The sequence below is a fragment of the Populus nigra genome, chromosome 6 (genome assembly GCF_951802175.1).
Source record: "Populus nigra chromosome 6, ddPopNigr1.1, whole genome shotgun sequence".
Classification (NCBI taxonomy): Eukaryota; Viridiplantae; Streptophyta; class Magnoliopsida; order Malpighiales; family Salicaceae; genus Populus; species Populus nigra.
This window is the reverse complement of record NC_084857.1, coordinates 11306851-11572676: the sequence shown is the minus strand read 5'-3', so window position 1 is coordinate 11572676 and position 265826 is coordinate 11306851. Positions and strand designations below refer to the sequence as shown.

The 265826-nt window shown below is 34.6% G+C and overlaps 33 protein-coding genes, 2 long non-coding RNA genes and 1 pseudogene across 71 annotated transcripts; 20 read left to right on the top strand and 16 right to left on the bottom strand.

Moving 5' to 3' along the window:
* Window positions 1–17164: 17164 nt before the first annotated feature.
* Window positions 17165–22497, top strand: LOC133696675 (type IV inositol polyphosphate 5-phosphatase 7-like). Of its 4 annotated transcripts, none has more exons than XM_062118921.1 (14): window positions 17165–17774; window positions 17902–17986; window positions 18468–18536; window positions 18644–18731; window positions 18836–18940; window positions 19034–19715; window positions 19833–20026; window positions 20317–20425; window positions 20549–20697; window positions 20878–21115; window positions 21341–21413; window positions 21794–21867; window positions 21957–22060; window positions 22228–22497. In XM_062118921.1, the coding sequence occupies exons 1-10, from the start codon at window positions 17745–17747 to the stop codon at window positions 21098–21100; spliced, it is 1734 nt and encodes a 577-aa protein (XP_061974905.1). In that variant the 5' UTR covers window positions 17165–17744; the 3' UTR covers window positions 21101–21115; window positions 21341–21413; window positions 21794–21867; window positions 21957–22060; window positions 22228–22497. The 4 variants fall into 4 exon arrangements, with proteins under 4 accessions (XP_061974905.1, XP_061974906.1, XP_061974908.1 ...); XM_062118922.1 differs by having other exon boundaries at window positions 21957–22134; XM_062118924.1 differs by having other exon boundaries at window positions 17165–17809.
* A 16190-nt stretch (window positions 22498–38687) lies between these two features.
* Window positions 38688–41377, top strand: LOC133696071 (proteasome subunit beta type-2-A). The gene is made up of 3 exons (XM_062118104.1): window positions 38688–38930; window positions 39023–39146; window positions 40851–41377. The coding sequence occupies exons 1-3, from the start codon at window positions 38773–38775 to the stop codon at window positions 41196–41198; spliced, it is 630 nt and encodes a 209-aa protein (XP_061974088.1). The 5' UTR covers window positions 38688–38772; the 3' UTR covers window positions 41199–41377.
* Window positions 41378–43515: 2138 nt separating this feature from the next.
* On the top strand, window positions 43516–45037 carry LOC133696782 (UDP-glycosyltransferase 83A1-like). Its single transcript, XM_062119057.1, has 2 exons — window positions 43516–44032; window positions 44157–45037. The coding sequence occupies exons 1-2, from the start codon at window positions 43516–43518 to the stop codon at window positions 45035–45037; spliced, it is 1398 nt and encodes a 465-aa protein (XP_061975041.1).
* A 1685-nt stretch (window positions 45038–46722) lies between these two features.
* Window positions 46723–47079, bottom strand: LOC133696779 (non-specific lipid transfer protein GPI-anchored 25). The gene has a single exon (XM_062119054.1). It carries the CDS (start codon window positions 47077–47079, stop codon window positions 46723–46725), a length of 357 nt encoding a protein of 118 aa, XP_061975038.1.
* A 2791-nt stretch (window positions 47080–49870) lies between these two features.
* LOC133695832 (non-specific lipid transfer protein GPI-anchored 20-like) lies at window positions 49871–51316 on the bottom strand. The gene is made up of 4 exons (XM_062117790.1): window positions 50840–51316; window positions 50652–50678; window positions 50376–50435; window positions 49871–50263 (listed from the first exon to the last, which is right to left on the bottom strand). The coding sequence occupies exons 1-4, from the start codon at window positions 51180–51182 to the stop codon at window positions 50043–50045; spliced, it is 651 nt and encodes a 216-aa protein (XP_061973774.1). The 5' UTR covers window positions 51183–51316; the 3' UTR covers window positions 49871–50042.
* A 2466-nt stretch (window positions 51317–53782) lies between these two features.
* LOC133696774 (non-specific lipid transfer protein GPI-anchored 5-like) lies at window positions 53783–54898 on the top strand. The gene is made up of 4 exons (XM_062119050.1): window positions 53783–54112; window positions 54207–54294; window positions 54647–54669; window positions 54771–54898. The coding sequence occupies exons 1-4, from the start codon at window positions 53791–53793 to the stop codon at window positions 54896–54898; spliced, it is 561 nt and encodes a 186-aa protein (XP_061975034.1). The 5' UTR covers window positions 53783–53790.
* A 2879-nt stretch (window positions 54899–57777) lies between these two features.
* On the bottom strand, window positions 57778–63777 carry LOC133697047 (protein CDC73 homolog). 10 transcript variants are annotated; one of them, XR_009842808.1, is made up of 7 exons: window positions 62533–63777; window positions 62264–62346; window positions 62017–62128; window positions 60163–60390; window positions 59487–59632; window positions 59152–59249; window positions 57778–59054 (listed from the first exon to the last, which is right to left on the bottom strand). XR_009842808.1 is itself a non-coding variant. In XM_062119377.1 (4 exons), the coding sequence occupies exons 1-3, from the start codon at window positions 63572–63574 to the stop codon at window positions 62036–62038; spliced, it is 1218 nt and encodes a 405-aa protein (XP_061975361.1). In that variant the 5' UTR covers window positions 63575–63777; the 3' UTR covers window positions 59989–60390; window positions 62017–62035. The 10 variants fall into 10 exon arrangements, 1 of the variants encoding a protein (XP_061975361.1); XR_009842807.1 differs by having other exon boundaries at window positions 57778–59023; XR_009842809.1 differs by having other exon boundaries at window positions 59536–59632.
* Window positions 58569–59886, top strand: LOC133697049 (non-specific lipid transfer protein GPI-anchored 5-like). Its single transcript, XM_062119379.1, has 3 exons — window positions 58569–58887; window positions 59229–59285; window positions 59515–59886. The coding sequence occupies exons 1-3, from the start codon at window positions 58569–58571 to the stop codon at window positions 59649–59651; spliced, it is 513 nt and encodes a 170-aa protein (XP_061975363.1). The 3' UTR covers window positions 59652–59886.
* A 1872-nt stretch (window positions 63778–65649) lies between the features above and the next one.
* LOC133697048 (uncharacterized) lies at window positions 65650–66479 on the bottom strand. Its single transcript, XM_062119378.1, has one exon. The coding sequence runs from the start codon at window positions 66335–66337 to the stop codon at window positions 65777–65779; it is 561 nt and encodes a 186-aa protein (XP_061975362.1). The 5' UTR covers window positions 66338–66479; the 3' UTR covers window positions 65650–65776.
* A 3547-nt stretch (window positions 66480–70026) lies between these two features.
* On the top strand, window positions 70027–73038 carry LOC133696701 (uncharacterized). The gene is made up of 2 exons (XR_009842724.1): window positions 70027–70490; window positions 70959–73038. It is a non-coding gene; the product is annotated as an uncharacterized LOC133696701 (long non-coding RNA).
* A 4994-nt stretch (window positions 73039–78032) lies between these two features.
* Window positions 78033–80461, top strand: LOC133696154 (FCS-Like Zinc finger 8-like). Its single transcript, XM_062118219.1, has 3 exons — window positions 78033–78688; window positions 78789–79673; window positions 80029–80461. Exons 2-3 carry the CDS (start codon window positions 78814–78816, stop codon window positions 80156–80158), a joined length of 990 nt encoding a protein of 329 aa, XP_061974203.1. The 5' UTR covers window positions 78033–78688; window positions 78789–78813; the 3' UTR covers window positions 80159–80461.
* A 1375-nt stretch (window positions 80462–81836) lies between these two features.
* Window positions 81837–86064, top strand: LOC133697616 (folate-biopterin transporter 1, chloroplastic). 4 transcript variants are annotated; one of them, XM_062120295.1, is made up of 9 exons: window positions 81837–82161; window positions 82467–82729; window positions 82969–83033; window positions 83137–83299; window positions 83861–84009; window positions 84098–84352; window positions 84456–84624; window positions 84724–84816; window positions 84914–85219. In XM_062120295.1, the coding sequence occupies exons 1-9, from the start codon at window positions 81909–81911 to the stop codon at window positions 84914–84916; spliced, it is 1413 nt and encodes a 470-aa protein (XP_061976279.1). In that variant the 5' UTR covers window positions 81837–81908; the 3' UTR covers window positions 84917–85219. The 4 variants fall into 4 exon arrangements, with proteins under 4 accessions (XP_061976279.1, XP_061976277.1, XP_061976276.1 ...); XM_062120293.1 differs by lacking the exon at window positions 84914–85219 and adding an exon at window positions 85226–86064 and having other exon boundaries at window positions 81838–82161; window positions 82497–82729; XM_062120292.1 differs by lacking the exon at window positions 84914–85219 and adding an exon at window positions 85226–86064 and having other exon boundaries at window positions 81840–82161.
* A 12085-nt stretch (window positions 86065–98149) lies between these two features.
* LOC133696666 (uncharacterized) lies at window positions 98150–99070 on the top strand. The gene has a single exon (XM_062118913.1). It carries the CDS (start codon window positions 98517–98519, stop codon window positions 98850–98852), a length of 336 nt encoding a protein of 111 aa, XP_061974897.1. The 5' UTR covers window positions 98150–98516; the 3' UTR covers window positions 98853–99070.
* Window positions 99071–105806: 6736 nt separating this feature from the next.
* On the top strand, window positions 105807–107699 carry LOC133697637 (uncharacterized). The gene is made up of 3 exons (XM_062120335.1): window positions 105807–106680; window positions 106778–106927; window positions 107083–107699. Exons 1-3 carry the CDS (start codon window positions 106042–106044, stop codon window positions 107371–107373), a joined length of 1080 nt encoding a protein of 359 aa, XP_061976319.1. The 5' UTR covers window positions 105807–106041; the 3' UTR covers window positions 107374–107699.
* Window positions 107570–110329, bottom strand: LOC133697636 (pentatricopeptide repeat-containing protein At4g14820). The gene is made up of 2 exons (XM_062120334.1): window positions 109615–110329; window positions 107570–109542 (listed from the first exon to the last, which is right to left on the bottom strand). The coding sequence occupies exons 1-2, from the start codon at window positions 110223–110225 to the stop codon at window positions 107949–107951; spliced, it is 2205 nt and encodes a 734-aa protein (XP_061976318.1). The 5' UTR covers window positions 110226–110329; the 3' UTR covers window positions 107570–107948.
* On the top strand, window positions 110280–114208 carry LOC133697638 (uncharacterized). The gene is made up of 6 exons (XM_062120336.1): window positions 110280–110487; window positions 110839–110944; window positions 111157–111201; window positions 111294–111402; window positions 112147–112384; window positions 113767–114208. The coding sequence occupies exons 1-6, from the start codon at window positions 110440–110442 to the stop codon at window positions 113971–113973; spliced, it is 753 nt and encodes a 250-aa protein (XP_061976320.1). The 5' UTR covers window positions 110280–110439; the 3' UTR covers window positions 113974–114208.
* Window positions 114209–116069: 1861 nt separating this feature from the next.
* On the top strand, window positions 116070–119811 carry LOC133697503 (uncharacterized). 3 transcript variants are annotated; one of them, XR_009842887.1, is made up of 3 exons: window positions 116072–117081; window positions 117676–117759; window positions 119512–119811. XR_009842887.1 is itself a non-coding variant. In XM_062120108.1 (2 exons), exons 1-2 carry the CDS (start codon window positions 116430–116432, stop codon window positions 119583–119585), a joined length of 723 nt encoding a protein of 240 aa, XP_061976092.1. In that variant the 5' UTR covers window positions 116070–116429; the 3' UTR covers window positions 119586–119811. The 3 variants fall into 3 exon arrangements, 2 of the variants coding, with proteins under 2 accessions (XP_061976092.1, XP_061976091.1); XM_062120108.1 differs by lacking the exon at window positions 117676–117759 and having other exon boundaries at window positions 116070–117081; window positions 119515–119811; XM_062120107.1 differs by lacking the exon at window positions 117676–117759.
* A 2022-nt stretch (window positions 119812–121833) lies between these two features.
* On the bottom strand, window positions 121834–127877 carry LOC133697603 (protein OBERON 2). 10 transcript variants are annotated; one of them, XM_062120270.1, is made up of 6 exons: window positions 127532–127877; window positions 126574–126750; window positions 125831–126211; window positions 123831–124399; window positions 123641–123707; window positions 121834–122921 (listed from the first exon to the last, which is right to left on the bottom strand). In XM_062120270.1, the coding sequence occupies exons 2-6, from the start codon at window positions 126614–126616 to the stop codon at window positions 122482–122484; spliced, it is 1500 nt and encodes a 499-aa protein (XP_061976254.1). In that variant the 5' UTR covers window positions 126617–126750; window positions 127532–127877; the 3' UTR covers window positions 121834–122481. The 10 variants fall into 10 exon arrangements, with proteins under 10 accessions (XP_061976254.1, XP_061976252.1, XP_061976255.1 ...); XM_062120268.1 differs by having other exon boundaries at window positions 126574–126692; XM_062120271.1 differs by having other exon boundaries at window positions 125831–126232; window positions 126470–126692; window positions 127532–127876.
* A 6576-nt stretch (window positions 127878–134453) lies between these two features.
* On the bottom strand, window positions 134454–137753 carry LOC133697602 (uncharacterized). 2 transcript variants are annotated; one of them, XM_062120267.1, is made up of 4 exons: window positions 137588–137753; window positions 137358–137492; window positions 136222–136796; window positions 134454–135716 (listed from the first exon to the last, which is right to left on the bottom strand). In XM_062120267.1, the coding sequence occupies exons 2-4, from the start codon at window positions 137438–137440 to the stop codon at window positions 134683–134685; spliced, it is 1692 nt and encodes a 563-aa protein (XP_061976251.1). In that variant the 5' UTR covers window positions 137441–137492; window positions 137588–137753; the 3' UTR covers window positions 134454–134682. The 2 variants fall into 2 exon arrangements, with proteins under 2 accessions (XP_061976251.1, XP_061976250.1); XM_062120266.1 differs by having other exon boundaries at window positions 137358–137655.
* A 1769-nt stretch (window positions 137754–139522) lies between these two features.
* Window positions 139523–141225, bottom strand: LOC133698059 (uncharacterized). Of its 3 annotated transcripts, XM_062120935.1 has the most exons (4): window positions 140819–141225; window positions 140657–140748; window positions 140139–140264; window positions 139523–139818 (listed from the first exon to the last, which is right to left on the bottom strand). In XM_062120935.1, the coding sequence occupies exons 1-3, from the start codon at window positions 141039–141041 to the stop codon at window positions 140193–140195; spliced, it is 387 nt and encodes a 128-aa protein (XP_061976919.1). In that variant the 5' UTR covers window positions 141042–141225; the 3' UTR covers window positions 139523–139818; window positions 140139–140192. The 3 variants fall into 3 exon arrangements, with proteins under 3 accessions (XP_061976919.1, XP_061976920.1, XP_061976918.1); XM_062120936.1 differs by lacking the exons at window positions 139523–139818; window positions 140139–140264 and adding an exon at window positions 140274–140501; XM_062120934.1 differs by lacking the exons at window positions 139523–139818; window positions 140139–140264 and adding an exon at window positions 140275–140436.
* Window positions 141226–141901: 676 nt separating this feature from the next.
* On the top strand, window positions 141902–145010 carry LOC133697540 (pentatricopeptide repeat-containing protein At4g14850-like). The gene is made up of 2 exons (XM_062120170.1): window positions 141902–143537; window positions 144492–145010. Exons 1-2 carry the CDS (start codon window positions 141958–141960, stop codon window positions 144955–144957), a joined length of 2046 nt encoding a protein of 681 aa, XP_061976154.1. The 5' UTR covers window positions 141902–141957; the 3' UTR covers window positions 144958–145010.
* A 640-nt stretch (window positions 145011–145650) lies between these two features.
* LOC133697542 (lactoylglutathione lyase) lies at window positions 145651–146871 on the top strand. The gene is made up of 3 exons (XM_062120171.1): window positions 145651–146094; window positions 146480–146555; window positions 146650–146871. The coding sequence occupies exons 1-3, from the start codon at window positions 145783–145785 to the stop codon at window positions 146682–146684; spliced, it is 423 nt and encodes a 140-aa protein (XP_061976155.1). The 5' UTR covers window positions 145651–145782; the 3' UTR covers window positions 146685–146871.
* A 5150-nt stretch (window positions 146872–152021) lies between these two features.
* LOC133695683 (transcription repressor OFP12-like) lies at window positions 152022–153076 on the top strand. Its single transcript, XM_062117607.1, has one exon. It carries the CDS (start codon window positions 152204–152206, stop codon window positions 152834–152836), a length of 633 nt encoding a protein of 210 aa, XP_061973591.1. The 5' UTR covers window positions 152022–152203; the 3' UTR covers window positions 152837–153076.
* Window positions 153077–157745: 4669 nt separating this feature from the next.
* On the top strand, window positions 157746–158630 carry LOC133697408 (ferredoxin C 1, chloroplastic-like). Its single transcript, XM_062119923.1, has one exon. The coding sequence runs from the start codon at window positions 158044–158046 to the stop codon at window positions 158476–158478; it is 435 nt and encodes a 144-aa protein (XP_061975907.1). The 5' UTR covers window positions 157746–158043; the 3' UTR covers window positions 158479–158630.
* Window positions 158631–159434: 804 nt separating this feature from the next.
* On the bottom strand, window positions 159435–171173 carry LOC133697406 (protein SUPPRESSOR OF GENE SILENCING 3-like). Of its 3 annotated transcripts, XR_009842865.1 has the most exons (5): window positions 169569–171173; window positions 163134–163441; window positions 160280–160652; window positions 160150–160205; window positions 159435–160066 (listed from the first exon to the last, which is right to left on the bottom strand). XR_009842865.1 is itself a non-coding variant. In XM_062119920.1 (4 exons), the coding sequence occupies exons 1-3, from the start codon at window positions 170390–170392 to the stop codon at window positions 160300–160302; spliced, it is 1485 nt and encodes a 494-aa protein (XP_061975904.1). In that variant the 5' UTR covers window positions 170393–171173; the 3' UTR covers window positions 159435–160145; window positions 160280–160299. The 3 variants fall into 3 exon arrangements, 2 of the variants coding, with proteins under 2 accessions (XP_061975904.1, XP_061975903.1); XM_062119920.1 differs by lacking the exon at window positions 160150–160205 and having other exon boundaries at window positions 159435–160145; XM_062119919.1 differs by lacking the exon at window positions 160150–160205.
* LOC133696772 (photosystem II D1 precursor processing protein PSB27-H2, chloroplastic-like) lies at window positions 170429–171941 on the top strand (annotated as a pseudogene).
* Window positions 171942–172317: 376 nt separating this feature from the next.
* LOC133697407 (imidazoleglycerol-phosphate dehydratase 1, chloroplastic) lies at window positions 172318–177042 on the bottom strand. The gene is made up of 8 exons (XM_062119922.1): window positions 176714–177042; window positions 176505–176632; window positions 176298–176402; window positions 175962–176054; window positions 174910–174984; window positions 174591–174653; window positions 173491–173600; window positions 172318–172958 (listed from the first exon to the last, which is right to left on the bottom strand). Exons 1-8 carry the CDS (start codon window positions 176955–176957, stop codon window positions 172931–172933), a joined length of 846 nt encoding a protein of 281 aa, XP_061975906.1. The 5' UTR covers window positions 176958–177042; the 3' UTR covers window positions 172318–172930.
* Window positions 177043–178020: 978 nt separating this feature from the next.
* On the bottom strand, window positions 178021–187581 carry LOC133697107 (uncharacterized). The gene is made up of 8 exons (XM_062119467.1): window positions 184851–187581; window positions 183876–184008; window positions 183692–183780; window positions 182682–182920; window positions 180546–180632; window positions 180049–180148; window positions 179702–179912; window positions 178021–179617 (listed from the first exon to the last, which is right to left on the bottom strand). Exons 1-8 carry the CDS (start codon window positions 187116–187118, stop codon window positions 178518–178520), a joined length of 4227 nt encoding a protein of 1408 aa, XP_061975451.1. The 5' UTR covers window positions 187119–187581; the 3' UTR covers window positions 178021–178517.
* A 3927-nt stretch (window positions 187582–191508) lies between these two features.
* On the bottom strand, window positions 191509–194375 carry LOC133696167 (small ribosomal subunit protein eS24z-like). The gene is made up of 5 exons (XM_062118264.1): window positions 194146–194375; window positions 193981–194022; window positions 193723–193893; window positions 191923–192009; window positions 191509–191819 (listed from the first exon to the last, which is right to left on the bottom strand). The coding sequence occupies exons 1-5, from the start codon at window positions 194215–194217 to the stop codon at window positions 191787–191789; spliced, it is 405 nt and encodes a 134-aa protein (XP_061974248.1). The 5' UTR covers window positions 194218–194375; the 3' UTR covers window positions 191509–191786.
* A 7173-nt stretch (window positions 194376–201548) lies between these two features.
* Window positions 201549–204977, bottom strand: LOC133697225 (probable serine/threonine-protein kinase WNK9). Of its 2 annotated transcripts, XM_062119664.1 has the most exons (7): window positions 204753–204977; window positions 204609–204646; window positions 204260–204487; window positions 203905–204125; window positions 203491–203648; window positions 202967–203408; window positions 201549–202883 (listed from the first exon to the last, which is right to left on the bottom strand). In XM_062119664.1, exons 1-7 carry the CDS (start codon window positions 204825–204827, stop codon window positions 201826–201828), a joined length of 2220 nt encoding a protein of 739 aa, XP_061975648.1. In that variant the 5' UTR covers window positions 204828–204977; the 3' UTR covers window positions 201549–201825. The 2 variants fall into 2 exon arrangements, with proteins under 2 accessions (XP_061975648.1, XP_061975649.1); XM_062119665.1 differs by lacking the exon at window positions 203905–204125 and having other exon boundaries at window positions 204273–204487.
* A 12365-nt stretch (window positions 204978–217342) lies between these two features.
* Window positions 217343–221492, top strand: LOC133697667 (uncharacterized). Of its 2 annotated transcripts, XM_062120384.1 has the most exons (10): window positions 217347–217722; window positions 217871–217965; window positions 218123–218187; window positions 218368–218411; window positions 218552–218629; window positions 218758–218911; window positions 219710–219886; window positions 220201–220269; window positions 220356–220510; window positions 221237–221492. In XM_062120384.1, exons 1-9 carry the CDS (start codon window positions 217598–217600, stop codon window positions 220464–220466), a joined length of 918 nt encoding a protein of 305 aa, XP_061976368.1. In that variant the 5' UTR covers window positions 217347–217597; the 3' UTR covers window positions 220467–220510; window positions 221237–221492. The 2 variants fall into 2 exon arrangements, with proteins under 2 accessions (XP_061976369.1, XP_061976368.1); XM_062120385.1 differs by lacking the exon at window positions 221237–221492 and having other exon boundaries at window positions 217343–217722; window positions 220356–220856.
* A 9150-nt stretch (window positions 221493–230642) lies between these two features.
* On the top strand, window positions 230643–235080 carry LOC133696957 (uncharacterized). Of its 3 annotated transcripts, none has more exons than XM_062119258.1 (10): window positions 230643–230919; window positions 231068–231162; window positions 231599–231663; window positions 231844–231887; window positions 232028–232105; window positions 232234–232387; window positions 233178–233354; window positions 233659–233727; window positions 233809–233963; window positions 234824–235080. In XM_062119258.1, exons 1-9 carry the CDS (start codon window positions 230795–230797, stop codon window positions 233917–233919), a joined length of 918 nt encoding a protein of 305 aa, XP_061975242.1. In that variant the 5' UTR covers window positions 230643–230794; the 3' UTR covers window positions 233920–233963; window positions 234824–235080. The 3 variants fall into 3 exon arrangements, with proteins under 3 accessions (XP_061975242.1, XP_061975243.1, XP_061975241.1); XM_062119257.1 differs by having other exon boundaries at window positions 230646–230919; window positions 234833–235080; XM_062119259.1 differs by lacking the exon at window positions 233659–233727 and having other exon boundaries at window positions 234833–235080.
* Window positions 235081–236337: 1257 nt separating this feature from the next.
* Window positions 236338–237313, bottom strand: LOC133698018 (uncharacterized). The gene is made up of 2 exons (XR_009842979.1): window positions 236970–237313; window positions 236338–236620 (listed from the first exon to the last, which is right to left on the bottom strand). It is a non-coding gene; the product is annotated as an uncharacterized LOC133698018 (long non-coding RNA).
* An 11677-nt stretch (window positions 237314–248990) lies between these two features.
* Window positions 248991–252714, top strand: LOC133696344 (uncharacterized). Its single transcript, XM_062118516.1, has 7 exons — window positions 248991–249261; window positions 249482–249599; window positions 249933–250021; window positions 250160–250206; window positions 250338–250426; window positions 250990–251123; window positions 251873–252714. The coding sequence occupies exons 1-7, from the start codon at window positions 249151–249153 to the stop codon at window positions 252566–252568; spliced, it is 1284 nt and encodes a 427-aa protein (XP_061974500.1). The 5' UTR covers window positions 248991–249150; the 3' UTR covers window positions 252569–252714.
* A 3313-nt stretch (window positions 252715–256027) lies between these two features.
* Window positions 256028–257225, bottom strand: LOC133696769 (glucan endo-1,3-beta-glucosidase-like). The gene is made up of 2 exons (XM_062119043.1): window positions 257147–257225; window positions 256028–256989 (listed from the first exon to the last, which is right to left on the bottom strand). The coding sequence occupies exons 1-2, from the start codon at window positions 257223–257225 to the stop codon at window positions 256028–256030; spliced, it is 1041 nt and encodes a 346-aa protein (XP_061975027.1).
* A 1685-nt stretch (window positions 257226–258910) lies between these two features.
* LOC133696555 (heat shock 70 kDa protein 8-like) lies at window positions 258911–262478 on the bottom strand. Of its 2 annotated transcripts, XR_009842697.1 has the most exons (3): window positions 262202–262478; window positions 259376–261191; window positions 258911–259289 (listed from the first exon to the last, which is right to left on the bottom strand). XR_009842697.1 is itself a non-coding variant. In XM_062118774.1 (2 exons), exon 2 carries the CDS (start codon window positions 261187–261189, stop codon window positions 259471–259473), a length of 1719 nt encoding a protein of 572 aa, XP_061974758.1. In that variant the 5' UTR covers window positions 261190–261191; window positions 262202–262478; the 3' UTR covers window positions 259331–259470. The 2 variants fall into 2 exon arrangements, 1 of the variants encoding a protein (XP_061974758.1); XM_062118774.1 differs by lacking the exon at window positions 258911–259289 and having other exon boundaries at window positions 259331–261191.
* Window positions 262479–265826: the final 3348 nt, after the last annotated feature.

Sequence of the window (265826 nt, the reverse complement as noted above, 5' to 3'; positions counted from 1 at the left end):
GAGTAAAATTGTAGTTATTTTTGAAAATATTTTTTTATTTAAAAATATATTAAAATAATATTTTTTTATTTATTTAAAAATTATTTTTAATATTAATATATCAAAATAATCTGAAAATACTAAAATAAATTTAATTTAATTTAAAATAAAAATAAAAATAAAAATTAATTTTTTCTAAAAATATTTTTAAAATAGTATTGTACCTTTATCCCTCTTGTGCTCTCTGGACCTATAATCATACAGCAACATCTACATGTATTCACGACATTTATGAGATCATTTATATTGTGACCTTTTCATATGCTTTTGATTGAATTCCTAGCCTCACAAAATATAGTACGAACGAGTTCATCATACAACCTAGGAATTCAGTTCTTAAAATTAAACTCCTTTTTTTTCCTCTTAATTTTCTTTTTACCCTGTTAAATGTAGAATTTACTTTGATCTTACTTAACAGTGCTACTTGCCCTTTACTCGAAAAGATTATCTGATTATTTTTTTCCAATTTTCAAGTCTTACATCCTAATATAATAATAATAACTATATTTTATGATCTTGATTAAGGTGGTGTAATTTGACTTTATTATTTTTTTAAAAAAATAGCTTTAAATGAATTATTTTTATTATTATTTTGATGTGTTGATATCATAAATAAAATAAAAAATATATATTATTTTAATATATTTAAAAAAACATTATAAAATATGAAGTTCTAAGTTGTTGTTGGTGCTGCGTGCGGTTGTAACAAAAACAGTGTGTGTATATATATAAAATAGTTGCAGCTTCCCTAAAATTAAATATTGGTCCAGCATGATATTGTAATTATTTAATATCATTATATAACAGCAAAAGGAACTCTTCCGTTAAAACTCGAGGTAACACTTGAAGAGGCCAGAAAAAACAACACTTCTCATGATTAAGATACAAAACGGAAATGCATTTGAGGGTGTAGTTGTTGTGGTCAATTGTATAACTTGTTCCGTCCTCGTTCCGGATTCGACCCTTTATGTGCATGCCTGTCACCCCCGTGGTGCCTTACCTGCTCCTGGGCTTGCAGGATGTCCAGTGAATCATGGAGAATAGTCGTGGTGCGCGCAAGCTGGCCCGGACACCCCACGCAAATCAAAAAAAAAAAAGAAGATACAAAACGGAAATAATTCCAATTGGCCAGTATGTTTTACTAATTATTACAACCTTTTCACCATTTCAGATCTCAGTGAAAGTGGGCTCATAAAATGTAACGTTTGTAAACTAGCAAGCAGAACCACGCTGGCCTGTTTGTCTATAGTTATATTTTAAAATGTTTTTTATTAAAAAATATATTAAAATAATATAATTTTTATATTTTAAAAATTATTTTTAATATCAGCGCATCAAAATAATCTAAAAACATTAAAAAATATTAATTTAAAATAAAAAAAAAATTAAATTTTTTTAAAATATTTTTAAAACATAAAAACAAACACCTGTTATTCATACTAATTTGAAAATTTGTTTCAGAGCCCAGGTTATGAAATTAGTTTTGAAGTTGGCAGAATTAAAAAGAAAAAATCATTTACATTGAAAAAAAAAGTATGCATGCACTAAGATGTAGATTTTTTTATTTAGAACAGGACATTATATGAGAAAAAAATAAGATTTATATGAAATAACCTCTAAACTTTAAGGATCATTTTGAATCTTGGGGCTCCGCTAACCCCTAGTTACACAAGATGTATCCCAACTTTAATTACTTATTCTAGTTTTATTTTCAGTATATTGCATTTAATTTTTTTTAGTGGTCGGACAAACTACGACCCAATTTTTTGAATAATTTTTGGAGAATATCAAGAGAATTAATTTTACTGGATTAAAGTAAATTAATTTGTAATATAGGATGGACTTCTCGCGGTAATAAAGAAACATGAAAAAAAAAAAAAAACTACTCATCAGTAGAAGACACTTCGACATCAGAAACATAAACACAAAAAAACCACATGTCATGGATGACATGACCATATACATGCATATAAAAGTATGGTGAAAAATAAAAATAATATTTTTTTATTTTAAAAATGAGTAAATTTAGACATAAGCAAATCAAAATCTTAGTATTGTTTAATATTATAGTAACAGTTGTTTTTTAAAATATTTTTTTATTGAAAAATATATCAAAAGGATATTTTTTTATTTTTAAAATTTTATTTTTTATATCAATACATCAAAATAATCTAAAAATATAAAAAAAAATAATTAAAAACAGAAAATTCTTTAATTTTTTAAAAAAAACACTTTTCCAACATAAACACAGATCATACTTGCAATCTACTTGCGAGTTGAGAGACTGTTGGAACCGTGGTGGATTCTCTCACCACATGTAAGTGAAGAAAGACTGGGTCCGTACACTTTGAAAAGGAAAAACAAAAGATAGAAACCCAATTTGCCTTAAAATCCATAAAAACGTTGGTAAAGAGAAAGATAGGAATGGGGTCTCTCTCCCTTCGAGCCAAAAAAAGCGTAAGGAAGGAATCTCGAAGAAAGAAGGAAATCAAAAACATGCTGCTGCCTCCTTTGACTGCCTCGTAAATCTTGATGTTGGATTCACCGAGAGAAGGATAGAATGGGAAGAAAACAAAAAAGACAAAAGCAGAGATCTTCTCGGAATTCTTTGTGTTGTTTTGACCTCTTGTGGTATATCATTGCAGACTCATTTAGTACAAAGATTATGATACCTCATTACCAAATCTTAATTCATATTATCGTGAACTTCGCTTTTTTAAGGGATAAATCGGGCGATTAGTGTACAAAATAAATAAAAACATACATTGAATTAACACATTAACAAAGTGAAATAACAAAGTTTTGGATATCGGTGGTTTTGAACTGTGATTTTTAATTAATATTATAATTTTAAAATATTATATTTGTTAAATATCATGGTTATGAATTACAATAATAAATAAATTTTTAATTAATATTGCGATTTATATTCATGATGTTAATTAAAATTTTATTTTTTAAAATTTATTTTTGATATAGCACTATTTTAAAACGATTTAAAAATATTAAAAAAATATTTAATTTAAAGCAAAAGAATAAAATAAAAATTGTTTTTAAAATTATTCAAAAATATTTAAAAATTGTATTTTTGATATTTTATTTTGAACTTTAAATTTTTTACTGTTATCCGAGATTTTTCTAGATGCTTTTTATCTTTGTTGTTTTTTTTTCAACCATTTACACTTCTCATTTACTAATCGTATTTTTATAACATATTATCCTTTTCATATGCTTTAATTTCTTATTTATTTATGGTTGAAGAATTTTCTTAATTAATTATGTAAAAATTCCCAAAACCTAGCCCATGCTAATATGCATCTTTCTAGTTTTGTCTATCTTTGTTTAGTAGTGTTTTTTTTTTGTTTTTAAATGAGAGTCTTATTATTTATTCAAAAAGATTAGAGTGTTATTATGTCTGATTTAACTTCGAACGATTTAAAATTCCCCCATTGTAATATAACGAGAGAATTAACGTTACTTATGTGGTCTCAAGTTCTCTAATTAACCTTCTGATAAAAAATAAAAAAATTAAAAACTATGTGGCCCATCTGATATGACAAAGATGGTGGCGAGTTTTTTCGTGCTGTGAAGCTAATTTTTCCATGCGAAAGATACGTAGAATCGTCAGCTCATTATTCCCTTGTTGAATTCCCGAACGCGGTGTTTCCTTGGACCTCTTGATCGAATTGCTGTCCTTTAGAGTTCCTTCGTAAATGGAAGGAGATTTGACTACCAGTTTCTGATGGGAATTTTGATTGGAAGGTGAAGAGCGGGAAGGACAGGGACGGGTCCTCACTCCTATGTATTCATTTAGTGAGCATTTCTCCGTCGTTCATCTTCTACAAGAACTGCAACCACTCTTTTCATCCACCCGAGCCTCATATTCAACTTTTTAATGGAATTTATCATGCTTTAACCTTCTTCTTCTTCTTCTTTTGTCATTGTTAAACAATATTTTGTCACGATATATAATACAATACATGAGGAAGGCATTAGAAGTATTTTCTTTTTCTTTTGGAGTTTTGTTCAAACGGCTACTACTCCGTCATGGACAGTTACCAATCCGTGATGTATAATCCGGCTCTCTTGTAATAAAACAAATACAACAGAAAAAATATCAATGATTTCAATGTCACCAGAACCAGAACCAGGACCGAATCTTGATTTGATGAAGGTTGTGAGTTGCTAGTTAATTGGTCAAGTTATTGGATCACCGATCAGATTTACGAGCCACTGACATGCGCTCGCACGTATTAAAATACAACAGGCCGGGTGTGATTTCTTGTGTCAACACGCATTCTTGTTTCCCTCAAAGTGAATAATGACCTTGAGTGCAAAAATAAATAAATAAAAAACTTAATTAAAAATTTAAATTATTGAATCATATATATAATTTATATTATTTTATAAGATATATTTATTATAATTCAAAAAAAAAATTTATTCAAAACTTGCACAAGCTTATTAATACCATGTGCTTAGTTTTATTAAACAAAATGAGGATTATAACATTTAAACTCGGGCAGTAAAAAAACTTTGAAATCATATTAAAAAATTATTTTAACCATAAAACTCAAGATGTTAAGTGAGATCTTAAAATATGATTTATATTATTTTCTAACATATCTCTTCAAGAAAAAACTCTTTAGGCTTAAAACTTGTACAAATTCGTCACTATTTTTTGTTTAATTTTATCAAATAAAATAGGATGATGGGATTTGAACTGGTGACTGCTTCGATACCATGTCGTTGATGAAAAACTTTATTGATTGTATATGTGGTTATAATTAACCAATTAAAAGATATATACAGGAATACAACCAAATAATTATGGAAATAAATTACAATCTTCAATTATTCAAATTTTGTTATCTCATCCTTTGATGTGGTACTTGATTTTCTCTATAATTGATGATTGTATTGATTGAATTACAATCCAAAAATATATTGTCTTGACTTGTTTTTTCAACATCCCCTCAAACTTGTGGAGATTTTAAATAAAAATCTTCTTAAGTTTGCTATCTATATTTAAAGATAATATTGAAATTTTGAAGATCATTTTGAAAAATAACCTAAATAGACCAGGGTTATTCAAGCTAATAATAACCAAAGAAAAAAAAATCTTGCATGGTAATTTTTAACTCTCTATCAACTATAAAAAGATCTAGGTTAAACTTTACTATAATACAATGAATACTTCAAGAAAAAGAGAAATGCCATAAAAATCACAATAAAAAATAGTCTTTGAATTGTGATTATAAGGACATTACAAAATAAGGCTAATAAATTATCAAATTGGAGTTTAAATCCTTTTAATTAAATATGGGTTGATAATAATAGAATTTTCTTGTAATGGATGTATGATGGTAATTAATAGAAAAAAATAGCAAAAACAAAAAAGGGTTAACAAAAGAGATTTTTTATCAAGGGTATCATGATAGAAAGAGAATGACAAAAACAAAAAAAAATTAAGAAAAGAAAGTAAATAAAGATTAAAAAAATACTGAAGAACACATAACCATCTCTCCAATATCCCATGCATTCATAAAAAAAAAGATACATAGCAGGAAATTGCATGCTCTTTCATGTTGTTGTCTTGTAATTAATTACAAGTATCTAATAATTTATCAGGTAATTATCTTTATATTACATTAAGAGAAGCGTAAATATGCAAAAATTAATGCCCAACAATATAAAAAGTTTAACAACTTAAAAATAAAATATTCTATTATATATGAAAAAAAAAACATTTTTTTCATGGAATCTATACAAACGTAAGCTTTCTTTTAATTTCCTTCCATTCAATAAAGCACGAAGAAAATATCCATACAACACCTTTCAATTTTCATCATGTCCTCGTTGAATCCAAGACCCCGGAAACCCCGAGATACCATTTAAGCTGCACCAAGGTTTTCAAATGGAAAAGAAGAAGAAGAAGAAGAAGAAGAAGAGCGTAGCATATTGTAGGGCCATCTCTTTAATTTACGCTTTAGATATCCGATTGCCAGACATGGCCCATTTCTCTTTAGTCTTTGATACAAGTCACCACTTTGCAAATTTCTTTGTATTATTCAAGGCTCGCTTTTGCACCTTACTGCTTGAAATGATTCCCGAAGACCCACACTAGAAGAAGCAAAAACGACTATGTATTTTTTTTTCTTCTTCTAAATTTCATACAAAAGTAAAAGCACATCACCAACCATTTTCATGAAGGCAATCGATTCTCATGCTGATTAGATAACCTTGATTTGGACACAATGGAGTCCACTCATCATACATGTTTAGAAAAATTCACCTCTCAGGTCTTTGCCACTCGAGGTTCAGCTTCGAACTACTGCCCTACAAACTCCTCCCGGGGCTACAATATGCCATGGATTCAATAATCATCATTGCATTATATATATATATATATATATATATATATATATACTTATTTATTTATTTATTTATTTTGTCAAAGGGGTATGCTAATTATTTAACCATTACAATTTATTAGAACTCGAACTTAATTTAAGACAAACCGTAAAAAACAAAATTGTCATCAATTTTCCATCTTTGATATAGATATCACACCATTGATCGGATCATAGAAGTGAATTCGGTGCATTTTTTTTCTTTATTAAGCTTGTATAACTAGGAGTAAATCTTTTTTTTTATGATCGGGTTTCAAGCATATTATTCACACACACACACATATGGAAGTAATTTCTTGAATTTTTTTTTTAAAATTTGAGTATTGAAGAAACAAATTTATCAGGGGTAAACCTTCAAACACGGAGCATTCATTTTTTTTTTTAAGAATTAGAGCATTGCTATTATATTGATAAACGTGAGTTGCAGAATTTAAATTTCATGACTTGTGAATATGCCAAAAGCGCACAAATGTTAATAGAGGCTGTACATTCCTCGTCCACCTGAAATGCTCCGAGGAATAAAGTAAAATCAGACACCATGTCATGGGACAGCTAGGTGTGATTTATTTTGTTAGCAGAGGACAACAAGACACCTTTATACAAGCCCTAATCATCTCTAATTGGGACCGAATGGCAATAACACCAATCAGAACTCTACTAGGTGAGTGGTGATGATCATAAAGGATTTCCATTTGGAATGTGGACATTCTAGTTTACACCTCGTGCTACCCCAACCGGCAACTACAAATGATCCGCCGTCGAGTCAATAAATTTAATCCTCAAATATTAGTATAATAATCTTTGCTAATCGATGTTCAAGGCCCATCAATCATGAGGGTTAGCAACGAGCCGAATGTAAATAGTCAAACAGACACGAGACACTACCCTCTTGAATGTTTAGACCAGTCAAGTATAAGTTCGAACTAAGGGAGCTCAAATCCAAATACATTTTTTGTTTAATTAAGGTCTTCAGTATAGGATCCATAGATTGGATTGTTGAATGTCTGAGGAGGAGCCGCCCAAAAAGCAGCAAGCACGGGCGGCGCATCAAGCAAGATTAACCGATTTTTAAGACACTTTGTCCGACCGAAAGCACAAAATTAAGATCCGCTATCTTATTCAGGACAGGTCTATCTTTAATATTAGGATGTATGGTTTTTTTCAAAATAATTTTTTATTTTATTTTTATATTAGTATGTCAAAACCAACAAATCAGTTTAATTTTTTTAAAATAAAACACATTTAAAAGTAGATGCTATAACATTTTCAAACTGTAAATGCATTATCCCAAGAGATTTAAAGCTAGCCCCCCATTGCTAAATTTTTTTTTTGAAAGTAACCAATAACCACATTGATGGTCAAAAATCACATAAGATGTACCACATGCTACTAGTTGGTAATTTCAAAGGAGTGCAAGGAAAAGAAAAGAACCTAAGCATCTAAATATATAATAAAAACATTACAACAATTCAAAATATTTTGTTTATTTTACCATCCTCCAAACAAAATTAAATGCGTGAGGATATTTTAATCTTTTCATGAAAATTTATTAATCATTTCCATAGTAATTAGGGTATATTGATTTTTTTTGCATTTAATATGCATAGTAAAATAACTTTATTTCTCATAGTATTAAGATTTTTAAAATTGATACACGAGGCCTTTTTGTGTTTGTAATTTTCTAAACATAATAAAATGACACATATATGCATAAAAAATGATTTTTTTATAACTTAGTGTAGGGGTGTTTTTGTCTTTTCATTCAAATTTTTTTTGTAATTATCATATTGATTAAGGGGTGGCTTTGAATTCTAAAAATATAAGTATTATTGAAAAAAATTATTGACACGTGCACTACATGAGTTAGTGCATAGGTGGCCTTAATTCGCTCCCTTTAAGAAATGTGTGCGAGGTCATTCGATTACCAAACATTTCCTTCCATGACAATGTTTGATTCTTCTCGATGTTCCTTTTGTGACGGGGCAGCATGTGTGGCCAACGAATAATTGGTTAGATGTCACCAACATTTTGTTTTATTTTCTCTTTCTCCTCCTTGATTCTCATGCACACCCCTTGAAAAATTCAAAGAAGTCATTCAATTTTTATTCCTTCAAATTTGATTTATTATTTTTTTTATTTATTTTATTTGAAATAATTTATAATTTTCTTCTCCTTTCAAATTTTTTTGTCAGATATAATTCTCTTTTTTTTCTTATTTATTTTATTTGAGATAATGTTTAAAATTGATTTGTTTTTACAACCTCATCCTTCTTAATTTTTTTCCCAAACAATTTTTATCCTTATTTTTCTTATTGTTATTTTTTTTTTACCTTGACAATTTTTTAAATTGATTTTTTCTTAATTTTATCCTTCAGTATTAAAATGATTAGAAAATCGAGTTTCTTGATTGAACTCAGGTCTAGAATTTCACAGTTTTGAATTTTAAAGATTAACTCAGGTTTAGAAGATTCATTCGAGTTTACTTGTTTTTTTTTTCCTGAGCTCATGATTTATTTTTATTTCAAACTTTAGTATTTATTCAACCCAAGATTGAGCTCTATTTTTTTTCACTTGCTTTTTATATGATTTTTTTATTGACTTTAAAAATAACTTGAGTTGTCTTGGGTCTTTTTATTTATCGTTCTTTGTTAAATTTAGCTTTTTTAAGAAATATATTTTTAATTAAGTTAAATTAATTGATTAAATATAAACATGAAAACTTTATTTCATGATATTTTGTTAACTCGTGTTTTTTCAGTTTCATCATTTAATATTTATTTAATTGGAGACTCCGTTATTTTTTTATTTTCTCTCTTTAAAATTTTTCACTGATTTTAAAAATAACACGGGTTGTCTCGAGTCTTTTTATTTAATATTTTTTTGTTAAATTTAGCTTTTTATAGATATTTTTTTATTTAAATTAAATAAATAAAAGTATAAGATATTTATATTTATGATATTTGATTTGATTTGATTGAGAATAAACAAAGAGATAAATTAGGAGATTTCAGTGAAAAAGAAAACCCTTGGTGTAGCCCACTGCGCAGCGGGTGCCCATAGCTATTTTTTTTACTTCTAAAATTTGGGATATAGCTCATAAAATAAAGAATTGTCTGGTAAGTAAGGTTTCCTCACTTCCTCTGAACTCTTTAGAAAATCTAAACTTACGTTAGTCTAATACTGTCTCTTGCTATCCCTTGCACCTTAGCCTTTCTCTAACGTTTTTTTTTCTTTAACAGTGAAAATTAAATCAATTAAAATGAATGATTTAGATATGAAATAAGAATAGAAATAGAATTTATAAAATATTTATAAAAAATAATATAGTGATGAGTCTTAAAATCCAAAATGTTTAAGAATAAAGCTGATGTGTTAGATAATTGATTGATCTTTTAGTTCTAATAATCTGATTCATTCTCTATAGTTAGGGTATCTGGTGACTTGATATGAAAAACCCAAAGGTTGATAACTGGTAGCAGGTGACGTCTGATAAATCAAGTGACCGGTAATTGGTATTTGTAAAAAGTCTCCTTTAATAGAAGAAAGGACTCTCTGATAGTAAAGTCGGTAACTTTATAGAGAGAGAGATAAAATGTAATAATATTCTAGAAATAGATACTCTAAAATATATATTGAATCAGTATAAAATACTAAGAGACCCGCATAGGGTTCAAGAAATATTCTTTGACAAGTGTTGGACTCGAACAAGGTGTCAAAGCCCATTAGAGGTGAAAATGGGTTCAAGTACACTGCTTGGATCCAAACATGTTGGGCTTGGGCATGATAACCCAAGCCTACAAGAGGTGAAAGTAGATTCGAGCACATGTCTAGACCCAAACACGCTGGGCTTGAGTGTAACAGTTCAAACCCATGAGTGGTGAAAGTGGGTTCGGGCGCGCTGCCCGAACCCAAACACGCTGGGTTCGAGTGTTTAAAGGTGAGAAATGGGTCTAGACGTGCTGCTTGGACCTAAGCATATTGGGCTCTAGAGCGCTCTTAAGCTCGAGCCGGGTGGGCTTGAACATGGAAGCCCAAGCCCATGGAGCGCCCTACATGAGCTTGGAATGGAGCCCATGCTCTCTAAGGAGTTAGGCTCATGTGGTAGCTCGAGCCCAGGCTCCTTGGGTGTTATTAAGCTCGGGCTACAACACCCAAGCTCGCTCTTCCTAGATCCTCTACTGTATTTTGGGCTCAGGATACCAAGCCTGAGCCCAATGGATGTTCTATTTGGGCTTATTTTGGAGGTATTTTTTGTATTTATTTTTTAGGGTTTGTTGGGTCAATTTTATTTGGATTCATCACATAGTTTTGTCTGTTTTTTTTAATTTATATCTTTTTAAGAAAAAATAAAAATTTAGTTAAAAATTATTCTTTAAATAAAGATAAAATCTCATTTTTATTTCATCAAACATGTTTCTATATTTATTTTCTTCGTCTCTTCCGCTGCAAGAACACAATCAAAAGCTAACTAAAATACTTCACGTGGTGGTAACAAAGAGAATACATAACTCTAATAAGTTCCCTCACTAGCAAGATGCGAATACCTTTTGGTCAAAATACCTGAAGGTGAAAGTGTGGGTCGATGTGTGAACGCTGTCTGTAGCCTTTTGATACAGGTCACCGAAGCAATCTATCAAAAAAAAAAAAAAAAACTAGCTAGGAGTATCTACTTTCCTTCACTCTAACTCATAATTAAATTCCCTCCCTCTCTCTTTCGCTACCTTGCTATATCAATATGAAATATATATTAGTGCTAGATATTGGCAAAATCATTTGTGTTTAGATTCGTTTCAACACACACATACACCCACAAAAATACAGACTCTCATCTCTATCTTTGATTTCCTCTCTTGCAAGGAGTTTTGGAAGTGTATGGTTCAGTTTCTTGAGGACAAGACTATTTTGGTCACGGGTGCAACTGGGTTTTTAGCAAAGAGTGTAATAATTCATATCCTATTCGTTCCTTTGTTCCTTTCTTTCCCTTTGATTACAGCATGGATGATTATATCTTCTCTTGCAATGATCAATGCAATTTTTATGGAGAAGATGCTAAGGGTGCAACCAAATGTGAAGAAGATCTACCTTCTTTCAAGAGCTCCTGGTGCCAAGTCTGCTTCGCAACGCTTGCAAAATGAGGTATATATAATACCTGTGAGGGAAAAACAAGCAAGTAATTAAAAATAACAAAAAGGAAACTTAATTCGTAGACCGTACGAAATTAAGTAAAGCACCCTATCTTACAAATTTTATGTTCTCTTTCCAACTTCGATGAAAGGGTGGCGAGGATCATTGACTGCTTCTTCTCTTTTCCTTCTTTTGTCCATTTCATTAACAAGGACTGAAAAGCGAAGCAGTTGATTTTCAGTTTTTTGGAAAATTTAATGTAGGCATGATGTTGCTCTTGGCATCAACACAGTGAGAGCTGAGAATGTCATTTGTTTTGCCAATAAATCTGTTAAGCTAAAGGTTCTTGTCCGTATATATATATCCCCGCCGGTTAGTATTGATGTTTAATCATTTCCGTCACTTCAGCCACTTCCATTAATTTGCTTATGGTTATAAATACGAGACTCCAAATTAATCAAGACTTTTTTCAGAGAAGAATAATATACTAATATTAAATGAGCTATAGCTCATTAATTTGATCATATTACAAGATTGCTATACTAGCTTGTAATTAATTATTACAGCTTAATTAGCAGGTGATTCAGAATAATTGGAATTGAATTTAATTCTAATAGTTAAATTAATTCTTTAATTTGGAGTTTTTTTAATTAAGAGTATTGTTTTGCTATAATAATTCTAAATAAAAAAAATACTGTTCTAAAAATACCCCATTTCTTTTCTCTTGAAAACCCTACACCAATTGTCTTAATTTATCATCTCTTTCTTTTCTTCAACAATAAGGTGAGGGGGTCGTGCATTCTAATAAAGTATTTTGATTAGCCAATATCTGTCAATTAAATGATGTTAGCTGGCTGCTTAATTAATTGAATTAATAAACTCGATATCATTCAAGAGAGTTGAATTTTTTTTCAAAGAGAAAGAAAGAATAGTGAATTTTTTTAAAAAAAAATCCAGCCGTTAAAGTTAAAACATAGAAAATTATACATTTATTTTCCCACCATTCATTAATTAATCAACAAAATAAGAGGGATTAGTAAAAACAATGATGCTCCTTGTTAATTAAGAGTAAAATTAACAAGATTGCTAAATCAATTTTGATTGATTTTTTAAGTATATTAATAAATAAAATATGAAATATAATTTTTAAAATAATATAATATTAAAAGATGAAATTAAAAGAAATAAGATATTGGCATGTTTAACGGTGAAAATTAAAAAAAAAAACATGATAAATAATGTTTTGTGGATGTTTAAAGTGATTCACCCACATTTTCTGTGATTCACCCACATTTTCTGTGTTTTGTTAACGAGGTATTCGCGTTATGTGGAATCTTAAATATATTACCACGTCATTTCTTGTCCCATGTGCCTCCTAGATTTCACTCGGTAAGTCGTTCTATCTAGATTTCACAGTTGAAAACTTAACTGTGCTTGCATGTAGAAATAAATGAGCAAAGAAGAAAATAAAAATGTATTGAACTGATGGCAAAGGTTGATGACCAGAAAAGACAATATTTTGATGAAGTGAGAGGTGGACCTGAACGCGATCCACAGCTGGTGTTCTAGAATGAATATGGACCGTGAATCATAAATGTAGAAACAATTAATTTCATGAAAAATTAGGTCTGTGATTTTATCTGGGAATTCAGCTGAGATAATTGAGTCAATATATATCAGCTGGGGTTTAACATTTAAATTCCGCGCCTAACCAAATAAGCAAGTGACAATATGGCAGACCCCTCCTTCGAAACTCAACAGTGCAAACATCTTAAAGAGAAAGACATCAAATAAATTAAGAAAGACAATAGTTCTAACAAAAGACTTGATTTAATGAATGATAGATAGTATATCAGTAAGTTTGCCTCTTTAATGTTCACGAGTTTGAGTTTCTTTTGAACCATTAAAAACTTATATAATTGTTAACTTCAGAGCATGTGGAATTAATCGAGATATATACAAGCTAAAATCCATGTTAATAAAAAATAATTTGACTCTCTCATAACATATCCGAATCATCTTCAGTCTTATAGGACCTATGCTCCTTAAGCTCTCTTTGAATTTCAGGCCATTTGACATTGCAAGTGAATGTGATAAAAAGATTCGGATGACCATAATGTCTGCAAATCGCCATGGCATCATGATAGGTATTGATCATGTATCTGATTTTGCCAGTTGAAGAGCCCTCAGCATCCCCTTCAAGAACAGATTCATAGATGCCCTGATATGTGTCTGGTATAAGATCATTTTGATTCGCCATAATATAATCAAGCCGATCCTCCTCAACATTGACAAATGTATTCTCAAAACCATCTCTTTCATTAATTTATCACATAAGTATAATAAGCCCTCATGGGAACTCTTCGACGTTTTCTTTAAGCACGAAGAGTTTGTTCTGCAAGTGCGATATTGCAATGAAACCCGTCCTCTCCAAAAGGAAAAAAGAAGAAGCGGGTATTGCTGGGCCATAAATTTAGAAGGAGAAGACTGCACATTTATAATAATAATAATAATAATAATAATAAAAGAACGTATTGAGAGGATCAAATAAACATATTCGAAATTGATTGATTGAGATTTTAATTTTATTACAAAGAATTTGTAAAAAATGAGAGGATGCCATTGTTTTCAAAGACAACCCCGAGATTGAGCCAAAAGGAGATCAAACTGGTCAAATATTGTCACCTTCTACTTCCACGGAGGAGTTTGAATTGTCTTTAGCATTGTCTTCGTGGCGAGGCAGCGGTGCGGCCAAAAGCCATTTGCTTTGGCATCGATAATTTTTTTTCCTTGATTTTCACAACAGTTCTTTTAAAATTTTAAAATAGCTTTTTAATTGATTATCTTTTTAAATTTAATCTCTGTTTTTTAAATTATTATTTATTTATTTAAAATAATTTATAAAACTGTAATTCTTTTTTGTTTCAATTCCCTTTAATATTTTCATCTTTTAAATTTTATCATCACTTTTCATTGATATATGTTTTATTTAATAAGATTTTTTTTTACAATTTTATCATTGATTTTTTTTTCTATCAAATCTGATTCTTATTCTTTTGATTGTTATATTTTTCACTTTGGCAATTTCTTTAATTTTTTTATTTCATCATTCAATATTAAATTGATTTGGAATTGAGCTTCTTAATTGATTCCATATCTAAGATCTTATGAGTTGTGAGTTTTAAAAATTAACTCAAATTCAGGAGGTTCACCTAGGTTGTCTTGGTTTTTATAAATTGATTTTTTTTTATTCAATCCTTTAACATTAGATTGATTTAAAAAAAAAGTTCTAATTTTTCCATTCATTGGATTGTTTTATAGTTGAGTTTTATAATTTTATTCAATTTAATTTTGTTAGTGATTTCTTTTACTTTTTAGTGGCATGGATAATAGTTTAGTTAAATAGAATATTTATTATAAAACACAAAGTTATTAGACATGACTAAGTATATAGCTCTTATTATGAAGTCAAATATCTTAATCATAGTTATCTTTTTATCAAATATTAATTTAATCAATTAGATGCATGTATAAATATTTTGATTTATGGTTAAGAATTTCTTTTATATCCAAAAATATGTTGGAAAAACTTGTATCTTCATTTTTTTTATTGAGAAAAATGATTTAACCTGTGACAAAACGTGAGTCAAATATCTAATTAACAAAAATTAATTGAGGAAGAGGATGGTTGTTTATCTCCTCGTAAACTATTGTTTAGTAGAACAATAGTTGTTTCTTCTTCTTTTTAAAATAAAAAGTTTATTTTTTTATTTCATATTTTAACATTGAATTTATTAGAGATTGAGACTTGTAATTTTTTTTAATTTTTTTTTATGAGGTTATCTTAATTTTGTAAACTAGGTCGTAGGTTTGTAGGTTTACTTGATTGACTTAGTTTTTTGTCATTTTCTGTAATTCATTTTTCTTTAAATTTATTTTTTAATATTTGGGTTTATTGAGAATTACTTAGAGGTTTAGCAGATTAACTTAGAATGGTTCAATTATTTTTTTAATTGATTTTTTTTAAATTTTATCCCTCGACATTAAATTGATTGTGATTTGAGTTTTATAATTTTTTTATAATTTTTTTTTTCTGTTGGGTTATTCCAATTTCATGATCCATATTTGAAAAGTTAATTTGAGTTGGCTCGTGTTTTTTTTAATTGTATTATTTAACATTTGATTGGTTGAGAATTAAATTACAATATATTTTTTTATTTTATTTCATACGAGGTTATCATTATCTTGTAATTTAAGTCGTGAATCTTTTACGTATTAATCTGAATTTACCCAAATTAATCCAACATCCTTTTGTTTATATATATATATATAGAAAGCCAATATGGGCCTGTTTGTTTCTGCGTTTCAAAAGTGTTTTTGATAAAATTTGAAATTTTTTATTTTTTTATTATCTTCAAATTAATAAGTTTTTAGTGTTTTCAAATTATTTTGATGTGCTGATGTCAAAAATGATTTTTAAAAAATAAAAAAACATCATTGACATGTATTTTAACATGAAAAATTATTTGAAAAGCAATCGCAACCACACTATCAAACACACTATATGTAGAGGCATCTCTTAATTTGTCAATATTCCAAACATAACACTAACGAAAAAGAAAGGTAAGGAAAAATATAAAGAGAGAGAGATAGAGATATAAACAAAATATATATAGATAGAACTGCTACACATAGTCATATTCCTTCATCTTTCTCCTTCTTTTAACTGCTTTCTTTCTTGTGCACTTTGATTGAAGACCAAAATGCGAAGAGTAGAGAGCAGGGCAATATTTGCAATTAGAAATGTCAATTTAATTCAAAACTGAATAGATGAATATTTTAAAATTGGGTGGGTAAATATATTTATATAATATAAATATATATTAAATTCAAATCTGCACAAATTTAATTTAAAATATATTTATATAACATTTAGAATTGTTTTTTAATTAAAATATAGTATATACAAATTTTAATATTGATATATATATATATATATTATTTTATTTTTTATTAAATAATAGTTAAATAAATAATACATTCTTGTAATATGATAAATAATGTATAAATAACCTTAATGTTTTATCTAATAAATAATAAATATAATAGAAATATTAAAAAATTCAATTTGTACTAACATGTTTGTTTTTTGTATTTTAAAAATATTTTTGTAAAAAATTAAAGTTTTTTTAATATTTTTAGATTATTTTAATGTACTAGTATAAAAATAAAATTTTTAAAAATATTATTTTAATAATTTTTAAATAAAAAATAATTAAAAAAACAATAATTATTAAAATACACGTCCCCCCACTATTGGCCCTCTCTCACCCTCTACACGTTTGCTGACCGGGGGCAGGTTTTGTTTGCCGTTTTTTTGCAAGTGATCCTACACTAAACGACTGCCCGTTTGTCCCATCATGGCTCTGCCTTGAAATTTGAAGTTTTAAAAAAAAATAAAAAAAAAAGGAAAAAGAAAAAGGCATTCCTGAAGACCAAGTCTTTTGTCTCTTCTCTCTCTAACGCTGCACTTTATTCTGTTCAAAATCGATACTTTGCTGTTTGCTGAGAACGAGGCCTCTTTGTTTCAAAGGGAGACATGGAGAGAGAAGCTTATAAGCTTTGTTTCTCTCACTATCTCTCTGTCTAAAAAACTTTGCTTTCCTTTATTTCTCTATCTATGTCTCCTACATTGTCTTGTTCTACTTCAAGAATCTCTCATCTCACTTCCATGCATTAAAGCGTTTGTCTCTCTTGACTAATTGCATTCTCATGCTTTGCGGGTTTCTTCTTGTTTCTTGTTCATAAGCGTTTCATTAGCGCATTGACAAAGTCTTACTACAAGAGGAAACCAAGAACACCCATTTGCTGTTTGGTCCCTTTTGATTCATTTCTAGTCGAGACCAAGAAATCCATTCGTGGTTGAGTGTATTTGGCTGGGTTTGGGGTAGCTTTCAGAGGTTTTTAGAGTTTGTAGAGAGTAAAGACCTTCCTGACTTGCTTCAAAGCTTGATATACTGAAAGCTCATAAATTGTGGAAGGAGAATTCCAGCTGTGGAGTTCTATATCTTTTGAGTTAGTGACCTTTTTCTGGTGGCATTAATCAAAGCTTGGGAACCGGGGAGGGGGAGAAAGTAAAATAAGAGCTATATGAATTAACAGTGAAAAATGACTGATGGGAATTCCAAGAAAAGCAAGGTTTTTCACTTCATTTTCCTGTACATCATTGACAAGTATATCTGTTTTTTCCCTTATTTATTATTGAGCAATTATGATGTTTTTTGGATTTCATTAGTTAATTTGTTTTTTGTTTTGTTGGGTAAAGCTCTCCTGGTCCAAGAAAATGGTCAGAAAGTGGTTCAACATCAAGAGCAAAAATGAGGACTTTCAAGCTGATAATATTTACGGAGGTTGGCATTTTCTTTTCTTGGGCTTCTGCGTGATGACTAACTTTAATCAAACTTGGGGTTTTTGATTCAATGGAATCAAAGAATCCACTTTATTTATAGTGCAGTTTCTCATCCTCTGGTTGGTTTCTGAGAAAACAGAGAAAAGGAGGAATATCCTTGTGAATTAGATGCTAATGGCATTGTGAATCTCAAATATCACCAACTTTATGCACCTCTGCCAAATAGTAGAACCACCCCGAGTTAGATGGAGGCTTTTGTTTTTGAGTTCCAAGGAGTGAAAGAAATAAAAATTTTCATTATTCTATTTACATTTGATCCTGCATTTTCTCTGCAACCAAAGTGATACTGTATCTGCTGATGACAATTTTACGTTATTATCTCGTTTTGCTTTCGCTATCAATTCAACTTCTCCACATTCATCTCCAGTTTACCCTTTCTTTAAAAATTAGGATCGACTTTACATGTGATTTTCTTTCATCAGGGGGTGAAGTTGAGTACAGGACTAGCTTCTCAGAGAGGGAGCCATGTACAATTAAAAAGAGCAAAACAGGTGCGGTACCATCAGAATTTAAAGATTTCTTAGGGTGAATATGTGTCTCAATTGGGTTTAAATTCTGATTAATGCTGTCCTGTTAATTATTTTCCCTCACTCTGAAGCAGAGAAATTTAGCAAGAATCCAGAGCAGTTCCGTCGACGTAGAATGAATCTCGACCATCCTCGTATCATAGACGTTCAAAACCACAGGTATCGTGTCATAGATTTTCTTTTTTCTCACAGTTTTCTTCCTTAAATATATGCATTTTTTCCTGTTTAAGTACCAACTGCTTTTCTGTTTCTATTTTGGGCAGTATTTTTGTAGCTTCATGGAACGTGGCTGGAAGATCCCCTCCGAGTAATTTAAGTCTTGATGACTGGCTTCATGCTTCACCTCCGGCAGATATTTATGTTCTTGGGTATAATTTGGTGGTTATTATCTACGATTCCTATAACTAAATTCTGTGATTGCCCATTAGTGATGGAAATATTTCTACTTATCTGTGTATCAGGTTTCAAGAGATAGTTCCTTTGAATGCTGGTAATGTTCTGGGTGCAGAAGACAATGGCCCTGCCAAAAAATGGCTGGCTCTCATCAGAAAGACTCTAAACAATCTTCCCGGAACTAGTGGAAGTGGTGGATGCTATACACCATCTCCAATCCCTGAGCCAATCGTAGAAATAGATGCAGATTTCGAGGGATCATCTAGACAAAAGAATGCTTCTTTCTTTCATCGCCGGTCATTCCAGACAACCCATAGCTGGAGAATGGACAACGATCCTTCAATTCCACAGCCACGACTTGATCGGCGATTCAGTGTATGTGATCAGGTAATATTCGGTCACAGGCCAAGTGACTATGATCCTAGCAATAGATGGGGTAACAGGTCTAGTGACTACTCAAGGCCCAGTGATTACTCAAGGCCCAGTGATTACTCCAGATGGAGCTCTTTGGATGATGATAACGGGCCCGGGGAATCACCAAGTACTGTATTATATTCACCAGGTTCCTATTCTGCATCTACCGAAGATGGACACGGGAGGCCAGGGCATTCAAGGTACTGCTTAGTGGCAAGTAAGCAAATGGTTGGCATATTCCTGACAATATGGGTGAAGAGTGAATTAAGGGATCACGTCAAAAACATGAAGGTATCTTGTGTTGGCAGAGGATTGATGGGTTACCTAGGAAACAAGGTATCGGTCAAGTGAATCATGGAGTGTCACTATTTACTTTATTACTTGGATTTTCCAAATTAGTCAGAATTACTAACTATTATGAGAACAGAAGTAATATTTTGTTTGATGTCGCAGGGATCTATTTCTGTCAGCATGTCCTTGCACCAAACAAGCTTTTGCTTCATTTGCAGCCATTTAACCTCTGGACAGAAGGAAGGTGATGAGTTAAGAAGGAATGTAGATGTCATGGAGATTCTTAAGAAGACAAGGTTTCCACGGGTTAATAACGCGGGAGATGAGAAGTCCCCAGAAACAATCCTCGAACACGAGTAAGACCACCCTCATCAGCTATCAAGTAACCTTTTCAACGCTTTTCACTTTGCTTGGATATCATATGTATTAGTATAATTTACCAAACATTTAAAATGAATAAGTTGTGCTTTTGACAATCCCAAGGAGTTATGTCCCAACAAAAAACCTACCCTGTGAGAATTTTCAACATTTTTAACAAAATTCACATGCATGTCTAAGTGAATGATTTATATGGTTCGCACTGTCCTTTTCTTCATTATTCCACATTTGTTTTCAAAGTTTTAATGTTGCTATATATTTGTTGCAGTCGAGTTATTTGGCTTGGGGATTTGAATTATCGTATTGCCCTGTCTTACCGAGCTGCCAAGGCACTAGTTGAGATGCAAAATTGGAGGGCATTGTTGGAAAATGACCAGGCATGTTTTACCTATATTCTCCATGATCTCTTCTGTTAGTTTCCTTTCTCTATTTCAAAAAATATCAATCAATTTTATGACTTGTGTCAGCTTCCGTCTGATTTGCTGATGGTTATGTTGCAGTTAAGGATAGAGCAGAGGCGAGGTCGTGTTTTTGTGGGATGGAATGAGGGGAAAATTTATTTTCCTCCAACGTACAAGTATTCAACTAATTCTGACAGATATGCAGGAGATGATATGCATCCAAAGGATAAACGCCGAACCCCAGCTTGGTAAGAACATCCCTCCTACCTGACTGTACAAGAAAATATGGAACTGAAAAAATAAACATTTTTTTAACTGCAAAAAAAGAATTACGAGTGATTATAGCAGCTATAAAAAAAAATGAAGATTACAATACTGTGCCACACGTGGTCAAAGTTGCTGATTAATTAAATAATTTTACGCTGAAGGTGCGATAGAATTTTATGGTATGGAGAAGGTCTCCATCAATTATCTTATGTACGCGGGGAATCTCGGTTCTCGGATCATAGGCCTGTCTATGGAATATTTTGGGCAGAGGTTGAATCGAGCCACGACCAATTGAGGAAAAGCACTAGTTATTCTAGTTCCAGAATTGAGGTAGAGGAGCTTTTCCCTTACTCGCATGGGTATACCGAACTGAACTTTTTTTGAAGGTTGATGAGATTGGTATGTCTTTCTCCCTTTCTGTCTCTCACTAGTGTGCATGTGCATAGACAAACACCCAAATGTGATCGCACAAACTCACTTTTCTGTGAACCACGTAGTTAGGCTCCAAGATGCTTCACGTAGTCCCTCATTTAATTCTTTCCATCTTGCTTGTGCTTATGAACATATGCTGTTGCAATTTATTTTCTTTTCCCTGATCGAGTGTTTCTCTTGGGCTATAACCAGGCTGTAAATATGTTTTCAAGTATTACAATTTTCTCCACATATGAAGTATGGTTTGGCATCCTCAATCACTCAGGTGAAACTTCCTTCTACTTTTTTATTATCGCATAATGTTTTTCGCTTTTCACCATCTTTCCATTGTAATGGACGGGAAGGGATACGAAAATGGATTTGATGTGAGGATTCACTATTATGGTGGTCCTCAGAAGAGCATCTTTAGTATGTAGATCTTGAACCCGGCAGATACCCTTTGTACATCTCACAAGAAACGTTGTTGCTTTTGGTTATCGAGAACATGGACTTTTGTGAATCTAAATGAAAATGAAGGTCAAAAACAGAATATATACTGGCATATGAAGTATGCCATCCAATAAAATCCCTTTCCCTTCTTAAGTTTTCTTGAGAAATTTTTTTGGTCGTTCCTATGCTTATGTAGCATTTGGTCCCCATTTGCAGGCGGGAATCACTTTGAACAAATTTTGCCCTGAAGGGTGATATAGAGACATTCCGTTGCCCACTGACTGAAAAAGGTTGATTCTCCTCTCTTTTACCTTTTCTTGGTCTTGATGTGTATTTTCGTTTCCTTGCCTAACCTTATTTTCGCTTTCATTTTTTCCAGGTGTAAATATGTGTAATTTGGTCAACTAATTAACTCCATACATTATCAGCTCGTGTAACTTCGATCAGCATAACGTTCCAGTTGCTATTTGGTACATAATTGAGGTACCAGATTGACTAAAACCTACCTTTTTTGTCACAGTTTCGTACAAGCACTATCAGTTTTTCATTATGATTCGGTACAATCTCTTTGTTTTCATGGTTGCTTTTATACTTCAAGATAACTAGGGCCAAGCAATAATGGAAGTTTTTATTTTTATTTTTTTGGGCAGGATGAACTCAACCCATCAGGAACTGCGAAGTCGGTGACTAAAGATCAATTTATTCATGATTCTTTTCTTTTTTTAATCTTTTTTTTTTTAGTTTAGGAAACACTCTTAAATTTTGATGACCGAAAGAAGATGAAGGATGCTCAAAACAATCATTTAGGGAACTCACCTTTTGTTTTAAATGTAGAAACCAAGTAAAGATCCGATGGATATTCATTACCAAAGTGATAGGAAAAAAATTATATATATTGAAACTTATGATAGATTTGAGAATGCCTCTTGCTCCTCCTGTCGTTGCTATTGATTTACAGGAAAAGTTGGTTTCTTGATAATCCACATGTACTCTGCTGTTAGCTTTTTCTTTTTTCTTTTACAGCTTTGGCAGGTGTATTGGAAGCCATGATTTATAGAGAATAAATACTCTTTCGGAGTGTATGCCATGACATAATCAATCACTCCAAACTTTTTTACACAATCCACAATGTGACATTTCAAGAATGTGTTTTTCAGGCGAATCAAACGTAAGTGCAGCATAATTCATTATCAGCACAAAGATAAGATTCATTGAAGTTTCTTTCCGACTTCATTAGTAATGGATCTTGTTTTGGCAACATAGCCCACGTCAAAATACTCGTCAGGAACGATAATGAAAGAAATAATCTTTATCTTCGTCAAATATGGTGTTCTTAACCAAGAGCGTCTTCCCAGCTTTATAACGAACAGTTTTTTCCCTCCTCAAAATAAATAATCAACGGCTCTCCAGTGTCCTTTCCTTGAGGTTGGAGTTTTAACTCAAGGATCTCCACTTAAACAGGAGAATACAATGCAGTCTAATGGGGAGAGAAAATGAGGACAACTTTTTCAAATTTTTTTTGGCATTTTCTTATATTTTTGACCAACTGTATGGATTACATCAGAAGACACTACCTTCTATTAAATATTACCTTAATTTCTTACGTAGTTTCGCATCTAGTTTTCACCTTCCATGTCAGAATTTGCCTCACCTTTTGCTTTGCCAAGTTTGTCTTAATGCGGGAGTGCTGAGCACCGGAGCAGCTCGCTGTGATTAGCTTTCTATTTCGAGTGGTCAAGTTAGTTATGAGCCATCATTATATATAGTCCTTTTGTTTCACTTCCTATTTTGGGTGGTGAAGTCAGGACACTTTGAAATTGTATTCTAAATAGTATTTTAAGAAAATTTAAATATTTTTTTATTTAAAATTATTATTATTTATAATATACTGATATTAAAAAATTAAAAATATTATTTTAATATATTTAAAAAAAATACTTTAAAAACCAATTGTTCCATCCTTCCAAACACTCCTATATTAGTTACTTGCTGTAAAATCAACCAAAAAATTGACTGATTATCATTATTGCAACAGGTTTGTATTTACTTGGTTCAACCGATTTTGTGCCTCCCTTTTGAGTGCAATAATTGACCAACAATCAGCTGATTAAGCAAGATTCTGAAATTAAAAAAAATTAATGATGAAATCAATTACATCTAGTGTGGATATTGTGGAAACATTATTATATCATGATTTTTTCTCATCATAGCAGACATTCTATTTCTACTATTATTCATTAATAATAATATTAAGATATAACTTAACTGATTAGATTCTAAATTTGTTTTTTAAAGATCACCAGTTCAAGTCTAATAAATTTTAGGGCCACTAAAAACTTACATGATCATTAATTTTAAAGTCTACAGAATTAATTAAGATACACGCAAGTTGGCTCGAAAACACCCTTGAAGTTCTAGGAGGAGAGAGAGACCATTCCTTTGTTAAAGAAAAAGCTTTACTTATACATCTGACCAATAGAAAGTGCAAGCCAAACATTTTGAATCTTACAGAACTTAAGAATGACATGAAATTAACGAATACTTAATGTTACAAATCAGAGAACTAATTAAGCAATAAAAAAATACAGGAAAAAAGGAAGAGGGCCATTGAATCTAGCAGTTTCATTGTCTCTTCTCCAATAATTTCTGCAGGTCCCTTGCTTGCTCCTCCTTTAGTTATTTGCAACTGGTCCCCGGTTGAAAGGAAGCAGAGTGACGTTCCTATCATGCTCCGACTGATAAAGGGCAGTTCATCTTTTTTTTCTTATGCTTTCCGTAGCACGTGAGTTGTTTTTTTAATAATTACAGACTGCCAATTATATACATCATCATCTCTAGCTTTTTTTTTATATAAAAAAAATAGCACGGTAATATAAGAATTTAGCAGAGTAACACTATTTATTAATTTTTTTTGCAAAATAGCATATTTTATTTTATCTTGTTTTATAATAGTTGTATTTATTAAATATTATTATTTTAAAGTGCAACAAAAATTTATTTTTTTAAAAAAATACACTGTTCTTGTTTCTGATTCCATCATCAGAAACCGACACCTCAATCAATTCATTGGGACTATCTTCTCCTATTTGCTTTTAATTTTTCTTGCTTTTGTTTTCGTGGGCTTCAGAGTATCTTTCTTCTTTGCGTTTTCCAATTGCACGATCTCCTCTGGCTTAGCAATGGACTTGATGATCATAAAAATAAGAGTTAAACTGATTTTGATGGATTGTATGAAGTGAATCAAAATCTTTGTTGTATCTAAATTCTTCATCTTCTGAATTAGAACGAAAATCAATGTGAGAAGTCTCCGAGTTTGTTGAGCTTGAGGGACAATTATCTGGTGAAGAGGGAATGCATGCAACCTCCAGCCTTAAAACACTGAGCTGAGGCATGTATTGTTCTGCACATCTGATACATTGTTAATTAACAAATTTAGTATCTCAACAGTTCTCTATTATGAAAACTGAATTTTGGAGAAAGAAAATAAAAATATAAATATAAAGGTGAAATGATAGCTCTTCCTGAACTAACAGCAGACTGTTTGAAGCTTATGATTATATATAGATCAAAAGTATCATGCTTGCTTTTTCTAGGCTCATGATTCACTGAAAAAGACAGCATTAATTATTCTTGTCTCTTCTTTATCTGCAAGGCGAACAGAACACATGTCGCACATCTGAGTTACTGGAAAGTGATGATTTCTGCTATTTCCACTTCCATTTTGTTTTGCATTTGATCTTATCTGTCTGTTAAATTTTAATGATGTAAGAAAATAAAGTAAAATAAACAACTCCACCACTAACCTCTGCATCTGACTAATATTTAAAGTTTTCAGGATGAGAAATTTGCCTGGAAAAATTCCGGGGTTTCTACGTTGTGGATGTCTATAAACTTTTAGCTAGTGGGAGGTGAAAGCAACATTTGCTAAACAAATAGCAGTAAAGGCAAAAGCATGTCTCTCTTTTGTCCTTGGCATTCAGCACATACCAAAGAATTACTCCTGTTTCTCTGTTTCTTAAATCAGTAAGAGCTTACTCTGTCCAGTGGTCTCTGATGTTTGGAAAGCAAAAAAACAGCAAGATTCTCATTGCTCTTTAGTTTATTGAAAATCAAATATAAACTGATAATAAATCTCTCTAATTGCTTGCCCTTCATTTCTTAAAATTTACTTTTACAATTACATGATTGTGCGCATATATGAGCAACGGGCAAACCTTTTAGAAATTCAGTTTTCTGGTCCTGGAAGGGTGCCAGAAAACCATATAATCAGAAAAATTGCACGAACGCATGCCTGTTATCAAAAGAACCACGAAATGTAATTGAATTAGAAAGTACGCTTGTTAATTGAGTATAATCCTAATAAAAACAAGATCTCTCTGTAGCTGCAATTGAAACTGTACAACATTCACCGACATGTCCATTATGAAAAATTAGCATTACATTGATCTTCTCTAGAATATTAAAGGGCAAACCGCATACAAAAACCTTCCAGCTATGCACCCCTGCCACTAAATGAAATTTCAGCCAATTATTTAAATATATAGCCGCCCAGCCTGCGGGCATCTTGTAGAAAGGGATTTCTTCCTGGCTTCTTCATCCTTGCTGAATATTCCTCAGCACCAGCTTCATCAAAACGGCCCAACGCAATCTGATCGTTCCGGCATTCACAGGAGCAAAATGCACCTAGTAACAGCATGCATACATTTTTTTCATTGTATTAGTGTGAAATATTTAAAGTACTAATATCTAGTCCCATGTCAAAGAAAACACTGTCATACAATACTGTTTCCATGCTAAAGTAAAATGAACAATGGCCATCAAGTAATCTACGACTTCCTCTAATCTATTACTTATATCAATTTGGAAATTTCAATATTTCCATTGGTTACATTATAGCAAGTTAATTGATTGATCTTTTAGGTATTGCCAAGATAAATTTCTTGTATCATTCCTTGTCATGTATATACCCTAAACTTGTAAGAATTGCATACCCTATATATACTACTATATAGTATTTGTGGAGAAGCTTCGCACGTAGACGGATAATTTTGATATGTTATTATCAAATCTTCAAATCTACTTTCTATTTCAATTGGATGTTGGTCGCTTCAACTCGTTCAAACACAAAAGGTTCCATAAAAAAGAGAAAAGACTAGAATAATAAATGAAGTACCCATGCCAAAATTTCAAAACTTTCGTTTCTCCAGCCAGATAATTTGCTGGGACTTCAAACGATTGAGTGGAAAAGAGCAGAATCCAGGAGCTCAAAAACTCATCAAGCACAGATCAAGACAATGCTGTAGCCAAAAAGAAAAAGAAAAACTCCCAGGAAAATGCCAATCTTTTCTTATTTCGTTCGTGGGCGGCGCAAAAAAAATGCCTGTTGCGGTGTCGCCGGATAGGTGTCGCCGCATTTTAGAAACCAAAGCTGTGCCTTGTGTGACCATTTCCATACAAGTCAACAAGTGTCCATTCCTCCATAGAATGTGTCACGGGGTCAATTTTTCGCTCTCGCAACAAACCTCGCGCGACAGTCTAGTCTCGCTAGACTCAGCCTTTTCCTCGCCTATTCACTCGTGTTTTGCCTACGACTAGTTTGTCCCACAAACCTAAAAGATCCCCACACCCTTTCAATGTCACAAGCAAGCGGAATAACACAATTGAATGGGAACAGAATGTACAACATAACAATTTACAAGAATAAGTCCCAACCTTTTCTTTAACTCAATTAAAGGATTACACAAAGTCCTTCTTGTGTGCTATGCCCAATCCGTTCTGCATGCTACACATTTTACAGCCTATGTATTTACAAGATCATGGAAGTTACAAGTATAAACTGCCTCTAACTTCCTGCACAGCTGGAGCACCCATTATCCCATGTTCTGCCAACTTCTTCTCCACATAAGAAACTGCCGATAACTGCTCCCAAAACTGCCGCAACTGCATTGGCATGTTCTCCCACAAGCCAACTGCCCACTGCCAGCACACATGCTGCCAGCGTAACTGCCTCGCATGCCTTGGACCGTCCGCTGTCCAAGTTATCGTTAGCCCTTGCTGTCGATTTTGTCGACGCTGCCGAATTCCTCGACGCTGCTGAATTCGCCAGCGCTGCCAAATTCTCCACTGTCTCATCGTGTCATCCCAGCACTGTTTCGCCAAGCCTTGGACAATCCTCGCCTAAGTCTCAACTCTCGTCAACTCACTGTTGTGCTAGTTGTTGCGTGTTGCCGCACATGCATGCTGTCGATTTTCGCTATTATCACGCAGACTGCCACCCCGTAACTACTATCCAGCAATGCTTTTTGTCAGCCTACACCCTGATGGATTTTAACCCTGTGACAAAATGATACCACGTACAACCCCCTACCGAGCGTATTTCTTTTTTCATAATTTTTTATGTTGGATGGATTATTGATTCACTTACAAAGAACATTTCGATTCGTTAACCATTTCTTTTCTCGGCATTTTATAGAAGACAGTCAAGCCACAATATTTATACTTGTTTTATGCACACTAAATATTTGGAAAATATCAAGGGGGTATTTAATTAGTCGGTCTTCATTATGATTGATGTGTGTGTATATGTACAGGTGTCACCAAAAAAAAAATGTTCTCCCTTCTTGACATAGAGCCTTTGCATTTATATTTTAAAAGTGTTTTGAAGAAATTTTTTTTTTTTAAAATTATTCTTTTATGTTTTTAATTTTTTTGTGTTAATATAAAAAATAAATTTTAAAAAATAAAAAAAATATTTTAATATATTTCCAAACAAAAAATATTTTGAAAAGCAACCGCTACCACAATACTAAACATGACCATAGCAGTTAAACCAACTTGATCCATGATGAAATTTATAGATTAATTGAGCTAGTAAAATTAATTAAAACGATGTTATTTAATTAAAAAAATAATTTTATTTTATAAAAATCAAATAGATAATTGAATTAATAAGTTGTGACTTGTTCAATCAATGATGAATTCAAAGATAACTATTTTATATAAATCGACACATGTTGGAAAAAAATTAACCTGGTTATTGAATAACTCATCAAGTTTGGGTTTAATAACTGTGCATCTCAACTTATTCGGGTTGTTGAAAGTCCAAAAGGCCAACAAGAGATTTTGGACAAGTCCAGGAACATGTGATGGACTGTCAGGGCGGACATGATCTGGATCAGTTCTTGATTAACACCCTATGGATAGACGTATTAATCTCCATACATGCATTCAATCACTGGCTCGTCTCCTTCTAGTTCTTAGAATGAATCACCGGCGTTTCATTAATTAATATTTACTGCATGGTGCTTGTCTTCTTTACGATCGACAAAACTCAGATAAGCATGGAAATGCTTGAGCTACGATATTTGGCTGCCTTTATATCTTTCTGCAGATGAACAAAAAAAACCCCATATTGTCCCGCTAGTAACTTTCATCTTCATTTCCGTACCACGTGAAAGATTTTGTTGGGATGTCGCGCCTGGCTGAAGCTCCTCTGACCGTTGTTAATTTGGCAAGAGACAGGCAGACAGTCATCTCTTCTGGCTGCACTCGCTATCTAGCATTACTCGTACGTGTCTTCTTGCATGCCAAACCTGGAAGTCAAGTGTTTACATGCATGCTTAGCATCCACCTTGTATGAATTAGTTCATCGATTCTCTCAGCCAATGTAGAATCACAAAAACCCTCTTTCAATTGCATTCACTGAAATAACTAAACCATGTTGATCAGAGCTTGCAAGTCTCCTATCTTCTTTCTCCTTCCACTGCTCTGCCTTTCTTGTGTGTCATCCTGTCTGAGTTATGAGGTCCCATACCCAAAAACTGATCTTGACCGATGTATACAACGTTGCCGTAGTGCTGTGGAGTTCTCAGGACTAATCGAATGTGCAAGTCCATGGGAGCATAAATACGAAAAGGGGGGATGGGGAGGCAGCAGGGAAGGAGAGCGTGAAACATCAGAAGACCCAAAGAGTCCTCGATGGTGTTGGGTATACGACCAAAGTCCTACATTGGCTAGAAATGGGGAGGATCATGGGTATATAAGGATGAACAAAAATCTCTATTGGTATGAGGCCTTTTGGGTATAGCCCAAGAGCAAATCCATGAGGGTTTAGGCCCAAAGTGGACAATATCATACCAATGTGGAGATAAGTGGTGTCCATAGTCCTTACAAGTGGTATCAGAGCCAGGCCCCGGAGTTAGCCATGATGGATGAATCCTCGGAATGCCGAACAGAAGGTGATGGGCCCCCAATCACGATGTAATCCATGGATCAGCTCTATTGGATAGGCGTGGTGCTCTCTTCATGGACGTGTCCTGATCCCAACACGGTGAAGAGGAGTTGACCTAGAAAGAGCAAACTCTCAAGTCAGGTAGTGCTCTCCGGATGCTTCATGGACGTGTCCTGACCCCAACACGGTGAAGTAGAGAATGAAGAATCCTGGTTGGTTGAGAGTGGACGGATGAATGATCAGTTTGAGGGGAGGCTCGGTGGTCCTTTGTTCGAGGGGAGGATTGTTGGGTATACGACCAAAGTCCTACATTGGCTAGAAATGGGGAGGATCATGGGTATATAAGGATGAACAAAAATCTCTATTGGTATGAGGCCTTTTGGGTATAGCCCAAGAGCAAATCCATGAGGGTTTAGGCCCAAAGTGGACAATATCATACCAATGTGGAGATAAGTGGTGTCCATAGTCCTTACAGATGGGAGATTGAACGCTGCCAACGACGTTGCGAGAGAGAAGAACGTGGAGGAGGAGAGCTTCAACAATGAAAGCAACGCTGCGAAGAGGAAGCGATCAAGGAGAGAGAGCGAGAGCAAGAAAGAGGGCAACGAGAAGGTGAGGGACAACGAGGAAGAGAAGAGGATCCTCGGGAAGAATTCGAGAAGTGCCGTGAACTCTGCCAAAAACAAGAACCGCGCCAGCAACCCCAATGTGAAACGAGATGCGAGCGGCAATACGAGGAAAGACAGAGAGAACAAGAAGAGAAAGAGCATGGAAGAGGCAGAGGATTTTCAAATGAAGGAAGCAGACAACATGAGGAGCAACAGAGGCGAAATCCCTACTACTTCCATTCACAGAGATTGAAGTCACAATTTAGGAGCCAAAATGGTCATTTCAGAGTTCTTGAGAGGTTCTCTAAGAAGTCTGAGCTTCTCCGCGGCCTTGAGAATTATCGCTTTGAAATCGTTGAGGCAAATCCTAACACCTTTGTTATCCCGCACCATTGTGATTCAGATGCTGTTTTGTTCGTCCTAAGGGGTGAGTCTTCTATAAATTTTATAGTAAATTTGGTCTGGACCATAAATTGACTGTAATATTATTACTAAATTTTTATTTTTTCTTTTCAGGAAAGGGAATTATGACCCTTGTGTGATGTGTCGCAAAGGAAGAGAGAATCTTATAGCCTGGAGCGTGGTGATGTGATGAAGGTTCAGGCAGGGGTTGTTGGATACTTGATTAACCCAGACGATAATGAAAAGTTCAGTGTGGCTATGCTACTTAATCCTGTCAACACTCCTGGCAAATTCAGGGTAATTAGAAATGTCTTATTTTCAAGTCCTAATTACAAATTGATTCCAACTATAAAACTCTTAATTACCGACATGTAAGTTTCAATTTCTTAGTATACAGCTGTATACTTTTTGTTATGTGTGCAGGAATACTTTGCTGCAAGAGGTGAAAACCCTGAGTCAGTACATACAGTCTTCAGCAATGATATTCTTGAGGCTGCTCTTGCTGTAAGCCTTGTTTTGTTCCTTTATAGAAAGCAAAATATCATGTTTCAGTCTATTTATACGAATTTGGTCTCGTAATCTTGTCTGATTCTATGACTATTGGCTCTGATTGCGGCTAGAGCCCAAGAGATCAGCTGGACAGGCTTTTTGGTCAGCAAAAGCAGGGCATGATCCTAAAAGCCCCCAAAGAAAAGCTCAAGGCACTGAGTCCGCACGCTTCTTCCTCTAAGCATAAACGCAGCCATGAAGGGAAAGAACCTCTCAATCTACTCAATCAACGGCGGCCTTTATACTCCAATAAATTTGGAAAGTTCTTCGAGGTTTCACCTAATGATTACAAGCAGCTGCAGGGTGTAGAAATCTCAATTGGTTTAGCCGATAAAACCATCACCATTGTTTTTTTTTAACCATTCCGAGTCTAAATAAATATGAAATTGATAAAAAAAATTTAGGTTTGAAATGATCACGAGGATTTATTTGCTTATTTTTATATTTTTTAATCTAAAATGTTAAATATAAAAAATTAATCTCTTTACATTCTTAGATATATAAAAGTCTTCTAAAACCATCACCATTGTTTTTTTTTAACCATTCCGAGTCTAAATAAATATGAAATTGATAAAAAAAAATTTAGGTTTGAAATGATCACGAGGATTTATTTGCTTATTTTTATATTTTTTAATCTAAAATGTTAAATATAAAAAATTAATCTCTTTACATTCTTAGATATATAAAAGTCTTCTAATGGCATACTATATTTTCATCAACATTAATATTATATAAAGAATATATATTCCTCATTAATATTATATAAGTGATGTTTATTCTTTATTAATGTTATATATGATATATTTATCCCTTATTAATGCTAAAGGAAGAATTGACATCCCAACATTTCCATTTAAGCAACATGATAAAGTTCAGAGACTATATATACTTTCTGAACCATCCAAGTAAATGGTTCATATTTTTTATATTTTTTAAGTATTCATACTCTTATTTTCAAAGCACTTATCATACACAAATAAGAACAAACACTTTCTTAGAATTTAAAGTTCATCCGCTCATTTATTATAGTCTCTTATTAAAAGTTATTGATTTTATTATCGAATGATCCTTAAATCCCATTAAAAGTTATTTCTCGATAGTAGAATTGATGAAGACCCTGATAATGGAAGAGAAATACAGCAAGGGGATAAAGATTGACACCCTATTTTGACTTGGATAGATGTTATGACAGGATGAGCTGCTGTTAAACATAAGCAAGGAATATGGAGAAATCTGGAGAACATAAATTGCACGTGGGCATACGAAGATTATATAGAAGTAACTGTAGGATCCAATAAGGTACTGTAATGAGACAACAGGTGTAAGGAGAAGAAGTGTTCCCAGATGAAGCTCAAAGCAGAGACTGTTTAGAGGTTGTACAATATGAAGTCTTTTATGCTTTTGATGAAGACAACAGGCGAAGACCTTTCTAATGCAGGCAAGAATGGAAACAAGAGTTATTGTAAAGACACTTAATTAAGGGGGTGCAACCGCTTATAAAAGCGAAGACACCAAAGAGAGTTAGTATAGGTGGAGCTGTTAAGTAGAAAGGTATAGAAGTTCCAAACATAGAGATCGAGATGGAGGATTGCTAGGAGTATACTATAACTCTCTCTTTCTATATAATCAATGGCAATAATCTCTCTTATAGTGGACATAGTGGTAGAGAATTTTGGAGCCACTTTGAGGCATCCCAGATGAAGAAGGATGCGACTGCCCCATGACAACGGGCGAAGACATCTTAAAGAAAAGGTGTATGGGCCATGATATGAGCCTAATTTCAGAACGCCTCAGAGCCAATGTGATGGCTAGATATGAGTGGACAAGTGTATGGATAACCAATAGAGTGGTTATGATGAGTATGAAGACAAGTGTCGGATTGACTTTCATGGATATATATTGCCCTCATACTAAAGATCAATGAGCTAGAAAACATTTGCCTTGGATAATAAATGGATGAATTGTAAAGCATTAAGACGCGACTGCTATGTAGGAGCAGAGGGCATGCTCAGGTTCTGGGAACAAGTTGACTCTTGACAAGGTGGTGAGCTCGGTAATAGGATTGTAATACTCAGAATATGAAGATAGATATGGATCAACTTTTAATGAGCTGCCCCTATAATTAAAGGAGGAGAGCTACCTGGATTGTTAAGATTAAGAGCGAGAGACTCACGAAGAAGTAAGGCGTGGTTCCTAGGGTGAAACATAGAGTAGATGCAACTCCTGGATGAGTAAACTCTTGGAAGAGTGGTGAGCTCATGATTACATTGAAATACTCAGATAACGATTGTTGCACTTAGAAATATATATTTTTGTTTGAGGGGGTATTGTAAGCGTTGGTGTAAGGCTTGATAGATCATTTTAGACCAAGCATAATTGATAAGCTTGAAGGGGAATGTTGTGTGTCTTAGAGACAAGCATTAACACTCTTCAGATGTGATGTGACAAACCATTTGGTTGGAGTGATCTTTTGGTATGAGCAAGGGTGTGCTTTGGTGACTCTGGTGATTAAAAGGTGTGGCAAGTACCGATAAACTTGGCCGAAGACGCTCTCGGAATGGTAAGCTTGGAAGAGTTGCAAGATACAAGCTTATGCTGAAGAAATAAGAGGATAATTGCCCCACATGAATGGCAAATATGGTGATTGTTAGGTTTATTGTCATTAATGTGCAACAACTATTAATGGACGGCACCATCCATTGACTAATGTAGCAACCCATACCAAACGTCAATTTTAGCAGCCACTATTGTTGAATATGAGCTGGAGTTGATGGCACCATTCTTGCCTATAAATAGGCACCAAGAGAGCAGAGCAGTGTGTGTGCAGTAGTAAAGCAAAAGAGAGAAGAGAGAAAGAGAGAAGGGCTACCAATAGCTCTGACCCTGCTGCTTTGAGCAGCAGCTGCAAGTGCAACAATGAGAGATGAGAATTGAGTTAAGTGGATGTGATCCTCCTTCTCCATGTATCTGTGTTGTATTCTTTCTCTATCTCGAATAATATAGACTGCTCCCGTGGATGTAGATGATTTGCAGAACCACGTTAAATATTAGATGTCAGCATGTTAAGCCTCTAATAGGCAATGATCATAAACACCACCGGTCCGTGAAAAAATCCCAAACTTTACAATCTAGACAAAAATAAATAAATGACTAAATTATGTGAGTAGTCAATCAGATTTTCGATTTTTTGATGATTTGGTGGTAGTTACTGTTATAAATGACAATTAAGTGAAGACTATATTTGACAGGAAGAGAAATTTGTTTAAACTGTACAGTTATGTCAAGTATATCTACGATAAAAGGAAAGAAATCTATAGATTTTGATGATTGAGGATTATCCAGTTACGGTTATGCATGTGCATGCAATTTCTTGTTTGCTATAAAATCCCACTGAGGTGATTCAGTTCTAACCCAAGTTTTTTAAGATGGAGATGGTCAAGGTCGTCGCTGTCCGCCATTTGCTTTTGCTTGTCCTCGTATTCGTCTCAGGTTTGTTGAATAAAATCTTGAGCCAGATCCCGCGCGCTCTCTGGTCTAATCTCTCCTAATTCCCTCAAAAACAATATTTAAGTTTTTAATATTTCAGATTTTATTTTCCTTTTGTTATGCCTTGAAATCCTTTGGCCCTAATTAAATTTGTTATGCGTTAATGTATTGTGCTTATGCAGGTACAGCCAATATGTCGTCTGTTAAGGCCGGAGATTGCCGGGGTGGATATCTATCCACGATCGGAGGTGGTTGTCCAGACAAACAACAGTGCTTGGAAATATGCAGGCCATGTTACCGAGGTTATGGAATTATCGAAGCCTACTGCGTTGGTCCAGGCGGTCCGTTCCCGTACTGGGAATGTCGCTGTGCATTCCGCAAAGGTGCACCCTGCCCACCACCAGGTCCTCCGCAATGTCCTGGGAGGTGGCCGCCTCCCCTGACCAATTCAACCACCCTCAATGGAACTCTTGTGTAATCCCCCGCTATTATGATGCTTGTTGAAAGCAGAATAAGAATAATAAGTTAGCAGAACAATTATTCCTTTTCTTTTCGAAATTATTTTCTTGCACGACGAGAATGGAGAGGAATCAAGGCAGAATTTCACGTGACAGGACCCACTCTTAAGCTAAAGACTAATTCTTTTTTATTATTGATCCCCAAACTAATTCGTTAATTTGAATTAAATAATATTTCAAATTGGCTGTAAAATACATAAATATAGATATTAAACTTTTATAATTAAGAATTAAAACATGAAGAAAACAAAAACCGTCTACTATCTTGTTTCTAATATATTATTTCCATTAGAACTAGTAACGAAGACCTCGCCATTTAATAATAATAGAAACCGAATTTATAAAGTTTGTTGGGTTAATTTGAGAAAATATAAAATTCAAAGGGGTGATAGACAGACTCTGGGACCACAACAGGAGTTTCGACAGTAAACAATACAAACCCATTTCATGCAATCCCCAATAACAACAATGTGAAAAATAAGGTAATATAATCCAATTATATTTGAATATTTATCTTCAATTTAAAAGATATTGTAAGAATAAGAATCATAATAAAAATTAAATAAAAAAGCCAAGCGCGGGTGATCTCCATCGAGCTAGTTAACGAATTATTTCAAATGACATAATGACTTGTTTTGAGCCCGTAAACTAATTCTTTTAAATAAATACAAGTCTAACAGGGAGAGGAGAGGTATGTGTATCATGCTACATGATCTTTTTCTTAAGCAGTTAATGAATTCGGAGAGATCCCTGTATTTTCTTCCCTTAAAATCCCCATAAAAAAAATTTAATCAAATCCTTTTACTTATTTCTCCATATTATTAATCTTTTCATTATAAAGGTGTTATTTATCTTCGTAATATATTTTGAAATATATTAAATGAAAAAAAAAAAAGCAATAACGATAACAAAGTAAATGGGCTTAATTTGTGTAGGATAGTCGAAGATGAGAATAAAAAACTTGGTAGCTTTATAAACTTATTACAAACGAGAAAGAATACAAATCATTAATGAATCCCTCCATCATCTGATGCAATGCTCTCGTTTACATGGAGAAAGGGTGCCACTGATCCACCAAGCTTACACATATGTGCTTCTCAAGGAAACTTGATATGCAGTTTACCAGCAACTTCCTTGTCAAAGCAGTCAGTGTCGCACTTCATTTCACAGAAGGTCTGGCCTTGGCCATCAGCTTTGCATTGCTGCTCGCAGGTATTGAAGCAGGAACTGAACTGATCCGCGGCAGCTTTAGGAAGCTCAACTGCAGCAACAAGGACAAGGCACAAGACCAACAGTGCAGCAACTTTGTATGCCATTTTCCAAGATCTTCTTAATTTGCACTGCTGATGTTTTTGTTATTCACTCCCTTGATGTGAAAAGAGGGAACGCAATCAGTTTTAATTTATAGAGGCTTCAAGTGGATACAGCGAGTGGTGAACCTCTGAAGACGGAGACGTCCGCCGATTTTTGTGTGATGATCTCTATTTTTGGAGGTGGATCTGTGGATCTTGATGTTTGGCGAAAACTAACTCCTCTTCTCAAGGACTAAACCAATGACTCTTGTTAAAACCTCAATTCTAAATATAGTGGAGTTGTTTTTATGAATGACAAAAAAATACGAGTTATATGTTTTTGTGGAAATAAAAATATATATAAATAAGATTTACAAATATTATATAAATTCAATCGGTAATTATTTTTTATAAATTTTTTTCAAAATCCAAGACTGCCATTAAGAAGAAACTGAAGAATTAGAGAAGAAAAAATATATCATAAAGCAACATTTTCTAATTTGTCTCCTGTGTATAATTTATTCGTTGAGTTTATGGCACTTTTTTTATATGAATAATTTAAATTAAAAAAAATAACTGTAGTTCTCATTATCTCAAGGTATATTACAATATCAAAAATTTCAATTCAAAAGATAATTTTTTTTCATATTGTTTTAGAAAAGAAATAAATGATTATAACATGAAATTTTAATTTTTTATTCAAATATAAAAAAAAATGGTAAATTAATATTCATTATTATTTTAAAAAAATTGGAACGAGTAAATAAAATTTAAAAAAAAAACAAAAAAGGGAGAGAGAACAAGCTAGCACGTGCAAGACCCACAAGAGCGAGCTAGGTACCCAACCTAGGAATATTTTATTATATTGGAACTTTGTGTAAGTGTCTTCCGGGATCGAAACAATAATGTCAAATTATAGGAATAAAATATTTAATTAAGTAAAATTACATCATTTTATTATATTATTTGTAGCTTCAATGTTGTTTTTGTGAGAGGATACTGTTTATTTTGAACAATAAGAACCTCTTAGTTTTAGTTTTTTTTTTTGGTTAATAATTGGAATGGTATACTTTCTTTCTTTTTTTTCTACAAATATATTTTTAAGGCTCACTCTATAAACAAGCTAAATTTGAATTTAATTAAGTTTAGCTCGTCACGGCTAATCAGCGACTTAGTTAATGGGCTTGTGGGCAAAAACTTTCATCACATGAGGTTTATTAGCCCTAAAATATGAATTTGAGTATTTGTTTTTTAATTGACACTATTGGATAGTTATTTGTTTATTTAGAATTGAAACATATATTATGAAACTTATAATGATGAAAAAAAATCATTTTATAAATATATGATATAACAAATAACTAAAATTTTAAGTTTAGCTTGTTTTTAAGTTTATTACAGAGTTTAAAATAATTGAGTTTAAAATGAGTTTAAACCATACACTAATCAAATATTTTTTTTAAAATAATAAGCTTGAACATTAAAAAACACAAGCGAAACTTGAAATTGTTAAAATTAAGGTAGTTTTTTTTTTGTGCGGCTAGATCATTTTTTAAAATTAGTTTTTGCTTTAAATTATTTTTTTAATGTGTTTTTTGATCATTTTATGTGATAATATTAAAAATAAAAAAATAAAAATTATTTTAGTATATTTTTAAATAAAAAACGGTTTAAAAATAATTTCTACTGTAATACCAAAAATACTGTAAATAAATTGAAGTTAAGCGTATCAGAACCAGGTTCATTTGTATCACTATAAAATTTTCTTCCAATGGCTAAAATAATTGTTCCTTTGCCTTTTCAAACACACCTTTCACCGGAAAAGAAAGGCCCAAGGCCCACTATCTTAAAGGGCACTAAACCTAAACAAACACAAGGGCCCAGCCTAAGCAAATACAGTATAAAAAAAAATTAAACTCAGCAACAGCCACGCCTAGAAAGCCCACCACTGCTAGAACATGTGACATGACCAAACTACCCTGCGTCCTCTAAGTCCGCATTCGGCTTTAGCCTTCTTGCTGAACAAGCAGCCCCTTGGCCTTGATAAAAATATATCCCTCGCTTCCTTCCCGAAACAAATCAAACCCAGATCAAGAAAGAAAAAAAAAAAATGGAGTGCGTATTTGGACTAGTAGGTGACGGTTTTGTGATCGTAGCATCAGACACATCTGCCGTTAACAGCATCCTGGTTCATAAAACTAACGAAGACAAGATTATGAAACTCGACTCTCACAAGCTCGTTGCTGCTAGCGGCGAGTCAGGCGACCGGTTTGTTACTTGCCCATTACAAAATATTAGCTTGTTAATAAATGATTGTTCTTTTTTTTGGCTAATTTTTTTTCTGGGTTTTGTTTTTTCAGAGTTCAATTCACGGAGTATATACAGAAGAACGTGGCTTTGTATCAGTTTCGTAATGGGATTCCTTTGACCACTGCAGCTGCTGCTAACTTTACTCGTGGAGAGCTCGCTACTGCTTTGAGAAAGGTAATTATTTTTTAATTTGATTTCAGATTTGGGGTTTTAGGGTTTTTTAAAAAAAATTATGTTCAGTGAATGGGTTTGAGTGGGTTTTAACATTCGATGCTGGTTACCAATCAGACCTAAGTGAATTTGATTACCTAATTTTGGTAATGTAGATTTTTCTTTGATTTGTTTGATTAATGGCTGCTTTGGTGTTAGTGGAGATTACATTCCCACGATGGTTTTCTGGGATGATTTTTTTTTTACCCTCTATTGCATGTTCACTCATTCTAAGACTTCGGATTTGAGCAATAAGAGTGTGAACTATCACCTTTATCGTTTAAATTACTGTTATAAATCAGAGTATCAGGAAATTTGACCACTTGATCTATAATGATCGAGAAGGAATGATATCGAAAAACCTATGAGATTGAGAGGTAGGGGCTGTTTTGCTAGGCGGGGGTAGGCTGGTGGGGTCATTTAGAGCATAGAGATACGGGTCTAGGGTAATTAAAGGGGGAAAAAAAGGAAATGATCTGTGGAGGGATAGGGTTTTAGACATGAAAGTTCGATAATCCGTCAACATTGGAGAGCAAAGAATGCTCTTGAAGAACAAAAAAGTGGAGAGAGAGAAGGATAAGAAAGTATGTGCTGCGTTATGATCCTTTCCTCCTTATTTGGGGCGTTCAGATGGGAGTAAAAATATGATCTGAAAATCTCTGCCCCCTTTGATAGTAATAGTAATAATAAAAAACAAAAAAGAACAAATCACATCCTTATACAGAAGAGCTTCCTTAAGGCACCTGGGTTCCACAAGTCATTCATGTGCTTGTAAGCAACTAAGATTACAAGCTATTAAATGCTGAGGTGTTAGTTCCTCCCCCCACCCCCAAACAAACAGAAAAAAACGTAGAAACACTTGGGTATTAGTTAACTAACAAAAATCTTAATCACCACATCTGTAAACTAAAGCATAGTTTATGAATGACTATTTGGATTAGGGAACTCCATTAAGCTAAAACTTATTTTTTGTGTGCCCTTGGTATCGAAAAGAAGGTATTTCATGCAGTTATGTGCGACTGTTGCACCAATGAATGCTGAAATTTGTGATCAGTGAGATAGCTGTCTAGTGTGCAAGAGTGAGTTTTCTGGTTGTATTTTTTAGAATTAAGAATTTAGTTCATAATTTTTGTGGGTTTTTTAAGTTGTCTCCTGTTGAAAAATCTCCCTTGCCTCCATAAAAGGGATTATCCTTCATGGTACCAGTTTTTAATTTCCCATTGTCAAAGGACATGCCAATAAAGTTTAGTTTATGGTGGCCTCTGGTTTGATACTTAAGAAATGAATTCTTCCTGAGCAATGAGCCAACCAGATAAAATATATACAGGGGAACTTGTTCATTTATGGCCCGTGTTAGTTTTATAATGCACATTCATGATTGTAAATTTCCATAATTTTCTATAATTTATCTTAGTGGATTTCTGGAGAGCTTTTCAACTGAACATAGGTTTCAAGTATTTCATAATTCAATCCGGGTTGAAGTAGAATTGTTTTGTGCATTTCATTGTTGTTACGTTTTGAAATCTTGTAAATAGACACTCTTGGTAGAGAGCACATGCTGTGTTTTGGTTTCCATGATTTGTGGTCATGCAAGGTACTTACCTGGGTTCTTATAACCAAATGCTCTCTTTGGTCACGCAAGATTGATTCTAATTTTTGGTCTTTCAGAACCCTTACATGGTAAACATCCTGCTGGCTGGCTATGACAAAGAGACAGGTCCCTCTCTATACTACATTGACTACATCGCTACCCTTCACAAGGTTGACAGGGGAGCATTTGGTTATGGGTCTTATTTTTGTCTCTCCATGATGGACAGACACTACCACAGTGGCATGTCAGTGGAAGAAGCAGTTGAATTGGTCGATAAATGTATAACGGAGATTCAATCCAGGTTGGTTGTGGCACCGCCAAACTTTGTGATCAAGATTGTTGATAGGGATGGAGCAAGGGAGTATGCCTGGCGTGAATCTGTCAAGGACACCCCAACAGCCCAACCTGAGGCTTTGGGAGTTTAACTTTCAGTTATTTTTTCCTTTTTCTTTTTGATGTTTAAAAGGGCCGACAGTGAATGTTTTGTGACTTTCATCTGATTGCGTAAAACTTGTTCCAAATGCTATTCCGGTACTTTATTTATGGGGTTGTATGTGCTGACGATCCAGAGTTGTAATTTGGAGTGTCATGGACTTCTGAAGAACCAGGTCTTCTCAAGTCCCTCTTGGCTAGAAAAGCTCTTTGGAACGTAGCGCGCCATTATACTAGATTTTTATCTGCCTATATACCTGAATTTATTTACTTATTTCTTCAAATGACGCACATGCAATTTCTTTTCATGGTTATGCAAATTGCCAAGAGCATTGTTATTAAAATGACACCTCTGTCTTTTCTAAAAATTATATTAAGCCTTGGTTTTGGGGTACTTTGATTTTTTTATATAGAAGATTATATGGGTGTTTTTTCTATAATTTTTAAACAATAAAATGATTTAATTACATTTTATTTCATAAAAATTTAAAATGGTTATCAAAACTGACCAATAAAAATTTTGAAACTTATTTTATACTTTTTATTTATTTTAGAACAATAAAAAGTTAACTTTGCCTGATCATAGGTTCATGGGTTTTTTTATCTTTTTAAATATATTTTATGGTAAATCTAAGGATATATGGATGGTGAATTGTTTTTTTTCTCTTGAAATATTTATTTTTTAATTAATAAAGTTGTTGATGCGTGTTTATCATGCGTTAGCACATGGAAGGTACCATATTTTTTGAGCAGTGTGTATGAAGTCTCCTGATCAAACCAGCTCTTTCACTGTATCATTGAAAGTGTTGACATGTTCTTTTCCACTGGGTATCACGCTTGTTATCGTCGTCGATGTGGCGGTTTGTTGTTGATTGGCCTCTCTTTCTTGTTTTTTTTTCTCTCTTCTCCCCAATAAATACAGGTTTATACTCTTTTTGTTTGCTATTTCAATATCATTTTTTTATTTTAGTCTTTCAATTTTAATATGATGTATTTTTTTATTTCAATTTGTTCCTTATTGATTTGATTTTTAATTTTTTTTTGGTTATTTTGTTAAAGTGTTTTTTATTTTCAATTTAGTTTTGAATTCTAATTTGACATATATAATATTTTTCAATATGGGTTTTTTTTATTTTTATTTTTTTCCTTGACTCTTTTGCTAATGATATAGTAGTTTTTAATTTTATCCTTCAATCCATATTTGTTGAGTTTATTTTTTTAATTTGGTTATTATACTTTTGATTTTTTTTATTTTCTGATTTTTTTTATTTTCAATTTAATCCTCCAATCAACAATTGTTTTCGCCCTCTAATTTGTTTTTTGTTTTGATTTTCATCCTTATTTTTTTAATTGTTATTTTTTATTTTAAATTCTTTTGTATAATTATTTTTTTCTTTTAATTTTATCTTTAATGTATAATTTATCTAAGTCAACCCTTTTTTATATATAAATATGTATTTTTTTAATTAAAAAAAAAGCCGGTGAAGACATAGTTTAATTAGTCGATTGACACTATGATCGAGTTATTAGATTTTTTTTTTCTTAAATAAACTTATAGCGCCTGGACATGTTAGAAAAAAGAATTAGCACGGAGATGCAGGTAGCGGGAACCTGTGTACTACCTTTCCAAAACGTAAAATTATAATTATAATGGTTATTAAAACATTATTTGCGGACGTTGTAATTACCAATCAGTTTTTCTTTTTTCTTAAACTGCTTTGGTCATAGGCTTTTTTTTGTTTGTTTGTTTTTTGGACTTTCGAGGTTTTTTTTTCTATTACCCCGAAAAAAATGAATCAACAATGATTTGGATGGCATGCCATATCCATTCCAAAAATTAAAAATTTATCACAAAATTAATTAATTTTTGTTAGCTCTGCCAATTGTACATCATCAAAGCAATTTAGAGGATTAGTAAAAATTGGACTAGGACAAATAATGTTCTTGAAATAGACGTTATAGAGCCCCACTAGGAATGCTCCCCCTCCTTTCCTTGGAAGCGAAATTGAGTGTCGTAGCAGTCTCTTGTTCACAAAATTTGTATTGTGCAACAATAAATGTCACGACGCTTGAATGATTACAAGAGTTGTAGTCTATCCATTCACTGCAACACAGTGAGATCTTCTAACCAATGAGCTTCTCAGACTTCCATATAGTTAGCAACCCATGCGCTCACGTAGGCTCGACTAAATTTTCTCGTACTTGATATTCCCAGTGACCTCCATTTTTGAAAAAAAGGATAAAGTGCCTATATAAACAACTTCTTGATCACCAGACCAGACTGAATAATTAAAGAGTGAAATATACACCATGGAACACACTTCCATTTCCACTAGTCCTCTGCAAGCCAACGCCCATGTTCTACTGTTGCCATTACCTCTTCAAGGACACGTTGCACCATTTATGAAACTAGGACACCAGCTTGTTAGGCATGGAAGCAAGGTCACATTCTTAACTACAGAGTCCATACGTTCGCAAATAGAGAAGGTTGACGAGGAGGAGGAACATATGAGGATTATTTCTGTTCCTGATGGATTAGCGCTAGAAGATGACCACAAAGATGATAATCGACTAGTCCAGAGCTTCTTACACGTCATTCCTGGTCACTTGGAGAACTTGATTAGGAAGACCAATGAAGATGAGCTGATTGGCATTGGCCAGATTACTTGTCTCATAGTTGACGTGGTTCTAAGTCGGGATCCTATAGAGATTGCAGAGAAGATGGGGCTAAAACATGCCATCTTTTTCCCTTCAGCACCAGGAGTACTGGCACTGATACTTCACATTCCAAAGCTTATTGAGGCTGGCATTATAGATGCTGATGACGGTAAGTCTATGAACCACAAATGATGTAAATGACTTGTTGGGACTTAGATGGAGAACAAGTAAAGAAGAGTTAGAGCTAGAATATTTCATATAACAATTCTAATTGAAAAACTAAAAATTTGTAGGTACTGTGGAGAAGAATGAGAAGATACAGCTATCACCAAATTTACCAGCCATGGATAGTGCTGATTTTATTTGGAAGAGACCAGGAAACAAGTCCAACTTCAACCAAAAGGATGTGTTTCAGTACCTACTTCTTGTTAATCAAATTCTGAAGGTTCCCAACTGGGTTCTATGTAACTGGTTCCACGAGCTTGACCCTTCAGCAAATGCCTTGCTTCCGAACATAATCTCTGTTGGTCCATTGCCTGCCCATGATGGGAAATCTACTGGAAACTTTCGGTCAGGGGACTTGACTTGCTTACCTTGGCTTGACAGACAGTCTCCTGGATCGGTCATTTATATCGCCTTTGGTAGCACATCAAAGTTCAGTCAACAGCAATTTCATGAGCTAGCATTTGGCCTTGAACTCATCGGTAAACCATTTCTATGGGCTGTTCGTTCAGACTTCATCGATGGGATTTCTATTGAATATCCCGATGGTTTCCAAGATAGAGTAAAAAATCTTGGAAAGATAGTCAACTGGGCACCGCAAGAAAAGGTGTTGGCTCACCCTTCCATTGCCTGTTACATGACTCATTGTGGTTGGAACTCAACTATGGAGAGCATAAACATGGGGATTCCCATGCTATGTTGGCCGTACTTTGGAGATCAGTTTTGGAACAAGAGTTGTGTATGTTATGGTTGGAAGGTTGGCTTGGAAATAAACCCTGACGAGAATAGGATGGTCACGAGGCATGAAATCAAGAGGAAGGTGGACGAATTGCTGTCTGATGAAGGCATAAAAGCAAATGCTCTCAAGTTGAAGGAACTGGCTCAAAACAATGCCTATGAAGGGGGATCTTCAAAAAATTTCAGAGACTTTGTTGCACAACTGATGCTTTAAAGGACAATATCTTTCACTATTGTATTGGGCTTGTTAATCTTTGAATTTGATAAATAAAATAACGCTGCTATTATTATGGAAAAAGCGATGGAAAATTTCTCTATTATTGGCCATTTTGAAAGGAAAAGGAATTAAAACCCGACAGTTCTCTCCTCTCCCCACTTATTTTGCTTCCAGGCCAAAATCGATATCTCTCTCTCTCTCCAAATTCTCTATCGGAGCTTCAAAGATGGAATCTTTCCCTCTTTATGACGGATAAAAACCTTATTCCTAACCTAATTTCCATGAGCGAACTAATTATTCTTTTCACTACCATTATGAAGTGTACGTTACAAATTGTAGTGCAAACTCTAATTTGTTTTTTTTCAATCCTCAAATTGAAAAATTATAAAGTTCTATGAGAGCATATATTTATTGGTTGAAAAATGTATTTGATTTTTTGGCTTGGATTTTAGTCCTGCATGTGGTCCTCTTTTGATGTTCTTGTGTTAATTAGAAAACGCATGATGAATCAAGAGTGAAGGAGTCCAGCTCAAATTGTATGATTTAGGATCCCCCTTGACTCGCTGCATGAAATTGGATCGATTGTATTTGCAGAAAGTTTACTTATATATTATATAATTTTGAAAATTTGAAAGAGAAATAGTGGGTTTCATGAGACGTTGCTGTAGGTCTCAAAGAATGCTTTACCTCTTGCCAAAAAGGAAAGAAAAAATAACAATAATAATAACAACGGTTGCCATCTCAAAATTCAAAATTTCCTGTGAACATCCAATTTCCACTGACATACTTTTTACAACAAAAGTTCAAATGCCAATCAAGTGGTAAGCATACGATGATTGCAACAATACAGATTGAAGATTACAATGGAAGTTAGGACTCCAGGTAGAAACCAGCCGTTGCTGTTGTGTTTCTCTGCTGATGAATGCGATGCTGGTGCTAGAGGTGAAACTGGGCTTGCGACTGATCCGTCAACAGATTCTGGTAGCAAACTTGGTGCTAATGGATGAAGATCATCAGGACCTGCAAAATTAAGACGGAAACTTCTTTTATATTTTTGCATATTTCTAACAAAAATTAGAATTGAGATGTTTTTTTTTAACACAAATAATCCATTGATTCTATAAAATGTCAATGAAGAAGAAATGATTAAGCTTGATTACCAGGCATTGAAGCTGTCCGGCCTCGGAGAGGGGGCAGTGCTGGTGACCCTGCAGCACAAAGAATGCAAATAACTAACTGCTGGTGAATTATAGTTGTATTTATTTATAATAGTGGGTAATGAAAACTTGCTGTCAATTTATATCATGAAATCACATACTAAAAATCAAGAATTCAATCCAGCCTCAATGATCAGCACCGAAAGTACTTGCTATTCAGTTGCAGTAATACCTTAAATTTATTCACTTTGCAATTTGTACTAAAGAGTAATTAAAGCACAGTGCAACTTATGTATCAAAAGAATTTAATTTCCCTGGACTTGACCTCAGCATATTATTTTCCTTCTTCCACAGAAATGCTAACTTGCGCCTAATCCGTTAACAGAAATATCTACATGACTGTGTATCTAATTAAGTCTTAAATTTTCCCAAATTTTTCACAAAACAACAAACAAATGTAAGAATAAAAAAAAATAAGAGCAAGATCTAATAGTAGTAACGGATAAATTAACTGAAAGATTCGGATTAATTATCTGAACCTGAGCAGAGCGAGTCCAAAGATACAGGACTTGATAGAGAGCAAGCAGAAGGCAAAGCAATCACTCTGGATTCATCCAATGGGAATCCGAAGATTAGAGGCTCCTTGATTAGGTAACAGAAGCAGTTACCGTCACTGGAATTGAATGCCTTAGAGAAGGCATCGCAGCACCGAGAAGTCGCCGTGTCTGTGACTCTGTTTGGCGGTGCCGAGACGTAGCCGAGGCACGGAGAGAAGGCCACCAGTTCATCGCTGCAGCCAGGTGGTGACGCTGGCGATGGTTCAGCAGCGGCGAGGAGGAGGAGCATGGAGACTAAAACGGCTGGGAAAATGATGATCGTCATGTGAGTCTAGAGAGAGAGAGAGTTTTTGTTCGTTACTAATCAGTTATGGGCGTTTCCGTTATAAAGGAAGTGAGTTTGAAGGCGGGAATGGGGATTTTCGTTTTTTCTTTCCCGGGAGTTTACGGAAATGCCCTTGTAATCAGTGTACTCTTTTCTGAACGGCAGCGTTTTTTTTATCTAGTGGAGGGACCATCAATTTCTCTGTATTTGTATTTTACAAAAAAAAAAAAAAAAAAAAAACCCTAAATCCTTAGCAGTTCACTCAATGGTCAATATTTTGAGGAAGAGGAGAGGCCTGATGCAAAGTTTGTGGTGTTAGCATCTGATGGTTTATGGGATTTACATGAACAGGTTCAGTTTCACCTATTTTCCCTTTAATTTAATAAATAAAAGGTTGAGAAAGAAAATTAAAAAAAAAATGCCAATTAGTTTTTTTAACTTTTATTTTTTATGGGTATATTAGTATAGGTATCTTTTAGTGAATGCTAATTGAAATGGACGGGTGTCAACACATGAAGAAAGTTGTTGAATGATGGGTGGAGTTTTATTTTGAACTAATTTTCTTTTCTTTTTTTATTAAAATAATTTTGTTTTGATAAAAAAAAAACAGATTAATCTGCTAATCTACATGTTGATATAATAAACACGTAACCCGAGTTTTAGATCGGTTATTTTAATTAACAATGGGCTGTAGTTGCTATAGAAGAAGAAAAACTCATTAGAGAATTTTTCTGAATAACTTAATTCTGCCTATCTGACATTTTGTTGAATTGTCATATGGAGCTTGCAAGTTATATCACACTTCTGCTGTTAATCAGTATATGTATGGGGCAGCCAAATCCTGTGCATCTACTTGCAAATGCTTGTTCATTGACTAAACAGTTCCTGAACTTTCTTTAATCTGCCAGGCGATCCTATCTCAAAATCTAGCGTCAGCTTTCTTTGTGTGCAGTGCAGAGGTCTAACAATATGTAGAGAAAGAAACAAAGATACAGAATTTTCACCAGCCTTTTGTGCAACACCAAGCAATGCGTTCAAATTCAATGAGGGAGATCGCAGCAGTGTAATGTAATTGTATTACCAGTCATCGATTTCAAGGGTTAAAAGGATCTGAAGGAAACCATAGAGAGACTGGTATGATTAAAACAATTATCAGAAAAATCCAACGTTGCTGTCAAGATTTTCTAACCAAAAATCTTAGAGAGCGTAAAGCGATGGTGTGCATGTTTTGAACTTTACATGCTTGTTTATTCTGTTTAAGGCTGAGAAGAGAAGATTAAGCTAATAACATACAACCATAAGAAGCGAAGGACGATACTAAGAGTTTGAGCAAAATCGTATCAGTCTTGCCCCTCCCATTTGATGTTCCGTTCTCCCTTGACAGAATCAATTTAGGAAAAACATTTTCTGTTGATGAAAGTGGCTGTGTTGCCACTACTGTAGAGTTGTCTTCTCTAGTTGAGTTCAACTGAACCTGCATCTCACTTGGAGGTGGAGAGACTAGCACATCTGGAATATTTGGTGGAAACAGCATTGGCTTCGGAGCTGGAACTGCAGATGGAGGGGTGAAAGGAAAGGAAAGAATAAGAAACATGGAAGACATATTCAAGAAGAGGAAGTAATTAATCTATTTGTGACCTAATTTAGAAAGGAAAGGATTGAGGTCTAGCATTACCTTGGCAGAGAGTCAAAGGAGGCACAGATATGAAGCAATTTGGCAAAGGCAATATAATTGAGGTGCTCAAGGGAGGAAGGTATGATGCTGCCAGCAAACACAGGCAATTGTATCCAATGCGTATAACTTTGTTAAGCACTTCGCAGCAAGTGCTATTAATGGACAAGGAGCTGCTAGTTTGATTGAAACACAGCCCCAAATCAATACCCTGAATAGAGCAACCTTGGATTTGACATTTGACAGCAGGAGTTAAAATGACAAGCACAAATGCCAAGCCCCAAATAAACCTGAAGGGAACCGGTTCTTGAGAGCTCATGACTGAAAACAAATAACAGGATCTTTGGTGTCCATAAAACTAGCACTGCTACTGCAGGAGTAGTTTGCAAACTGTAAACTGTGCGCATCATTCCATTCTGCCCTCCCAACCTTCTCATTTCTTTAACATGATCATCTTAAACCGTGAATGAGTTCTGATAATCTTAAACAGTTATGTTTCTCGTGATGAAAAACAGAACGCAACAAGTGTGAGTTCAGTTGCCAACCATAAATGTTTTCACAAAGCACCCTACAGCAAACAAGACTCAGCAGCTCCTGTTTCTGTGAAAGATGCTATAACAGTGTCACCCTCTCGTTTTCCCATGCTTAATTAGACCGCTAAAGAGTAATTACTTACTCCAAAACAAACTAAATGGGTAATCCTAGTTCTACATCTGAAAGCATGCCCGTAACAAGGTATCGGTTGGTGAATTAGGACCAGTCACACAGATTGTCAAGGGTCATGGAAATGTGAAGGTACCCATCAGTAGATTTTACTTAACCAACCGAAAGGCTAAATTTTTATGACCTGGGCATGGATAAAAGCATGACTGTGGGATGAATAGAAAGGCTTGAACTTTGATTTATTTTTTCCCATCTGGTTTGAAATTCGAGTCTGTAGTCTTTGTGCAATTGGTAATCGTTTATGATGTAATTTAGCAGGACAAGAAAAATCAGCTGACCATGAGATTTTCTTCGATATTAATATATCCCATTAGTCTGTTTAAATTCACTTTGAAGTGCAAAATCATAAGCGTTGGTGAGCGAAATCATGACCACCTATTTATCACCAACCTTCCGAAAGAAACCGAAATACTCAGATATTTATCTTCGCCAATACATATATTTTATACAAAAATAACAAATTATTAATAAATAATCACCCAAAATGATTTTTAATCAAATAAACAAGCTTCAAAACAATAGCTCACACTCCGAAAAGAATATTTTCAACAAATGTAAAAGACAACATCTAGTAGCACTTGAAGAGTACAAATCCTACTGCAAATAGTAGAAGAGATGGCGAAAGGCTATGAGATGGCGCCGATGCTGATGGTGGAGTTAGAACTGGGCGACTCCCAGTAGTTGATGTCGGTGCCCCAGCATCCCCTGTAGATGATGGTGGCGTCAGGAGAGGTGTCGTATCAGATACTGGCGGGAGAGTGGATGGTGTTGGCTCGGGAACAACAGGAGCTGCTCATAAGGAATAAAACTCTTTTCGTATTAACGCATAAACCATTATGTATTACATATATGCATTGAAAAACAATAGACATATGACTAATAGATTACTGAGTCTAATTACCTTCAGGACTAGCAGATGGAGAAACTCCCGGTGAGAGAGTTGGCCCAAGGGTGACAGGGCCTGCCAATCATCAGAGTATAAGCATACAGTTAACTATCTGGAACCAGAACTAATTAAAAGAAATAAAATAAAATCATCTTAAAGTACTGTTTTTTAAGAACTCTCTGCCTAATTGATGATTGCATAACAATCAGCGTTGTATTTATTCAAGTGCATAATTGTTGTTGGATGGTCATTTAAGAGGATTAAAAGATCACGATGGTTCAAAAATCATACCTGGAGCAGGAATTGGTGAACCTGTGGCTGCAAGAGCAATAAAGTTTTACATTAGTATTTTTACTACTTATATATCAATACTCAGCTTTTGAATGATTAAAAAGAAATCAATACATTAATAGACAGATAAGAAGAAGAAGAAGAAGAATAAGAAGAAGAAGAAGATCCTTGGTGTTTTGATTAATTACCTTTGCATTGAACTGGGACACCAGGCATGTTGCAAGCACGAGGCAGAGAAATGGCTAAAGTTCTGTTGATTGGTATGCTGAAGGGGACACTTCCAGTTACAATAAGACAGAAACAGTCCATCCCATTACTTGTGAGGTTCTTAAGTGCACCGCAGCAACCTGCTGTTGGTGAAGTACCATTGGCAGCAGTACTATTTGTAAGAAAATTCATGCATGGTGTGAAGGTAGCAAGCACCGAAGCCGTGCATGCAGTATTGATCTGGCCATAAACAGGCAAAATCATGACTGCCAGAGCTACAGCCAGAAACGGAATCGTGCGCGAAAAGGGCACAAAACGCTCCATGCCGGTGTGCTCTTGCAGCTAGGAGTACTCGGAGGAGAAAAGTAAAGGGAATTATGGTGTTGAGAACCAACGGGAAGTAGATGATTGGATTTTAGAGTTTGGAAATCTCTGTGTTGGAGAAAAAGAATGATGAGGGAAAGGAATTTATAGAAGGTGAAGGAAATTGAGGGAATGACACAACGACAACGTATTTGAAGTTGGTTTTGAAGCTCAACTACCTTAACTAACTTTGTTCGAGGAAGGATTTTGATTTTGACACCTGTTGAGTCGTGTTTTGACTTGGGCATTTGATGGGCCTACCCCAATTTAGTGTCAAGCTATAAGTGGCTATTTTGCAACTCAGAAGCTTTGATTTCAACCAGTAAGAAGGTTACAACTTCAGGACAAGTTTGCTTTGACCCCTGCAATCCATTTTTTCTAAATTATTGTCGACCTACCATTAGCCATTTTCTCAAATCAGAAGTTATGATCTCAGCCAATAAGAATCATCTGAAGCTTACCAATTTGTTAACAAGTTTAACTACTTCAATCCAAGTTTTCTCAGCCACTTAAAATTGTTTGTTTGGTAAAGGAAGGATTAGGGGTGTTAAAAAAAATCAAGTTATATGTGATATTTACATTATTTAACCCAACCCAGCACGTCAAATTCAATTAATATGAATTATTATAAATAATAATGGATAAAAAAACAAATGAATAAATGTTATAGGTAGGATGGAGGTCGGTATTTTAAAAAATTGATTAACCCCACACACCGCTGGGAAGGATTCTTTAGAAATCCTGACTTTATTTGGGCCGAGAGCTGTGAAACAGTCCGGATAGTACTAATATTTGATACTCATGGGCGTAAATGGGTTGGGTTTATGTATGCAGTCAGTCGCCCTTCTGACAAACTCAAGCCTTGGCCCTTTTATAAATACAAGTGCTTAAATTTTGGACTTTAATCAATTAAATCCGAAGCTCATTTAAATCATGGGTTTTGTTTTTCAATAAAAATATGATTTTGCTCGTTTTTAGAAAATCAACCATCAATCTCACTTTCTTGGGCATGCATGTCTGTAGTTTTTAAACCTGTTACAGTTTAAAATTTAAGTTCTGAGTTTTGAATTAGTCAATTTTTATTTTAAAAAAAATTCAAAACAGAGTCGTTTTAGTAAAAAAAAAAAAACAAAAGTCAACAGGTTGCAACCAGGTTTTGCCGGGTCAACCCGCCGAATTAACCGAGTCATACCGAGTCATGGTTTTTTTTATTTTTTCATCAATCCGATCCAGTTTTAGCCTCAGATTTACAGGATTCTGGATTGATCCGCCGGGTAAAACCGGATTTCAAAACTATGACATGCAGAGACCTATATCCTTACTTCACCCATGATTAGTATTTGTCAAGAAATTATTACATGGAACTGGAACTGGTTCACGCCTACTAAACGTGTTCTCATTGGTCACTAAAATGTTTTTTTTTTTTGTTGGATTTAATATCTTGATGTTAGAAATAAAAAATATACATTTTAATATATTTTTAATTAAAAAATATTTTTATAACATTTCCTACACCAAGATCGAGTGCTTCCTTATCCATTCAGTAGACGAAGTTTATGGACATGTCATTTGCAATCCTCGTGAATCAAGATATATCACTGAGATCACAACTTCTACATGATAATAGGCGTCCAATTACAGCTCCAAGTCCCAACTAGTTATGATATCGCATGTATTGTATAAGCCATGTTGGTTTGGGCCGGGCTTGTGATCGTGCCTATTTAAAAGGGTGTATAAGAGTGTGATAAAAATTACGGTTCAAAGTATTATTTTACTGAAAATATATTAAAATATATATTTTTTATTTTAAAAAAATTATTTTTGACATGAAGACATCAAAATAATATAAAAAATAATTTTAAGCAAAATAAAATTTAAATTTTTAAAAAACATGATTTCAACTACTTTCTTAAACACTATCTTAGAGGGTGTTGTGAGTGTGATAGCTAGTGGTTATTTTTTAAAGTGTTTTGTTTGGAAATAAATTAAAATAATATATTTTTTTATTTTTTTAAATTTATTTTTGATATTAGCATATGAAAATGATCTAAAAACACTTAAAATTATTAATTTAAACCAAAAAAATAAAAAATAAAATATTTTTTTCAAAAAAAATTTTAAAATATAAATAAAAACAAACATGTTGTTAATCTTGAACATCCCGTGAAAGCAGAAAACAGTGTATCTATTATAGAAAGAACAAATCCAAAATAAGATTGCTTTTGAAAGTTAGGTTATCAGATTTTCTTCTGTCCATTAGGGTTTGCAAGGCCACTTTTTATGTCACCGCAAACACATTCATGTCAACGAGCACCTTGCAATTGCAATTAGCACAATGATAGCATATATGATCTAGCTAGGCATGGCGATCTTTCTACAACAAAGTCCTAAATCCTTACATCTATAAACGACACGTTGGTTAGTACTCTAATAATAATTGTAAACATGACCTCATAGACGCTGTTTTAGTTCACCAAATTATCTCAGGCTGAAGAGTTCACTGGCCACGTCTATAAATTTCCACTGCTCACACTTGCTAGAATCAGCCTTGCTATAGAACACATATCACATGGCTTCAAGAGGAATCAACATGGGTCTAGTCATGGTCCTTATCGTGGCCATGCTTTCAGCTAAAGCCATGGCACAATCAGGTTGCACCAATGTTCTAATTAGCATGGCTCCATGCCTAAGCTATGTCACTGGAAGCTCCTCGACTCCATCTTCTTCGTGCTGCTCGCAATTGGCTAGTGTTGTTCTATCACAGCCACAATGCCTCTGCGCCGCACTAAATGGCGGTGGTGCTTCATTAGGTCTTAACATCAATGAGACGCTTGCATTAGCACTTCCTGCTGCCTGTAAAGTACAAACCCCGCCTGTTAGCAAGTGCAATGGTAAGTTTAAAAACAATTTTCTTCCGGAGATCTAGCTAGTGCATGCATTATTATAGAATATGGGCTGTATAATTTAATTTTTATGCTTTGGCAGATATTAATGGACCTGTAATGTCTCCAGCCGATTCTCCTGATGGTTTGCCAGGTAATTCTTCAAGTACTCCATCTTGTCGATGGAAATTGTTTGTCGATTGTCAAAACTTAGACGAGCCCCTCATTCTGATCCACTAATAAAAATAGTGATCTGTGTAATTATGTTAATCAGATTAATCAGATGAATGACTGAATGTCCACAATGATGTTCTAATTGATTCTTAACGTCCAAGTCCTTCTTTTAATCCCTAAATATTTAATTATATACAGAAATATGAACTCAAAATTGTGCAAAAGCTAGGTTTATTAACCAACTAAACTTAATGATGAACAAAGCTTGAACAATATTTTGAGCTTATATAATGTTAAGCTTGAATCTGGCTCGAGCTCAATTAAATCAGAATGAACCAAATTTGATGGTCAGAAACGGCACCAACTCAGTTACATCCTTAGAAAGCACAGAGGTACTTCCAAAAACATCAGGATCTTAGGCTAGGGAAGCGTTCTGAGTTACCTGTACTTTGCCAAAATTCTTAATCTTAATTTCAAGAATGAATGAATGCAGGAGGATCTAAAACAGTTCCAGCAACTGGAGGGAGCCCTGGAAATGGCCTCATCATAAACAAGACCCTTCAGCTCGTTCTCTTTGTTGTGTTCATGGCATCATCTGCATCAACTTTAAGCAGCTACTGAGTTGTAGTTGGGGTGGCTAGCTATGAGCTTCCCGTGCTATATGGGATCTTATTGTCTTTTATGCTTGTTTGACGTATTTACCTACGAAAGTTTGTAATGCTTGCTTTACTATGTATGTGTGTTGAGTATTTACGTTGTTTAATAATAAGTGTGGTGTGATGAATAAACCTTTCTTGCTTGCTTTTATCTTGAAGAATATCATGAATATCGGATCTAGTTCTCAATATTGCTATATATAGAAAGCAATGCTTCAAAAATAAAAAAAAATAAAAAGGGACCTCTTAATTCGAAATTTTCAAGTTCATTACTTATATTATTATTTTAATCTGAAATTTCACTTTATTATTGTTGTATATAGAAAGTAAGGTATTATTTTTTAAAATATTTTTCATTTAAAAATGTATTAAAATATTTTAAAAAAAAATTATTTTTAATATCAACATATCAAAACGATCCAAAAAACAAAAAATATTAATTTAAAACAAAAAAAATTAAAATTCTTGAGAAGCATAGTTGGATCGATAAGAGATTTTTTTTCCAAGGAAAAACAATAAGTATATCAATCAATTTTTATTTTTATCTGAGTAAATTTAGTATTTATTCATTTATATTTTGTATTTATACGAAGTTAATACTTTTAAACTTTTTTCTATTTGATTGTCTTAATTACATGTTTAAAACCTGATGAATAAAATACATTTATTTCAATAATACCTCAATGTAGCCATGGTTTAAATTCTCTTGATAAGGTTATTCTGGAATCAATTTCCTTGATTGATATTTTTAAGAGGCGATTAAATTGGAATTTAAATTCTCTTGATATTTTTAATTAAAACATAGAGAACAAAATCATTTTAATTTGAACGGTAGACATTTTCAGTAACTAGAGTTTCGACTTTTAAGCCCAACATCATTAATTGTAAGAAAACATGCAAGCCCAAATCCATTCCATAGGCCCAAAGCCGAATGATAGAAAGAGCTGCTAAGTTAACCTTCAGGTTAATTGAATGTTTGAAAATGCGGTGGAAATTATGTTTTTAAATATTTTAAAATTATTTTTATTTAAAATAAAAAAAATTTATGTTTTCAAATCATTTTGATATGCTGATGTGAAAAATAATTTTTAAAAAATAAAAAAAAATTAATACATTTCTAAGTGAAAAGTAATTTAAACCGTTACCACTATCACAATCTCAAATAGGTAATAAATTATAAGTGATGCGAGTCGAAGTCTGCTCGGGCTTTGAATACTCACGATGAGTTTAACCCAGTTATTGAAAAACACAACACTAGATTACCCGATTCAGTCTGCTAGTGTTGTATTTAAAACATTATGTTCACAAATTCAAAAAATCATGTCAGGCATTAGGGACCATCATCCATTAAAAACCGTGAAGTAATTTTCTTGTTAGAGGGCAGGCTGACATGATGATGGGAAGCCCATAGGATAAATCACTTGCCCAGCGTGTGTGTATCATTTTTTTTAACTCTAGGAGTTTTTTTAAATTGATATATCGTATTAGCGTGTGTTGATCTTTGATTGAAAATCAAATTAATTGCACATATATAATTTTTAAACAAGAAATCTAATGTCAAAACATAAACTAGTGAGGTTGCGCAAACTTCAAGATTGAATTAGGCTCTCATTGATTGCATATTGGATTAAAATGTATGGAATTTAATGTATATTTTGTCGTTTATATTGATTATTCCTGATTCCTTATTGAAATAAGAGACTCTCTAATATTTAAGTTGATGATACTTAAGTTGTGCTTTCATTGACTGCATATTGACTAAAGTTTGTGTACTTGGATGGAGGTTTTGTTTATGGAATTAATTATTTCTAAAAAAACAAGTTCTATATCGGAATAAAAAAAACCCTCTAATATTTAAACTAATAAATGTAGGAGAATAAGATAATGTTCATAAAAGAGCACCGAAAAGAAATGATGTGAAGCAATGAGTTTGAATGGCTTAAACTTATGTGGATTGGCTTGAATTACTTGAATTGGACACTTTGTTTTACTAGCGATGAAGGTACTTGCAAACCTTTGTCACTTCAACTTATCTTAGGAGCATAGTGCCTTGGTATGTGAAGAAGAGTTGCACCATTGATGGAGAGGTTAGCATTGTTATTGGTTGTTGTGCTTACATGTGCTTTTTTCTTAAGAAGTTTGGGCAGAAAATAACTATTAACTAGAAACTAGTAACTCGAAAAAAATATATTAAGATGTTTACCGACTAGAATTGGGCAGACCAGGGTGAAGGTGTCAAGCTATAGTGGGAACCCCTCTGTGATTGGACTTGGCCCAAACACTGAGGATGGTAATCCATTGCGCTTAGGCAGCAATGACTTTGAGCAAATCCACTTGGGCTAGAGAGCATAATGGTAATCTTTCAAGAGGAGCGCGGTATAGGAGACTTGAGAGCTCACGAGAGTGATTGAATTGAAAAGAAAACAAGAACTGATTTTAAAAAAGTGAAAGAAATTAGCTGATACATGTAATACACACGCTAGTATATGAACCCAATATGTCTCTATTCAAAAGTGCGCTTTCAACTTGCTTTTAGAATCTAAGTTAAACAGATTAGTATTGGTATTTGATTAAAAACAAATTAATTGCCCAAGTATTCTTATTAAACAAAGCTTTTCATGTAAAAAAAAATCCTTTCATAATACAAAACTATATAATATATCCAATTAGTAAAACTGGGCTTTTATTTTTTTCTTAATTTAGATAATTAAAAAGAATCTTTTATTGTACAAATTGATCACTATATTCATATACATTCTTTAAAAAAAAAAAATATCATGGCACTGTGCAGATAATAAATTAGTTGTGTTTCTAAAACCAAGTAGTTACTCGTGCACTCCTGGGTTGTCCCAAATTCTATCTTCTAAATAAGTAGCAATGTTTAACATTTTTTCATATAGCCAAGCGATCCACAAGAGCGCCAAACCTCACATTGTAAGAATAGTATCGAGCTATAAAAATTCATTGGTCACAAGGAAGAAGCATAGATGCCACCATACTTTTTCCTAGACAGGGTTGGATCCTCGTTCACAGTGAAAGAATACAACTCTCACTTTTTCTTAGGTTTGAAGGCAGACGAGTCTTAACAACAGTTGCCAGCATGAGAGAGGGCAATCAATTTCTGTGATCTTCCTCGAGAATTTTCTGCTTTCAAATCACGTCTCTTTTATTCTAAAAAGGAAAAGGTGCAGAGCCAAATTCCTGTAAAGGTGGAGTCAGAAACACGTTACGCTTTCTGCTTGGGGCATGTCTGTAAGAACAAAAAAGTCTGCTGCTTTGAACAGCTTATGCATCTAAGCTGCTTGGTACCAGAAGACACGTCAGACAGTAGAAGTTGTTCACCCATAGAGCCGACCTTCAGAACTCCACATGTAAGCCGCGCAGCAAATTTCCAGGGTCTCCGAGTAGGAACAGCTTGAGGTCCAAGCTGGCCTAGTTGACTAAAACGCCCACCGTTGGAAATTAGGGAGAGTTGGTCACCCACATAACGGATCTTCTAATTTACCTGTTCTTGCATCAGATCCCTATAAATGCCATACCCTTTTCTCCCCGTTCCATCAAGCTAATCAAACTCAATAGTTACAAGAGATCTTCACATTCCACGAGCATTTCCAATACCTAAGTGAAGAGATTCAATGGCCCACACAGCGATGGCAATGGGTTTGGCCATGGTCCTGGTGACCATGCTTTGGGCGGGAGCCATGGCTCAATCAGATTGTACAAATGTTTTAATCAGCATGTCACCGTGCCTTAATTACATTACAGGGAACTCCTCAACTCCATCCTCACAATGCTGCACTCAGCTAGCTAGTGTTGTTCGCTCATCACCCCAGTGCTTGTGCCAGGTTCTTAATGGCGGTGGCTCATCACTAGGGATCAATGTCAACAAAACTCAGGCTATAGCCTTACCTGGTGCTTGCAATGTGCAAACTCCACCTATCAGCAGCTGCAATGGTAAGGAACTTGGAACTTATTTTACTTCTCTCTTTGCAACCTCAACTTTCTTTGAATTGCCAATGAGCTACAGCTCAATTGGCAAAAGCGCCCCTCCTCCCCCAAGAGGTTTCAAGTTTGAAACTCTCCTTCGTAGCTAAAAAAATATATATATCCTTTGAGTTTCCCTGTCAAAACTCAGCCAAAATCTGAAAGAATGGATGCTAGATCTCCCTGAACGACAGTCAGGGATGAGAATGAATTAAAATAAAGAAGAAATCTCACATGAAGGAAAATATCACTGCACATTTTCAAAATTTTCATTCTGATCTGATGCCAACTCATAACATTGTATTGGACAGGTGCCTCTCCAGCTGCCTCACCTGCGGGAACACCAGAAGCTTCAAGCACCCCTTCAGGTACAGTATTATATGCAAATAGTGCAACTGAAAGTAAATAACTAAACAAGTCCGTGCCTCTTTACACCGAACTTTTTTTCTTGCATATGATTAATTGCTATGAAAACACAGCATATGGTTGATCAAGTTATTCTATGCTTGTACACCAATAGATCCTCATAAAAGGATTTTCATCATGTTAGACTCTGTTTTGCTATTAACCTGCTCAAGGTGACATTCACTGGTGTAGGAACGGCATCCAAAACCGTACCATCAACACAAACAGATGGAACATCAGGTGGAAGCTCCTTGGATTTCTCAATCTCTTTACTGTTCTTCCTTCTCTTTGCCGCTTCATATGGTTCAACCTTCACAGTGATTTTCTGATCAGCCAGCCAGTCAACACTTTCACTATACTTTACACATTGCATATCCTTGGTCATTGTTGTATGATATAATATATTACCGAGAGTGTCGGTTGAGGGTGCATGTATTGTTTACTTTTTTTGCGACCTCATCAAAGGTTGGTGTAGTTTTGTATTACTGAAGAGACGTTTGCTCTCTTCCCTTCCTAATAAGACATATTTATGATCTATCATAAAGGACATTACACCGTTTTTTATGTTCTATGCATACAGCACATTAAACAGAGAGTTTAAAAGTTTGTCACTTAAAAGGAGTTGAACATAAGCTGAGCTAAAAAGAACGGAAATGAATAGCATAATAACAAAAAACGATCAACAAGTTCATTTAAGGTGTTAATCTGGCAGTATTATATGTGCCGAAGTCAATATCCTACTAAGAAACAAACTATGTCAGTCACATTCCTCAATTTAATACCACAAGTTACATCACTAAATAAAGAAAATTACAGAGGAAAAGCATCATTAGAACAGACCTTCTGTTGTAAATTCTGTCTAACAAATTATCAGATCCACTCATCCAAAAACCAAAGTCTCCAGCTCGCAGCTGCAAACAACCACTGAAAGTTAACTTGCACAAAATGAAACCAACAGGAGACCATGACATCCACATATTCAGACATGGCACGCATTCCATCCTTCCACGATGCCTCTGCACTTTGAATGGCTTGTAGCTGGTTATGAAATCGTTTCCATTGACACACCTATACCCATAAAAAGATGCCTCAAATTTTATACTTAGCGTGCAGACAGGCATACACTCCAGCACAAACAATGTTTTGAAGCTCGGATCACATTAAAAATACAGATATATAAAAATGATAGGTGGCAAACCAGTCTACAAGAATCAGTTCCGATTTTGGAATGGATTAGGAACTGAACCACCCATATTCTTGGCAAGTTAAAATTAATATAGCTATCAGTTAAACCAGTCAAAAAACCTGTCCATATTTTAACTAAACTTAAACGTCCCAGCAAAACCCTTGTATCTTAGCACAGTTAAAGACTCAAAGCATAAACTTTATCATTTCTTAAATCTATTGACTATGAAGAGAAGTAAATGGGAAATAAAAAATCCTAATTCTTTTCATGGGCAATGTTAGTTTGTAACAAAGCTCTAGATGCTGAACATCAAGCACAATTATAGGCCCCAACTAAAGCAGCTCCAATTGCATTATCTACAGCCACCAATGGTTCTCTCTTTGAGCTTAGGATAGGCTGATGAACGAAGCCAACTGCAACATCTAAACTCAGTTTGAATTATTACACTGGCCAATCACCTTGCCAATGAATGAAGCAGGATTTCCTGGTTCAAGCTGTCGCAAATTGAAGGGTGGTAGACAGAATAAAGACCATCAGTCTAAACCTTGTTGTTTCCTTTGTTCAGTTGCTCTTACTTGGCTAGTTAAAGAACAAGCTAAAACAAGCTAATTTGATAGCTGAGCAACGGTTCTAGAACATGTTCAAAACTCACATCCAAAAACAATGTCTTTGCAAATATCCATGATAATATTCATGTGCCTATCAAACTAACTTTGGGTTTCTTCTTTTTCAGTATGTTCATAGAAACTAGGATCAAGCAGATGTAATTCAACCCCCATATGAGTTTGAAGAAAATTGTTAACGTTATCCACTCACTTCAAGCAAAGTTAATCTGCTCTGACAATCAATATGGAATCCTCAGCATTATTGATATCAATGGTTATTCATTAAAATCTTCAGGTCGTGCCACAAGATGATCACCAAGGTGAAAACTACCATACTCCACATTTACATATTGCTACAGCTTGGACAAGTATTCTTGTTCATGTCACCGAGAATAACTGTCGCACTGGTATATTATTCACACACAGAACAGTTTATCAAAACCTATAATCAAAATCACAGGAGAAAAAAATACCAAGGAAATACAGAAGGTTTGCATGGAAAGGCGTATTATCTAACCAGAAATGCTATATCGCATTCCTACCATAAGCTTTGGGAGAGCCAGAAACAGCTTTGCTGCACAGTTCCATCTATTATGTCCATCAGATTCCAAATTAAAACCCAAATCATTTCCAGCGCTGCTTCCCTACTGTTTCTGTTACTCGCTCCAATATTTCTACTCTCTATCCACATCCATTCATTAATAAGTGGCAACTGATATTTGGGGGATAATGATTAGCACACTAACAACATATGCGTCGAAACAATTAGTTGAACCCACTGTCCAAACATAATGCATTCACCATATGCCAGAAATATGTTAACGGATACCCTGATATAGGTTTGTCAAATTCAAAGATACGCAAATATAGATATGATTTAGGAGGGGGGGCATAGATACGAACTTCTAAAAGTCTGCACACTTCAAGTGTGTGATTGTGAGCGCACAAATTCTTCTAGTCGGTCCCACACCTCCAACGCTGCAGCCCTATCCTGGTGCCTCTTGTTCTTGCTGATCTGCACATGTAACATGCCAATTCCCGATAATTGCTAAATGGCAAGAGGCAGTTGAAGTGGAAGAGACAGGGTAAAAGTACTGGGTGCCCGTGCCACCCGACAAAGCAAGTCTAATCAAAGGGGTAAAGAGCTCACCGAGATAATCTTTACATTCCACTGCTTCACAATCTTAGCAGACTCCACACTATCATCTTCAAACCGCATGAAAAATCCAATAACTGCATAAGTTTAAGCAATTTATGTCATGCCAATTGAATCCAAATAGTATTTTAAATAAACCATATTACACTATAAGAATCACACTCTTGCATAACCTACAGAATCAGCCAACACCAATCACCAGCTAAGTACAAATCCCAAATATAACTACCAATGCAATCCAACAAGCACAAAACTTCACTTACTTTTATTAAATATCTCAACATGATCCTTAAAGGGCCAATCCTTGAATTGCCACTCCTTCCCCAGCACAAAAACTGCCACAACCCTATCCCAGTCATCACCCTTGAGTGCAGACGGCTTATCCCGCACCTCATAAGCCGTCATCACTCTATTCCTATCAGTGCTAAACTTCTTCTGCACTGTAACACATTCCGGTTTCGGCCCTTTCATCTGCTTAGCCTTCACATCCGTCGGTATGAAAATCCCATCTTCCAAAAATTCCTTCACATTATAAATCGTAATCAAAGTCTGAAACGCACTTGGCACCAAAATTATGGGCACCCCCTCCCCAATTTTCCCTCCTTTCAAATGCATTTTGGGCTTGGCCGCTGAATCATAGCCCAACTCATCACCACCATACCCAATTCCTCTCTCATCAGCTCCCATCAACCTACTCTTCGCCACTAACCCATCTTTCCTCTGTTGACTCTCAAATTTATGCCTCTCCTCTTCACGGCGCGTGGAAGCAACCAAAACCCCATAAAAATCCCTATTCTTACACTCCAACAACGACTCCCTATCCTTCAACGGCCTCTCGTTGGCGTAAATCAAAGAAACGTGATTTTCAACTCCCTCATTCCCATTGTTCACCTTATCGGCGGCGGCGGAATCATCGATTCGAGAATCAAGAAGCATAGGATCATCGGGGCGGTAATTAAGATTAGGGTTTTGAGATTCTTGAGGGAGAGGGAAAACTATGGAGTCGGTAGAAGAGAGTTTTCCGGAGAGGTATTCTTTGACGGGTTTCCAGTCGATGTAAGTGACAGGGGGGATGCCGAGAGCGAGGGCGTCTTGGAGGTAATTGGTGAACTTGATTTTGGTGTTTTGGATGCAGTAAACTAGGGTTTCTAGTGTGTAGAGATTGCCTTGTTTGGAGCGGTAAGCGGTTTTAGTTGAGCAAGGGAAGGTGTATTCGTTGCCGAAGCGGAACTCGTCGTTGATGCGGATGATTTTGTCTAGGTCACCCCGGATGGTGAAGTCGCGGAGTGCTGAGAGCGGATCCATTGGTGAGCTGGGAGGTTTTTCAGTGTTTAGAAAGAAAGAGTGGGATTTTCTTCAATTTTCACAGCGAACTCTTCAGGATGAGGGGTTTTGTGAGTATTGTGTACGAACTGTACACGGATAAAACGGTGGGGTGGTGACGCAGGGGTGGAGGACTGCTACAGGGTGTTTCGCTTGGAGTTGTGAGTTGTGGTGGTTTTTTTTTTATAAATTATATCTAATTATATCTTTAAAAGTTATAAAAACATGTTTTCTATTATAAAAAAAAGGCACAAGCTAAATTTCTTTATGGTGATTTACCAATAAATTCGCTTTTTTTGAGATAAACATCAATAATTTCTAATGTTTCCATCTTCTTTGGTATAGCAATAGGGTTGAAACAGGATCTATTTTTAAAGTATTTTTATTTAAAAATATATTAAAATAATAATTTTTTATTTTTAAAAATTTATTTTTAATATTAATATATTAAAAGGATATAAAAGTAAAATAAATAATTTTAAATAAAATAAATAAATTTTAAATAAACATAATTTGAACCACGTCTCTTTTTTAATAGTCTTTTAATAATCAACTGAAAAATTACATGTAATATCAAATGATTCCTAATTTTACATGTTTTTATCGTTAGTTGTCATTTTTTATTATTGATGTTCACGATTGTAAATGAACTTCAACTATTATAAAGTATAGCTAGAAAAGTATTTTGATTTCTTACCTTATTTGAAATACAATATTGTAATAATAACAATTACTTGTATTAAATATAAGAAAAGTAAATCATAAAGGATATAGTTTAATTGGTCAGGTTTTAGATTTATGTTTTAAATGTTACTTGTTTAAGTTTTACAAATCTTAAAATAACTGGAGAAGGCTTATATGGTCATTAACTTTAAGACCTGTTGGATTAGTCGAGATACACGCAATCTAATACGGATACCCATGTTAATCCAAAAAAAAATATATATAAGTAAAGTAATCCTTGTTGTAGAATAAGATTTAGTTAAAGAAGTATTGAAGTTTATTTCATATATGGAACTATGGTTTATATAAATCACATGTGTTAAAAAAATTAAAAATAATGAATAGTTGGTTTGTTTTTGTAGTTGAAAAAAAAAATTTCTTCAAATTAATTTTTTAAGAATTTATAGTTGATGTGTTTATATAAAAAATAAATTTAAAAAAATTTAAAAAATATTATTTTAATATATTTAAAAAAAAATAAAAAATAATCACAACTAGAATATTAAACACGTTATAAAGGATGAATCCACCGGTCTCGATACAAAATAGAAGTGAAACCAAATCAGGTTTCCACCTGTATCAACTTTATTTATGGAGGTTTGTATTTTTCAATGTTATTCTTTTTAAGCTGGATTTAGATTGTTTTTGTGGATCTCAACTCTCCCAAAAAAAAAATTCTTAAAACATTCACTATTGAAATAAAAATTAAAAAATATAATTAAATATTTATTATAAATTTGATCCGACTAGGAGCACTGTGGACTAACAATCCAAGTAAAAAATATAATAAAACACACAAAAGCATCAAAAGGTGTGATTTTCTTATCAAATTCTTCTATATTTTTTTGTTCCCCTCAAGTATTTTGAAATATATCTCATAGAAAACCCATCACTTATATAATCAATATTAAAATTAAAATTTTCAGCAAAATATTGATATGATTTTGAAATAATTATGTTTTTTACGATTTAAAATGTTTTCAAGCTCATCATGCTCAGGTTATTATATCAAAATAATATTTCTTGAATTATAAAATTTACTAGTTAAAATTTATTTACAAGCTTGGAAAATCACCTATAATCTTTTTTATATATAGACATCCATATATAATTATAATTATAATTATAATATATGTATTTAAGATTTATTTTTCAAGAGGGGGTATTTATTACTATATGTATTATACATATTCTAGAAAAAAATATTTTTTTTTACGAGGGCGACTGCCTCTCCAGCTCCTCCTCTGTGACTATCCAGTACAGGGATTGACTTCAAGAAGGCTTTGTCAAAGGCATGGTTACAAAAAAAAAAACCCAAAGACGAAAGATGCACATAATTAAACATCTCTATAATTTATTCATTTCCAAGCAATCTTTCTCACTCTGATGGAATCATTTTTCACTCACAATTAACATTCCACACACTATCATGAAACCAGTACACAATAATTCACAAAACAATCAAATTTGAGGATCAGTAGAGAGAAGACTAAACATCACCATGTCTCGAGATTTTCCCTTCAGCATATAATACCTTCTCAGGACACCTTCCCTCTCGAATCCAGCCTTCTCTAGCACCCTCTGGGAGCCTCCATTTTGTACATCTACTAAAGCTTCTAATCTTTCCAGATGAGGCCACTCGATAAATATAGTTTTAGCCACCAACTTCACTGCCTTTGTTGCAAACCCTTTGCCCCAATACTGGGAAGCCAGAACATAGCCAAGTTCGCCTCTACAGATATCGCAGCCTGAATTTTTGGTCACTGAAACGGCACCAATAGGCCGGTTGTTAAGGCATACTGCCTTAAACCATGGATGGGGCAGAACAGAATTTTTGATGTAATTCAAGGCATCTTCTTTGTTAGTGTAAGGTTCCCAAGTGCAAAAACGAGCAACTTCCGCATCAGTGGCCCAAACCATGAAATCATCTATATCGGAGAGATCCAATGGCCGAAGTGAGATATCAGATAATTCATCGCCACCCTCTTTTAACAAGTCTGGTGTGCAAGAATTTTGCTCCATCTGTAGTGCTCTCCACTTATATGAACACTTTTGAGGAAAGAAGCTTCAGACTCTTGGGAATTCAAGCAGGAGTTGATATGTTTAAAATGAAAAGAGTATCAAGAAGACGCAGCAGCTCGATAATTTTACACGGAACAAAATGCTAGTACTTGAATGATATATATGTGTGCGAGTGTGTGTGACCACAAGAAATTACCTGGAATTAAAGCACGAAACAAAACAAAATTGGGGTCCAAGTCGTTTACAGGAATTTTGCTTTACCTGGAGTGCTGAACAAGGAGTGCATACTTTATTGGATAAAAATGATATTTGTGGCTGCTAAAGTGCTAAGGTCGTGGCCACCTTGTTTGACCTTTGTTTCTTTGTCCTAGCGAAGTTCCCAATTCGGAGCAAAGTTGCTTAACGTCCAAGGTAGTCGGATGCAATAGATAGAAGAGTTTTCCAGCAACAGCCCTTGAAAAAACTAGAAAACTTAGAAATTTAAAAGAGGAGTGAAAGAGATGAAAGCAAATTTGAGCTTTACGTTGACCACCTAACCTGTATTCATAATTGGTTTGGCTCGCTCAGCTATAGTCTATCTTGTTTCGAGATTAACCAACAAAGTACCCAACCAAGTCATGAAAGAGAATAATTTTATAAAAAGTTTTTTTAAAAAATTATTTTTAAATTTATTTTAATTATTTTTAAATTTTTTTATACCATTATAAAATATGCTAGTATCAAATAACTTATTCCACAGCAGAGGACTCGTGTTCGATGGTTTAGCTAAGCCCGAAGGCATTTTGACTCTTCAACACCTTTTACCCTCTTTTTTTCTCCCGGTCCGAGCTCCCCTTTTCAAAGTTTCAAACTCTTCAACCAACTAAAGCAGAAGCTGTCGAGTTTAACGGGGAGGAAAACTAGAGCATACAAAAGGCTATCTATCAGGATGAATTTGCTTTCTCCAATCAAGCTTTCGGTTTTTGTCCTAGTTCTATTGGTAATTAGAAAAATGGTAAAAAACCGATTTCAACTAATCATTTTTTTTTAAGTATTTATTTTTATATTATAACCTGTTTTTTTTTAATATTTTTTTATCTGAAAAAACATTAAATCAATATTCTTTAAATATTTTTAAAACATGTTAATGAGCTGTTGTGAAAAAGTTAAAAAAACATATTAAAAAACAAAATTTTAATAAATTAAAAATTAAAAATTATTTTTAAAAATCACTTAGTCTAAGCACTGTACATAGCTGGTATCTAACTTTTGATGAGGCGAGGACATTTTCTTTTAATTGTCCATACTTTGCCTTCTACTTCTTCGTCAAATACGAAGGGGAAGAGATACCTTAGTCGACGGGTGAATATCTATCATGATAAGACTAATGAATAGACTTGTAGGACGATTTTGAATTGAATTTAGGACATCTGGAATGTTTTAAGAAGAATAGGCTTCAATCATGGTCTGGTAGGTCATATTTTTTAGAGCTTGTGTAATTGTAATTGTTTATTAAAATATTTTTTATTTAAAAATATATTAAATAATATTTTTTTATTTTTAAAAATTATTTATGATATTAATACATCAAAAATTTTAATTTGAAGTAAAAAAATTAAAAAAAAATTACTTTTTTTTTAAATACTTTTAAAACAAAAAACAAACATAACCTAATCGTGCTTAAAAAAAATCCATGACATATGATTTTTTTAATTCTATTGTTACAGAGAATACCGCGTATCATCTTATCAGTTGCCAGTGTTTTACCACTTGTCACTTAATTTATAATGGAACATCGAAATTTTCTTACTGAACCTTGGTTATGAATAGGAACTCGTTCTTATGTTAAAGGGTTATTGTCGCGGTCAGAATGCCGGGTCTATAACTAGTAATGCAGAAACGGTATTATGAAAACATTCTATCTTCAAATATCAACCTGTTAACAGAAATTAATAACTTAAAATAATATTAAAATGGAAAAGCGAGTTCACCCAACTCAATAAAAAAAAATAACATTTAATATACATATTAGATATTAATAATTTGCAAGTCGTGCATATCTTAATATAAATATACATACTAAGCATATTAATATAAGGTCAAATGACACCCGAAGGGAATCAGATGACATATGCAGGCGATCACTGTGAAAAAATCAGTTTCCACAAGCCAGTGACTCTTTCACCAGCTAAATATACGAAATACTATGTGCACATATACTAGCTATGTTCCATTGGAATGGAGTTATCGATAAGTCCTTTATCAAAATATAATAAATATTCACATAATTATCAAAGTAATTAAATGTCATATCAAATAGAATTTAATTTAACAAAATATGAGTGTGAAATCAAGAATAAATGATTATTCAGATAATAAAATAATATATATAAATATTTATGAATTAATCATTTGTACTCATCATATAATAATAACCGTACCTATATTATTTATAATATATGTATGTTAAAGATTATCTCACTCACCCAAAAAACATAAACAAAAGATAAATGAATGTAAAACCAGAAACTATTAAAGATCACTAGGAAAAATGTCAGCATAACTTATAATGGATACGAAAATTTTGAAAAATAACTTGAAACAAGTACATAAAATATTATACTCTAAATTTAGAAACCAAAACGTAGTTATAAACTCGAAATGATTCACTCGATCAATCCCTAACATTACCCGAACTTATCGAACCTAACAAACCTAATTGACCTCTATTGTTAGATCAACCGGTCGACCAGTTTAGACTAGTCGATCGACCGACAACACAAACCAACCAGTTAGTCTGTTTAGATCGATCGGTCAATTAAAATTTTCTTAATCCCGATCTGCTAGTCTTCAAATCTGCAGATTCCACAGATAATATTATGTTATTCAAAAAACTCATAATTCAAGTCATATAATCAGCTCGTTTAAGATCAACTAACCCCCTGAAATATCAATTAAAACTCTTAAATCATTTTATCATAAAATCAATATAAAAACTCTAAACACTTCTTTAATCCTTTCACAACCAATGTCTTAATAAATAAAAAAATAGTAGAGGGAAATGCTAAATTGTTTCCTCAACCTTTCTTGAACTAAAAATTTAAATTAAAACTAAAATATTTGGTATACATGGGAGGAAGTCACAGCAAGAAGGAATAAAAAGAAGAGGGGAAAAAGCAAATTATCTTGCAATATTTTTTTAAAAATAATGTTGAGTTTGGGCTGAATTTTAAGCTTGGATCTGTTGGGCCAAAATAAGTTTCACACATGTATATCTTCTTGTTCAACTTCCATCGTAGATTCAGTTGCAACTTCCAAATTCATAATATTATTTATGGCTGGACAATACATGAGTCTTGTTGATTCCAGCAGTAAGCATATCTATGTTTTCAACCCAATTAATCACAACGATACAAATCAAATTGGTGATTATTATTATTATTATTATCCCATGCACATAATTTTTAATATTATTATATTTATTACTGAAAACACTAAAAAACTGTTTGAAACGTACTATAAATTATATTTTTAAAAAATTTAATTTTTTTAATTAAAATTTAATATGAATTATATATTTTGAATTGTTTTGATATATTGATATTAAAAATAAATTTTAAAAAACAAAAAAATATTATTTATATGTATTTTATTATAATAAATTATTTAAAAAATAATTATTCCTACACCGCAAAATATACGTGGATTTTTTATTTGTTCGGTGCACAGGTACACACTCAGTTTCACCGTGGACTTCAATAGTGTGCTTGCAGTTTTGCCCTTTTAACTGTCTGAAGTCTCACTCTGATTTTTTTTCAAATGAAGAAACCGAGGGAAAAGGAGAGGAGAGCCTGGAGGGGCGCTGTGAAACTCGAAAGAGGATCGGGAGAAAAAAGAGAGGGAAGGCATCAGCTATTTTTCGTCCCTTTTGCCATACTAGAGGCAAGCAATACAGGGAGGGCAGCACCGGGCAGCCTGGATTAAAGCAATCTTGCTCGAGGAATTTGATTTCTTCTTGAAAGAAGAAAAGAGGAACGATCTAGAGCCAGAAAGCAGTCACGTCCTCATTTAAAATCAGCCCTCGATGAAACCCCAACAACACCCAGCCAGAACCAAGTCCTCCTCTGCTAAGGGCTAACCTGATATCCTCCAATTCAGGTCAAGTTCCGCTGAGGTAGAATCTCTAAGGTTTTCTGAGAAATCCTCTTTTTTTAGGTTTTTAACCATTCTTGCTTGATTAATTGTTGGTCAGCAGAGATTGGGTTTGTTTTGATGATTATCTGTGTTTAATTTGTTCTTTTACATTCTTGAACTACATTTAGGAAAGAGATTTTTTGTTTGATTGCAAGAAAACAATGTGTATAGAAGGTGATAAAGTTCCATGCCGTCTTTTTCTAATTTCTTTTTTTATTAATGCTGTTAAAAATGCTAAGGTGTTTAGTCAATGTTGTTGTTGTTTTGTGTGTTTGAAGAGGAAGAGAAGGGGATGCTAGAAAAGCTACAGAAAGGATGAGTTTCATTATTGTGTTTATTATTTATTTCTAGGTTTTGTTCTCTTATTCAGACTGTTTTTGTTTGTTTTAGAAATTGTAAAGTTGCTGCAGATTAATTTTTTCAATTTCAATTTCTATTTTGATTTCAGGTTGTCATCTATTTTTGCCTAAACCAAATGCTAAGAAAAAGAAATCAGTAAGTTAATTGTTTGAGTTTGGTTAGGCATTTTCAGGTTGTTCAAGTTTGCTGCAGGTTACAGAACATATTCTATGGAAATGCGATCACCTTTGGATTGGGCAAAAAATCCAGGATTGACCATTAAGAAAAAAGGTAAAGTTTATCCTTTTTTAAAAATATGTTATTCTGCCTTTTCTCTTTGGTTATGAAAAATAATCTATGCATTTTTCATGCATATGAAATGTACAGGTTTATGCTTTTTTACATTTCCCTATTATATGTTTTTTACCACCATTAGGAAAAAAAGGAAAAAGTTGAAAAGTTTAAACTTTGTGTTGATTGTTGTTTTGTTATCTGGTTTGGTTGGATTTCATGGAAGATGATAGCAAGCTCAACTATTGAAATGCTTGCAATGTGTACACAGAAAAAAAAGTGATAATTATGAAGTGAAAGTAAATAAGATGTTAATGAATTGAGATTAAAATAGAAATGCAATCAAGTCAAATTAAAAAGAAGTGCGATCGATTGTCTAAGCTTTTTAGATGAGTTTTCTTGGTCTCTCCCCCTTTTTTTTCAGTTTCATTTATTTTTTTCTTCTGTCTCTGGTTTTTGTTTTCAGCAAGTTTTATTTTTTTTATTCTTGGTATTTCATTTTCATAACCTTCTAACAGAAAAAAGATTGTTTCTTTCCAGCAAGATATATAATAATGATTCTTTCTATCAAGTTCTTGATGGTTGTTCTTCGTTTTTCTTTTTGCGTCAAATAAACTTTTCTCCTCCAGTCATTCGATTCAAGACCTGCGCAGCTCATTGCCTTTTGGGTTTTTTTTTTTGTAATTTTAATTTGCCACTTCAAGATGTCTTTATGCCCTTTTGTGTTTGTTCTCTTCATTATTCTTTTTTGGCTAAGTCGCAGCAGCTCTTAGTCTACAACAATTGCTCTCTATAATGCGAGATCATCTTCAAATTTTTTTCTTAAGAGGATGTGTGCGTCAACGCCATCCCCAGCAAAGGTACCTACCTTTTTCGCTCCTATATATGTTTTTCTGTCAAGTAATACCAGCGAAGAGAAAAAAAAGTTGGCCAGCTTTGAAGTTCCACATCATCATTTCTCATTACGAAGAAAAACCATGTTATGCTTTTGATAGCCTAAGATTGGCTCTCTGATTTTTTTTCACCTGACTTTTTTTTAAAATCAGCTTTGTCAACATTGGCACAATGATCTACCTTTTTTCAAATGCAAGTCTACCATGATTGGACACAAATTTCATAACTTAAACATGCTCATTTACAAGTATCTTTTTAGCATACCACTCCCCTACCAGACCTGCCTCCATCTTGCATTGCTTTTTATGTGCTTATCATATAAAATCATGAAGGTTTTTCTGACCATCAGTTAACGTTTGTCTTTCACTTGATCTTCGTCGAATGCTGGAAAAGTTTCAGCCAGCAAAAAAAGCTTCTCTTCAGTCAAATACCTCAACTGTTTCAGCCATGTTTTTTTATCCCCCATGCTGATCAACTGTGTTTTTTTTTTTTTTTCCAATGTGCCTGCACATGATTGATGTTCGATTTTTTTTTGGCTTCCCTCAGCTGCCTATCCTCACTGCACAGCTGACACCTAGGCTATGGTTGCTTACAACCACTGTGTGATTTTATTCCTTGAGATCTCTTGATGTTGTTAGGTTTCGTTGATCGAATGAACTTCATTATGACTCTTTTTGATTGGCTGTTTTAGACATGCATCACTCACCCTGTTTAAATAATGCTGAGTTATTCCTTGAGATCTCTTGATGCTGTTAGGTTTTGCATAATATCTACTCAATGAAGGAGGAAAATTATTTGATGGTATAAGACTTTCTTCTGACAAAGACGGTAGCTTCTGCAAGACATTGTTAGACGAAGAGCTTTAGTTATATATGCTAAAAATAAGAGAGAGAGATGGCTAGTGAAGAGACTCTGTGCTGCAGGCAAAGTTTTGTTTATAACAAGATGGTTCCTATTTTTAATTTAGAATACTTAATATGAGATGGTGTTTATTGTTGTTAGCATATTCAAAGCACGTAAGTTTTAGCTTCAAATCCTATATTTCGGATATTAGAATAGAACTATCAAATTTGGGCATGAGAGTTACTTTTTCAACCTACTGTCTACTCAAGGAAGGAGACCAAGTTATACAAAACTATAGGAATTCTATAGACAAACACTCTATTTTCTGCTAGACATTTTCAAATAAAGACTTGCTGCTATTTTCCAGGGAAAAAAAAATGAAAACCTTGCAAATAAACTCGGTGTAGTGGGAAAAGTTCAGGCCAAAGCCATACATCTACACAACTACAAATTTGAATTTGAGTTCTCTCTCTCTCTTCTCTGTGTACATTTGCTTGGATCCTCATATTGCAGCATGTAATTGATCACTTTGGATATTCATCATTATGTGTTTTTTCTTTATGTAATTTTTATTGACGGGGTTCTCGCATTCTGCTGAAAAGCCTGTCAGACAATGCTTTTTTTTCAAGATGATATTTTTACAAGTTGTCCTTGAAATCAATCTATTCATTGTTGCCAAAAAAGAGAAATTAAAATGTTGATCATGCAGATTATGATTTTTATAAAGTTTCGCCACTAATTTTATAGTTTGCCACGTGGTGGGAGCCAATCTGAAACAAGGTTTTGAGTATTTTTTTTAAAAAGATTTCACCGTTAAGAGAATTCGTTGTTTTTTTTCTGGAATACTGTGCAAACTTATGCTTAAAACGAAGAAAAAAAAAAATTGAACTGGCCGACAAGCTGAAACAGCAAAAAAAAAAAAAGAAAAAAGAAAAAAATGTTTAACCAACGTTAAAGCAAGAAAGAAACATGTTTTATATTTTGGTTATTTGGTAAAGTATTTTTTTGTTTTTTATTTAAAAGTATATTAAAATAATATTTTTTTAATTTATAAAATTATTTTTAACATTAAAACAATCTGAAATTATTTTGAAAAAAAATGAATTTTTCTTTAAATATAAAAATAAATATGCTTAAAATAACTAAAAAGCCAATAACAAAATTAAACAATGTTTTGCCAGCCATCAACTCTGACCTTCTAAAATGTTTCCACTAATGTTTGCCTTCGTTCGCTCTGGCCAGGTCCCGTCATTGACAGCTCAAAACATTAGACGCGGTTTAGTTAACTTATCGAAGTATATATTTTTTTTAATTTTCATTTTTTCTCGGTAACAAAATTTTAGGATAACGCCTGATCATGTCCCAGGTAATATTAGGTCACCAAAGCATTGTTCTTTTCACCGCTATTCGTTGTTTTTTTATCCGTCTTATTTTACAACATGCGAGCGATGTCTTGTTTTTATATTATCATCATTTAACTTTTATACAATATAAAAAAATTACATTAATTTATTTTCTCTTGGCAGTATATAATAAATTTATATTCATAATACATGTACAATATTTTTTTCAAATCTTTTAAAGTATATTACAATGATCACACAAATATGATTCAAGTCGGGAAAAAACGACACTTGCTAGTGTCACCAAGTTCCTCATGACTCTTTTTTTTTTGGACATTTGCGAGCTATCTTTTTGATACAGAAGGCATCGTATGGCCTCATCTCTTTCTCTTTATGACTTCTTTTATGCCCTAACTTCTTTGTCCATGGCTCTTCATATGCCTTTTTATTTAAATTTCAGTTGGTATTTATTTTAATAATTTATTTGTGATTGTTTTATCAGTGAGATCATGGATGAAAAATATTCATAAAAAAATATTTATTGATAATTTATGATATGTTAGAGAATTCATTGTTAATAAGTTTATTAAGAGTTTTATAAAAAAAAAACAAACAAAAATAAATAAATTATTCGTTTCATTTCATCGATAATTTCCTTAATATAATTTAATATGTTACCAATAAAAAAATCATATAAAACTCCATCAATAAAATTACATATTACTTACAGAATACTATCAATAATTTTTCAGTAATCACATGAATTTAATAATAAAAAAAATTTGTCCGTAAATATCACTACAATATACTTCTAACAGTGTCTTATCAACAGCAGCAACAAAACAACAGTACCCCCGTCCGCTCTGTGTTTTTTCATCCAATATATTTGTTCTTCTAGGTCTAGCAATCATGCTTCACTCTTTCAAAATTTTGGATTAAAAGAGGCCCTCTAATTATACGAGACATCGAAAACATCGAGTTAAGTGCTCATCACCAGACCTCCTCGAACACAATTCTTACTGACGCCTTTTTTGAAATAACAATAAACTGTTCATCTTATAAGCCAGACTCTCTCCAGTTGCAAAACTTACTTCAATATATTGCCAAAACCTAATAATCACAACTCTATTTTCAAAAACTTTGTGCTGCCACATGATATATATATATATCCTAACAACTATGGATTCTATACTAACACAGAATCATGCATGAATTACAGAAAGAACAATACATTAGTTGGCTCATCTTTGACAACCGATCGCAGCAATTTTCTTCCACAGCAAAGTTTTGTATTTTTTTTTCGCTTTCGCTTTTGCTTGTTTGTATTAGGTACATAAATTTTGTTAAATTCCGTGCTTAGGACAGAGTATATATGAGTATCCCTCTTGATAAGAACGTGGTTTTCGAATCTCAAGACTTCTCCAACGTTAATTGATTCTCTAATATTCACGTCACCTATCTTCCACATACAGACAGAGTCATGCATGCACAAAACTCCATTTTAAATTTTTAAGAGCTTCTCCGTTCCATTAGTTTTCCATCCTAATCAGCATCCTCAAGCATGACATACAATAGTCTCTTCTTTAATTCATTTACACAGATATTTCTTCGCAGAATGATTAGGTGAATGAATTGTATACGTAACCTTTCTTAAAATCTGTCCTCGAATGTTATATTATATATATATAGATAAGATGAAATTTCCGTTAAATTAGAAGAAGACGGACAAGATGTAATCTCCAGCCTCCAGGCTTCTCTCTCTGTAGTAAGAGATGGGGATCCGCCCGAGCCTGGTAACTGTGATCATGTCCATCATTAACAGTGTAGACCCATCATTTCCAGTCGGGCGTCTCCAGATTCCTTCTTTCGGCTTAACTTCCAGATCGGCCCTTGCTTTACAAGAACATTCATGCATTTTCAAAGGGTGTTTCAGTCATCTAAAGTTGGCACCATTATTAACTCACTTGCCTAAACAAATGCCCTAGCATGAGACGATGACACGACCTATTACTGTAGCAGAATAGAACTAGTGTGGGCCTATCTTTGTTTGTGGGGCCGGATGTCGTCAGAAGTCTATGCCTTTTGAAGTGGGATCCAGTTAAAAATCTTGATGATTACGGTGGTGACGTGCACGTTTGAAAATGTAATAGAGACTGTATTTTAAAATATTTTTAATTTTAAAATAATATTTTTTAAATTAATTTTTGATATTAAAATATTAAAATATCAAAATGATAAAAAATCAATTATTTTAAAATAATTTAAATTCTGAGAAAAAAGCTTACAATTTCAAACATGCTCTTAACAGGCTTGGATATTTTACCTGCTTTTAGGCTCCGCTTCTACCATGTCCTAGCCGAGCCGAGTTTTTCTGTAAAAATAATAATTAATAATTTACATTTTCAAGCAGTAGGATATTTTACAGAACTCGTTAAAGAGTAGAATTGAGATGATGGGATTCAGAGTATATTATCATGTTTTTGTGCTAATTAATATATTTATTTTACGTAGATTCAGTACATCGCAGTTGATTGGCATATGTGAATAAATTGATCGCATCAAATCACAAGATAAATAAATGGATGTAAATTTGGAGTTAAGAATTATTCACATCCCGTAATCATCCAGAAGGCAAGATATTTTTATTAAATGAAAGATTAACTTTTTTTTTTAATTCGAGAAAACCCAATCCTCAAAAAATATATTTTACAGGCTTAGACGAGTAAGTAAAACTCTAGCTATTCTAAAAAATATATGTTTCTGATTTAAATTCGAGATTTATTATGCAGATCTCAAGTTCTTTGCCACGTCATAACTCTTGGGACGTGAAAGATTAACCTCTTACATATGTATATAGATCGCTATATCTCCTGTGTATAAGAGTTCCATGTTAAATCCATTATGATTTTAAAGCATGTCTGTGCATATGCTTCACAGGAGGAGATGTGTGAGAATGCATGCTCATCACAATGAGAGAAGAAAATTCTTGAAGATGAAACCATCAACCCTGATTGATTAGAACAAATTATTCGAACAATTTAAATTTCTCGACCAGTTACACTTTTATTGACGCCCACAACAATATGCATCGTCGAATTCGTCCTTGATCTTGTAAGGCAATGATGCATAGTGCAGGACACTTTCGGTACTCGAGTTGATGAGATGAAGAACTAATCTAGTACACGTACGAAACAGAGTAAGGTTATGTCTTTATTTCAGGCCTTCAAGTTTCTGTATAGTATTTTCATAATCACAATCTGTGAGGTTACTGAGGTAAAGAGCCAAGGAGAGGATGTTTCTACAGTTACTTGAACACTTTCGTAAAAATAACCTCATTTAATTCCTGTTACTGAATTATACAAAACCATTTCACGAACAATCACGAAAAAGCCCATATCTAAACCTCAATTAAAGTCACTGCTGACCAATCAAGAGTCGAGAGAGAGACAGAGAGAGCACTTCGTGGCAATTCAAAAACCGACGTGATTGTCATTTGTGAGGCAAGGGAGTGGTTTTATCAAAACCACTGATTTCCATGCATAACTTCCTTTAAGATCCACACAACAACCACCCCTCAATCCCACGAGCTCCCTTTCCTTATTTTGACCGTCCTCTTTGCTATTTCATGGCCGATGTCTCAGGTCCTGATGATGTAAAGAGTGGAATAGTGGGTTCAAAGTGTTAAAAAAGTAATGCAAAAGGACAGCCCACTGAAAGGAAAAGAGAGTAACAGTTCGATTGCTATCATTCACCGCTCTGTATTTACCAGTCACTAGTCCTTTTTTTTTCTTATTCATGTATGAGTTATAATTTGTGTTTTTTTTTCAGGGTTTGTGCTAGTGGGTCTTGTCTGTTTCTAAGGCTTTGAATTTGATGGTTTTTTTTTTGTTGACAAAACCTGTTGAAATAAACTATTGAAGGCACATAAAAAAAAAACATAAAGAGATACAAGAGAGGGAGCCAGGAGCCAGGAGCCAGGAGAGAGGAGAGAAAGAAAGCGAAGTGAGAGGAGAACAAAAATACAAAACCTTCTTTTGTCATTGGTGGTGTCTGAGGCATGCACGTCTGGTCTGTTGATCATAACTCTCGGGGGCCTCTTTGCATGTCTGTTCTATGAGCTCAGGGATTCCTGCTGATGAATTGAGGTTTAAAGAGCGAGAAATTCTGGGAAAAAGTGATTCTCTTTCTTTCTTTCTTGTTGGCTCTTCGAAATGGAAGTGATCACAGAGCTATAGTGGAAGCAGAGGGGTTCATGGATCCTATTATTGGCTCTTTTATTTCTTGGTTTACTGAATATGACGGTTTTGACTGTACTAGCACCAGTCTTTTGCCTATCTTTCCCTAGCATAAACCTTCAAGGAAGCCACGTATCCAAGAATTTCTTTCATATTTCTGAGCTCGAAGCTGGTCTTGATCTTAGCCCCTGGAATCCATGGATACTACTGGGTAAAATCCCAAATCCTTCCAGGTAAATCTCCTGTCATTTTTTTTTGTTGGTTAACAAAGCCTTCATTTTTTTAATTAAATTTGGTTGCTCGTTCATTAATTTTTTATGTATTCGTACTCAGTGTGGGAATATAGTATTTGATTGAGATGATAAAAAAGAGATCAAGAACTGCAACAAGCAAGCAAGCTCTAATGTCACAGCATAGCTCAATCCCATCTCCAACAGACAAGTTCAGAATACCGACTTCATTTCCGAAATTGCTCACTGGCTTTACCTTCAAGAACTTCTCAGAAACAGCAGAGGCAATTATGAGCCCAACTTCAATTCTTGATAGCAAGCCCTTCTCAGGCCTCAAAAACCCCTTCTGGCATGACGCATGCCCCAGTCCTAAAACCCCGGAACCTGATATCAGGCGCCACTGGGACAAACTAGACTCCAAAGGCATTGGTCTTGGCATTGTTGATGCTCTTGACGATGAAGAAACTGACTCCAATTTGTCAAAACCAGAAAGCAGAATGGTTCTGTTTGGGTCCCAATTAAAGATCCAAATCCCTCCTTTGCCTCCACCATTTCTTTCTCCAACGGATCAATCTCCCAAACTTAACGGTGATTTTGGTATCAAAACGAGAAACTCTCAATTCGGTTCTTTCTCTTCTGGGTTATCCCCTTCTCCAGTGAAGAAATCATTATTCGGATCGGCTAATTCGGGCATGGACACTCCTAATTCTCCCCGGGTCTTCACTGGGTGTCTTTCTGCTAGTGAAATGGAGCTCTCTGAGGATTATACTTGTGTAATCACTCACGGGCCTGTTCCCAAAACTACTCATATTTTTGACAATTGCATTGTTGAGAGCTGTTGTGGTGCTGTTGGCTTCTCTGCTTCTTCAAGGAAAGACAACAATACATTTTTGGGTGACGGGTTAACTTATCGATCTGATAGTTTCTTAAGCTTCTGCTCTTCTTGCAAGAAGAATCTTGAGCAGGGAAAAGACATCTACATTTACAGGTTAGTTCAAGTTTCCTTTTTTGAGATGTTTCTGCTTTCTTTCAACATGATTTATGTGAAGGCTATGCAAGCTTGTTAACTTACACATTAGACATGGAGATTCAGCTCATACATAGTAATATATATATTTTTTAAATTCAACAAACATTCAATCGATCAACCTGCGTATTCTTTTCTTGGAATCTCAGACTATTTCCAAATAAATTTGAAATGATAAGTATACAAATATCTCTGATATTGGACTGACTTGCTATGATTTATTTTGTAGTGCTTGGATTGTTTTATTTCTAGTTTCATCTCCGATTACTTACCGATAAAATTAAAGCTTTCCTCGAATGATTTAATTCTTTTTCAGAGGGGAAAGGGCATTCTGCAGCAATGAATGCCGGTACCAGGTGATGCTGTTAGAGGAGGGAATAGATGAAGCGGATCCAGATAATGCTTGTGAACTTGTTCCTGATGCCAGTTTTCATAATTTCGAGTAGTCTTCCTTGCCTGAAAGCTGGACCAACATAAGAAATAAACCAACCAGGCAACTACTCTCTCATCATAAGGGTAACTTTGTAGGACTATTACCAAATTCTTGCTTCAATTCAAGACAGGTGTAATTGATAAAAGCGTAAGCAAAGATAGGAGGTAATTCAACGCAATGCTTGAACCTGTTTTCATGTTTTCTCCCTTGTTTTATCACTTCGTTACTCTCTCCTTGTAGAAAATAGACAGGGACCCATAAGCCAAAATATGATCTGTAAATTTGATTTTATTGAAGTGATGATTTTGGTGCTTGATGTTGGGTTTGGCCGCAGAGTTTGGTTTCGAGTTGGTGTGATGATGATGTGTGACTAAAGCTTACTTTATCTTTTCGTTATATTATATAGCTAGTAGCTATCATAGAATAGTTAATTAAGCACATAGGTCCAATAATCTCAACTGTAGTGAATCCTATTCTTTTCTTCGGTACGCCCTCTCTCCATCTTCTTATTAATAATGTTCTTGTTGTCAATCTGTCTTGAAATAATAATTCCTTGTATTATTTGTATTACTATATGGACCAATGATGCAAGCAAGACTTGTAATTATTGAAGGCAACAGTTCCGAGGGAATAGTCTCTGTGACTGAAATTCTTTACAGATCAAGCAGAGACTAAGCTAGAAAAACTTCCATGCCAAGACGCCGTTTGCCCCAGTCAAATATCAGTATTCTGAAAGCAGAATCACTGGTGGACTACCTTAAATAATGCTGGATAAGTTAATGGTATCTCTATAGCCTTGCACCAGCCTGACACAGATAGGATTTCATTCTTTTCAAGTGCCAAAAATTTGTCATCAAGGGTTTAAATTATTGGCCTTTTCCACAAAAAAACGATTGGCAGACAAGGCGGTCCTGCCCAACAAGACTGCGTGCTCTCTGCCGGTGGCTGGTGGAGAGACCTAACATGGAATCAAAATGGGACCGTAGGCTCTTCAGTCTCGACTCTTGAGGAATTTCTATTTTCTTGCAGATGTGAAGTATTGTGGTACCGCTTATGCTTCGTCACACGTTGATATGTGTAAGCCTTCAATGATTAGTTCTTGTTGCCTTTCTTACCTAATAACCATTTATTAATGAAAAACGAGCTAGTTTGTACACACAACAGAATTGTTGGATTTAATGAAAATTAATGAAGCCTACGCTTCACGTGTAGCAAACAAAGTAAATACCGGTATTTACTTTTTGTTAATTGTCTTATACATAAAATAAAATATATAATGCATTTTTATGTATTTCTTTTTGTTTGCATGTGATTGATTTAAGAGTTAATACACAATATGTTCTTTACAACCCTTTAGGTTGTATTTCTATACTATAATATAATTAAATCAAAATTGAATAAATAATAGAGAATTAATGTAAATTAAAATTATTTTATATAGTTTTTGATAACTTACATCAATAAAAATATATTCGCATGTGATTGGTGTTTTAGAGGAGAAGAAAGGAAGAGAAAAAGGTGCGTGCATTTTTTCAAGAAATGGGCCTTGATAAATGGGCGAAAACTGAAACCCGCCGATATGGTCCTCTCATATAATTAACGGGCTTTAAATGGTTACGTGTCAATTTATCACCCACGATGCTTCATCGTATTGACGAGGATACTCAAGTCATTTTGACCGGAACAAGAAGCAGCAGCAATCAAAATTCAAAACCTGTACTGCTATTTTTCAGCAATTAATAATACTAAAAATAATATTCATAATGGCTTCAACAAACTCTAGGAGCTCATTCTCAATTTTATCCTCTCATCAAAATCCACTTTTATCCTCTCTCACCTTGTCTCCCCACTTCCAGATTCACCGGAAACGCTTATCCATTGTCTCTCACAGAAGAACTCGCCGGAGGCCACGGCGGAAACTAGCTGGGGGAAAGGATATGTCGGTTGCAATCACCATGCCCACGCCATCTCACCGGCGTGACAAAAGCCAGGACTCGGTTTTGGATTCAACAAACAGTAAGTTTATACTCGTCAATTACGATCAGATTATGTCTATAGTGATTTTTCATTTTTCTTTGGATATCTCAGAAAACAACCCTAGCTGCTGCACTTGTCCACTTCTTCTGTCGTTAAAAGTAATGGCTACTTAAGTTTATAGATTAAGGGAGAGGTTCTTTTTTCAGAGATTAAGCATAAATTTAAATTTAAAAACCCGCATTTATCAAGAGCTGTAATTAAAGATTTTCAATCTTAATAAACTGAAAAAAGTTTAGAATTTCTAGAAGCTTTATTTTTTTGAGCAGATCAGATAATGTATGTAGTTAGTATACGTGTGCTCATGTTTGAACTAGGTGCTGGTGAAGGAGAAATTTTAACAGCAGATGTTGAAGGCGAGATGAGCTCAACTGGTAAAAATGCTATGCGTAAAAGCAAATATCTTATTAGCAGAATATGCTTTGGCGTGGACTTGTCACCAGATAATATTGCAGTAGCAATGGTGTATTTTGTTCAAGGTGTCTTGGGCCTTGCTAGGCTCGCTGTCAGTTTTTACTTGAAAGATGATTTGCATTTAGAACCTGCAGAGGTAAGTTGTCCTGCTTGTTTTCTTTATGATGATGAGGTGACGAGAAAAGTTAATGTTTGAGTTTTTATCCAGTTAATGTTCCTCTTGTTAATTTTTTTTTCTTGATAGTGGTTCATCTTTCTTAAAATCTTGATGAATTTTTTTTTTGAAATTGGTTGCATGGTATAAGAGGAAATTTATTGTTGTTCATGTGTTCTTTTTATTATCTTCGAGGACTGACAAGGTACATGGTTGACTAGACAGCTGTGATATCCGGTTTTTCCGCGTTACCTTGGCTTATCAAACCTCTTTATGGGTTTATTAGGTGCGATTTTATTTATTGTCTATATCTTTTACATTTCCTTCCTGCTGTGCAAGAAATTGTTTCATTTCTGCATTTCTTTTAAGTAATTGTTTTGTTGTTGCAGTGATTCTGTTCCACTCTTTGGTTATCGAAGAAGGTCATACTTGGTTCTTTCAGGACTTCTTGGTGCGCTTTCTTGGAGTTTGATGTCTACCTTTGTTGATAGCAAGTACAGTGCTGCCTTCTGCATACTTCTTGGATCGCTTTCTGTTGCTTTCTCAGATGTTGTGAGTATATTCAATGCCATGAATTTATTAAAATGCCTGGGCATAACAGTCATTGATTTAAGGATTGATTAAGAATCTATGACTTTTTGAGAAAATATGATGTGTTTATGACTGAATTTAGCGGTGTCAGTTGAACGATCATTAAAACATGCTAATGCTTTGAAATATATGGAATTAATTGTGAGCTAATTTGTTTTGCATTAACATAATGTCAACTATTAATTACCTAGCAGTGTCACCCTAAGGTTTACCCCTTTTTTTTTTCATGATATGATTGTGGGTTGTTCGTCAGAGTGGTATACAGGAGGTACTAATTTGCGGAGGCTTATTTTTAACAGAACTTTACCAGAAAATTCATCTCAGGGCTGGTGCTCTGCTTATGAAGTCAAAATTTCATATTAAGGATATTGATTTTCAACTCCTGTGGGTTTAACAACAAACTTTTCATGTGTGCTTGCCAAGAAAAGAAATTCTGTACATAGAGGCTTGGGGTACCCTTTCTTGAAAGGCAGTGGCTAATTACATGACAGTGATTTGCCCCAAAATTGGTTTATTGTGTAGGTTGTGGATTCTATGGTGGTGGAGAGGGCTCGTGGGGAGTCACAAAGCATGTCAGGATCTCTTCAGTCTTTATGTTGGGGGTCGTCGGCTTTTGGTGGGATTGTAAGCTCTTACTTTAGTGGCTCTCTGGTGGATGCTTATGGTGTAAGGTACTCGAAAGTGGTTTTGGACAAGTGTAATAACTTGGCACTGATGACATTCAAATTAATCAAATTAGTGCTGATTTTTCATTCTCAGGTTTGTTTTTGGTGTTACGGCGTTGCTACCTTTGATAACATCAGCAGTTGCTGTTCTTGTGAGAGAACAGCGTGTGCTTGGTCCGGCAAGTGGACCGAGTCTTGCTTTGCCTGGTTCTGGTTTTCTGGAAAGCTCAAAGCAGCATATTGTTCAGTTATGGGATGCTGTTAAGCAGCCAAATGTGTTTCTTCCCACTTTATTTATTTTCCTGTGGCAGGCAACACCACAATCAGATTCTGCCATGTTTTTTTTCACGTATGTGCAGACAATGATTAGCATTAACTTGTCCTTCTAATTTAGTTTCATCTCTACTCAAAATTTTTGATTGACTGTGATATCTAAAATTTTTTGTTTTCAGCACAAATAAACTTGGTTTCACTCCAGAATTTCTTGGACGTGTCAAGCTCGTTACCTCAGTTGCATCACTGCTTGGAGTTGGACTGTATAATGGCTTTTTGAAAAATATTCCGTTGCGCAAGATCTTTGTTGCTACTACTGTAACTGGTACAGCTCTTGGGATGACTCAGGTTTGTGTTACGATTCACTTCAAGCCAGGCTTAGCAGTGGATAATTGTGTTTAATGGAGTCTATTATACATATTCATTTTTGTTACTATTTTGGCTCAGGTTTTCCTTGTTACTGGTTTAAACAGAAAGTTTGGGATAAGTGACGAATGGTTTGCTATTGGGGATTCTTTGATTCTAACAGTCCTTGGTCAGGTAACATATGTTTGCCAGAACTTTTATGACAGCTGTGACGTTGTTGAAATTTTTAGTTCTGTTACACTGGCATGGGGTTTGACATTCTGGTATGCAGTGATTTTGAGCATTTTTTTCAACCAGGTGTATTCCTAAAGGACCGGGGAAGTTATCTGTCTATTGAAATTGGTTGCATTGCATTGTTTCTTTCATATATCCACTTTAAGGCATGGTTTTGGTTACTAGTTAGATATTTAGATCATTCTGTTGTGTTATTGTGGATGTTCAGTCATCCATATCCTCAACATGAGCTATTTTCTTTTTAGCTGCCTATTTTCACGCCTCAACTGTTTTATCTCTTATCTTGTGCAAGGTTGATCTAGCAAGAATTATATGCCGAAGCAGCTAAAACGTATTGGTACTTTTGCAGGTTTCTTTCATGCCAGTTCTTGTGCTAGCAGCGAAGTTATGTCCGGAGGGCATGGAAGCTACACTTTTTGCAACCCTTATGTCCATTTCAAATGGAGGGAGTGTTCTTGGAGGGCTGATCGGTGCTGGTCTGACTCAGTTTTTTGGAGTCACAAAGGACAATTTTGACAACTTGGCCTTTTTGATTATTCTCTGTAATCTCAGCTCATTGCTTCCTTTGCCACTCCTTGGTCTCCTACCTAATGATAGGCCCGATGTCATTCCAAAGGAGAGTAGAGATATCGAGATGAAGTCCAATTGAATTCGGATGATTACTTCCTCATTATCCAGTGCGGAGGCACGCTTCACCTTTCATTCCTTTGGACTGACCCCTGCCAGCAAGCTTTTTTGCGTAACTGCAGATTATACTTTGTTTCACAGGGAGATTATGTAGATATCACGAGGTCGCATACACAAACTATAGAGAGATGATCCGCCTTGTCTTTAATTGTAGTGACCTGAGCTATGCACGTGATGGATTGTAACCGAGTATACTATGACGTAAAAAAGGAAAGGAATTGTCTTCCCTCCTGCCCAGGTGTGGACCCCTTCGAGCAACCTGGTCACTGGACTTGCGAGCCCAATACTAGGTTGGGCTACTGTTCTCAGGCCAATGTCTTTGATGCAGGCTGTTCGAAGGGCTCACGGCCCCGAACATAAGGCATGGCAGGATGGTAACAAAGCCTGGCTATTGACTGTGATGTTCTTCTTTTTGACCCTTTTAACTTGTGAAATGTCCATTTTGTCCCATCAAAGAATCATTGGATATCATCTTTCCATGCAAGCTGCTTTTATTACCAATTTCACGCGAGTCAGCACTCTTCTCATTCAATCTTACAAACCCCGCTTTTAACTTAACGAATGCTGTGTATTCTATTTCTCTTTTTAAAAATATTATATGATACTTCGTGGCATTTTTAAAAGTGTGACATGATCGTATTCGGGTGCAGGTCACTTGAAAGATGGCAGTTTATTTAGTGCAACTGAGCACCTCTTAGCTTCAAAACTTATCTTTGATATTAAAAAAAAAAGAGAAGTTACCGATATTTAAGTTGTGAATATTTATGTTGCCCTCTTTGATTTGTATACATTTCACGTCGTTAATTTAATATCTCTTTATCCATATATCTGTAGATATTATAAAAGAAAGAGGGCCGCCATGAACAAGAGAAGAAATTTGAACTAGACATGATTCAGATGGTGTCTGCGAGTGTTCGTTGTTTTTTTTATATGTTTTTTTTAAATATATTAAAATAATATTTATTTTTTAAAAAAATATTTTTGATATATTATCACATTAAAACAATCTAAAAAATTAAAAAAAATAATAAAACATAAAAAAATATATTTTAAAAAACTTTCATGGAACATGGTTTGGAATGCAAATCTAAACTGCATATAAGAATGGCCTCCTTTTACTTTTGCAAGAGTTAGGACTGGTTCTAAATATTGGAGTAGATATATGATCCAAAAGAAACCCATCAATCCACAACTATCTCCCTCTCTCTCTCTCTCTCTCTCTCTCTCTCTCTATATATATATATATATATATATATATATATATATATATATATATATATATAAAGCTAGATGTGGGGAAAACATGTTTTTCCATACTTATTAGCGCTGTGAGTTACAATAATAATTCATGATATTGTTTTGTGTTTTTTTTCCCTGGTATTTTGATTTGGTTATTGAATTTTTTTTAATTCAACCATTATATCACGTGTTTATGAAAATTTAAAATTAATAATTAATTTTAATTTATTTTTTATTTGATTATTACGATATCATAAAATATTCTAGTATCGAGTGGATATCAAAAAAAATATCCCAGCATCGCAGTACGGTCTATTTTTTTTAAAAATTAGTTAAATAAAAAATAAAAACATTATTTCTCCGCATCCATTAACACTATAAATTATACCAGTAATTTATATTTGTTTTTGCATTTTGATCCTTTTATTTCATTTGATTATTGATTTTTTTAATTAAATTTTTATATAATGTGTTTATTTCATTTGATTATTGATTTTTTTAATTAAATTTTTATATAATGTGTTTATAAGAATTTAGAACTGATAATTTATTTAAAGATGCTGTCAAATTTTTTTTACTAAACTCTTGATTTTTTTTTAAAAAAGTTTTTTTTACCTCAAGGGTATCATAGACAAATGTACTATTATATGTATAAATTAAAAGTAAAGATAAAAAAAAGGATATCTTCAACCGTTCATAAATGCCCATTTGATGTGAACAGAAATCCTAGCAGCTACGTTTTGTTCTGGTCTGGCAACTTGCAAAATAAAATGAGACAGTATTTTAGTTTATGATTTTGAAAGGATAATAATAAAAATTATTTGATTTTGCTCCACGTGGTAGGGTCCTACTAGAATACAAATATGACCCGCCACGCGGACACGGTTTTTTAGGAAAAGAAAATGTTGGTGTTAGGCTTGGGATCAAGCCCAGCATCCCATAGGAAATTAAAAAAAAGGAGGAGAAGAAGAAGAAGAAGAAGATGCCCAGTTGTATCACCATGCCACTGGGCTTGATGTGCAGTCATTCTTATACGCGCGCACGCGCTCCCTGCCATGCCTACCTTTTGAAAAAAAACACAAAATAAAAGATGTAAAATCTGGAGCCAAACACCAGACCTCCATGCCTATATCATATGCTATGCAGTGGGATGCAGTATTTTTCTTCTCAACGCAAAACGTGTTGTTAATGTTTTTTTGCCATCAATTTTTTTTTTACTGGAAACCTTATGTATGTGTTCAAAAAATAAATTAAGGATTTATATATGTTAAATATATTGATTATAATTAAATATTGAGTTGAGAAGTTGAAATAAAGTATTATTTTTTTAGAGAATAAAAAGTTTGGATATTTGTTTAGTTTAAAATTGGATTTCAAAAATTTTAATTAGTTTGACTCAATAAAATTAAATTTTATTTTGTGTTAAATTAACTCAATATTCAAGCTTATTCTTAACCTTACGAGCATTCTATATAAAGTTAGCAGAAATAAAACGTCAAACTCAATCCCAAATCTACTTAATATAAAAAGAATAAATTGAAAATAAAAAAAATTAAATACAATAATAATAATAATAATTATGGATAACCATTGCAACCCATGGTGATTTATATCTTTCTCTTGCATTATATTTTATTGTTTTGTTTTTAATATTTCTTTAATTTTATATTATCTAGAGTGTTAATGATTTCAAATATTATTTTATGATTTATTGAGCATTAATTTTTATTAAATTGTACTATAATTGTTAAATGAAAAGTAAAATTATCTAATAAAAAAAATAATGTGAATGGAAGAAAAAGAGTTAAGGTTTGTTAAATAAAAGCAAAAGTATCTAATTAAAAAAAAAAGAACTTGAACGAAAAAAATAAAGGCGAGTTGGTTCACTAAACAGTGTTTTAATGGTTTTTATAATGTCTATTTTTGTTTTAAGTAGTTTAATTTAATATTGACCGTCCGGCCCGATTAGCGAATGGGTTCTGATAATTCACTGGCGAATCGGTTCTGATAATATCAGTATGAACACGAACACTGACAGATCACTTGACCTGTGACTAAATCCCAACGCTGAAAATCGCCAGCATGAAGCATTGATGAGCTATTTGCAACCCTAGAATTCGACAACTAGATTAAAGGTTTTGAAGAGGCTGGGACAGCATTTTGCTGGACATGGTAGTATCTTTGTAACTATCTATCCTAAGAAAATATATCTTAATCATCTCAAATCTCGAAGGTAATGGTAATGGTAATGGTAATGGATATCATATTGCTGCACCGAATCTGAATGCTTGATCAGGAGAGAGAACCACCTTTGATAAGTGATCTATCTGGTCTGAAAGACATGCAGATGAATATCTATATATATTTAGCCGCAGAGTTACACCACACACACACACACACACACAGAGTTGCGCCTTTAAAAAAATGATGGTCATGCCAGGTCGGAATCTCCATTGGTCTGATAGCAAAGCCGCCATGAACTCAGCAGTTTTGGAATGGGAGGAGTTGGAAGTTGAAATAGTTGTCGAGTCGCTAATGATTGAAGCAAATTTAATAAGAAAAGGTCGAGCAAGCACATGATAGTTGATACCGCGCACAGCTCGAATACCCCACTTAATAAATAAAGAGCAGCAAAATCAACAAGGTTTCATATCCAATAATTTCAGGCCCATGGTTTTGTCATCGGTTGCATCCTTAAGGTCTGTTTTTCCTTTTCTTTTTTTAATCTAATATTTAACTGAGAATGATGAATTCTAGAAAGCTATAGTTTAAATTAAGGAGTAAATTAACCTGCTTGGTAAATAAGGATATTTATTTATTTATCTTTACATTCTGAACTCAAACTTTCAAGACAGCATAAAAAAATATTCTTTAAAATACACCACATTGATGTCAAATATATGAAAATCGTTTGAATTAAAGATATATAAGATAGAAAGGGTATGACTGCTGGACTGATTTACGTTCTTGTGTAACCTACATCTCATGAACTTGTATGTTTTGATGTTGACTTTCATCCTACCTTAGTGGACCATCCCCTAAACCTGTCTGATTGACTTTTACGTACCCTCTACGAACCATTCCAATTCCAACTGGAACCATTCAAGCCGAGTTGCTCGCAACTTGAAGCAACATCAATTTCGTTTTGGGAATTCAATTATAGTTCAGCAGCAAAGTAAGATAATCTATACCTCATGCATATGTTCTCGTTCTCTAATTTAAATGCATTTGTTCTTTTTTTTAGTCTTATTTTGGATGTTGTCATATCCTCGTTCCTTCCCTTAAATCTTGCCTCGACAAAGTTATTGTTCACATTCTCTTGTAATCACCTTGGGCTCCGAGAGAGCATTGCTATTATAAGGTCTCAACCCCATTCCGGTGTTGTGTATTTCTTTCTCATTTTGTGATCTTTTGAAGGAGGTTAGGCAACTGTCCATTAAATAACCATTGGGATGGGTTGGTTGTGAACATAGACCCTAAAGATATTTTAACTATAAATATAAAACCTAGCTCGGAGCTCGAAATAATAGATTGATCCGGGATCTAGGGTCTTGATTGAGTTTCAAATAGTCAAAATCTAGGCTTGCAACTAGCACGATAAAACTTGGGTGACCTGCTAGATCAACTCGAAACTCGGGTTTTATATGAATTTAGACTATATATTTTATATTGATGTAAGTTATATATAATTATTTTATATGAAAAAGTTAAGAAATATTCTATATGTATGTAGTCTATATATATAGCTTTTATTCACATGAAATGTTTCTTAACTTTTTTATATATGATAGCTATATATATAAAATTCATTTACATGAAATGTTTCTTAACTTTTCAATATAAAATAACTATATATATAGTCTTCATTCACATAAAATATTTTTTAACTTTTTCACGTGAGATAACTATATATATAATCTTTATTCATATGGTTTATTTTTTGATTTTTCTTTATGGGACACACATACACACTACATACACATGATATATATAGTCTTCATTCATATGGATGTTCGGGTCAGCTTGCATGCACCTCGACTAATCCCATAAGCCCTGAGGTTAACGACCATATATATAAGTCTACAGTAGCCGTGAGGTCTGTAGACTCGAACTAGTGATCTCTAGAAATTAAGTTTAGGGTTCGATCAGTTCAGCTACATCTTCATAAATCAAATGAAATATTTTATAATAACTATGCTTTTAGCTTTGAAAATGCAAATTTTTCTTTTAAAAAATAAATGCAAATACTTATAAAATATTCTTTCAGTGCCGACGAAATAGAAAACCTGACAAACAAGTTTTCCACAATGATATTCTATTGCCTCTCTAGTATTGAGAAATGCTAATGGAATCTTCATTATATGCTGATATAATATTTTATTGATTAGTTTTCAATTTTGTGATAGAGTAAACCGGGGAATTTGAAAAAACTGGCTATACCAGATTCAGGGAAGCCATGCTAACTTAAATCATGCTGCAACACATCATTAGCCAAAACGACTTTACACGGTGATAACTATTGTTGTGCATTATTATATTTTGAAAGAAAATTATGATAATGATTGTGATGATAATGAAATATAAATATTACCAAATTGGAGAGCAGAATGATGATTATTGACTAGATAATTTGGATATAATCAAGCAATAAGCACAGGGACTTATTCTTTTTTTAATTTTTTTTTTCTGGATAGAGATGAATGGCATTTTCAGTCTATAAACTTATACTGGAATATATAGCAATGCTTAAATATCGAAGCAGTGATAAATGATTGGTGGCAGTATGTGACAAGAAACTGATTGGGTGAGAGGGAAAGAATCCTTGGCTGTGAAGAGGATGATACATGTGGGATGCCATGTGAAGATCATTAAATTCTTAACAAATTAACTCAACCTCCCCACTAATTTTGTCCTTCTCTTTTCTTCTTTCTTTCCTTACCTTTTTCACATGATCATGGAGAAACCAAACAGAACCCCCATGTGAAGAATCATTGACCCTCGGAACAAGAGATATATAGAGCTAAAACCCATATGTTGGAAATCGGAATGATTACGCAGAAGAAGCTGAGGAGCAATCTTTTATGGCTAACTAATCTCCACTGCTATAAACACAAGGTAATTAATAATGTCATAAAATTCGCTATAGACAAAGATTAGATGTGAATTAATTTGTTATTCTTTTTGCTCGCACCTCTCTCTCTATATATGGCTCGGCTAGGGAAGACTAGGCGTGAATTCGCAAGCCAATTGCTTTATAATTAGCTGAGAACAGAGAATTTGTATGTATATATATATATATATAGTGTCTGACAACCCCTCTTACAAGGTATATTTGGACACCCAATGGAAATAAAATTAAGAACAAGTTACCAAAACCAGCTTGATTAATCATGAATTAATGGAGGTTCTTGGCCATATATACCAGAGAAGGAAAATTAACCAGTTGCATAGTTAATTAAGAATACCCGATTTTATTTCAGCAAGAAATTGACAGCCCTACAAATCGGGTCATAAGAAAAAAACATGGACTGGAGACACCATTGTGACCACTGGAATTGCCGGACATCTACCGGACAAGACTTGCATGCCTGTAAATCTATAACCTCGCCGATATTTGAATTTGAGTGCTTCAGCCAAGCAGCCCCACATGCTCGGCCATGGCTTGTCTGTGGACCTATTGCAATTTGGAACATCTTACATGTACCCTACACTTTCGTCAAGGGCACTATGCTTGATTGCATGCAGTTTCTGATTTCACATGGGAGAAGACAATGTCTTTGTAGCCAATGCCTTAAGCGATCAGTATAAGAAATCGGTCCCCTTCTAATCAATTCTGGTCCCCATATGTACAATGCATCCCAGAATGAAGTCAAATAAAACACGATCATGTTTAGCTCAGAAAAAGACCTTGAGGTTGTGGGTTTTTATTTTTTTTTAATATATGACGCCGCATAAGGGAATATATTAATATCAACAAATAAATGATTTATTTTTCATATTAAATACAAAGATTTTATTCAATCATGAAAATGGAGCCTTCAATTTATTGGTATTAATACCAAAAAAGCCTTTAAACTCGAAAAAAAACAAAAAAACAAAAACCTTCTTGGTTATCAAACCATCGTTGTGGGGGCGATAGAAATGCTAACCTCTACCTATCAACAAAATCAACTTTACCTTCAATGTTATCCAACAATCTCAATCTTATCCTTTCATCTATATTTATCCCGTTAATAATGATCAACATATTCCATTAAAAGGACATGTGGGATATACAAAAAGTTTTATCTACCAAAAATTATTGCTGCAATCAATTAATACAACAATAATTACGCTGAAAGGAACTGAAATTTCATCATCATCATCATCATCATCATATATATATATATATATATAAATTGATTTGTAGTTAATTTATTGTTTTTACGGTGAAAATCTTTTTGAATGTCACATGCATGTACTTTCAGCATATTTGTAACTATTTTCTTACAAAACATAAATAAAAGGATAAGAGTGAGAGTATTAGGTAATATTAAAGGTAAAATTGATGCAACCAATTGATAATTAATGATCGATAAAGGGTAGCATTATTAACAAATGTATAGATGTTAATGGCTGTAGCCAGGGGCGGAATTAGGGCGGCCGGCAGGGCAAGGAAATTGTTTTCAGCCCCTGTCTTTTAATAAATTAGATTTTTATCTCTAAAAATAAGAAAAAAAAATTTAATTTTAGCCCTCTCTAAACCTTTTTCTTTAATTTAACCCTTTCCAAACTAAAATTTCTAACTCCTCTACACATGTAGCTCAACTAACATTAATATATATATATAAAAGATATTTTTTTTACCCGTGATGGACTTAATTAAGAGTGCACTGGTATGATTGAGGTGAAGAACGGATTGAGCCTAATCAGCATCAATTAATCAAGTTAAGTATTGATCACAACTAAACATATCCTAATTAATAGGAGATTAGATGTTCGTCGTGACAAAAAGCCTAATATCTACATAATTACACTTGTTGCCTGAAACAAGCATCCCTGCTTTGGTATTCGGAGAAAGCCACGATAAATGGGAGTCCTAGCAACCATATTGCACGTGCACTGATCGAGCGCTGCCGGCAGTCCTTGATTAAGCACCGACAGAAAAGCAAAACAAATTAATAATAATAATAATAATAAATTTAGTAGAAAATAGCACAAATGCATCGAAGTCGACCGCACGATGTTGTCACCAATATCCATTCAAGTGCATCGTAGCACTGTAACAAATCCATATATAGATTCCGAAATTTGTACTTGCTCGGCTCTTTATCGTCCGATTCCTCAAACTGATATTTTTAAACATTCAGTTAATAACAATCGTGCTCTTTTTTAAATAAGGTTTTCTCGAGTAGTGACACCATCTTATCTTCCGAGTTTTATAAATAACTCTAATTTGAGAGTTTCTTCTTTTATATTCTCTTTGAAAATGATATATATGTCTTCAAAAATTATGCAACTGCGTATATAAACTGAGTTTGTAATGCCAAACACCCCTTAAAATTACAAAAAAAACATTTTTAATTTAAAGTTTGTATAATTCATCTTATTAATTTTGTGTGCTATATATTAAACTAAAAATTTAAAATGGTATAAAATTCAAATTCATGAAAACTATTATCATGTATATATATATATAAAAAAGGACACTAGCTACTTGATCACCCAAAAGAATTGAACATAGGCACCGTTTGGGAACGCGGCTGCGGCCGCATTCCCAAAAAAATTTAAATTTTTTTTTTGTTAAAATTTAATATGGTTTGTATGTTTTGGATCGTTTTGATGTGCTGATGTCAAAAATGATTTTTAAAAAATAAAAAAACATTGTTAGCATGTATTTTGGCATGAAAAGTTATTTGAAAAGCACCCGCAACCACACTGCCAAACACGTTTATAGTCTACCACGTCAGTACTTAGGGATAATCTTACTATGTAAGCCTTTTTATTGTAAGTGGTTCTTTGCGATGATTGATTTGATGTCATCCTGCATGATGCTAAGTTAACTTTCTAAGTCCTTAATCATTGGCCTTTTCTGGATAGTAAAAATCATATATATTCAGTGGGATCAAGTGGTAGTTAATCGGCATTAGATTTATTAATTATTAACCTCTTTTGATTCTTTTAGAACTTGATGATAATTGTGTTTGAGATTGTTGACTACGAAATTAATGTGTTTGCTTAGACTTCTTTGAAGGGAATTTGCAATCGATCCAAAGTTAATATCAATTAACTTAATTAATATTTATTTGTTGAAAAATATTCTTTAAAAAATTAAATAATTTTTTAATATTTAGCAGTAAGATAAAAAATTAGTTGAAAAATACTTTCCAATATTTGACTATATCATAAAAAATAAGTTGAAAAATAACTTATTAGTGTTTTTTTTTAAGTTTATTAAAAATATAAAAGCCAAATATATATGATAAATAAAAAAAATTAAAGGAGGATAAAATTATAAAAAAAGTATAAATTCATAAATTACTTCAATTAAAATAATAAACAATATGGATCAAATTTGACAGATAAAAAAGTTAAAAGATGATGGAATTGAAAAAAAACTCTAATTTCATAAATTATTTCAAATAAAATAAATAGGGATAAAAAATAAAAATCAAGTTGATGAATAAAAAAAATTCAATTAAGAAATAATGAGAGAAAAATAAATAAAAATTAAAAGAAAGAAAACTAGAATTGATATAAAAATCAAATCAAATGAAATTATATGGGGTAAAATTGAAAAAAATTCTAAACAAATTCAAAACATTATATATATGAATTAAAATATTGAAAACTAAATTTAATATAATTAATAAATAATATGATATTTGTTTTTAATATTTTACAACTTTTAAAAAAGTATATTTCAATTAAAACAAAAAAATAAGAAAAAATTTTGTTGACCGGAAAATATTTTATATTTTCATAAAAGCATGGCATACTAAAACTTCACACAAATATGTGCACCAAGTGATGAATTAATTATAAGTATCATTAATATTGCTGCTAAATGATTGGTTTTTTTTTTAAAAAAATAATTATGATCATGTCAGTTTGTATAAAAATATTGTATAGATTGTTTGAATATATATATATAGAATTATTCTAAATTGATTACAATCTTAGCCAAATAGCCTGAATCCCTTTATCATTTTGCTTTGAAAGAAAGTATGATTAAGTGCATTTCTATTTAAATCGTGGCATTCTGGTAGCAATTACATATATAATGGCTGATTTATGATTGCTCATTGCTAAAAACATATAATTCTTCAAGTGTTAACACACACACACACACACACACACACACACACACACACACCAGCCACGTAGACGGGTATAAATCTGAGAAGCCTTGTGCCAAATTGAAGTCAAAATGAATGAAAACATAAACTACAGTAGTTGGAGGTGGAATCAACGCTGTAGCATGGACAGAAAGTAACCCTAACCAACCGCAGGGTTAAAAAGATAGAAAATCCAGGAAAAACTTGTAATTATTGATAGCTTCTGTTCCAAAAGATGCCAAGACAAGGTCAGTACGACGTCACCCTTCGAAGAAGAACAGAGATAAAAATTAACAAGTAATATGATATAACACCCCCCAGTCGATCTTAAGCTGCTTGAGATTTTCCCTCTCTTCTCTTCCATTTTCTTTTTTACAAGGTTGCTTGGGTTCGTGCTGCAGGAATTTGCATAAAACATTGAACTGATTGAATTATGAATGGGAACGAATTGCAAGCATCGCATGTTTACGAAACTTCGACTATAATCACACGAACGTACCTTCGACATTGAAGATATGTTTGAACTCTTATAGTCATGCCAAAAAGTTCTACCATTATTGCAAGACAAGATAGAGATCATACTCCATACGCATGTTGTCATTTCCCCTGTTTTGTCACATTCAACTGCCCGTGACCATAAAATTCTTTTTCCCTGCATTTCTGCCCAGTAAATTAATAGGATTAACCAACTTATAATATGGCTGGTCGAAATTATTATTGTACATCTTTTGAAGACAAGATTTAGACTCGGCGACAAGATATTGTAGCCTTAACTTCTTCTAACCCAATGTCACCGATCATAAATAAATTTTCAAACCCTTTGTATTAGCTACCACTTTGAGTATAATTCATAGAGATTCCTTGCCTCGAGCAAGTTAATTAGCATATCAACCAAAATACATGACAATCTTGTAGCTAGTTATTCGAAGGTATTATAATTATAATTATAATTATAGTACCTTCAACTTTACAAAATACATTTAATTTACATTGTATTAAGTGGAATTACTTCATGTTCATACAATCAATTAAAAAAGGTTTTGGCATGGTATAAATAGGAGTCCCCCCCCCATGTCATAGATAACAATTGGTCAAAATTATATATCATCGTTCGTATCATATATAGAAAACTTTCATACCAAGCGGTCTAGTAATCATGACAAGGATTTATTTATTTTTTCAGTATTTAGGTTCTTGCAGGGTGTTTAGTGGGTTCGAGAATTAATTATGGTGTGTGTAAATTGACCCGAACACCCTGGATTATTGGAAAAAAAAACTCACTACCAAGTAATTTGAATTGCTAGTGGTCACAGGGCAGCTTAAAAAATATAACATGGCATGAACCATCTATGACCACTCAATTACTCTTGCACTCGTGAATTACAAGATATTAAAATATATTTTTGTAATGAGAAAGTAAAGAGTACAAAAATGTTCTTAAAATGAAGATGCTGTGATTATAACATTTTGTTTTCGATATATCAGAAGTATTATAGCTGTTATTGTTCTTACTCGGAAGGCTATCTAAGATTAAAGAATTTGAAGGATTACTGGTAAGTGATAACCATCACAAATTAACTCATATCCATTGGATTCATCATTGGCTGCTGAACCACGAACTCCCAGGCCATTTCGTCATTAGAGTGTTATAGTGATGGTGACCTTGTGGTGGGTTTTGATTCAATCCATGGTCAAGTAGTCAACGCATGCATTCATAGAATCAGGGTAACCAAACAAACAAGCTTGGATGGGAAACAAGCCAGCGTGCTGACAGAGAAGAAAGAAAAGCAAGCCCCCAGAGGGCAAGCCAAGCCCTAGCCGAGAGTTCCAGAGCCTGCAGCGACAGCTAAGCCATGTAAAGCCACTAGCCAAGACAGGCCCTTTTCGAAACACCAACCGAATGTAACTGTCAATCAAATAAAGAAAAACTAACACCATGTGAGAACGTAAAATTACAAACAAATTGACAAGAGGCCCAATAGAAAATGATTTTATTGAAGCCCCTTGAATTTAGATTTAAATGGCTAGAAAGGGCAACGTCTTGAGGCCCCCCCTCGACTACCCCTTCTCAATTCCCACATCTTCATGTCCCTTGTAACATGGAGGAAATTATGGCATCTTTCCCTGCTCTTAGCTCTCTCCCTTTCTAACCAACCATAAAAGCTCTCACATAACACCAAACACACACGTAGTTTTTGTAGCAAAGAAACCCATCAGTCACAAAGAAAGAAAAGAAACCCACTTTCTGTTTTATCATTGTAATCATATCAGAGCTCCTATAATTGTATACCATACTTTTGCCCCCATCACTTTAATTGAAAGTCGAAACAAGTTCAATTTATCATTCCGAAACCTCTTCAAGCAGAGAAAATCTCAAGGAGGGAAAAAGAAAACGATATGGAGATTGAATCAGTCCAGTGTGAGTGTTGTGGACTGAAAGAGGATTGCACCCAAGAATATATTAGTGAAGTGAAGGCCAAGTTTGATGGCAAGTGGCTGTGTGGATTGTGCTCAGAAGCTGTTAGAGATGAATTTAGCAGAGGTAAAAAGCAGTTTGGAATGGAAGAAGCTGTGAGAGCTCACATGTCATTTTGTGGTAAATTCAATTCGAATCCAGCAGTTAGAGTAGCTGATGGTATGAAGCAGATGCTGAGAAGACGGTCAGGAGACTTGTCTTCATCAAAATCTTCTTCTAAGAAGTATTCAAGGTCGGCAAGCACAAAACTGTACTGATTGAGGGCGGGGGAATGAAATAAAGGAGAGGACTCTTCCTTGCAAAAATAATATTGATAGCTAGTCATTCGTGGCCAGTGTCAACTTGTCTTGTACAGAGCATGCTACCCCAAATGAGGCTTCCTCTTAGTTTTACTTTTCACTTAAACTTGGTGTACTTTTCAACTCTTTTTGTTGGCTAAGAGATAATTATGGAGACAGAAATTTTGAAGGGAAAATCCAGAGTTCATAGTAATTGATCAAGTGGTATGAAAGAATTCAACCCTTTTCCTTTCTCGACTTTGCATTACCACTGTTTTTAAGCCCGAGTTGAGTTTATCCTTTTTTTAAAAAAAAAAAAACTTTTTTTTGGCCTGTATCTTTACCAGCCCCACCCCTAAGCCATCCCAGAAACCAACCAGCCATATCTAGGCAGTAGTCATGCCTGAAAGTTTGAGATTTCATTTTGTTCACCCTTTAGATCAACGCTAATCAAAATTTGTTGCATGATGAAACGCAATCAGATACTCTCTTCTTCAGTCGGAAACTAAATTGCCTAAAACTCGTTTAGTGACAGCATCGTTATCCTATACAGTAAATTACAATAATTTCTTTGCGAAATTATATAATTACAGATCGCTTAAAAGTTTAGAAATATTAAATAAACTTTCTTTTATACTCGTAACATTTCTAATATTAATGGAATAATTTAAAAATATTCAATTTGAAGAGGGTTTCTATAGTATCTTATTTTTGGATGATCATTGTAATTTCATAACGTTTTTGTAACTTGCACTCTTTTATGTTGAGCGATTCAGAGGGAAAGGAAAAAAAAACAGCATCTGAAAATCGTTTAATTAACAGTACTTTGGTTTCTGGACACCACAGATATTTTTTCCTACTTTGGCTTTTTAAAACCAAAAAACCATGAACAAATCCCAACTTTTTCAAACAGAAGAATGGGTCAACTTCCCACTAAATGTTTCTGAGGACGTTAAAAATAAAATAAAAAATGGTGACACGCTAATAATTATACTGAGTTTTTTCTCGTGTACGTCATAGTATGATTATTTTATTTTTAAATCATCAAAAAATCTAATGAACATAAACAATAAAAAACACATGAAATTAGTTTGAGTAAACTTAGTTAAACATGCTAAATAAATAAACTTAGTTGTGAAAATAGATTATTCTCATAAAATTTTTTAAAAAATATGAATTTTTTTTATGAAACTCAGCTCTAAAATAATTTATTGTTAAAAAATAAAATAAAAAAATAAGTCAATCTAGGTTAATCCGAAAAACATGCTACCCAAGTCATGAAAATGAAATAACTTAATAGAAAGTAGATAAAAAAAATCATAAAGTTCAATTCTCAATTAATTAAACTCGCGACCTGAGTCATGAGAACAAGACGAACTTATGAAAACAAAATCAAAATAAATTACAAAGTTCATCTCTAAATCAACAATTATTGAAGAGTGAAACTAAAAAGAAAAATTAAAAAAAAACAAAAAAAAAAGTACCCAAGTCATTATACTGCAAAAGCAAATAGAAAATCATAAAGATAAATTTCCAATCAACTGAACGCATGTCACAGGTTATGAGAACATAATTATTCTAAGGAAAGCAAATTAAAAAAAAAAATTTGTGAAGCTCAGCTCTAAGTCAATCCATTGTTGAAAGATAAGATCGAAAAAGAAAGCATTTAAAAAAAATTGAGTCAATCCAAGTGAATCCATCAAACTTGCAACCTTGGTAATGAGACTAAGATAACTTAATAGAAAAGAAATAAAAAATAAATCCACAAAGTCTAATTCTTAGAGCTTGTTTGGCAGTGTGGTTGCGGGTGCTTTTCAAATAACTTTTCATGCTAAAATACATGCCAATGATTTTTTTTTATTTTTTAAAAATTATTTTTGACATCAACACATCAAAACGATCCAAAACGTACAAACCATATTAAATTTTAGAAAAAAAATTCAAATTTTTTGGGAACGCGGATTGAACCGCATTCCCAAACACTGCCTTATCAAACTAAATGTTAAAGGCCAAAACTAAAAAAGAAATAAATTAAAAAAACAAAACCAAAACAAAGAGAGAGGATAAGGAAAAAGAAAAGAAAGGAAAAGGTAGTGTTATGAGACCGTGATAACCCTATATAAACTTAACAAACCCGCAATCCTAGTTATGAGATCAAGATATCTTAATAGAAAGCAAATAAAAAAATTATGAAATCCAATTCTCAACTAACTAAATATTGAAGGCCAAAACTTAAAAGAAAATGATTTTTTTTAAAAAAAAAAGAGAGAAGAAGGAAAAAAAAGAAAAAGAAAAGTAATGTTATGAAACTATGATAACCTTATAAAAAAATAAATCAAAATAATTTATGAAGATCAATTCTTAATCAGCCCAATGTTAAATGATGAAATTGAAAAAAATATATTAAATTAAAAAATGATAAAAAAATGACTCAAGTCAACTCATGTTAACTTATCAAATTCATGACCCGTGTCATGAGATTAAGATAACTCCATAAAAAAAAAAATCACAAAGCTTCATTTTTAATAAATTTAATGTTAAAGGTTAAAATTAAAAAAATAAATAAATTTATAAGACTGGTATATAACCCATCCAAAAAAAAATCAAAAACAATTATGAAGCATAATTATAAAAAAAACAAGTTGATGTTGAAGGAAAAAATTTAAAAAATAAAATAAAAATTATGTTGTTAAAGATTGAAATTAGAAGAAAATTTTTTTAAAAAAATATTATTATAATAAATAATATTTTGGCAATATTCTCTAGATATTTTTGTTAACAATTATTCGCACTAACAGAGCACTGGTGCCTGCAGGCTCAATTATTTTAAGCTAGAGTCTAATTGCTTCCACAATAATTAGGGGTTGACGAAGTATTTCTACAAAAGATCTCCGACATGTTCATTGCTCCGGAAATGATATAACATAGCCGGTCCTGTTGATGGATCAAATATGATCATTGGACTTTGTAATGCGCTATCTAATTTGGTCCTAAGCTGGCCCTTAATTTGGATTAATTAAACCTAACAGATAAAGACAATTTTCTTTCTTGATTTGATGGCCAGCCAAGGGAAAGTAGTAGGTGCCCACATAATCAACCAGACAGACAACCATGCATCATGACATGCAACATCAATGCTTCACATGTTCAGTAAATGCGTATGCCCCATGAAATCTTCAATTCCACCAGTCTTCAGATCGTCTCATTAATTATTAGTTTTCCTTCTGCATATTCAAATAGCATACCACAAGCAAGCAATAGCAACCACCGCCGGTGTTCCCCCCAGATAATATAAATTATATTTTATGATTTTATTTAATATTTTAAATTTTTTTAATTGATTTTTTTTTAAGATAAATCACACTTATTATTCTTATTTATTTGATAAAAATTAAACATAAGATAGTATAAATCTACGTAACTTTCAAGTCTAAAAAGCTTTTATTATAAAAGATATTGTCAAAGAATCAATTCAACTCAATAACTTAAGCTATTAAGTGAGTTTTCAGGATATACTTTATATTATTCTCTAAAACACCTCCTCAAGTAAAAGTTCTTTGAGTTTGAAACTTACACAAATCTATATTATTTCATGTTTAATTTTTATCAAATAAATAAATATACAATATCCAAACTGAACTATTAACTTAAATTTTTAAATTCAATTATTATTATTATTAGTATTTGACGATAACAGCATCACTAAACTAATCACGTTCCATTTGATTGGTGTTTTGGGTCCAGCTGCTAAGAATGCAGACATATGTACAGAGGCTAATTAAATATATCTTTGTAAGGTTCTAGCCAGGGACTGGAGAGAGAAACGAAAACGATGGAGATTCCAGTCGAGAAGTTGGGATGGATGCGCTGTGGCAGCTCAGCAAGGGTTGACTCTGATCACACTTTACGAGCACCGCGGTCCTCCTTTCATTTGTGCTAAAGACAAAGCAGATTATAAAGTATATTAAATATATCTGGATAATGCTTAGCAAATGTGCTAACAACACCACTCTTTAGCTTTTGTCTCTTACTGTATAAATAAATGGTGATATTAATCTCACTCCTAAAGGATTAGGATCTAAATCAGTTGTAAATAGTAGGGGTGTTTAGTGTGAGGTCAAATAATGCAAGAGTACTCATTAAGGGTCATTTGGGGCAAAAATAAAAAGAGAGGAGAGGAAATTATTAAGGAGCTTAAATATTATTATTATATATATACTAAAAAATATTATTATTATTATATATTTTATTCTCAATGTATTTAATTAAATTCATATATAGATTTTTTGATTTATAATTAGAATAAAAAAACATATTTGAAAAGTTTACATATTTTTTTTTATCAAAAACATGATTGAATCGTAAAAATAAACACAACTCATATCTTTTTTTTATCTATATCTTGTTTTCGGGTTACTCTAAAATATATTATCATTTAATATTTGTTTTATATTTAACTCTAATCGATGTCTTTGATATATACAGAAATGGTGGATTTGGTTTTTAAACTCTTATGAAACAATTTAAAAACTCATTTTTATAATCTTAAAAATTACCCATGTTATAACTCTTCCTCTTCTTTTTTTTTTTCTAATTTTAAATGAAACAAAATTTCAGACACAACTTTCTCCACAGAGGATGATTTTACGAAACCCACCAAATCTATGAACCAGAAGTTAAAATCCATGTGGGGTTAACACTCCTGGAGAGCGAGACATGCAAGGTCAAACATCAGCATCGGCATCGTTGGTGGGAAATATAAGTTATGTGCTCTGATCTCTGAGCCCTAAATTCTTTGACTTCATGCTATGATATAACATCATGACACCAGCCATTTCACACCAACTCTTTTTAAGCCATAGGTGCAAACTCTTTCTTTGAGAACCACGAAATTCACCAAATGTACGGGCCAAAAACTAAGGTCGAAGATGGATAATACCTCGTGCGGTCCATGCAGCACATTTGGCCGATGCCATCGATCGGCACCCTTGAAAAATGCATACAACATCATTGTAACCTGAGAAAAAGGAAGAACAACTTTCTTTTTCTTCCTAGGGTAAGAAGTCAATTTATAACCAACCACCTCGTGTGTCAATACATTTTTAAATATCAAGGTTTAGACAAAAATAAAAAAGGTCAATTATTTATTCCAAAATTTATACTGCCCCATGCGGCTGTAAAAATAATAAAATGCGGCAATTAAGAAGATGATGTTTTTTGGCATCCATATTCATAACTGGCTAGGTTGGATCATAACCTGATAGGGTTCGGATCTCTACTGAGCTTTGAACCGTCACATTTGTTTTTTCATTTCAATGGAAAGGAGGAAAAAACTCAAATAGCTGTACTTCTTCCTCTTGCTCGCCACCGGTCACCTTTTCTTTAGAAGGTAATGAGCATGTTAATCTTCTTCCCCATGTATGTAACAGCAGTGTATCGATTTTCTCACCAGACACCAATTCTTTCCATGTCAGATTTTTCGTTCTTCATGTGACCACAGGTTTGTTGTTTTATTTAGCCAAGGCGATCACAAAGCAGGTGATGAATCCGCATTAATTTATTGCTTTTTTTTTGTTTGAAATTGCTTTTTAAAAAGAAGGTTAATAGTTTTCATCCCTAGACGAAGCTGAACACTGAAACGATGTTTGTGAGTCCACTGAGGTGTTACACCGGCACTGAGTCTAAATATTTCTTGATAGATTAAAAATATTTTATTTTAATAAAATTATGAATTAAAAATAGTTTATCTTCATAGAACATACCAATATTTTCCCTACAAGAAAAAGAAGTAAACAAGAATTATAAAAAAGGAAACAAAGATGATCGCGTCAGAGTTAAATTTTTTTTTTTGATTGGTTACAAGGACTGATCTATCTAAAATGTTTTTTTTTATTCTAAAAATATAATCAATTTGTTTTTGAGCTTAATTATGGGAGAATTCTTATATAAATAAAAAAGATCTTTTGTAAGCAATGAAGACGTTTTAATGATGCTTTTTTTCAAAAAAAAAAAATCTTTTACGAGCGAGGAAGATGTTTTACATGCTTTTTCCATGAAAGAATATATTAAAATATCATAATTATAAAATTAATGACTTTGTTCGAGGCCAGGCCCGATCTTCAAGCCCGCAGAATAAAAAAGCACTTCCTCACAAGGGACGAAAAAACATGCTTCTGCATCGCGTAAAACATGCAGCCAAATAGTTTATGGGTTATGCAAACAAACAGAAGCTAAGAAGTTAGTCTTCAGGACCAAACTGGTAACTTAATTTCAAGTGCCAGATGTTTGTTTAAGATCCTTAAATCATCAATGATAAGCTAACTCCTATGATATCTCCAAAACATGTCCCTTTTTAAGGCAAGTTTTGAGAATTTTTAATTTGTGATTTATACAGATTTTCACCGGCTTTCATCGACTTATTACTATTTTTAAGATGATATTATTTTGTATGTTTTTCATTTAAAAATATATTAAAATAATATTTTTTTTATTTTTTTTATATTAACATATCAAAACAGAAAAAAAATAATTTTAAATAAAAATAAGAAATTTTGGCCTTCTTTTATTTGGATGCAATCCCAAACAAGAGCTTAGATTCCCAACTATTATTTTATTTGCTTCCTTTTTTTAGCAGTTATTTTATGTTAATTATGAATGTTGCTGAATTATATTTTTCTTAATTTCTGGCTACGGTTGCCTTATATTTTGTAAGATAGCAAGAAGTTATTAAAACTTAAATTACTACCACTGTAAATTGTTTTTGTATGTGGATTAATTTGATAGGAGCAAGAACTATAGAGGACAATAACAAATCATGCTTTAAGTGTTTGCTTCCAATTATTAGAAATAAAGCAACAATTATTCTTCCTTCCATTAATCAGAGAACCTCTCTCTCTCTCTCTCTCTCTCTCTCTCTCTGCTTTTCCTTTAGTTATAAAGAAGAAAACAAGAGAATTCAAAAAAAGAAAGAAAAGAAAAGAAAATTGGGAACATGAAGTGAAATAAAAGAGAATGGGGGCAATTTCAGTCATTTTGTAAAGCATGTGCGTCAACATAAAAATCTCCCTCACATGACCGTTGTATTCAAATTTCAAACGGTCTCCTAATCTCCTCCTCGCTTAAAACAATTCTACTGACCCAACCAGAAACAGAAACAATCGAGCCAGCCATGAAAGCATACAGTGCATCAACATCACAATCCTCTGTGAAATCAAGCGCCACCAACCCGAACACCATGGCCATGGAAGAGAGAGATAGCTGTTACTTCCCTGGTTGCAGAAAAGATGCCAATTGCAACTGTGATATTTGCTTGGCTAGCATCAATGCTACCCTTGACCTCATGCCAGTCACCATTCAAAAGTCCTCTCTCACCAAGCTTTCTACATCACGCGCCAACGTGGAATGTACCCCCCTGTCTTTTGATACTTCAATTATCTCTACACCGAGATCAATTTCTCGTCCTAAAATGGATTCTCCAGCACTCAAATCAACAGCAAGATTGACCTTGAATCAAAAGAAAGTAAAGAAGAAAAAAGAAAGGTCTTTTGGTTCTTGCGGTGTTCTTTTTTGGCTGGTTTTGGGATCAAGCTTGCTTTTTAGAGTAGAAACTGGGTTTTCTTGGGGGGTTTACGGGGTTTTAAGGCCTGTGTTTTCATCTGATATGGTTAGGAGTATTGGTGAGAGATCTTGGGCTGTACAAGACTTGAACCGGAGGCTGAATTTCTTGCAGAGTGAATTAAAAGGTTTTGTTGCAAATGAGAAGGTTTCAAATTGCAGCTTTATGGATTCAATATGGGAAATCAATCAGGTTTCATATGCCTAAATTCTTGAATAATTAAGTATAGCTCAAAGATTTGCTAGGTATTTTTCAATACAAAAATCTAATGAATAAACATGAACTGCAGGATGGGCTGCTTTTGAATTCACGGTGTGTCTTGTACAAGTCCGCAATGGAAGAGGTGAGCATATGGGGCTGGCCCTTGCAAACTGCAGGATTGCTCAAAACAGAATTTTCTTCGCGTTCATTTACAGTGTTGTCAGGCAGAGTTACAGAGGTAAACCCAAAATTTCGTAGCATGTGTATCTTCTCTTATTAGTAGCAGTGTATTTCACCTATATCAGAAGATGCTTTACCTTTCTTAATCAAATTCATGATTCTTTTTGTTTTTTTTTTTGTTTTTCTGGGATCTTGTCTATTTCTCTTTAAAAGTGGTCTGACGGTAGGATTGGGTACTCAATTCGAAAAGCCAACACTTCATGGGTTCACAGGAATTGGGCTGCCTCTGTTGTCCAATTAGATCCCAACACATGGATTCTGGAGTATGAGCGTAGCTTGATATTGAATAGCTCAACACTGTTTTCAGCAGTAGCAGAGATCTTCAAATACAGGATGTCAAGAGCTATGAAAAGTATGAATCCAGTATTCTGGTTGTTCTCTGATTTTGAGCAACAATACAGAGTCCTTACAGCAAAAGACCGTGTCAAGATCATCCCAACTTAGTGGATATATAGTTAAAAGACGCAGCACCATAACTACCTCCAGCACTGTTCCAGTTCTCATTGCTTGTGAGAAGGGTTGCAGAAGAAACCTATGGCTATCAAGGACCCGTTTTCTTCTTTCAAGATCCTTGCTATGTTTTGGCTTGAAATCATCGTTTCATTGTCTTGGTGTATAGTTCTATTTGGATACTCTAAGATGACAAAAGTCTCAATTTCTAAAATTCTTGATTTAAATTGTACATCATGAACTGATACAATATGACAACATAACCCGTGTTTGTACTTTTGCTGGAACGGTTATCTTTAATTGATGTTGGATTTCACATATATTGTAATGGTGAAGCTTGGGCAGCATTGGATGAAGTCCCGAGGTTGAGGATGTCCTTTGTCATACTCCCAACAAACCACCGCCTCTCTCCTAAGGAGTATACAAGCATTGGATGAAGTCCCGAGGTTGAGGGTGTCCTTTTTCATACTCCCACCACACCACCGCCTCTCTCCTAAGGAGGATGCATTTCATGATTGCTGATTGTTTACTGAAACTTTGACTGTTAAGTTACAGATTGGTGAGGAAAATCACCAAAAGTCATTACAAGAGCACACGCCAGCTTTGTAATGGTGAAACCGAGTCCTGTCTCTAACAATAATCTCCATTCCATAAACCTTCGAGACCAACTTAATAAAGGTATGGCAATCTTCACAAACTCTCAGATTCTTAACTATTCGGATGCAGGACCCTTTTCCCTCACCCATCAGCCCATAACAAAGGGCCAATTTCTCACTGTGCCATAAAACCACTTCTTTCTTTCCTTCCTCTTCTACATCAACCAAAACACTACTAGTATTAGGAGTATAGCCAACTAGCTTCAACTCCTTAACCACCTCATCTAGCTTCTCATAGATTTTATCTGCTTGCTTATGCTTCTTATCTGCCATTACAAACTCGTATACTTGATTGTTCAATTCTATCCGACTACATCCACGTTCTTTAGATATTCCTCTTTGTTTCATTAAGTTCCTTAGCTCCCCTACATCTTGCCACCTTCTATCTTTAGCATAAATGTTAGATAATTGCACAAGGGCTCCATCATGGTCTGGCTCCAGCTCAAGGACCTGCTTGGCAGCAAATTCTCCAAGCTCATTCTCTCCATGAATCTGGCAAGCAGCCATTAGGGATCCCCAAATGACAACATTAGGTGCCAAGGGCATGGTCTCCACAAGTTCTAGAGCATCTCTCAGTAGGTTAGCTCGACCAAAAAGATCTACCATGCAACCATAGTGCTCGTGTTTAGGTGTGATGTTGTGTTCATTTGTCATTGATGCAAAGGTTCTCCTGCCCTCCTCAACTAGCCCTGCATGACTACAAGCATAAAGCACACCAACAAATGTAACCCCATTTGGCTTGATGTTTTCATCTTTCATTTGATAGAAGAATTTTAGTGCATTACTGGCATCCCCGTGGATAGCAAAAGCATTAATCATACTTGTCCAAGATATCACATTTCTGCTTCGCATCTTCTCAAAAACTCCTCTCGCTGCTCCCAAATTTCCACATTTGGCATACATATCAATAAGGGCATTGTTGACAGGCAAAGCTCCTCCAAGCCCATTCTTGTCAACATACATATGAATCCATTTAGCTCGATCTAGAACACCAAGACGAGCACAAGCTGAGATTACACTTAGTATAGTAACTTGATCAGGTTTGATTCCGAAAACTTGCATTTCACTATATAAATTAAGAGCTTCCTGAGGCTTATCACTCTCAGCGTAACCAGAGATCATTGCGCTCCAGCAAACCAAGTCCTTTTCTTCCATTTGGTCAAAGATCAAGCGAGCATCTTCAACTCTCCCGACTCTCGAATACCCGGAAATCATGGCTGTTAAAACAACTAAGTTCCTATATGAGATCTTAGTGAACAATTTTTGAGCCATTTCCATACAGCCACAGCTTGCATACATGGTAAGAAGTGCACTCTGCAAGTAAGTATCAAGCACAAAATTATTTTCAATAATGAAATCATGTATAGCTTCTCCATAACTTAAATTTCGGGCTCGACCACAAGCCGATATTATGGTTGTCAGAACCATTTCATCTGGCTTCAAATTGGAACTCTTCATCTCTTCAAAAAGCCGCAACACATCATCATAAAGTCCACTCTGATGATACCTGTTAATAAATTAACATCAATAAAAAGAAATATCTAATTCAACAACCAAAGAATTAAACTTCAATCCGTACCCATCAATCATAATACTCCAGGCAACAACATCCCTATAAGACATTTTATCAAACACCAATCGTGCTTCCGAAATCCGGTCACAAGAAGCGTACATACCCACCAGGCCCGTTTGAACAAACGGGTCTTTGTCAAAACCCAATTTAGTCGCAAACCCATGAATCTCCTTCCCTTCATTTAACCCAGAAGCTCTGGAAGCTGCTTTTAGCAATGGAGGAAAGCTAAACCTGTCAATACCAAGCAAGCCTTCCTTCAACCTTATTTTCTCATATGCTAAAAGAGCAGTTTCAGGCTTGGCGCTGCGAGATAAAGAGCGGAAGAGTTTGTTGGAAAGAGGAGTGTGGCATTTGGGAAGGTGTGTGAAGACGGAGAGGGCGTAGTCGAGGGAAGAAGAGGAGAGAAGGAGTTCGAGGAGGAGTGAAGGAGGGAGGTTGGAGCGGAGGACTTGGGCGTGGATTTGTTTGAGGTGGGGGAGGGGGGTGGGGGTGGGGTTGGAGGAGAGAGCTGCATGTAGGGCGGTGGAAGTGAGTGGGACAGGTATTGTGGGCAGTGTGGTCACGGTGGACATTTTGTTTCGGATGGGGAGGAATGGGGCGGGGAGTATAAATTTCATATCTATTTCGTTTGGGCCTACGGGTGTAAATAATATTTGGGCTAATTCTTGTAACTGTGGGGCCAGGCCTGATGGTTTTCTCAGACCTCTTCAACTTTAAAGATCATACCAGTGTCAGCATTCGCAATTTCAAGCCATGCGGAGAGCGTTGGCATTTTATGCGTGCAATTAAATTAAAAAGAAGAAAAAAATTGAAGGAAGAATTAAAGAGGAAATGGGTGAAGCGTTATTTGATCTTGAACAAGTCCTCAGGTCCCAAAAGGTATGTAAATTTCTCTCTTTCTCTTCTAAGCCTCTTTTATCTCTCCAATACAAATGTTTCTCTTTTTTTTTCCCTTTCTTTGATTTTTGTTCAGTCGGTAATGAGTTAGAAGCTTATAGTTTTTGTTCTTTTCGTAATGGTGAGACGTCTTGATTTTATTTTTCTTAGACCTAGATTTGACTAGCATTCCATTTTAGGCTTTCGACGCATGTAGTATTGCTCGCCTCATTTTTTAAGGTGAAAACAAATGGTGGCCTTTTTGGATGAGAGTAGAACCTATTTTTACGCTTTTATGGACTAAATCAATAGTGGGTTTTTTTTATAATTGTTTTTTTTTGGTCAATTCTATAGGAGACGTTGACGCATCAAGAAATGAACATACTTCAATCTTGCAAATCGAAGGCTGTTAGGCAATTTACATTCGGTGTTCTTACCGGTGCCACTGTTGCCTGGGCAGGTGTGTATTTTTATTCTTTTTTATGCATGTAGATATGCCCCATCAGCACATCATTGGGGTCAAGACCATCATGCTTGTCTGTTCTTCTTCTGCTGGTTTTCATTTTCCTGCTGTTAATGTTGTTCTTTTACTCAGTAATCTGAAATCATTGCTGCCGACAGAATCATTTGTCTATTAGTACTGCGTATTGATTATTTGTAGCATTCTGACAGCAACTTGGAAGCTAAGTTGGTTTGCTCGAGCCAACATTTCAGGAGGTAATGCGGACTAACACCTTAATATTGCTGATTTACATGACCACTCCTTCATCTGTGTAGACAAAAATATGTAAGTTTTACCTTATTTGCAGGAGCTGCAATTTTTTTTGGATTCTGGAGATTTGGTAAGTCCTTAGATTCCGGTGTTGATCATATTCTTGCTATGGATGGAAGTCGGATGCAGAAGGAGTTGGCAAATATGTAGGTTCACCTTACTGTGCTTGTTTGTGGTGAACTTCGCAGTTTTTCTACAATGAGTTAGAATATATTGATGTTATATTATTTGAACGAATTGGCATGTTGTCAAGCCAAAATTGGCTTTCAACGTTCTTTATTAGTTGCATAGTATTTTGGTTTATGTGTCCGGTGATCTAGCACATTCTGATTGTTCTGCAACATACAAGATTGAGATTGATACTAAATCAACTAAAGAGTAAAATCTGTCATTGACTGAATAGAACTTTGCTATATGGGTGTGCTGAATTTAAACTGTACTAAAAACCTGACAAGTTAACATTGTTAAATAACTCTTTAGCATTAGCGTGTCCAAGATTCTAGCTTTGGCAGCCACTTCTACTGGTACAATTGCTGAGGTGTTTTTGGCCCATTAGGCTAGAACTATATGCTGTTATTTTTTCCTAACAGTTTTACGAGTTAACAAGCTTGGCCTGGCCTTTATGGCTGTCTGAATCTCTACTAAAAGTCCTAAGATAAGTATCTGTCACATAAATAGTAGTTCCCCAGACCATGTTGGATCTCTTATCAAATGCTTAGTACTGTCTTTTGTTGTGTAATCAATGTCTCAAACGGTTATCGTTCTCTGTCAAACTTGTCCTGTATATTTCTGATTTTTTTCCGTTATATTCCAATTTCGTGTCATCTGTTTTCAATTGCTTGAGGAAGCATTATTTATTGATTTGCAATGAATAATATTTCTATGTACAGAATGGTGAATAAATATCGAGATGATCCTTGGACAATGCAACATTTGAATAGGCGTTTCTATTCAGAGAAAGTTTTTGATGACTCAAACTTGCACAGGCCAATAATAAGCCTTCAATATCGAAATTCATTTGGTGATAATGTTGCTTATGGTCAAAGGACACATGACAGTGATTCTCACGATGCCTCCCACAGTGACTCTGATATCAAAAGGGATGATGTGGAGTCCAAGAAAGTTCCTGTAAGTGCACTGATCAAATATTCCTATTTGAACATAGGCATGACTACTTTACTGGTGTTTGCATTCATAATAAAGTCAGTAATGAACATGCAAATAGTGGATTTAATTACAGACAAAGACACCCCTAATGTTGCAGCTACGAATTTCATGAATGGATATCCATCTTTTTTATTTTGCTCCTTACATGCAATTTTAATGGTCCTTGGACAATTGTTTTTCATATATTTAATATAGCAGACAGTTCAGCTAAATGTGTAAAGATACAAAGTTTTTAAAAGCAAAATTCATATATAAAACAATTTTTTTTTTCATTTATGAATTAACGAAACCTTACTTACTTGGAATTCATTAGGGAATTTATTTTTATTCCTTTCCATCAATATACTGAAGACAGAAACATCTAGAAGTAGAAAATCCGCATCATGTGGGAATAATTCATTTCCATTGGATATCTGATGAATCATTTAGATGCTTCTTATTTCACATTACATGTCTGTTAATGCTATGGGTAGAGTAACTCATAGTTGGCATGGTTTTCTTGGGCAAACAAAAATGTAGGCTATTGGTTAGGCTTCTACATACTGTTACAGAAACTGTAGTGTGAGGATAAGTGCATGTATACACATCCACCAGGCAAGAATTGGCATTTATGCAAAATCTCAGAACCATAGTTTTCGATACGGAGCCATCCAGGGTTTTGCTCAACTTGGAATGAGTAGATGCGCTCCCATGGAAAAGGAGGTAACCTTCTCCCTAGGTTGGACTGATTGTCAGCAGCATCGAACCAAAAATACCAGATTTTCTACTCCTTCCATGAGTCAATACATTCTGTAGTTGGTCCATTGTATACTGTAGCGAACTTGCCTGCTGGAAATGGTATGATTTAGAGCAAATTAAGGCTTGAAAATGAAATGCATTTCCAGGGCTGTGGTGCCAATTGTGGGATGCATTAGTTGCTTGCCATGGTTTAGAAAGTTTTCCTCAGGTAGTTTTGCGATGGAAGGACAGTTGCAATTGAAATTCCCATGAACAAGCAACTGCATCTATTACAGGCTATTGAATTCAACACCTAGCATTATCTTGATGTGGGGTAGCAATATCTTAGAGCATTTTTTAATAGGCGCTAAATCCTTTGATGATGAATCTGCCCTCAAAATTAGCAACCAGTGAAAAAATGCAACCTCTACACTGTATTCCACATCCTTGAAAGAGCAGGCTTTCATCTCTGGTTTTTTTAACAAATGGGAAAAATTAAGAAAAGGGTCTCTTAGTTATCACATTATTAAACTGGTCTATTCTACTTGAGCGTATATTAACTTCTTGCTTGAAATTGTAATGGTTTCTTAGTTATCACATTATTTAATCTAATCATTCTGTTTTAGATGAACCTCGGTGCTAAAGTAATGGAAGACCCTCTAGAGAGTATTTTTGGTTTCATGGCCCCTGTGGAGGAGATCCATCATCTTGGTACCTCAGGCAAGCCTGCCAGAGTACTTAATCGTAGCCATAAAAGATCTCATCGTAGGCATCGGATGCACCATCAAGAAGCTTCTTTGAATTCTGAACGTTTGCAGCCACAGCAGATTTGAGGTTGGTGATAGACTTGGAGGAAACCGGAGAGAATGCCTGTTGAAGATTTGGAAGCCAAACCTTTGTCAGTTAGTTATCACATATGCCATACTGTTGAACTGGAATTGTCAGACAAGTTCTGTAAGCATTGTACATTTTACTCCATGAGCAACTCTGGTGAGCTTAAATGTCTATATGTGGTATGTTGCAATGAAATACTCCATACTGGAGAGTAGATAGACATTAATCATCGCATATGCCTTTGCAGCACAGGTGTTGGAACTTTTCTGTGTTTGATCAGGTGCCAAAGCTATGAATTTACCTTGATGGGGCGTTATAATGGTCAAAGGAGAATGATGCATGATGCATTGTGCAGGTGGTGATAGTATCACATTATTAAGGAGATCATATTGAAATGTTTATAATATATGATAGCAACATAGCTACCTCAGGTGATGGCTAATTTCTGCGGTCGCTGACCTGAAACATGCTCTTGCTATTTCTTGCATCAATCTCTTTGTTTCTGGGTTGGATCAGATGTCGAAATATTGCGAGCTCAGAAACAGTAGACATGGACCCAGTGATATGACCTATTGTGCCTCAGCTCACATAATTGAAGAGTAGGTGGCATCAGTTTGAATCTACTCCCGTGAAAGGAAAAAGACTCTTAAACATAGTTACAAGACCAGCTTGGCCTACAACTCGAGTTTCAAGTTGGGCAGTTGATTCATGTGCCAACCTCCAAGTTTTGATTTTTAAAAAACCAGAAACAATGTTGTTTTTGTTATAAAAAAAAATACAGTTTTTTTCACTTGCTCAAATTATGATAGGTCTCGGGTTGATAGATCACCGGGTTGTCATGTTAAGCAGGCTGGTCGGGCCTTATTATGAGGCTATTAATTGTCTGCCTGAAAGAAGAGGTTACTGTTGGTAGCTGTGTAATTATGGGAGCATTTGGGGACATCGGCGCAAATGCCACCGGCAGAGTATCAAAAAGCTAGAAACTTACAGCCATCTTGGGACCTTCCGTGCAGACAGGTTTTAGCCAAACGAAAAATGATGAGAGTTTTATAATCGCTAAAATACTCCGGTTTAGAGCATTTTTAATTTTTTTATATATAATTTTTTAGATTATTTTGATGTGATGGTATAAAAATAAAATTTTAAAAATATATTATTTTGATATATTTTTAAACAAAAATATTTTTTTAAAAGAACCTTAACCATAATTTTAAATACTACCATAAAGAAAGTATCATGTAACCTTCATTTTCTTGTGGGCATCAAATTCTCGATCACTCCTATCTTTTTTAACAAAAGAAAACCCACTACAAAATGAGTTCGAGATTCATAAGTAACCAATCATTCCAGTAGCTTTTGCAATCCACGATGGAATACATTAATATAGGCAAAAAAACTAGTGACCTTTTGCCATATGGCCGCCCCCTGAGTTAGATATATGTGTTTGTCCATGAGATGTACACGTCGCTGATTGTACGTGCCGTACATTATTAGGTATTCATGGAACAGCGTAGAAGTCACGAGTTGATGAAATATTGTGACAATATCATAATTTATGTCGGAGGGAGATGCGTGTATGGCTTCGGTTTAAAAAGGGTGAGCAAGGAGATCTCATCTTCTTCTTTTCTGCTCGTTGATTAACTAACTGATATATCTCAAGTAATAAAATCATGAAAAACTGAGAATTAAAGAACTTGGGAGGCATGCTGTTTCCTTTTCTTCTGTAATAACTCGTTTCATGACTGCAGTTTACCTGTTCTCTAAACACGCGTGTATCTTCGCATGTCACCATCCTTTTTACCGCGTCCTTGGTAGGAAATCCAGCACTGATCTCTCTCTCCTTTTTTATTTTTTGGTTTCCCGGGCGCTCTTAAACCGCCAAGCAACCTTCGCCTTGTAAATGATTGAGATTTTTCTCGTCACAGGTAGATAAGATCGGAGGAATGACATGGCATTAACATTATGTAATGCATGCAAGATAAATCTGATTGATAATTGTGGAAAAATTAAACAAATGTTTTCAAAACTGTACAATCTTGTTCAAAATGGTAATTTACCTGAAGACCAGGGGCACTAAGAAAATGCCATTCTCCTTTATCTGTTCAGGGATTCGTTCTTCTTCTCCACACGCTCCCTGCACACACAAGAAAAGGAAAGGAAAGGAAGATTGATTCGTTTCATAGACAAACGTTTTTTCTTATCGTCGCCTCCCTCCAAACATTTGCCATCCAAATCCATCCTTCGAAAATTAATTCTCCCCTTTTAGCACTCAATCAATCTCTCTCTCTCTCTCTCTCTCTCTCACACATATGTTGCAAAAAGGCATAGTATAATCCCATTTCTTTCTTTTAGGCCTTAAGGTTTCCCTCTGCTCCTCTCCTCTCCTATCAGATACCAAAAGAAACAGATACCCACAAACTCCACCCATTCTCTCTCTCTCTCTCTCTCTTAATATATGATCAACATTTTCTCTCCTTTTCCACTCCATAACCCCAACAAGATTTTGATTCCTATCGAGAAAATCAAGAAATTCTTACTTTCTTTAACCCTTATAGCATCTTTTGTTTCCCTATTTATTTATTCTACCCATTTCACCAACAACGCACCAACAAATCAAGAAACCATGAAGGTGCATCCATTACCCAAGAAGAGAAACAACATAACAATCCAATTCTACAATCATAGAGGAGACCCTTTAGTATCATCTTCTGGTGGGTCCCAACACAAGAAACTCAGGAGGCTACCCCACATATTCAGCCGGGTCTTAGAACTCCCCTTCCGGTCAGATGCTGACGTGTCGGTTGAGGAAAATCCTGATTGCTTTCGATTTGTTGCTGAAACAGATAATAACATCGGTGAAGTGAGGGCCCACACCGTTGAAATCTATCCTGGAGTAACTAAAATTGTGATTAGGCCAAATGGGTATCTAGAATTATCTCCACTTGATGATTTGGAGTTGGATATGTGGAGGTTCCGGTTGCCGGAAACCACCAGGCCGGAGCTTGCGAGTGCGGTTCTGGCTGACGGAGAGTTGATTGTGACGGTTCCGAAAGGAGAGGAAGTGGAGGAGGAAGGGAATGGTAATAATAACAATGGCGAGTTTAGAGGTATGGGAAATAATAGTAATAATAATAATAATAATAATAATAATAATAATAATAATAATAATAATAATGCTAGGCTTGTGCTTGTACAGTGATATGATAATGATAAAATGTACTGCTTTCTAGCTGCCTGGTTTTTTGTTATTAAAATGAATTATGTTGTGGAACTTGGTTTTTTCCTTCTAAGGTTGGTGGTTGGAACCAGGATGTGTGTGCTTACTTTTGTTATTGATGATCAATGAATCAATCAAGGTTTCTCTATTTTCCTGTTTGTGTGTGTGGATAACGAGTATGGTAGCAGTAGCATTGAATATGGAAGTTTGAGACTATTGTTAGTTCATTATGTTTTGGCATGCTCAGGTACAAGATGGTTTTTCATTTTGATTTTAGTGTTAGTGTTAGCATGAACTTTTGTTGATTGTTTGGTTTTTTAGCATTGTAAACTCCAGGTTTTTTGTTATGTCCTCTTATGTCTTGTGTGGTTGCAGAGCAACGGAAATGGATTTTATGTGCTGTCTTCTTTCTTTCTTTTTGATAGTTCAGATTCGAATTGTGTAAACTTTTGGTCTTCTTAACCTCCATATTCTTCTCCCACAGCTTCTGGAAGCTAGTTTCTTAAGGTGGTTGGGACTGGGATTTGTGTGCTTACCGTTGTCATTGATGATTAATAAAATAGTCGAGGTTTCTCTCTTCTTCTCTTTGTTTTTTTTTTCTTTGTGTGCATAATGAGTGTGGTAGTAGTAGCATTGAATTTTTAAAGTTTGAGACCTTGTTAGTGTATTATGTTTTGGCATGTTGAGGTGCTAGATGGTTTTTCATTTTGATTCAGTGCTGATATTATATGATCGCGAGGAATGGTGCATACACATAGCCGACCCCAACTGGTTTGCAATTGAGGCGTGATTGTTGTTGTTAGTATTAGTGAAAGCTTTGGTTGGGTGTTCGGACTTGGTTTTAAGCATTGTAGCTTCAATGTCGAATGTGGTTTTAGACAACAAGAGGAGCAGGCATGAATGCCATGAATGGTACATGTGAAATGGCTTTTGTTTATATTGTTTTTGCATTTCAAAAGCGCTTTTAAAAAAAATTGAATTTTTTATTTTTTTTCGTTGCTTTAAATTAATGTTTTTTTAGTGTTTTCAGATCATTTTGATGCACTAATATCAAAATTGATTTTTAAAAAATAAAAAAAATATCATTTTGATACATTTCTAAGTGAAAAACACTTTGAAAAGCAACCGTGATCACACTCCCAAACGGGCAGAATTGAATTGAGTATTTCTTTTGGTATTCTTGGCCTCCATGTTCATATAAGATTTTATACCTGTGTTCATGTCTTATAACCCCTGCTTTGTGATCAGAAGATAGCCCCTTCCATATATGTATTCCTTCCAATTTCTCATATCATTCTCGTTGATTAGCTGGATACAATTCCTAGGCAATGTTTCTTTGATTGGTCTATAAGTCCTAGCACTAATGATGTTAAACATGCCTACAATTTCTTTTCTTTTTTGGTCATTGTAAATTAGAAGCATGATTCCATGCTTCACTGAAAACTGCTTCCATCGATCCTGGATGGTTGAGATTTGGGAATAAATGCTCTTCTCATCCACGTAGAGCCGCCTACGCTTGGACCCTGTTCCATTTGTCTTGTAGTTTAGCACTTTTGTATGCTTGCTGCTGTTAGAATTTCAAGTTTTGTAAAGGAATGGTAAATTATGTTGTCTTTCGAGACCTTTTAGTCCACTTCTTTTTCTGCGTGACAAATCTTTTTTCTCTAACATTTCTTTTTTTATTCTCTGCATAACTTTTAAGAGTGATGAACACCTTTCTCTCACACTATATTCCTGGTTGACAAGGCAATCCACGTTGTAGGATATCTTTATTTGGCTGTTCCAGTGTAAGACTTTCCTATTAGATCAAATGCACTTCCATAGCTTTACACTTCATCATGGTCTTCTTTTAACATTTTTTTAGAGTTGAGCCATAATTACCTTGTTAGACCCAAATTAAGTGATGGATTTGGATTTATTATATGACATTCTAAAGCTAAACTTTTCTTTTCGCAAAATGAAGTCTGCCAACTTGGCCTTCCACTGTAAGGATGTGTCAAACTCTAAGAAATCAACTACACTTGTATGAGCAGAAACAAAAACTTGATTTTCCATGCATCCTTGTAGAATTTGCCCAGTTAATTTGGCTTAATCTGGCACTTGTTGCTGCACAGCCTTCTCGCTTTAAAACACACAAATGGAGGAGGCTGTGCAGCAATAAGTGCCAGATAATGACCTTCTGGTTGCCTCGCATAACTAAGCAACAATTGGCGCCACTCATGGTGCTCTCTCTCTCTCTCTCCTTTATTATTAGTACACACGCTCATGATTCCTTTGCTAGAGGATAACGCTGTGTCCCTTTCATTGTTTGTTTGTGCAGTAGATGCATATGCTTCGTTTGCACAGTTAGTCATTAGCGGAAATGCAAGCTGCATACCTTGCGCCTGGCCCTAGCATTCACGATCTTATGTTTGACAATATGACCGAAGAAATGATTGCGTTTATGAAGACCAGGTTGGGTGGATCACAATAATTGCACCCACCTCCCCGCGTATATCATTGACTCGTCTTGGCGATTATGGCTCTTGAATTTTTTCTGCATCTTTTCGAAAAGTCGAACATTATGATCGGTTCTTGTAATGTCAATAATTTGTTGAAATGTAAGCTGAAACGTTTATTATTTGCGTTGTATGGTCATCATTGAGAATTCTGGTCACGCAATAGGAAACCAGGAAAGTGCCTGTGAGATATGCCCACGAGCTTCTCCTCTTTTAAGAACCTCCTGTGAGTGAGAGATGCCCACGAGCATCTCCTCCTTAGTCGCCGTATACAAGCCACGGCACAGCTTCGAGCGATCGCTATCAGATACCCGACCCTTCATAGCACCTCAACGGAGGTTATAAATTATAATGGCTTAAGCAATTGTAATTCGAGACGACCACTCGGTGCACCCCTCATTACAGGGACATGCCTATCTAGTTTGGATATTATAGACGCCTTCATGTATAGCTTAAAACAGTTAATTCAATTTCACAGAAATTCAGAACGTTGCAGTGTATTGATTTGACCCTAAAAAGATTTTGCAGTAAATGATTAATAAAAAAAAATGTATATTTTTTAAAGACAGATAGTTTTAGATGGATAGATATATCGTTCCCAGAAATTACGCGGGTTAAAAGACTTAGCGTTCTCCAAAACCAAGACAAATATTGTTAAAGACCTAATCATATACATTTATATTACGAGGTGACCCGATTTTGATTAAATAAATTAATTATGAGAATATTTTATATGATAACATATATAGCTTGTGTGTTCTGCTAATTAACATAGTTTTTTATTTGATGATTTGTAATAATTAATGTAGTTAGTTTTATCAAAAAAAAATTTATTAACGTGGATGTTCGAGTCAGCTTGTGTATATCTCGATTAATTTTACGAACTTTAAAATTAACAATATATAAACATCTTATAATCATCTTATTAGCAACTATTTTTACTCCGTGCATGCAGGTGTAAAATGATAAAAGTAAGCTTTCAAAGCAAGTACCTTAAAATTGATTGAAACAACATTATAGATTTTTATTATTATTTTTTAAGAAGATTATCTCCGGTTTCTCTCTCCTTTGCTCTTCATAATTGGTGGAATGGTATGTAGGATTTTCATATTAATACATGGCTTTAGTAGATCGATCACGTTATTTATAACTTATTTAAGATAATAAACACTAATAGATAATGCTATCATTTTACATATAAAGATAATCGGATAGATAGATTTCTAGTTACTTACCTATTTCGTTTTCCTATAGTTGACTACAGAATCATGCTGTGATTTATTAAAGACAAGATTTGACCCTGGAATAAAAAGAGTTGGTTCGGTAAAGAATCTATATTGAAATGCGAGGATTTTGCGTGGAACTAAAGGGTAACCTCAGAGATATCTTTTGATCATTAACAAGCTAGTCAGTTAAAACCTAAGATTTCATTAGACTACTTGAAACATACGATCTGGTAATCTAGGAATTCGCGACAGACTGTCTCTGTAATAAATAAAAATATAAATAAATAAAATATCATCCATAATTTTTTATTTTTTTTAGTTTAGTATGGGTGTCCGGACTAGCTTACGCACATCTTGACTAATCTCACGGGCCCTGAAGTTAACAACCATATAAATATCCAGTGACCATCATATGAGCAATCACATGGCTCGAACATAAAACCACAGAAGAAACAAACCTCTTAGTTTCCAATTCTTATCACTGGACCACCATCTAGATAGTTATAATATTTTCTTTTGAAATTTCTTGTACTTGTATTTATTTAAAAATAAATTCAAAAAATAACTTCTGAATACCATAAAATTTTTCTTAAATGCACTGATGAACCAGCAAAAATCTTACATTATTAAGAGAGAAAAATTACATGTACAGGAGGATTTTCGTAATTAAGAATTTGGGATTTTTACTAGAAAAGATCATGTTCAAACAAATGGACCGTGTAGAAAGTTAGAAAAGAAGAAATACTCACTTGCAGTTGAATATTTTTATTGATTTAGTGCTAAATTTCTTTTGGGCTGTGGATATGTTTTTCTTCTCATGATAAACAGGCATTACCCGGGGATGGGGGAGGCTAATCTTCATTGGAGGACTGCTGATTGTGTAATTCCCGTTCCTTTGAGCTCCCTTTGGACAAAACAAAAAAAGAACTATAATCAAATAAATCGAGCACTCTAGAAACCCACATCATCAAGTGGAGATTCATTTGACAACATATCAAGATGGGATTCAAGCTAAGATTACAGAGATTGAAAAGAAATGTTGGCGCTGGTCATTTCACAACCTGTCTGGCCAATCCTCATATATACCATACATCTGCAGCTTCATCTGCGACAGATTCATGCGTTATTATTCATCAGCTGACGGATAGAACCAACAAGAGAATAAAACGGTATTAAAGTTGTAGATAAGTCATCCAATTCCCAATTTCTAGGCCTGTGTGTTGAGTACTTGTAGGTATTTCCAAATCCTGGTCAAATCTACAAATCTTAACTGTGTTTACTTCTTATTGTGTATCATACTTTGTTTGATTCAGCATTAGCCTGAATCACTGTTGATTCAGCATCAAGGCACCAAGATCACTTGAATCACCCAAATTCCACCCTGTCTTGTTGAGCACCTAAAGTTCCTCCTTGACAAAACTGAATCTCTGCATGTGTGCTCATTCACGTGTCTGCAGATGAAAGTAACACAGCATGTACACTTTGAAAATATACAGCTGATTAGATCAAGAATGAAGGCAGACAGCGCACCATCAAAATTTGATGAACCCCTGACGAAGAAAAACCTCATTTCTGAACTTCCAAACCAAAGTGTTCCTTAAGAATATCTTTTGAGGTCCTTCCAAATCCATTGGCCACTTCTTCCATATCCTTGAGTTTTGTCACTTCCCGCTTTATCTGGTCCACCCTGCTCAACACAGCACTCAGCAAATCATCTGGGTTGGTTTTCAACGTGCGACGTGCCAATTCAGACCTCTCTTTGTCCAACTGCTGGTAAAGGTTCTGAAGATATTTCTTTTGAGCATAAAGTCGTTCCTCTGCAATTTTGTACTCAGCTTCCTGTGAAACCTGTAGTGCATGGAGGACCTGATTGATCTCATCCTCAAGTTTCAGAGATTCAGTCTGGCTATCAGAAGACATGGACACATCTGGTGAGCTCTTTCTAAAATCCAGAATGTCTTGATGATTACTAACTTCCAGCATTGCATTTCCATTGGGAGAGACAGCTGTGTATGAATGATATAAACATGTTTACAAATGTGTGAGAGAGAGAGTCTGATCCACTGGAAGCAAAACTCGATGACAAGAGAGCTCCCAAATATATTACCCATAAAAAGAATAAAAGCTGAAACAAATAAAGAAAAAGATAATTTGAATTCATGGGCACATTGTGTCTTAATTTCTTAAAATTAATGCAACTATCTTTTATGAGAACCATCCATGGAAAACACGGTACCATTTATGTTTTGTGATACTTGCTAGAGATCTAGACCAGTGATTTGGATTTCTTGTTACTTAGTCATCAGAACTTAAGGCTTTTAACCATGTCCCTCTGTAACTCAATCTGAGACTGTTGTGTACAATAATTGAAACCCAGAAAGTTTGTTCCTGCAACTTCTCCAGTTTTCTCTCCTTTGCCTACCTTACAAAACAAGCACCATTGCACCTCCATTGTGGTTATTTATTCAGGGAATCCTTCATAAATAAATTATTGCCAATCCAATATTTGGAAACAATCATGGAAGGTGATATTGTTCCAAGACCCTACATGAATTACTTGTTAATGCTATCTTTACTGACAGCTCCAGAGTGTTGATTACACCCAATGGAATTGCTCTATCAAAAATCATATCTTAGGAACTGATAAACTATCAACTCAACCAATAGAATGTTGTTGCCAGAAAGAAAAACAGTTGGAATGAAACAGTTTAAAAAAAAACATTACCAGGCAAAATGGTTGAGACTTCCCCTTCCACTTTCCAGATATCTTCAAGAATAGTCCCACATTTAAGCTGGTGCCAATACCAAATCGTCATACTACTAATGGTTATAGCAACCCCAAGGAGGGACAAGGTTAAATTTTCTAAAAATCATAAAAGCCATAAATTCTCTTGCCTAGAGAACACCAGCTTTACCTTCGTGATGGCTACCTCAATGCGTTTCAGCAATCCCTTTGCATCAACTCTCTGTGAACCTCGCAAAATGCAGAAACCAAGATTTAATATTTTCTCTATTTCATCCTGGGAATCAACAGTTTCACAAGTTCGCAAAAGCCTTGTAACATGTGGCACTAGGTCTGTCCTTGCATCACAGCGCCGACAGTAATACTCAGCATCCAGACCAATGCTTCCTCCCACAGTGCCAGCCATATAGGTCCGAAGAGCACAATTCATGTGAGCAACATGGCCACATATATGACCCTCACTCACAATTGCTTCACATTTTATGTAGCTGTAACCTCCATGTTTTGAGCTTATAGTTTTGCAACAGAGGATGCAGCAACAATAACTGCAGAAACCAGGTTCACTGCAACATATATCGCAAGACATGGCAGCCATGGGTTGATTTTCAGTTTGTAACCCAAGACTAGTGCACATCTTATTTCCAGCTTTACAACCCGCACTATCATGCTGGGAATCAGACAGAAAAAGTTCAGCCGTCTCTTCAGAAGGTACAGGGAAAAAAAAGTGCCCCTCGACATTACCTGCATTGTTCAGTTATCAATGAATAAAAACTTTTCCAAGCTTACACGCATTTTAGGAATATTTTAAACAATTAGAACTGAGACACTATCCTAACCTATCTCAAAGATTGCCAATTCAAATATTAAGTGGCATAACACTAAGGAAGATGATTGAAGATTGGTCTAACATACCACAAAACACCCAGCAACCACATAACCATTTTAGATGTGTACTCGTCAAATAAAGCATGTGCATCACAAATTCAGAACTTCAATATCACCTCATTTTTGGTCAAGTCTTGATGTTTGAGAGTGTGGTAGCGATTGTTTTTCAAAGTGCTTTTCATTCCTAAACACATTAAAATAATGTTTTTTTATTTTTTAAAAATCATTTTTTTCATAAGTACATCAAAATGATCTGAAAATATCAAAAATATTTTAATTTAAAGCAAAAAAAAAAATAAAAAAATTTCAAAATTTTTTAGAAGCACTTTCCAACCACAGTGTCAAACACGCGTGCACGGTCTAAAAAACGCAATTAGGTGTTTGGTAATACATCAAATTGTGTTTTATACTGTGGGGCCCACCAAAAAATTGAGTTTGAAACACAGTTTTTGTAAAGCAATTTTTACATGCTTTTTTAACTGAGTTTCGTAAAACTCTGTTTGTTTTTGCATTTCAAAAGCACTTTTTTCAAAATTTAATTTTTTTTAATTTTTTTCTTTACTTCAAATTAATTTTTTTTTGTATTTTCAAATCATTTTAATACGCTGATATCAAAAATAATTTAAAAAAAATAAAAAAAAAATATTTTGATGCGTTTCCAAGTAAAAAGCACTTTTGAAAAGCAACCACAACCAAGCATTTTATGGGCAAGTTGAAATAGTGATATCATACTCAAGGAAAAGAAACAACTTGTCACCATTCAATGTAGTCAAGATAGCATTTCATTTTTAATGGCAGGCTATTTTGTTGGATCATTTTCTTTTGGAGCTTTTAAGTGCCTTTGCCATTTTGGGTGAAGAGAGAAATTTAAAAAAGCCACGTCAAAGCAAAATATGGATAAGGAACTGTTCTCAAAGATAAACCTACTCGACAATTGCACAGCAATTGGATAATTTTAAGCTGACATCAAATTCAATTATTGATTCCCAGATAGTGCAACTGGAATTCAGCCTGATCAAATGGAGCAGCAATTTTTTATTTTTTATTTTTTGAAGCAGCAGTTTGAAATTACTATAAGCCATTGACAGGTAGTATTCACAGCCTCAATATGTAAAATCACTAGTTCCACAAAAAGTATCAAAGAAAGAACTGGGTGGAATGACTGGTATATATGTTCATGGAAATATGCTGAGAAAAATTTATAGTTCTAATAAAAAAAAAACTTATGAAACTCAAGATGGCACATATAGAAAATATTAAGATAAAATAGAATTAATTGTAACTAACCATTTATGGAGGATTGCTTTGATGGGATCTTCCAACTGAATGAAGCAAAAAATTTACCAATGTCTGCATTAGGAAATACAGATCGGATATATCGCTCAACTGAAAGCTTGCTGGCAAAACCATGTTTCTTACGTGTTGTATTCTCAAGATGACAAAGACGAATTGGAAGGTAAAGGTATCTATCCAAATAATGGCCAGTAATAGCAACTCGCCTCCCAACCCTCCAAGTCCACGTATCACCAGGATTTGGCCAATCCTCGGGAGCATATGGCAAACCTTCACCACATTCATCAGGTGCAACTGGCCTTAGATTCAAAATGTTTTCCCTTTCCCTAGGCGTGCTTCTATTACTTTCCTTATCAATCTCCATTAATTCCACTTCTGCTCATAAAGATCAGGCGGCTGAGTGAAATATAATGAATGCAAAATAAGCATGTATCAGAAAATAAAGGATTAACACACGCACTAAACCGAGAAGGAATTGACGGAGTAGCAATAAATACCCCACCCCAAAAGAAATTCAATGAATTCAACTTTATTGGTTTACTATCAACTTCCACAACCAACTTGAAATTTGAGGAATATATCAAGAAAATATTCTCCAAGGAACTTGTATTTTATGATAGAAGTAACACGTACAAGCTGGAAATCAATTATATTGGAGTGCCACCTTTGGATCCAAATAAGCACCAAACAAAGGCAAGTGCATTCAAACATCAAAGCCAATACTCACAACAGCTCACCAAATGGAGTCCCAGATTCTGGTGAGCCATTGGATGGGGACATTTCACTTTGGATTGCTCACAAGGATTAGGGAGTCAATTCGATGAGCCACCAGTCAGGGATCAACATCATAGGATTTCTGTGTGGATTGCAATATCATCAGGTTTCCAAGCAGACCGCTGACGTAGAAATTTAAGCTACCATGTCACAAAATGTAAATTAATCTCTTCCAGGCTCATTTCCCTTTTCTTTTCTTGCCAAACTAAATCCTTAAAGATAGGGATTTCTCCAGCTAATTGCAATCATAGTTATAGTAGACTCACGCAACAAAAGCAACCATACAATACAAATGCCAAAATTACAATTTAGAAAAACAACATTTAAGTGTTTTTGAACACTACTGATTTTAGAGTAACCAATAATTATTTTCTTTTTTACATTAAAAAAAAACAGCAGTCTTAATCAAACGGGGAAAAAAATCATCTAAAACAGCAAAACAAAGTGCTCGGCACCTCAATGGAATTAGCGTGAGATATCAGGGTTTAAACAGCCTAGAGGTCATTTTTTATCCAATACTGTAAGAAATGATATGCATAAATTAATAGAAGGTGGTTACAATACTTCAGGAAATCAAATCTTGAAAACGGAAACAGAATCAAAAGAGAATATTTATTGCTTGTAAAAAACAATTTATGATAAAGAGAAAACAGAATGATCAAAAACAGAAAAAGAAAAACAGTTCCATCAGGCATTTCTATTTCTATTATCTGTAGTCACTGTAAAACAGGCATGAAGATGCTTGGTTGTGCACAAATTAAAAATGCAGATTCTTGATTTCACCAAAATGTTTTACTTAGTCAGAATAGAAGTAATTAGTTTTTCATTTGCATCTCTAAATCATGCACTCCTTTAATAGCACAAAAATGTAAAGAAACCGGGAAAAAAAAAGAGTAAATATAAAAGGATTCAAAGCTTCACCTAAAAGAAACAGGGCCTCTGCTCGAAGAGAAGAGAGGATTTAGGGTTTGGAGTCCCGTAAAATCACCAGAAGACAGAGATCGGATTCGAGGAGAAGAGAGAACGTAACTTCTTATGCTTCGAGGAGAAGACAGAACGTAACTTCTTATGCTTCTAGGAAAAAAACAAAAAAGAATGTAGAGACAGGAACTCGCTGAATGCTTAATAATCGGAGAAACAATTTGATACACAGAATCAATCGAGAGAGGAAAAAAAACAGAGCGACGGGCCTGGTAAAACCCTAGGAACTACGGGGGAGGGAGGGAGACGGAGAGATGGTTTATAACGTTAACGCAATTGTTCACTCCCTGGTTGACTAGACGGCTGGGCTATCGGAGATTTGTAAATGACAGTTCTACCCTTTTATTTATGTTTGTAATGTGTTCAGTATTATACTATTATTGTGTAAGATTGTTTTAATTGAAATGTATAAAAACTTTTTTGGATTTTATTTTTACATCAATATATAAAAATCATAAAAAAATACTTAAATAAATGCAATGTAAAATAATCAGTAACTATATTTTTTTAGTCAAGTTATGCTATAGGGTGAGTTAATTTTTTAATATTCATATTGTGATAACTTAAGTGAATCTAGATTAACTTAAGTAACTCACGATCTGAAATAACCTCAGAGAAAAAAAATAAAAAAAAAATAGAAAGCTTAAGGCCAAATAACCTTATGTTATAAGATGAAATAAAAAAAATAAACTTAAATCAGGCTAATCTTCAAAACCAGTAACTCTCGTCACGAAATCGAGATGACCATACAAAAGATCAAAAAAAAATTTGAATAAAATTCTTAACCATCAAAAAATTAAAAGGAAACAAATAGTAATCAAAACAATGAGGATCAAATTTAATAGAAAAACTAATGAAATAAAATAATGAGGGACTTAATTGAGAAATAAAAGAAAAAGGGTAAAAAAATAGCAATTAAACCAAAATTATAAAAAAACAAATAAAATAAAATTTTAAGGGACAAGATTGAAAGAAAAAAAATTAAGAAAATGATGAAAAAAATACAATTAAAAAAATAAGGACCAAGTCTATAAAAAAAAGAAATGAAATAAAATGTCAAGGGACCAAATTAAAAAGAAAAGAAAACAAAGAAAATGATAAAAAAACAACAATCAAGATAATGAATATCATGCGTGTGTGTTTCAAATTGAAAATAATGAAGTTGAAAAAATCTAGAAAAATCACTCAAAAGAAAGAAGATTATAATTGAATTTTTGATCTATTATTTTTTTATCAAGATAATATCATTTTTACTTTTTAGATGAATAAAAAATCAAGCAATGAGCTAGGGGGAAATCATATCAAAATTCATTAATTATTTTTTTTATCAAAATAATATTATTTTTACTTACTACACAATAAAAAATTTGATTGACACTGGTAACCCAGATCATTTGACCTAGCCCGTGACCTAGGACATGACGGGGGTCAACTCTCGGGTTGGATTTTAAATGCATGATAAAAAAAAGCATCAAATATAATATAAAAATTTAATAAAATTTAATAATAGAGGATGAAATTGCAAAAAAAAAACAATTCATCAAGAAGAGAACTTAGAACAAGGATTTGCAATATAAGAATCAAGATCAACTCAACTAAAAAAAGGAATTAAAATCAAATGATTATGGATTAAATTGAAAAATAAAATCTAATTAGAAAAAATATTAAAAGCAAAATAAATAGAAATCAAAAGAATGAGAATAAAAATTAATTATAAAAACATAAAAAAATTGAATGTCAGGGGATGAAATTGAAAAATAAACAAATCAAATTCAATACAATACAATTAAAAAATTGAGGACCAATTTTTAATTTTACCAGGCCAACACACATTTTAAGGTGAAAAGAAAAAAAAGAAAGAGGGGAAATTGTCGTTGAAGCTCCATCATGCCATGGAGGTTGACATGTGTCAACCCGCCATATAAAAGGTGGCCCAATACTTCGAACACCGTTGTGGAAGGCAACAAATAGCCATTAAAAGGCAGCGCGACACTTCTCACCTACTGACTTGTGCTTCGCACGCCCCAACTATTTATTTATTTATTTATCAACAGACAAAAACACTTTTGACCCCATGCAATAATTGTAAAAAAATCAAGATAAAAAACCAAAAATACCCCTTGCCTTCGGGTAAAAAAAATGACCATAAGGGCTATGTAGTAATTACACTATACAAAAAATATCAAAATCACAAAAAACCCTTAGTTATAAGTTGTGCTGTTTTTTTTCTTCAAGGTATGAGTGTAATTACAATATGCAATAGAGTGTGAAAATATTATTTTAGCCCTAAGTTTGTGTTCATTCCTTTGGTTCTTAAAGGATAAAATTGTTATTTTATTGTAGATTTCATTGTTCACAATTTATAGTAAAACATTAGGGGTTTTAACTTTATGTGTAATGACCTGCCAATAAGGTTGGGCTACCTGGAATTTAGATTATTTAAAATTTGGGTTGTGTTAGCAATCAATGCGATAGCCTAACCTTATCCACGTGGATTAGTTTGAGAATTTTTAATTGCATCATTTAAATAACCTAAAAAACATCAAAATTTAACTACATATACTCAATTTACTATGGATTCATGTTGTAAATTTATCATTTTACCCCCACACAAAAACATTTAGTTCAGTTAGGGGGTAATTCAACATTGTTCTTGGGATACAAATGTCATTACCAAAATTATAAAGGACATAGTGGTTAGCTCATACTTTTACTGCACGGTAAAATTACTAAATTACTCTTCAAAGTTATTTTCATTTAATTAGTATTAAAGGGTGTTTTTGGTTTTTTACTTATTTAAAATTTGGAATGATTAAATTGCCCTTTAAATCAAATTTTCTAAGCATTGCATTCAAGAGTGTTTTTATCATTTTTTATGGGTTTTTTTTTGTTATTATTAAGTTGGGTTAGAGACAATCCAATCTTTTTCCATTTTAAAAAATTATTCGAAAAGGTAGTTGGTGTGTGCCACACACACGTCAACGAGTAGGATGGCTTCGTGCTCATCTAGCAACACATGAGCCGCCTTCTGATAGAGGAACACTAACTCCTGTGAAAGTGTTGAAAACGCCACGACGCCCTCTTCCACGAGGGGTGATGACGTGGTAGTTATGGCGATTGTTTGTCGTCGACCAACCCTTTCTTTTCTTTTCTTCTTCTCTTTCTCCTCCCTCTTAAATTTTACGATGCCCATTAGAAAAATCAATTTTATCCTTTTATTTTATGATATTTTAGGTTTAGCCATCAAAGTTTTGGTTTCTAATTTTGATTCTTAACCCTTTTATCAAATTTTAATTTGTTTTTAATTTTATCATTAGATTAATGATCTTATTTTTATTTTTTTCAAGTTTGGTCCTCATTCTTTTGATTTTTTTTATTCTTTTGTGAATTTGATTTTTCTTTTCAATTTTTTTATTCAATTCAAAATTGATGATATTTCATGTTTGACCCTCATGTTTTAATTTCTATCTCTTTTATCAATTCTTAATTTGTTTTCGATTTTATTCTTAAATCCATAATCTTGATTGCTTATTTTTTTAAAATTTGATCCTCATTCTCTTGATTTTTATTTTTTGTTTTAGATTCTTTAGTTAATTTGATTTTTTAATTTTTTCCCTTCAATTCAAAATTTTATGTTGTCCTTTTTTTTTCCTTTCAAATTAGATCTTTATTTTCTTAATTGTTTTTTTTTTGTTCTTTTGTATAAATGATTTTTTCATTTCATCATTCAACATTTGATTTATTAGAAGTTGATCTTCGTGATTTTTTCCATAGTTTTTAAACCCGATCCTGGAATCGATCTAGGTTAAGTGCCATGTCACGGGTCAGGTGGGTTGACTCGAGTTAACTCAGGTCAACCAAATCTTTTTATTTTATAAAAAAAGTAAAAATGACATCATTTTGAAAGGAAAAATAAAGAAAAATAATCTAAGGGTTTTGATTGGGTTTTCCTCGGGTTGACCGGGTCATAGATCAACTCGGGTTTTTTATCGTTTCATACTAGATCAATTCTCCTCAAATTTCTTTTGAAATCTTATCCATCCTAAGCCCCGAGTCACATGGGTCACGACTCAACCCGTTATGTCAAGTCGAGTTTTAAAATAGTGGTTTTTTAAATGCAATGATTCCAGTTTAGTCACTAACTAGGGTAATGGATTTAAAAAGATAACACATGTTAACATTATTTTTCTTTCTTGATTACATCCTTTGAATTTGTTCGCTTTGGAAAATCAACTTCGCTATTTTTTTTGGTTTCTTTTCAATCAGGTTATCCACATCTTATGATCTAAACTATAGGTTTAGTTGGGTGGTCCATGTATTTTTTTTTTGTTGCTTTTTTATATATTTTTTGGTTTTGTCCTTCAAAATTCATTTCTTTTTAAAATTAAGCTCTGACCCAATTTGAGTTAGCATGACAAACTTATAACCTGGATCATGAAGTCGAGACATCCTTATATAAAGCATATAGAACAATGATAAAGAAACTCAATAATTAATAAACTATAAGTAGAAGGTTGAAATCAAGAAAGAAACATAAGTGTAAAAAAATTTAAAAAGAAGATTAATGTCAACCCAGGCTAACATCTCATACTCATGATCCGGGTCATGAGATGTGGATAACCACATCAAAAAAAGTAACAAGACCCAATCCTCAACAAATCCAATACTGAAGGTTGAAAATCCATTTAAAAATTAATAATAATTAAAAGAATGGAAAATAAATTTGACATAAATAATAATAATTAAATGATGTAAAAGCCTCTAGCCAATTTAAGCTAGCATGGCAAACGTGTGACCCAGACCACGAGGTCGGGTTATCTTCATAGAAAACAAAATGAAAAAAAACAAAGATGTTTAATGTTCAATAAATTTAAAATTGAATGATGAAATTAAAAAATAAAATTGGTAAAAAAAAAACATAAAGAAAGACCAATATCAATTTGGATTAAAATTTCATGCTCATGACTCGATTAACAATACTAGGATCACTGCAACAAAAAAAAATTAACGAAATCTAATTCTAAACAAATCAAATATTAAAGGATGAAAATAAAAAAAATCAATTTAAAAAAAAATAAGGTAAAAAATAATAATTAAAAGAACATGTACCAAAATTGACATAAAAATTAAATCAAATCAAATGATAAGGGATGAATTGAAAAACATATTGTTTTTAAAAATTAATATTCAAAAGAATGAGGATTAAATTTGATATAAATATTAAATAAGATAAAATGCTAAGAGATGAAATTGAAAAAAAATTAATAAAAAAAATGACTCAAAGCAAATAAAAAGCTATTAAAAATATGAGGGTCACAATTGAAATTAAAAAAAATAAAGGACAACTTTTAGTTTTGGTTGGGTTGGCATGTTTCCCGAGGGGAAGAGAGAGAAAATGAGGGGGAGAAAAAAATCCAAGTGCTGGCTAACTACTGTGAGATGTCTTACATGCGCACCCTCCATGGATGTGCCTCCACATGCACCATTGAAAGAGACGGTGATTATTGTTTTTTGGGCATTAAGAGGTGTCGTACACACCATCTAAAGAATGTGAGTGCCTTCCACACTCTGGCTTTTGTTCTGTACATATTAATAAATTTTTTTATTCAATTTATCAAAACATCTAAGTTTATTCGACTCTACATGACATTAATGAAAAAATCATAACAAAAGCACCTTCGTGGATGTGCCTCCACATGCACCATGCACCATTGAAAGAGATTGTGGTTATTATTTTTTGGGTATTAAGAGGTGTCGTACACATTTTCTAAAGAACGCGAGTGCCTTTCACATTCTGGCTTTTGCTCTGTACATGCTAATAATTTTTTTAATTCAATTTATCAAAAACATCCAAGTTTCTTCTATAGATTTTTTGTTTGTAAGGATATCTTATTTATACCAAAGTTTTAAAACTTGGCCCAGTGGCCGGCCTGGGTTCCAGGTTTTGACCGAGTCACCAGGTCGCCCGGGTCAATTCTGATTTTTTAAAAAATTAAAATGACGTCGTTTTAGTAAAAAATAAAAGTCAACGGGTTGCAATTAGGTTTTTGACCAGGTCGTCGAGTCACTCCGGGCTTTGACTTTTCCTATTTTTTTAAAATTCGATCCGGTTTCAGTCCTGAGTCGGCGGATCCCAGGTCGACCCGCCAGGCCGGACTGGTTTCAAAATTATGAGTTATACTCTGCTATGAAAGATAGAAAACTCAAAATAACCTAATAGTTAAAAAAATTTAACTTTTGGAGGTATTTTAGATATTAAAAGGTAAAAATAAAAGGATAAAAAACCATTCTACCCGAGTAATGATAAACAAGTACATGGTTTCAATTGTGGAAGAGAAAAATGATGACTTTACTGTGCGAGTTCATAGTAAATGCGTGCAGAATTTATCAAAAGGACAAAAGCTTAAACCAAGTTGCACTAAATTTGAGTTTTTCCTCTGTTATCGCGAGTTTTTTTTTTCTTTCCTATTTATCAAAAAGAAAAGCTTAAACCAGAAATTTTTGCTGGATGCCTTTCACCAACGCAATCAATTTGGAATTAGCCAGATGGTTCGCGCGCACAGATTGGTATTTTTTTGGGTATTTTTTTCTCCTTTTTTAAACACAGTTCATTACTTGCTTTCATTTGCCGAAATCCCCCAAGTTAAAAATTTCGGAGTTTTCTTGGGAACATGCGTTCTCCGACCAAGCTGCAATGTAGTTAAATTGTCTAAAACTAATTCACCATGATGTATATATATATGGGACTCCAGAAAACGCAGATAAATGATGAAAAATAACCACCTTGTCTAACGTACCGAAGGAATTAGCAGAAAAATATTGAAAATGGCGAAACTTCTTTTGGTCACCCGACATCATATCATCACCTAAACCCAATTCATATTTAACCATAGATGTTACTGTTATAGGATTGTTCCCGTGCAGAAACAAGCAGTACAAAAGGGCATGTAGGGCATCTGCTGCTAAAAGTCTAGATAATTCTATGCAAGTTTCTAGGTGCAAGTCAATAAACACTAGGAATATGGAGACATAAGCTTAAAGCCATTACCTCGACTCCCATGGTAACCTAAAAAGAAAAAAGAAAATGTCTACTACAAAGAAAACCCTTTTAGAGGGGCAAACTTTTCCAGAATTTCAGCTTCACGCTTTTCAGCATTTGTCCTTTTTAGCTCCCATTCTGGGATTTTGGAGTTGGCAACCTGAATATCACGCACAACAGTTGGAATTGAATTTGCCACCATCCCTTGAGCAGAGGCCACCTCAACCTTTGCTGCCTTGTTATTCTCAATTGTACTAACAAGCTCCCCTCGCCAGGTCTGAAGTTGAAAAATTTGATTGTCAATTTCCTGCACAGTCAGTAAGTTGGAATCAACCTGTGACTGGAGCTGGTCTGCTCTTTCCTTCAATTCATTATATTCATTCCTCAGAGAGTTAACCTTCGCCTTGTTTGCCTCAAGGATACCAAACAAATTGTTAACTTGCTCTATTGTTTGCCTACTCTCAACAAAAACCTCGCTGAACGATGGGATTTCCTCAATCAATTTTAACTTAACAAGTTGTTCAGCACTGAGGGTGGGATCCTTCAGTAGTTTGGAAGCTAGACTAGTAAGTTTGGAAATGTTTCTGGAAGAGACCAAAGTTGGAAAATCCATGACTAGAAGGGAACAAAGCTTGCTTCGATCTTTAGCCATATCACTTTCGGTAAGAGGAGTATCAGAGCCTGCAGAGTATGATACTTGGGTTTCAGGGTGAGGTTGGGTAAGAATGTCTTCTAAAGAACTGAGATAGTTATCAAAACCCTCCGGGATCACATTAACTGCAGGTTCAGTCTCAGTTATTCCAATTTCACCACCAGCAGCATGAAACACAGATCGTTTAGAAGACCGTGTAGCTTTTCGCTTAGATGCGGATGCCGAGGTAGGTGTATCCTGTTTTGCATCCTGTTTTCTTTTCCTCTGGCTGGACCGTGGTGTTTTTTGTTTCTTTTCTTCAGCTTCTTCAGTTAACTCTGGTAAAATCTGCTTCCTTTGCCTCCGACCATAACGGGGATTTTCTACATTCCCTTCTTGAACTTTCAAAGTTCCATCCTCAGGAGGATTCTCAAGAGGAAGAGGAGCAGGTTTTACTGAAACAAAGATGGGAATCAAGCCACTTGGTCAAAGCACCACTGTAGCTGAGCAAAACATTATCCAAAGTAGCATGAAATGGCTAGCCCAATGACATCAACAATCCTAAACAAATTTTATAAATAATTCAAGCGCTTCATATACTGCAATGGAAGAAAAGAACCAACAAATATGCTTAAGGAATTTGTTGTCCCTACACTAACAAATAGCAAAGATGAAGCTAAAAAAAAATGCAGCATAAGAAAGGGCTTGAAAATCTGAAAGCCATGATCTAAGAAGAATATATGAGAATATGGAGCTTTTAGTTGGGAACTGTAATGGGAGCTTCCTTATTTGAAATTCAGTAAAATTTAAAAGCTTTGCTGTGTTGAGTCTTCTTCTTCCTCTTTTCATTTGGGAGAATGCCTTACGCTAATTTCTTGTAAATTTTCAGTTTTTTCATTCTTTTCTATACAAGAAAAATACAAAAGAATAGACAGCATCGGTGTCAAAATTTAAGCTCACCTTCTTTTGGAGACTGCACTTTTGCTGGTATCTTCCATGTAAACGATGCAAAGAATGCATCAACATCTGCACTTGGGAATTTGGTTCGAATAAAACTTTTAAGAGCAGGCTTGCTAGCAAACATCTTCTTCCTTTTTCCATGAATGCTTTTTGGAGGGTAAATGAATCTATCCTGGAAGTACCCAGAGGAGTTAACCCTCCTTCCAACTCTCCATTCCCAATTATCACCAGGATTCGGCCAATCTATTGGAGCATATGGCAAACCTTCACCAGTTTCACCTGGCATAACTAGCCTGAGAGAATTGTTCACATCTATCGGGGTCCTGCTACCATCACTCTTGTTGGGGGTATCACTATCCATAAATTGCTCATTCTGCTGACCAGATAAATTGTGCTCATCTATCAGGTGCCCACCCCTATTTGTTTCATGATGGACATCATCGTCCACAAATTCCTCCTTCTGGTGATCGAAATTTTTTTTCTCATCTAGCAGGTGCACGTGACCGTTACTCTCATGGGGGATATCGTTCTCCATGAATTGTTGTTCATTCTGCTGACAGCTTGTTGAGCCATAACTATCATCACAATGACATGAATCCCAACATAACATAAGAATCAACTAATGCAAGGAAATGGCTGAATCATCTCTAGGTTAAACAAAGAGAAGACGTTAATGTCATTCATACAGTACGGTTTTAAAGAATATCATTTGAGCAATCATATCGTTGCATATCATCTACTATTGCAGAACTTAGAAATTCTGTAGCCCGTACACTTCTTCAAGTCTAAATTTATTCACATTTAAGCTGAACACTTTTAAGGCTCTTTGGTTTTACTATTTTCAAGGGTCATTTGGAAAACATGCAACATTTATACACCAATGGTTTAAGAGTCACAATTTCACTAATTAAGTAAAAAGGAAAAAAACTCTTCACTGGAGGTAGAATCTTGCTTTGCGTGTAGCGAATTGATTGTGCTTGATTTGAATCATCAGCAGGTTAATTTTAGCTCCCCATTTTCGATGCAGACAACATGTAAAGAATAAGAAACGGGATCTCCTGGGTTCTAATAAACAAAAGCAAAGAGCAAAAAAAAAAAAGGAATTGGAAACAAAAAATTAAAGATAAAAAACATACTCTGGACCGAAAATCAAACCAAATGCAGTCCGTGGACCATGATCGTGAGGTTTATTGGAAGGAGAGTACAGCGGATCTGACATGATTTAATTTATACACCCAATAGACCTTTCTTTCTTTCTTTCTTTCTTTCACCTGCATGGAGAGAAAAGATAACTGAAATCAAATCAAAATCATCAAGTAAAACAAAGAAATCATATGAATCTAAACAACACGTAGTCGAACAGAACTGTCTGAATTGTGATCCCTGTGAGCTAAGATGCTAGAAAAATTAGCAAAACGCCGAGGTCATGCTCTTGCATGTAGAAGATCGGACCTGGGAGGTTCTTTTTAGGAATTGTCGGTAAGTGGAGGGCGGAAATTATATTCCTAACCTTCTGGATAGCGAAATTTTTGTGCTATTATGAGTATCATCTTGTAAATAAGTGAAATAACAAGGTCCAATTCCTAGTAATAATTTCACTTGTTGATTAGTGCGTGCTATAAACAACCATCAATGAGTGTCTTTTAACTCCACAGGCAACGAGTGTCCAAATGCATGGAACGAAGAAAACTCCACTGTCTATGTTACTCCTCTGGAATTAAAGTTAGAAAGAACATGTTTTAGAATACTAACCAATGATATCATAACAAAGCACGTTAAATATCAACAAAAAAAAATTCATGAAAAAAATAATAATTTATAATAAATATATTTTTAATATAAATATAATAATAGAATATACACGTATATATATCAAACATATATCTAACTTAATATTCAAAGTTCTAGCATGCATATTATCGATAAACATATATATACTTAAATTAAATTAAATGAAAGTAATTACTTGTTAAACCATTATAAAATAATAAATTTTTTGTTGTTGTTAATAATAAATATTTTATTCTTGAAATTTTATTACTCTTTACTTGTGTAACTAAAATGTCTGCAGCATGTCATATAAGATTTTAACAACACCATATTAATTTAAAAGCACTTCTAAACAAAGTTTTTGAGCCAAAGAAGATAAAATTAAATATTTCTCAACAAGATGAACCTAAAATCTAGATTTGAAAAGAGAAATAAAGGATAAACAAAAAACACTAAAAATAAGATGAGAAAGAATATATAAAATATGAAAAAATCAATTCATAAGCTCTTTCTTCACTCCTCTGTTATAATGAATTTTAAAAGATAAAAGGCCATCATCAATCTTTAATTAACTATCATCAATTAAAAATTAAATATAAAAAAACTAAGAATTTTTTGAATAAAAAAATTAAGAGATTTTTAAAATTAATTTTTTATTTATCCATAATTTATTTAATTAAAATAAATTTTCAACAACTCCAACGGATTGGTTGCCCCAAGTCAAATCATTTATGCCCAAACTAGCACAACTAGAAGTAGCTCACTTGGCTACACCAAACTAGTTATCAAAACTAAGAAATTAATATTTTACTCTGAAGAAAAAAGAAAAAAAACTGAATGCATGTTACAAATGTGGTTAATTTTACTTTTCAATAACATGGTTGGTGTTGTTTTCATAGTTCAGTGTGAAATTTTTTTTGGCATTTCTAACATGGCGTGTCCTTATTATATGTTATTTAAATTTCATTGAACATAAAGCAAATACAGCAACAGCTCATGTACCCAATATTGCTCCAAATTGTTTTCAGCTCTGCACCAGCGCTCTGTCCACTGATGAAGTATGCAAATCAAGCACTATAAGGCTCAGGCACTTGGCTATTCCGGTGCAGGCGTTCAGCGCATCTTTCAATCCAACGCATTTTCACTATAAGCTCAGATCAGCGCGTGAAAATGAAATGAACTTGAGCAATGGTTACTTCAAGTGATGGAAGAAAAAACCCACAGCCCTGGCATTGATTGAAGCATGGCAACGGCAATGATTGATCAACTAAATCAAAAGGGATCGATGATCAACATGGCATGGCATGTCGAGGTCTCAAGGAAGATAAGAGATTTAGAAAGAACCCAGTTCTGTGTGGTATATTTAAGAAGATGAAGATTACCAGGAAATGCTTGAGCAAATAAGGAAGTTGCGCATGCAGACTAACCTGAAAATCACATGTTTGGGTGTATCATCGAGGTGTCTACGATCCACTAATTAGCAAAGAGATCATCAAACTATTTACCCAGACACCAATTCTACAGTCTTGCGTTCTCCTTAAATATAGCTTTATCTCTTCAATAAAATAAGGATTCTGTAGAGTACTCTCACCAGTGGCTTCTAGTTCTTACATGAATTTCTTAATCATGGCGCCATAAAAAAAAAAAAAATACTAGTACACGCAATATACATAGATGTGAAACCAAATTCGTAGACGTGCACAAGCACTTGTGCGTGGGCAACACTACTGTGAATTATACAACAGAAGTACAAAACAACCCAAATGGCGACATAAAAAAATATGAAACAAGCTGGCTTGAACATTCCAGGAGAAATGCTTCCTGCAACTGCAAAATATCGAATCATTAGTTCTTAAATAAGCCTCATTCAATTTTCAATAGAAGGAATGTTCACTTGAATCTTTAGACGATAACTTTTAACCAGACACATATTTTATCTCTACTATAACTTAATGCGTCCAATCTGCATTGTGGGCTAGAAGGCTAGAAAGAGTAGTACTATCATGATTATCGAAAAAAAGAACAAGAACTTGATGATGAGTGGTAAGCTTTCAAACAGAGAAACACCACATGCTTGGTTAACCTCGGAGATCATAGCACATTGAGACGTGAAGGACTTTTAAGTTAGTAGATGTAACTCTAGTTACCTGCTCGAACATAAATTCCAAGAAGCTTAGCTTCTATTTACTGAATAACTGGATTCATGCAGAACCTTTTGTGTAATGATTCCTGTTCAAGTATTCTTCATGCATTATCATCAGCTGCTCTGCTACCTGCTTGGGGTTTCAATTATACGAGTAGAAGATATGACCAAGAAGTTATAAACTGCATTTATAACTTTATCAATAGAGTTGCCAGAATAAAGTAACACCTGATATTGTGGCTAATTATGCAGATCATTGCACTGTCATTTCTCTTATACGCATAGGTTAGGAGATATGAAGTCTAAACAAGAAGAACAATGTGTTGGTGAATGGTGAAGAGAAAGTCTTTTATCCGTGCATGTTTATCTATAAGAGAAGTGTGAATTCATTTTCAATAATCCGTTTGGAAAGGCCTCGAGAATGCTTTACATTAACTCACAAACAGAAGGATTTAGTAATCTATGATCAAAACATGATTCGAATTGTACATTGAGGAATTACCACAAAGAAGCAATTCATACCTCTTCGATGCTGCCATCCTCAATCTCTGTATTGAAAGAAAGCAACAGACTTTCGTGGAGCAAATTCTCTAAATCCTCAGTATAAAGTGTTCCTGCAAATAATTCTTATTAAAATTCAAGCTAGACCCAATTAAGATTTAAGAATAAAAGAATCAATTTGACCTTTAGATTGAGAGAACCAAGAGAAGATATCAAGAACTAGCTGGTGGGATTTCTGAAGGGAATCGTGGCCACCCCACTCATTTTGAACAGCCATTTGTAGACCATTCCATCGAGAAAGAAGCAGCGCAATGCCCTCCCGGAGATGAGAGACAGCAACCTCTGGCTTTTTCAAGGTAGTGGATACCTTGTTATGGCCGTTTTTAACAATGGATTGCTTGATCATTGGTTGATCTGCTCCCAGTCTCCTCAACAAACCCTCTCCTTCTCCCTTTTATTTTGGAGAAAGAGAAAGAAATAGCAGAGCAAGGAATGATTCCCCCCTCTTTTCCCGTCGAGGGTTTGTGCGTTAAAGTCTGGGATCAAAAGAGAGGGGCTCGGCGCGCGAGGACGAGGTAGGCGTTATTTTGTTCACGTGCCATAAATAGAGCATCACTCAAAAGAAAATGGCTGTTTAGGAACGTAGTTATTATTATTTTTTAAAGTATTTTTATTTAAAAATATATTAAAATAATATATTTTTTATTTTTTTAAAATTATTTTTTATATCATTCCATTAAAATTATCTAGAACGCTAAAAAATAATAATTTAAAATAAATAAAAAATAAAATAAATTTAAATATTTTTAAAACACAAAAACAAACAAAACATTAACACAACCTTTCAAATCTCTTTATTCCTTTTTCAAATGTTACTGACTTATCCATAACATCGTGCTATAAAATCGAAAATTATGAGAAACCTCAATAACAACATAAGAGCATGTGCAATTATTTTACGTAGATTCTTTCAAATTTTTTAATGAAGCACAGACAAAATTCAATGGCAATTTAAAAGAGGTGTAAAATCTACTCTTTCTCTAAAATTTCTCAAATAATGCAAAAATAATGAAGGTTCAGACGTGAAGAGTTAGATATACAAATTATAAAGTAAAATACTTATTTTGTAAATCATCTAAATCAAACAAGTTGAAATTTTAGGTGTAAACATATTTTCCTTTTTAAAGAATAAGGGTATAAATCGAATTAAATAATAGTATAAGGAGTCCTTTTTAAAAACTCAGCCTTTGTAACTGTACAGTCGATTTAAAACTTTAGACCTTTGGCGCCACCATACCAAACCATGACCACGCCTGCCACCCATGACCTTCCTCACCCCAAATTCACTCGCAACCATTCTCGAAACCGCCGTCTCAACTCACTCTTCTCTTCTCGGCCGAGCCACCCATGCTCAAATCCTCAAGACTCTCCAATGTACAATCCCTCCCTTCCTCTCCATCCACCTCATCAGCATGTATTCCAAACTCGACCTCCCTAACTCAGCCCAACTCCTCCTCCAACTCACCCCAACTCGCTGCGTCGTCACCTGGACCGCCCTCATTTCTGGCTCTGTCCAAAACGGTTATTTCTCCTCTGCTCTCCTTTATTTCTCTAAAATGCGCCGTGAGAACATCAAGCCTAACGATTTCACTTTCCCTTGCGCGTTCAAAGCATCCACTGCGCTTTGCTTGCCTTTTGCAGGGAAACAGATTCATGCGATTGCGTTGAAGTTGGGCCAAATTAATGATAAATTTGTTGGATGCAGCGCGTTTGATATGTACTCAAAAACTGGGCTTAAATTTGAAGCGCAGCGACTGTTTGATGAAATGCCTCCAAGAAATGTTGCTGTGTGGAATGCATATATTTCTAATGCGGTGCTTGATGGGAGGCCAGGGAAAGCGATTGATAAGTTTATAGAGTTCCGCCGGGTGGGTGGAGAGCCCGACTTGATAACATTTTGTGCGTTCTTGAATGCCTGTGCTGACGCAAGGTGTTTGGACCTTGGGAGGCAGTTACACGGGTTTGTGATTCGCATTGGGTTTGAAGGGGATGTGTCGGTTGCAAATGGGATTATTGATGTTTATGGGAAGTGTAAGGAAGTTGAATTGGCAGAAATGGTTTTTAATGGGATGGGGAGGAGGAATTCAGTTTCATGGTGTACAATGGTTGCTGCTTGTGAGCAGAATGATGAGAAGGAGAAGGCTTGTGTGGTGTTTTTGATGGGTAGGAAGGAAGGGATTGAGCTGACAGATTATATGGTTTCAAGTGTTATCAGTGCGTATGCAGGGATTTCAGGACTTGAATTTGGGAGGTCAGTTCATGCAATAGCTGTGAAAGCATGCGTGGAGGGCGATATTTTTGTCAGCAGTGCCCTTGTTGACATGTATGGTAAATGCGGAAGTATTGAAGATTGTGAGCGGGTCTTTCATGAGATGCCTGAAAGGAATTTGGTTTCTTGGAACGCTATGATTAGTGGGTATGCACACCAAGGGGATGTTGACATGGCCATTACACTGTTTGAAGAAATGCAGTCTGAGGCGATACCAAATTATGTAACACTGATCTGTGTGTTATCGGCTTGTAGTAGGGGAGGGGCAGTTAAATTGGGAAACGAGATTTTTGAGTCAATGAGGGACAGGTACAGGATTGAACCGGGAGCAGAGCATTATGCTTGTATTGCGGACATGTTAGGGCGGGCTGGCATGGTAGAGCGTGCTTATGAGTTTGTACAAAAAATGCCAATTCGTCCAACAATTTCAGTTTGGGGTGCTCTTTTAAATGCTTGTCGGGTTTACGGGGAGCCCGAGTTGGGTAAAATTGCAGCTGATAACTTATTCAAGCTTGATCCCAAAGATTCAGGCAACCATGTGCTGCTTTCAAATATGTTTGCTGCTGCTGGAAGGTAAGTTACTTTTTTAAAGCAAACGTTATTGTTTTTCAGAAATGCTACAAATTCAGGCTAGCCTTTGATTAGAAGGTTTTTGTATCTGCTTCCTTGAAGTTCCTGTTATTTTCTGCTGCTGATGTCAATGTACTTCTGTAGTCAGCGTACTGTTTGAACCCCATCATCATGTGATGCAATGATTGGTTGATTTTGAATTACAGGGCATAAAAAATAAAAAATGGTATGTTTTAGGGTCATCATTGAAGAATGAAAAATTTTCACCTGAATCCATCTTTCTTTCAAAAGCTACACCTCATAAATTGTTATTTTAGTGGGGGAATGGGATTCTGTGTCTCTGGCCCTCATGCTAGACAATGGGAGCAGCCTTCCCCATATGTCGAATAACCACTCACTCATCTCAAGAGTTGAATTTAAAATCTTCAATATGAAAGATCCAAGTTTAAACAACAGATCCGTTTAGGAACATGGCAACACAGTTCATGGAATCTCTGTAGCTACAAACACGGAAGTTGTCTTTGTCTGGACCTTCAGAATTAGGACTCAGGAATGATGCTGTTCTTGCAGGTAGAAATAATGCCTCACCTGTTGTGATTGTCTTAGTTTCTCTCCATTTATTATCTGAAAAGGTCGAAACTTCCCAGTCAAGTTTGCGGTTATATCTTAGCAAAATTGTAGCCCCTTCACCATTACTTGTAACCCAATTACTCTGGCCGATGTTTTGTGGTAGCCATTATTTTAGACTTGATTGAGAGGGTCCCTATCCTGCTTGTTTGTTGCACATCTAATGTAATAATAATTTGAGTGGCTGCTTCCCCGTAATATACTAGAGATGGTTCGTTCACCATGCTGTTCTTTCATCTGCTTTAAGTAATTGGTTTTTCAAATTTAGCCTTCTTCTTTGTCTATATTTTCCTTTTGCTTGCCAACCAACTAACCAGGACCTTAATGCAGGTGGGATGAAGCAACCCTTGTGAGAAAAGAAATGAAGGAAGTTGGGATCAAGAAGGGTGCCGGTTGTAGTTGGGTTACTGCAAAGAATAAGGTCCATGTCTTCCAAGCAAAGGATACATCCCACGAAAGGAATAGTGAGATTCAGGCAATGCTAGTTAAGCTAAGGACAGAAATGCAGGCGGCTGGCTACATGCCTGACACCAACTATGCTCTCTATGATTTAGAAGAAGAAGAGAAAATGACAGAAGTTGGGTACCACAGCGAGAAGATTGCCCTTGCTTTCGGGCTTATAGCTCTCCCTCCTGGAGTACCTATAAGAATCACAAAAAATCTCAGGATATGTGGTGATTGTCATAGTGCCTTCAAGTTTATCTCAGGCATTGTTGGGAGAGAAATTATTGTCAGAGATAATAATAGATTTCATCGGTTTCGGGATAGTCAATGCTCATGCAGAGATTTTTGGTGATGATCTTTTACTCAATTAACAATATTTTTACAGGTTCGATAATTTTCAGATAAGACCTTGAAAATACTAAAAAAAACCTTACCCATGACAAACTTGTAACTGTATTTCAAGTTTTGAAGAATATTTAGAAGTGTGGTAGTATTTTTTTTTTTTTAGAAAAATATTAAAATAATTTTTATTTTTATTTTTAAAATTTGTTTTTAACATTAACATATTCAAATCATTCAAAAAAAAATTAAAAAATTAATTTAAAATAAAATTTTTTAGTTTTAATGAGAAGCAAGAAGCAAGTTGAAAATTATTTTCAAATACCCTTCGAATTCAAAGAAATGATTCATAATTTTGGTGATTGATTTTCAATTTAGTTTTTCAACCAACCATCTGCAATTTTAGAGTTTACGTTTTTCTTCTTGTTTAGATGTAAGACTTACTAGTTCATCGACTACTCTGATTCTCTTGTAATTCCTTGCTTCTCTGTTCAGAGTGAGATTCCAGCACACTGGCGTTTCAAAATTCTGGTGATTTTTTTTATGAATATATTTTTTGTCTTTTAAAAATCTTAGATTTAAGAATAATTAACTCGCTAGGGTCTCCAGTAATTTTCATGATGCCACAAATTTACAACATTAGTGGTGCAGCCTATTAAGCCACGTAAGCATTAAACGAAGTCGTTTTCTTATCTTCCGCAGTACCCTCTTCTACCTCTCATATCACCAAGGAGGAACCCGGTAGAAGAGAGAACAGACAGAGAGAGGCAATAAACAAGAAGCTCAAAAGCATCCACCTGACATTAATTGAAGAACAGAAGGAAGCAAAAAGAAAAAAATGGCAGTCGCTAAAGGAGCGTGCCTGAACCACATATCTCGAGAATCATCAGATATAAGAAGGCTTGCCAATTTCTACAAAGACATATTTGGTTTTGAAGAGATAGAGAGCCCAAAGTTCGAGTTCAAGGTTATATGGCTTAAGATCTCTCCAGATCTCGCTCTCCACTTAATCGAGAGGAGCCCAGATACCAAGCTTCCTGAAGGACCCTACAGTGCATCGTCACCGGTTCTTGATCCTACCCATCTCCCTAGAGGACATCATGTCTGCTTCTCTGTCTCCAATTTTGACTCCCTTGTCCAATCTCTCAAGGTATCACAAAGCTTCTTCTTTGTTTATTTTTTATATTCTTGCTTAATATGTTTGTGTTTATTTCAATAGCAATGACCACTATCAATGAGTGGCATTTACTTCCACTTGACGATTATGTCACTTAAGAAGTGTCCGTTTAAAAGTTTTTTTAATAATTATATTTTTTTATTGAAGCCATAATCTAAAAATTACTTTTTGTAAATAATTTATGATAAAATAAGTTAAAATGACTTTAAATTAAAAGGATGTTTGATTAAATTTTGTAGCAAACTTTTAATGTAAATCAAAAGTCTTCTAGTCAAAATGCTTATGATTTTTCTTTGAATCAAAAGTTAAACTTAAAATAAACATAGTGAATTGAAGCTAAATTTTATGGTGATTGCAGGACAAGGGAATAGAAACGTTTCAGAGGTCTGTACCTAATCGGCCAATTAGGCAGGTCTTCTTCTTTGATCCAGATGGTGAGCTTTTGCAACCCCTTTTATTAGGTTTGGTGCTCAGTTCGAAGATAAATGGTGTGAAAGACTTGTGCTTTATCTTTCTGGTAATGTGCAGGTAATGGATTGGAGGTTGCAAGTCGTGATGAATAGGGTTGCTCTCTACTTGTGAGTATGGTTAAATGCTGGTAGGACTACGAGGGGAAACATAAATAAAATGTAATAAAAGTCCCATATTTACATGCAGATAGTAGTAACTCTTATGATCATGCATTATTGAAGTTCTGGATCCTTGTAAGTTTTCCTTCCTCTTAAATATGTATCGGTTAGCATTTGAATATGGTTAATGTGCAGCATGCATTTGAATAGGGTTCATATATAGCGTTGTATAGCATTATGCATACATTAATACATGGAGCAGAAATGGAACATAGTTGCTGATACTGGATTGGATACTTTGTATCATCATTACTCGCTGATATTTCTTCAAAGAGAAATTATGGACGGTCCCAAAGCATTGAAATACCACTATAAACTTGATCATTAGGGGATTACCACCGTTTTTCTTTTCCCAAGTTGTTGAATCACATGAAAGGCATTTAGTATTCTGATTTGAACAATAGGTTTGATATTATCTTTTACATGGTGTTGTGTTTTATTCTTGCTGCTGGAAGTTGGAGCCTTTTTCATCATGGCTATGCTCATTCCTTTCATCTTACAGAACTAAAAACTAAAATTGTCACCAACAAACTTCATGTAAAGCTGTTGAAATCTGATGAATAAGTGATATGATTTCATAGTGGCATCACCCACCTTTCCACTCTATTATAATCATTTTAGTATATTACTCTGGTACCCCGTAAAAGGACCGATGCGCTCTCTGTTTGGCCACTAGCCATTCCACCGGCAATAGGCAAGTTTTAGAATGTTCAGTGGACATACTGATTGAGGATTAGAATCACTTAGGGTTCCAAGTTTGTTAGTGTTAGTATACTGAGCACCGTTCATCTTGTGATGCACTTGTTGCAGTGAATAGCTGGAACTTAAGCATTACTTTGAGATGAGTCATCATTGACATCTGTATCAGCGACAACCTTTCAGGAGCCCTTCTAAAAAGTAGCACCGAAATCCCTTTGTTTTGGGATGAATTAGAAGAATTTTAACGACATTCTCTGAATAAAGTTCTTGGAGTTGAAGCCTGTTAGAAATTCAGGCACAGATAGTTTAGATGCGACTTTCATTTCATAAGCTTTGGCATTACTGTCGTTTTCTGCACAATTTGTCCACCATGCTGTACTGTCCCCTCTATGATATTTGAATCCAGCAGATACACGCAATTACTAAAATTTAATCCACTAAGAGAGGGGTAAAAAAGAAAAAGAAAGGAGAAGCAACTTAATATTACGTTGAGGATGAGTCAGGGTCAGCCAAGGAGGCCTCAAGCTGGCGGGCAAGACTACAACACGGTGGGCTTGAGCAAGATCGTCCTTTGAGATATGGCTACGTTTTCAACGTTTCTGGCGAGCTTGCAACCAGGAAAGTAGCACCAGAAGATGCTAACATGATGCAGATCAGTGCGGAAAGCACCGTACTTCGACAGAACCAGAAGGGTGGTCCAGCTGCTACCATGCAATCTGCTGCAACTCGCAATGAGCAAGCTGGTTTTGTTAGTCATTGGCTGGCTAGCGATGCTGCTGCTGACCAAGGTGTTACTGTAACTGAAAATGACATTCCAGGAGCCCGCTTAGTCACAGAAAGCGTTGCTGAACAGGTTCTCTAAACAACCCTAATCTGACTGCTCGTCCTGGTGGCGTTGCCACGTCCTTGACTGTACCTGCTAGGCTCAATGAGAATGTTAATATGTGATAAAGTGATGCTATGTCTATTAGCGTTTTTTGTGTCTTTGTTCAGTGTAAGATAAGCTTGGTTTTCTGGGTGCGTGGTTTGTATACCAATAACTGTAGGTGGTGAAAGTTAGTTTTGCATCCGGAAGGGAGTGGTTTTTTTTTTATAGTGAAGGCAATACGCTTTTCTGTAACAAGTCGTGTCTCGTCGAGTATATAGGTTTTGGGGTCCTAGGCGGTCACTATGAACTGAGCAGGCTGTTGTTTTTCTTAGTTGCTTGCTGCTCGATCTGCAACAATAAACCACCGTTTCCAGTTTTGCTCCTTTTTTGCACAGGTGTACTGTCTCTGAATGCATGGGGCACAAGCTAAATTGATTCAAGCCTGTAAGACCTTATTGTCTAAACCTCTAAAGCGTTGTAGGCTTGTTTGCATTAACAATCAGTTTTAAGTAAATTGGGACTCAACTTACTGTCCTTGATGAGCCCGAAGGTCTAAATGCTAAATGCATTTATCACTGGAGAAAGAAAGACATGGCCCAATGGTTACTGTCCTTGCTGCGCCCGAAGGCGATTGTTAAAGAGTCACTGAAACCCAAACATAATAGGACTCAACTTGTTGGGTATAATAAATGTTTACTAGTTTGTATTATATTTTTCGGTATTGTTAAGATGAGCATTCGACAGTTTTTGATGATATTGGCAGTAGACTTCTCAAAAAGCATGGAGAGAAGTGTTGTTGTTTTGTTTTGAAATCAAATTGTTGTACGTACCTAGAGGCTACATGATAGCACAGAGCAGGATTTGATTTGGACAAGAGTTTACAATACAATTTTCTAAGAGTATCAATATGATATGGCAGTTTTATATAAATCGACAAAGTTTAACAACTGCAGTCCAACAAGACGAGGGAGCCAACAGGCAACAACCCTAGAAATAGGGAAAGGATACTCGAGTGAGAACACCTTAAACCACTGTTTTTAACTTCTGAAAGACAGAAGCGCGCCTTTATATTCTGAAAAGCTTCTGGCTTTCACAACGTTATATGTTGGCCTCACAGAAGAGAAAGGACTTTGCCTCGTGAGCCACTTTTGTTTTACGAAAGTACAATCATGTGGCAAACAGGGTTTCGTAAGCTGCAATGCAGGAAATAAGCTGAAACCCACCTCTATTATGCCCACTATAAGGGCAAGTTTTTTTTTCCTACAGAAAATATGTACCATACCAGTAAGCTTTCGAGGATAAATTTCGTACTCTACCTACGCTAGGTAGAGGAGTAGTTTGGCCTTTTGGACTATAATACTCTGCTTATGAAGACCGCGCCATCAGTATGATCTGAGCTCGTGAATAGGTTGTGACTTTTTTTTGACTTGGTATGTTAGTAATGCCAAAAAAAAGAGGTAATGGTGACTTATTTCTGGGCAGAGAACACTGCTTGGTGAGTGAGCAGTAGGGCAAAGTTGAAGAAGAGACACAATTTGCCAGCAGAGGCTGGCAAATAAGGCATAGTTTTGGTGAAAGGCTATACGGAATCGGAAAGCAAATTATCTGTAATGGTGAATATTAATTAATTGTTAGAAATTTGCGTTTTATATTTGTCTTTTAATTTTTTTCACCCTTTTGAGATATCATTTTCTGCTTGGAATGGAAGTACTTTAATATATATATATATTTCGATCAAACTCGTTTATATTTTAAAAGCATTTTTAAAAAAATTATTTTATTTTTATTTTTTTCTTTACTTTAAATTAATTTTTTTAGTGTTTTCGGATTGTTTTGATTTGCTGATGTTAAAAATAATTTTTTTAAAATAAAAAAACATTGTTTTGACGTATTTCTAAGCGAAAAATATTTTGAAAAACAACCAGTACCACACTTCCAAACACTCTCGTACTCTCAAGTCTCAACTATAGTAATCGTACATGGTCTGACCCGACGGGTTAACATGAGATCGGGATGATTCGGGATACTAGCTAAATCTAAAAAAAAAATTAAGGTTATAGTTCTTAAGACCTGCTGGGTCAACTCGAGCTTTATATGACATAGGAGTATATATCTTTTAATATTAAAAGTTAGTTTGAAACTTATAATATGGACCTTGGTATTTTTCTAATATGGATGTTGTAATATTTTTTTTTAGTTAAGTTGGCTCTTTTATTAATAATTTTTTTAAAAAAATATTCTCTCAATTTACCATTCATGTCAGCAAAAACGAAGATGTGTCAAACACAAGCTAGGTCATGTCTAAAGAATTAATAGTTTTTTCGTTTGAGAGGAAGAGAAGAGGCTTAATGTTTTTTTCCTTCCGTTATTATTAGGTGCTGAAATCTGTTTAATTAGGCCTAACACGTTTGGAAAGGAAATGGTAAATTAAGAGTAATAATCATTCATTTCTACATTATTAGTTCATTTTTTTTATCCTATCAATGGAAAATATTACTGCTGTTCTTTTTTTTTTTTTTATCCTATCAATGGAAAATATTGCTGCTGTTCTTTTTTTTAAGTACACAGAATATTAACCGTTGGCATCCAAGAGAAATTAACTACAAAACCAACATTAATTACCGTTAAATAAAAAAAAAAGCATTCATGTGGCAGAAAAGGAATAAGCAAAATGTAAGAAATTATGATGAATGCTTTTGTTCTATAATATAGATAGATAGATGCTACAAGGCATGCAATGAATCAAGGTTGAGAGAAGGTACGTAATTAAGCAGTCAAAATTGACGGATCAGTTAAAAGAACAGATTATCTAAAATCTATTGTGCATTTAAGATCTGGAAAATAAAGAGAGAAAGGCATTAAATTCCTTGAATGCGATTGAAGCAACTGTAAGGTAATTTTGCATGCATCGCTGAGATTGTCAATTATTTGGATGAGAGGTACTGTCATATCAGATCATATCATGGTGTTTGTTGGCCCAGAAAGATGTAAATGAGTAGCTGATCATGTTAAAAATAAAAATACAACAACACACAGAGACACACACAGACCATAAGAATTCTGAGGAAACATGCTCATGTGGTGATGTCTTTTGCAGCATTTTAATCTCAGATCATATATACTCCACAACATTTCGGTGACGGTGTTAAATAATTACCCACTGCAACGGCAACGAACTACCCCCACATCACATAACATTTTCATATGTACGTACGTACGTACGTAGGCATGCACACAATACACGTACAGCTCAAATCTACATTACTCTACACAATATTTCAAGTCTAGAGATGTCCCTGTATCTATATATATATATATATATATATATATATATATATATATATATATATATATATAGACACACACACACACATGTAATTATTAAATTTGACTTGACTGGAGACCTGGCATACAAATATTATATGAGTAAAGCATGCATGGTAACTCGAGTAAATATTTTTTTAAAATAAAATAATGTAATTTTGAGTTTTCTTTTTGGATTAATCAAAGTTATAAATCAAATGAGTACTGTACTTAATGGAGTTACTTGATTAACTTCGATAATATTTTTTAAAAAAACCCAAAACCCTATCTAAATTAGGTTTTATATAGATTGACCAACTACAACTAGACAAGTTTAATCATGGTGAGAGTACTGTATATAATCCTCGCTACAAAAGCCTTGAATAAAGATAGGAGTGGAAGACAAAAATAATTGTTGCTTCTCTTACTCCTCCACAACCTTGCACTGTTGCTCTCTCTCTCTCTCTCTCTCTCTCTCTCACCAAATAAAATCTCCACCGTTCAACGTTCCTCTATTTTTATCCCCATTGCCATTATAGCAGACACATTACAATCTCCCTGTCTGATCTCATCAAGAGGAAAAATGCCCACCATCTTCTGGAAGAACATTCTCAAATGCTTACCCACCATAACCCCGTCCTCACATCCATTGCCCCCCTCAGAGTTGCAAGAGTATAGTGATCCATTACTACCATCCGCTACCGCCGCCGCCCCCACCACATCAATAATGATCAAGAACTTCAACTCCCTCTATGACCTCTCCTCAGCATCCACCTCCAAATCCCTCAGTACTCCCTCCACCAACTCCTCCTCCTCATCTTACTCCGATCCTGACACCGACTCGACGCCTGATTTTGCCACCATTATCGCCTCCCAACGTTTCTTCTCCTCCTCCCCTGGCCGCTCCAACTCCATCATTGAGTCCATGCAAGAGCTTCATACCCCAGTCAGTGGAGGTGTTGCCATTAAAAAGTATTCACTAGATCCTTATATAGATTTTAAAAACTCAATGCAAGAGATGATTGAAGCAAGAGAGATAAGGGACGTTAGGGCTAATTGGGACTACTTGCATGAGTTGATCTCTTGCTATCTTAAATTAAACCCTAAAAACACCCACAAGTTTATCATTAGTGCTTTCGCTGATATAATTGTTTGCCTATTGTCTTCGCCCTCGCCGGAACCCGACACCCACTGGAAACCTGAAGGCCTTCAATAACACAAGGTTTCACGTTTATTGGTGTGAGGTCAATTATGTACTGTGTACATCTTTTAAATTTTGTTTTGTTATTTTAAAAGAGGGGCATATGTGATGTATGTTAGTGGTGGTACGTTTTTTCGTTGTTTTGTGGAATCACTTTGTATTTGGTGAGGAGGGATCGATGTTATCATGCATGAAGACACAGTAAAGGTCATTTGTAATGGAGGCAAAGTAAATTATAAATAATTTGGAAACCAAGGAATTCGCGTGGGATGTTAATGTCTCGATGATGTTTTAATTTTTAATCTTTGTCTTGTGTTGGGTTATATGCATGTTTTTAAGTTTTTCTTGTTAAGTGTTTCTAGGTGGTTTGGATGGATTTTTGATTGGCCAGCAGGTGATTTGCCTAGCTAATTGGCTATGCACGGCTGCAGGCCCAAGTTGGTTTATTTCCCTTGATTTTTGTTGTGGCCCTGCACATCGACAATCAGGAGCTAACCTAGCTAGCTAGTTCTTAGCCAGGGGCGCTTGCGATGGGATGGACCTTCGGGTAGCTAGGTTTGTGGCCTGTGGTGCGCATATCCCTTGCACCTGTCAACATTTATTTGGGATCTTAAATTACGGGTGAATGTGTGGAGAGGTACAGAACAGAAGACGGATCTTTAAACAAAGTATGTTATCTACGCTCGTTTCAGGATTGGTTTCTGTTTAGTCAAAGCCACTTTCAATTCTGGATATGTCGGAAAATCAGTTAATGCTTTCCCTTTCGGTGAATGATGATATTGTCATCGATCTAACTAACAAATTATCGATCTCTTATTAATTAGAGGACTCTAAGAGGAGGTTTTAGATTTGCTTGTCTTTCTTTTTATGCATCCCAGATTGATGATATAATTACTTCTGACTTAGTATTTTGTTTTCCCTCTTGTTATAATGGAGAATCTTCCACTTGGGGCTAAAAATCACCGTTCAACGCTTCAACTAGCTAATTCTTATAATTCACCCTGAAGTCGATTAATTAGTCCCCACCACCGCATAATTAGCTTTTGACTTGACATTTAGCACCGCAAATTAGAAAAATAACATCACCCCGACACACAAATATATATATATATATATATATATATATTTGGGTCAGTTTCGTGTATCTTGATTAATTTTACAGGTCCTAAAATTAATGACCATGTAAATCTCTATTAACTCTGAGAAAACTTAAATTTATAATCATTAAAAAACAAACTCAAAACTTAACCAGTTGATCTATCACACAGGATTACCCTCACAATATTGCTAAATTTAGCGATAAAATTAATTAATGTTAGTCAAGCTAATTACATGTAAGAAATTGCATAATCATTCGTATATATTTCACGGCGTCTGTATATTAGCATTTAATTAGCACTAAATTTATAAATACTTGAATTTAGAAAATTCTTAATGGTCAAATTAGAGGTTATTGGTTCAACTAATCTTTCTAACCAAGTTAACAGTAAATGCTCCGAGCCATAAACACGGTACTGATCCAGACAAAAAAAAAAAAGAAAAAAGATTAACGACTTATCAACTTGATTTTTAATACAACGGAGTCCAAGTTTTGGACTGGCAAACTCGAATGAGTCCATGAAAAGCCCCAAAAAGTGCACTGTGAACCCCCATATAGGTGCATGGAAGAGAGGAAGAGGGCATGGCATTAAACAATGATAGCTAGTTTTTTTCCTCTTTTTTGTATGATAGTACAGTGGGGGAGACAAAGAAGAGGATCCAAAGAGATATATACTAACTATTATCGATAAAAAGAACGAGGGGTGCTACCAACTACGACAAAAGAATGAAATATTTTGATATATCACATATATGCTTGATTAATTAACTAATTCTTACCGTAAAGTTAGTTGGTTTAGGTAAGGTTAACACCGGACCATTTGTCCTTGTGTGCTTCCATTATTATATCTCACTCACTCTTTAGGGCTAATCAGTTATGGCATCTGGAGGGATATTATGAGAGAATCACAATATATATATATATATATATATATATATATATATATATATATCGTGTCAGCTAAAGAGGTAACAATTGGACGGCCTTGATTTGTTTCTAATTATTCACCAGGACATGAAAGCAGATGAAAATGGGCGATCGATCAACGTAGATGAGGCCAAATGCAAAGGATAGTTACGTGTCGCAATTAAAACAAGTAGGGCCGAATATAAAAACCGATCCAGAGAATCTGAACGTTGTCTATCGTTATCTTTTTAACATTCCGATAAATTAAAGACGAAGAGCAGGAGCAAAGTGTGAGGACGGCCTCCAGCATGCCTATAATTAATTATGTGAGAATCTAGACAAAGTTTATCGAATAAATTAGAATAATATCTTCATTTCATGTGTATCCCTATTAATTAATCTTTTTGGCGGGCTAATTATCCTAGCTAGAATAATATGACCTTAAAAGATTAATTAATTACCAGTTCATCACCAAGACAAAAACTTCTATTCATCACCAGTTTGACCAATTCCCGTGTCAAACAAACCATTGAAGCTGTGTTTGTCTTCCCCCTTTTTTTTTTTCCTCTCGTTATTATTTAGCTAAGATGTTAATATGCAGCTGCGAGTATTTTATCTCTCTTTGGAAGTGAGAATTATATATATATATATAAGACTCAAGGATTCTTCTCCTCAAGTCAAGTTTGGCAGCTATATATGAAGCTGGGTCCTATATTTATGAGTTATATATGTGGGAGAAAGTAAATCCATATCTTCTTGAAAATGACCCTAGATTGGATTTTTTCAGGATCTTAATTGTATAATGATCTGACACGCCAAACCCCGTGTGTTATACCAGGACATGTGCATCATTAGGGTAAAACTAGCTTACTAACTCCCTTGAATTTGGATGCTGATTTTGTGAAAGTCCTTGGTTAACCATTTACTTAATTATTGGTGTCGATAGACATTTCCTATTAGAAGATTTGGTAGCAAGATGCATGCATGTGTGTGCGAGGTTCATTGAGATTTGGCTTAGGTGATAAGTAGATTTGTATTACATGCTAGCTGTTACTTAGAGTTTGAATCTTAGCACGTAGCTACCACAAGGGGGAAAAAATGAATGACCTACTTAAGCATAGCCATACAAGTATAAATGTCAAAGATTATGCAGTCTCGGATCCTGAAAATTAGTCTAAAAATACTTAAACGTTAGAAAATATGTCATTCTACTCATTATTTATTAGATCCATTATAATTAATTATGCACAATATGGTTAATCAATGTATTTAATTATAGCACAACTATTTATTTTACATGACAGCAATTAATATCACACCGGGAACTGTTTGTGTTTTGCATTAAGCTTTGAGAATCACCCATGTTTTGTAACTTTTTTTTTTGTTTTGTTTGTGTTGGCCTGAATAATTGAAAAACAATAATGCAAGTAGAACAGGCATTGATGTTGGAATGATATGTTTCTCAGGTTTTGGATATTTCATCTCTGTCAACTCCAAACTGATCTCCTGGATGTAGAGATCTTCGTTTTTTAGCCAAATCAAAATCCTGTTGATACATCCAAAACCTGGCGTGTCACCGCCACAGCAACCGATCCCCACTATCTTACAAGAACCAGAGATGTGATGGAGGTAAAGCAGATAAATCAAAATCTCAAACTCCAGAGAGAGACATAGTTTGGGTCTTGGAGAGTATCCCACTTTCCTTTTCCGTGGAAAAACGTGACGATCGAGGAGTCTGCCAAATTTGTTTGCTACCGCATTTAGATTTTGCTGCTTGTCTTCTGCGTCGTGGCTTGAGACAGTCTCGTGGCTTTGTGACTTGGGAATGAGAGGTCTGATGATTTAACAGCATTTCCTGTAGTTCTGGCTTTTGCAGCCCCATCCTTGACCGCATCCACAACATAGAGACAATTCCTTTGCTGTGCCTTCATCTTATATTAAAAAAGAATAAATAACACATTCTAATTCCTCAAGATTATGGGATTATAACACCAAAAATGAAAATTGTATACGATGAGATTCTGAAATCATCTAAACAAATGCAACTACTGGTATCTGCAAAGTCCAAACGAAAAATAATTTGGTTAATAAATGATGGGGGTGGGTTAATTTGAGCTCGCCACCTGTACCCGTACACAAACCATGAAAACATTATGGGCCTTACGTTGTGAAGCCCAGCCCACACAACCTCCCTAAACGCTAAAACCTTTCTCTTCCTTATCCACCCACCTCAAAAAACATCTGTGAATCAAACACCCGAAAAAAAGAAAAAGGGATTTTTCTACAAATAGTTGGGGATCACTGTCCGATTGACCGTTCTTGTAATGTGATGACACCTGGCATAGTTTGTATGTAACTCGATGTTGAATGAGATGTGACCAATATGAGATCTAAGCATTGTTTTGAATATTTTTAGATTTCTGTCGTCGTTTTTATTATTAATGCCAGGAGGAAGAAAAACTAGCTGTTTTTTCCACCACCAAAAATATGGAACGGAAGGGATATAAATCTTATTGATTACAAGAATAATACGATTTTCAATCCCTTTTAATTTGGGAAAATATGCACTTTACCGTAATCTATTTTTAATTATGAGATATAAATATTTAGTTTCTGAAAAATAAACACTCAATACAAGAATTATCAATATCTACCGATGAAGATTTTTTTATGATAATCTTCTTACTCTATTTTTCATAATCTTTACTTGTAATCTCGCAATAGCATAAAATAACATAACATCATAAAATATTAGTCTTTGCTGGTTATGTTTGAACTACTCGACATATCAGTAAAATTTTATTTATTTTTCTTCTTTGAAAATATTCTTGGTTATTGGTTATTGGCAGCAGTTATTGGTTATGAGGCAGCACTGTCCATATCTTGTCTGCAGACTGTATATGGGCTGAGGAAGTGTGATTTTGAAATCACGTTTGCAGTAGCTTGAGTACCATGAATCTTTTTCCCTTGAAGGCAGGCGCCTGCAATTCCCAATTCGGAGCACTTTCTTTTTGTTTTTTGTTTTGTTTTTAATTATTATTAGAGCGTTGAGATTTTTGTTGCCACTGCCACAGCCCGGGGCAATGCCCACCTAGAATGAAGCAAACAAATTTCCAAAGACAACCTTCAATTCCCAGCAAAACCTTATCCTGTCAAACACCACAAATTACCTAAAGACTAACAAAAGCTTCCCACATTTCCCACCTCACAAAAAACCATGGCAGCCCTTCATTTCACCCCATCTCCTTCCTTCATCCTAACCAGACATAAACTACCCACCGAGGTCTCTTCTTTTAAGCTCCACTACAAAGCTGGCAGATCCTTGAAGACTGTAGTTAGGTCCTACAAAGTGGTGATTGAGCATGAAGGTCAATCCACGGAGCTGGAGGTCGAACCGGATGAGACCATACTGTCCAAGGCGTTGGACTCTGGATTGACTGTGCCTCATGATTGCAAACTTGGGGTGTGCATGACTTGCCCAGCAAAGCTAATAAGTGGCTCGGTTGATCAGAGTGATGGTATGCTCAGTGATGATGTGGTCGAGCGAGGGTATGCACTGCTCTGCGCAGCCTATCCAATGTCAGATTGTCAAATTAGGGTTATTCCTGAAGAGGAGCTTCTGTCACTGCAACTAGCAACAGCTAATGACTGAATGTTGTATGCTTAATGTTTAAGTGAAGAACTTTGATGTCACATATTGAATCTCAGTTCAATCTTTATCATTAGCTTATTTTTCAATAGAATGCTGAATAGATTTGCTTCTTGCATGTGCCGAGGTATAATGTACAATAAAAATTTGGATCATCTCTGCCATCTCAGTGCCGACCAGCAAATCATACCATCAAATAGTATTGTCCTCTGAATTTCATTCAAATCCTCTGATTTAGAGATCGCCACTTTAGCAGATGTGGAAGATGGGATTGATGCAACCATGCATTTGGTTGCTAACCATCAAATTCAATGGGGAAAAGAAAAAAGAAAAAAGAAAAGCAGGCAGTAGGGAGGATGCCATCGTGTCTTCAGCTGCTGGGCCAGTGATCCCATGTCCATACATGTTTTTGTTTGTTTGAGAATGTAATTATTTTTTAAAGTATTTTTTTTAAAAAAATATATTAAAATAATATATATTTTTTAAAAAATTATTTTTAATATCAACACATTAAAATAATTTAAAAACACAAAAAACATATTAATTTAAAACAAAAATAAATAAATAAATAAATTTTAAATTTTTTAAAAATATTTTTAAAACAAAAAAACAAACCTCAAATTAATTATTAAACCAGGAGCACAGATGCGATTGTGCCCATATTTTCGAGTACCGCAACCTCCCGTCAATCATGTAACTGCCCACTTTTCAGCTACCTCCATTCACCACAGATACCTATAAGAATGTCATGGCCAAGGAGATCGACTGTGGGAAAGCAAGGTGCTTCCTCCCCTCCCACGCTCATTATGCATAATAGAAGGGCTGGAAACATGAATATTTCAATGGTACTGGTTAGAGAGGACATGAAGGGCAGGCAACAACCAACAACAAAACAAGATGAGGTCATAAGGGTGTTTCAGGTTTGGAAAGCAGCAAGGACGATGATTGCAAACAAGACAAGTGTTAAGACAACATTGTCATTATCAAGAACCCCAGAAAATAATTGGCCAAGATAAAGGCCTCATCTCGTACAATTTCTCAGTGCATGGTTATCAGATGTCTTTTCTCCTATTTACTAGCAGTGTCATAAGGATATCAAATCTTCATAACTTTTGAGAGTGCGAGTCAGTGTGCGACCCATCAACCAGGCAGTCATTAACATTACACTCACCACCAGCATAAATAAACGATCTTATGGTCCCACGGAATTTAGGAAGAAAGAAACAAGAAAATCACCACGATTTTAGAATGGGCGACTTTGCTTAAATTCCAAAGAAGCCAGGCTGCGCTGCGTCCTGTTAAACCATCCAAACCGCTGTGCAAGTTGTCACCCTTCAATTCCAAAGAAAACATCTTCATTTCGGCATCCCGACTTCAACAAGCACACACGTGAAGACTCTTTCCTTGAGAGAGATCTCCCTTTTTCCATGCATTTAATCCTACGTGTAGTTAGCACAGATAAATGGTAGCGTGCATAATCAGTGCTTGCAAGTATGATGCCAACTCATGTCTATACATTAGCGGGCGAATAACAGGGGAACATGTAAACAATCACGTGACCTGAAGCTGTAAAATTCCCGCGTACCACAAGCTGTCAATACAAACACTGATAAGTTAGCATCCAAACTCCAAGAGGCTGCCTCTTAACTTAAATAGAGTTAGCAAACGGCCTACATGAAGTCAGTCAAAAGAAGGAAAATGAGATGCCTACATGAAGCTCTCCTCACCTTCTGCAGCATAAAATGCCATGAAGGATCAGAGGTTTGCAGATCAAATGACAATACATTAAATTACACCATTGTACCTCATGTCATCATCCATAGTCTACTTGGATGCTTTGTGTTCCTGATGGCTCTCAATCACGACCTTCTTCCTTGTCTCAAAATCAACCTTGTATAGATCAGCAACTGTTGCAAGATAACCATATAGAATCCTGTTTTTCTCCCCACTCCTATCCACCTTCACAAGGTTTGGATTTTTCTCGTCATCCTTGCCAAATGTCAGAGGCTGTATGCAACCCCAAGCTTTGCGTCCACGATTATCCTTCTCAAAGTGGTCTGCCAGCCGTACAGCCTCTTTCAGACCTGATTGATCACCACCAAACTTTACAAGGGTAATGCCTAGATGACCGTCTCTTCCATACAAGGACTTTGACTTGCCACCCACAAATCCGAGATCTGACCAGAAAAGGTAAAAAAAGAAACAAAAATAAGTGTGCCGAGTTGAGCTACTGAAAATATTGAGCAGATGATGGAGCTCATAAGAATCATCATCAGGTTTTCATCCCAGGATAAACTAAATCAATGATTCCATATATTGCATTCATAATTAATGATTCAGCTCAAAGAAAAAGAAAATACTAAGCTGAAAACAACAGCAGACACTAGAAATATCAGTTAGCAACTGTAAATCATCCAAAAGAAAATTTGATCACCCTAAATTTGAGACCTGCAGTGGTTAATGGGTAAATAGACTTTGACAATAACAAATTTGCAAAAGAAAATAGAATAAACCAGCCTGTTGTTACAGACTTCAATTAAACTAACATCAAAACAGAAGAGCAAAGAAAAAGCAAACTAATAAATCATGGAAACAAGATGCAAAAAAGTAATTTCGTGCAAGGAAGCACAAACAAGTCACTGACATGAGGTGTAAGACTAAAGGTCCCATGATTCTAGTATATTGAAGGAATACAAAAGAGATATATGTAGCCTGGTCTGCATAAAACAAATACAAAATGTACAGCCTCAGAAACTGTACGATTAAGATTGAAACCCAGAGAGTCACTGAGGCTCAATCTTTGACAAATCTAGAAACACAAACATTCAAGTCACCCACCAGGGCCCTCAGGATATTTTGTTTCTCCTTCAGTGATAGAATTGGATGGACTGAAAATGAAAACTAAAAAGAATATAAAAGGAGTTTATGATCCAAAAAAAAGAAAGAAATCCTTAGTCTCAGACCATGACTGAAATACATGTTCTTCAGCAACATGCAAAGCAAAGAACAAGCAGAGTTCATGATCTAAACTCAACTCAAAAGCATGTTTGTCATTGCATCAAGCAAAGTAATAAAGCCATTGGAAAGCACAATCAGTTGTTGTTTTCATTGGGATCTTTGATTTTGGTGGTTTTGTTTTCTTTCATGAGTCCTTGAGCAACATAACCTTTTATGGTTCACGAGTACCATAATCATTGTGATAAGAAATGCTCAATTTTTCATGTTCTTGCTACAGTTAAGTTCATGAGTACATATTCTTCTAAGAATTTCTAAGTCTCTTATTATCTTTGCACCTCAACTAGTCTTATTGTATTTCTCAAATTACAAATTCTAAACCTCATGGAACCAGAACAAGAAAAAGTCCCAAGAGTCTTTGCAAGTACCTATGTATAAAGAGTTACTTTCTTATACTTTTGATATCAGAATTATGAGTGTTTGGTTTTAGCTTGGAAGCTATGCATGTGTGTAATGAGTGCATTATCTATCTCTCTTCCTCTCTTTCCTTGTTCTTTTATATCCACTCCCAACTTCCATCACTGCATTAACTTCTTCTCACATCAAATCAACCCTTATTTCATTTGTAAAACACCCACCCATGATGCAAATCCCGATCCATTCTTCCATCAAGTAGCACCATAAAATACGAATCTGCAACTCTAGTACTGTTTGGGTCACTGTTCACAGCTTCCAGGCAGCCTCCATATTTCATTCTTTGCTTGCTTTACTAACTCATAATCATGCAACAGCAAACAACATCCACAACACTTATGCAAATGATTGATCCACCAAACTAGATTCTAAACACAACAATTAGTCACTGCACGAGAAAACCTGCAACCTGCATCCCAAATTCTAGCTACTTAAACTTCCCTAAAACAGAACCTATCGAGTCACAAAGCACAAAGAGCATTATATTTAAATTTGCTCAACATCACAAAGTCCTCCACCTACTGCCCAAAACCGCTTAACATCTCTTAGTTGGGTAGGTGAAATTTTATAATAATTTGGTACATTTCTGTGATATTTTCCATAAGTGAGTGTCTTTTGGATAGCGGCTAGACTCATGGGGGCTAGTTACTGCAGATGAGCTTCACAGTTGTGGAGAGGCAAAAAGATCATAAAGTTCAAAATGTTGTTTCCTCAATAGTTTTATCTGAGTGAGTATAATGTAAAAGAGAGTGAAGAAGAGAACAAGCACTGCCAATGGCTGGTCTTCTGGTCTGTACAGTATAAATATTCTTCCATTACAGCAACAACAGCCCTTAAATAGTTAAGCAAAGGCCTAACACAACAAACCTCTAGCCCTTAAATAACTTAATTTTAACCATGCAATATACCATAATAAAATAATATGCATACAAGATACTATAGAAGGAAAAACCTAACTAAAAGAAACCAGCTACAAATGCTAAAGCACCTGCTAAAGTAACCTATTAATTTTGAGCTACTACTCAGGTTTGCTCCCAAATAAAAAATATCATCAGTATTCTTAGCAAAAAAATACACCAAAATGAGGTAGTGTACTAGTAACCAGCATCTTTAATAACTGTTGCAAAAAAGCAGGAAGTACATCCTATAGAACAGGAGGGTTCTGTTGAGCAGATAAATATCATTGTATATGTTGCAACTACAGAAAGGAACTAAGGGGCACACTATACCTCTCACTTTGCTATCCATTGCTCTGTTTCCCAAACCTTCTATGCGCCCATCTTTACCCTTCCCTGTAATTGTGTTATGAATTATCACCATTGGTGGCCACATAATCAAATCATCCTGGTTTGCTCCTGCTGCATCAGCAGGTAAGAATTGGTAGGCCTTTGAGTTATCAGGAGGCTTTGAATGGTTCCATCCCATTAGAACACAGAGAGCTTTATGTAAGCCCAAGTGATCCACACGCACATCAGCATTATCTGAGCTGTACGTGTGCATTATAAGAGCATGCATGTCTGGGAAGTCTTTGGAAGACCTGTAAGTGTGCATATCAAGGGCATTGAAGAATAATAATTCAGGTTTCTCTCAGATATTGTCAAGTCTACAAGTTCAGATTAAAGAATAACAAAGACGCATTCACCACCAGATTTGAGGTAAGTTCAAGGCACAAACACACAAGTAACACATCAAGTTCACATCATAAAGCCCGCGCCTTGCATGCCTTGATCTGGCTAAACAATAAACATCAAACTTTTGAAGTGTAGCAAGCAGGTAGAGCTGGACTTTGAATCAAAACGAGCCAAGGTGATAGTTCCACCTTTGCTGTCACTTTGACATGGTGGGGACTCTCTAAGGTGAACCCCTTCAAATGTTATCCATAAGAAAAATGAACAAAATTTATTTGTGTGACTTCCAAATAAACCCCAATAAGCATAAATCAAGATCCACAAGACAATATTTTCAAAAAAAAAAAAAAATCATGACCTCAACCACAATCCTTATAAGGAAGTTGACAAACAGCTAATCACACAAACAATTTTCATATCACAGCATACCTTTCCAACAAAAATACAGTATCATGACCAAACAACCTCAAAGGCACTAGCATTAAAGCTCATAGCACATTGTGTAACTGGCAAAACTTAAATGCAGCAGTGCAACATTAATACAGATACACCCCCTTCTTGAGTGACAGAGCATTTACAGAGCCAACACCATAGCTTATTCAGACTAGTTCTCCTTATTCTCAATAATGAAAGAATAAAATACCAATGGACTACTCTACAACCAATAGGCAAGACAAAAACTACAATATTGCAGACATACAAGGGAACAGCCTCATCATTAATAAATAAGTCACAAACTTTCACACTCAAGATGGAAAAGAGCAGAACAAAGCTGAAGAAAACACAGGTTAACAAGAGTAAAGCTAGGTTGGTATAATGATAAACCCTGGTAACTCAACAAGAGGCACAAGTGACCAAGAACACCAAATCAATTTCTAAAAGGCTATAACAGTTTTTTATGATAATAACCAAATGTTGTGAACAGGCTATGTACTGCAAATAAAACATATGACAAATGTGCATAGAATGCCATGATTCACATAACACTTGAACATTCTAAGAGATTAGTCAAAAGCACCATATTCTTAAATCTTTATGGCTTCCTTTATCAACAAATGTGCACAAAAACATGATGTTAGGCAATGCCAACAAATAGTAAATATGTAGCTTGCAAAGCCTTTATGATATAACACTTAAAAGCAAAGTTGTCAATTCTGTTTCAGAGAATGTTACGGATTTTATCAGTGTGGGGTGTTTCAGTACTGGTACAGTTTGACATTTTGTTTCAGATTTACTATATATATATATATATATATAATTTGTATTCATATATAAATTTACAATAACATGTTTTATTTCAAAAAATAAAAGTGAAAAAATAAGGTCACTCAATTATGAAACTTCTATCTGAAAATGAAATTATGAAAACTTGAAAATCTTTTCAATATAGTAACTTTTCATCAAAATAACTTGAGCAATGTTTTTTAATTGAGGCATCTAAGAAAAAAAATGTAAATAAGTTACTATTTCAGAAAAAATCTTGTCATTGGAGGCTATATTTTGAAAGTTATTATAAAAAAAGTAATGTTTATAAAATGATATCAACATAAATACTTGCTTCTATGCTCAAGAAGGGAGAATGATTTCTTGGAAATATAAAATGGGCAAGAAGTTCAATGACTTTAATGAGAGAGAGAGAGTTACAAGCAAAAACAACCCTTTATGCTTTGGATTATAAAAAGGCAGCTGTCATGTTACTGAATCATGCCTTTTCAGTAGCCACGAGCCTGAACGGACTGATTGGCATCTGACAATCTCGTCTACAAGGGTGATGACACATGGCTGTTCCCATCCCTGCTCGAGGGAGATAGAGCTCCACACGGCATTGCTTCGTCAAGCTTTCACCCATTGCAGAAATTTCTCCATTGCTGCCTCTTGCCATGGTAAGGACTCTAGATCTTTCCCAAGGAGGTAAAAGTTTGCATCAATGTAAGTGAATATGGTCCCTATTAGCCATTGGGATTCCTACGCCATTGAGTGAGAGTCTGGAGCAAGGCCAACCATTGGGATATGGTTTCTTCACCCATTTTCAGCATGGAACAGAACAGCTACGAGAAGAGAGAAATATCCTGGCCAGAGTTTCTGAAATGGATCGAAATTTAAGGCTATATGGAATTAAGGGTTTGAAGTTTTGGATTTTAGGGCGGCGCAAGGTATTTCGTCTGTTCTGGTTGGGATGGAACAGAACTCACAAACATGAGTAAACCACAAAAGGGGAAGGGGGTATTATATGTTCCCCCAAGTGTGATGAACTATTCCCAACTTCACAAGTATGAGTATACAACTAAAATCAATGAAAAGACAGAATGCAAGTCTATAATGCTCATCACCTCTTTCTGGGATCAAACCTTCAATTAAGTACTCTCTTTCTTAACAATCATGGTCAGTTGCATTACAGGTATGTTTGCTATGAGATCAAAGTGATTAAGTGCTACTCCTATAATGGTTAAACCTCTTTTGTAATTTTTCATTAAGGGCTTAAAGGCCAAGGGGTAACATTTAATCCCAAATGAGTTAAATGTTAACACAAAGGACTAGATTAATGGAGTCAAAGGAAGTTAAAGCTATGCTAGACAATTGGCTACCACCACTGTTGCAACTACAACTAACTCCCAAACTATTGCTCATGTATTTGAGTTTTGCTTACAAGAACACCGCAAGGGTATGGGTATGCAAAACTCAAACCATCTCAAATAAAAACCCAGATTTTACTCAAAACACATTTCAGTTGTTTAAAAACTTCACACCTAATCTTGTAACAATCCAATTTTTTTAAATAAAAATTTCAACCATAAGGAGAGTGCTCCTGTCCTGATTCCCATGACTCATCACATCACGAGGGAGGTACTTGATATTTTCCTAGGGAGGAGGAGGGCATGGGAAGTTGTTTACCAGAAAGCCCTGGGAGTTACTTTCAAAATCATACAAAATAGTGAATGAACTATTACAGAATAGAGTTAATGTCCGCTTTGAGCCATAAATAAGTTGATGCAACTTGGGGATTAAAGTGTCGCGTTGGACAAACATGTAAGCAAGGCCAAAACTGTAATTTAATAACTTTACGCAAAACAAGATTGTTGTTCTAACCATAGTTACGTTATAAAAGCATCTTCTAACCATAAAGATAACATGTTTGTTGATTAGGTTTTACATATTCGTAATACAAAGAGCATTTTTTGGATAGTTCTCCAAAACTAATTAGGACAAGGAATGTTTCAAAACTATAAAAAAGAAAGTAAAGTTCTGCCATGCATTTTCGAAAAGGATAATGAGAAAAACTCAATAAGAATTTCTCTGCTGTGTTGGGTTAATTCAAACCACAGAAAGTGTGATGCTTTCTTCCAAGGAATGATTCCTTAATCTCATTTGTGTGAGGCTAGCAAATTTTTCACTCCCCCCTGTTAAACCCAATTCAGATCTGAAATCACATGTTCAATCGCTAAAGCCTTAAAATTCTTTTGCCCTCTGACTACTTGAATCCAATTGCTCTTCAGCACCTTCTACATCCATAAGTCCATGCTGGACAGGGTTAAAGCACCTTAGACAATCCTTGCTTGAATTAAAGCTAGTACATAGCCAACATGCAAACCTCATAATAATCAGCAAAGAGAAATGGCCCACAACCAAAAACAAAATGCAACTTATAGTCATGCAGGCACTTAAAGGGATTGGTAACTCCTCGAGATCATGAAAGAGAGAGAGATCTACATGATAAATGCCTACCATTCAAGATAATCAAAACCCATCTGGAGTAGAAAAGAGAAGAAAACAAACAGCTAATCTGTAGATAAATTCCAGGATTATACACCTTAATATAGTACGCAGAAAAGCCAAGATTTGATGTTATAAAGAATACTGCACAAGGATTATACACCTTATTGGTCAGCTGAAGCACCAAACAAGGAAATAGATTCTATTCATACTTTCCAAAACATGTCCATATTAAGAAAAACCATGAGCATTTAAGGTAGTCAATGAACAGCTGACATTTTTTATGAGATAAGTTAGCCTAATAATTTAGAGTATACATGTGCAACGAAACACAACCAACAAATTTCAACTTTGTTCAGATTTCTCACTCATCAAAATGCTCTTAAATATACATTTTGACTGCTACTTGAGAATTAAGCAATCCTCAAAGCATAACAAGTCTGCCAGCTTACACAGAAGAGGAACAACTGTAAACCAATTTGAAAAGCTATAAAGGCATGGCAGCTAATCTCCTCTTCTACAGAAAGGGCAAAGATAAGGTGAATGCATAAACTATTTTCCAACTTGAAAGTTGGAATTCATACAAGGAAACTGCACATGTCTACAATAAATGCACTAAATCTACAACATCGTTAAGAACAATTGTGAACCAAAGGTATACAGGAGTTGTACCACAGAAATTTACAATGTAAGTCCCAATTCTGCAGCCAAGCTGGCATTCATAACCCACAGTAAGGGATTTAATCATTTACTATTCTGAACTGCAAATAAGAAGAATAAAACAAGGCAAGCTACAACAAAAAAGCCCACCAATCTAAAGTAGAAGAGAAAAGAGGGGGGGGGGGGGGGGGGCGGTTGAATGGCATATAGCTTGTCTATAAATACAGCTAGTTTGCAGGTAACATATAAATTTTTTACACCCTAGCACAGTATCATAAAAGCCAATAAATCAATCTAATAAAAAATATCACACATGGAAATGGCACCGACTACCTTCCTTGATTAATTGAAGCGCCAAGCAAGAAACTAAATTATTTTTTTGCTTTCCAAATAAGGTATGCATACTAAGACAGATCATATGCGTCAAAGGTAGTGAACGAACAACCAACTTTTGCAGACAAGTTGACCCAATGATGTAAAAATTTCATCAAGTTAATGAAGTTCATCCAAGTTTAGAAAATTTCACGCGCTAGCATCCAAGAGTATGTATTCTCATTATGCATACAAATTAAAACAATTATCAAAGGATAACACATCTTCTACTCAACACAGCAAAAAGCATCCATAAACCTATCTGCAAAAGCATAAAAACATGACCATATAATTCCAATTCTACAAAAAGTGCACAGCAAAAGGTGAATACTTAAACTCATTTTGTAACTTGGTTGAAACTCAGACCCGAAACCTGTATTTATCAAATGCACTAAATCTACCATGATGTTAGCACCTGTTGTGAGAACCAAAAGGAATGCATATGTTCTACCACAGAAAATTGCAACTTTAAGTCCAACAGCCAACTTGACATCTATGACAGTAAGAAACTTCCTACTGAATAAGAACAGTAACCACAGAAAAAAATGGCCAGGAAAGTGTTTATATCTATCTAAACTAGTCTAAAAGGAGGAAAGACTCTTTAACTATCATGTACTGATCGAGAACTTTCATGTCTTCCTACATTCAATAGCAGTTATAATTTGTAAATCAAACGTGACTTCTGCAGTTAGTGCATCACTATCAAGTATTGCTAGCATCTTGCCAGAGTCGTAAAGTACTCAGTTACACCACTAAATAACTAATAATTTCCCTAAATTGAAAGGAACCATATCCAACATCAATTAGAAACTGGCAGAGAATCAGCCTTCTATGGCATAGAAAAACTGAAATGGCAATTCCTGTCCCAATACTCTAGCAGCATAACATGTATATCACCATACACACCAGCAGGAAAATGTTAAAACCATCAAACTACTAATCCTTGGATAGAAGCGTATACAATCGGCAATAAGCTTAAACACACACAAAAGCATCCCTTATGCGAGGCTTTAGGTGTTGAGCAGTCCTGGAAAGACTGAAAGTGGAGTATCTTCCCTCTCGCAAATACAAACAAAAAACTACAGGATAGTTTTTCACCAAACCTGGAGCCACCTCTGAAAACACGTGAAAAAACCACCCTTTTCGCTCCCATTAAACTCAAAGAAAACATTGTATAAGTTCCACACCAACATTTGTATAGTAAAATGAAGAAAATATTCAATAAATCACTCACAAGAAAAGGAAGAAGAAGAAGAAGAAGAAAGAAGAAAATAAAATTGAAAAGTAACTAACCTGCCACAAGCCACACATTGAAGCCGCCCTTGCTTCCCATCCTCCAAATACTTCTTCCTATCAGCCTCATTCTCATTAATCACCTTCACAAAATGCAAAAACGCTTTCTTTAATTCACTCTGGTTCACTTCACCAACATTCCTATTATTATTACTACTGACAAACCCCACACCATCACCGCTACTAATCCTCATTTGCTTCCCCGCTCTCATTTCATCCCCCGCATTACTAGTCCCGGCACCCCCAAAAGTATAATTTCTCCCATTTGAATTGTTGTTGTTATAGTTACTACTACTACTATTCCCGTGCTTCACTAATTCCTCTTCAAATTTCCTCTTATTCTGATTTTGAAAACCTAGCACATCAGGGCTCCGTGGAGGGAAGCGAGGCCCACTGGGAAGAAATTCGGGGGTGGGCCCACCGTGAAGGAACCGCGGCGGAAGAGGAGGACGAGGGAAGTCTTGGTAATCTGGGGGGAGAGCTAAGTAAGAACGGACGCTGCCGTCGGCGAGCATAATAGTGCGGCGTTCAAGCATGTGAAAGCCGTAGGTAGGTGGTGGAGGAGGGCCGAGGTCTGGGAACGGGAACGGAGGGACTTGTGAAGGTTGGATTGGGCCTGCAGTAGGAGTAGCGGGCTTGGGGGATCGCCCAGTGTTAGGCTTTGGGGAAGGGTTTGGTTTAGGGAGTTTCTGGTTGGATTGAGGTGGTGGTGGATTGTTGTTGTTGTTGGAGGTAGATTCCCAACGGGATTTGCGGTGGGGGGCAGGGGTGGAAGAGGAGGAGGGTTTGTGAGTGGAGGATTTGGGGTGGGAACCTCCTGCCATCCTCTGGAAGAAAGTGAAATTAGGGGTTTTAATTGGATGTCAAGATTTGCAGTAGAGGAGGAGAGAGTGAAGGAGTTTTTGTTATGTGGTTTCTGCGTTTACTTGCAGCAGGGACAGGCAGAGGATGGTGAAAACGGTCTGGTCTGGTCTGGTCTATTAGAAAGGATGATCTCAAGGTGAGCTACATGTCGTCTTGATGAAAACGACAAGTCACCTTGACGTTTTTTAAGTCTTTCGCTTGAGGTTTAGAGAAATAGCGGGTGTGTTCTTCTGGATAAATTCGTGGGAGTCCGTTCTTTCGAAGAAAAATGAGGGGGAAGGGATTGAAAGCGAAATCTGTGTGTGGAATAAAAGGAATCAAGGTAAAGCCCATCTACTCTGCATCCAATTCTAGATAGGATTGGGTGTGTTTTCGTTCTTGGTTTTGCACAGAACTCAATTTCCATAATAATTGCTTGTTGGTTCGTAGGATGCTGCGGATTTAACTTCCTCAGCTTGGTTGAGTAAGAGTAAACAGGAACAAGAATGGCTGTGATTGTTGCAGCAAAAAATATGCCCTTTTGTCACTTTCAAGACGATGAACAGAAGCTGTAGACCGGATGTTGACTGTAAGCAGCAGCAACTTCCCTTCCTTCCTTCCTGTGTATTCTTTCTTTTCTGGATCAGTGCTGACAACGATGCACCATTCATCAACCTTGTTTCTTGAAGGTTCTAATGCAACCTAACAGATAAACTAAAATCCAGGTGTGATGCTGTTCTAAATCTCAAGTTGCTTAGCCAAGTCGTCGACATGTCTTGGTATGTAGTGCTTCATTTGTTACAGTTCTGACCTTAAATTGCTTTCTCACACCATTACAAGTACCGGCTGAAGATAAATCAACAGGAAGAAAGGATGACGTAATTGTTGGGGCCATCAGTTCATTGTTTGATCCTAACGAGAAGACAAAATCCGGGAGATTTTTGCCAAAGGCGTACTTAAAAGTCAGCTAGAGATGTTGTGAAGAACCTCCGCGAGTCACTCGAGGAAGATCCCAAGGATGTATTGCCGTGAGATATGCATCTTCAACGTTTTACCGTTTGGAGAGTTGTGGCATTCTGCCACTTTTTACTTTCTTGGGGTTCACTTGCAGGAATCATATGTCCAAGACACCCCTAAGGCTGGTTCATCACCACTCCCGGAAGAGGTCAAGTCTGAGATGTTGAATGATTTGAAGAAGAAATTTTGTAGCAGTTGAGGAATTAAGCTCGAGTAACCAGAAGCGCATCACCTAAACTACCCCGATCCCAACTGTTTTCTGGATAAGAAATTCAGGCTGTGCCTGTGATATCTATATGCAATCACCTCCATTTAAGTACGGGAAGAAAACTAGGAACTTGAGAGCAAAATATGCTGAGGCCTTGAAAGTAGGAAATATATAACAAAACTTCTATGGTTACTACGAAACCCTTCACTATCATTTTGTAGATTCATCATTCATGCAATAAAAACACTTGTAAGGGTTTTTTTACATCCATCAAGAATACAAGATGGTTTAAGCAAATTCAGTAACCGTTTTCCCTTTCTCTTGTGAATGTCATCTCTCTTACAGTCCTACATGATATAGCCAATACAAAATTCATTGCCGCGAACCTTTTAGCAAGGCTGTGTAGCATTCAACGCAACGCATATGCATTGAGCAAATTCAGGGCAACCAAATTCTCATACTATGCACAAATGCATACGGATTTTCTTTCCAAATTGGTTGACATTGACATGATTTAGGTATAGGAATCTCAAAACAAAATAAAAAATTATAAATATGACAAGTCATTGAAAAAAAAAGGGTTGGCAATTGCCAATTCATTCTCACATGAATCCCAAAGCCATCAGCATCTGCACTTGGAAAGCAACACCTCATAATGCTTGAAAAGATTATAGTCCCATGTTTAAATAACGTAGGCATTTCATATGACTAGAGCAAAGGTACTGCATCCTATTCAAGACAGACAATATATCAAATTCACTTCATGTGCCATGGAATAAAGCGCAGAGTAATAATTTGGCAATCGCTAGAAATCAAGTCCCCACAGGCCACAGTTCAGAGTTCTCAGTGTGCAATCGTCAGTGGCCACAACCAAGAAGCTTCAGTAAAGTGACAGGTGCTAAAAACAAATAACAAGTATGAGCTCCATTTATTGTTGACAAATACCCCTCCTCCCCGCTGCTCCCTCTTTTTCCCTATGCCACGGGAGGAAAACAACGTTTGAAATACTACGACATCAATTCATTACAAGTTCATAATACAGCTAACCATATGGGCAGTAGTCTATCATTCACAATATCCGACCCCATATTGGACTGCCATCAGCAGAACAGTAGTCTGCCTACCAACACCACTTTTGCTTTATCTTATATATATGGTGCTCAGCTGATTATCAAAACCACAAACTAGTAGAGATCACCAAAATAGATCCCATGGAGGACGCTTGAAGACAATGCATCCACTGTCACAGCACCTTTACACAAATTTCAACCACCCATAAAGTAATAATGAAGCATTACGATCGTGACAGAACCCCTTTTGAGCTGCACATAACAAATCAGACACGCTTTAGAGTTTTTGTTATAAGAAATATTATGTGGTATGTGTAAGAAATCCTTCTAATGCTACATAACTTTACAGTGTGCCGTGAAATAGGCTGCCTAATGGATAGTGAACTGCAAACAGATAATGAGAAATGACTTGTAAGGCTCTACCAGCCAATTTAAGAAAACTTGCTGGGGTAATTTAAAAAAGATTGTGGCTTCTTAACTACAAAACTTTGGTGCAATGATTTGCTCAAGAAGAACCAAAGCGGAATCTTATATCAAGATGAAAAAGGAGAAATGATATTAAAGGAGGAACTTTTTGAGATCTACAAACTAGACACTTACCATACCTTTTTGTTAAGGTGGCCTCAAAATCAATGGAAAAATTAAGGAAAAGAGACTAAAGCAGTGTTATTGCACTTATAAGACTGTTTCTCATCTTTAAATCAACTTCAAAATTTAGTTAATGTTTACAAGGGATGATGCTTTTGATGCCAGATAAGTCACAGATGAAAACAAGAAATCAAACCTTGGCACGGTCCCGAGGCGACGTGGGTCAAATTCTGTAGCTTGTCGAAGTGCCCTGGCAAAAGCTTTGAAGGTTGCCTCAATAATATGATGAGAATTTCTTCCAGCAAGCTGTGCTCAACATTGGAACATTCTTTTATAAATATAAAAGTGACAGCAAACAGGATTAGAAAAGTTTCCTAGCTAATCATTACAAGGAAAATGTAAATTATAAGATTAAAAGGGAAAATTTGTAACAAAAAAATAACATGCAAGCCTACTTCTGAAAGATTTAGGATTGCAACAAAGATCATGGAAAACCTCCAGTACTCCCATTGTACTGTCAACTTAGTACATCTCTAAACCAAATTGTGCAGTGTGTTAAATTAGCCATGTCATATATCGTAACGTAAACCATAAAATCAACACATTTTCAATTATGAGAGTTAACCTTAAGACCAAAATCTGCCACCCATTCTACATTCTATGTTTTAAAACCTAGATTTAATTTTAATGCAGATCCCAACACCAAAACGAGATTCACTCCTAGATGCTTTCTTATTGTTTTCATGTCCTTATCCCCTGTTAATTCTTTATAGGATACCAATCGTGAGCTTTGTTACATATCTTGGGTTCTCTACAAGGAAAATAAACCATTCTTGTCCATGAATTCCACTTTGAACCACTTCCGAGTTTGTCTGTTGACTCTGGCAATTGATATCCTTTTGATGCTTGATGGGTAACAGCAGACCATAATTAAAAACATAAACAGAGGTGTTTGAAGAGAGGAGTGAAAAAATCTATTTTATCTTTACAAAATAAAGATACAAAATATATTAGAGAGAGAGAGAGATCAAATGATGTTATTATGCAAATGTTAAATTTACATGAACTGAGTTGGAAAAAATAGATAAGTGACAGGGTTAGTGTGGAGGTGTACCAAGTTCACAGACCAAGGGAGTACTAGAGTTTTCATCTTCTCTTTTTTTTTCTCCAGAGACTAGTGAGAGAATACAGATAATCCAAGCACAAAGATAGTGAAGACTGCTTGTGCATTACAGCCAATAGCACTGGAATGCTTCGGGTTAAATTGAAAATTTTAAGCATAAATTATATTGTTACCTGCCGAATGTGCAGCGTCATCCCAGAAGTATTCACCAATGACTGGAAAAAGTGTTCCACCAACTAAAAACAGAAATTTAAAATTAATCATGAATATCCTTAACAGTCAATCTTAGAGAATGGAAGATTTTCAAAAAAGAAAAAAGAGGGAGAACAATGTTCCATGTTCAAAATAATAAACCAAGTTAGAAATTCCACGGTGTGAACTATATCCACATCAAGTTGTCATCTTGAGACTTTGAACAATATCCAAGAGTTGACAGCAGGCAAAAGAAAATGAAATTGTTGTTGCAAAAGGGAAGAAAGTAAAGTGGAGCACCTGAGTGTCATATTTTCCGACTCTCTGAGTAGGAATTTGCAAATCATAACCTAAATATGGACGGCCAGATAAATCCTGAAAGAAAATAAAACTCAATTCAATACAAATATGCATCAGAAAATTAAAATAATAATAATAAAAAATAAAAAATGATATGATGGGAAGCTAATCCTTCTTAAGTCAATACAGCCCATATGATGCACATGCAGAATGATTTTAGTCTTGACTTCCATGAAGCCTCTGCAAACTCAAGCTGTCTGAGTCCATCTCATAATTAAAATGCATTATGATCATAGAACTGAATCTTTGACATGGCTATTCTCCACCTTCAAATGAGCAATGCAAAGCAAAGTGACAGATTATGCAACTGTGCAATTCTTATCGTGCATGTTGCGCACGCACAAATGACAACTGCACAACCAAGAGCTTGAATGTTCAATGTGCAGGATGAAAATCACAAAGTTGCATCACCCACAACTGTGATGACTGATGACTATTTCTCTCCAAAATTCTACCCCCAACCCAGAAACCTCATGTCGTGTACATAGAAAAAAATCATCATAAAACTAAATTTTGTGGATCAATCTCCACTACCAAAATGAGCAATGCTAAGAAGAGTTAATGGTGACATCTGTGTAAATACCCACCATGCATTTTACACACAGGTGTATGAGTCTGCATAACCATGCTCCAAGGCACTCAACAAGAATGTTGACATTGCAGTCATGCCACAACTATGCTTAGTATCTCTCTTCCAAGCTTCCACTCAATCCTACCCTAGGACCTCATTTAGTGCCATTCCTCTCCATTTTCCAAAACGAGACAATCCTTAGCAAAGTTGCAAGTGATGCAACTATGCAATCTTCACCATGCTTGTTGCATATGTGTGAATGAAGACCGCATACTGATAACTGTGTGATTTGCTTAGAGGGTAGCATGGCGGTGTAAGCTTTCAAAGTGGTGAAACTTTGAAAGTGGGGAGAAAAGGTAGAGGTGTTTGGTTAGTAGCTACAAAGTGATACTCATAATGACAACTACCGTGTATAACTTACCAAGGAAACATGTATTAATGCCTCATCAAGAGGAGCTGAGAAGTCACCAAACCGATTAATCCCTCTCCTATCCCCAAGCGCCTGCAGCAAAGCCTGCAGAGGCAAATTCTCACATATTACCTCTCATTTCCAGAAACATAAACTCGTAGATACCAAAGGGAGAGAGTGTTTTACACAAGCAAGAGCATAATTAAAAAAGAAAAAACAGATGATTAATGCTTAATTCTACAGTTACAAGATACTAAATAAGAAATTAAGTAGCAATAACAATAATAATAATCAAGATGTAAATTAAAAGGAAACTGAGAGAGAGAGAATATAATAATAGTCACATACAGTTCCAACAGCAAGGGCAACATCTTCGTTAGTGTGATGATCATCAATGTGAATATCGCCAGTTGCCCTCACATGCAAATCAAAAAGCCCATGGGAAGAAAGTTGCTAAAAACACAAACCAACCAAATAATTAGAGAGAGCATAACATCTCACAGTAACCAAAAACTAGAGCTAATAAAATCCAAATAAAAAGAAAAGATTACTAACATCTAACATGTGATCGAGGAAGGGGATGCCAGTAGAAGAATCAGCAATTCCAGTTCCATCCAAGTTAATCTTGACAAACACATTTGTCTCTTTAGTAACTCTCTTCGCTTCCCCAATCCGAGCGCTTCCTGAAAAAAGGCAATCAAAATTGGCACCGGAAAGAGACTGACTGAAATCGGAGAGTAAATGAAGAAGGGAGAGATTTGTACCGGATTCGATGGGAGAAGAGGTGGTTAGAGAGGAACCGTTGGCCTGAAGTGGAGTGGCAAGTGGTTTTGTGGTGGTAGTAGTATGGAAATCCATTAGTAAAGGAGTTGATGAGAAGATTGGGTTAGGGTAGTGAATGCGCGTGGGCACCAGATTTGTGTGAGAGATGGTGGGTGTGGGTAGCCTTCTTGGTTTTGTTAGTGAAGAAAAAGTAGAGGTGCGGCTTAGGACTCCTGAGACCTCCATTTGTTTTCTTCTACTGGGATTTGCTTGCAAGGTTAAGCGCTGCGCATTTCCTAACTTCAATCACACACACCCAACGCGCCAGCTGCGATCAGAGTCCATCCGTAACGGCGTCGTTTTATAACCATCGTCTTATTCTTCTTATCTGTTTTTTTTTTTTTTTTAACTCAGATTAAAAAGAAATCTTAATAAAATGGATCATAATCATTGGTTTTATTGTTTTAAAAGTATTTTAAAAAAAAATTAAATTTTATTTTTTTATTTTAAATTATTTTTTTTTGTTTTTTCAGATGTAAAAAATAATTTTTAAACAATAAAAAATAATATTATTTTAAATTATTTTTAAATAAAAAAATACTTTAAAATACATCTATGGCTAGATTTTGAAATACTTTTTAAATTAACTAAATGACTTATTAACAGATAGATTTATTTCATGAATTTATATTTGTGGTACTTGTTACTATAACCCATGGAAAAATGAAGATCCTTTTGAAATTAAGTTAGACCTGTTTTTTTAATAAAATTAAAAGAAAATATTTCAAATTAATTTTTTAAATACTTTTTAATTATTATGTTAAAAATAAATTTAATAAATAAATAAATAAATATTATTTTATTATATTTTAAAAAACATCATTTAACACGCTCACAAACAATCAATTTTCATTTTTTTAATGGAAGAACTCCATCAGTTTATACCGTTTCCAAGTCTTTTTTAAATATTAGAGGGCATGCTTATTTTTAAACAAATTAAAAAAAAAAAGAAAGCGGTACCATGCCAGTGAAATAACATCATGAATGTTTTAAGAACTACTCGTGCAGGGAGAGTAGAAAATTCCCTGCCAGCTTCACAACGGCCATTTTTCCAAGCAAATATAACCTGACCTGCTCCCACACAGAGCAGCACTCCATTGCAAGGCTGAAACGAAGCCTCTAAAACTCTGGTTTCTGTCGAGACCATCTAATGAATAATATGCTATTTTTACCAAACTCAATATAGATGGGCCACTTACAACAGATATAAAGTTTATGAATAAAGTGCAGGCATTATGGGAAGAAGAAAAGAAAAAAAAGTAAGTTATAATTACATGAAAAATAGAATTCAAAATCCTTTTTTCAACAGCCTACGTCATGTGACAAGGTTAACATACATGAAGATGTTGCCACGTAAAAATGAAATGATACAAGACTTGTAAAGGGAGTCCGAACACTCGACAGATCTCCAAAAATCTGCCGTCTATTCTCCATTGCCTACTTTTTACAATAGTAGATTCTCCTCTTGCGTCAAGCAGGTGTGGCACCAGATAATTCCAGCAAGAGATCAAGTTGAAACTCTTGTATCAAAACTTATCTTGATGCTTTTCCAAAGTAAAAACGGAACCTTGAAAATCATACTAAGAAGTGGCTTCAGCCCCAAGTACTTCTCAGATGAATTATAGCTTCTTTATGCCACCACAACACTGCCCTAACAATCATGAACTAGTTGGAGCATTCCAGGTTAAGTATGCATGCAAGTTGAGCACGGAAACACCAAGCAGGAATGCTGAGGAAGTGACACCATCAGATCGAGCCAGATTCAGTTTTCCCTTCACTTGAGTCAATCAGAGAACTCTCCTCAGGCACATGTGAAGCAACTCCTCTGCAACGTGCTGCATCAGAAACAGCCTCTGAAACCACATCTAATTTGGTTCCCCTCTCATGGATGGTTTCACTGTTCGGATCAGAATCAATTTGGACATTATTCTCCTCAGCACCATTGAATCTAGAAACAGATATACCTGAGATCTCATCAACCTTCTCAGCAAAATTTTCTGCAGTTGTCTTCTCAGCAGAAGGGTCAGCTTCAAGAGATACCATATCGGCACTAGCTGTAGGAGCATCATCCAAATCACCATCATTACAAGACACATTATTGTTTTCAACAGAGGAATCTGATACCAGCTTAGTTTCCATTACCGCATGGACGTGATTGACTTCACCCTCTTTACAAGAATGATCTTTGCCTTTAGCAAGAGAAACCATTTCTGACATGTTTTCCTCTGGCCGCTCACCAGACACATCCAAGATCATTATAGAAGCAGACTCGGGTATCTTGCCCCCTGATTCAGAATCAGCACATGAAGCCCCATCAAAATGAACTGCATTTATAAGTTCACAAGAGGCATTGAACGAACCACTCATCACTGAGGCATCGCCTAAGGAAGCACCTGGAACTTGGGAATCGGAATTCATAGCTGCCGTTTCTCCCTTGATACAAGTAAGCAAGGTATCTTCAACAGAAGAATCTGATTTGGATTTAACCATCTCGTGAACATCATGAGTTGTATTGGAGATGCATTCACTTTTCTTATCCACAGGAGATTCAGCCAACTTGTCATCTGATTCTGAATCTGTCTGTACAGTCTCCATAGGTGACGCAGCACTTTTCAGTCCATGAAATGCATCTAAAGAACTATTCATTGTAGAGACATTGTTCAAGGAAACGTCAGGGCATTGGGAATCAGAACTTGCACTAGCCACTTCATTTTTCCCAATGGAAGATTCCAAACCACCATTATCACAATCGTGAGGATCATACCCAGCTGGAGAATCTGCATCAGATTTATTTGCTACTGCAGTTTTAATACATTCATTGTCTTCAAACTCCATCCGATTTGCAACTGTTGAAAGAAAATTAGATTTATAAAACAAGTCATGAACATAAAGTTTAAGAGGGAAAATTCAACAAAACATTTGACCAAAACCTATGCTGGTAATCCTCTTTCCATCGGTATTTTCTTGCCCTAGCTGCTTCTGTAACATATCTATACCAGGGAACACCAACATATTCATAGACTTCAATTCTTGCTTGAGTGATTCATCAAGAGTTGTGAAACCAAAAACCTCTGTCCATGTATGCATAAGTTCAGAGATTGCTGGGATAATCAGTTTCTCAACCTTCAGAGAACAGAGTGTCTGAGAGGAAAAGAAAAGGTTAATAGTATCTATGGACATACCGCAGGGGAAACCAAACTGAAGGCAAGATAAATAAAAACTGTAGTTTCAGTAGTTTATACATGCAAAAACTAGCAAAATGATTCATATTCCTTACCGATTCAATAGCATAAAAAAGCCGACGGCACATCCCTTGACGCCTGTACATATGGCGAGTTCCAATGAATGGCATTTCTGCCAACCGAGTTCCATGGAACCTAACCAAGCACGGGGAGTGTTATTATCAGAATTCAACTGCATGCAATCTACACTCAAACACACAAGCACACATAAATACCCAAGTTGTATTCAGACCGAACAGGAAGTCCTCCATACCAAAACCTAACTTAGGTGCCCACATAAGTATTTGCTATAGACAGCGGAACCAAAAATGTATGGACTAATAAACTCAAAGTCATCCATAACAAGGAAATCAATGAAAGATAAATGGTAGTTTCAAGAAGAGAATGCGAGCATAACACGTGGTTATCATTTTCCTAACAAGAAAATCTGATTCCAGAAATTGAACTCACTTTTTAACAGAATTTACAAAACTCCATCCAAAAGTTAGAAATTGCACTAGGAGGAGCAAACAAATGACCTAAAATTCCATACCTGATGGATGCAGCAGATATTATTTCATCGCCCCTCTCCAGAATAACAGCATAAAAGCCGCCAAAATTCAGCCGGTTAAAGTTTGATCTGAAAAAAATAATGACAATTAATGAATGACAGAAAAATTAAGAAAACATCTTATAAAAAGACATGCGGTGTGTTTATGCAAACAAAGTATCTGGGCACATGAATTAAAAAGAAAAAAAAAGCTTCCAGGTTAACTAAATATGTTCCTAGGATGCTCAATGATTCATGCAATCAAATGCATATATTCATGGAGTTACGTTGTCATGATCCTGATAGACTAACAGAAAAGAGAACTTGAACAATCAGCCAAGCTTAACAACCTCCCAAGGAAAAAGAAAAAAAGAACAATCTAAATAGAGCTAATGGGTCACAAATCAATGCGTTTCCATTAAACTAAACATGACCACATACAAGTTGGCACCCAATTTGAGAGAATGGTTTTAAGCTGGCTAGACCATGAGCAATGATTGAGATAAGCTGTGGTTTCTAAATTGGTTTATAACATGTGTAGATGATTCACGTAAGGAGCCTTCCTCTCAATTCTCTCTTCTATGAGAGCTGCATAGTGAGAGAGAGGGAAAGACAAGTAAACTTATCCATTTCTTTGGCTATTCTCCAGTCTCTTCAGCTAATTAAGGAAGGGTATCGCATACCCCAAGACATTACCAGATAACTCTAGTCTAGCACTGCGATCCCTGGACTGTTCCACTTAAGTTGTAAAAGCATTTCCACCTCTAATAGTGTCACATGAAGATACCACTCGGGCATGTGAATGAGTGGACGCACTGCACCAGCATTAATCCAGCAATGCAAAGGCAATTTAAGCTGGTAAGAAAGATTTCAAATTCCCATGCTCCCGCCCCTCCTTTTTTTCTCATTAGCAGCTGTAGGTTTCTTTCTATTTTCCATCCCCTTGTTACCCTCACAAGACATCACAGATGCCTAGGAATCTATTCTTAGACTAAGAACTCTTGCACAAGTTTTTTAACATGATTCAGAATATGAAGTAATGTCTTGCCAGATCATAACTCCATCTTGTTGACTTGGGTTATAAAGAATTACAAACCATGTGGCATGATAATAGGACTAGCAGAAATTTAGATGCCCCGGCAAGTAGAGAGAGAGAGACTACATTGAAGTTCAAGAGACAAAAAAAGTCAAGGGGTAGGCTGACAGTGGCTTGGATTGAAGACATAAGAGAATTCTGATTTATGAACATGTTCAAAATAGAGTGCAATGAAAGAAAAAGATTGATATAACTGCCACCAGCTACTGGGATCAGTTTCAAAGGCTTGAATTATTTTTTCTGCAGAAGTTATGACTAGGACTGATTCCAATACCACTAGTGCGTATGCATGCATCTGCCCTAGCAAATCTCAGCCTGATACTATTGATAAGACAATACGCATTCAATTCCTTGCAAGTTCGTTTAGAAGTTGCTTTGCTCCAGGTTGGATTGAGTGGGCTTCGGCAGCCAAAAACACCAAACAAGCAAGCCAAAGAAGCTCCATGAAAAATCCTTTACATCAGACATGCAAGGAGTTTGTAGCATCTGTGCCATTGCTGGTCTAAGTGTAGCAAATTACCACCTCATATAACGGTGCATCTGACTTTCCATTCTATGCAAAAAGAATATACAGCCTGAACATGCAATGCAAGGAAGTTCAGTCTCATTGACAGACATGCTTCTTCTGAACAACTAGCGATGCAACTCACTACAATCTTCATATAATAATATCTAATAGCATAGTAATTTCATTAAAAAAAATTGTCAATGATTGTACATGATAGCTAGACAATATGAGAACTGAGCATTCATTTCCAAGAATGCTACGTGCATGTTACATGAAAACACAAACCTAACTCCATAAATCAACTTTATCTTAAATCAGATGAGAACTGTGACAAAATCCAAAATACTGCATTCAACAAAAACCGTACCTCAAAGACCAAGCCAATTGTCAGTAATCAAGTTTTCTGAGTTTATACTACTTTTACCCGAAAATGCCTCATGCATCCATGCTCGCAAGTGTAATGCCACTATATCCCATCAAAGTAGGATATCTAACAATGTTCATTCCATGTCATTCAAGAATTGAGAACACTTACCCACAGTTGTAAAGAACATTCTGAATTAAATTGATCCCACTCCTCCTATCAACAATTGGCAAAAAGCACTCATCCATGACAGACAGAGAAACAGCCAGCTTTGAATTGCACTCCACCCTTTGAGGAAGTCCTTGGAGAGAAGTGTCTGAATCTGAATCGGTTCTATGAATTAGAGACCAAGAAAACCCTGCTTCTAGTTCATGTTTGACCCCAAGATATTTCTGCAACTGTTCACAGAGCTGTACAAGCAACAAATGGATTCATCAATATAGTGCATATTAATACAACAATATCATTGAAAACAAGGTAGCGAGGAACAACCAAGAAGAGAAAATAATTTGTAGACAACTAACAGAACCAAATCTGTTTTATGAAGAAAAACTAAAATAAGGTTCCTGTATCAGATGTCCCTAGATTTAATATCTTCCAAGGTCTCAAATTCTATGAAGCTACAAAAAGATTCGAAGAAGAGTAATGTTTCCATAAAAAAAAAAATTAAAAGGTTTTACTTAAAATCTGAAAGTTCTTTTGCACTGGAAGTTAATTTCCGAAAACAAGAAATGCTCTAGACCAAGCTTAGAGCTGGGAGGCAGTATGCTATAGAATAATGAATTACCAAAACCAAATCTGGCATATCTATCAATAAGGTGCATGATGCAAATTGCCAGAAGACCTTCTAGAAAACAATGATGTTTCCAAAAAGACTGTCATGATGATTCAAAAATCAGTTATTATCCTTTCAACAAACAAAGCAAAAAGGAGCAGGATTTTAAAAATAAAAACTCTATAGCTTCCTGATTTACCATTGGTACTGACCAATGCCTTGACAAAGTTGCTCAAATAGTGAAGCCAAAAATCTTAAGACTCATAAAATTACCAGCTAATATTGATTTGCAAAGCTGAAAGTTATAATAATCATTAAACTCTAAAAAGTCATGAAATTAAAAGGTTAAATTCCTGGAAATGGCTGAAAAAGATTATGAACGCTGAGCAAACCCCTGAAACATTACCTCTCTGCATTTCTTCCCACAAAAGCTAGCAACTGAATTATTGGTATCAATGGAAAGAGTGTTGATCTCCTGCATGCAAGATTTGTGATCTACATAGAAGTGTAAAGTCAATGTCAACAAAAATAAAACAAAGAAAAGCATATAAACAGATGGATGTCAATCCAAAGAAGAAAAGGAAGAATACATTTTTTCACACACAGACTACAAGTGAGAAGCTTGGAGACTGTTGTATCATCTCCCTGGAAATTTTTATCACTCACTACCCCACAAAATTTGCAACTACAGTTTGGACAATGCCAATCACCTGGGGGGAGCATCTGCAATGAGAAGACAAGTATGAGTGCATTGAGTGCTAAGACCAAAACCATTAGAGAAAAACAAAGCTACTAAGCACAGTATTAAACAAAAATGCTAGTGTCACCAATAAATTCCTGTGTTGTTAGCAAGCTGGATTAAACTCGCTCCCCTACTTTTAAGGTGCAAGTTGCACCCAGCACAGACGTATAAAGCTAAATGCTGTATGAATTCTTCATTCAGAATATCTTGGTGTGCATATAATAAATCAGGTTTATATCATTCATTTTATGCAACTATTTTTTTTCCAGTTCCCAACCATCTAGTAAGACGGTTTAACATTGCTAGAATTGCCCCAAATGAGTCACCAAAATGGCTGGTGTGACTTCAATGAGGCTCGCAGACAAGTGACAGATCTCAGACCGGGCTGTGAGATAAAGAATAGGTGGATCTTCTATCTATGAAATAACAAATACATCTGTAAAGTTCCTACTAATAGAAAACATATATCATTATTCTTTCTGCACATCCCAACTATAACTCATAGGATGTAGAGGAGCTTGGAGCCTGCACCTTATTTCAAGAGAGCCATTTATGGGGCACAACCACAGAGGATACTTGAGGATAATTAAGAGTATGAAAAGATTGAGCCTCAACCAAAAACAAAAAAACTTATGCAGCCAGTATAATTGTAATCCAACTCTAGTCATTTACCTTCCCCCATCCCTCTCTTTCCATGCGAATCAAAACTAGGGGATGAAATAAGAGGCTACAAGGGGATATAATGGAGAAAACAGAAACATCAACATAATCACAAAGTCAATGTAAAGAATAAGCCAGCATTGCTAAAATAATGTACACATACCTTTATATCTAAGCAGCTCTGATGAAATGTTGACGGACAGCCATCACAACATATCAAATCCCCACCATCTCCACAGAGGCCACATGTATCATCATTTGGATCATTACCATCAATGTCCACAGCTTGAAAACCAAGGCGTTTAACTGGCTCCTGCCTATTCCATGCTTCAATCTGGCAGTCTAAAAGAGATACACCAGATTCTAGATATATATTTTGAAATGGCTGGCGCAGTTTGCTCCCTGCATGGATCTCAAACTTTGACACAGTGAGGATTTTGCTACAGCAACCACAATGAATTCCATCTCTTGTAACCCACCCTTCCAGCATTACTTTTGTTCGTCGACGGTTCATGTAGCGCACCTTTTCACTCAACTGCACAGTTCCACAGTCAATCAACCAGGAAAGCAGTGTCCTCTTTCCAGAATATGGAACAAAGCCATCACTATCTGAGTTTGTACCCTCATTAGAATTCCGTACCAACAAAGTACATCTGCCAAGTTTTCTACTTTTTCTTCCCTGGTGAGAATTGGACCCAGATGGTGGTTTCTCAATGCTGTCATGTAAATGATGTGTGGAACTCTCACCTTTTGAGTTTATACTCACAGAACCATTGCCACCTGTTCTGCTCTTCAATGACTTACTACCCCGCTTTAGAAAGGAACTTAGTTTCTCTTCACGGCTACCACTGTCCAGGCTCTCCTCATCATACCTGGTACTTGAAGACTTTCTTGCAGCAGTTTCTCTTGCATCCTCACTGTCGCTGACATCTCTTTTCTTCCTTTTCATTTCTTTCTCAATCTTCTTTTTTGTCTTCCTTGTTAGTTGGCTGAGCACTTCATCTGCTAAAGGTGTAAATGGAGAACCATCAGCCCTGGATCTTGCCTCATCCTCATCCGTTTGCTTTTGAAGTGCATCATATGCCTTGATGATGGACCAGTAAGCTGTCCCAGTAGGATTTATATAAACTGCATCCAGGTAGTCTCTGTTCCTTCTAGGCCTATAGTCTATTGTCCAGCCTGAATTCAGAAGCATCTCCCTTATCTGTTCACGCAACTTCTGTTTTTCCGTGCCACTACCTCGCTTAACTTTCCCTTCTTTGATTTTAGCTTCTGGGAGCTGGCTGCAAGGGGTTTTTTCACCTCCACTACCAGTCCCCTTTGCAGATTTACGAGCCCCGGCATTCTTCGGTCCCAGCTTTAAAGATGTGTCACTGTCATCAGAATCCATATCACGTACTTTGCTTTTCTTTGTTGACAATGGTGTCTTCATAAGATAACGAGCTTCCCCTTTCTTAGGCCCCGACTTCAACAATGCTTCACTGTCTTCTGAATTCCCATCAGTGACTTTACCACTCTTAGTTGACACTGATTTCTTCGTATTCATTGGATTCTTCTCTGTCCTAGAAACTGAACCAGCTTTGTCAGCACTTTTAGGATCATAGTGGACTGGAGGACGCATTGGAACATTCCTCTTGACAGTATCTTCTGTTCTCACACCCTTTCTGTTTTCCTCAGCTTCCAATCGATCATAACTATTCAAAGACCCACCAACCTTCTTTTTCTTGTTCACCATCACCTTTAAAACACCATTTTTCCCCTGAACCCTAATGGGTTCATCGGAATCATAATTATCCCTTAAAAATGACATAGATGACCGAGCTCCACCCCTGTCACCACCCTGACTTAACCCACCTGACCTTGCAAAATATGAACTCTTTCTTCTATCAACAACAGCATGCCTCCTGGACCCTGACTCATATTCCCTCGCAGTGCCACTTCTTCCCGCCATTGTTGGCCCAAAATACCTCCTTCCTTCTATTCCACCATCCTCAAACCGCTGCCTCCTCAACATTTCCACGTCATTCCCATCATACTCATCAAACTCAAACACGTCCAACTTATCCCTCTTCCTTTCACTCAAATCCTTCCCATTCCTAACAATCAGACCAACCTCATTACGCCTAATATCATCCCCCCTGCTTCCCTTCCTACCAATATCACTCTCTTCATAACTACTCAAACCATTACGTGCCCTCAATGTTTCAGGACCCACCCTTCTGTGCCGTGGCATTAACAACTCATCACTAGACCCTGAATCACTATATTCCACCCTAAGCCTCTTTTTCTCTTTCTTTGACTCGAAAACCTTATGTGAACCAGAAGACCCCACGCCATCATTACCTTTCTTTCTCACAATCAAACAACCTGAAGAGCTCTTATTCTTCATTATATATCCAGATGGGTCACCAGATCTCCTTCCCTCTTCCATAAACAAAACAAAAACTAACACCCAAAAAACCCTAACTTTCCCGAATTCCCTCCAAAATCATCCCCGAGATATAAAATATTTTCAATAGAAACAAATTGTAAACCCTAATCTCTCCCAAATCACAAAATCAATGCAAAACCCACCAGATCTGACGCTAAAAACTACAGAAAGAAGCCAAGAAATTAGGTTTTCTAACGTATTGTCAAGGAAAAGAATAGTAGTACCTTGCGGGATTCTATTAACGGAAATTTAACGGCTGTGCATCAGCAATTGATGACGTAACTTTCCGGTGAAGAAAGCGAGAAGGGGGAGATTTTAATTTGTCTTTTTTCATTACCTGGTTTTTTCAGGAATAGCCTGCTTAACAATATAAGCAAAAAAGCCACGAAGTCATTAGCTTCTTCTCTCTGTCACTGTTATTATGTTATTTCGTTTTTTTTTTTTTTCCTCTCTCTTTTTTGTGTCTACGTTTCTCTTTGTTGCGTGTCTAATTATTTTCCAGTTTTCCCTCCAATTCTTCACGAAGGCATGACCACTACGATTTTGCAAGGTAGAATAGGGCCCGGTATATTACGACGTGGCGAGATCAGAGTGGGTTGACTCAAGCAGGTAGTCTAGTTGTTAGAGACGTGAGGTAGAATTGCGAGGTTAAGCGCGTGGGGAGTGGAAGAGACGACAGTATCTTGGGTGGATTTTAGGTGGAGAGAACCTGGTTTTTTGTTCCCTTTTATGAGTCAGGTTGTTCTGGGTTTAAATTAGTAGAAACTAGTTTTTTTTTTTTCTTATATATACACATTCCCGCATTTTCTTTTCTCCTCATTTTGGTGGAAGATTTACCCTCCTGCTCATTTCATCCGTTTCCACCGACTAAACATAAAAATAAATTAATACACACACACACGTGTGTACTGTGTGAAATGAAAGTGCTCCTCACTAAAACATCTTTTACTGTTATTTCGCCTTAGAAAGGTTTGACCACAACGATTGTACTTGCTGTCTATTCTGCACCGTTACATCATGAATGTACAAGTAAGGGCTTGTTTGTTCACAACATTTGAAATTAAAAAAATAATTATTATTTTTTATATTTTTAAATTATTTTACTGTATTGATATTAAAAATATTTTTTTAAAAATAAAAATATTATTATTTTAGTATTTCAAAAAAAATATTTTAAAAAATAATTCTTATCACAACTTTAAAGTTTAAACTCAAGAAAATATTTGAGAAAAAGATTTGCCAGTTAATTTGTCTGGATATCAATATCATAAGATGTTTGGAAATACAGTAACGATTGTAACTCAAAATATTTTTCATTTATAAATACATTAAGGTAATATTTTTTTATTTTTAAAAAATAAATTTTATTACCAATACATCAAAATGATATATAAACAAAAAAAACTAATAATTATAAACAAAAAAGGATATAATTTTAACTACGTTTCGAATCATTAAAACATAATTTGCCGTTTGAGAATGCTTTGAACCCAGAATGAAAAAGGAAAAAGAAAACGCAAGAACCAGTCTGAACTTCGGAATTTTATCTCGCTCCCTTTTTAAATAAATAATTATCTTACAAAGTGTCTCTTTTCACCGTGAGTTCAAACCTGACGTTTTATTTTGAGAGTTTAAATACATTTTCTAGTGTTAAACAAAATTAGGAACAATTGATAACGACTGGTGCAAAATTGATGCTCCAATAAGGCCAAACAGCAGCGGGTGGAGTGGCCGGCAGTATTTTGTGAAGGATTGCTTCTGTATACTAAAAAAAGCGACAATCATCATGAACAGCATTTTTTTTACTTTCAATTCAACCTCTTTTTTTTCCATTTCCTCTCTTTTTGTTTATTTTAATTCTATCCTTTTTTAATTTCTTTCTTAATTTTTTTTAACAATATTGTTTTTAAAATTGAATCTTTGTTGTTGGTTTGATTTTAAATTTAAACTAAGCAAAGAGTCTGGTTAAAAGTTTTTTCTTTTAATTTTGTTGTTTATTCAACTATATTCTCTTTTATTTTATTTTAAACTTGAGCTAAATAAAAAATTATATAAAAAAAATTAAAGTTGAATAGCTAGGTCAGTTTTAATAAAAATATCAAATAATTCTTTATGATCCATATATTTTTATTATATTTAAAAAAATCTATTCGCCACATGCTTATAACTAAATAACCGAGTAGCACAAGTCTATAACTAGAATACATGTATTTGAGATTGTGGTACAAAGTGTATTTTGAAATATTTTTTTACTTAAAAACACATAATTTTTTTCAAATTTTTATTTTATTTTTAACATTAATAAATCAAAATTACTATAAAATACTAAAATAATATCAATTTAATATATTTTAAAACCAGAAACATTTTAAAAACACACATAAAAACAGAAGCAAATGCAGTGGAAAACACCTCCCTTGTGTATCAACCAAGGTTGTCAATTCCGTTTCGGTAGGTGTTTTGTTTTTTCAATTGGAACGGAATGTTTCAGTTTCAGGGTGTTTCGGCGTGCCGTTTCGGGGTTGTACTGTTCATATATATATATATATATATATATATATATATATATATATATATTCAACAAACATAATTCAAATTCAAGATAAATTAATTATAAATTATGCAATACAAACACAATGCCAAACAAATATAATTTCAAAATTTAAAATATTTCTAAATAGTCAAGAATAAATAGATCTTTAACTTAAAGTAATTCAACTTAAACAAAATATCAAAATATTATGAAAGTAAAATGTTTTAACACAAATATTTTAAATATAAAATTAGGTCAATGTTATTAAGGCTAATGAAATCTAAAGCATCCCTTGTTTTGCTCAAATTCCTACAAAATATAAACATGAAAAAAACAACATGAATATAAACCATATATATTAGTGATAAATCTAATTTTAAAAAATTAATATCATTGTTAATGAAAATAGTAATAATAATTTTCAATGTTATTATTAATATCATTGTTATAGAAAATAGTAATAAAAAAGAGCTTTTTATAATTGGGTGGTTTAATTAATTAAATTGAATAAGGTTCAATTTGATTCAATGGCTTTTCAAGAGTGGAACGGAACATGTGGAATGGAACCGGAACGTTTCGGGCGGAATTTAGCCGAAAAATCCGGAACGGACCGAGATTTAAAATGAAATGAAATTTGTTCCGTTTTTTAAATTGATATGGAATATTTCGGCCATTCCAAACAAAACAGAATAGAATTGACAACCTTGGTATCAACGTAACGCTACAGGTGCTTTGTTAATTGTTCGTGGTCTGATTCTTGAAATTTGTAATCTGGACAAGTGGATAGTCTCATTCGTCTCCGGACAAAATAAAGGCTTTCCATCGCAGCTTTTTCATGTCGAGCCTCGTCAACCCTGTTTGAAAAACACCTCTGTTTCTGAGAGCGGCTTCAGCTCTTTCGTATTTTTTATATAACAACTTGAAAAACAAATAAAAAACTAGTTTACCTTAAAAGAGCAAAGATGACATACATACCAAATACAGTCCATGACAAATATTCTAGACTGGATAATGGATGCTTGATTGATCATTCTAGTAGCGTATGATGTAACTAAAAATTATTGTAATAGAATCTTTCCGGTATGCTTGGTTGGCCAACAAACAGCAGGGATGCTTGTTTATTAGGTTGAAACCGTATTTTGTGATTTATTTTATAAAATTAATCAACTCTTTTATGTTTTTAAATTATTTTAAATGTATTAATATTAAAAATAATTTTTTTATATATTTCCTAATAAAACATACTCTTTAAAAAAAACAATGTGAAGCTCATGGAATCACAGGCACTTGACGTGCGAGCATTCGTATTATCGAATAGTAACGCGTATGATACAAAATAGAAACGTACTCAAGTGATCGGTTGGGAAATCAAATATTGCGTATGCTGCAGTTTTATGCCGAATGTCATCATCTTGAAGTCAACTTTATTCCAATTTCTAGCTACAGCTTCCGCACGAGGGAGGCACTGGACACTCTAATTCAACATGCAGCACACATGCGATCCAGCTGCAACGCGTTTGCGTCCGTCCTATGAGTGAAAGCGTTTCATGTGATATTTTGTTTTTAGTTGCCACCCACGTTTTGTACAATACGAGACGACGGCGATGGTTTGTAAGCCACACTATCCACGTTGGCCCCAGGAAAATTCAGATTAGAATTTCACACCCAAGACATGAAACCTTTTACCTTGGGGGAAATCGGGACGGCGTGAGCCAAAGCAGCTCCGCAAATTAACTCCTCTTGCGCTAAATTTGAGTATTGGACCCACACGGGCTCAAAATCAAGAATTGCTAATAGAAAATTGGACATTTGGGGGGGAAATCTTAATCCTGGATGGAGCATAAGCATTCCAAAAGATTAAAGAATCCAGCAAGAACAAATTGAATCAGTAGCATCAGAATCACAACAAAGCAGACACCACAGTGCAAAATTGTCACAATTACTTCAACAAATGATTCCTCAAATATTAAAAACCTCTACAGGCACATGTTCAGTCAGCTGGCAAACATAACTAAAAGCATCTCAAAACAAAATCTTAACAAAACTTCATTGGAGGATAGATAGATAAGATCCGAGGAAGAAACATTCAGGTTTCCAGTCGTATTACTGTGACAGGTAGCTAACTCACTTAGATCTCACTTCTTCTTTGCAGCATCTCCAGCCTTGGTCTGCACATAGAAGAAACACATTGGGCATCAACAGTTTGTATGTGGTGGCTAAGAAAAATCCAACAATAATGAGTGTTATTGCCAAAGAAAACTGCTCCATTACCTTCTTTACACCTCGAACTTTCTTTGCCCTGTTCTTCCTTTCCTTTAGCTGCTTCCTTGATTTTTCCACCTTGGTGGCAAGTCCATTCTATCATCAAAACAAGCAATTATTCAGTATAAAAACACATATTAAAACCGATGCACTAGAGTAATCAGAGCACACATAACAAAACCAAGTTGAACTTTAGAAAACTACACTAGTTTGTTGTATCCCCAACATGTGTGGTGGTCGTATGACAAAAAATGATTCCAGTCCCAGTGCTAACGAGTAGCATATATCCTAAGATGCAAATGTTTATGAAGTTAGACTGACAAAATACAAGCAGACATAGTTATTCGAACAAATACACAAAAGGTGCAAGCAAATATCAAATATGAGTTGTCTGAACACAATCAAAATTCTTCACATGGCATGTGAGATCTCAAATGCTTTTGGGAGACAAGTCTAAAAAGGAATAAAAAAGCCATTCAGCATCTTCACACAGAAGCTTGTCAGTAGCAGCTTCTGCTGCATTGGCAAAAAACACATTCCTTTCACCTAGAATAGTTATTGGTGCTAGAAAACTGGCTATTCTTCATCATTCATCTAGAATAAATTCAGTCATAATATTCGAATTGTATCTAGAAAATGTAACAAAAAAAAACACAACAGTTGCAAGCAAATGTTGAATCTGGGTCATGTACTTGAACCTAATTGAAATCCTTTATATGGCATGTTTCCTACGCTTTTGTCTCACAAGAGAACATTTGGACTCTAGATCCATTACACAAGAGATGACTTCTAGGAAAAATGATAAGTTAGTGATCCAAACAGCAAGCAAAGGACTTCTATAGCAGATACTTCAATACTCTTTCAATTAGGTGAAGACTAGATTGATATTTAGGGTGAAACTCATCCCATATTCCTCCAACCATCTTCCCGATTGAAATTGATGCTACCCTAGAATCACTAATGCACCTGAACTTCTGCATGAAAAAATGGAGACAATATTCTCCATGAATACTGTGCAAAAAGATATAGGAAAATTAATAAATATATGCCTTAGAAAAAACAATCACAGGCTCTCAGGATTCTAGCTGATAGTTGAAAGACATTCCAAGGTGAGTTTTAAGGTGTTGGCTTGAAAATTCCCTGGGCTACTTGTATATATATAACATGGATGTAAATAAGAATTGATTTCCCCAAAGTACTTGTAAGACTGAGAAGGGATTGTTGATGTAAATCACAATTGTTTCGGGGTAAATTGAGTAACTTGGATCATGACAAAAGGCTCTGGTATGTTCATAGTTTAAAAGCATAGTGAAGGGTCCAGGCCATGTCTATTCTACAATAGATTTTGTTTTTTGTTTGCTTAACGAGTAGGCTTCTAGTAGACATGATTGTGTTGCTAATCTGAATTAACAGGTTATGCTTGTTTACTCTGAGAAACAAATCTCAAGCTAGTACAAAACAATCAGTACACATAATCAGAAACCAAGCAAAAGATCAAATAATGCAGATTTGCCTTTAATCTAACAATGCAGGAAAATCTGACACCTCTTATTCTTGTTCACTCTTTCCTTGAATAAAGGAAAGGTCTAACAAACATACTGCGTGTTAAGCAAAATCATTGCAGCTGCGTAACAACAACTAGACACTAGCAGAGTAAGTATATTAGAAATCATCTACCAAACAAAACAACTAGACAATCAACAAACACACTAAAACACGAAAGATAGGCCATGACTACACAAGTCTCATGTGTGAAGGCAGCAATCACTCTACAACAAGAACAATGGAGTAAAGCATATTGGAAGTTACCCTGATTAGCCTGTACTTTGGTTCATATTTCTTGGCGCTCTCCACAGAGTCATAAATCAGCCCAAACCCAGTTGATTTCCCACCTCCAAAATGAGTACGGAACTTGAACACAAAAATCGAATTCGGGTCTTTCACTTCATATAAACTTGCCAGTTTCTCCTTCAATTCAGCCTTCAGAGAATATCAATGTCAGATACCAAAAATCATTAGAAAAAAACAGATAAGAAAACATGAAAAAAAGAAACTAACTATACATACCTTAGAAACATTAGCTCTCCCAGGATGCAAAACATCAATGATCTGTTTCAAAAACAATAATTAGATTATAATCCATTTCCTTAGCCTGCATTAAGTTAGAAACCAAACATACCGGGATGAAAAAGAAAACACAGAAAGAAAGAGAACTGAAGAGACAGAACTCACAAACTGCTTCCTTGAAAGAAGCCTGTTTGTCATGAACTTTCTTGTTCTAATAGTCACAGCCTTGTCTGACATGGTTGCCTGTAACTACCAGGTTTCTCCTCTCCTTGACGCCGCTAAGCTATGATTTTAAGCGAAGCTGCGTTTGGGCACGGAGTGGAAAATGAAGAAATTTTATTATTAGGGTTTTATGCAGTGGCAGTGAAACAGTATATGGGCTCTGTTTGGCTCTCGAGGTTTGTATGCGCGAGTGTTTGATTAGAACTATCCGGCTCCGGGTCGTGAAAAATAAATAAGATATGAAAGAATTTAAAAATCGTTATAATAAATTTCTGACAAAAAATATTTTCGTTGAAAAACACTTAAAACATGTTCTCAGATATTAAAAAAACAAAACTCCCTCTCTCTTTTACCTTCCCTCTCCTTCTTTTACATTGAGGGATTTTTTTCTAACATGAATAAAGTTTAAGAGCTATTTAATATAAATCCAAAAGGCCACTTGATTTTTTTTTACAAAAACGATATTGTTTCAAGCTAAAAAGTCCAATATGATGCTGTTCTATCCATGTAAACCCATTAGATTTAACTTCTTTATAATATAATAATATAATGATTATATTCTAAATATTGCATTACTAATTATTCCTTTGTTGTACCTAATAGATGTTATTATTAACCAAAAAAAAAAACTGCAAATATCAGTTTTCGCTATAAATCAAGACATGAAATACTATATATTATACCAATGTAATAATAATTTTATTTTTCTCCACAAAAACCAATGATCTTATTGGTTATTGGTGGGGTAGCAAGGTCTTTTCCACATTATTCATTAATCATTATCAAATTAATTAGAAAAAATTGTTTTTTTATATATTTTTTTAACACAATAACATTATTTAATTAATTGCTTTTAAAAACAAAATAAACTAAACTAGCATTCATGAGCAATTTTGTTGTGAAGTACAACGGGAAGTTAAAGTTAATCTATGGTATATCTCATGCGGTGCAAAAAAAGATTTGAAATTGTTGGAAAGGGAGAAATTGCAATTGTTGAATTTTAGAAGAGAATACATTTTCAACAAGAGATTTGTGTTCTTAATAAAAAAAAACATGCATAGGATACATCCATGTGAATCTAATAAAATCATCGATAAAAAAAAAGACAACAGCGACAATCACCAACAGAATTCATCGGAGACATCCCCGCATCAGTGTGAACTAGCTGCAAGGGATTTATAGATTGTCTACTGAAACAGCGAAAGGAAGTTTTGTAGCTTTACCTAATTGACAAGAGCTGCGGAAACTCAACTGTCTGGAAGGATAAAAAATAGATAAATAATTACGTAAACGATCGAAGATGGGCTTGGCAGGACGCCCTAGGCAATTATGCCAGTGTTCAGTGAAGTTTTTATTCCTAGCGTGGCAGTGGGGCAACACAGTTTATTAGAGAAGCTCCCGTGACCAGTAAATGGATAAAGTTCGTTTTCAATCGGTCCTTGAAGCAGGATGCGACCCATCTTGTTTTCCTTTACACAAAAAATCAATATCAGTTGGTGCAAAATAACAATCATTATCCAGAATAGTTGGTTAATAGATAGAAAAATTGCAGAAGTATTAGGATAATATAGGACATTAGTGGGTTTGAAAGAGCTATGGTCAAAGCTTAGAGTTGAATTTCAAGCTTGTTTGACTACTAAATCTGAGCCATTGCCAACTTGGAGAGTATCATCACCCTTGTAGGACTGTTTTTTGGTTAAATTTCCTGCATTGGTAGTGATATGAGCATTTGCTCCACTGTCCGTATACCAGACATGTTGGTCCTAAGAATTGTTGACTTCAGCAGCCATTGTAGCAATATCAGCAGGTGGAAACCGTCCCTGAAAAAAAAGTCAAAACGGTGATAATAGTCAAGAGCATCATGTCCTTTCTTATCAAAATCTGGCAGATTGATCATCTGTCATTAGCAGGTTGATTAGGAGGAGTAGAATTGTTTTTCTTTTGACCGTAAGATGACTGATGCAATTGAGACTTCAGAGGTGTTTGCAGCTTTAGCTTCCTTGTAAACATTGGGGCTTTCGCTTTTTGATTTGTTGAAAATGCATAGTGCTGATCAATGACAAGGTTGGTTTGTGCGTCAATGAGAGTCTCAAAACTCAAGAGTTCAGCCTGGAAATCACCGAAAGAAAGATCTCTGTCATGACTTGCAAAATTAAAAACTCAAGAGTTCAGACTGATCGGTTGAAACAGCCTTGATATATCGTTAGTCTTGGACTGCTCGCCTGTTAATTTCAGGAGAAATCAGTTGCCAAACACTTGTATAAAAACTCTAAAAGGTTTATGATCAGAAAACTAGTGCACACAGGGAAAGTTCCCTTTTTACTTTTACTGGTTTGTTGATTTTCAATCTGTTTTCTTTCTTGCTTTATATCTGGTGTTCCATGTTGCGAATTGATCAGGTATTTAACTTGGATAAGGGAGTGCAAGTGTTTTAGTCTGTAGCTTCAAATGGATCAAAAATATGAATATACCAGGCAGTTGATGATATCCATTATCTGCTGACCATTTTGCTAATATTTCCCCCTTTTGCCATTGTCCTTCAAAGCTGTTGCTGACCAACATTCGCCAATTGATCTGCATGAAACACCTGGTGTGATGATTATGATGTAATCTTCTGCATCCTTAAGGAGCCATGACATTAAACGGATGCAGGGAAACGTAATAGGGACATTAAATTGACTTCCGTCCCCTCCCCCTCCATTTCATGGTCCGGTTGCTACTAGTCCTTCTCGACTCGTATGCGTGGGGATATTTATCAGGTTACCTCTTCTGAATTCATATAATATTTCGAAGATACTAAATATCACTATTTCCATCACTTCTTTTCTTAATTTTGCTCATCTTATTCTCAGGTCACCATCCTTGTGTTTGCTAAAGGTGCGCATAAAGTTCCTGCCATCGAAAACACCGTGGAAATTATTAAAAAAAAAAAAAGCCTCACTATCTGCGGATGTTATATCCTCCAGGCTTCTGGTATAACAAAACATATTTAAATATTGGAATCTCAACTATTCATATGTTGTATCCTATATGTATCTTGTTATTTTTCTTTCCTATAAAGCTGTAGAGGTGCAATGGACTCCGCAGGCGGAGAGTGATGCTTTGTCTGTGCAGGGATTTCTAAGAAAGTACTAATTTTTTAGGTCGATGTCACTGACAAGACAAAGCTATACAAGAGGCGTTTTGTTAGCTTCAGAAGGAAACGCTTCAACTATGTAGGTTGTAGAATCGGTTACCATATATTCAGCATGGAAGCATATTGCTGGCATGCCTTTTCATGATAAGAAATTGAAAGTTCACCCAAGTATGTGCACGTAAATTCTTACCTCGCATACTAGTACTGGTGAAGCATAGCAGATTCTGCATTTAGTTGAAGAATTACCACTTGTTTGCTATTTTTACCATGGGCCTTATTTGAGTCATCTTTGCTGACAAAGAACTAATCACAACTTCAGTTACTTTCCATGCAAACATTAGGAATTTGCCCAGAATGGTAGATGGGGGATGAGAATTTTTGTTCTTGTAATTTGTTTCACGTATCTCACTAACAGGCTGGTACTGTCGAGTCTTTTCCTAGAGCATTGAGCTGCATAATTTCTAATTCTAGCCAAGTTGTAGATTTCAAACTACAATTAGCAAACCCTCATTGCTAGCGTGTGCTACTTTGGTTTTCTTGTTAGAAATTGAACAGTCAGTCCTTCATTAGCGTGGAGAATACATGTATCTAGGTTGAATTAGTAAATAAAAGGCGATCATGTGTCCCATCTAATCGAAGAAATCTGGTTTTAATTCGAAGTTGGGTAGAAGTTGCTTTGACGAAATGTTTCTAGTTTTAAGCTCTGTTTTCTGAAACAGAGAGCCCTGATTTGCAGTTATTATTGCATGCTGTATTATATTCACAGAAATCTGATAGCTAGAAAATAAAAATAATACGTAAATAAATAGAGGGGGATTTTCTCGTAGTAATTCGGTTTGTGTTGATGACAATCCTTGTCTATTACCCTTTTTTTTTTCATGATATATGAAGACAGTCCATATAAATTGCCGAAGAAACATCATAAATGTGAGGGATATAGATCACACCTTTCTGCCCAAAATTTAAGATCAAATATTCGAAAGTATATTAAACGGACGGCATCTAATAATTTTCTAGTTTGTTTGCGGAAAAATAATTTTATTTTGCATGGTTATTTTTATAGAAAATATATTTTTTAAAAGTAGATTATTTTTAGATATTTGTTAGTATTATGGAAAATAAATTGTAAAATATTTTCAGTATTTAGTTATGCCATGAAAATAAGTTTAAAAATAATTTATTAATATTTTAATTTATTTTTTAAAATTTATTAAGAAAATAGAAATCAAATTTGATGAATAAAAAAGTTGAGGAAGATAAAATTTAAAGGAAAAAAAATCCAACATCGCAAATTATTTTGAATAATAATAAAAAAATAGAATCAAATCTAACGGATAAAAAAATTAAAAGATGATGAAATTGAAGAATAAATCTAATTTTATAAATTATTTTAAATAAAATAAATAATAATAAAAAGAATGAAAATCAAATCTGATAAATAAAAAAATATCAATTAAGAAAAAGATAAGAGAAAAACAAATAACAATAAAAAAAATAAGAATTAAAATTGATATAAAAATTAAATTAAATCAAATTCTAAGTGGACAAAATTAAAAAACAAATCAAGAAAATAATTAAATAAAAATATGTAGCAATAAAAATAATTAAATATTAAATTTGATATAATCAACAAATAATATTATATTTTTAAAAATTTTATAATTTTTTAAAAGTATTGTATTCCACACAAAATAAAAATAAAATATTTTTAGAAAACCAGCCAAGTTTTTTTTAACTGTAAAACATTTTTTATGGACTAACTTTTTTTTAATAGCAAACGAGTTTAGAAAAACTTAGAACCACTTGCAATTAAACAAAACAGAGTCTAAAGACCAAAGCCAACAAGGCTTGGAGTTTCAGTTTCAGCATGACGATAGTAAAGGTGAAAGAATTTGAAAACCTAACTACTCTTGCTTCTTTGCTTGCTTCATTTCTGGAAAGATTAACTACTGTAGGAGAATAATATCAGTTGTCAAGCCACACTTGCAGCTCTGTGCCGTGTTCAATGGTGGAAATACTCCGCACTAAATGAAATCATAAAGTATAAAACTAACAGAAGCTTGAGATTGTGCCTGATCTTCTCACGCTAACGGGATCATCAAAATTGAGCTGCAACTCTGGTTTCTGTTAACTAGTGGAAATGTGACAGATGCACTGAAGGCACCTTTCCTGAAAGATCGATATTTCGTGGTGGATGCTCAATTATGTGTTAAGAATGTAGCAGATTCCAAATAATGTGCGACTAAAACACACACCAGCAAATTTGGCACATTGTAGACTTCATAGTCAGACAGCCTTGTCTGAACTCAAGAAAAAGTCACAGAGCCATCAGTGACAAAGTGGGAGTTGGGGTGGAGCATTATTATTCAATGCAAGCTTATACAAGTGATTATGCATTGCTGTTCTGTGCCTGCTTGCACGGTAACTTCTATCTTTTCCCTTCCTTTATGGTGTACATGGGAATTGGAATTTTTTAAAAAGTTAGCAGGAAAATTAAAAAAATTGATGGGATTGATGTAAGTTCAAAAATAAATTAAGAGAAATAACATAATTTAGTCATTTCATATTTTAGAAGCGTGATATGATCAAAATCTATTTTTTTCTATAAATTAGTTGATCGGTTGGATCTAGACATATTATTCGCTTAATTATTTTACACAAAAACTATAATTTTATGAATCTTTTTTTCAAATATGTTTTATGATTTAAGATATACATCTTTGTTTAATTTGTTGAATCAAAATTAAACTCTAGTTAAAATCTTAAAAAATTATTGTTTATGTAGTAGTGGGTGATTCTAAATAATCAGGTGTGAATCTGTCATAATTAGATGGGGATTTGTCCCAAACAGGTTATATAGATAACCTAGTAGATGCATTCATGAACTAGTAGGGTAGATCTAGACTCAAAAGGAAGTATGGTTGTGCTAAATCAGAATAACAGCTTAAAATGATCATAAATTTTGATTTAATTGTTGGATCATGCTTAAATTTTTTTAGAGGTTATTTTCCTTCTAATAGTCGTTGTGTTACTACACGAATCGTCGAATTTTTAGATATCAAAAATTTTATTGGGCCTTCTAATTTTGACAATTTTAAAAATTTTTCAATTATTTTAAAATCATTTGAGCTAGAAAAGACACAATTTGACCATGAAATATTTTAAAAATATAATATTTATTAAATATTATTATTTTTAAACCTCAATATTATTACACTTTAAAATAACATCATTTAATAAAATTCATGTTTTTAAAACAAGACTTGATAAAACCGTAGTATTTCGGCAAATCTTTTTAAATCTACGTCACTTCACCGTGTTTTTTTTTAAATTACCTCTTTATCAAAAGTTAGCTTGGAAAGACGCTTTTAGAAAAGATCAGCAGTGAAGAGTAATAATGGAATCTGTGTACGTGTTGGATTACTTTTCTATTGCTTAACTTTTTCCGTGCTTCATTTCCAGCCATGATAAGTTTCCAAAAGCGATAGTTGAAAGTTATACTTCATAATCAAACATTGATGAACAATAATGGAGTAGGAAAAAGCATGCAGAGATGCAAGAACCTCTCTCTTTCTCCATCCACCACTCATTCAACCCATCCCCTTATCCCCCAGTAATAACCCCTCCATAATTTAAACTATAGTCAGTCAAAGGGGGCTCTATTAGACGTGAAAAACTGGCTTTGCTTGTAATTAAAATCGCCAGTCAAAGTGCCATGCTCCATTTCCTTCCCTTTGAATGGGATTTTCTTATCAAATCTTTTTTTTCTTTTTAATGGATTCCAACGTCATTAGCTGCTTCATTGAAGTGAAAAAATGAGTAGGGGAAAAGTGCAGAAATCTACCATTTACTTCAGCCCATTTGCACTTATGGTGACAGTGATTTCCTCCGTTAGCTTTTGTCCTTTTTCCATCAGTAAAGTTGCCTATACAAGTCCTCAAACTGTTTAATTTGCTGTAATTGAGTACCAATCCTTTAATGTCTGAAAATTGGTCTAATTATGTTATTTTAGCCTAGAAAATAGAATTGGCTGATGGCAAATAGCCTGGCAGTGCAGGTACAAGTTAGCATAAATGCTTATCCGAAGCACCCTGCTGATCATATCAACAAGACAACTAATCCTAACTATGACAGGCAATCGCAGTAATTGCAAATCCAGATCATCCAAAAGGGATAATATGGGAAATCACAATTTTTCTACCAGATGAGCAGTAAAACTTTGGAAAACTTTTTTACTACTTTACTTGCATATGTTAGTTGGTAATGTACAATAAAGTGTTTTCCCAAGGGAAGTGATCCCGCATAGGATGGACCCTGCAAGCTGTAAAACTACATCTCTGCTTGTACAGCTAATAATCATCGCCTCTTGTGAGCTATAGTAGACTAAAATGAAGTGGACTGTTGATAATGACTAATGAAGAAGTGGGGGAGGGGGGGACGTGGACGTAGTGCATATTTGGTGATCTGGGTAGAAAATTATGCTGCATTTAGACATCTACAGCATCAACTGGAAGGGAAGTTGCCCTGTGAAGTGAATGTGGAAGCAAAGCTCCTGTGTAGAAACTCTTAGCCGTGACCATTGGCTCGGGACTGCAAGCCATATTGATTGCCTCACAATTTTGGACCTTTCTTTTTCCTGAATCAACCCACCTTTTATCAGCATCTGTAGGAAAACATGAAGCAAAATTCTTAGCAGAGGAAAGAAACTTCAGGGCAGCTTCATTGTTGCCTCTCTTTGCTTTACGCAAAATCAAAGGCAGAGAAGGCACATTATCTTTCTGGTGCTCCATGTTATCTGAATTAGGACTCAGGCTTGAAGATTTCGATTTGACTCCCAACTGTTGGTCTTTTAGCTCCCTTAACTGCATCTGATACTTGGCTTTAAGCCATCTTAATTCTTGCCTAATTTCGTTCTCATAATCATCCCAGTGAGCGCAATAAACTGCTGAAGGGTTCTCGCAGGTAGATTTTCTTGCATTGGATTCACAAAGACTGTCCATGTTTATGATTCTTTCTTCCTCCTCAAAGATTGATTGGTTTGTTATGCTCAGACCCTGATCACAATGAATCTCTTTTGATCCTCGTGCACTTGGTGCATCTCGCTGAGCAGTGATGTCAGTATAAGTGATGTTTGTAGATTGGCTTGGTGAAACAGGTGCGCAATCTGTGCTAGCACATTGCTCAGGCCCTTCGACTTGATATGTAATTTCCTCAAACCGGCCATGGACAGCAGCACATTCATGTATAGAACATTGAAGGACTTGCAGGTTCCTGGCACCTGGACTATCTGATGAAAAATAATCCAGTAGGTGACCATGTGAAGCACAATTCTGACAGAAACTTGCATATGTGCTCTGTGGACTTTCCTCTATGCCCCGTCCCCTCTTCCATTCCGGTACCAAGGTTGAGATTTCATCATCAATCATTTTCGCTACCTTCAAAACATCTTGCTCTGCAATATCAAGCTCATCAATCATTTCAGTTGCGACACTTATTGCAGTGTCAGTCTCAATGTCAAATGAGAAGTAGATGTTTCGTATTCGGCCTGCATGGAGAAGTAACAGTATCGATATGCAAAAATCGATGTCTAACCACAATAATGGACTAGAAATTTGGAACTTCTCTTACCTTCCTTGTCTGCAATCCTGAGCCTTAAGAAGATGCTGTCATCCTCTATCCGCCTCCCTTTAATTGCAATGGCAACATTTTCCAAATTCTCATCCTCTTGACAGGTGAAGAGATCAATTGGGCTTGTCTCAAGCTCGAGTTGATGGTATTCTATTTCATTCTCAAGATCATAACCCATATAATTGGTGTAACCATCAGTCAAAGAGCTGTTACTGCGATGAATTCCATGGAGAGGTTGTCTCACAAGAGGACCTACTCCATTCAAATCTCCTTGGTAATAATCTATTGGTTTCAGATCACATCCAGAATCATCAATTTGAAGAAAAGGGTCATTCAAAAGCTCTCTGGCTGAGAGCCTAGTGGACACAGTAGCTAGACATTTCTCAACAAATTTTTGCAACTCGGGATCTTTTACTTTGTACAAAGCATCTGGTTTTTTCCCCTGCATGAAAATATGCAATTGTAAAATGAAGTCATCAAGATAAATTGGATTAGTAGAAAAATTGAGAGTTTGTGGTTCCTACAGATGTAACTTTCTTGTAAATCTGAGCCGCGTGGTTGCATTCACTATATGGATACTCAAAGGTGACCATCTCCAAGACACACATCCCAAAAGAATAAATGTCAACTAATTCATTATACTCCTCCTCATACACCTCTGGGGCCATGAACTCTGGTGTTCCTGAGTATTAAAATAAGGAACAAGAGAACTCAAAAACTCAAAAATGTACTCATTGAAAAGGCTGACTTTTTTTAGTTTAATTTAAGCATTCTGGATCAGAAAAATCAACTACAAGCATTTCTAATTGAAAAGAGGTTACGTGTGCATGGTGAAAGTGTAAAATGGCATAAACCATGTGCAAATATTCAGTTTGAGAAATGATCTTGGATATGATTAGAGCTTAGAAGGGATTTGAGGAAGCTAGAGTTGAACTTGCCAACACAACGAGCAGCATGGGATTTTTTAAGGATAGCAGCAAGGCCAAGATCACCAATTTTGATCTCTCCTTGGTTACCATTAACAAAAATGTTGTCACACTTGAGATCCCTGTGGATTACAGGGGGTTCATGGCTGTGAAGATAGAGAAGCCCCTCCAATATCTGCCTACACCAATGCTTGACTGCTCTAATATTTACTCTCCTGTGTTTTAGCCTATACCTACGCCAAAAAATTGAAATTTTAAAAAGAACGAAACGTGCCCACATTGAATAGTCAACGAATTTCAATCACCCATATAAGCAAACCAACAAGAATGGAAGACTAAAATTTCCTGAAACTTGTACAATGCTTACTGTCTTAATGTACCAGAGGTGAACATCTCAGTGACAAAGTTGATGTTCCTGTTAGAAGTATCAACCCAAGAAGTATAAAACTTCATGATGTTTTCATGGTTTAAGGTCTTGAGCAGGTGAATTTCACGGTAGAGCCTCTCAAGATCTTCAGAAGTCTGCAAGGAATCGTAAAGCTTCACCTGATTCCAAGCCACCTCAATCCCTTCATACTCATCAAAGGCTTTATAACTGCAGCACAACAAGAAATAAGACCCTCGCATTCACAAAAATTGAAATCACATTTAAATGGAAAACCACCCACGAATTAATTAGACCAATAAAAAAAGAAAAAGACAGAAAACATCCATACACAGTCTTCGAAGCTCCCTTGCCAAGAATTTCATTGTACTGCAGAGATCATAACGAAAAGGCATACTTATGAGATTCAAAACTCAAGTTTTCAAATGCGGATGGGAAAATGCAATGAAGAGGGCATGCGTAAATGTTAGTTTACCCTTCCATATCTGCCAGTAGGATCAACCTCAACAAACTCGTAGGAATCTGGTTCAAGGCTTGTAGGACCATTCATTCTATCGTCAAAGCTCTACAGAATCTGTATGCAGATTCGTGAAAGAGAGAAAGAAGGAAGTATAACTTGCTGGTTCGCCACGATATTAATAGTAGAAGAAGAAAAACTGAAGTACAGAAAAATTATTGAGTCTTTTTCTTTTTGTTGAAGGAAATAATAGAGGAGGAAAAAATAAACATTTATTAGTAACTGAAAAAAAACAAGTAAGTAAAGTTAGGTAGTGTTTGTCCGTTGCTCTTTTAGGTATTTTTTATTTTAAAATATATTAAAATAATATTTTTTTATTTTTAAAAAACAATATAAAAAAACACGATCACCCCATAAACTATCAGGTTCTGGCAGTGCCTCGAGGAGTTCATCAAGAGAACAAGGTAAATAGCCAGCCACTCAGAGGCTAAAGAAATCACAATGTTGGACCCACCTAGGGCAGAACCGACAAAACAACCTCTCTTTTTTCTATGGAAATGCATGATATGCCTTTTTTCTCCCATCTCCCTCATCACGAGCTGTAAAACCAAAACTCTCTCTACCCTGCAACAGCTTGCATAACACGGACCCACCATGCTTTTCCTCTTCCATGTATTATTTTTAGTAGGTTTCTTCGTAGAAGAAGAGATGGGAACTTGAATTTTGCATTTTTTGGGTGAAAGGTTTTTTTTATTTTTAAACGTGGATATTTCTTGCACATCTTGATTAATTTTCTAATATTTTAAAATTAATTACTATATAAACATTCGATTATTTTTAAAAAATAAATTTAAAATCTAAACAGTTTACTTATTTTTTTTTTATTTTTTTTTATTGTGATATAGGGACCAAAATGCCTGAGTTTCATGTTAATACAGATTGAGAATTAGGAAAGCCAACTACATATATAATCACAAAGCTTAATAAATCTTGAATTACACGATAGAAATACTTTTTTCCTATCTTTTAAATCCTTCACTTTTTATGATTTAAATTCCAGAGAGTTTTAGGTTGCAATTGATGGACTGTCGGCCCTTTTCAAAAAGAAGAAACGGGTACAATTCGGCTTATATTAAATGAAAAAAATACAATGATATGACACATATATAAAATCCTTTAGCCTCGATTGATCTCCTCTTTAACATCTAAGCTTGCCTCGGATTATCTGCCAAATAAATTAGTTTTTAATTTAGGACAACGAGATGTCTTGTTGTCGGAGAGTTTGGCCTGGGATAAACATGTATGCCACTGTGGGATCGGTCACGTGGAACTTCGTAAAAAGTATCATGTGACTATTACTACTTCAATACTAAAACACTCTGGAGTCAATATTGAGCTTCGATGTTGTTATGAACGGATTAATTCTCTTTTCTTTTTTTTTTAATTTTATCTTTAATTTTTTTTAAAGTAATCCAAATTATTTTTTAATTGATAAAGTACCGGATCACAACAACAAGATAATTCCTCCAAATGCAAAAGTTTTTTTTCTCAATTTTTTCTCAAACCTTTTTATACTGATGAACAGTGTTTTATTTTTACTATTCTCGGGTAAGTCATGTTATTGTAATTTTATATAATTCAAATTTAAATTCAGATTATATAAAAAATTATGTGGAAAGGTTTTTTTATTTTTTATTTTTTTCATTTCATCTTTAAATTTATAGGAATATCTATAGATTGATTAAATTGATTAGATCATATCAGAGCAATTTTTATATAATTTAATTTAAAACCTAAGTTAAACAAGAAATTGAATAAGAAGAGTTCAATATTGACCTGTTAAATTAAGTTTAATAAAAATATTCAATAATTTTTTATATTTTTAAATATATTAAAAAATTAATTCAACACACAACATAACACACCACGTAAACATGGTATTTCTCCATTTATTTGTTTCGTAAACCAAAGGTTATGTACTCCTTTGAGCATTAACGACAACGACTGTAGTGTCATTGCACAAGCGTGACATGGTTGATGATGATTCTTCAATTGTTCAAGCTCACAGTGTCTCCGTAAAAGGGTGCCGATGCCCTGCCTCTGCGAGTACAGGAAGCGCATGGCCATTGTATTTTGAACTTTATCAGAACAATCGTGACATCTCTCTCTTTGAAATCTCACTATCTTCCCCTCTTCCTCTTTGTCTTTCCAGTGACCCCTCCCTCCTCCATCGGGCTTGTTAATTTCTTATATAATTTTACGTTATGTATATGAGTGACTGACTACGTTAATCTAGGTGAAAAATGTTAATAAAATGATAAATTACAAAACTAATAATTTTATGGTGATAAAATTGACTTGATTAAGAATACAGTGATAGATTGACAATGTGAAGATATACTGGGTCATTTTCCACATGTTTTTTTATTAATATAGGTGTTTGAATTCCCTTACATAGATCTTGACTAATTTTACGGGTACTGAAGTTAATAATTATGTAAATCTCAAGTGGCTCTAAAATTTGTAGAACTTGAACTGATAATCTTTGGAGAGTGAACCCGGAACCTGATCAGTTAAACTAAAATTCTAGTATTCATTTCCCATATGTTTTATTACACTAGATATATGTAAGTACTAAAGTTTTTTTTCCCTCTAAAGAGAAGAAGGAGAGATGCTACATATATGCACCCTAAAATTGATATCTTCTATCTATAAAATACATGATTCATCAGATAAAAAAATTTGAAAGTTGTAGTTTAATAGTAAGTTACTTTGAATTTGATTTTATTTACAGAAAGATCCTACAATCTTATTGGATACAGATTTCTATAGAATATCATTATAAAATCTAATTAAAATGATAAACAAATAACTTAATTCTAAATAGCTCTGCAAGAAAGCAACCTGCTTTAATTTTATACTTCATTTTCAAATGAATTATTTTTTTTCCCCGCCTACATTCACTGAAATTATCGATTCTCGCCTGTGAGTTTCAGGGCCCTTGAAACATCAAAGTCCTCACTGTTAGGTACATGTAGTTGCGTTTCGATCTTTGTCAGCAATGAGAGCAAGCCAACACGACACACTGACATAAAAGGCAAAGCACGCCCCTAGTGGAAGGCAAGCAGACACATGCATTTTGCGTGACAGCCCCAGTCTAAGGCATCCACGAAATCAATTTCGGCCTAGAGGTTCCGGTGGACTCCTCCTATCACTCACGCATCTGATTCGTTTGCATCAGAGTGGTCTGGTTGCCTTTGTAGGGTCCATTAAAGACGAAAGAGGTCCCTATAACTTTACGAGGCCGAATTCGAACCAACTCCACTCATGTGCTATGGCAATGATATATAGTCGGTGCATGTTCTTTGTTTTTTAAAATAAAAAATAAAAATCAATGGTCAATTTGATGAGAAAAGGGGGATAAAGTCCAGACATTGGAAGTATCATGACCTAATAAAGATTATATCCCATCCTCGAAGGACACTGCCCTGCCCGCCCCCCGCGGACGTCAAAAAGTTGGTTAAATTTTAAAATTATTTTAATTATTTTTATATATAATTTATATTTGTTTTAATGCCATGATATTAAAATTAATTGTTTTAAGAAAATATTATTTTAATATATTTTTAAATAAAAAATACTTTAAATACTTTAAATACGTTAAATTTTGAGTTTACTTTTCTAATAATTATAAGTTTGAGTCCTCAGAGTTACTGGAGATTTAGATGATTATTAATTTTAAAATCCATTAAATTAATCGAGATGTATATAAATTAATTGGATGAACATTCGTATTAATAATAATAAAAAAAATAATCAGGTGGTCAACAGTAATGCATTGATTGAATCATGGAAATAAGAAAATTTTCTCCGGACCTCTCTACGGTCATGTGTCCTATGGTGAAGGATTCAGATGTTCTTAGCTTCATAGTTCATACTACATAATCCATGCCCATCGCTTATAGTCTGGAGCTCTAGTAATCGCCAATCTGATTCTGCCGATTCCTTGAAATTGATGTTGCTCCCCGCATCTTCTTTAGCCTTTTCTTGTTTTTATCCCATGCACCGACAAAAAAGAAAAAATAGCTGTGCATCCTGTCAAGAACAATGAACATGGGTGTCTGGTGACATCTTGTCAGAATCGTCTTGAAGGTGAATCGCAATCCACAAATATTATCCTAGGAAAACTCGATGAGTGGATAAATTTAAAATTAATGTTGCTGTGCGTGGTATGAAGTACGAACTATAAATAATCGTTCTGTCCTCTAGTTTTCTTCATTAAAACCAGGGATCTATTTATTATTTATATATTTTTAAATTTTAGAATTTACTTGCAACAACACACGTACAATTATCTAGTGTAGATGGACCGATATGCGATATGGTTCTGCGTTTGGTTTCAGTGATATTTGTTGACTTTTAATCGCGAATTCAAATAGTTCTTACTTGTTATTTGAAATGTGTTTTTTTACAAGGAATCGAAGCCGGGTATGTGGAGCGTTTGGGGACGAGGGAGAGGATATATATATATATATATATATATATATATATATATATATATATATATATATATATTGTGTGTATGTGTGTGTTTTTCATCATATATATTTCTTGAATAATTGATCAAAATAAATTAAATTTGTTCTTGGATTTATATTATGATTATTTATATTTAACTATGTACGAGAGTTATGATAGAATTTAATATTTATAGACTTAATATTTATTTTTTAATGAGCTTTAACTATTAAACATTAATTGTCAATATATAGAAATATATTTTTTATTAATTAGAAATCCCTTAACTTGTCCCGAACTGGACGGATCGAGAAGAACAATCTCTCCCACTCCAAACCTAATTAACATGGGGGGGTCGAGGATGAAGGAGGTATAACCTATCATAAACCTGCTCTATTACCATCCCTAAAATTTGATGTACTAAAAAAATAAAAATAATTTTTTTCAAAAATCTATCATCGCTTGGGACATTATACTCCCTCCTTCGCTGTAATGTCCCTCTCAAAATAACTAAGGTATAGAAGCAATTGTATGGGGAGGCAAAACCAGGTATTTTTGACATAAATGTCCGTATAGTATTAATTTGATATAACGCGAACTAGAATGTTTTTTTTATTAATAATAAAACAGGTGATTTAAATATGGTAAAAAAAAATTTAACCATGATTAATTTTTCATTTTAAAACCAAGTTTTTAAATTTTAAATTTTGTAATCTTAGTTAAATCATATTTTGAAAACCAATAAAAAAACAGTAGTATGTATATTAAAAATTTAAAACATGAAAGATAATCAAGTTCAGTAAATGGATCTGGAATTCAAATAGATTGAGATTTTAATCAAGTCTAAATTTATTAAAATTAGGGCTTGTAATAAATTTTTTAAAACAATATTTAACGTGCCAATTAATCTAAAATTCTGATGGCCTGAATTTTGGTGACATGATAATATCATAAAGAAATGTACTTTTTTTTCTTTTCATGTCAAATTTTTTTCAAGGCAAAAGTTCTGTTTGTTTTTGTGTTTTAAAAACTCTTTTAAAAAATTTAAATTTTTTTATTTGCTTCAAATTAATATGTTTTGGTGTTTTTAGATTATTTTAATACGTTAATATCAAAAATAATTTTTTTAAAATAAAAAATATTTTAAAAAATAACCGTAACCACATTTAAAAAAAAATCAAAAAACCTTTTCCTTTTTTTTTTTTTTAACATGTACCCGGGAATGTGGACATACTGATTCTTCTTCTTCTTCTTTTTTTGTCCATGCCAACTTTTTCTTTAACAACTGAAAAATTAAACCTACAGGTATTTTTAGATAAGCAAATGGTTTTAGCTGGGAACATCAGTAAAAAATAGTGGTTTAATGGAGGGACAAATTATTATTGTTGATAAAAGGCTAATTAAAAAAGCATATGTGTTCCCTCACGTGTAGTGTATGTATATGGGAGCAATTCGAGGATTTTTTCTACTGGCTTAACTTCATGTGCGTGAATTTATTACCTTTTCCTTATTAATTACTATTATTTTAAATATAATAATAGTCTTGTAAATAAATATATATTTTTATTAAAAAAATTTGGCATCAAATTCTTATGAAGTAAAGTGTTATTTATTTAAACTTTAGTGTTAGGATACTAGCATGCAAACCCGACAAGATAAAAGGCAAGAGATAGGATAAAATGAGAAATGAGACACACAAGAATTTACGTGGTTCACCCAATTTGGCTACGTCCACGGGCAAGTATAGAAGGATTTTACTAAGTAATGTGGGAATTACAACCTCTCTCAAATAATAGGAGAACAACTAAGAATCTCTCTATTACTAGGAGAAAACACCTCACTTACTCTCTCACAAATACCTCACTTACTTTGTGGGATTACTCTCTCTTCACTCTCCTCTTCTTCTTCTCTAACTTGGTGTGCAAAATAAGCTTGAAGGCATTGCCTATTTATAGGCAAGAGTGAGGGGACAAATGCCATAAATCATGGCACCAATTATGCCACAAATTATGCCATAAATCATGGCACCAATTATGCCACAAATTATGCCATAAATCATGGCACCTAATTATGCCAACAACTCCACTAATATTTGTCTTCCACCAATTAATTAAGTGGTGGCTTCACATTCTCCCACTTGAAGACTTTGATGATTTAATCAAGTCTTCACACTTGATCATCTGTGATTCTTCTATCCTTTCTATACTTGCCATCTTCATGCTGCTTACGTTTCTGCTAGGCCAGAAGAGGATCTACACCATATATACTTATCAGTGTTGACTGGTTTGGTCAAAGCATCTGCTGGGTTTTCCTTTGTGTGAATCTTTTGAAAGTCCACACTTCCATCTTCCACCACTTCGCGAACAAAGTGATACTGAACATCTATGTGTTTTGTTCTTGAATGAAACGCTGGATTCCTTGCAATATGCAAGGCACTCTGACTATCACAATACAAAGGAATCTTCTCTTGTTTGTGCCCGAGCTCCTCCATAAGTTTCTTCATCCATATTGCTTCTTTACAAGCTTGTGTAGCTGCCATGTACTCAGCTTCTGTTGTGGACAATGCTACAACAGTCTGAAGTTTAGAGATCCAGCTCACAGCTCCTCCTGCAATTATGAACACATAGCCTGTAGTGGATTTTCTTTTCTCAAGGTCACCAGCAAAATCTGAGTCAACATAACCTCTGACAGTAAATTCTGATCCTCCATAACATAATGCAACATCTGAGGTACCCTTGATGTATCTCAAGATCCTCTTAATAGTATTCCAATGCTCTCTACCAGGATTTGCCATGTATCGACTAGCTGCTCCCACTGCTTGTGCAATGTCTGGTCTTGTACATATCATGGCAAACATTAAACTTCCCACTGCTGATGCATACGGTACTCGAGACATCTCCATCCTCTCTGCTTCATTGCTAGGAGACATACTTGAGGATAATTTGAAGTTAATAGGAAGTGGGGTGGAAATTGGCTTACAATCTTGCATGTTGAAGCGACGCAAGATCTTCTTCAAATAATTCTTCTGAGAAAGCCAAATCTTCCTCTTACTTCTGTCTCGGTGAATTTGCATCCCTAGAATCTTGTTTGCTGGTCCCAAGTCCTTCATATCAAACTCCCTAGCCAACTGTGCCTTCAATTCTTGGACTCGATCTTTGTTGGGGCCTATCACCAACATGTCATCCACGTACAACAACAGAATGATGAAAACATCATCTTCTTCAAACCTCTTGTAATACGTACAATGGTCTGAACTGAGTCTGTTGTACCCAAGGCTAATTATGAAGGAATCAAATCTCTTGTACCAACACCTCGGCGCCTGTTTGAGACCGTATAGAGATTTGTTCAACCTGCAAACCAAGTTCTCCTTGCCTGTTTCAGCAAAACCCTCTGGTTGGAGCATATAAATTTCTTCTTCAAGTTCTCCATGAAGAAATGCAGTTTTCACATCTAACTGCTCTAGGTGAAGATCAAATATAGCACACATTGCCAAGACTACTCTGATTGTAGTAAGTCGTACCACCGGAGAAAATATCTCATTGAAGTCTATTCCTTCTTTCTGAGCATATCCTTTCACCACCAATCTTGCACGATACCGCTCCACTTGATCATTGCCATCACGTTTTATCTTGTAAACCCATTTGTTGCCAATGGCCTTTCTTCCTTGTGGTAGCGGAACAAGATCCCAAGTGTTATTCTTGTGCAGAGCTTCAATCTCCTCTTGCATTGCTGTCATCCACATAGATACATCTGTGCTTTTGATAGCCTCATGGAAAGTTGATGGCTCTCCATCCTCTGTTAGAAGACAATATGCAATATTGCTCTCAGTACTATATTCTGAGTGCCAAGCCGGTGGTCTTCTTTCACGAGTTGACCGCCGAACTTCAGGAGTTTCAGACTTTATTTGTTCTTGCTCTTCATGCTCTGGTGCATCTTCAGAAGAAGTATGATTCTGAGTATTTTCAATCTGGACTGCTGTAGTCTCCTTTAGAATGCTATTATGTTCTTCCATTTGCATTTTACCTTCTGCAAATATGACATCTCTGCTGATGACTACTTTGTGGGCAGTGGGATCCCACAAGCGATACCCCTTCACTCCATCAGCATATCCCAAGAATACACATTTTCTGGATTTTGAATCCAGCTTGCTAACTTCTTGTGTATTGTACATCACGTACACAGGACTTCCAAATATATGCAATCGAGAATAATCAGCTGGCTTCCCAGTCCACATCTCCATCGGTGTCTTCAGCTCAATTGCAGTTGATGGAGATCGATTTATCACATAACAGGCGGTATTGACTGCTTCTGCCCAGAATGACTTTCCTAGACCTACAGCCTTCAACATTGCTCTTGTTCTTTCTAATAGAGTTCTGTTCATCCGCTCTGCCACTCCATTTTGTTGTGGAGTGTATGCCGTTGTGAACTGCCTTTTGATACCTTCATGTTGACAGAAGTTATCAAATTCATCACTGGTATATTCTCCTCCATTGTCAGTCCTCAAACACTTGATCTTCTTTTCAGATTCAAGTTCCACCCGCGCTTTGAAAGTTTTAAAGACTGCGAACACATCTGCCTTCCTTCTAATTGGATACACCCAACATCTCCTGGAGAAGTCATCTATAAATGATACAAAGTATTTTGCTCCTCCCAAGGATACAACCGGTGCTTGCCAAACATCAGAGTGAATCAGGTCTAAGATGCATTTGCTCTTAGTTGTTGATGTGTCAAACTTTAACCTGTGTTGTTTACTTGTAACACAGTGCTCACAAAAGGGTAAAGTAACCTTTGTAAGCCCAGGGAGTAACTTCTGATCAGAGAGAACTTTCAAACCTTTCTCTGACATGTGGCCTAGTTTTTGATGCCACATCATCGTCTTCTCTTCTGCAGGATTGGCTGATGCGATTGACGCTTCTGCCCCATGATGTGTTTCTCCCATTAATACAAACATGTTTGCAACTGTCTTTCTTGCCTTTAAAACCACCAGCGCTCCTTTGACAATTTTCATTATTCCATTGTCTGTTCGGATCTTACAGCCAAGACTATCAAATTGTCCTACGGACAAAAGATTCTTCTTCAAGTCTTTCACATGCCGCACTCCTGAAATAGTGCGAATCAAGCCATCATACATCTTCAATTTGATGGTGCCAATGCCATCAATCTCTACAGCATGATTATCACCCATGAACACTTTGCCTCCAGAGATGGGTTCATATGTATGGAACCAATCTCGATTAGGAGTCATATGCCATGTTGCTCCTGAATCCATTAGCCAGACATCAGTAAGCTCTTCTTTATCTGTAGAGATTGTCGCTGCTTCACTATATAAAACCTCCCCATCTTCTGAGGTGCTCGCAACACATCCTTGAGGTTTTGATGACTCTACAGTGTTCTCTATACCCTTTTTAAACCAACAATCCCTTTTGAAGTGCCCTTTTCTGCCACAGTTGTAGCATTTCACAGTCTTCTTGCTTCTTGATTTGGACCTCCCTTGCCTTTGACTCCCACTGGAGCCACGCTCCGTTGATCTCCCTCTTGACACCAATAATGCCTCTGCTTGGTTTGAACTATTTCTGTCTCCTTTATTTTTGCGCCTATTTTCTTCTTCCAAGATGGCGGCTGCAACATCATCAAAGACTAAATAGTCTGTGAGGATATTATTGGTCAAGTTGATAATGAGCTGATCATACGAATCTGGAAGACTTTGAAGTAGAAGCTCTGCACGTTCACTTTCCTCTATTTGTTGACCCAACGTAGTGAGTTGTGAAAATAGAGTCCTTATTGTGTTGATGTGGCCAGTCACCGCCGTGGTTTCTGCCATTCGAAGGGTATAAAGTCTCCGCTTTAAGAAAATCTTATTGTGCAAAGACTTGGACTCATATAGCTTTGTTAGAGTCTCCCATATCTCCTTAGCTGTTTTCTTCTCCGCCACACTTGATAATACTTCATCAGCTAATGCTAAATGTATGTTAGCAATAGCATTGCCATCCATCTCATTCCATTTTGCATTATCAGTGATCTCCGCGGGTCGATCCTCAATTGCTGCCAAGCAATTGTCTTTCCTTAAGATTGCCTTGATTCTCATTTTCCACAATGAAAAATTGCTCCCCTTGAACCTCTCAATCTCGTACTTTGCTGCCATTTTATTCACCGTGATCTATTCAGTTATCACCGTTTCACCGATCTGTAACGTATATAGAACTAGTATCGTGTAAATAATACTTCACTAAGTAAGTTCCCAGGAAAGATTGGAGGGGTCACAAATGGTCTCGCTTAAAACCCAATCTCCTTAGACAGAACTTCCTAGCCTGTATTTATTTACCGCACTGATTTTCTATAGCGCCAACAGTATCGTATGTAAACAGTATCGTATGGATGAATAGTGCCGTATAGGTGAATAGTGTCGTAGACGTGAATAGTAACCGTATACACGAATGACTTTTGTGTATTAACAACACCAACCAAGAAGGCTCTGATACCACTGTTAGGATACTAGCATGCAAACCCGACAAGATAAAAGGCAAGAGATAGGATAAAATGAGAAATGAGACACACAAGAATTTACGTGGTTCACCCAATTTGGCTACGTCCACGGGCAAGTATAGAAGGATTTTACTAAGTAATGTGGGAATTACAACCTCTCTCAAATAATAGGAGAACAACTAAGAATCTCTCTATTACTAGGAGAAAACACCTCACTTACTCTCTCACAAATACCTCACTTACTTTGTGGGATTACTCTCTCTTCACTCTCCTCTTCTTCTTCTCTAACTTGGTGTGCAAAATAAGCTTGAAGGCATTGCCTATTTATAGGCAAGAGTGAGGGGACAAATGCCATAAATCATGGCACCAATTATGCCACAAATTATGCCATAAATCATGGCACCTAATTATGCCAACAACTCCACTAATATTTGTCTTCCACCAATTAATTAAGTGGTGGCTTCACATTTAGCTCATATCACAGTCATAATTTTTTTTTTTAAAAAAATTATAGTTAAATAATGGGCAACATCATTTGTAGTTCTTTTAATATACAACCCTTGATAATTTTTATCGGGAGGATGTCAAGACAAAATTGGAAGCAATTTTACCCATCGAGAGCCAAATGATCTGCTTGAAGGCGACGATCTAACTAACAAGTGCGGTGTCCACATTAATAATTTTTTTATTTTTTGTTTTATTTATTTATTAAATTACTACTACTCGTAGGATCAAATAATTAATAAAAAGCATTTGAGGGCCTAGCTGCTGTGGTCAATCGTGTGACTTGTTCCGTCCCCGTCACGGGTTCGACCCTCTATGTGTACGCCTGTCACCCCTGCGGTGCGTAACCTGCCCTTGGGCTTGCAGGATGTCCAGTAGGCCGTGGGGAATAGTTGGTGCGCGCAAGCTGGCCCGGACACCCCACGTAAATAAAAAAAAAATAATTAATAAAAAAATTATTAATGTGTACATTTTAAAAAAAATAATAACAGGCCTTTGCTTTTAAAGACCATTGTAATGATTTAATTGTTCGGAAATCAAACTCACTTCAAGGGTTTTTTTATAATCTTATAGATGTTTTTTTATATTAATTTTTTTTTTTATTATTAGTGTTGGTGTTCGAATCAATTTGCGTATATCTCGACTAATTTCATGAGACCTGAAGTTAACGACCATATAAACTTCTAATGATCATTATATTAGTAATTACAGAGCTTAAATTTGAGATCGATAGGATTAATTATTTGATTAATTATCTAATACCAGCTTATACACATTAAAAAAAAAATTATAAAAAAACCAAAATCCTCTAGAAAGACAAATAGATCAATGTGATTCACCTGCAAGGCTAGTTAAACCTTTTTTTCAAGTGCAAGAAGTAAATTCAAAGTGAATCATGCATCTGTTATATTACTCTTGCAACATTTTTTTTTTAAAATTTTTTGTTAATAAAAAAATCATTCAAAGCTATCCGCCGAGCCTATTTAACGGCTTTGCAGATCAACGCTGGCAGAAATGGATGGACCAAAATAAGCCAAGTCGATATTGAGTACCAATTGCTAGGCAGCCGTCCATGGAGGAACGAGAAAGCAATATTTCCAAGGATTTTAACAAAAAGCAAACCCCAGCATAAAACAAACCACCCTGCTTGAATTATTCTTCTTATTCTTTCTTCTGTTTTTCCCAATTTGAAAGAATATTCCGTTACCAATAACCGTAACTTTTAGAGAGAACAAAAACGCAACCAGCCATCGAAAAACATCGGCTTGCTTATATTCGGTTATTTTCTCATCAACAGTTACATCACTATAAAGGAAAAACTCATTTCTCTTCTCACCTTCGCCATCATTTCGACAAAAATGGAAAACCAGCCGACGATCATGGTGACCAACGATGACGGTATCGACGCACCAGGACTGCGAGCGCTGGTTCAGGTCTTGGTCTCTACCCGGCGATTCCAGGTCCTTGTTTGCGCTCCGGACTCGTGCGTTCTCTCTATCTCCGAAATTATATAAGCTCTTTCTTGAATTGTAAAGTGTGGGAAGTTATTTTATTATTTGGTGAAAGAAATCGTTTTTTGCATGAGTTGATCGTGAATTTGGAATTAATTTTTTTATTGAATTAATTTGAAGGGAGAAATCAGCTATGAGCCATAGTATTACATGGCGTGATCCAATTGCTGCTCGACGAGTGGAAATTGAAGGAGCTACTGCCTATGCAATTGCTGGTTTGCTTGCTTCTTTCTTGTCATTCATAGAAAACATTTTCATTTCCATTTTTTATTCACTTTTAATTTTTTTTAACAACAATATTTGTTTTTAGATTAATTGCAAGAACTTAAAGAAATTAAAAAGTTTCGCGTTTTTTTTTATGTTATTGTGCAGGAACTCCAGCTGATTGTACTTCTTTAGGAATCTCCAAATCACTCTTTCCTTTAATTCCTGACCTGGTAACTCTCTCTTAATTCTATTTAACTGTAGCTATAAAAATGTTGATAATCTTCTCCTTTTTTTGGGTCATGAAAAATAATGCATTTGGATTTGCATCGCAATGACAAATCAATAATTTGATCACTCTTTGATGTTAGCTATAGAAATGTTTGATTATGTAGTTTGGATTTTGTAAACAGGTAATTAGCGGCATAAACATGGGGAGCAACTGTGGTTATCACATGTTAGTATTAATTATATATTTTTGTTATTTTCTTTTTTAAATAAATGTAGAATCTACATCTTTTGATATCTTGTCATTAATGTATTGTTGGTCTACTCAACTGCCCATTTATAAGTAAGAGTTTTTCTTTGGAGTTGCAGTGTTTACTCAGGAACAGTCGCTGGTGCTCGAGAGGCCTTCTTTAATGGCATACCTGCAATCTCTGTATCATATAATTGGTATACAGACATATTTTTCAGGCTACATAGCTAGATCAGTGATACTGTTATTGTTGCTTAGTATCTTACTACGTATCATGTGAATAGCAATTTGCTTCTCCCATATGACTGCTTGCTTGGTTGTACAGGTTTGGAGGTCAGAGCAAAGTTGAGAACTTCACTCTTTCTGCTGAGGCTTGCATACCAATAATAACTGCAGTACTCGTTGAGATCAAGAATAAAACTTATCCTTTAAGGTGTTTTTTGAATATTGATCTTCCAACAGATGTTGCTAATAATAAGGTAAATTGATAAATCCGAGACCAGGTTCTCAACATATCACAGTTTCATATGAAATCATGAAACATTTTGGCATTTTTGTTTATTTTGGATGCATCTTCTAGATTGAGCTACTTTGGTGTGTTTTCCAGAGAAGGGGTGTGTCATTTTAAAGGATTTCGTCCTGATTTTTGTCTGGATTCGGCCTTCCATTTATTGATATTCCTTCAATGTTACAGCTGACCTAATTGCGCACACGCACAGTTGTGTTTAGCGAAAGTATATCGCTCTAGTCTTTCATCTGAAATATGCACAAATGCCGCATGAATTTTTTCTGATTGATATTAGCAGATATCGAACATCATAATATAAAAAATCTGATTTGCACGTGATTCCTTCTAAGAGCTTGTTTGGCAGTGTGGTTGCGGATGCTTTTCAAATAACTTTTCGTGCCAAAATACGTGCCAAGGATATTTTTTCATTTTTTAAAAATTATTTTTAACATCTGTACATCAAAACGATCCAAAACATACAAACCATATTAAATTTTAGTAAAAAAAAAAAATCAATTTTTTTGGGAACGCGGGTTGAACCGCGTTCCCAAACGTTACCTTCTGTGAATGAATTACTGTAGCATGCCTAAGGAGGGCAAGGGAGGCACTGATTTTATAACTCATTTTCATTTTGTTCTTTATTGTGTTTGTTAATCGAAGTTTAGGACTTGCATGTTTTCTAGTTTTATCATTGATTTACTAATTCTTCCATGCTTTTAAATGAAAATTTATATGTGCTATTTTTAATTGTTTCTTGTGCCTCCAAAAGGGGTATAAGCTGACCAAGCAGGGTAAAAGCATATATAAAATGGGGTGGAGCCAAGTTACTTCTGACATGCAAGGAGGGAAAATGTTATCAACAATGACAATGGATACGGATTCAACTGCACCAATAGAGACTGGTGCATTAAATTTATCACAAGACCATCTTTTGTTCAAGAGAGAAGTGAGTCTTTTTCCTTATTGCCTCTCCGCCCCTTTATTAAAAATCTTTTATTTGTGTTTCTACGTTGATATTCTTATAATTTTATTTGATCTAAACACTTTGAGTAAGCTATGATCTATTGCCGCTTCAAGAGGAGATGGAAATAAACTTGATGGTAGGCTGCTGATTATGCATAAGCTGGAAATTTATTGTGCTTTGTAAAGGAGTTGAAGATGGAAGGATATTGCTGTTAATAATCATTTGTTTTACCCAGAAAAGTTTTTTGTTCTTAGATTCCAAATTTAAATGTAATATGGTCTTTTCAATTCTTTTAGGTATTAGGAGGGAAACTTGATGAAGGTGACATCGATGATGCGGACTTCAAATTTCTTCAGCAAGGATATGTGGGCATCTTTTCTTTACTTGTTTGAATCTTTCTGAGTAGAGAAGCACATGATTAACACGACTCTTTCATTTCATTTCATTTCAGATTACTGTAACTCCCCTTGGTGCCCTCTCCCATGCAGAGATAGGCTGCCAGTCATACTTTAAAGATTGGCTGCCAAGTGTTGGAGAACACCCGTCTGCGTCATCCTTGTAATCCTTGGAATCCCTGCCCAGTGAGAACAGCACAACACAAGCCTTGTAAGCAAGGATGGCAAAACAATGATATCAGAAATTTACTCCCTAATGTCATTCCTAAAATACGAATTGTTTTGGAAGTTTGGAACTTACTTGTACACCCACACCCCCCCCCCCCCTCCCCCCGGCGCCTGACATTGAGTATCCTCTGTTAACTGACAGGAAAAATACCTACTTTTTATTTAGCAATAGGTTTATTGGTTTTCTTGAAGGGCTAAATTGCATCTTGCCCCTATAACCATTTATCATCTTTACTAATTAGGAATCTTGAATAATTAGTGAGTTATGTGTTATGGTAACGGATCCTTTTTATTATTCCCCCCTAATAATCTTTTTCTCTCTGCTATAATCTGCTTATAAGAAATGCCTATAAACTGTAAATGTCTGTATGTTTGATATGTTGTTGGCAGTAATTTGTGGTATAACCTGAATTGATCGTCTGGGAAAGAATACGGTGTCTAGCCAAGAAATTTGCCAACTGTTTTGACATGGCTAGGAGAGTATACTTCTAATGTCCAGTGACAGGCGGTCTGTAGATTCAGCTTATTGGGTCTGAAGGTTATGTAATGCGGGCTTGGTGAAAACAATGCTACAAATGTCCATGATTGATTCTTTCCCTTCATCACTGAATTCCTTTGTTTGATACTTTTTGCAAGAGCTTCATTTTGTTTAGCATCTCTTCTAATATTTTGGTGCTGTCTGTTGACTGAAAAGTGGAAGTTCATGCAGGGCTGTTGGCATTGCTTTTCAGCGGATCAAAAGGGCTTTTCAACAGCAAGAGCGGACGAAATGATTCTTTGGGCTCCTTGCGTATCTGATGCAATTTTTCACCTGCCTCCAGCTTACGAGATTTTACATGCAATTGCACTCTTTTCCAATAAAGAATGTCATAAATGCTTTGAGAACTTTATTTAGCAAGAAGAGCCCGTATTATCTGTTCCAAACCCGTTGGTCAAAATAGTAATAACTTGTGTGTTTGCTTCAAGTTACTATGAGAATTTAGGGATTTGATTTTTTTCCTTTACTTTTTGTTAGGTGGTGTTAGCTACCAACGTTGCCTATATGTTTAGGACTGTGAAATATAGGTGACCAAACTATGCGACAATGTGGTGCTTTTAACGTCCTAAGCCGGAATCTTCCCGTAAATGAAACAACATTTCAAGGAATAAATGCCTGGAATCTAGAAGTTTCAATTTCGATGACCCCCAGAATGGTTTGGAATTGTTTTTAAATGCTGGCAATATTTTCTAGATACCAGAAACTTGTGCTTCCCTCCTGAAGAAATGTAGAAATGAACTAAAGATAGCACAAATTCAGTCAACCTGTATCCTTTCACTTCTTGGAAGAACATGGAGGTGCTCGCCAATAGCAACTTTACCACCAAATAGATCTTGTGCCGATGATAACCAAGTGGCTATGATGGTGCAATATTTACTAGTTTGACTAATATCTAAAAGAATGTTTACTAAATTTTAAGTGGTTGATTTGATGATAATTTTATTTTTATTTAATGAACTCAAATCTTGGAGCTAGCGTTTCGAAAAAAATGTTGAATTTTTATGAATTCTTTATCCAAGGTGTATTTTTAAAATTATCTAAAAAAATATATTGTTACAATGATATTTTTATATGGATAAAAAAAAAACTTAATTGAATAGTCTAAAATAAATTCAACATGTTGCATGTTAAAAACCGAGGAATTCCCCGGTGTTGTCAATTAAAAAGGAATTTTACGGTGCTCAGTCAATAATTAGTGATATTTTATTAGTTACACCTTAAATCCATTTCAAATTTTATGGTGTTCTGGTGGACTCCTCCTATCACTCACGTATCTGATTCGTTTGCATCGGAGTGGTCTGGTTGCCTTTGTAAGGTCCCTTAAAAATGAAAGAGGTCCCTATAACTTTACGAGGCTGAATTCGAACCAACTCCACTCATGTGCCATGGCAATGATATATAGTCGGTGCATGTTCTTTGTTTTTTAAAATAAAAAATAAAAAATAAAAAATAAAAATCAAAGGTTAATTTGATGAGAAAAAGGGATAAAGTCCAGACATTGGAAGTATCATGACCTAATAAAGATTATATCCCATCCTCGAAGGACACTACCCTGCCTTGATATGTTATCATAATCATAGTTTCTGTGGTTAGATTATGATATGGTGGGCTATATATAATTCTTCTGATTAAAAATTGAGAAAAATCAATTGTGCTCTTGACAGAATCTCTCCTAGTGTTTGAGAATTAAAACCCATTACAGGTTTTTATCTGTCAAGTATTGCGTTCTAAAGGGGTTAGTTAAATTTTAAAATTATTTTAATTATTTTTATATATAATTTTAAATTGTTTTAATGTGCTGATATTAAAATTGATTTTTTTTAAAAAAATTATTTTTAATATATTTTCAAATAAAAAATATTTTGAGTGGTAACCTTTAAGATTAGCTCAACTGATTAGTCTTTAAATTTATTTTCCAGTAATCATGAGTTTAAGTTATATCAAAAATATTAGAGATTTAAATAATCATTAATTTTAAGATTTATAAAATTAATTGAGAAACATTTGTATTAATAATAATAATAATAAAAATAGCCAGGTGGTTTAAAGTAATGCATTGATTGAATCATGGAAATAGGAAAATTTTCTCCGGACCTCTTTGCGGTCATGTGTCCTTTGGTGAAGGGTTCAGATGTTCATAGCTCCATAGTTCATACTACATAATCCATGCCCATCGCTTATAGTCTGGAGCTCTAGTAATCGCCAATCTGATTCTGCCGATTCCTTGAAATTGATGTTGCTCCCCGCATCTTCTTTAGCCTTTTCTTGTTTTTATCCCATGCACCGACAAAAAAGAAAAAATAGCTGTGCATCCTGTCAAGAACAATGGACATGGTGTCTGGTGACATCTTGTCATACTCGTCTGTATCATAACTTAATTTTGAATTATTTTTTAAAAATTAATTTTTTTTAAAAAATAAAAATAAAATAATAAAATAAAATCTGACAATGTGGAGAAAACAAATCAAGAAAGATTACAAAAATAAAAAAATATCAAGCTACAATTTTGAAAGAAATTCAAAGCTTAATTGTATCTCATTATGCCCAAGAATGGAGAAAAGATGCAAATTCAAAGTTAAATTAAATGATTATTGGACGAATTTGCATAAAAATTAAGTTTAAGGACATAATTAAATTTTTAATAGGTCAATTTGATTTAATCATGGGCCAAATTGAATTTTAATTATGTTTAAAAATTAATCTGGGTCCAATTGAAGGATTTAATTAAGTGCAAGGATTTAATTATACTTTAAGTGGGTCAAATTAATTTTATTTGGGGCTTAATTAGTGAAAAATTAAGTTTGGGGACCTAATATGGGTTTAATTGAGAAGATTGGAATTTTAAGAGACCAAATTTAATTTTTACCAAGTTAATTGATTGAAATTATGGGCCAAATTGCAAGAAAAGTGAAGTTTTGGGGTCCATTAGGGGTTAAATTGAAGAAATTGACAGCCAAGGACCAATCAACAAAAGGTGCCAGACTTTAGGGGCTTAATTGACAATAAACAGGGTGAAATTGAAGAAATTGAAAGTTTAATGGTCAATTAGGGGTTAAATTGAAAAAATTTGAGACCAAGGACTAAAGTGCAATAGGCACGTAACTTTGGGGTTCCATTTGAAGTTCGTCAGGGGTTTAATTGCATTAAATCCAAAGTTTAGTGTCAATTAGGGGTTCAATTGAAAGTAATTAAAAACTAGAGGATTAAATTGAAAATCAGTTTAAATCCCTAATTCAAACCCAAAATGGCGTCGTTTGGAGAGAAAAAAAAGAGAGGACCAGACGACGCGTCATCTGTTCACTATTCATTATCTTCTTCTTTTTTTTTGAAAAAACTGATTCAGTCATCTCCTTCGCAGGTGCATTTAGTGTACCTAACGTCTACCAAATTTTTCAAAACTTGCATGAAACTGATCACCAGACATCCCTCTACGTCTGGGTATGGTCGTCACCGGTTCACTAGAAAATAAACATACGTGGCACCACCCCAAAAAAGCCACCTCAGGCAGCCTGCAGCTGCAGATTTTACAGTGCACCATGCCTAATTTAAACCAACGGTTAGGATCCTTTTCAACTGAATCAAGGGTTGAAATTTTTCTCTAGTGTAGACAATATTTCCCTCTTCCACTGCCTATAAATAGAGATGGATTTGATGTCCTGGAGGAGGAGAAAATCGGGTCCAAATTAAGCCAAAAAACCAGCCTTCCTCCCTATCCTCGCTGTAGATTTTCTTCTTCTGCTTCTTCTTCTTTCTTCCTCCGCCACAGGAAACCAACACTGTCACCATTTCTTCCTCCAGCTCCGCCTTGAGCAACTAGCACCACCAAGCGTTGCCAAGACCACCGGCCAGCTACTACTGCATCTGTAATAAGTTGTCTCCTCTGCAAGACGTTTCTTCCCTCTTTCTCTTCACCGTGGCCCGCGGCCACCACCATTCCTACCCCGAACACCAGCTCCACCACAGGAAGCCAGCACAACCACCAACTGGCCACCAAGCAACCACCACAACTCTCTCTCTCACCTCTCCTTCCAGCCTTTCTCTCTCCTCTGCAACCTTCTCTTCTTCCTCCCATAGCCGACGCCGACCTTCACCACTGCAACCACCGGCAGCACACCGTCATCCTCGGCCAGACCACCACCACGCCAGGTTGTCCGCCCTCTCTCCTCTTCCCCTTCCCCTTCTACTTCGTTGCCTCTGTTCACTGAGTGAACAATGGACGTGAATTATAATTCACGTCCTACTATTCATGCATGAACAGTGGGTGTAAATTATAATTCACGTCCACTATTCATGCAGTGGACTATATTTATTTTAAAAAAAACTCCAAAAATTTTCAAAAAAAATCATTCCAAAAAAGTTGTGATTTTCTCAAATATTGTTCTACCAATTTTGCATAATATCAGGTTGTATATTTACACTGTAAAATACAAATTCGGTATTAAAATACCCGATTTTCTTCGAAATTATTAAAAACAAATTCAAAACATTTTCAAAAAAAATATCAAAAATTTTTTAAATCAATTTTCCTTTTCAAAAAAAAATATTTTCATGCATACGGTCAAATCCTAAAAATTTTCCAAGAATATTTTCATTAAAAGATTGCATCTTTCTCATGTTTTGAAAATCTAAAAAATGGATATCATAACTAGTTTATGATCATCCATTAGGGTTTGGCCAAAATATCAAAAAAAAATTTCCAACCTCTTTTTTTAGGGTTTAGATGTAGACTTTAGTATCTGTAAGATGTAAAATTACATGATAAAGTACACCCTCGGGTATTAAAGATACAAGGTGTAAATAAATGCGATGTTTAAAACAATATTTAACATGCCAATCAATCTAGAATTCTGGTGACCTGAATTCTGGTGACATGATAATATCATAAAGAAATGTATTCATTTTTCTTTTCATGTCAAATTTTTTTTAAGGCAAAAGTTCTGTTTGTTTTTGTGTTTCAAAAACTCTTTTAAAAAATTTAAATTTTTTTATTTTCTTCAAATTAATATGTTTTGGTGTTTTAGATTATTTTAATACGTTGATATCAAAAATAATTTTTTTAAAATAAAAAAAATATTATTTTAATATATTTATAAATAAAAAACACTTTAAAAAATAACCGTAACCACATTTTAAAAAAAATTCAAAAACCCTTTTCCTTCTTTTTTTTTTTTTTTTTAACATGTACCTGGGAATGTGGACATACTGGTTATTCTTCTTCTTTTTTTTTTCCATGCCAACTTTTTCTTTAACAACTGAAAAATTAAACCTACAGGTATTTTTAGATAAGCAAATGGTTTTAGCTGGGAACATCAGTAAAAAATAGTGGTTTAATGGAGGGACAAATTATTATTGTTGATAAAAGGCTAATTAAAAAAGCATATGTGTTCCCTCACGTGTAGTGTATGTATATGGGAGCAATTCGAGGATTTTTTCTACTGGCTTAACGCTTGAATTTACTATCTTTTCCTTATTAAATATTAATTCAAATTAAATTTTATAAATATTAAAAGAAAATTTTATTTTTTTAATGTGAAATTAAAAATCCATTATTTTTTTTAATGTGAAATTAAAAACCCACTAGAATAAATATATTTTATATTCACAATAAAAAAGTTATATTTTTTAAAATGTAATAAAAAAATTTTGTTTAAATATTTCAACTTAAAAAATAAAATATATCTTTTTAATATAGAATAAAAAATATTTTAAAAGAATATGTTAAACTTTATTATTTATAATATATAACTTATATATCTACATAAATTATTTTTTAATTTTTTCATGTTAAATAGTAAAATTTCAAAAATATGTTTTAATAATTATCTTGTGTTACACACAATGTTGTTAAAAAAGCAACTTAACTCTTAAAATCTTATAATTTTACGAGTCAACATGTATCTAACGTGTTAATTCAGATTAAAACTCGAAAACTAGTAAAATCGGTCAAACCCGGTAAAATCAGACTGATTTTATAAGTTTGAAAAAAATATAAAATTGTACACTTTGGTAATCGGTATCTTAACATGTTCATTGTTTTAAATTTATATCTTGCAAAACTTGTGCGAAATGAAAATCAAGGGCTTGATTTTGACTATTATTATTATATATTTTTTTTACGATATAAGTTATTTATGGATTTTATTTTCATAAAATTAAAATACCTATTCATTCTTTACAATTTCTTATGTAAACTATTAATATATCAATTGGCATATTACTCTATTTTAACTGATAAGTATATAGAATAAAAGTTGTAAATTGACATGCTTGACCCTTAGAGTAATTAATGTTAAATGGTCTACCAAAAATTTAAAAGGACTCATTTTTTATAAATAACGAAGTAAATGAGTTGATTTGTCCAAGAAGTAAAGGAATCAATGTGAATAAAATAAAAGTGTTTGGACTTTTCTATTATTTATTTTATTTTTATTTTTATTGTGTTATATTATTAATTATTATTTAACTGAAATTATTAATATATAATTAGTTAAAATATTTTACTTATGATTTTACAATATAAATTTATAACTTAAATTTATATTATACATTTTATATTGCATAAAAAAAAAATATTTTTAACAAACTTGATTACATGCCGATGTGGTTCAAGTTTAATAATTATCTCCATTACAATAGAGTTCTCTCTCTCTGCATGCTAAACTTCTGTAATCTCTCCGTAAAAAATCATCCCTCTTTCATTGGTATTGAACCCGCATAAAGCATGTTGCCGATCCGATTGCCTATTTATAGGACTAACCAGAAGAGAAGGAAGTTTGGATCGGCTGAAAAAAGGACAGCGGGGAAAGCTATCTAACATGGGAGAAACTTAGAATCAGTCTTCAAAAAACTTGGAACTGAGTCTGAGGATGTTGACAAAATTGAGGGCTAAATGAGGGAATTGCCTTACTGCATGAGAGTCCCACTTCAGGGTGGGACTGAAACCATGGAGGAACTTTTAAGCCACTCCACTGTAAATTCATGGAATTCAGGCGACTTTCTTCTCTGCTAAAAGATCTCTGGGATGCTGGTTTTATCAGTGTTTATGGACCATCTGGATGGAGAGGAACTTGATGCGGTTTGAGAATTTCAAGCTGAGTGCTAGAAGGTGCAAGATTAGGATCATGGAGTGGGTGTGTCGGAAGCCGCAATCCTATATAGAGTCACAATGGTGAACTCTGTTATTCAAGTTTTAAAATTATTCAAGTTTCAATGTCGGCGAAGCCCATCTATTATCATAAAAATATATCGGAGGGAAAGAAGATGGAAAATAATGGGGATAGGGTTTCTGGTTTTATTTTTATTTTTATTTTTTTGAAAAGAGAAGGCTATTTAATTTGTTATTTTAAATGAAATAATATTCTTTGTAAATAAATATATATTTTTATTAAAAAATTGGCATCAACTTTGTAATATATCATGTCAGCGGGTGATGATTTGATAGCTGATTTTATTAGTAGTGCAGGTTGCTAACTTATCCAACACATTTTGAGGTCATGCGTGGTCACAGAACAAATCCGTGAGGATAGTAAGGTCCAAAGCAAATAATATCTGGCAAATTAGGTCAGGTTATTACATTTGGTATCAGAACTGGTCTTATTGGCTGTCTGGTTGCGTTGATGGGATTGCCGGGCTCCTTAAAGGGATGGATTGTAATATCTCACATTGACGGGTGAGGATTAGGTAGCTGATTTTATTAGTAGTGTTGGTTGCTAATTTGTTAGACATGTTTTGGAATCACGCGTAGTTATCAAGAATAAATCCGTGAGGACGGTAAAGCTCAAAACAGATAATATATGGCAGGTTGGGCCGGACTGTTACAAACTTTTTGTGAAGTAAAATGTTATTTATCTAAACTTTAGTAAAAATTATAATTAAGTAATGGACACCATCATCGGTAGTTCTTCTAATACACAACACTTGATAATTTTTATGGTTGTGGTTTAAAAAAGTTGTTTTATAAACAATATTTTTAATTGATGTTGGTATGATATTTATATATGTTTGGTTAAAATTATGATTAAAATTGAGGTTGAACAAAAAGTAGTTTAATGTGTTTGGTTAATAATGCTTTTTAAATTGAGGTTATAAAATAAGTAAAAAAAATATATTAATATTGATGATTTTAAATTTAAATATTGTAGAATTAATTACTGCTATTACATTATGGAATAAATAATACTTTATATAAAATATTTTTTTATTATTCCATTAAACTATCTATAATTCCATTAAGTATAAAATTTATCCGATAAAAACTACAGTTTTCATAATTTTTTGAGAGTGTAATAAAATTAGATAAATTATTATCAAACATAAAATTGATATTATAGTGCGAGTGAATTTAATTCACTCTACACTAGTTTTTCGGGAAAAAAATATTGTTCACATCACAGTGCAAGTGAATTTAATTCACTCTAAACTAGGTTTTTTTTAAAAAAAACTGTTAAAAAAATTAACACGCTGAAAAAAAACTAAAACTGTTCACGTTAACAGCTGTTCATTGTTTTAAGTGAACAATCTGTTCATTGTTTTAAGTGAACAGTGCATTTCACTCGCATTGTTCACGTGAACAATGCACGTGAATTGCACTGCTCACTGAAACATTGTTTGAAGAAAAGCAGCTTAGAGCTACTTCGGCAAAATCATGTTTCAAACGTGAATTATAGTGGGCCCCACCAAAAACAAATTGTGTTTTTTAGGTAACCAAACATTTGTTTTGCTGAAACAACCACGCAAACAAACAGACTTGTTGCATTGCATACGTAAATGATTTTTTATTTTTTGTTTTATTTATTTATTTATTAAATTACCATATTATTCATAGGATCCAATAATTAATACGAAGAAACATTTATAAAATTATGAAAAAACCCGTAAAGTTTGATTTCAAGATAAATTAAATCATTACAATGGTCTTTAAAAGAGGCATGTTAATTTTCTTTTTAATTTTTAAAAATATTCAAGTAATTTTACTGTATAAAAAATTATAAGAAAAACCAAAATGCTATAAAAAGACAAATAGATCAATGTGATTCAAAGTGAATCGTACATCTGTTATATTACTCTTGCAACATTTTATTTTTATTTTTTTGTTAATAAAAAAAATCATTCAAAGCTATCCGCCGAAGCTTCTTAAATTTTAAAGGCTTTGCAGATCAAAGCTGGCAGAAATTAATGTCAGTCTAGGATGGATGGACATGGACCAACATAAGCGAAGTTGATACTGAGAATCACTTGTTAGGCAGCCGTCCATGGAAGTAACGAGTTGGACTGTTTGGAAAAGTAACGGTAGTGGTAATTTAAAGTATTTTTTTATTTAAAAATATATTAAAATAATTTTTTTAGTTTTAAAAAATTATTTTTGATATCAATATATAAAAATAATTTAAAAATATATAAAAAAATTTATTTTAAATAAAAACATTTAAATTTTTTAAAAATATATTTTGCACGAACTTTCTAATCACCAATAATTTTAACCGAAAAAAAAACCCTAGCATAAAACCAACCACCCTGCTTGAATTATTCTTCTTATTCTTTCTTCTTTTTTCCCGATTTGAAAGAATATTCCGTTACCAATAACCGTAACTTGGAGAGAACAAACGCAACCAGCCATCGAAAAACATCCGCTTGCTTAAATTCAGTTATTTTCTCATCAACAGTTACACTTACACCACTATAAAGGAAAAACTCATTTCTCTTCTCACCTTCGCCCTCATTTCGACAAAAATGGAAAACCAGCCGACGATCATGGTGACCAACGATGACGGTATCGACGCACCAGGACTGCGAGCGCTGGTTCAGGTCTTGGTCTCTACCCGGCGATTCCAGGTCCTTGTTTGCGCTCCGGACTCGTGCGTTCTCTCTATCTCCGAAATTATATAAGCTCTTTCTTGAATTGTAAAGTGTGGGAAGTTATTTTATTATTTGGTGAAAGAAATCGTTTTTTGCATGAGTTGATCGTGAATTTAGAATTAATTTTTTTATTGGATTAATTTGAAGGGAGAAATCAGCTACGAGCCATAGTATTACATGGCTTGAACCAATTGCTGCTCGACGAGTGGAAATTGAAGGAGCTACTGCCTATGCAATTGCTGGTTTGCTTGCTTCTTTTTTTAAAACATATATTAGAGAATAACATAAATTATATATTAAAATTTTATCTAATAATTTAAATTTTTAGATTAAGATAATTCTTTAACATGGTATCAAAGTTTTGATAACTAAGCAGTCACAAGTTCGAATCTCATCATTTCTATTTATTTGATAAAAATTAAATACAAGATAATATAGATCTATACAAGTTTTAAGTTTAAAAGGCTTTCACGATGTGTTAAAGAATAATATAAATCATATATTAAAATTTTACCTAACAGTTTAAATTTTTAAGTTAAGATGGTTCTTTAACAATATTTTTATTTTTATTTTTAATTCACTTTTAATTTTTTGTAACGACAATATTTGTTTTTAGATTAATTGCAAGAATTTAAAGAAATTAAAAAGTTTCGCGTTTTTTTTTATGTTATTGTGCAGGAACTCCAGCTGATTGTACTTCTTTAGGAATCTCCAAATCACTCTTTCCTAAAATTCCTGACCTGGTAACTCTCTCTTAATTCTATTTAACTTTAGCTATAAAAATGTTGATAATCTTCTCCTTTTTTTGGGTCATTAAAAATAATGCATTTGGATTTGCATCGCAATGACAAATCAATAATTTGATCACTCTTTGATGTTAGCTATAGAAATGTTTGATTATGTAGATTGGATTTTGTAAACAGGTAATTAGCGGCATAAACATTGGGAGCAACTGTGGTTATAACATGTTAGTATTAATTATATATTTTTGTTCTTTTCTTTTTTAAATAAATGTAGAATCTACATCTTTTGATATCTTGTCATTAATGTATTGTTGGTCTACTCAACTGCCCATTTATAAGTAAGAGTTTTTCTTTGGAGTTGCAGTGTTTACTCAGGAACAGTCGCTGGTGCTCGAGAGGCCTTCATTAATGACATACCTGCAATCTCTGTATCATATAATTGGTATACAGACATATTTTTCAGGCTACATAGCTAGATCAGTGATACTGTTATTGTTGCTTAGTATCTTACTACGTATCATGTGAATAGCAATTTGCTTCTCCCATATGACTGCTTGCTTGGTTGTACAGGTCTCGAGGTCAGAGCAATGTTGAGAACTTCACTCTTTCTGCTGAGGCTTGCATACCAATAATAACTGCGGTACTCGTTGAGAACAAGAATAAAACTTATCCTTTAAGGTGTTTTTTGAATATTGGTCTTCCAACAGATGTTGCTAATAATAAGGTAAATTGATAAATCCGAGACCAGGTTCTCAACATATCACAGTTGCATATGAAATCATGAAACATTTTGGCATTTTTGTTTATTTTGGATGCATCTTCTAGATTGAGCTACTTTGGTGTGTTTTCCAGAGAAGGGGTCGTGTCATTTTAAAGGATTTAGTCCTGATTTTTGCCTGGATTCGGCCTTCCATTTATTGATATTCCTTCAATGTTACAGCTGACCTAATTGCGCACACGCACACTTGTGTTTAGTGAAAGTATAACGCTCTAGTCTTTCATCTGAAATATGCACAAATGCCGCATGAATTTTTTCTGATTGATATTAGCAGATATCAAACATCATATCTCTTATGTCAGGTTAACTTTTTTTTTTCTTCATCATTTGCTGAAGTAATGAGTTTTTTTTTCTCTTAATCTTTTCAACTTTTAATCTCATGTTAGACGATGAATTTTTAGCCCAGACAGGTTTAAGGTTAAAGCTACGCTGCATAAAGATCCTAAGGTGTTGAATGCTGTATGGTCCCCTGTATGTGGTTATCATGATAATATCAAAAATCTGATTTGCACGTGATTCCTTCTAATTCTGTGAATGAATTACTGTAGCATGCCTAAGGAGGGCAAGGGAGGCACTGATTTTATAACTCATTTTCATTTTGTTCTTTATTGTGTTTGTTAATCGAAGTTTAGGACTTGCATGTTTTCTAGTTTTATCATTGATTTACTAATTCTTCCATGCTTTTAAATGAAAATTTAGATGTGCTATTTTTAACTGTTTCTTGTGCCTCCAAAAGGGGTATAAGCTGACCAAGCAGGGTAAAAGCATATATGAAATGGGGTGGAGCCAAGTTACTTCTGACATGCGAGGAGGGAAAATGTTATCAACAATGACAATGGATACGGATTCAACTGCACCAATAGAGACTGGTGCATTAAATTTATCACGAGACCATCTTTTGTTCAAGAGAGAAGTGAGTCTTTTTCCTTATTGCCTCTCCACCCCTTTATTTTTATTTGTGTTTCTACGTTGATATTCTTATAATTTTATTTGATCTAAACACTTTGAGTAAGCTATGATATATTGCCGCTTCAAGAGGAGATGGAAATAAACTTGATGGTAGGCTGCTGATTATGCATAAGCTGGAAATTATTGTGCTTTGTAAAGGAGTTGAAGATGGAAGGATATTGCTGTTAATAATCATTTGTTTTACCCAGAAAAGTTTTTTGTTCTTAGATTCCAAATTTAAATGTAATATGGTCTTTTCAATTCTTTAGGTATTAGAAGTGAAACTTAATGAAGGTGACATCGATGATGCGGACTTCAAATTTCTTCAGCAAGGATATGTGGGCATCTTTTCTTTACTTGTTTGAATCTTTCTGAGTAGAGAAGCACATGATTAACACGACTCTTTCATTTCATTTCAGATTACTGTAACTCCCCTTGGTGCCCTCTCCCATGCAGAGATAGGCTGCCACTCATTCTTTAAAGATTGGCTGCCAAGTGTTGGAGAACACCCGTCCGAGTCGTCCTTATAATCCTTGGAATCCGTGCCCAGTGAGAACAGCACAACACAAGCCTTGTAAGTAAGGATGGCAAGACAATGATATCAGAAATTTACTCCCTAATGTCATTCCTAAAATACGAATTGTTTCTATCTCCTTGCATGACCAGAAGCATTTGAAAACTTATTCTTTATGCCGTTCTACTTGGAAGTTTGGAACATACTTGCACTGCCCCACACCCCCCCCCCCCCCCAACAATGACATTGAGTATCCTCTGTTAACTGACAGGAAAAATACCTACTTTTTATTTAGCAATAGGTTTATTGGTTTTCTTGAAGGGCTAAATTGCATCTGGCCCCTATATCCATTTATCATCTTTACTAATTAGGAATCTTGAATAATTAGTGAGTTATGTGTTATGGTAACGGATCCTTTTTATTAGTCCCCCCTAACAGTCTCTGCTATAATTTGCTTATAAGAAATGCCTATAAACTGTACTCGTGTTTAATCTGCAATTATTATTTTAAAGAATAATTATGCTCTGGCCCTTCTTCAATTTGTCCCTGTATATCCTGTTGCTTGTTGTACATGGCCAAAATGTCTCTATGTTTGATATGTTGTTGGCAGTAATTTGTGGTATAACCTGAATTGATCTTGTCCGGGAAAGAATTCGGTGTCTAGCCAAGAAATTTGCCAACTGTTTTGACATGTCTAGGAGAGTACACTTAATGTCTAGTGATAGGCGGTCTGTAGATTCAGCTTATTGGGTCCGAAGGTTATGTAATGCGAGCTTGCTGAATTCAATGCTACAAATGTCCATGATTGATCCTTTCCCTTCATCACTGAATTCCTTTGTTCGATACTTTTTGCAAGAGCTCTATTTTGTATAGCATCGCTTCTAATATTTTGGTGCTGTCTGTTGACTGAAAAGTGGTAGTTCATGCAGGGCTGTTGCTTTTCAGCGGATCAAAAGGGCTTTTTCAACAGCAAGAGCGGACGAACTGATTCTTTGGGCTCCTTGCGTATCTGATGCAATTTTTTTTACCTGCCTCCAGCTTACGATACATGCAATTGCACTCTTTTCCAATAAAAAATGTCATAAATGCTCTGAAAACTTTATTTAGCAATAAGAGCCCGTACTATCTGTTCCAAACCCGTTGGTCAAAATGGTAATAATTTGTGTGTTTGCTTCAAGTTACTATGAGAATTTTATGAACTCAAATCGTGGAGCTATAGCGTTTCAAAAAAAAAATGTTAATTTTTTATGAATTCTTTATCCAAGGTGTATTTTTAAAATTGTCTAAAAAATATATATTGTTAAGATGATATTTTTACAGTTAAAAAAAAATACTTAATCTAATCTTTTAAAATAAATTCAACATGTTGCATGTTAAAAACCGAGGAGGAATTCCCGGCGTTGTTGATTTAGAAGAAATTTTATAGTGCTTAATGAGTAATTAGTGGTATTCTTAACTAGTGGTATTCTTTTAGTTACTCGTTGAATTCATTTTAAAAGAAAAAAAATAATACCTTGAACCCACTTTAAAAGAAAAAAAAATACAATTAGAAGAGAAAAATCCTAAAAGAATATATTTTTATTTTTTTTTATAGATCATGAGTTATATTTTTTTTTTCTCTTTATGTCTGTCTTTTTTTTAAAAAATGAATCAAAAAAAAAACCAATAAGATACCATTAATTATTGCTTGATCATCATAAATCTTTTGGTGACTTATTTGCATTCTTTTGTTTAAAGAAACTATAATGAAAATCAAAAATAATTTTCAATTATTAGGTACTTACCCGCACAACCGACCTTTCTTCCCCCCAAGGTTCATGTCCATTTTTTTTTATATATGAAAAGCAATTCGGATTCAGCTATATTTTCTTGGTAGACAAATCAAGATTGTTAATCTGTATTGGCTTGGCTTTTTAGTTTAGTCAAAGCCATATGTACGTGTCATATTTAAAATATAATGCACATTTGAATTTAAAAAAGGTTCCATGTGCCACGTGTAAATCCAACTCAAATTAATATGAAGCAGTTTCCCCAACGATTTCCTAGACAAATTGAATGAACAGAACACCAGCGGGATTGATAGCTAGGAATAATAATAATAATAATAATTGAAGAAGAATTTATTATAGAGTTGAAAATCATGCAGGTTAACCCATCCATTCTATAGTTTTCCAAAGTCAACTTCAGGTTGATATGAAAAGAAGAAACAAACTGCTACACCCAACTGCTGAAACCGACAAAGCAACAATAACAAAGCAAATTGGAGAGAAATATAGCCATCTTTCACCCAATGCCTCTTAATTGAATGTCTTTCTTCACTGACTAAGATTGTTTATATTCTTCGAATTAAGACTCTTTCAGGGTCGGTGTTAACCATCTGCATATAGTTTTTGTTTTTTTTTTTTTTAAACAAAGAAAAGAAAACGAGCATGAATTTTGCGGAAAAAGCTATGTTCTAATATATAGCTCAGATGACAAGGAATCAATAAGCAAACTACAAAAACAAAAATCCTTTCAAGAGATTATAGAACAAGATAAATATCTTATGTACATGAGTGGACATCTCTTAGTTTTTTGGGAACTCTGTACTTGTGTAGGCCTTCATTGTTTTGATGGCAAAGAAGGGGTATTTGACTCCACTAGTATTGACCATAGGACATGCACATCTTCATACTGGCAGGATTTTACATCCTCGTACAGAATGTATATTCCTCTTCCTGAAAAATAATGCAAACAAATTGCACTTAAGTAATTGCATAATCAAGGATGAAGCATAATGAATTGCAGCAAATCAAGCAAATATTTCGAGGGAGTCTTTGGCGGCAAGTTATAAAGAAATTTACAAATGGATTCTTATACAAACTAGAAGAGTTGGTTTTGGATGAGTGAATCTCCCGAGTAATTTGGGACTGGTTTTAAATTCATGAGAAAAGAAATAAAAAGAAAGTTAATGCCAGAAGAAAGATGCATGGATGGAACAATTAGACGAACTAAAACCATGCAGAAACTAGCTATAGCACAGAGAAGACAGTATGATAAATGCAGTTATAGGTGTGAAGAACATACTATTCTTTGGAGTTGAGTGTAGACGAAACCACAGCTTCTTCAATGGAGAGAGGAGGGATTGCAGCCACCCCATTTGGAGAAGTGGGCGTGTCTCATCTACAGGTGAGAGAACGGGAGGGAAAAAAAACAAGACAGGAGAACTGTATATATGGTTTGCTTAGACAAGGGTGAAGTACTTAAGGCCAAAACTGTTGCTAGCCAAGACACATTCTTGAATCCCCAATCATGCATTTCACATTTTGCTCTCGGTGCAATGTCGTTGTCAAACCCTTTTTCCCTTGTAGCAGAAGAAGCCACCTCACCAATCAGCAGTGCTCTGTACACCTCCATGAACTCTCTTGATCCCTAGCCCATATCTTCTCTTACTTCACTTAAGCCCCAAGCCTCTCTTCTGAAGTCTTTTGATCTATTGTTTTATAACAAGTTTTTGGATAGCACAGTACACTCGTGTGGGGTTTCTTTGTGTTTCAAGTAAACATAAGCTCCTTTCAAGAGTCTACTACAAGAATCTCATCCCGTATCTCCACTTGTCCATTGGGTGCCTTTAAAGTGCAACTGTGCCTTCAAAGTGTTACTTTCCTCTGGCTGACTGGAAAGTGAGATTTGTAGGAGACGAGTTAACCAGAAATGCTAAGCTTTGTCCATGAAATTGATATTTTCCAACATCTCATCAGTTAAATGCTTATAGAAGAGATATCTGGAGAGTGAATAACTGGTCACTGTTGAAGCATCGGGCTTAGCTGACGTCCCTTGAGGTACGAGAGCCAATGGTTGTGACAATGAAGACTCTCTTGCGTCTCAAAATGGAAAAATAAACTCTTTTAGTCTTCCACTCAGATGAGACATTTATGCCAATATGCTGAGAATCTTTACATACATACATACAATTTTGCCATGTAGCGCAGGCCAGGGGAAGCCATTTTTGAGGTCTCGGCGCTGGTTTTAATCTATAAGCCCATCTCGGTAAAAGTTGGGCAGTCAAGTATGGGCTAACCGATTAAAGAGCCTTAATATTTTCTGAGGCCTCCAATTTCTTCCTCCATTATATACAGAACATGCTGGAATGGGCCTGCTTTATATAGTGCAGGTTTGCCCATCTGGAATACCGCGACGGGAGTGTAATCATTGCCTAGTTTTCTAGGCGGATATGCGCCACCTCCCAACAATTATTTAGGAGGAATACTATTAACTTTCCCTTCCAAATTCGTGTTCTTTTTTAATATTTGTTTGGTAATGCCAGTCTTTTTTAATTAAAAATATATAAAGATAAATTCTAGGAAATTATGTTGAATAATTTCCCCAACTCGTTTATTTTCCTCCCCCCGATCTCTTCCTGCGCGCTGCTATTGAGGTGTTGATCATCGTGACCCCCGTCACTGTGTTTTCACTCTGCAGCAAGATTTTGTAGGAATAAAAACTAGGCATAGAGTTAGAATACATACAAGGTGCTAGCATACAAAGATACGATGGAAGCGTTTAATGGTGGCAATTCTGGCGACTGCATTCCCACGGGAAAACTGCACAAGGAGGCACTGTATTAACCAGGATGTAATAATCTAAGTGAGTGTACAATTGAAGTAACCAGGCAACATCAAATCCAAAAGAATCAATATCGCATTATGTTGCAGGCGAAAAGGAGCTTAATGCCATCGAACATGGCCCATAATTTGGGTCCTGGATATTGCACCCTGCAGAATCTTGTACTCGTGATGGGAGCCAATATCTCAATGTGCTCGGACTTGATTTAAAGATTATGTACTAGTAACTTCCTTTACTAAAGCAGTTTTTTTTTGCTGTTGATAGGTTTAGTAGCAGTTTTTTTTTTTGCTGTTGATAGGTTTAGTAAAGCAGTTTTGTTTTTTGCTGTTGATAGTAAAGCAGTTTTTTGCTGTTGATAGGTTTAGTAAAGCAATTTTAAGTATGAATAACTCCATTTTCCCCTCAGTTGTAAATGGTAAAGGCAAAAGAAATGGTGAATGCACCTTCCCAGGTACTCCATGCTAGCTTTCATATAAATGGAGCCCTTTATTCAATTTGTTTTTCAAATCATGCTATTGTTGATAATTTAATTCTAACGTGTGTAATGGATAATAAATATTTATTGAATACTTGAAATCCAATGAATAATTTACGATTATCTAAATTTTTTATATAATAATTAATAAATATAATATAAATATCAAGAAATCCGACTACGATATTTAATATCATCCCTATTATCATACCATTCATGTTCACGTCTTTTAAACGAGTCCTTTTTTCATGAAAAAATGCCATTCAACCAACAAAATCTAAAAATTAATTTTGAAAGCAAAAGATTTTCTTGGTATGAACTCATGTCATGACTCGCAAATAAACTCATGTGATGACTTTCACGTAAGAGTTTAACACGTGTAGCTGTTAAGAGAAACTAGTAAAATTAGAATTATTTTTTTAAAAAAAAATCCTCAGATCCTAATTAATTATATCATGTACAGGTCAAGCAACCATGAACTTTTTATAATGAGTTGGAATCAATCAACCAATGAATTAATTAGCATATTATTTTCAAACTATTTTTACTTCTACGTAGAGACACTCCTTTAAAATTAATCATACAGCAAGACAAAAAAGGATTTCAAATAAAGAAATTCATTGAGTTTTTAGTGTGAAAAAAGGAAAAGAATTAAAAAAAAAATAGTATAAAATGTTTGTTTCTTTAGCTTCTTCTTCTTCTTCTTTTTTACCTTGGGCTAGAGAAATCGTCCTCCATCACATACTACACAGTGATTGAGTTTAAACAAGCTTCACTTAAGAAAATTATCAGATATTACATCAAATTAACCTGTATCCATGTATGCTTGTTTAGTTGAAAAGGAAAAATGCAAATGATCGCCGGAGTTGGGATCCTCCACCCTTTGAATGGTTATATTATATAGGCGTATGCTTGTTTGACCTCCGCATGCAAGGTTGTGCTAGGCCATCAACTGCTCAATGTATGCTCTGTGTATGGAGACTGGAGAGGGTCCTACGGGATTGAGCGGCGTTGGATTTGCGTGACGGAAAAGGGACCAGCTGGAAATGAAGAAGCCAAGCTCAAGCCAGTGAGTGAGGATGTGTTTAGCTTAATTAGTCTAATACTAACATCTCCCACGGCCAGCTCGGCACTTCAATCACAATTACTTGCTCATAGTGAGTGTTAATTCAGTGTAGGTTAACGAGTATCGACATCTTTTATTTTGTTAAGAGATCTCTAATTCTTTTTTTTTTTTTTAATATAACTGGAAAAAAAATCATATCGGTGGCTGTGAAATTTGAAGTAACAAAGAATTCAGAGCCCTCGGAAGAATATTAGATTTTTTTTTTGTCGAGATCGAGCACAACTTTTTTAACAAAAGCTAAAAAGAGACTGCCTAGCTACAGTTGAGGACTATAACGCGTAGAAACTTCTCCTGATTAATATTTTGTTTATTATTTTTTAAAAGTATTTTTTGTTTGAAAATATATTTAAATAATATTTATTTTTATTTTTAAAAATTTATTTTTGATATCATTATATTAAAATAATATAAAAAAATTAAAAACACGTAAAAAAACAAAAAAACAAATGGAATCTGAGATATCCTCCCTTTGCTTCTTTTACCATGTGGGTGTTTTTGTATTTCTTTTATGATGGAACTTAAAACAAGCAGGGGATGGAACGCAACGGGAGACTTTTTCTTATAGTGGAGGGTCCTGGCCTGGCCATGGTGCAGTCACAGAGGCATATGGGTCCCGTAAACCATGTGAAAATCCATATGAGCTGTGGTCAACAAGAAAGCCCACAAATTGGAGAGGTCATGCATGAAATCACATCATAAAAGCTCTTTGTGTATTTATTTATCTTTTGTAACGGTTCCTTGAAACCCAGAAACGGTCCTTCACTTGGGTCACCAGCTCCAATCTGCATGATCTTTTTTTCCATTTCTCCCATGACACTTCAGCTTTGCCTTTTACAACGTTAGAAAACACATGGCTTCACCCTTTCCACTGCAATTCAGAGAGCTATAATGAAGAAAAAGAAAAAAAAGGAGAGAAAATATGGGCCAATTCCATCAGAAGGATCACAGATATACCTCTATAATTTTCACGAACATCATGTAGCTGGTTATAAATACTGTATTAGATGGAGGTGGTCATTTCTTTGTCTCTCTCTCTTGAGCTATCCATGGAAGTGGCTCTGTCATCTGGGGAGATTTATCGACTTTTTGCAGGGGTGATTGCTTGTCATGTTTGCATGTTAGTCGGTGGAAAAGCTTGAGTAACCTTTTATTTTTCACTAGGAGGTTTTACAGTTAAAATTTTGGGTAAATCTTATAAATCGCTTTCAATCACATCAGTATTTTTAATTTTGTCCTCGCAGGTTCTTCTATCGATTTTGTCCTTTAAGTTTGAAAATTTTTCAATAAAATTTTGTTATCTATATTTAATCATAGAATCCATCCAAATTACGCATTTCTAAGAAGGAAAAAAAAACGTCATTTTATAGAGAAATTGGTTTTTTTTATTTGTCAAGGAACGCTGATAGAAGGCCCCAATCGAGTGATTAAGATTATTTAAAGATAAAATTGATATAAAATGTGTTTGGTGACAAAATTGATACTAATCCAGTTATTGGAAAACATTTTTGAGGTTTGCATAACATTACAGTGATTCAATGTGATAATCCTCATTTTCTTTTAATTCTAACCTAAAATCCAAGCCAGCTAAAACTCATTAATTTTAATATTTATTTTTGTATTTTAAAAATATTTTAAACTTTATTTTCCTTGTTTTATTTTTTTTCAAATCTTTTTAATATATTAATTTCAAAAATAATTTTTTAAAAAATATATATATTATTTTAATATATTTTTAAATAAAAATACTTTTAAAAAAACACGCACTTTAAAATATACTCCGGCCATATATCTTAGCATATATTTTTTACCCTTGTATAGCATATAGCTAAACAGACTCTTACAACCTTTCACGTTAAGAGTATGCTTGTTAGTGTGGTAGCAATTGCTTTTCAAATAACTTTTCATGCCGAAATGCATGTCAATAATATTTTTTTATTTTTTAAAAATTATTTTTGACATCAGCACATCAAAACAATCCAAAACACAGAACCATATTAAATTTTAACAAAAAAATTTTAAAATTTTTTAAGAACGCGGTTTGCACCGCGTTCCCAAACAGTTTCTAAGTTTGGTGGTCTTGGAGTCTCGTTAATAGACTTTACTCTAAGAATATGTTTAATATTATGGTAATTTTGGAGGTTATAATTTTAAAAAGTTATTTTATAAAAAGTATTTTTATTGAAGTTAGTTCGATATTTATATATATTTGGTTAAACCTGTAGTTAAAGTTGAAATTGAATAAAAAGTAGTTTAATATGTCAGGTTAAAAATACTTTTTAAATTGAGGTTATAAAATAACAAAAAAAATGTATATTAATATTGATGGTTTTTAATTTAAATATTGTAGATTTAACTACTACTATTACATCATGAAATAAATAATATTTTATATAAAATATTTTTTACTATTCTATTAAACTATCTATATTTCCATCACGTATGAAATCCATCCGATAAGGATTACAGTTTTCATGGTTTCTTAAGTGTGTAATAACATCAGGTAAAATATCATCAAGAACAAAATTGAGATTGTGATAAAATTCTGTAAATAATTCGTCATCGTGTAATATCCTTTTAATTTATGTAGTGTCGTTGAATAATATTAAATACTAGTTTTTTGAATAAAACACAATTAAAAATAAAAAAATAAACTTTTTATTTATTTTACTGAATCGAATCCCATTCAATACATTTAGATTTGGGCTGATTGCCTTCGTTTTAAATGTAAATTATATTAGATCTCATAAGCAGTAAATTATATCAAATAGTTATTTTTTATTGTTTGCGTTAAAAACAGAAGCAATCTTATAAATAAACACACTCTAATAAAACAAAAAAAGGTTCACGGTCCATTTATTTCTTCAGCAGAAAAAATCAGTAGCTTTCGTTATATCTCCGGCCTAAAACCTGGCATCGGCAACGTCACATTTATGTTTTTAAACTTTTTCGTTACTTCTCCATAGTTTTTCACATCAACAGCAGTAGTTCGTATTAAGTATTAACTAAAACTTCAAATTCCGTTGCAAAAAATCATGTAGAAATCACAGAATATTCACTGTTCATTGTTGTAGCAATGCAATGACTCTTGTGCCATTCCAAGCAAAAAATGAGAATCTTATAAATCGGAGGTAATTCGATCTTCTTGCATGACTTGTTGGGGGATAAATGTAACCTTTTCACTTTTTAGGAACAAAAAAAATAACTAAATTACCTTTCAGATTGGATTTCTTTAAGCTATCGGTTAAGAGTATTTAAGTTTTTTAAAATTTTAAAATATAATAATAAAAAGTATCTGCCCTTGGAGTAAAAACAATAAAACATGCACGGGTCCTTTTGATCTTTTCACATATAGGTTTTTCGTTAATTTGAGAACCACCAGCAGTAATTTGATTTTTTAAAGTTAATTAATTAATATTAATTCTTGATCTTTTTATAAAAATTTTATTTATTTTTTATTTAGTCTTTCAATTTTAATTTATCGTGTATTATTTTTTCCAATCCAGTCCTTGTTCTTTTGATTTGTTATTTTTTTCCTTGACTCTTTTGTAAAAGTTTTATTGGTTTTCAATTTCATCATTCAATCTAAGTTTATAGTCTATTATTTTTCTAATTTGATCCTCATACTTTTGATTTTTTTTTTCTTGTTGAAGTTATTTTTCTTTTCAATTTAACCCTTCAATCAAGAATTTTGAGTTCTCCTCTAATTTATTTTTTATTTTGATTTTCATCCATATTTTTTTAATTGTCATTTTTTTAATCTTAAATCCTTTTGTGCAATTGATTTTTTTCCTATAATTTCACCATTCAACATTTGATTTATTAAAGATTGGGCTTCATAGCTTCTCCATTTATGATTTTTCTAGTCTAGTGATCCAGGTCACGGATTTGAAAAATTAAAGCAAGTTGACAGTTTTGACTTATTTTCTTCTTTTTTTTATTCTTTGACATCGTTTTTTTTCTTAAGATTGGCTTTGTGGGTTTCTTCAGTTTCTTTTCTATCAGGTTATTCTAATTTTATGATTTGAACAATGAGTTTTACGAATTAACCCGAGTTGACTCACCTATTATTACCTGGTTGATATATCTATCATGTTATCTCGAGTTGAATCGGGCTAATTTTTCTATCATTGTTTGTTATCCAATTTTGTACTTTTTCATTTTTTATGTAAAAAAAACATGTCAGAAAAGCTTGGATATTCATTTTTTTTGCTGAAATAAATACATGACCTGTAGTGAAACACGTGTTAAACATGTAGTTAACAAAACATTAAAAGAGATGGCGCTTTCTCCATGCACTACCTCACAAAAGCATTATTTATTTCAATAGTGCTTTGAAAATTTATTTTTATTTTTGCACGTTTAATCTTCATCTAACCATTTTTGTCGATTGAGAATATTGCTTTATAATATATTTTTATTTGTTTTATATAAGGTTATTTCAATCTCATGACACGGGTTACAATTTTGGTTATAATTTTAATAGATCAACATAATTCATTTTTTAGCTAGATTTTTATGATATTTTTCTAATTTCATAATCCATGTTATAGTTTGATAGATTATGATAATGTGATTTAGGTTATTTTTTTCATTACTTGTTTTTTAAGAATAAAATTATAACCAGCGGCAAAATCACGGATTAAATAGTAAGCATATCTCCGCTTGTTGTTTCGTTTCCTGAATTTTTTCTGCCGAAGGGACATCAGGGGTCAGAACGTGTTTTCGTGTTCGGCCATTGCAAATTTCAAAACCAAAATAATGCTCTCACACTCCCTCTACTGTAGTTGATTTGAATAAAGACCCCGTACTGTTTCTGAGCATTGATTTGCATCCTCCGTAAGATGAAAACAATGAAAAACTTATAATGGACCCTTTCTATAATTTTTCATACACTAAACACACATCTGTGCATTAACATTTAAAATCAAGGAATTGCCTCGATTTATGCCCAACAATCTCTATAGTTATACATACATATTCATCCCTCGTCAAACCAGTTAATTTCTAGCCAAATTAGTTGTCTAAAATTCTTCCTAAGTGAGTATTTGTGAGCATGTAAGGGTCAGTACTTCAATGGTGTTTTTATTAGTTTAAGGATGATTTCAAATGTCAATTAAGTGCTCACTTGAGCAATCAACAAACTAAAGATAGATGAAACGGGGGGTTGTGGTCTTTATCCAAACTGTCTACAAGTTCAGGGAATGGATGTCATAATTTTAAAATAATAATAATAATAATAATAATAATACCCTGTGCATATAGATTTTATTAGAAATAAAATCCCCACTTCGTTCGGCCTAGGAACCAAACAGGACCCGTCCATTGTCCGTGCTGTCCAGATCAAACATATCAGAGGACAAAAAGGCCCTAGCAATAAATCTGGCTATTGGCCATTCTTCATCTGCTGCACTGTTTTCCTTTTCACCTGAGACCATTCTTAATATATATATTTGCTAACATCATAGAGCGGTTCGTGACTGCGTTTCAAAAAGGGTCTTATTAAAATTTTGATTTTTTTTGCTTGAGTTTTTTTTTTCTATTTTTATATTGTTTTGATATATTAATATTAAAAATAACTTTTTTAAAATAAAAATATATTATTTTAATACATGCCAAAAAAGAATTATTGTAAAAAATAATCACTACTATATTTTAAAACACCATTCGGATTCCGCATTCATGTGGACGAAGAAAAAGAAGATAGAAGCCAGAGAGGGAAGCACTGTTGTATAACATGTCGTTTGAATTTAAAAGGTGCAATGATTCATCCATGATAAAAACGTATCTATATTGGTTGGGGTCGTGAGGGACTTGCGTGGAGGGAGGGAGGGAGGGTATGGCGTTTCAAAATTTGAAATCCCACACAAAGTAGGTGAATGAAAAACAAGGATTAAGGAAGCAACTTTAGGACAATAGGGCCACGTGGGATGGGTATGAAGGCAACAAAATCATATCCCAAAGTCATCATGCCCCATGTAGCCAACCACACAGGTACTTTAATATGCAAACACAACTGGTTTTACTTTAAAATAACGGGAGAGAAAAAGGCCTTAATTAGGTGGTAGGGAGTGATCGAGCAGTGGAATCTCTCCCATATTTGAATGTAGACAAACGAAAACGAAACAAATCTCTCACTAAATAACACTTTGATATTTAATTAGCACCATAAAGCTTACACTTTACTTTGGAAAGCCCAATTTACCAGCCTAAACTACGCTTTGGCTATCTTAAGCCCCACATCCCCACCCTCCTTCTCTGACGTTTAAGACGACTGCTTGCTTTTTCTTGTGGAATCGCATGTTTCAACAGCTAGCTAGTTCCTTTCTTTCCATTTTTTTTCTAGTAGAAACTCTTGTAATGTAACGACAAGGACTAATTTTGGTTGATTAAGTTAGCTAATTAACGTCGCCCTCCCTTTTCAAACCTTTTATTTTATGCATGCACTCGGTCGGTCTTATTCTCTACTGTCAACATATTTTATGAAGGGTCAAGATAGAAAAATCTTAGATATATTTTGTGATTATTTAAGTTCTTGCTGTATTAGAAATATTGCTGTAGTGCAGAACCACAGTGGATCGAGGGGATTAAATAACGGTTCAATGCGACGGGAAACTGGCAACCAAAGTCTTCTACCTCGTGTGGGTAAGGTGATATCCTGCATGCTCAAATAAAATAAAACCATGCCGTTTTATGCATGTAGGATATCAGAAATTTAGCATGGAGGGGTAATAAACTGAGTGCTTCTTCATGTTTTGTTGTTTCATATGTTCAGTACTTCTCATTTGCATTTAACTCCGCAATCATATCTGTATCTAAGGGTTTTAATCTCTTGTTTACATGTTAGAGAATAATCATCATCTATATATGTCAAGATTCGTGGAATAATTTTTATTCTACTATTTTTATTAAATGGAAGAAATTAAGATCATCATCTTCATTCGCTCTATGTTAATTCTTGGAGTTGAAATAAAAGCTTGATCAAACATGAACATGGGCAATTGCTAGTGTTTGTGCCGTTTTTATCATCATTTCTGTTCTCTTGGAAAAACATTCTTCACAAAATTAGAATAATAAGTTTTTACCTGTCCGTGTAAATGTTGTTTTTAATGCTTTTCTTTAAATTTTTTTATTGTAGAAAGTTGATGTTCTTAATATTATTTATTTTTATTATAAATTGAAAATCACTGACAGAATTGCCAACAATTGTTTTTTGTTTCTCCAGCTATTCCATCTGTATTTCTATAAATTCTTAGTCGGTATTTTTAATTATTGACAAAATTGCTGCCTGAATGACAATCTCTAACAAGCAACTTGTTGACAATAGAATTTCATCGGAAAATTCGTTGGCATTTAAATTGCCGATATATATAACTCTGGCCTAAACATCGAGAAAATATCCCGTATATGTTTTTTTATTTATTTTCTAGCAGTGTAACATGTTTTTTAATATATAAGGTAAAAAAGATTAGAGACTTGGAGAATTTTCAGGATTTAGTAGTACTTGTCTTGACTCTAGAGGCAAAATGTATAAAATTAATTAGGTCTACGCCGTAACAAAAACGGACTTAGCTATTGTTTCATTAATTTGTTGCTATTTATGGACGACAAATATCAAGGTTTTGACTTGTGGAATTATGTGCTTAATTAATTACTTGCATTGGATTGTATAATAAATCTTGGACTCGACGCCTCGTCGTGTCTGGTCACTTAAATAACAGCTCGATCAATTCCATCTCACAAATATCAAACTTGTTCGATGTATATCTTCATTGATAAGAGCTGCATGAAACCTTCACGAACATTATACTAACATCGCTTGAATGCAACACACAATTATTCGCAAAAGAAATAACTCAATCTGAAACAACAACTAGTTTGCATCTCTCGCAACAAAAAATAGAACACAAGGTTAAACGTCCGATTCTGTCGAGGACACAAGCATGGCTTGCGGACCCAAATTTCTACGCTGCAGTAGTTCAAAGAGGACCCCCCCACCAGCTTATATTGATCGATGAGACGAATGATAAGGAAGCAATATTTTTCTTGTCTCCCATCAACGACAATAGCCCGTCAATCAATACTACCACTTGCTCGTCCTTTCAAAATAACAGGCCAAATTGCCACTTCTGATTTATCGCTAAAACAACAAAACATATCCCTCACTTTCTTTCCTTGTTTTCTGCCGAACAATGCTAGATAAATGCATGCTCTCTACACTCGAAAAAGAGAGAAGAAATTAAACAGAACAAAGCTGTTCTATTACCCAGAAGTGGCAATTTTGTGCCAACAATAATGTTCTCCATGGACCAAAACATGCATCCAACCACTTGAAACTACAGCATGCATGATGCACGCCATAGTCGGCAAAGAAATATCATTGATTTAGACCTCCTATTATTCCGAAATATGCTCTCACGGGAGTCCTTTGATCTCACTAGAGTCCATAGCTAAAAAAAACTACCAAAAGTAATGAAAACAACAGTATCGTACTTGTGTTTCATTAACTACACTGCACCTTTCCTCAAATTTTCTCTTACATTTCTTTTTCCAAGTAGCATGCAGTCAATTTCCCATAAATGAACTCTTCAATGGACCTAATAAAGAGATATCGATATTTTACTCAATCAAGTGTGAAATTAAATGCATGTCCTAAAAGGAATAAAGCAGGGGTACTAGACAAAGAAAGAGTAGTGATAATGAGAATATTAAAGGATGGTGGCGGTGACGTTTTCCGTTGCGAATCGTTATCAAAATCATAATGAATATACGGAATAAAATAGCACCATAATAATTTTTTTTCTCACTTAAAATGCATAACGGCGTTATCAGCTATCGTTTGCTATATATAGGCCTCTAAGTCCCTCAACCTCTTTATTCAAAGTTGCTAGTTTCTAGTTCTACCTTAACAACTCTCTCTCCCTCTCCCCCTCCCCCCCCCCCCCCTCTCTCTCTATTACTGCAAGTGCAAATTTTTAATGGTAGCGTGAAGCAGAAGTTTGGTATATTGGTGTGTCTTTTGATCTCACATTGTTTTTCTAGAAATGGGCAAGAAAGAACAGCAACATCAACCACAGAAAGATCACAAAGACAATGATAGAGGTGAAGCTGTTCTCGAGCTTCTAAGAAAACATGCTCCACTCACTGTTAAACAGGTGGGTTTCAGTTATTTCCACTGTTTTATGCTTCTATTCCTGCGTTTAAACCAAGCGATATTTCACTGTTTGCACTGGACTTTTTTCTACAGTTCTGCGATCAAGTTTGTTTCTTGATTTTCTTTTTTCAACCGTATCATTTTGTTGTACTTGATCTGCGGAGATCTCTTTAGGGATCACTGTAAATTAACATCTCTGATATATGACTATTAATTGACAGGAGAAGTTCTGCAACAATGCTTGTGTGGAGAGGTTTCTAAGAGCAAAAGGTGATAATGTGAAGAAAGCTGCTAAGCACTTAAGGGCCTGCCTTTCTTGGAGAGAGAGTATAGGCACTGGTACTATAACCCTCCATTTCTTTTCTCATCTTCTTCTATTCCTTCAAAAAGTTTTCTCTATTTGTCTGCTAATACTCTCTTTTCTACAAGCATATTTTCTTTTTGTTTCGTTATGCCAGTGGAATCTTGCTTTTCTCTGTTTAATTAGTTGAATATTTGAGCGTTAAAGTAAATACCCTTGTAATCATTGATTCCACTTATATTTCAAAATAAAGAACATAAATTTTGTCACCGTTCAATTTTTTTTCTTGTTTTTTTGCACAACAGAAATTTTGTCATCGTTCAATTTTTTTCTTGTTTTTTGCAACCTAATTCTTGGTTTTGAATGTACAGAGAATTTGATAGCGGATGAGTTCTCAGCTGAGCTTGCTGAAGGAGTTGCTTATGTTGCTGGTCATGATGAAGAATCCAGACCTGTTATGGTGATTTTTAACTCCCCATCTCTCCCCCTTTAATAACTCTTTTTTTTTCCTTCAAGAAAATAATATAAAGAGTGAAGAAGCTTGGACAAATTAATTAATAAATTAATAAGTTATATTTTTTTGGCACTTTTCTTGTAGATTTTTCGAATCAAGCAAGATTACCAAAAGTTCCATTCACAAAAACTGTGAGTATATCTAACAAAAAACAACAAAACATACATAGCACTTCTTTTTCTTGATTTTCGAGTAAAATTTGAATCTGCTTATTTATTTTATTTGTCGTGTGCGTGTTTTATTTTCGTTTAAAAAATATTAGGTTCACTCGGTTGCTAGTGTTTACACTGGAGGTGGCAATAGGGACCATGCCAAGAAACGCAGAACAATTTGTTCTCCTCTTTGATGCAAGTAAGTAGTTGCTGCAGCAGTATGAACTATATATATCAAGCTTTGATTTATTTGTTTTTGATCGACCAAGCTTTGAAAATTGAGAAGGCACTTTTGTTGGGGGTGCACGCTGGTAAAGCAGGCAGCTAAGCTCATTAATGAGTCCCCTGGCACTCAGATATGTCGGAGAACCGGCAGAGATCTGATATATTCTCAGACAATGTCCGGGCTGCCCCTGAAGTGTCACCTTCATGGTTGCACTATTGGTCAGTTTTTGTAGGGGTATTATCGGGAATTGAAGCCTGTCACGTTATATACTCTCCTAGAATTGGTGAATTTTGCACTCTGACTTCCTTAAATGTCTTGATCCTCACACAGATGGTTCCCAGGATTCTCCTTTTTTGCATTGGCATATGCCAGCACAATTATTATATATAATTCCCTGCAATGCTCAGGCTTTAATATATTTAATAGTCATAATAATTGACTGTCCATATTTACGCTTTTTTTTTTTGTCAAGAAAAAACACGACTCCCTCATATGTGCTAATGAATGTGCATGTTTTTTCCCCCCCAAATGTACAGGCTTTTTCAGGTCAGCATCGGCTTTTATGAATTTATTGCTCGGAACTCTGAAAATTGTGGCTGAGTACTACCCAGGCAGGCTTTACAAGGCTTTTGTAATCGACCCGCCTTCTCTCTTCTCTTATTTATGGAAGGTAAAAATTCAAAAAAACTTGGTGTGTTATGTTTTATGTGTGTGCAGGTATTGGCCGAAATATATATTGTTCTTCCCCCCCATTGTTTCTTATTTCAAGTTTAATACTATTTTATAAGAAGAAAAAAAACAGAGTATAATACTGTTTAACCTGCTGGATCTGGCTGTAGTGTTTGACCAACTTGTCCTGTGCCTTTCTAGTTACATGGGCCACCAACCTTAAGTCAAATCTCCTACAACTTTTTATTACACCAGCTAGTTTTCACACCTGTTTTTGTACCGTTAACTGCGACCTTAATTCACTTTTGTAACTGCTGCCTCTAGAGAGATAAAAATTCAATTTTAGAGGTTAAAAATGAATTTTTTTAATAAATATATTTTTTTAATAAATTTTTAAATATGAAACAAGTAATTGCCATTGTATTCTTGCACTTTATATACGTATATATGTATGTGTGTATGCAGCGCAACTTTTTAAAACTAATTATATGAACATTCGAAGTACATGATGTTATAATTAACTTATTGGCATTTGAATAAAACATTAATTTTTAATTTTAGCATTGAGATGGGGTAAGTTAGAAATGAATAATATAGTTAATTAGGAATTGTGACCTTTATTTATCCCTAATGATATTTCTATGTGAATTTGAAAACACAGACTACAATTAGGTGCACCTAGTCTTGACTAAGAGTACTGACCTTACTTTAAATTTCCACAAAAGCGTGACTATACTGTCATGGTTGCAGGGTGTCCGTCCATTTGTTGAGCTATCAACGGTCACGATGGTGGTATCATCACTGGACTTTGAAGAATCACTGGAGTTCAATGACTTTTCCTCCTACCCTCGAGCCTCCTCACTCCGATTGGATCCTTCGTCTGTCAAGTCAACGGCTAAGATTGGCTCATGCTCTTCCTCTAGATTTTCCTTCACCGTGTCCCACCATTTTGACTCCCTCAAGCCTTGGCACCTAACTTTGACTGACACGTCGGCATCAAAAGTAGGACCAACAAACCTCTCTTCTCTGGGCCCGGCCCTCATCTCTCCCCTCAACGCTAGATCCTTTTCTTTTGCGTCACCAGTTGCCAGAACCCCACGTGGCAGCATGAACGGTGGCAGCTACAGTAGGCTAGCCCAGAAAAGTCTCTTCCCATCAACCCCGTTGCCACAGCGGGTCACCACGAGTGACACACTCAAAATCTCTCAACCGCGGACCCCACGCCCCTCGTTCCTCCAATCACCTGCCTTGTTTTTCAAGAAGGAGTGCCACGTCAGCAAGGCAGACAGGTCTCGAGAATCGTTCGTGCCATTTTTGAAGTTCTATAGGAGGCCGTACGATGAGATGATTTATAGGTCAAAGATGCGGCCTCCACTCGGGGGACTCATATCCATTGTCTCGCCTCACATCAAACGGCGCCACATGTCAGTATCTCAACGGTTTTAAACATCGCAAAAACGCAAGGAGAAGAAAAGAGAGTACATAGGCCTTCCACCACCACTACTTCTGCATTTAACTATTATGTGTCAAAATGTCAATGGCAAATGACACTAATACAAATAATTTGATTAATTATTTTTTTTCCAAGTTAATTACGGTGCATCGATTGACCCAAGTTAATTAAAAGAAGAGACTACGTACGAGGCGGGGTATCAAATCTTGTGCACCATGTCTAATTTTGAGCTTTGTGGCCTAGCAAATTAATTCTATATATATATATTACGAAGTCTTGGGAGTTTGGGTGGTTAAGCATGGGAAGGAGATAGCGTGGTCGAAACGGTGAACATTATTGCACTGGAAATTATATGTCACTGTACGGTGAAGCCTAGCAAGCTGGAAAACAGAAATAAATATATATACTCTACCAAGAAAACCATGCAAGCGTTGAAAAAAATCTCTGTTGAACTTCAATTCAAACTCTCTCTCTCTCTCTCTCTCTCTCTATATATATATATATATATATATATATATATATGTACTATAAATGTATATCCCTTGGCTTGTGAAGTTTTGTGGAGAATCTAGGAATTGTTTTTTGGGTTGGACTTTGTTTAGTTATTATAATTTTGAAAACTTTCATCACGGATTCTTTCAATGTTTAGCTAGTCAGTTTGCATTGTTTAATTATGTGATTGGTTTCAACGATGGCAGAGTTGGTGGTAGGAATGTGTGTCGTGCTTTGTTTTTTGAGAAGTCAAACTCAAGACGGAGCTTATGCTTCTTGTTAGATAGCGTGGATTTAGAGAGAAGTAACAGTGCGTGTCTTGGGAATTGAACTTAACTTGGCAAAGCATATTATGCTCGTACATATGTATATGTTTTGGGATATGGAGTTTGTCATGTAATCTTTGTCGTTGAGGTCTTAAGGGTTCTCTTTACTTAGAAGTGACGTCAGAAAGAACCTTGGAGTCTTTCTAATTGGATTCTATTTTCTCTTCACTTCTCCCCATTTTGTTCTTGTTTTTAAGCTTGAGATCAGGTTGGATGTGGACAAATTGGAGGCAGGGTGTTCAGGGAAGTGTTGTGTTTTTGGAGTTTATTATTTGTCCTTCTGGGATTTCAAGGTGTCCCTTTCCTTTGTTTCTTAGGGTTCACAGAAGCAGTAGCCGGTGTGAAGGAGAGGCCAGAGATTTTAGCACCCTTACGAGGGATTTTGTTTCTGAGCGTGTGATATTGTACATACAAAGAAGACGGTCCAAAAAAGAATTTAGCACGATATCATCATCAATTGGGATTATTATGGTCAGTGTCTTGGTCCTATCCCATGTGGAATTTGTGCTGTATAAATAGCTTTCTTGTACTTTTTTATATCACCTCTTTTCTTTTTTGTTTTCTTTTTTTGTGGGATGGTGCGTTAGAACTACAAGGAGATGAGGCAAACTTTGAAGTAAATTTCATAAATTATATGTATAACGCTTCACACCACCGTCCACATTTTTTTTTCTCAAAAAAAAAAACATTTAGTACTAAATATACAGACAAAGGATTGCTGATATAAATGAAATCTCTAGTACGGACTGGTGGAGATAGGAAAGTAACGGATGTGACTGCCACTATGTCCCTCTGTCCACCCTGCTCACTTGTTTTTTGCACAGGGTGATATGAACTAACCACTAAAATGGGCTGGCGGGCTTTAGAGAACAGAATGCAGTGCAAGTCACTTGAGCCCAATTAGAGAAAATCAAAGCCCATTTGTACTGGAATGGTTAAATTAACAAAAAAAAAGGGGAAATACTGTAGCATTTCTCTTGTTTATCCTTTCACAGTTCTTTTTAGATTGTAATAATGTATTTTTTTAAAAAAAATTGATCCTCAATTTTTTTTTATGTGATTGGGCTATTTTGAATCCAGTTTTGAACTCAATTGCATGTTTTTTTTGAAAAAAAATGGTTGAATTGAGAGAAATATGATTAAAATGAAAAATACAGGCAATTTTTGAAACTTATTTGAAAAATTCATTTTCTTTGTTTATTTTTTACCCATTAAGTGATTGGTCTCTATAATTTTCAAAAAAATAAAATTTAATATCAAATTTTATTCTTTTTATTTTTAGTTTTTTTTTATGAAAAAAAAAATCGCTCGCTTTCGGTTTAGAGAGAGAAAATTACAATTCCAATCATACTAGTGGCTTGGTTCTAGAAGTTCCAAATGACATATTGTGTGTTAAGGAAGAAAGGCGAACAACATGTTGTCCTCCCCATTAAATTAAGAAAAAATATAAAGGCTTGTATGTGCACAAATATTTTCTTGATGGGTCAGGTGTTTAGCCTTGTTTATTTTTTTAAAAAAAGATTTTTTAATTATTTTTTTAAAATAATTTTTTTGATTTATATTTTATTTAATACCTCTTTTTTATGATTTTTTTTTGGGTTTTTCTAGCCTTTCTTAATTAGTGATTATTTTCTAATTATATTGGGTGTGTTTAATTCTTTAGAAGATTAGTATGATTCATTTGTAATTTTTTTATATATATTTTTGCAAAGATTAAATATTTATTTTTTATAATATTTTTAGTATATGCATTCTTGCATAGTATTTTTTTTCCTTTTATTTTATTCAATAAGATTTATGTATGTATCGATTTCTATTACAAATAGATTTTAATAAACAAATTCATTTAACACAACTAAATAAATTACCCATATTGCGATATTAAATATCTTAATTTACATTTATTTCTTAATTTTTTTATTTATGTTTTTATTTATTGTTAATGACTATCTTTTTCATTTACTTATACAATGGTTTGTGATTTATTTATGTAAAAATACACATTGAAAAATTCTACATGTTCAATTTTTTTTTATCATGTATGAGTATTTTCAATTTGATTTTTATTCTTATGATTTTTTATTTTTTAGTTTTTATTTTACCATTTAATCCAAGTTGATGTTGTATTATTTTCCTCTTTTTATAAGTCTTTTTTTAAATAAATTTTAAATTTATGCTTTAATTAATACCTATTCTCTATTATTTTTTTATCCTTTTTTAAATAGTAATTATTTTTTAAATTATATTATATGTGTTTAAATTCTTAAAAATTTAATATGATTCATTTATAATTTTTTATATTTTTTATATAGATTAAATATTTATATTTTATGATATTTCTAATTTGTACACTTTTACATAATATTTGTTTTTATTTTATTCACTTTTAGTTGATCAAGATTACCTCGAGTTATTGAATTTTTTATTAAAAAAATACATTTGCGCCGCTTAAATATTTTATTGAAAAAATAATGTGTACCCGCGGAATATCGCATGCCCCATTTAGTTGATACCTAAAATGTGTGAAAGAAACAGCGATTAAACATGCAATTGCTTAAGGAATATAAATGGTTCTTTTCTTATTTCATACAATCAAGATCAATACAAAGTTGCTTCGTTTTCAAAATTAAGAACTCAGCGCCACAACTGATATACCTCAGTGAGGTTGGGATAAAAAGTTCCAAAATTTCTCTCAAACTCGTCCGGTTGCAGATTCTCATTGAACATCTCCGAGATGTAAACCTCCAAATTAATGTCCGCCTTTCTCGGAGTGCATCCCTTTTCAATTGCATGCTTCCTTAGATTAAGGTTGTAGATTCGAGCATTCTCGGTGCAAGCATACGACCCAACACCTGCAGTTGGCCACCCGGTCTCGGCGACGACAAGTTTGACATCCTCCTGTTGCACCACCCTTACCATTGCTGCTACAAATGCATCCACCATAGCATCAAAAAGATTGTAATACTCTAAATCCGCATCTGTAAACACTGGCTTTTGGGACTGAAATAAGGCATAGTCTAATGAAATATGTTGTGGCTCCGAGACCAGGGCATGGTAAGGGTACAAATTGATCAATAACGGGGACCCTATATTATACAAATAATTCGTGAGGTTATTCATAATTTTGTCGACCCCATTCGCGAATCGACCAGCTGAGGGAGGATAGGAGCTTTCCAGAACTTGACCCCCGACTGCAGTTGTAACATAGATATAATCTACGCTTGCTTTCCTTACTGAATTGTAGAGATTAATAATTGCTTGTGGTACAAAGGATTGAACAACACCAGGAATTGCCTCATTGCCAACACAAATATATCGGAACCGAACACCCTTGTGAACATAAGTAAGTACGTGGTCTCGAAACCATTTGTCTGCAGCTTCCTGGCTAGAAGCTACATGGGCAATTGCTTCATCTGGAACCCCAATGGTTACGACCAAGTTGGTTCCACTTAGAGCTTCTAAAACTTCCGTATTGGCATCATAGAGCCGGACTAATGAAATCGCATAGTTCATGTCCTCAGTGAGAAAATCAATTACTCGTTTAGGGGATGGGAGATTATCTCCATTTCTTCCATAAACAATCCCAGCATCCCCCCCTGAAAATTGCCAACGGGAAGCAAATTAATACGGTGATATAATGTAATTGCAGATAAATGTGTCACAAATCCAGAGGTTTTAAGTGCATGATTCGATTGTTTCTTAACACGATTAGAAATCGTGCTTATATATGCTCGAGGATTAGTGGGGAATTACTCTCACCTAAGACCATCGAGATGTGAATTGCAGCCACTGTTAGCACCATGATCCACATAGCAATTTTAGGTGTTAACATCTTGATTTACTGATCACCTGCTTCAACACACTAGAGCAAACAAATAGAGGGAATAAATTAAAATTTCACACTGAAATTATCAAGAATTATTAGTAAATAGCAATGCGAAAACCTCAACCGCTCTCAAACCCTAGCTGATTATCAAACTCTTAGTTAGCAGCCCCCTCCCCCTATTTTCCTTACAAATATATATCCTTTCTCACAAATAAAAATCTTTATTTAGGAAAAATATTTAGAATGAGATATGGTACACTAAATTAATTCGACTAATCTAAACATAGAAAACACACATATTTATGATCTTTTATACTGGGAAAGAAAATAAATCGAATAAACAAAATTCCAAGTTATTTTTTTTTTTTGTGGTATCTGCAATAATCTCTGTCAAGCAACTATCAGAATAACAAAAACAATTGTCAGCAGGATTGTTACTTACAGAGCAAGGAGCTTCTTTTCTAGCAAGGATATATATTCTTCTATGGTAAAGGTCAAAGCATTTCGTTTATAAAAGAGGATTTGAATTAGTTCAAACAGACCATTTATACAAGAAGAAGAAGAAGAAGAAGAAGAAGGTCAAACAAACCGTTTCAAAACATAACTGCCTGGTCAAACTTTTTGACTTTCGAATGGTTGAATGTTTGCCACTTCTCAGATGATCATAATTTTATTGCCAAATGTGAAGAGCTGCTGCATGTGACAGATTCTCATGAGAAAACAATCAATGAGGAGTTATCTGCAATGAATTACATTAGCTGTATATAACCATGGCTTTGCTAATTCTAAAGCAGATTAGATAGCATAACACTACCTGTTTTGTACAAGAATACATTAAGATGGGTAATATGCATGCACTTGCCAATAACAATTACACTTTAACCGGCAATCCATCATGATTTCTTCATTCCTCCTCATTAGATGTACTTGGGACGCTCAAGTCCTCGTATTGCGCATGATTTGATGCCATCCGCAGGTCATGATTTTGGCACCAGTTCGAGTAGAGAATTGCACTGCATACGATAAAACATATCAACTACCCAGATGATTCTCAAGATTAGTCTCTTTGTACCGTATTAAATAAATAAATCTATCTGTAATTCAGTGTTTTTTTCCCTGCCTCGGATTCTCAAGGACTTCATAACAAAAGAAGTACAAAAAATTTGGATAATGGTCCGCACAGTAGCTCACTCTATTTGTTTTGGATTGAGTTAACAACTAAATGTGCTCTATTATTTACTCTAATGATCTTTTTGATCCTTTCTTTTATAATAAATGAAATTAAGTGAATTGAAAGTATACAGACCCAGTTGGAGTCTGCAATCTATCCAGCCAGTTAGAAGACTAATTATGAACAATAATGATCACTTTAAACTATTAAAATGGAACAGAGTAACCTAACTATCAGCCTATGATGTTACTGCCTACAACCATTGCCTAACAAATTTAGGTGTTCTAAACAAAATGGAACAAAATTTGATTTGTTTTGTCCTCGCCGTTGTGGTTTGTATCTATAATCCTTTACAATCCACGTTCCCTGTAATGCTCCATGCTGCCTTGTAACTGCCAACAATCGTGCTCCTTCGACGCCAACTTCTTGCCTCTTTTCTAATTATTAAGAGAACTGCTCCGCTTGCCTATCTTTTCTAGTGGTCGGGGTTCCTCTCCATTTGAAGGTCTACATATCAATACACTGGCAAATAATTTTATTTTATTAATAATTATTTGAATTTTGTGAGAACAGGCCCATAAGAACAACTCGTATTGGTCTCTTGTGCTTCGTCCAATTTTAGGGGTATAAAACTCAGCCATGACCACTTATATCTCTTAACCACTAATTACTCTGAGATGGACCGTTGTTATGCCCTGTTACACTTGACCTGACCCTCAGAGTATAATGGCGATGTAGACACAGCCCAGAACATATAAATCCTTCAGAACCCACCCACAAAATTGAAGCTGCGTGGTGACAATGATCAAACTGAAACTTCTAACTGTACTTCAAATCATTCTCCCTTCCAAACTCGTTGAGTCGATATGTTGCAGCTAGATTTTATCTCTATAACGTTCCTGAATCATTTATGGTTATAAGAGATTGAAGGGAAACTGAATAACATCAAAGCCAAATTCTATACATTTATTATTTTATTACTTACAGCAAGCTCACTTTCTTGTGCAACGTAAACAACTTTTCAATTCGACACTCTTTTATCTTCCTAAACTGATGCAGTCTAGAATGTCACCCTCGCCTTCACATCTTCTTCTGCACGGTAACCAGATCAAGAGTCGACCCATATGACCGGTTTAGGGCTTCAGCACACCAGCCATGCCCATCATCAACTGTAGGCATCCTGACTTCCATAAACGGTGCCATTGGCTGATCAGTTCCTGGAATCACCACTCCAGCAAAAACTCTGAGCGTATTTGAGGCATCAATGTCCATGCACACATTTATCTCTGGAACTCCTTTGGGTGCAGCTGGGATTCCCACGATCTTGAAATAGCCCAGAAGATGATTCTCTTCCACCTTTGTCCCCTCACCTTCATAGACAAGGATTAGAGCTTCGGTTTGGTTATCATGGGTGGTTGTGAATAACAACTCTTTCCTTGCTGGCATTGTGGTATTTCTAGGTATGATTGGGACAAAGCTGTTCCCATCTGCTCTAATTCCAATGCCAAGGGGGGTAGCTTGGATTGTTAACAGATCCAAACTTCCGAAGGGGTCAGTGATTCCTGATGCAACTGCTCCTTCTAGTGCTGCCCCACAGACTGCAGCTTCCAATGGATTTATTGCTTCGTAAAGTTCCTCTCTTTTGCACACAGCCTTGACAACGTTTCTTATCTTTGGGATATATGAACACCCGCCTACAAGTATAACATCAGTCAAATCTTCTATGTCTACCTTTGAGTCACGCAAGCACCGTGTTACCAGGCTCTCACACTTTTCAAACACCTTCAGGTTCACTCGCTCGAATTCCTCCCTAGTGACCACCTTATATATTTTGGATCCATTTCCCAAGTCAACATCCACCTGAACACTGCTCTGTGAGGAGAGCTGATGGATTGCATCTTCGGTTGCTACTCGAAGCAACCCCAACGATTTGATCTCGTCGACTCTGTGGTTCAGGAAAAGGCTCTCTGAGTTTGGCAAGAGATACTGCATCATGTTCTGCAGTATGTCTTCGCCTCCAATAGCAGCTCCTGCTAAAGCCTTAATCTGTGAAACTCCTCCAGCAGTGGCAGTAACAGCTACATCACAATACCCAGCACCCATGTTAAATATAAGGGCATTCTTCTCACTTCCGCTTCCCATATTCTCATGCACAGTCTGTTGCTGCTGCTGTGCATATAACAATGCCACAGCTGTCGGCTCAGGCATCAACCGGAGGATGTGGAGGCCAGCCATGGCACAAGCACGTTCAATCCGTGTCAATTGAAACCTGCTAAATGACACTGGAATGGTTAGAACAACATTTCTTATGGGCTTCTTCAACTGAAGTTCAGCCATGGCTCGAAGTTCAACCAGAAATATTGCAAGGACTTCTTCAGGCGTGGTGGATCTCCAAGCATTGTTCACTAAAGCTGCGATAAATGGGCGAACACCAATATCCAAAGTTTGAACCAAAAATGGAAGCCTTTTGCATGCATGAACTACAGGATCAGTATCCACTCTACCAATCAGTCGTTTCATGTTGAAAATTGCAACTCCGGATAATATTTCATATTCATGGGAGATCTGATTGCTGACTCCACCTGAAGGGACTTCTTCCTTGAAGGTAACATATGATCGCATCAACTTTTGGTTTCTGGTGTTCTTTAGGAGCTCTACCTCGGAGCCATTCCAGACTGCAATACTGCACTGTGAAGTCCCGATGTCAATTCCAATTGCAATTTCTGCAAAAGCCGGTGAAGATTTCTCCTCCCCAGTGGTTTCACTATCAGATGCCACAGTGTATTTTGGTTCTTCCATTCCTGTATTTTGACGAAGAAATAAGGATGTTGCTTGTCAAAAACTTGAAACAGATACCCACACACACACACACGCATATATATTCCCCCGCGAGCGTGCAAGACAAGGATGCAGAGGCAAAATGCCTGAACTTTGAACTTTGAACTTTAACCGTGACTTAATTTTTCTGTACAAAATCAAGATGATATTAAATCCAACAAAAACATCCACAAAGAATTCCTGTGTTTTTGGTCTATCTTCTGAAAGATAGGTGAGTCAGACACCCTTTTTGATCATTCACGTTAGTATCATTATCTTTCCCACCATTTTTAACAATATGAAAAAAGATGAGGGTATCTTGAAAAGCTTTGTCTACTTATCCCAGTTCAAGTTACATATAATGAGGGCATTTAGACTCTGAAACCAAATAAATAAAGAAAACAATCTCACCAGACATGAAAAAAGTTCTAAAATGAATCATTTCGTGCTAGAGAACCTTTAGTAAGGTAAGAGTATGCTTCGCAGACAATGCAGACATTGTACCTTTTCATTGTAGAACAAAACGATACTGTACGAAATGAAGCAAAGTGATAAAATACAGTTCGCTTGGATTTGGTATTTCAACAAACACCTCTAAGGCATTCTTCATTTAATTAAGTAAATAGACATGAAACGATGAAACACCTAAAACCCATCTATAAAATGACTTGAAAAAACTTCAATATCCCTTCATAGTTGAACATTCATTGTAGAAGAAGCATAAGCTTGCAACCGATTTAAGAGCAGATAAATTCTCACGAGAAGTCATATTTGCTACGATAAACAAAAACAAGCCAAACCCGGTGGCCATTTACTTCAAGGACATAGGTTGATTTAGTACATTAAATTTAATAAAACAAAAATTAAGAGAGCAAATTATACGATCACTAGTTACTTGATGACAGTTTCAGGAAACTAATAAAAATAAGAAACATGGATTGTAGCAAAGTAGAAAAAAAATACAAAGAAGATAATGAGTTGGAGAGATGCTAACCTGACTAGTTTTTATTAATAGAAAAATAATGTATGCGCAAGAATGTCACAAGGAAAAAGAGAAACGCGAGTTTGTTGCTACTGATATTGGTAGTAGAGGCTACAGAGGGAAAGAGAAGCAGGTAATAAATAAAGGGGAAGAAAAGTAAGGGAGGAACAATTTAGAAGAGACCAGAAGGAGGTATCTCCTTCTGGTGATGAAATGAGAGGGCATGCAAAGGTGGTGAGGTGTCTCCCTCATGTTCTAGACTTTCCCGGAAGGTCTAGAAGCTTTTGAGCCAGATGAGCGTCTATTTCCCCTCTGGCCTCTCTTCTCTTTTAGTTTAACCTTTACGCTTGGGCCTTTGGGTTTGCTTGTTGTGACCAAATCAATCAATGTTCATTTATAGGCCTTTTATCTTTTTATTTTTCTTAAAAACAATTACTTTGGGCTTTTAACTAATTTATAGGCCTTTAGTTTTGTTTTCTTACGTTGTTGTTTGCGAAAAGCTATTTTTGTGTTATTGGTATTTTTATTTAATCTATTTTTTTCTTTAATTTTACTTATACATTAAATTTAATATTCTTATAAATAGTGAAGTACGTTCATGGAAGTTTTTTTACCTACTCTCGAATACAAATTTATATTTCCCGGTGTTTTTCACTTATGCATTCTTTTAGCTTTGTGATTTATCCCTTTACTTTTATGTTTTTATTCTTCTTGCAAATTTAGCTTTTTGTACTTCTTTTTTTTTTTTCTAGTATAGAGCTTCCTGTTTTATATTTTCTTTAAAAAGAAAATCTTTGTACTTTATTGGGTTTTTCGTAAAGGGCCTAGCCCTCTTTTAACTTAGCTGGGCAGGGGCCTTGTCTCTGTCATTTTCTGCCCTTTATCACTTTCCTGTTTCCGCACAGTTTCATAAGTTGCCATTGTTTTGATGCATGGTATCAGGTGGGCCAGTTGAGATATTCATCTGAGTTTCGAAGCTCGAGCAGGCCCAATTACATCTTTAGCAATCAATAATTGATCATGAAAAGCAAAAGTTCCGTCGAGTTCTGTATAAAGGATTTGTATCGGAACTCTTCGTGCCATGAATGAAGAATGGCAGTGTAGAACATATTTTGGGTTTGGTCAATCTGCAGTGCCGCTTGAGCCACTTAGGAACTGCCCAGGAAATGCAATTTTCATAGACGCTCACTGTGCTGGCCAAGATGGGATTCCCACCTGTGAAGATACATAAAGCTGTTTGCATCTTTGAGAGGTGTACTGGAGACATAATGGGGCGGCACACAGAGACAGCGATACCAGGCGTAGATGTTCGTGGATTTTAGATGAGGTTTTCAAATAAATAAATTAAAAATTGCTTGGTATCAAATGAATGATGGTTTTGCGCAGAAGAAGACTTTAGACCAGAGGTAAGCCTGGTGGTGAGAAAGGTGCAACTGTTGCCGATCAGGACGACATTAATGATTGGGAGTTTAAGCGATGTGGTTCGATCAAAATCACGGCAACTCGTTGATTCGTGAAGCTTATTTCTAGCCTGGTGATATTGGTCACTTAAATATTAATTTTTATTAGTTTGAGAATTTTTTTAGACAGTCAAATTTGGATTTATTAGACAACATGCAATATTTTTTTTTATTATATATATATAAATATTTCTTATGAAAGTAAAAATTTATTATAAATCCTTGATTTTATCAATTAATTATTTTAATTATTGATGACGTGACTACCTTGCTATCATTGTCACTCTTATTTATCGCCACTCAATTGTGGTCACTATCACCTGCTGTAATTATCATGTCTAATTTGAATTTATTAGACAACATGTAATATTTGTTTTTTTATTATATATATAAAAGTATTTTGTATGAGAGTAATAATTTATTATAAATCCTTGATTTTATCAAATAATTATTTTAATTGTCGATGTTGTGACTACCTTGCTATTATTGTTACTCTCATTGCCGCTCAATTGTGATCATTATCACCTACTATAATTATCATGATAAACAACAACGTTACAATTACTATTTTTACTCTTATTGTCATTATCTTTATAAGTATTTACATAATCATTTTTTCCATCATTCCACCAAATTATTAATTAAAAAAAAACAGGTAAACCTCAAATATAATAGTAAATTATTGGAATAACTATGGTATCAATTTTGATTTCTCAATTATTTCTTGATTTTTCAATACAAAACTCTTGTTATATTCCGATGAAAAATATTAAATCTTGTATAAAATGATGTTTTTTATTTAAAAAATTAATTTTAACGGAAGTCTTTAACTAAGACTAGACTTTTGATGGTAAAATTAATATAAAAAACAGCTTGGATGCAAAATTGAGATTAAGGGTATTTTTAAAATCTACCCATGAAAATCTAATTTATCTAGGCGAAAATATCATTTCAACGGAAACATTTTTGGTTCTTAATTTACCTTGGCGAAAACATCAATATTTCATTATAATTACATGAGGAACATTTTTGGTCAAGCAGCACGCCCTTAGTATGGATTTGGAGATTTCGCCACCTTGCTTCGTTAGATGAGTGCTCGTCGATGCCATTTCCAGGGGAAAATATGCTTATTCGTTATTCGAGATAAATCATCACGGATTCAATCATTGAAGCAAATAATGGACATAAGAAAAATCAACGTGGTTAACGCCGTCATGGACGTAACATCAGTTTGGTGGGATGTGAAATATGCGTCGGCTATGATAAATTACAGATAAAATTGAAATTCAGAGGGACCCACGATGGGACATCAAGTGTACTTTGCTATCATCGAAAACGTCATTGATTGCCAACACCGGACTGATATGCCTGTAAGTATGTAGACCTCTGACAGATGCGCGAGAGGTTTCCAATCTTGTCTATTCAGAGTCCGTTTATTTGAGGTTTTTTTTTTAACTCTAGCATAGTAAAAAAAATAAAAATAAAATAATATTGTCTACAAAATACTCAGATAAATAATATAATTTAAGAGAATTGCATATAGAATTTTTGTGTCTAATTTTATTTGTTTTTTTTTCTCTCTCTTCTTTTCTTGTTATAATTTATAAAAAAAGAAAAAAAATCAATAAAAAAATCATAAAAACACATCGAAACTCTATAACAATATCATTTGTATCATCAATAATATCTCAATGAGACAATCTAATGACATAGAAAAACGTTATTAATGGTAATCAGAGTGAGTCATATAAGATGTCTAAAGATAAGTGAATTTCAATACTTTTGGATGTCTTATTTGACTCGTTCTATTCATTATCAGTGATTTATATTGAAGTCGTTAGATTCATCTCATTAAAATCTTTTTAAAGGTATAAGTGATATCATCATCAAAAATCTTGCATGATTTTAGGATCTCTTTCTTTTTTTATTATTTTTTTTTCTATCCTCTCTCTTTATCATAAATCATGTCATGCTATCTTACAATTTAAAAGGGTAGCACATGATACTTGCACTCATAAGTCACATGTGGTATTTACGGTTATCTACATTGTATTATTTCTCTAAATATTTTTAAACTGTTATGTTTTTTAAAAAAATTGTACTAGAAACTATAAAAATTACATTTGTTTTTTTAGTTTCCATCTGTTTTTTTTTGTTTTCAAGTGAAGAGAATTTGA

Coding starts and splice junctions, on each gene's coding strand:
- LOC133696675 (XM_062118921.1), top strand. CDS start 17,745: ATGACTGATGGGAATTCCAAGAAAAGCAAG. Junction 17,987..18,467: donor AGCTGATAATATTTACGGAG/GTTGGCATTTTC, acceptor TTCTTTCATCAG/GGGGTGAAGTTGAGTACAGG. Junction 19,716..19,832: donor TGGGTTACCTAGGAAACAAG/GTATCGGTCAAG, acceptor TTGATGTCGCAG/GGATCTATTTCTGTCAGCAT.
- LOC133696071 (XM_062118104.1), top strand. CDS start 38,773: ATGGAGTGCGTATTTGGACTAGTAGGTGACGGTTTTGTGATCGTAGCA. Junction 38,931..39,022: donor AGCGGCGAGTCAGGCGACCG/GTTTGTTACTTG, acceptor TTGTTTTTTCAG/AGTTCAATTCACGGAGTATA. Junction 39,147..40,850: donor TCGCTACTGCTTTGAGAAAG/GTAATTATTTTT, acceptor TTGGTCTTTCAG/AACCCTTACATGGTAAACAT.
- LOC133696782 (XM_062119057.1), top strand. CDS start 43,516: ATGGAACACACTTCCATTTCCACTAGTCCTCTGCAAGCCAACGCCCAT. Junction 44,033..44,156: donor CATTATAGATGCTGATGACG/GTAAGTCTATGA, acceptor AAAAATTTGTAG/GTACTGTGGAGAAGAATGAG.
- LOC133696779 (XM_062119054.1), bottom strand. CDS start 47,079: ATGACGATCATCATTTTCCCAGCCGTTTTAGTCTCCATGCTCCTCCTC.
- LOC133695832 (XM_062117790.1), bottom strand. CDS start 51,182: ATGGAGCGTTTTGTGCCCTTTTCGCGCACGATTCCGTTTCTGGCTGTA. Junction 50,679..50,839: donor TGTCCCAGTTCAATGCAAAG/GTAATTAATCAA, acceptor TTGCTCTTGCAG/CCACAGGTTCACCAATTCCT. Junction 50,436..50,651: donor TTCACCAATTCCTGCTCCAG/GTATGATTTTTG, acceptor GATGATTGGCAG/GCCCTGTCACCCTTGGGCCA.
- LOC133696774 (XM_062119050.1), top strand. CDS start 53,791: ATGGCTTCAAGAGGAATCAACATGGGTCTAGTCATGGTCCTTATCGTG. Junction 54,113..54,206: donor GCCTGTTAGCAAGTGCAATG/GTAAGTTTAAAA, acceptor ATGCTTTGGCAG/ATATTAATGGACCTGTAATG. Junction 54,295..54,646: donor CCATCTTGTCGATGGAAATT/GTTTGTCGATTG, acceptor GCACCAACTCAG/TTACATCCTTAGAAAGCACA.
- LOC133697049 (XM_062119379.1), top strand. CDS start 58,569: ATGGCCCACACAGCGATGGCAATGGGTTTGGCCATGGTCCTGGTGACC. Junction 58,888..59,228: donor ACCTATCAGCAGCTGCAATG/GTAAGGAACTTG, acceptor TGTATTGGACAG/GTGCCTCTCCAGCTGCCTCA. Junction 59,286..59,514: donor AGCTTCAAGCACCCCTTCAG/GTACAGTATTAT, acceptor TCACTGGTGTAG/GAACGGCATCCAAAACCGTA.
- LOC133697047 (XM_062119377.1), bottom strand. CDS start 63,574: ATGGATCCGCTCTCAGCACTCCGCGACTTCACCATCCGGGGTGACCTA. Junction 62,347..62,532: donor TGTTGAGATATTTAATAAAA/GTAAGTGAAGTT, acceptor AAACTTATGCAG/TTATTGGATTTTTCATGCGG. Junction 62,129..62,263: donor GGAATGTAAAGATTATCTCG/GTGAGCTCTTTA, acceptor TTACATGTGCAG/ATCAGCAAGAACAAGAGGCA.
- LOC133697048 (XM_062119378.1), bottom strand. CDS start 66,337: ATGGAGCAAAATTCTTGCACACCAGACTTGTTAAAAGAGGGTGGCGAT.
- LOC133696154 (XM_062118219.1), top strand. CDS start 78,814: ATGATAAAAAAGAGATCAAGAACTGCAACAAGCAAGCAAGCTCTAATG. Junction 79,674..80,028: donor AAAGACATCTACATTTACAG/GTTAGTTCAAGT, acceptor ATTCTTTTTCAG/AGGGGAAAGGGCATTCTGCA.
- LOC133697616 (XM_062120292.1), top strand. CDS start 81,909: ATGGCTTCAACAAACTCTAGGAGCTCATTCTCAATTTTATCCTCTCAT. Junction 84,010..84,097: donor GTGGATGCTTATGGTGTAAG/GTACTCGAAAGT, acceptor TTTCATTCTCAG/GTTTGTTTTTGGTGTTACGG. Junction 84,625..84,723: donor CAGCTCTTGGGATGACTCAG/GTTTGTGTTACG, acceptor ATTTTGGCTCAG/GTTTTCCTTGTTACTGGTTT.
- LOC133696666 (XM_062118913.1), top strand. CDS start 98,517: ATGGAGATTGAATCAGTCCAGTGTGAGTGTTGTGGACTGAAAGAGGAT.
- LOC133697637 (XM_062120335.1), top strand. CDS start 106,042: ATGAAAGCATACAGTGCATCAACATCACAATCCTCTGTGAAATCAAGC. Junction 106,681..106,777: donor CAATATGGGAAATCAATCAG/GTTTCATATGCC, acceptor CATGAACTGCAG/GATGGGCTGCTTTTGAATTC. Junction 106,928..107,082: donor TGTCAGGCAGAGTTACAGAG/GTAAACCCAAAA, acceptor TCTCTTTAAAAG/TGGTCTGACGGTAGGATTGG.
- LOC133697636 (XM_062120334.1), bottom strand. CDS start 110,225: ATGAAATTTATACTCCCCGCCCCATTCCTCCCCATCCGAAACAAAATG. Junction 109,543..109,614: donor TGGAGTATTATGATTGATGG/GTACGGATTGAA, acceptor ATTTATTAACAG/GTATCATCAGAGTGGACTTT.
- LOC133697638 (XM_062120336.1), top strand. CDS start 110,440: ATGGGTGAAGCGTTATTTGATCTTGAACAAGTCCTCAGGTCCCAAAAG. Junction 111,202..111,293: donor TCGAGCCAACATTTCAGGAG/GTAATGCGGACT, acceptor CCTTATTTGCAG/GAGCTGCAATTTTTTTTGGA. Junction 111,403..112,146: donor CAGAAGGAGTTGGCAAATAT/GTAGGTTCACCT, acceptor TTCTATGTACAG/AATGGTGAATAAATATCGAG.
- LOC133697503 (XM_062120107.1), top strand. CDS start 116,430: ATGATCAACATTTTCTCTCCTTTTCCACTCCATAACCCCAACAAGATT. Junction 117,082..119,511: donor TAACAATGGCGAGTTTAGAG/GTATGGGAAATA, acceptor TTGTTTGTGCAG/TAGATGCATATGCTTCGTTT.
- LOC133697603 (XM_062120270.1), bottom strand. CDS start 126,616: ATGTCCCCATCCAATGGCTCACCAGAATCTGGGACTCCATTTG. Junction 126,212..126,573: donor AGAATCTGGGACTCCATTTG/GTGAGCTGTTGT, acceptor CTTTATGAGCAG/AAGTGGAATTAATGGAGATT. Junction 124,400..125,830: donor AAAGCAATCCTCCATAAATG/GTTAGTTACAAT, acceptor TGAACAATGCAG/GTAATGTCGAGGGGCACTTT.
- LOC133697602 (XM_062120267.1), bottom strand. CDS start 137,440: ATGTCAGATCCGCTGTACTCTCCTTCCAATAAACCTCACGATCATGGT. Junction 136,797..137,357: donor GGTTTGATTTTCGGTCCAGA/GTATGTTTTTTA, acceptor TTGTGATGATAG/TTATGGCTCAACAAGCTGTC. Junction 135,717..136,221: donor AGTGCAGTCTCCAAAAGAAG/GTGAGCTTAAAT, acceptor TCTTTGTTTCAG/TAAAACCTGCTCCTCTTCCT.
- LOC133698059 (XM_062120934.1), bottom strand. CDS start 141,041: ATGATCAAGCAATCCATTGTTAAAAACGGCCATAACAAGGTATCCACT. Junction 140,749..140,818: donor TTGGTTCTCTCAATCTAAAG/GTCAAATTGATT, acceptor AATTATTTGCAG/GAACACTTTATACTGAGGAT. Junction 140,437..140,656: donor AGGATGGCAGCATCGAAGAG/GTATGAATTGCT, acceptor CTTCTTGTTTAG/ACTTCATATCTCCTAACCTA.
- LOC133697540 (XM_062120170.1), top strand. CDS start 141,958: ATGACCTTCCTCACCCCAAATTCACTCGCAACCATTCTCGAAACCGCC. Junction 143,538..144,491: donor ATGTTTGCTGCTGCTGGAAG/GTAAGTTACTTT, acceptor ACCTTAATGCAG/GTGGGATGAAGCAACCCTTG.
- LOC133697542 (XM_062120171.1), top strand. CDS start 145,783: ATGGCAGTCGCTAAAGGAGCGTGCCTGAACCACATATCTCGAGAATCA. Junction 146,095..146,479: donor CCCTTGTCCAATCTCTCAAG/GTATCACAAAGC, acceptor TGGTGATTGCAG/GACAAGGGAATAGAAACGTT. Junction 146,556..146,649: donor CTTCTTCTTTGATCCAGATG/GTGAGCTTTTGC, acceptor GGTAATGTGCAG/GTAATGGATTGGAGGTTGCA.
- LOC133695683 (XM_062117607.1), top strand. CDS start 152,204: ATGCCCACCATCTTCTGGAAGAACATTCTCAAATGCTTACCCACCATA.
- LOC133697408 (XM_062119923.1), top strand. CDS start 158,044: ATGGCAGCCCTTCATTTCACCCCATCTCCTTCCTTCATCCTAACCAGA.
- LOC133697406 (XM_062119920.1), bottom strand. CDS start 170,392: ATGGCAGGAGGTTCCCACCCCAAATCCTCCACTCACAAACCCTCCTCC. Junction 163,442..169,568: donor CAATGTGTGGCTTGTGGCAG/GTTAGTTACTTT, acceptor GCACACTTACAG/GTCTTCCAAAGACTTCCCAG. Junction 160,653..163,133: donor AATGGATAGCAAAGTGAGAG/GTATAGTGTGCC, acceptor TTTTCTGGTCAG/ATCTCGGATTTGTGGGTGGC.
- LOC133697407 (XM_062119922.1), bottom strand. CDS start 176,957: ATGGAGGTCTCAGGAGTCCTAAGCCGCACCTCTACTTTTTCTTCACTA. Junction 176,633..176,713: donor CTCTTCTCCCATCGAATCCG/GTACAAATCTCT, acceptor GCCTTTTTTCAG/GAAGCGCTCGGATTGGGGAA. Junction 176,403..176,504: donor TCCTCGATCACATGTTAGAT/GTTAGTAATCTT, acceptor TTGTGTTTTTAG/CAACTTTCTTCCCATGGGCT.
- LOC133697107 (XM_062119467.1), bottom strand. CDS start 187,118: ATGGAAGAGGGAAGGAGATCTGGTGACCCATCTGGATATATAATGAAG. Junction 180,633..182,681: donor AATGTTCTTTACAACTGTGG/GTAAGTGTTCTC, acceptor TATTTTTTTCAG/ATCAAACTTTAACCGGCTGA. Junction 179,913..180,048: donor TTTTTTATGCTATTGAATCG/GTAAGGAATATG, acceptor TTTTCCTCTCAG/ACACTCTGTTCTCTGAAGGT.
- LOC133696167 (XM_062118264.1), bottom strand. CDS start 194,217: ATGTCAGACAAGGCTGTGACTATTAGAACAAGAAAGTTCATGACAAAC. Junction 194,023..194,145: donor TTCTTTCAAGGAAGCAGTTT/GTGAGTTCTGTC, acceptor TTTTTGAAACAG/ATCATTGATGTTTTGCATCC. Junction 192,010..193,722: donor CAAAGTACAGGCTAATCAGG/GTAACTTCCAAT, acceptor TTTTGATGATAG/AATGGACTTGCCACCAAGGT.
- LOC133697225 (XM_062119664.1), bottom strand. CDS start 204,827: ATGAATGGTCCTACAAGCCTTGAACCAGATTCCTACGAGTTTGTTGAG. Junction 203,649..203,904: donor CCATGCTGCTCGTTGTGTTG/GCAAGTTCAACT, acceptor TTTAATACTCAG/GAACACCAGAGTTCATGGCC. Junction 202,884..202,966: donor CAGGATTGCAGACAAGGAAG/GTAAGAGAAGTT, acceptor TTCTCCATGCAG/GCCGAATACGAAACATCTAC.
- LOC133697667 (XM_062120384.1), top strand. CDS start 217,598: ATGGAAAACCAGCCGACGATCATGGTGACCAACGATGACGGTATCGAC. Junction 217,966..218,122: donor TACTGCCTATGCAATTGCTG/GTTTGCTTGCTT, acceptor GTTATTGTGCAG/GAACTCCAGCTGATTGTACT. Junction 218,412..218,551: donor AGCAACTGTGGTTATCACAT/GTTAGTATTAAT, acceptor TTGGAGTTGCAG/TGTTTACTCAGGAACAGTCG.
- LOC133696957 (XM_062119258.1), top strand. CDS start 230,795: ATGGAAAACCAGCCGACGATCATGGTGACCAACGATGACGGTATCGAC. Junction 231,664..231,843: donor TTCCTAAAATTCCTGACCTG/GTAACTCTCTCT, acceptor TTTTGTAAACAG/GTAATTAGCGGCATAAACAT. Junction 233,355..233,658: donor ATCTTTTGTTCAAGAGAGAA/GTGAGTCTTTTT, acceptor TCAATTCTTTAG/GTATTAGAAGTGAAACTTAA.
- LOC133696344 (XM_062118516.1), top strand. CDS start 249,151: ATGGGCAAGAAAGAACAGCAACATCAACCACAGAAAGATCACAAAGAC. Junction 249,600..249,932: donor GAGAGAGAGTATAGGCACTG/GTACTATAACCC, acceptor TTGAATGTACAG/AGAATTTGATAGCGGATGAG. Junction 250,207..250,337: donor AAGTTCCATTCACAAAAACT/GTGAGTATATCT, acceptor AAAAAATATTAG/GTTCACTCGGTTGCTAGTGT.
- LOC133696769 (XM_062119043.1), bottom strand. CDS start 257,225: ATGTTAACACCTAAAATTGCTATGTGGATCATGGTGCTAACAGTGGCT. Junction 256,990..257,146: donor CTCGATGGTCTTAGGTGAGA/GTAATTCCCCAC, acceptor GGCAATTTTCAG/GGGGGGATGCTGGGATTGTT.
- LOC133696555 (XM_062118774.1), bottom strand. CDS start 261,189: ATGGAAGAACCAAAATACACTGTGGCATCTGATAGTGAAACCACTGGG.